General features: G+C 37.2%; 1 protein-coding gene and 2 pseudogenes across 2 annotated transcripts; 1 reads left to right on the forward strand and 2 right to left on the reverse strand.

The window, feature by feature from the left end:
• Positions 1–16,553: 16,553 nt before the first annotated feature.
• Wnk3 (WNK lysine deficient protein kinase 3) lies at positions 16,554–169,285 on the reverse strand. Of its 2 annotated transcripts, XM_071606047.1 has the most exons (23): positions 168,749–169,285; positions 135,976–136,148; positions 134,146–134,366; positions 133,291–133,448; positions 128,322–128,410; positions 125,892–126,111; positions 120,329–120,623; positions 118,833–119,026; positions 118,592–118,741; positions 68,257–68,321; positions 65,017–65,164; positions 63,016–63,132; positions 61,632–61,787; positions 61,499–61,550; positions 60,546–60,683; positions 59,261–60,195; positions 52,398–52,629; positions 51,865–51,995; positions 50,678–51,294; positions 46,535–46,769; positions 45,318–45,327; positions 19,818–20,020; positions 16,554–16,905 (listed from the first exon to the last, which is right to left on the reverse strand). In XM_071606047.1, exons 1-23 carry the CDS (start codon positions 169,283–169,285, stop codon positions 16,576–16,578), a joined length of 5,406 nt encoding a protein of 1,801 aa, XP_071462148.1. In that variant the 3' UTR covers positions 16,554–16,575. The 2 variants fall into 2 exon arrangements, with proteins under 2 accessions (XP_071462148.1, XP_071462149.1); XM_071606048.1 differs by lacking the exon at positions 45,318–45,327 and having other exon boundaries at positions 46,558–46,769; positions 52,539–52,629.
• LOC139703096 (non-histone chromosomal protein HMG-14 pseudogene) lies at positions 88,657–88,928 on the forward strand (annotated as a pseudogene).
• A 58,819-nt stretch (positions 169,286–228,104) lies between the features above and the next one.
• LOC114104158 (transmembrane protein 126A-like) lies at positions 228,105–228,821 on the reverse strand (annotated as a pseudogene).
• Positions 228,822–269,166: the final 40,345 nt, after the last annotated feature.

Genomic DNA, 269,166 nt, shown 5'->3' on the forward strand with positions numbered 1-269,166 from the left:
TAGGGACTCACTAATTTATTTAATGGGCTTATTTCATACCCAGTACATGCCAGGAATAAAGAAAGTAGGTTTTAAGACAGTCAAGAGACTTAGAAGGCAAATTTAGTAATGACAGAAGCTTGTGAAAATTAAATGACATTGTAGAACACTTAGCATAATAACTGACACAATAAACAGTTAACAAATGTTAAGTCTTATGAAGGATAAGGGGTGGTATGGAGAGTTAACGTCAGACTCTTTTTTTATGGTATTAGGAACTGAACTCACGTGCACTCTACCACTGAACTACATCTCGAAAGTTATTTTTATTTTTTATTTTAAAACAGGGTCTCACTAAGTTGCTAAGGCTGGCCTTGAACTTTCGATCCTGTTTCCTCAGCCTCCGTAGTCGCTGGGATGACAAGTGTGCACCACCATGCTCAGTTTTGCTTGTGTTTCTTGAATCAGCAACTGGTTTATAGCAGGGAGTTTATTAGATTAGTAAAAGAAATAATGAAGTGGTTCTTGGCCCAGTCACATATCAGTATCATGTGGGGAGGAATTTTTAGTGGTATGGGGGATTAAATACAGGGTTGCTTTACCCAGCTCTTTTTATTTTTAATTTAGAGACAGAGCCTTATAAAATTGCTCAGGCTAGACTGGAACTTTCAGTCCTTCTGCTTCAACCACCTGAGTTGCTGGGATTACAGGTAGGTGCCGCTGTGCCCCACCATGATGACACATTTTTAAATGAGTTCTATGTTGGTATTGTCTCCCAACTTAGTCACTTTCACATCTGAAGCCCACTTTATTACATCATCTAACACCATTGAGGCGTTGGGGCTCAGAAAAATGATGCCCCAAAATACAGCACTTTGGCATGCTGACTACCTTGAACTAAAGGCTATTGAAAGGCCTTAAAAGCATCCTCAGAAGTAAAGTTGACTTCAGATCTTGTTCTGCTCTTCTTCTTCCCACTCTTCCCCCACCCCCAGTCATAGAAACCAGAATTCCTCTTTCCAAAGGTGGATCATAGAAATTAGAACCCTTCTCTTCCAAAGGAAGCCAAAACAGATAGAAAGGTTGCCAGGTGTGGTGGCACATGCCTATAATCCCAGTGGCAAAGGAGGCTGAGGTAGGAGGATTGTGAGTTCAAAGCCAGCCTCAGCAAAAGTGAGGCCCTAAGCACCTCAGTGAGACCCTGTCTCTAAATTAAATACAAAATAGGGCTGGGGATGTGGTTCATTGGTTGAATGCCCCTGAGTTCAATCCCTGGTACCAAAAAAAAAAAGAAAGAAAGAAAAAGAAAAAAGAAAGGTCACTCCCTCCTTTCTCCTCTTTTTGGAGACATTCATTCCAAAGGGATCTTGCCCTATACTCTGCAAAGGAATGCTACACGGAGAGTTCAAGAATAATCTGGAGGGGACTTGCTGGGTCTCCCCTCCTCAGTTTTACATGGCTGTCCATTTTTCACTAAACTTAAGCATGAAATTTGGGTCTTTGTTTTTGAAGGCTTTTATGTCACTTAAAATTTTGATTAACTTGTTAACCTGCTTTTTCTGTGGTTGGTTGGTTGTTTGCTTGCTTTATGCAGTGTTGGAGATCAAACGCAGGGCCTCCTGCATGCTAAGCAAGTGCTCTGCCACTGAGGCACATGTGACACTTATGATAGGTTAGGAAAGGTATCATACTTTTCTTTTATAGTTTCTGGCAGTTGAGATATGACTTTCTCTAGAGTCTGCAGATGAGATCCTGGGAAAACTGATAAGGAACTAGCAAAGAAAAAATTGAGATTTTTTTTAAAACCAATCTCCCAAATCTCTGCCTGTGGTGTTTGGTTAATAATTGAAGGGTCAGAAACGGAGGCACATGCCTGTAATCCCAGTGACTCTGGAGGGTGAGGCAGGACAGTTGCAAATTCAAGGCCAGTCTCAGCAATTTAGAAAGGTCCTAAGCAATTTAGCAAGAACCTGTGTAAAATAAAAAGGGGATGTAGCTCAGTACTAAAGTGTGCCTGGGTTAAATCCCCAGTACCAAAATAAAAAAAGAAATAGAAGGAATTTTTTTTAAATCACTTTCTTTCAAAATTTATATTAGCAGGAGAAATCATTTATATGTACCATTTCTTGTGTATAAGGACTTTGGTGATCTTTTTGGTATGAATGCTCATTTTCTGATTTCTGCCCTCCCAGAGGTGGTCTTTGTTTTCCTTTGTCTGTCTTTTGTATAGTTTGTCATAAAGAGGAGAATCATAAGGTTAGATAGAACACAGGCATAAATTCTTTAAGCTTTTTATTCAAGCCAGAGTCAGAGATGGGTGTGTACCCGGTTATCCCCGGATTGTTTATACAAACTTTGCTGTGGGTCCCTGAGTCAAAAATCTGGATGAGGTTCTCCTGTGTTTTGTGTCCAGAGTTGGCTTTCTGACCACTGAGAACACTTTCTCTAGTCTCTACCAGCAGGGGACACAAGTGTCAGTATGCATCAGGTAACTTGTTGAATAAGCTGGGAACCTATTCATGCCAGCTCTAAGGGGTTTTAATAGCTATGGCTTTTGTTATGCCAACCTTCAGTGTTTGAATTCATACTAGGAATCACTCATGTTAGTATCCCCTACCCTGTGTCACAAGGGTCTGTGAATGTGGGGGTGGGGGAGTGGTCTCATGTTTCAGTGGGAGGCATGAGAAGCCATTTTCACAAAACACTAGCTGTAACTACCTGTGGTAACAAAGAAATTTGCTTCCTTCCTCTGTCTCTTTAGGAGTAAAATTTTGGGCTTAAGGGAATTCAATCTCATTTGCCTACATTGAGAACACTACTTGTGCCCATGGTATTACTAGTTTGAGTCTCTTTGAGAATAAATAAATTGACTAACATTATTGTTAAATTTTTGTCTTTTGTTTTTGTTTGGGGGATTTTGTTTTTATTTTTTGCAGTGCTGGGGCTCAAATCCAGGGCCTTGCTCATACAAAACAAATGCTCTACCACTGAGCTACATCCCCAGACCTGTAAAAATAAGTTTTAATTGTGACTTTTGGTCTTAGGGTACCCATTTGTTATTCTTTCCCTCCTGTAGACAGTTATTGTTTTCCTATTTGATTCATTTTTGCCCTGACAATTTAGGATGGTAGCTTTCCACTTGTCAGGAACATGCAGATTATTAGACTTGTATGTATATAGATTGTCAATCAAAAGGTTAGAGTCCCTAAAAATATGGGTAGGGAAAAAAAAAAAAAAAAGAGGGTCGCATCCTGTTTGCAGCTAGTGTGTTGAATATTCCCAGCTCTCCAGGAGCTATCCAAGTCTTTCTTCTTTGATACGCTGCTGGATCTCAAGAGGGGAGATGCCATGTGTGCTATAAAACTTACTGGTTTTAGTTCTGAGTCATTTGTTAGGTACTTTTTATTTTAAAGAAAATAATAATAATAGTAATAGAAGCCAGGAATATTTGCTGTTTCCTGGATGAAGTAGTTTGTTTTTAAGAGCCATATGTTCAAAATTCAGCTTAATTTGGAAGCCGATATTCAGGCTATACTTTTTTTTTTTTAATAAGATTTTCCTGTTCTATTGGTCCTGCTTCTCCCATGGGAACTTTAGGAAGTTAATAGTCAATTAAAATTTAGTCAATTAAAACCTGTCTTCTTGAACCCATTTACAATATGTTCTATCCCTCAGTATGCTTCCTTTCTTGTTGGCTTGACTTTTGCTGAGGATAATGTGAAACTTCATTGGCTTTTTTGCAAACTTAAGATCTCCCAAAACTGGCTCCTTGCAGACCTGTTCTTTCCATTTACTTTTCCTTCTTCCCTATTTTTGCCATCTGTGATCTTCTGTGCCGTTCCCTTGAATCTTTTATATCTTGTCCTTCAAGCCCCTATTTTCTATATAGTGGTCAGAGGATGAAAAATTACTGAGGAAACAAAGGATGCAGTTTTCCATGGCCAAATTACAGTTATGTTTCTGAATCTTATCCTAGGACCATCTGCATACTTCTTTGTGAATCCTATGTTGAATTCCTGTAAATTTATATTGCCTGGACATTCATTTTGAATCCTCTGTGTCTCACTTGTCATACCCTAAATCTTTCTTGGAAAAACTTTTATTATTTCTCTGTGCATTTGAGATGTATGTATATCTTTTTTAGAACATGATAGTTATCATTTGGAAATAAGAAAAACTTAAGAGAGAGAATACTATTAGAAAAAAGAAAAAGGGAAAAGTGACGAGGAAGAATGATGTTTAACTTTTAGTTTCTTTATTTCTGTGATATTTTCAATGTGTGCCTGACTTGACAACAATAAAAGTAAAGTAAAATATTAATTTTGTTTAATGACTCATAAATGTTGAGATAATTACTAAGCATAAGTTCAACTTTTTTTAAAATTTTGGTATTAGAGCTTGAATGTAGGGGCACTTTACCACTGAGCTACATCCCCAGAGCTTTTTATTTTTTTATTTTGAGACAAGGTCTTGTTAAATTGCTAAGGCTGGCCTCAAACTTGCAATCCTCCTGTCTCAACCTCCTAAGTGGCTGGGATTGCTGGCATGTGCCACTGCATCAAGTATTAAGTTTAACTTCATATACTTTGACATCTTGTTCTTTTATATGGTATAGAGGAGCTAAATATATTTAGGTCTGTTAATAAAAATGAAAAATCATTTCTAGGAATTATGTTATAGTGAATGACATAAAGTAGTTCACAATATTTGCCAGTTTTCATGAGAAATTAAGGTTACTTAGGGTTAAAATTATAATTAATATTTGTAACTACAAGAAATTTTAAAGAAAGCAACTCTATGTAAGGAAAATAATATGGGTTTCATAAGGAAAGATGAAGGTTTTTTTTAAAATTTTATTTTAGTCTTAGTTATACACAATAGTAGAATCAATTTTGATAATGTTATATAAGCATAGGATATCTCTTGTTCTAATTAGGATCCCATTCTTTTGTGGGCATGCTGGTAGGGTTCACTTAGGTATTTTCATATGTATACATAGGAAAATCCTTAGATGTATTCTACTGTCTTTCCTATTCCTCTCTCCCCTCCCTTCCATTCATTCCCTTTTGTCTAATGTACTAAACTTTTCTTCCCCCACTTGCCTTTATTGAGGTTTACTACCACATATCAGCGAAAATGTTCAACTTTTTTTTTTTTTAGGATTGGCTTATTTCACTTTATTTTTGTTAACAACAACAAAAAAGTTAATGGGTATTTCATTTAATTAATTTTTGCAGTACTGGGGATGAACCCAGGCATGATCTACCAGTGAGCTACATCACCAGCCTTTTTATTTTATATTTTGAAACAGCATCTTGCTAAGTTTCCCATTTTGGCCTCAAACTTGTGACCTATTTGCCTTTCTCCAGAGTTGCTGGGATTACAGGTGTGTGTCAAACTGCACCCAGCTAATGGGTATTTCCAAAAGTTTATAAAAGTTCTGTAGAAATATCTTGTGAGATCAGATCTGGCTGAGATGGGATAAATTTGTAAGATTTTATTAGAATATCTTCAAATTAGTTTAATATTAAAGTACACTGATGCAAAGGTAGAATCTAGTCACCTCTGTTAAAATGACTAAATTTTCTTGGTCTGAGAGTATGCAGTTATTTTTCTTTCCTTTTAAATGACTAGTTTCTGAAACAAAGATTTTGTGTTCTATAATTTCTGAAGTTAGATTTTGTCTTTTAAGCCTTTGATTGCTTAAAAAAGCAAGTATTCTCAATATTGAAAGAGTTGAAGTTTGCTCACAACTAAATAATATTTTGTATTTACTTTTAAATGTTTTATTTTTGTAAAATTCAAAACGGAGTGAGAATAGAAAAAAAACTTTTTTTGTACTGGGAATTTGAACCCAGGAGTACTTTACCATGGAGCTACATCCCCAGTCTTCTTTAATATTTTGTTTTTATATTGAGACAAGGTCTTACTAAGTTGTTGAGGCTGGCACCACTGTGCCCAACTAAAATAAAATCTTTAATTTTTTTTTTTTTTTTTTTTGTGGTGCTAGGGATTAGAACCCAGGGCCTTGTTGCCTCCAAGGCAAGCATTCTACCAACTGAATTATATCCCCAGCCTTTGTTGTTTTTATTTAACAGATAACCAAGATTATATTTGTTTTAAGCCTTCTGAAGTATTTTTTTAAAACTTATCAAAATCAAATTATAAGTTGATTTTTTAACCTAAAATCAATTTTAGGGTTTTCCAGTTGAATCCCTGAAATGTCCAAAGAGTATGTCTATCATCTTGTGTGTATGTATGTGTGTGTGTGTATATGAGTGAAAAAGAGAGAGGGTTTAAACTAATTAGGCTTATTCAATATTACAAATTATATAGGAAACACTGTTAAATAGTAAGATACTCAGTCTTTTTCATTTATATTTATGGGTATGCTATTGATAGGACTATCCTTAAAATTATATGATATTACAAATTTCATGTTATCAGTCATAATTTTGGTCATTATGCTAAAGTGTTGCATGTCTCAGAAATAACCAAACATCCTTGTTAATTGCTCATTCTAATGAACTATCATAAGATTCATTACTATGGCCATTCACAGACATTTATTGTTGTTGTTGTTTTAATATAATGAGGATTAAACCCAGTGGTGCTATATCCCTGGCCCTTTTTAGTTTTATTTTTGTACCAAGGATTAAAACCAGGGGTGCTTCACTACTGAGTTACATCCCTAGCCCTTTTTTTTTGAGAGAGAGAGAGAGAGAGAGAGAGAGAGAGAGAGAGAGAATTTTAATTTTTTTTTTTTTTTTAGTTTTCGGCGGACACAACATCTTTGTGGTGCTGAGGATCGAACCCAGGCCGCACGCATGCCAGGCGAGCATGCTACCGCTTGAGCCACATCCCCAGCCCCATCCCTAGCCCTTTTTATTTTTTATTTTGAGACAGGGTCTTGCTAAGTTTGTTAGGGCCTTGCTTAGTTGCTGAGACTGGCCTCAAACCTGGGGTCCTCCAGACTCAACCTCCTGATTTGCTCGGACAATAAGTGTGTACTACTATACCTGGCACCTTTATTGTTTTATTTCTTCTATTACAGCATTTACAATCAGCTGTAATCCAAAATTGTTTCTTCTTCAAGGAGATAATGGAAAAGACTGACAAATACAGGTTTCTAATAACGTTAATATCCTGGTCTGGATAAGAATTCCCATAACTGTGATGAAGAAGCTGATAGCACCATGAAACTGCTAACCAAGATCAAACAGAACAAGAATTAATACATAAGACTGAATGAGCTAATGAGGATAATTTTTGAATTTTTTTTTCTTTAGTGTTTTGTTTCCCAGATGTATAGGAAGCATTTTTTTCCCTTTTACGCTTTCTATGCTTTACAGCAACTTATGGTAGACACTTTTGCGAACAACAATGGGAACATTTACTTTAACACCTCTGCAATCCATTCAGAAACTATTTGTGAATATTTTTATTTTTATAGTAATATCGTTTTTTGTTTTTGGTACCAGAGATTGAAGGCAGAGTTGCTTAACCACTGAGTCACCTCCCCAGCACTTTTTTTATGCTTTTAGACCGGGTCTTGCTAAGTCCTTGAGGTTGCTCTCAAATTTGTAATCCTCCTGCATCCTGAGTTGCTGGGATTACAGGTGTTTATGGCAATTTAGTCTTTTTTCATTAGTTCAATAAAAATTGCTCTTTAAAACAGGACACAATCAGAAACACTGGCTATATTACGAAGGATTTGACTAGAATGTCATATTTTCAGATATGACCAGATGGCTTTAAGGAACTGAGGTGAATATTACAGAGCCAATCAAACCCCAGTTGGAAAAACTGGCTTGGTTCCTTGAATATATGGTTCATGTGGTTGTCTTATAGGTGGCTAAATAATGTCACTTCCTGTCAGGCCCAATAATTGCAGACTATTTAGGGGAATCTCAGTGGACAGGAATTCACCCAAGTGAAATTTGATGATGACTCCTTGTCTTGGCTTCTTAGTCTTAAGAGTCCTTTAAAAGTCTTAATGTGAGATTCCTTATAAAAAGTTTCAGCAACACAAATTTAAAGATAATCATAATTCTTGCTGAACTTACATAAATAATCAGGTTCATTTTATTGAAACTAAAAATTATTTTGAAAACAAATCAGTCTTATTCTGATTATCTTTGTTAGAAAGGGAGGTGATTATAGAGAGAAAAATTATGCTTCATAAGAAAATTATAGTGCATCTATTATTAGTCTTTCCTCATTTTTGAGGGTTTATTTTATACCCTGGTCTTAAATAAATTACCCAATGTTAGTTATTTTGTTATAGCAACACAAAATGGACTAATACAGAAAACTGATACCAAGGAGTTGGGGTAGTTGCTATCATAAAACTTGAAAATATAGAAGCTGCCTTGAGGCTGGGTAACAAACAGAGGTTGGAAAAGATTGGAAGAACTGACTAGAAAGAGACTAGAATGCCAAGAGTATTATGGGTGATTCTGGGAAGGGCTCAGAAGACAAGAAGAAAGGAGCTAAAACATTTTAGAGATTAGAAATGTGATTACGACCAGAATGCTGATGAAAATAAGTAATATTCTATTTAAATTTGAAAAAAAGGACGTACATGTCAAACGTGCAGAGAAAACCTTAGCCAAAGTGTCTCTATGCCTATGACTTTGTGGAAGGCTAAATTTAAGAGTGGTGAAATTGAATCTTTGGCAGAAGAGTTAGCTGAACAACAAAGTATACAGGCTGCTGCATGGTTATTATTGGCCATTTTCAGTGAGAATTATAATGAGACTATATGGAAAATTTATAGCCTGGAAAAAATGTTCAGGGAAACAAATGAGGGTGGGAATGAACAACCGCTTTCTAAAGATTAGCACAGGGAGCCAGGTGCTAATATTCAAGACAATGGGAAAAAGGCCTCAAGGACATCTCAGAAATCTTTGAGGCTGCCCTTTCTCATCACAGGCCCAGATGTGTAAAAGGGCAGGATATTTTTGGGAAACAGGCACAGTGTGATCTCCACAGGCTTGCTGCCCAGGGATACCATGGCATTCTGCTCCCTGCTTTCTAGTGGAGTGCTCCATAGACCCTGCAGCCATGGTTAAGCAGGCCCAGGCATAACTTTTGCCACTGCTCCAAAGGAAGCAAGTGGCTAACCTTAGTGGTATCTACATTGATGCTGAAACAGGAATAGCACTATGTGGTCACTGTGGCTTCTACCAAGATTTCAAAGGGAATCTAGTGGACAAGGCAGAGGCCAGTGGCAGGGACTGAACTGCTATAGATTCTCCACTAGAATGCCTAGAGCTGTGGGAGTGGGACTGCCACTTGAGACCCCAGAAAGTTAGTGTCACCAGCAGCACACAATGCCTGTGTGGGAAAACCACCAGTACCAGTTGCATCACAGCCATGCATACTGCAACTTGGCAAAGCCAAGGAAGCAGGGTTACCCAAGGTCTTGGGGACCTACCTCCTTCCATAATGTATGTAGGATGCCAGACGTGAGTTTTAGGATTTATTGTCTGTCCTGCTGGGTTTTACTCTTGCTTTGGGACCATTACTCCTTCCTACTTCCCCATTCCTCCTTTTTGGCTACTGAGACAGTAATCTTCTTTAGAGAAGGAAACTGAAACTTATAAATTAAGCAGTATCCCCAAGTTAACAAGTTAGAATACAAATCCAGGTCTATTGGACTCCAAATGTTATACATATTAACTGAAATGAATCAGGGCCGAGTGAGGCACGGTCACAAGTACTTTTAGTCCCAACTACTGGGAGGATCTCTTGAGCCAAGGAGTTCAAGGCCAACCTGGACAACATAGTGGGCTATTTCCAAACCAGTTTGACCTCCCAAGTGCAAGTTTAGTGTGAAAGCCACAATCAATATTGAATAATAAGCACAATTAGCAAATTAGGGGCAGAGTTAACTGCTTTTTCATGTCAATTAATATAACCACTCATATTACAAATAAGAAAATTGAGTGTCAAAGGGTCTGTGAGTCACAAAACCACAGCTTGTTCCACTAGGTACCTTGTTGCCTCCCATTAGGGTTCACCTAAGGTAAAATGCCTCCGAGTCACTGGTCAAAAATTGAGAAGTTATTAAAAACTCTCAATTTGAGAAGTATTTAAAACTCATCTAGTTTTGAATCTCTCCTCCTACCTCCTTCCTTTCTATTTTCTTTTCTTCTCCCCCATATCTCTCCTTACTTTTTTTTTCTTTCCTGGGGATTGAATCCAGGGGGACTTTAACACAATCCTTTTTATGTTTTGAGACACGATCTCACTAAATTGCTGAGGCTGGCCTGAAACTTGTGATCCTCCTGACTCAGCCTCTATTTATTTTTTAAATATTATTTTTAGTTGTAGATGGACACAATACCTTTACTTTATTTATTTTATGTGGTGCTGAAGATTGAACCCAGTGCCTCACACATGCTAGGCAAATGTTACCACTGAGCCATGACCCTGGCCCTCTATTTTTTTTCCTGAGACAAGTTTTCACTGTGTTGCCCAGGCTGGCATAGAATTCCAGAAAGCCTCCTGCCTCAGCCTTCTAAATAGATGGAACTACAGACATGTGCCACCACACCCTGAAACTTGAATATTTCTGACAGGCCTATTACTCTTCCTTTAGGGCTCTTTGCATATGCATATACATACTTATATATAATTATCAAATAAGCATGTGATTTGACACAGTCAAATGACAAGTCATTGCAGACTGATGAATGAGAAGTGAGGGAAATTTCCAAATGTACATTTTTCTAAGGAGAACCATAATATGAAAGGAAATATTCCTTCATAAGTTTGTGTACCTGGGAGATTATGAAAGAAGCACTGGGTTCAGTTTCACGTATGATATGTAAAAAGTATACATATAAATCAAAATGATGAATTTTTTCTAGATATATTTGGACTATTATGCAGACAGTACATATGATAGTCAATATGGCCTGGAATTTTCCCCCATGAGCTGCAGAGTAAAGCAGACCTAGGTTTGGATTTAGGATTCATAATTTACTAGCTATGTGACCCTAGTAAACTCTTTATAATCATCCTGATCCTCAAATTTTCTCTGTAAAGTGGAGATAGTAATAGACCTATCTTACAGACTATCGTGTATTAAAAATTTCACAGTAGGTTACAATTATGATTCATTTTCAAGTGTAGAGGAGTCAAACTGGAAATCTGTTGGACCTGTAAATCAAAATGTAACACATGGCTTAGTTTTGTTTGGTTTTAGGCCAGAATAATCCGTAGGATTTAATTTCCTAAATCTGCTAAATTATATTTGATAAATAATCATTTTAAACCAGGTAATAGCAGTGATTATGACAGCATTTTAATAAGATAACATACTCATTTAACACAGCCTTTATTTTCTGTTTCAAAACAAAATTTCCAGGAAACAAAACAAAATACTTAACAATGGTTGGGTACAAATGAAATAAAAATCACAGTTTCAAAGAACCAAAGTCAGACAACTGCTGAAAGGCAGATCACTTGGTTTACCCAAAAAAAAAAAAAAAAAAAAAAAAAAAAAAAAAGTTAATGTCATAAAGGATTAAAATTAAGTTTAACAACATTCTATATAATGCTACATTCCCCAATTAAGAAAGGAGAATTCACAAATACAACTAAATGTTAAGTGTAGAGAAGTGGCTGAAATTCTGCATACTTCATAGTAAATTATGCATGAAAGTTTATTAATTGCATAAACTTCCTGAGTGGCTCCCATGCTGCACTAGGTCTACATGCTTAATATTCATATCAAACAAATTACAGCTTTAAGTGATTGAGCATGACAGACCTTGAACAACTGCACTTTCCGATTAGTCACTATATCTGCTGAGGGTATGTTCTGGACCACAAATCTCAACCTCAAACCTTAAGTTATAGTGGAAAAAGAAATACAACTTAAAAAACTAGAAGGATGACAAGTACACATTTAGAAGTTTATTTTACACTGGCACATTTTTTTTTTCTCAGAGCCGAGTTTCTATCTTCCCTTCTTGCTTGACTTTTAGCCTTTCTATTTGAGTTTTTTTTTTTTTTTTTTTTTAATTAAAAGAAAACCTTCTAGAATTGGAGCTGGTGGTTTGCACACTTTTCCAGCTATCTCACTTGAAAATAACTTTAGTGTAACCTAGTTACTACCCCAGGCCTTTTCATATGTTGGTTGTCAATGTTCCTGACCAATGTTTGTGTTCATCCTTCTCATAAAAAGACTATTTCCAGGGTGACTTGAAAGCACTTGACTCCATAAAAATTTCATACTTATTCTACTTTAAAGGATCTTACCAAGTTTGAGTGTTACCATTTTATAATCTGGATTTTAAAAAATTTGAATCCTAGAAATTACATTCACCAAATCAAAGGCCTTTTCTGTGCACACACACCCCCTTTTCTAGTTCGTCTTCTAAACATGGGGAGAGAAAACAAATCCCCAATAAAATAACAGATTCAAAAAATAATCTATTCTAAAAAATGGCCTGCATACCACCTCATGGCCCAAGTTTTTCTGAACCAAACAGAAGATGAAGTAACTGAAATCTCAAACTGATGGTAAATATACCTCAGGAATGTAGTTATGCATGATGACTGAAATTACAGTTTTTACTAATATTAAATATGCTGTAGTGTTACACAGTAAACATGTGAAACAAGGAAAATCTGGTTACAAACATTTGCTGAGTTTTTTGGGGAAGAAGGAATGCATCATTTTTATCACTCAGAAAATACAGCAAGGAATAAAGTCAATGCCTCCATAAACTTTAGAGATTGGATAGTTATATACAACCCTTACCACCAATTATAATTCAACTCAAATGCATTCAACCATTGTAAAGTAACAAAATATCACGCAAATACTTGGCAGTACACTAATACGTTAAATGACAGGTCATTGCTGTAGGATTTGTCAAATATTTCACTGTGGTAGTTAAAGCAATTTCAACCCATAGCCCTTTAGGCACAGAGACGAGAAATGCATCTCTAGTAAAAATGCAAAGTTACAGGCACTGGACTAATTTAGGTACTTTTAAACCATTTGTTTATTTTTAAACTAATTCCTACAACTAAGTCCTATATCATCACCATTTAGATTTAGTTTTCTGCTCTCCATCCCCAAATCCCCTAAGCTTATTTCACATAGGCACATGGCTCTCATCACTTAAACACAGATTGGTGGCTGAGTGATGATCTCTCTCATCTCAAACTCATGGTTAGTGCTGGGACAAAGAGGCAAGCCAGATTTATAATCTGAAAGAATACTGAGAATCAAGGCAAAAATGCAAGTTTCACAGGCAGTGTTTACTTGTGCACCCAAAACAGCACTGAAACGAGGTAGATAAACAAAAGTAACTGGATTAGAATTAAATTTGGGGTTCTAAGATGATACATCCATCATACTGTACATAACACTCTAAACTCAATCCAAAAATCACAGCGGAAAAGTGCCTTTTAAACTTTCACAGATAATTTTGCTGTCAAACCATGAGATTTCATGCTTGATATAAAACTGACAAGGAAGGGATGAAAAACAGAATGGATATTTGTTATATTACAGCAAATTACCTTAAATAGAGATTCAAGACTGCTACAAATATACATAGGGTTATTTACTTTAGATTTACACCAATACTGGTTTCATATTCTTATGATCTTACACCCAACTTCACAAACATAGCAGCAGGTACTTCATGATGAAATACTCACATTGCCACATATGGAGATACAGTACTGTTCATCAGACTTGCACTTTGAGAAGTAAACATGGTGGCTGGACATACAGACTATCCCCCCAAATAAACTTTACAAGCACGATGGTTAAGCACAACCTTTTTCTCTTCTACAAGAAAGAAAATGAAAAGGATAGGTTTGTGTGTTTTTGGAAATGAGTAGAAGGCCTTTTTTTATATAGTAGGCTCTTTGTTAAGTAAGAAGGGAATTTCTGAGATTTACCTCAAGAATTAATTATTTCTAGGAAGGAAAAGTACCTCAGGCAAGGATGAAAACAGCACTATTATATGACTTAGTAAAATTATGAAACAATGCAAAACCCCTAGATAGAAAATTAGCCAATATTTACAGTCAAAGTGACTATAATCTCATTTAAGTAATGGGAAATAGTAAATAAAAACCCACAGCGATGTGAATAACATTGTTTTCTTCATTTCTGCACAAACTCACTTTTTTCTGTAGTTTTAAATTTACACTCACATTATATATACACAACGTATATATAACATATATGTTAATCCAGCTACTGCAGTCAGCATGGAGACAGCAGTACACTATTCACCATCTTCAAACTTTAGAAGACTACATTTCTTTCCAGCAAAACCTGAAAAGATTCTAAATATTACAAGGCACTGCAAAAGTCTGCAGGCAAACAAGAATGATGAATTATACATAAAACAGAGGTGGTGACAAAAATGCAGGACATATGATATAGAGCAGCCATTAATAAATGTAATTGTACATGTCATCCACGGATCTTTTTTTTTTTAAATCCTGGGGTACATTGTTTAAAAAGAGAACTAGAGAAGAAGAGGTCTTAAAATCTATAGTACTTTCACTTCATAGGTTGTATGTCTCAATGTAATTACACAAAGCCAACTTTTATAATAAAACACAAATAGTTTTAAAGAATTATGGACTTTAGGAGAACTGTTTTTGTATAAATGGAAAACACTGCAGTATAAGCATTTGCAGTGCACTAATGTCCTAAAATCACTTCAAATTGCAAACCAATACTGTAGAAGAAATTTGTAGACTCTGTACGTAAGATTTGGAAAGAAATCGTTTCATAAAACATCCTTATCCAAAACAGGATGTTTAATGAAAAGAAACTGACTCTTATCAACAGCAATTCTTAAAATGCTGCCCTAGATACCCCAAGTAATAGTGACAGAATCTTTGTGGTAGTGGGTGTGATCCTCAGGTAACCAAATAAGACACATTTTTATTTTATAAAGGATACTAAATGTTACAAAGTAGACTGTGCCAAAAAAGAGAGAGAGAGAGAGAGAGAGAGAGAGAGAGAGAGAGAGAGACGTACACCCATTGTTTTTCTCATTACCTGGCAAGCCCATGGGGTACAATTTTTAGAGGATTATGGTGGAAAATCTTAACAGAGATCTTGAGGGAAATTTTGGAATGTTTACCAGTAGACGGAACTCCTAATTAGGTAAAGATGTACTAGAAATGACCTTGAAATCTTTGGAGTGGAAGGTAAATAGTTTGAACATGTATAATTGGGAGTTGAAAATACCATTTAAGAATTTTATTTGGGTTTCACAGACTGAACATTAGGTAACCCTGTGACCAGCCTTTAAAATTATTATATTTAACCTTCTTAAAAACCAAAGGTGTACATTTTGACATTGCCTCCCTTCCTCCTAAAACTGGATAAAACCCAGTAAAGTGCAACTTGACAGTGATCTCTCTCAGATTCTAAAGAGGCTGCCAAACTCATCTAAGATCTAAAATCATCTAAGACGCTATAGATACTAATAAGAAATTATAACAACTAAAAATGGAATCCAAAAAATCTAAGGGCAACTTAAATAGTATTCTTCTAGGGTCTATTATCTCACTGCAGGACAGTGTATACCCTACATCTCTTAGAACCCTGTAAAGCCAGTGTTTCATGTGTAAGTCTCAAAACCTACAAAACCTACTGTGTCAAGTAAATTTCTCTTCAGAAGAATGGATCGCTAGAGGTGTACCTTGAATCCCCTGTTAGGAATACAAGGATTCTCCCTAAATGAGATTCATATCAGCTGCAATATATCCCTTGCGAAAGAATGCAAGCCAAACCAATGCCTCTCAGATGCTCAAAACCAATATAGTGTGCACATGAGAAACAAAGAGATAGCTGCTTTGAATTATTACCGAAATCCTAAAGCAGCTATAATATCTGTAGAATCTAGGAACTGTTACAGTTCTGTTTTTTCCTTTCCCTCCGCCTCACTCAAAACAAGGCTTCACTCCTACTGCTGTGATGACGGGAAGAAAATCACATTAAAAAGGGCTCATGTTCTGTACTGGTTGATAAAGTTAACATAAATTTAAATACCAAAAAATTTCCTGCAGCAAGTTACCCTGCCTTCTGTGAAAGGTAAACCTAAGATAAACACGTGAAGAAACCCACAAGACTCTGGCTATTGGAGGGTCTCACTTCACCCATGCTTGGGGATAATCAATCTAGGTAATTTTTATACATTTTAAAGTAAAATATCCAGCTGCAGATAGCAGCAGTAAAAAATGGGGGCTTCTCAGCAACGCGTGGAAAGTGTCCTGGAAATGGTAATGCTCAGGCTGAGCTTATTAAAGCATTCTGAACGGTATTTTTTTTTTTTTTAAAAATCAAGTATCAAAGAGGATAGGATTGAAGTGAAAAACATTTCTGTGTGCAGTGTACTATGTGCACATTGCACATTTCTACAGAATGATGAGCTATATCAAATACCACATTGGAAAAACAAAAAATACAGTTGAAAGTAAACTCAAATGAGGGAAAATATGGCAGAACCCAAGGAGAAGAAACTTTTATATCTTAGGTGTCCTGAAAATAATTCTGAAAAAAAAATCTCCCTTTTCTTCATCATCTACTCTGATTCACTTGGGACCAGGAGGGATTGTAGCAGGATTCTGCACTGGTGGAGCTGGAAATGCCTGCAAATTCATCCCCGGCTGAAACGGTCCCCCAGATTGGGTAGGAATTACTATAGACTGTTGTGTTGTCCCTGAAATTCCTACCCACTGTACTGGATACCCTGCACCCCCCACAGCATTATACTGACAAACATGGGGCATTCCATATGATGATAATGGCCCAGGAAATGAAGGGAGTGGCAGTCCTTGGGGCAAGGAGGTTGGGACAGCTCCACGAATTTGGGACAGAGAAGAAATCCATGTTGATGTGTAGCCCATAGTAGATAGAGTATTCTAAGAAAAAACAAAAGTAAAAACAAAAGATCAGTTTATTTGTTTATATGCTTTTATCAATCTATATTCCTTCCTATTCTTTTTGGCTTACTACTCCTGTTAATACTTGGAGTGGTACCATTTTGGGGAGCAACTTTTCTTCATGCTAAGCATAGTTACATACCTTATTTCGGTTCATCTTCTTAACTGCCCGGCTTTTGCAGGGTAGGCATTTTCAGATGAGGAAACAGAATCTCAAAACTGGTAACTCCAAGCAACAGCACTAAGCATGTTAATAGTGAAGTGGTGACTGGAACACAGTTCCAACTAACTGCAAGGCCCATACTAAATTCCCATTCACAGTTTCCTCACGTTACCACTATCCTTCAATTCTTACTTCCTTTTGTCAGTCCTTAGCATGACTTCATATAGTGCTATAGGTGAGAATAGCCCATCTTACTATATAATTCTTTGGAGACAGGAGCATGGTTAATATAACATAGAAGAAAAACCTAGCATATAGTGGGTGCTCAATAAATTTCGTCTTCCTACCCACTTCTATTCACTATCTTTTTTAAAAAATATTTTTTAGTCATCAATGGACCTTTATTTTATTTATTTATATGTGGTGCTGAGAATTGAACCCAGTGCCTCACACATGTTAGGCAGGTGCTCTACCACTGCACTACAACCCCAGCCCCTCTATTCACTATCTTAAAATCTGATATTTTTGTTATAGAAGACAATGAAATAATTATATTTTTGGCAGTATTAAGAAATATATTCCTGCCTGATTCTTCTTATATTGTATTGTGACTAATTCACATGTATAGAGATTACAGAAATCTCATGCACATGGAAATAATAATTCTATTGGATGTAAGCAATTCTCTTATCAGTCTCATGCTTAGATCTTGTAAACTAAATTATCAATCTAAAACAAAACTTTCAACTGAGAAACTTTCAACTTAGGGTAAAGGGTATTAGTTTAACTCAAAAATGAATGACAGGGGCTGGGGTTGTGGCTCAGCAGTAGAGTGCTTGCCTAGCATGTGCGAGGTGCTGGGTTCAATCCTTAGCATCACATAAAAATAAATAAATAAAATAAAGGTAAAAAAAATGAGGGGCTGGGGTTGTGGCTCAGTGGTAGAGCACTTGCCTAGTATGTGTGGGGGCCCTGGTTTTGATCCTCAGCACCACATTAAAATAAATAAAGAAAATAAAGGTATTGTGTAATAAAAAAGAAATTTAAAAAAATAAAATGAATGACAACATCTTTTGAGGTGAAAAACCATTGATCAGCCATCCCTTGTTTATATCAGTGTTTTCCTTCTGTTAAAGTAAATTTAATGGTTATGCTTCAAAACAGCATATACTGTCTGATCACATTTTTAAAAATATTTTTTTAGTTGTAGATGGATACAATAACTTTATTTTATTTATTTATTTTTTATGTGGTGCTGAGTATGAATCCCAGTGCCTCACATGTGGTAGGAAAGCACTCTACCACTTAGCTATGACCCCAACCCCAACAGTATGATCACATTTTTTATAAAGTTGTTTCCATGCATCCATATTTAGACAGAAAGAAATCTGAAATGATGTTTTAAAGTTGATGACAACTATTTCTAGGTGGTAAGATATGATGATGATATTTTAAAACTTGTACTTTTCTATGGTAAGTATTATTTTATAAGTAATAAAAAGCCTCCATTCACAACGTATTCAGAGGGTCTCTCACTGGCAGTACAAATGCATTTATGTCTTGAAATTTGCCTCTAAAGGCTTACAAATTTTATAATGGTGATACTATCTGTGTGTCAACAGGAGCCAGGAATAAGATGAAAACACAGAGCCTACAAGCAATACATTGCCTACTAGTTTGTAAAATAAAGGATTTTAAAATAGTTTTTTCAAAATTAACAATAAATACATTTTCATACTTTCTTTACTGAACTGTTTAATGATTATATATGCACACATATGCATGTACACAAACATAACACCCACATATATCTCTTTTAATTATGAGGGATGAGATTCTAAGCCTTCATTCATATTTTAACAGATTCAATTATTTTGAAAAAAAAAAGTTACCTTAAAAATTCAAACAGAAAAATTCAAAATAAAATAAGGCCAATATTCCACCATCTAGCATATTCCTCATGGGTTTTCATATTTTTCTATGCATGTAAACGTATCAAATGTGTATGATTTTTTAATAAATTATACTATATATGCTCTTTTATAAGCATGTATTCTTCCCACTGCAGAATACATTATAGACATATTTCTCCATTTTAATTGCATGTACACCTAAGGCCACTGGGTTTCCATTCCATAAACTCAACAAACCTCTTATAATATTTTAGCTTAAGCAGCTTTAAAATTAATTCTAATACCAGACAAAGATAGTTAACTTAATGAGCTTTAAGAATATTGACATGCAACATAGGATAGCTTGCCCTCAAAATGCAAACTCTTCTTGTGGCAGCAGATTGAATTAACACTCATTCCAGATGCTTTCTTTTTTGATGTTTATTTGATTGATTTTAACATAGAATAGCCTAAAAGGATCAGCAAAGTGTGGCCTGCCACTGCTTTTCATACAGCACAATTTAATGGAAAAAGCCAAACCCATTTTTTACATGTTGTATAATGCTGTTTTCGCACTACAACAAACTGGACTTATTGGAACAGCATGGCTTGCAAAACCTAAAATATTGACTAGCTATTCCCCTTATAAAAGCTTGCTGACCCTTGATCTAAAAGATAATTTGCTCAAAGATATGAAAAATCTAGACAAGGTTAAAAGTATCTATGTTTTCAAGTCATATCTCTTTTTCACAGTATCTATAATCATAGGCCTAAGTATATCCACATTTATGATTTTAGTTCTCATAAATAAAGAGGATTCAGTATAAAAAACTTACTTCATATGCCTTGTTCCAGTTTTCTGCCTCTAATTTTTGTTGACTCTGTTTAAGTTGGTTTAAACTTGGCTTAATAAGAGAATTTCCCACTGTTTCCTTTGTCCAGTCATCCACCAGCTTATGTAAGTCATCTGTGAACATCCCTTTTTTACTGGCTGGAGATTGCTGGCACGATGCTGTATTACTTTCTACACATAGTGGATCTGTAAGATAAAACAGGGAAACCATGTAAAGGAATTACAATTAATATAGATAACTTCTTTGGCCAAAAATGCACTTAACAGAACAATACGTGGAACATACCGAATGAACAGACATTTTAGTTTACCTGAGACAGTTCTGATTTAAACATGTTGTCCTGCAGTAATTCACTAACAATACCCCTTTTCACTCTCCAAAATTTCTTATTGTTTAGATCCTGAATTAGAAGATTACCTTAAGTGTACTTCAAGTATAATAAAAAGAATCTCCTTTAAACTTTAATCTTTTTATCAGCTTCCTCAGGTAGATACTTCCTCAGGTAGAAGAGTTAAAAAAGAATCACAGAGCTAGGAGTATAGCTCAGTGGGAGAATGCTTGCTAACATGTGCCAGGCCCTGATTTCAACCCATTGAATAGGGGAAGGGTTGAAGAGGAGAAGGAGGAGAATCACATAACATTAAAAAATGAACCTTGACAGGTACATTGGCACACACCTATAATTCCAGCAGCTAAGGAGACTGAGACAGGAGGATCACGAATTCAAAGCCAGCCTCAGCAACACTGAGGCAGTAAGCAACTCAGTGAGACTCTTTCTGTAAATAAAATACAAAATAGGGCTGGGGATGTGGCTCAGTGGTAGAGTGCCCCTGATATCAATCCCCAGTACCCCCCACCCCAAATAAAAAAATTTTAAAAAGGAACCTTAAGAGCTGGGGATATAGCTCAGTGGTAGAGTACTTGTCTGGCATGCCTCAGGCCCTGGATTAGATTCCCAGCACCATAAAACAAACAAAAACTAAGCTGTGCACGGTGTCACATGCCCTATGATCCAATCCCACTTACTCAGGAGGGTGAGGAAGGAAGATAGCAAGTGGGTATGTATATCAGTGGTAAAGCACCCTGGGTTCACTCCTCATTACCAGGAAAAAAAATTAAGGAACCTTAAATGTATAGCCAAAGCAACTTGTTTTATAATGGGGAAAATAGACCCTGATGAAGTTAAGTGAAAAGCCTAAGTTTTTCCAAGCAATACCCAGCAGAGGTAGGCCTCGGAACTCTAAAGCCTGGGAAAGAAAAATATATCTTTTCAATATACCATACTGACTTTCAACAAGCTTCAGAAAACTAGAATCACATTTCATTTTTGCCAATATTTCTGTTTATGATTAAAATTTTAAAAGAATATCTAGAATAGCAGGAACGAGGACAAAGATGTTTTAATGAACCACATTAGTTCTGGAGTATAAGATGTTCAAATAAATGAAATAAATCAATTACAGATGACTGCATCAGTGCAGTTTCCTAATGTGAACATCACACTAAGTCTTCATAATTTAGTAATATTATTCATGCTTACTAAATCATCCTCATAGAAAAGATTCATAGAGTTCCAACTGCTTTGAGTGATTTGCAAGCCAATGGCTTATAGAGTGAGTCCAAAATCAATTTTAAGAAGTTGAGAAATTTCAGGGCAATAATATTTCTAAGTCCAGGCCCAGTGGTGCACACCTATAATCCCAGAGACTCAGAAGGCTGAGGCAGGAGAATTGCAAGTTTAAGGCCAGACTCAGCAACCTAACAAGACCTTTTCTCAAAAACTTAGTGATGCTATATCGTGTACAGCCAGAGAAATGAAAAGTTGTGCTGCAATTGTGTACAATGATCAAAATACATTTTATTGTCAATGCAGATTGACTACTTACTAGTTAAAAAGACAAAAATATAACACTGGGTCTAATATGGAAAGGTCACCAAGATAAATTGATAAGTGAAAGAAAGTGTGGAGTAGTGCATATTGTATATCATTTTTGTTTTTTGAAAACAGAAAATAAAATTGGGCGGGGCCTGCAAGTGTAAGTGTAAGAGCGCTTACCTAGCATGCATGAGGTACTGGGTTCAACCCGAGCACCACATAAAAATAAACAAATAAAATAAAGGCATTCTGTCCATCTACAACTACAAATTAAAAAAAAAAAAAACATTAATAGTTGAAAAAAATTTAAAAAGGGGTGGAGATGGAGCACAGCAGTTAAGTGCACCTGGGTTCAATCCCCAGTACCAAATGAATGAAATGAATGAATGAATGAATGAATGAGACAACCATGGGTTTAATTAAGCAAGCACATGAGCATTTCCTACACATTTGTTATGATCTTTCTTTTCTTAAAAAAATTTAAGACCATTTCTGTACTAAAAGAAAATACAATATAGGAATTCTTCCCATATACAACTAGATTGGCTGTCAGTGATAGCTACTGCACTTGGAGCAAAATAGCCAACATGTATAGGAAAAACTAATAAATCAAAACAAGTATTTAAGTGGAAAGAGCTGGAGTAATACCACTCCTAAATAGGCAACTGAAATCTCTATACATACATCTGCAAACACACACACCAAGAACCATTATTATATAAGAAAAAAATTCTATATGAATGTTATTTGGTGTCTAGCTATGCTTTCCATATGGTAGGAAATTTATTTATTGATTTTACTATTCATATCATACTATAAAAGACCACTTAAACTTTAAAAGCCAGGAAATACCTGATCAATGCACAGTAAAAACAAGTTTTCTGCAAATAGTTTATGGTAGGTGGTAGCAACATTACTTATGAACTCCAAAGGTACTCTTTAATATTCATTTCTTATTGATGAAATGAATAAAACAAGAGTTCAATCTTTGTTGCTTTTTTTTTAGAACTTCTCCTAAGACAATGCCTATACTCAGATAGTTTTGATGATTATTAACCTACTGCAAATGTTTCTATTTCTAATCTGAAACCCAGATTTCTCTCTGCAATTCCAAGCTCACACCCAACTCCTACCTGGAATTTAAGGAATAATTCAATATACCTAGAATCAAAATTCTCATGGTCCTGGATATGACACTTCACCAATATGTCACATTTCTGTTAAAGATACCAAATTTTCTTCAAATAACCCAGACAGAGATCCTTTAGATCTCCTAAACACCCACACACATATCTACTCCACCACTACAGTATAGCAATTCATCCTATATAACATCTCTTCTAGTTTCATTTCCATAATTCTCTAAACTCTTAATCATCTCATGTATGTTGTACTATGATTACAATGACGTAAATGAACTCACTTCCTGGTTCTAGTCAATATATTCTTCACATTGCCACCAGATTAGCATTAGTTAAATGTGGTTTTCAGTATTCTACTTGTATGCTCGGGGGTGGGGGGAATAGTACCTTTATGCTAACAGTGGTTCTCAAATTGTGTACATGGCAATGTCCTTTGGAAATCATGCTTGACTTTTTGAACAAATATATTGCTTCATTTTTTTTTATTTCTTCTTCTTCTTTGGCTGTGCTGGGTTGAACCCAGGTCCTCATGCTTGCTAAGCAAGTGCTGTACCACTGAGCCACATTCCCAGACCCTGTCATTTATTATTCTTAAATAAATACATCTCACTTATTAAATTTAAATATATAATTTTATGTTAAATCAGACAAATTATCTTATTACCAAACACTAGAATGGACATATAGTGGCAGCTGTCAAAGTTCTTTTTTTTTTTTTTAAGTATGGAAGAAAACCTTTCTGGTGTCAACACTCCATTTCGCCCAATATAGTCTTTCTCCCAAATAAATCTTGTATTTTATCGTTTGCATGCCTTAATAGCATGCAGATTTATCTACTCAAAATATTCTTTCCTAATCCACTTAATTTTATTTTAAAAAAATATTTATTTTTTAGTTGTAGTTGGACACAATACCTTCATTTTATTTATTTATTTTTATGTGGTGCTGAGGATTAAACCCAGGGCCTCACACATGCTAGGTGAGTGCTCTACCGCTGAGCCACAACCTGAGCCCCTACGCCACTTTATTTTAATCCTGACCATTTATCCTTAAGATCAACCCATATCCTACCCTCCTGCATGAAACATTCTCAGACCACTATCACCCTTGATGATTCACTCCTCCCAACCCACTACAGATACAAATTAAAAAAAAAAAAAAAACACGATTGGTGCATAATAATTATATAGTATAGTGGGTTTCACTATGGTATATTCAAACATGCACGTAACATAAATTGATCAAATTCTTTCCCCAGTATCTCCCCTTGTTCTTTCTTCCTCCCCTTATCTCTTTGATCTATGCTACCAGTCTTCCTTCTATTTTCATAAGATTATTTTCCCCCCTTTTGTTCTATTTTCTTTTTTTGAGGGTGGTGATGTGGTACTAGGGACTGAACTCAGGGGTACTTGGCCACTGAGCCATATCCCCAGCCCGATTTTATGTTTTATTTAGAGACAGAATCTCAATGAGTTGCTTAGCACCTCGCTGTTGCTGAGGCTGGCTTTGAATTCAAGATTCTCTTGTTTCAGCATCCTAAACTGCTGGGATTACAGGAGTGCACCACCATGCCCAGCTGTTCTATTTTCTACATAGGATAGAAAACATACGAATCTTAACTTTTTGAATCTGGTTTATTTCGCTTAACAAGATGCTCTCCAGTCCCATAAATCTTCCTGCAAATGACATAACTTTGTTCTTAAGGATGAATAAAACTCAATTGTGTATATATACCACATTTTTTCATCCATTCATCTGTTGACACTTAGTCTGGTTCCACAATTTGACTATCACTGCAGATGCAATTTGTGGTATAAGGATGCAATGCAGTATGTAGTAAAAAGCTAAGACTTTGGAGTCACACAGGTTTGGATTCTCTCGTATATTAAGTAAGATCCTAGGGAAGTTGCTTAACCTCACTAATCTTAGTCTCCATATCAATAAGAGAAAACATTGATAGCTACCCACCTTAACAGAGTTGTTTTGAGGATTAAGACAATATATGTAATATGATTATCTTCCAGCATCCCTCTAATATTACCCACATATTCTGTGATTAAATAGAAGTTCTCACAGGTGTCAATGTATAGTTGTATTCATGGCTAAGGTTTTGTTTTCCATGAAAAGATACACAGTAGGATTAGGGGAAAGACAAAAGTCTTGAGAAAATTATGTACAAACTTCCTTATACTCTCTCTTCTTTTGTAAAGGGCCAACATGAGCATTCTCCTTTCTTCAACAACAAAAAAATGCAGGAACAGGTATGCAAGTTTCTGCCCAGCTGTTCTATTTTCTACATAGGACAGAAAACATACGAATCTTAACTTTTTGAATCTAGTTTATTTTGTTTATCAAGATGCCCATCAGGGATTTCGTGCCCAAGGTTTTCATTAGTGAGTGGTATTAGAGGCAAATACCCAAATTTCCTGACATCCCAATGCAAAACAGGTATTCAGTATAAATAACATTATTTTGATATTTGTACCCCCAAATTATTACCCTCAAAGTGAACAATTTCCCAGTTTAGGTAACAGAGGAAAACCAAGTTCACACACACCAATCAAGGGCCAATGTTGCAAGTGTCTTTCTAAACATAGCAGTGTGATGCCTGTTATATTAACTCTATTCTGCAGTTTAGCACAGTGCTAATGTTATGAGTTAAATATGCATGTACACTGTGGATAACATTAGATTACAATACCATGCATCCACTCATGTGTCCCACAGAACAAGTGTAGTTATGGATAGAAAAGGAAGACAGTAGTGGTGTGTATTTGTGTGTGTGTGTGTGTGTGTGTGTGTGTGTGCGCGCGCGCGCATGTTTTAAGGCAGTGCCACTTAAGATGTGTTCTATAAAAATGGGTTCACTGAGTATGAAGAGAGAGCCTATAAAATGGGGGAAAATATCTTTGCTATCTACACCTCAGACAGGGTGTTAATTTCCAGGGTATACAAAGAACTCAAAAAACTTAACACCATTAAAAACAACCCAATCAATAACTGGGCAAAGAAACCAAATAGATACTTGTCAAATGAAGAAATATGAACGGTCAATAAATATATGAAAAAAGTGTTCAACATCTCTAGCAATTAGGGAAATGCCAATTAAAACCACACTGAAGCTGGGCACAGTGGTGCAAGCCTGTAATCCTAGTAGCTCAGGAGGCTGAGGCAGGAGGATTGTGAGTTCAAAGCCATCCTCAGCAAAAGCAAGGTACTAAGCAACTCAGTGAGACCCTATCTCTAAATACAATACAAAATAAGGCTGGGGATGTGGCTTAGTGGTCAAGTGCCCCTGAGTTCAAACCCCGGTACCCTCTCCCCCAACAAAGCAAAAACAAAAACTACACTGAGATTTCATCTCACTCCAACCAGAATGGCCATTACCAAGAATACAAGTAACAATATATGTTGGCTAGGATGTGAGGAAAGGGGTACACTCATGCATCATTGGTGTGACTGCAACTTGGTGCAACCACTCTGGAAAGCAGTATGGAGATTCCTCAAAAAACTAGGAATGGAACTACCATTTGACCTAGCTATCCCCCTCCTCAGTATATACCCAAAGGATTTTAAATCTGCATACTACAAATGATAAAGCCACATCAATGTTTATAGTAGCACAAGTCACACTTGGCAAGTTATGGAGCCAAACTAGGTGTCCTTCAACAGATGAATGGATAAAGAAATTGTGATATATATACACAACAGAGTATAACTCAGCCATAAAAAAAATGACTTTATGACATTTGCCAATAAATGGATGGATCTAGAGACTATCATGCTAAGTGAAAAATCCAAATGATGAATGATTTCTCTGATATGTGGAAGCTAACACACATGGGATTAATTCAGTGGATTAAACAAAGGGGAATGAAGGGAAGGGAGGGGAATAGGAAAAGGAAAAACAGTGGAATGAATCTGACATAACTTTCCCATGTACATATATGAATACACCACAGTGAATCTCATCGTGTTCATCCTCAACATAATGTACATCCACAAGACTTGGGTCCTAATTAGAATAAGATATATTCCACGCTTGTGTAATTATATCAAAATGGACTCTAGTGTCAGATATAAACTAAAGGAAAAAAAATAGAATAAAAATGGGTTCTCTGACAAAATTCTTTGGGAAATGTTACATGAAGACAATGTAGAGCATGATTTGTAACCCATCTAAATATTTGAATAAATGAATTAATTTAAAGAAAGTATAGTAGTCAGATACTTTGCTTCCTATTTGCTGGAAATAATTTCTGACTTCTATAATGACAAAATGAGTAGGTTCCCTTAAAAGAAATAAAATTAGATAAAATTTTAAAATATATATTTTAGCATTCCAGAATTTGTTTAAAGGCATGCAACAAATTGATAAGTGTTTACTCAGGAAAATGAAATGAAATTCAAGTCAAAAATTGTGTACTCTGTAGCCTTTTTGCACAGGGCTGTTCATATCACCCTTGCTCAGATCTGTTGTCCATCATTTCTACCAAGAGAGGACAGGATGAAAAAAAATTAACTTTGCAGCTGATGAAAGGACTCTCTTGATTTAGAACTTTAGAAGCAGGGACTACATTAGCCTGAGATCTGAGAAGTGAGATAGCCACAGTGGGTTTGACAAATTCTCCGCATGTCTCATGGGTTGACTAGAAAAGCATCCCATATATAGCAGAGACTAGATGGCCCAAACCACATACACACCACTGACTTAAGGAACAAGGCCATGCAAAGAATAGGCATGATGGATCTTGGATGAAATTAAAAGCTGGGTCATACTAGAAAATAGCCTGATATATGAATGGATCTCTAAGCTCAAAACAGAACCATCAGCACAGAATAGAAGCCCTTCTGGGTTAAGATATTTAAATTCTGGCTGAACACTAAGAAATGCAGGACAAAGGGGGAGCTCCTAGGAAGCCAGGCTTAAAAGGGAAAACAAGGGGGAAAAATAAGCATGGAACCAGTGACTGTAAAAAGATTACAAATATTCAGGAGATCATTAATTGACAGAATTGTCAGTACTTCACATTTTGTCCAACCTTATACAGGTGAGAAGGGAAGTTGAGAGCTATTACAACAAGATTCAACTCCAGGCCGGGCCAGCTGGCAGATCACCAAAAGAGAAGACAGGTTTTAAAAACACAGCCCTTATTATAAAGGATATGCAGGCCAACAAGAAATAGAAAGTAGCACAGAATGGCATAGGCAGGGAACATCCATCCTTGACCACCTCAGAGGAGACGATCCCCTCATTGTTTGTGAAATATTTTTCTGTATGTGTGTGTGCGCGCGCGCATGCACATGCATGCACTGAATCATATATGGATATATATACACTTCCATTTTTATTATTTTTGTTCAACAGTTCATTATTTTCTCTTTGTTTTTGGAAGATTAGGTTTTTTTCATTTGTTTTGGTTTGCTTTTTTGTTTGTTATTGCTTTTATTTTTGTCTTTCTTGTTACCCTTCCTCCCTCCCCACCCCCCGAAAAGTCAAATTCTCTTTCTCTATTTAGTTTTTTTAAACTACTTTTTTATAGCCATCACTTGCTACCTCTATTCTGCTTTCCCTCTGTTCACTTTTTGAATATTTTGAATTTTTTTTGCCTTCTTACTCATTTTCTTTCCTCTTAACTCTAATTATAATATCTTTTATAACTATTTAGTTTACATTTATACCTATCTGCTCCCACCATTCATTTTTGTGGTTATTAATACTGTAAATGGCACAGTTGACACTTGCTCTTTAATGCTAAATCTAATTCAGAGCTGTTTATTGTTGCTCTTCTTAACTGCTGACCCTGCCATTCCTAGGTTTGGACTAATTTGTGTTATATATATCATAGTAGGTACCAGATATTTATTTTAATGCTAGTATGGTTAGGGTTTGTTTCCCCTTTTTCTGAAAGTGGCTGGGAAGCAACTGTGACTTTTAAAAAATTTTTAGTTGCAGATAGACACAATACCTTTATTTAATTTACTCCTTTTTTGTGGTGTTGAGGATTGAACCCAGTGCCTCACACATGCCAGGCATGTGCTATACCACTGAGCCACAACTCCAGCCCTGCAACTCTGACATTATAAGTAGTTCTACTATTGAGCTATACCTACATCATTACCTACAACTCATCATGACAGCATACCATGTTCCACATACAAATTAATCCTGTTCAAGCTCAACGATACTTTACATAGAATAGGGAAGATAAAAATCAGAAACCCACAAGGCCCCAGGTAGGAATGGCTTGGGGGCACCTCAGGTACCACTCTTGGGTATCTGATCCTCAGCAAAACGGAGATTCCAAGTTGCTGAATCAAAGGAAGTTGTTGTAACAACTCTCCAAGAGTGAATTAAATCAGCAATTCTGGAGCAGGAAACTGAGAGTCACTGGCAAATGAAATTAACACTTGGATTATACTGAGTTTGGGTGTTGAAGGTAAGATATATCAAAAACACAGGATGTATTATAAAAGAGATAACTGCATACCAAAGGACACCCTCATAAAAGAGGAAGAGGAATCGATCCTAACACATGGGTTAATCTAAATACTTCTGCAAATATGAGGGAGCAGGCAAATAAGTCTCCCTGGAGAATTTGCAATTCTCTCAAAAAGGGAACCAAAAATATTGAGGGAATGGAATTCCAGAAGAAGAGTACAAAAATTGTTTATAAAAAAGGTTAATGAGATAAAAGAAGATCTAAGGAACAAATTAAGAGAGTAAATATAGGAGGTAAAAGACCATTTCACTAAAGAGATAGACACTCTAAGAAGAATTGAATAAACCTCTAGGAAAGACTAATAAGTCAACTAGAAATTTATTTGAAAGGATCACCAAAAGATTAGACTATACAGAAAACAGAACTTCAAAGGCCTTGAAGACAGGGTATATGAAACTTGAATAATCAGTATACACTAAAGAATAAATAAATAAAAGTCCACAAGCAAAATATATAAGAACTCTGGGACAACACTGAAAACACTTTACATAGAATCACTTTGCATAGAATCACTAGGAGTAGAAGAGGGAAAGGAGATAAAGGTTAATGGCATTTAGAACCTATTCAGTGAAATAATAGAAATTTTTCCAAGCCTCAGTAATGAAATTAAGATATTAAAAAGGCAATATCACCACAGACATTTCTGAAAGAGAATCATTAGGGGATATTTAAAAAATTTATATTCCAATAAATTGGAAAATATAGAAGATATTGACAATATGACCTACCCAAATTGAATTTAAAGGATACAGAAAACCTAAACAGACTAATAATGAGAAATAAGATTGAAGCAACAATTAAAAGCCTTCCAACAAACAAAAGCTTGGATTCTCAATTGAATTCTACCAGACCATTAATAAAGAACTAATGCCCATACTCCTCAAATGATTCTATGAAACAGAAGAGAATCAAACACTTCCAAATTCATTCTAAGCATCCAGTATCATCCTGATACCAAAAAACACATTAAAGACACACCAAAGAAAGTAAACTACAGCTCAATATCCCAGATGAACATAGCTGCAGAAATCCTTAATATTAGCAATCTAAATTCAAAAACACTAAGATGATTGTACAACATAATTAAGTTGGTTTTATCCCAGGGATACAAGGGTGATTCAACATAAATAAATAAATAAATACAATTCATCTCATAAACAGAATCAAGCACAAAATTTACACAATCATCTCAATAGATGCAGAAAAAGTCTTTGACAAAACCCCAAAACCATTCATGTTAAAAACAGCGAAGAAACCAGAGATAGAAGGAACTAACCTCAATATTTTAAAGGTTGTGTAGGAAAACCTCACTGAACAAAGAAAAATTGAAAGCATTTTCTCTGAAAGAAGAAATAAGATAAGGATGTCCATTTATTATCACCAACCCTATGCAATATAGTTCTTGGAACTCTAGGAAGAGCAATCAGGCAGGAGGAGGGAATTATAGAGATACAATTAGTAAAAGAAGAAATCAAACTTTATTTGCTTATGACACGGCCAAATACACAGAAGACCCAAAAACTCTACCAGAAGACTTCTAGATCTGATAAGCAAATTCAGTAAGGTTGAGGATGCAAAATCATCATATGAAAATCAATAGCTTTCCTATAATCCAATAATAAATCTGCTGAGAAAGAAGTCAAGAGAACTATTTTGTTACAATAGCCTAAACACACACACACACACACACGGAGGAATCAATCTAAATAAGGAGGTGAAAGAACTCTACAATGAAAAGTATAAAAAAAATTGAAGAGGAACATTGGAACATTGGAAAGACCTCCAATGTTTATGTCCAGAATTAATATTGTATAAATGGCTAAATGCAATCCCCATCACAATACTAGTGACGTTCTTCACAGAACTAGATAAAACAGTCCTAAAATTCATTTGGAAGAATAAAAGACCCAGAATAGCCAAAGAAATCCTAAGCAGTAAGAGTGACCCTGAAGGCATCATAATACCTGATCCTGAGTTATAATACAGAGCTATACTACAAAAACATCATGGTATTGGCATAAAAAAAGATAGGAAGACCAGTAGAATGATATGGAAGAAACAAATAAACCCCACACGTATAGTTATCTGATCCTTGAAAAAGGTGCAAAAAACATGCATGGGAGAAAAGGTAGTCTTTTTATTAAATGGTGCTAGGATAACTGTATATTCTTATGTATGAGACTAAAACTAGACCCCTCTCACTCTGCACAAAAATCAACTTAAAATGGAACAAAGACCTAGACATTATACCAGAAGCACCACAACTACTAGAAGAAAATATAGGGGCAACATTCCAACATATTGGCAGAGGAACCAATTTGTTTAACAAGACTCTTGAAGCTCAAGAAATAAAACAAAGAATCAATAAGTGAGATGGCATCAAATTAAAAAGCTTCTGCACAGCAAACAATCAAGAGCATGAAAAGTGAACCTGCAGAATGGGAAACAAATCTTTGTCAGCTACTGCTCTGACAGAGGAAGAATATCCAGAGTAGTAAAGAACTCAAAAAATTTAACACCAGAAAACTAATAATCCAACCAATAAATGGGCCATAGAACTAATTAGACATTTTTCAAAAGAAAAAACACAAATGACCAACAAATATTTGCAAAAATGTTCAACATCCTTAGCCATCTGGGAGAGGCCAATCAAAACTATATTAAATCTAGGCATGGTGGCACAGGCCTGTTATCCCAGCAGCTCAGGACCAAAGCAGGAGGATATCGAGTTCAAAGCCAGACTCAGCAAGGGTGGGACACTAAGCAACTCAATGAGACCCTGTCTCTAAATAAAATACAAAATAGGGCTGGGTGGGCTGGGGTTGTAGTTTAGTGGTTGGTGCTTGTCTTGCATGTGTGAGGCACTGGATTCAATCTTCAGCACATAAAATAAATAAATAAAGATATTGTGTCCACCTACAACTAAAAAAATAAAATAAAAAAATAGGGCTTGGGATGTGGCTTAGTGGTTGAGTCCCCTGAGTTCAATCCCTGGTACTACTACTACAACAACAACAACAAAAGTATATTAACAATTCATCTCCCTACAGTTAGAATAGCAATAATCAACAATACAAATAACAATATTTGTTGGTGAGAATGGGGTACAGTTATACTTTGTTGGTGGGACTGCAAATTAGTTTAACCACTTTGATAAGTAGTATGAGAGTCCTCAAAAGATTAGTACTGAAATCACTATATGACCCAGCTGTCCCACTCTTTGGCATTCATCAAAAAGATCTAAACTCAGCATTATAGTAATACATGAATACTAATGTTTTTGGCAGCATAATCCATAATAGCCTAGCTATAGAACCAGCCTAGATGTCCATCAACAGATGAATACATAAAGAAAATGTGGTATATATACACAATAGAGGTTAAGTTGGCCATAAAGAAGAATTAAATTATGTCATTTGTGGTAAATGGATGGAATTGGAAAACACAATGTTAAGTGAAATAAGTCAGACTCAGAAAGTCAAGGATCTAATATTTTCTCTCATACATGTAAGGTAGAAAGAGAAGGAGGGAAAATGAATATTTCCCAAAGGAAAGGCGGGGGGAAAAATCTCATGAAAATAGAAGACCAATAGAATATAGGAAAGGGCTAAAGAGGGAGAGAGGAAGGGAGGGCATAGGAAAATACTAGGGAATGAAATCTACTAAATTGTGCTATGTATATGTATGAGTACATTACAATGAAATAATTATATATGACAATTTAATACAATTAAATAATTAAATGTAATTAAAGTAAAAATAACAGAAGGGAGCTCAGTAAAGTATGGCACATGGATCAGGGAGGGAGGAAGGTAAGTACAGGAGAATGAAATTGATCAAATTATGTACATGTACAAATATGGCATAATGAATCCCAGTATTATGCATAATTATAATGAATCAATTAAAAAAAAGTCACAGAACTAAAGGAAAAACAAATTGGCAAGTATAGATGGGTCATCTCTAGTTTTTTATCAATAAACAACAAAATCAGTGGGTAGTAAGTGAGCAAGTATATAGAATTGAACAATATCACCAAACACCAAGAACTATTTGATAATTATAGAATAATCTACTCAACAAGCTGGGCGTGGTGGCACACACCTGTAATCCCAGCAGCTCTGGAGGCCAAGGCAGGAGGATTGCAAGTTAAATGTCAGCTTCAGCAACAGTGAGGTGCTAAGCAACTCAGTGAGATCCTATCTCTAAAAATACAAAATACGGCTGGGGGATGTGGCTCAGTGGATGAGTGCCCTTGAGTTCAATCCCCAGTACCAAAAAAAAAGAATAATCTACTGAACAATAGCAGAACGTGCATTATTTTCAATTGCATATTCATCAAGATAGATCGTATGCCATAAAATCAACCTTAACAAAAAGTTTTAGTTCAACAAATAAAGGTCAATTTCAGTTTAAAAAAAGGCACAACCTTAAATAGAGAAGAATTAAACATGTTGAAAATATGTTCTCTATCATAATTAATAATAGGTGAGATAATTTTCCAAACACTTGAATATTAAATAACACTACCAAATAATCCATGTATCAAAGAATAGTCTCAAGGAAATTAGAAAATATTTGGAACTTAAATAATCAAAAGGCAACTTGGACTGGGGTTGTGGCTCAGTGTTAGAGCACCTGCCTAGCATGTGTGAGGCACTGGGTTCGATTCTCAGCACAATAAATAAATAAATGCCCATCAACAACTAAAAAAAAATATTTAAAAAAGAGGCAACATGGGAAGGGTGTAGGTGAGGGAGGGACAGAGACAAGATCATTAATGTTTATAAGAGTGAAGTTGGATCTGAGGAATAACCTCTACTGTTTTACAGGACAATTGGAAACTGGTTGAAGTAGCAGAGGGATTTTTAATGGTCTCAAAAATAAGATAAATGTCTGAGGTGACGGTATGCCAATTACCTTGATCTGATCATTACCCATTGTATACATATATTGAATTGTCACACTGTACCCCATAAATGATTATACTGTATCAATTTAAAGTACTATAATTTTAAAAATTTCTTAGGTATGATAGGTTCTCGAATCCCAGACTTCTCCTTGACCCTACCCTCACCAGAAAATAATACTATGGGGATGCTAGAAAACAAAGAGTAAACTGTACTCTATGTGACTTAAAAAAAGTCATTTAGCAAGTCAGAAATCTAAGAATGAACTGTAGATTTTGACAAAAGAATCTAACCATATTGCCCAAGTATGAAACAACCTGATTTAACAGGTCTTGGGAACAAGTGCTAAATGATTTAACTTTGGAAATGAGTGGCACCTGTAATACTAAAGGCAAAAATAAAAACCCCAGAATTTTTCATAAGCACTGTATTTTAGCTGATAAAGGTGTTTACAACTGGTATTTGAGTTAATAGTTTTGAAAGTGCTACACCTATATACTGTAACTGAACAATTCAGTACATTGATAAAGGATGGTGGGGGCCGAGTTTCTCTCTGCTGGAAGGGGATGTTACAGATAGACAAGCAGAGAAGGGTAGCATGGTCCATGTCATAATGGAGTAGAACTGGAGATATCAATATGAATTGAAGTTTACCTTAATATAGATATATATGGCTATACATAGAAATATTCACAGATGGGGGTATATATACATGTATATATGTAGGTGTATATCTATGTACCCTTATATGTCAGCTAAGAGGTCCTAGAAGCAATGATAGCTCAAGAACCCTAATGCCATTCTCCTATGAAAGGAATTAGGGTTCCTTATGGAAAAGATTGCTTCTAGGATTAGGGTAAGAAATGTATAATATGCTTTATTACAGAGGTATACTCCTAGCCCTATGAAATTTAATGTAAGATCTGGGTCTGGTGGTGCATGCCTGTCCTCCAAATAACTAGGGAGGCTGAGGCAAGAAGATCACAAGTCCAAGGAAACCCTCAGAAACTCAGTGAGACCTTCAGCAATTTAGTGAAAACTTGTCTTGAAATAAAATAAAAAATATTAAGGGCTAGGATGTAGTTCATTGGTAAAGTGCCCCTGGGTTCAATCCCAGAACCAAAGAAAAAAATGTTTTAAAAAAGAAAAATTTAATAAAAGCAAAAACTCTATTCTTGTCCAGTGACTTGGGAGGCTCAGACACAAGGATTGCCAAGTTCAAGACTAGCCTCAGCCACTGAGTGAGGCCCTAAGGAACTTAATGAGATGCTGTCTCAAAAAAAGGGAGGGAGGCTGGGGATATAGCTCAGTTGGTAGAGTGCTTGCCTTGTATGTACAAGACCCTGAGTTCTAATCCCTGGCACCAAAAAAAAATAAAATAAAATAAAAAAAATAAATAAATAAATAAATAAAAATAAAATAAAGAAAAAAAAAAGAAAGAAATTTAAAAAAAGAAAAAAAGGCTGGGGATCTAGCTCAATGGAAGTGCACCAAGGGGTTCAATCCCCAATACTCACCCCCCCAAGCTAAAAACTATATCCTTATAAAAAAAATCAGTAAAATTGATAAACCTCTATCAAAATTGACATAAAAAACAATAGAGGAAGAAGATACAAATTATAAATACTAGGAATGAAAAGATAATGTTAATGCAGATTTGTCAGATACTAAACAGATAATGAACACTTCTAAATGCAAAAATCTCAACACAGATGAAATGGAACAAGTCCTCCCAAAGCACAAATTACCAAAACTCAACACAATGAAATATAACTTCAAGAATCCTATAAACTACTATTAAAAAAATTCAAATCTGCCCAGTGGCTCAGGTTAGAGAATGGAAAGTTTGAAGCTAGCCTCAGCAACTTAGCAAGTGCCTGTCTCAAAATTTAAAAAAATATAAAAAAGGACTAAGGATGTGGTTGATCACCCTGGGTTCAATCCCTGGTACCCCTCCCCCACACACACACACAAATAAAAAAATTTTAAAGTTATATTTAAAACCTCCCAAAAAGAAATTCTTCCATATATTTAAAGAAGAAATAATAACAATTCAACCACACTGTTTTTCAAAGTATAAATGAAGGGAAGAGATCTATTTCTACAAGTGCAAAATAAGGGTCTAGGTGAGCTTATTTGTCTTCTAAAATAATCAAAATATGGGCAAAAACAACCCAAATCAATCATAACAGATCTTTGATAATTATCCAAAGACATAGTATAAAATGAAAATTGTCTATATAAAACAAGCTACTGGTGCCTGTGATATTTTAATTTGGGGCAATTCCCATTCCCCCTTTATCCCCAGTAGAGTGTTATTGTAGCCAAAAGCCAATAACAATAAAGACAATGGATAGATCAGACCTCTTTTTGAGCTCCCTTCAAAGAAACACCCCCCAGAGAACAACAATATTTTGCAGCAACTTGGAAAATCTCTATATTCAGAATGTGGAGGATATTTGATTTCATTCAAAGCTCAGCTCAGCTAGCAGTGGAGTAACATAATGGGGTGGAGAATAGGGGGATATCTGCAGAGCATTACTGAAAGAAAATGGATGCTGGGAATAATACAACTGCCTAAAGCTGTGATTTCAGCTGGCACAAACAATAACCTAGTCTAGCTTGTTGTGGTAGTAAGTACCTTTAAATGACAGGAACAGATAGGGATGCCCACACCTACCACATCTACTCAACATAGTCCTTAAAACTCTATCCTGAGCAATTAGGTAAAAGAATGAAATAAAAGGGATAAAAACAGAAACAGAATAGCTCAAACTATTGCCAATGGCATGATTCAGTATTTAGAAGATGCAAAAAACTCCACCAGAAAATTTCTAAGAATCATAAATGAATTAAGCAAAATCGTAGGATAGAAAATTAACACCCAAGATTCAACTGCATGCCTAGATGAATCAGCTGAAAGAGAAATTAGGAAAATCATCACATTCACAGTAGCATCAAAAAAATAAAATACTTGAGAATCAAACTAACAAAACTACAGAACACTAAAGAAAGAAATTGAGGAAGACATTAAGAGATAGAAAGACCTCCAATGTTCTTGGATAAGCAGAATTAATATTGTCAAAATGGCCATACTACCAAAACCAGTACAAAGATTCTATGTAATTCCTATCAAAATTCCAATGATGTTCTTCATAGAAAAAAATAGCAGTCATGAAATTCATTTGGAAAAATAAGAGGCCCAGAATAGCCAAAGCAATCCTTAGCGAGAAAATAGAAGATAGGAGGCATCACAATACTGGACCTTCAATTATACTCAGAGCTATAATAACAAAAAACAGCATTGTATTGGCACCAAAATAGGCAAGAAGACCAATGAAACAGAATAGAACACATAGAGTCAAACCCACAAAAATGATGTTACCTCACACTAGACAAAGATTCCAAAAACATACACTGGAGAAAGATGGCCTCTTCAACAAATGGTGCTCAAAAAACTTGAAATCCATATGCAGTAGAATGAAATTTAACCCTTATCTCTCACCCTGCAAAAAAACTCAACTCAAAGTAGATCAAAGAACTAGAAATTAGATCAGAAATCCCATACCTACTAGAATAAAATATAGGCACAACAATCCAACATATCGGCTCAGGAACCAACTTCTTCAACAGGACTCCTAAAGTACAAGAAGTAAAATCAAATATCAATAAGTGGGATGGTATCAAACTAAAAAGCTTCATCATAGCAAAGGAAACTATCAAGAGCATGAAGAGAGAGCCTACAGAATGGGAGAATATCTTTGCCATGAGCACCTCTGGTAGGGCACTAATTTCCAGGATATATAAAGAACTCAAAAAACAACACCAGAAAAAAAAATAAATCAATAAGTGGGCAAAGGAACTGAACAGACACTTCTCAAATGAAGAAATACAAATGGTCAGCAAATACATAAAAAATATTCAACATCTCTAGCAATTAGAGAAGTGAAAATTAAAACAACACTGAGATTTCATCTCACCCCAGTGAGAATGGCAATTATTAAGAATACATAATAATAAATATTGACAAGGATGCAGGTTTGAAAAGTGTACACTCATATATTGCTGGTGTGGCTGAAAATTGGTGCAACCACTCTGGAAAGCAGTATGGAGATTCCTCAAAAAACTAAGAATAGAACCACCATTTGACCTAGCTATCCCACTCCTCAGTACATATCCAAAAGACTTAAACTCAGCATACTACAGTGATGTAGCCACATCAATATTTATAGCACCTCAATTCATAATAGCTAAGCTATAGAACCAACCAAGGCACCCTTCAACAGATGAATGGATAAAGAAAATGTGGTATATATACACAATGGAGTACTACTCATCCATAAAGAAGAATGACTTTATGATATTTGCCAGTAAATAGATGGATCTGGAGACTACGTCAAATAAGCCAGTCCCTAAAAGTCAAAGGTCAGATATTTTCACTGATATATGGAATCTAACCCACACTAAGGGGAGAGGGAGAAAGAATTCAGTAGATTAGACAAAGGGGATGAAGGGAAGGGGAGGGGGACAGGAAGAGGTAAGAGGAGTTAATCTGTCATAATTTTCCTATGTTCATATATGAATATACCACAGTGAATCCCACCATTGTATACATCCACAAGAATGGGGTCCTAATTAAAATAAGATATATTCTATGCTTGTATAATTATATCAAAATGAATTCTACTATCATGAATAACTAAAAAGAACCAATTAAAAGAAAAAACAACGTCCCTAATCTTTTAAACCTGGATGACAGGTATTAATCTACACATTGAAGAAGCTCAATGAACTACAACTAGATTAAGCTCCATCACATCTGTACATCAACATTCAAAATCAAATTGATGAAAGTCAAAGATATAAAGAAAATCTTCAAAGACAAAAATAGATTTATCATATATAAGCAACCCCCATTAAAATGAAGAGCTGACTTATCAGAATTCATGCCGTCCAGAAGACAATGGGATGGCATTATCAAAATGCTGAAAGTGAAAACCTCTCAAACAAGAAGCCTGCCATACCCTCTTTCAAAAATGAAGGAGACCCATACAACACTATGCTATATGTTTCTTTAAGGAGATGACCTTTTCACAGTGACAGACACCATAAACTACATGTAGATGGAGATTCTTGTTTTGTAGAAATGAATACTAGTTTTCTGCAGGCAAATTTTAATCTATTGAAAAAGATATATGAATGTCTTAGGGGAAATCTGTGCAACAGAGTTAAGGATACCAAAGAGTATACCATATTTTTGGAGCCAACTGTTCAGTTTTAAGAACTGATAAAAGGTGGATAAAATCCTATCTATGCATCAAGACAGGATGGGTAATACAAACACTACAACTGAAATTTGGAAACAACCAGTTACAATGACAAAACTATCATGCCTCCATATTTACTTTGCTTATATTTCTGTATTTCAAGAAACTAATGGTGTAACAACTGAAACCTAAACAAACCCTCTAGCTTCATTTGTTTTCAGTTCACTTTAAAAATCACTGATTTGTAGTTTACACAGTTGTCCAATGTAGATTAGTCCCCCACTTGCTTTGCTGTAGATGATACCTCTGGTGAATGGGTTATGGTAACAGCAGACTACGTTACTTTTCAGGGACTTGAAGGTTGCTTTGTTGAAAGCATTGACTTTTAAAAAAATTTTTTATTAGTTCTTTTTAGTTATACATGACAGTAGAATGTATTTTAACATATATACATGGAATATAACTTCCCATTCTTGTGGTTGTACATGATGTGGAGTGACACTGATTGTTTATTCATACATGAACATAGGAAAGTTATGTCTGACTCATTCTACTGTCTTTCCTATTCCAATCCCCCCTTCCTTCCCTCCCTTCATTCCCATTTGTCTTATCCAAAGTACTTCTTTGGATATATATCCAAAGTACTCCTTTAGTATCTTAGCATCTGCATATCAGAGAGAACATTCAGCCTTTGGTTCTTTGGGACTGGCTTACTTCACTTGGCATGATATTCTCCAGTTCCATCATTTACCAGCAAATGTCATAATTTCATTCTTTGTTATGGCTGAGTAGTATTCCATTTTGTACATATACCACATTTTCTTTATCCATTCATCTGTTGATAGGCACCTAGGTTGGTTCCATAGCTTAGCTATTATGTATTGAGGTACTATAAATATTGATGTGGCTATGTCAATATAGTATGCTGATTTTAAGTGCTTTGGGTATATACCAAGGAGTGTTATAGCTGGGTTAAATGGTGGTTCCATTCCAAGTTTGAGTAATCTGCATACTGCTTTCCAGAGTGGTTTCACCAATTTGCAGTTCCACCAGCAATATATGAGTGTACCCTTTTCAAACCCACATCCTCGCCAACATTTATTGTTATGTATTCTTGATAATGCCATTCTCACTGGGGTGAGATGAAATCTCAGTGTAGTTTCTTTTTAAAAATTTTTTTTTGTAGTTGTACAGATGGTCACAATGTCTTTATTTTATTTATTTATTTTATGTGGTGCTGAGGATCAAACCCAGTGCCTCACACATTCTAGGCAAGTGCTCTGGCACTGAGGTACAGCCCCAGCCCTCAGTTTTTAATTTGCATTTCTCTATTTGTTAGAGATGTTGAACATTTCCATATATTTTTGAGTGATCATATTTCTTCTTCTGTGAAGTGTCTGTTCAGTTCCTTTGTCCATTTATCGACTGGGTTATTTGGTTTTTTGGTGTTAAGTTTTTGAGTTTTTTATATATCCTGGAGATTAATGGAAGCACTGACTATTCATGAAGGCCTACTAAACTGCCCAATGGTTGACTAAAAGATGGTGAAAGAGCTTGGCATTTTATCTTCATATTGTATCTGTCTCCTTTCCTACCTTGACCTCTGGATCATATTTTTGCTCAACTCTGCAGATAGACACGTTAGTCATTTAAGGAATGTTTGTCAGGGACTGGCAGTATGAGATTAATTTGCCCAAAACTTACCTAATCTTTTTCTTTCAACTGCAAGGTTGAAGACAGCAAGATAAGACTACTTCAGATACTTTCAAAATACAAAGGAGAATCACTACCTTGTAATTACATGAATACCTACCACCAGTTTCACAACATCCTGTTCTAGACCTCTGGAGAGAGCCTGGTTTCACAATGTCCTATTCTAGATCTCTGGAAGGGCATAGAAATCTCTATTCACAAATCATTTCCTAACCTGGGAATCCTGCTTTTCACCTTGTTAAGGATAAAAAGATCTTAAAACTTATGCTGAGATAAGATCCCCTGCCCAGGGACTATCCTATCAATTTCTCACTGCATTGGCATTCCAAATAAATCATCTTCTTTACCCCCAACAACTAACTTGTCCTGGATTCACTGAGCCCCCTTTAGAGCAATGAGTAAATTGACTTGTGTTCAGTAATAACGTGAAATACCAAAAACAAAAATTTTGTTTTGAAAAAAAAATGTGAAAAGGGGAAGATGGATAATTCTTGGAAACATGCTGAATGAACTGTATATTTTCTGTGCTCATTCTGATAACTAGTTTTTCTCGATGACTGGCTTACAAATTAGATAGGAAAATCTTGGCTGGGTTTGTGGCTCAGTGCTTGTCTCACATGTGTGAGACATTGGGTTCAATCCTCAACACCACATAAAAATAAGTAAAATAAGGACTGAGGTTGTGGTTCAGTGGTAGAGTGCTTGCCACATAAAAATAAATAAACAAATAAAGGTATTGTCCATCCCCAACTATAAATAAATAAATAAATAAATGAACAAACAAATAAATAAAGAAAGGTATTGTGTCCATCTACAATAAACATTCAAATTTCAACTGAATTTATTGTTTTTAGAATAGGCCTTTCCTCTGAATATTCCATTATTTTGATTTCTATTTTTAATAAGAATGCAGTAGAGGAAGGGTGTGTTAGTGTATGTCATAATCCCAGCTACTTGGGAGGCTGAGGCAGCTTGGGCAATTTTGTGAAAGCATGTTTCAAAATTAAAATTAAAAAGGGCTAAGCACATATCTCAATGGTAGTGTGCACATGGGTTCAATTCTTAGTACTACTAAAATAAATTAATTAATTAATTAATAAAAATTTAAAAGCGGGGGCTGGGAATGTAACTCAGTTGTTGAGCATTGGCCTACCTTGCACAAGGCCCTGAATTCAAGCCCATGTACGGGCAAAAAAGAATGGAATGGAGTCTATATTATTTTATATTATTTTCTAGAATTCTGAAAACTAAGTCCAAATAGTTTGATGTCTTTTACAAAAGTGATTTTGCTTTTTTTGTATTTTCAAGTGTCTTAGAGCATAAAACAAAAGTTTATCAACCGACAATTACTAAGAAAAATGTTTTATTTCATTCAATTTTGTACTTTTGGTTTGCTTTTCTATCACTTCCATGGCAGAAAGTGATATATCTTTTCATTCAGAAGAGTTTCAAATAGCTAGCTATTTTAGCATTCTATTTACATCATTAAAGAATTTCACACTGTCTAGAAGAAGAGGTATTAAGAGTAACATATTTCTGTGAGCTAGAAGCTATAATGTGGTCATAGAGCTTGAATTTAAAATAATCACCAAAATTTTATTCTAATTCCCTAGCCACCAAACAAAACACAAACACATTTTTTTCTATATCTTATGTTTTGTGGAAAGAAAAATTATTATAAGTTGTGTTTATACTAGGCCTTTTGTACAGCCTTCATTGAAAAAGATAGTTTTCTATCTCATTGTTTTCAAAATAAATTCCACAAATTAAAAAAATGAATAAAAATGAAAATATATATCATGAAAAAACATTGAAATTTATTGCAGCTAAGCTAATTTACAATACTGAAGGATGTTCTTTAGTATGAAATAAAAGTCCACATTAAGAAACAAAGTACACTGTTGAAAGGAAATATACAGGTAAATATAAAATTCAGCATAAATTTATTTTGTGTTTATGACTTTTTTCTTCTCCCATCTGATTTCAATGATTACTGCACATGCAATAATTATAAAAATTTTGATGGGCTTATAAAATGTATAAATAGGTAATGTGTATAACAATAACAGAACAGAGAAGTTGGGAGGGAACATACACACAGAGAAAAGTTTTGTAATCCATTAAAATTGTTGGTTTGAATCAGAAGTAGATTGCTTTAAATTAAGAACCTAATTATAAACCCATATCAAAAGAAAATTGGTAAAAAAAAATAAAAGGAACAACAAAGGAATTTTAAAGTTAAACTACAAAATATCTGCTTAACACAAAAGGAGGCAACAAGCAAGGAAGAAGGTTACAAAAAAGCTTAGCACATATGCAAAACAAACAGTAAAATACCAGGCATAAATCCTATCTTATTTATAATTACATTACATGGAAATGGTTTCAATACCCAAATCAAAAGACAGATTGTCACAGACTTGATTAAAAAAACAGGATAGGATAACCATAATAAACACTATTTGGATTAAAAAACATAAATACATAAAAGAATGGATAAAAAGATATAGCAGTAAAAAAGAAAAGCCTAGCACAAACCTTTAATTTCAGTGGCTTGGGAGGCTGAGGCAGGAGGATAATGAGTTCAAAGCCAGCCTCATGAACAGCATTGTTGAGGCCCTAAGCAACTCAGTGAGACCCTGTCTCTGAATAAAGTACAATATAGGGTTGGGGATGTGGCTCAGTGGTTGAGATCCCTGAGTTCAATCCCTGATACTTCCAACCCCAAAGACATAGCAGTAAAAAAAAGAGAGCTGTATTTGCTATATTAATATCAGAAATATTTGCTAATATGAGGAAGACAACAATTATAAATATATGCATATAACAACTGAATTTCAAAATATATGAAGCAAAAATGAACAGAACTGAAAGGAGAAATTTAATAACGGTTGGAGACAACAAAAACCCTCTTTCCCCTTGCTTCTCCTTTCATTTCCTCCTTTTTTAGACAGGGTCTTACTCTATAGCCCAGGGTGGCCTTAAACATTTCCTGCCTCAGCCTCTTAAGTAGATGGAACCACAGGCAAGGGCCACTACACCAAGCTTTATAATCTACTTCAGTGATCAACACAATAATAATCCAAAGCCATCTTAAAGCCAAAGTTTTGGTGAATCAGAAAACATAGATTAAAAATAAGTCATGTGGGTGGGTTGGGGGTGTGACTCAGTGGTAGAGCACTTAACTAGCATGCATAGGTCCTGGGTTCAATCTTCAGCACTGCAAAAAGAAATGGGGGTGGGTGGAGGGAAAGGGAGAGAGGAAAACGAGAAGGAAAAGGAAGAGAGGGGAGGGTAGTGGTGGGAGAGGAGGCAAGGGAAAAAGCAAAAGCCTGGCCAATATATGGAGGGAGGGAAGGAGGGAAGGAGGAAGGAAGGAAAGAAGGAAGCAAGGAAGGAAGGAAGGAGAAATATAAAAAGTCAGAAAGAAAGTGATGAGAGAGAAAGAAAGAAATACAGACAGACAGAAGGACAGCCAGCCAGCCAGCCATCTGGGGACAAAAAAGAATAAAATGAAGTAGAGCTATTAATGGAATAGCATCAGACTGAAGGTCATCATACATCTGCTATTAAATCCCCAAAGCTACTTTCAATCTAAATCTACCTTTATGAGGACAATACAAAAACAGTTCCAGGGCTGGAAGTATAGATCAGTGGTAGAGTACTTGCCTAGCAAGCATGATGCTCTGGATTCAATCCCCAGAACCAAAGGAAAAATGAAGTCTAGTTCCCACTCTTGAATTCTGTATTAGTTGTTTGTTGTTGCTATAACTAATTACCAAAAATTTAGTGGCTTAAAACAACATAAATTTATTATCTTAAAGTTCTATATATTAAAGTCTAATATGGGGGCTGGGGTTGTGGCTAAGAGGTAGAGCACTTGCCTAGCATGCATGAGGCACTAGGTTTGATCCTCAGCACCACATAAAAATAAAATAAAGATATTGTGTTCACCTATAACTAAAAAATAAATATTAAAAAAAGTCTAATATGGGTCTCGGGTCATAAAATGTGGGTGATGGCAGGGCTGCACTCTTTTGGGAGGCAACAGGAGAAATCTGTTTCCTAGACTTTCTAGCTTCTAAAAGCTGCCTGGTCTGGGCATGATGGTGCATGCCTGTAATCCCAACAGCTTGGGAGGCTGAGGCAGTAGGATCATGAGTTCAAAGCCAGCTTCAGCAACTTAGCGAGGCACTAAGCAACTCAGTGAGACCCTGTCTGTAAATAAAATACAAAATAGGGCTGGGGATGTGGCTCACGGGCCAAGTGCCCCTGAGTTCAATACTAGGTACCAAAAAAAAAAAAAAAAAACCACCAAAAAACAAAACTGCCTGTATTTCTTGGTTTGTGGCCTTCTTCCTTCATCTTTAAAGACAGCAGTGTTACATCTCTCTAATACTGTTTCCCTTATCATATATTTTCTCTGGTCTCCTTTTCTGTCTCCCTTTTCCACTTTTTTGTTGTTGTTCAGTGCTGGGAATGGAACCAAGGTCTCATGCATGCTAGGAAAGTACTCTCCCACTGAGCCACAACCCCAGCCCTCCCCCTCTTCCTTTTTTAAGGACTCTGTCCTTACACTGGATGCACGATGATCTCCCTATCTTAAAGTCACCCGATTAACAACTTTCATTCCATCTGTGATCTTAATTTTCCTTTGTTATATAATCAAATCCAGTCATATGTTTTAGGTCTCTGAATATGGACATCTCTAAATGACCATTATTCTTCCCACTGCAAATTGTATTGAGATTTTGCACATGTCTATGTCTTTACAATATACTCTCAAGCTCAACTTTTACTTGGTACATGTAACCAAAGAAGCCTGATCTGATTAGTACTTCTTTAATAGTTGACACTGACCCTCTTTTTTCCAAACTGACTATATGTATTTTACTAATATTCTTATGAATAATAAAGATCTCTTACTTCAGATAAAGTATGAGACTATTTTAAAGGTTATCTTTGTGATCAATGAACTTGCCAAGAAACTCTAAATGCAAGACCAGTGTTTCTCATTGACTGATAACGTTTCAAGGAAAATTCTGGAAAACAATATTGGGTTTCTAGCTGTTTGTTTTCCGAATGAAAACATAAAACAAACTCAGCAGTTCTCAACATCTGTCAATTATCCTCATCATTCCTACACAAAAGAACATTTAACATAAAAAATCGAGAAAAGAATTTTGTAATAATTTGCACTTATTTAAATAATTTTATCTTAATAAAAACCAAACTAAAATTTCATTCCTTTCTATTTTTGCTTAACTTTTGACCAGGTTTTTTTAAACATTTACTTTCATGATTGATTTACCTGTTGCAACCAAGGAATTGTCTGCGTGTGTCAAGGATTGGGGGCGGCTGCGAAGTTTACTTTTGAAAGATCTTGGTCGACGTGGTGATGCAGGTGGCAAAGGAATCTCTGAAGATTGTGCTTTGCTATCTTTAATTGACCGAAGACGTTCATAGAGCTCCTGAAGCTCTTTATTCTGCTGGGTTTGAAGATTTACCACCTCCTGAATGTGTCTGAATGCAAACCATGCAGAAAATAATTTAATGATTTTATACTAATAAAAGTAAAGGTTAACAAAATTTTAGATTAAGAATGGCAAAATATAGAGTATTTTCACTATTTTAGAATGGGAAATGCTTTCTGAAGCATAACCTTAAACTAATTAGTCCTAAAGAAAAAGATGAACAAATTGACAAGAACAAATGTCTAAAATTTCAATATAGATAAAACAAAATTTAAATGTTAACAGTTTGATAACATCAACCTTTCATTATTAAATGTTGAAAGTATAAATAGGAAGAAAATATTTATAATGTTAAAAGAAGAGTTAATATTCAGAATTTATAAATAGATCCTAAACATCAGTAAGAAAAAAAACCAAATTGATAGAAAAACAGGCAAAGAATATGAAAAGGTGATTCTAATGAAGAGGAAATACAAATAACAATAAGTATGAGATTATGTTCAAACTTGCTATTAATCAAAGGCACAAAATATAACTGGGGGAAAAAACATACATAGTTTGGGAGGCAGGGTCTTGCTATAAAGCCCAGAATGGCTTTGAAATTATAATCCTCCTGCCTCAGCCTCACAAAAGCCTGGGATTATAGGCACGTGACACTGCACCCAGCTAATAAAATATTTTAATTTATCTGAATATGAGTTAAAAAATTCATAATATCCAGTCTACAGTTGTTAAGATGTGGGTAAACAGATACTTTCAGATATATTTTTTTGAGTACAAAATGGTATAGCTATATTGGAACACAGTTTTAACACTATCACTTTAAAATTTATAACATTTTAATTTAGCAATTACATTTTTTAGCTTATAATGACATTTATGCTAAATATGAAAATAGTTTATTAGCTGTGTTTTGTTTTTAAACAAGGAAGAAGCAGGTGTGGCCTAAAGCCTTGTCCACAGGCCTGCCTGGCCAATGGGAGGTGATGTGTTTGCAGGCCTGATTTAGTGTCTTTCCACGTGGTGTCCCTGCACCCCACTCTTGTCTCGCCTGCCTCCATCCTCAATGCTCCTTAGGGCTTCCTGTGTGCCCCACACTCTCCTGTATCCTGCCTTCACAGAGCTCCTTCTCCTGGAACATTCTCCCTCTGCTTGAAGCCCATTCCAGGTACTGTCTGTGGCTTGGCCTCCAAGAGCTGGGAGTCATAGAAGTGCTCAGGGTTGTGCCATTCAGATGAACAGCAGCCGTGGACCGAGTTTGATTGAAGAGAGGCAATGGGTGATGAATATAGCCTGTGGGGGCATTTGCTAGATCCCTACCAATGCTACCTGGAATGAGGGCCACTTTCAGGGGTGCCACCTCACTACAATGAGGGCATTCCTCAGTGGCATCATGAAGCAGTGGTGGAGTAAATTTCAGGAGCTTCTGAGGGAGAGTCCAGGGCCCCGATGTCACCTGGAGCAGGTGAGGGACTGTGGAGTTGCTGACCTTCATGTGGGATGTACATGGCTCTGACCTGTTCAGTTGCACCTTGGGGTATTCACTGCTGTTTCCCCCAAATTCATGTTCTACAGAACCTCGGGATGCACCTTATTTGGAAATAGATGTGTGTAGCTGAGATGAGATCTACTGGGTTACGGTGGGTGGGCCCTAAGCCAATGGCCAGTGTCCTCATAAGAAGGTGATGTGAGGATAGAGACCCACAGGAAAGGCCATGTGCTGATGGAGGGACAGTGGCCTGGCCTGGCTGCAAGCCAAGGGACACCAAGGACTGCCTACATATCTATCATAAAAATAATTGTATAGCTATGTAAAAAATACAAAAAAATGTTTATTTCAGCATTGCTTATATAAGTAGAACTTAAGGCAGACTCAGTGATGCATATCTTTCATCACAGCACTTTGGGAGGCTGAGGCAGGAAGATTCAAGTTCAAGGCCAGCCTTAGCAACTTAGTGAGACCCTGTCTCAAAAAAAAAAAAAAAAATTAAAAAGGACTAGAGATGTAGCCTAGTTTTTTAAATTATTAAAAAAACAAAACAGATTTCAGATAACAGCATTGAAGGGCTGGGGATGTAGCTCAGTGGCAGAGTACTTGTCTGGCATTTGTTGGGCCTTGGGTTTGACCCCCAGCACCACAAAACAAAACAAAAAACTCCCAGCAATATAGTACTGATATCACAAGTATTAAACCACTTTAAAAAGAACTATTTTATTATAAAAGTATAGGTGTACATGTACTGCATAATACTTATTGTATAGTAAAGTTGATAAATACATAATGTGTAGTAAAGTCAAACCTATGTAAGTATATTTTGTGTGTGTGTGGTAGTAGAGAGTAAATGTAAGGCTTCATACATCCTAGGCAAGTACTCTACGACTGAGCTACATCCTTAGCCTTTTATTTTGAGATAGGGTTTCACTAAGTTGTTCATGCTGGTCTTATCATCCTGCTGCCTGAAACTACCAAGTCACCAGCATTATAGGTATGCACCACTGAGCCTGGGTCTGTATATCTCTGTATATATAGTTTAAAAATAGAACAACAATCTTCCATTGATGAATGTTTAAAACATTCTCAAATTCCTTCTAGGCTCCAGTCAAAAACAAAACACAACACAACCACAGAAATTAGTTGAAGAGAAAATGGTAATATAATTATCTCATTGACATGTGGAATTTGAGGTTTGGGTTTTTTTTTTTTTTTTCTTTTGGGCAAGGGCTTAAAAACTGGGAAAATTCCAAGGATTTTAACCAGCTTTCGTTCTTAAAGCACTAAAACACAGTACTCAATTGAACCATTAATCAAATATGTAAGAATCTGGCTAAAATCTAAATTTTTTCCATACCTTTATTTTTCTCTCCTCTCTGATTCTCCCTGCTTTCAAGTTTTATGTCCCATAACAGAATAGAAATTCACTAAAGCAAAAAGTACACTAAAAATTGCTTGTTAACGGGGTATGCTAGTGCAGGCCTATAATCCTAGCAACTCAGGAAGCTGAGGCAGGTGGATCCCAAATTTGAGGCTAACCTGGGCAACTTATCAAGACCTTGTCTCAAAATAAAAAATAAAAATACTATGGATAGAGCTCAATGATATAGAGCTATGGGTTCAATCCCCAGTACTGCCCATCCCCCAAATTGTTTTCAATTTTTCAAAGTAATGGCATCAAGCCATCAATAAGAGGCAAGTAATTAATTTGAGAATGTATATATAGTGCGTTACTATGGAACTGGAAAACTTTAATAATGCAGAAATAGTTCTAAAACACAGTGAAATGGTGAAAAAGCAAGATAAAATAGTTTGTATTATAATTTACTCTTTTGGGGAAAATGAAGAACAAAATATGTATACATTTGTTTGTGCATCCATAGACAAACTCTAGATATACCAGAAACAGTTATTATTTGTTTCCTCTAAGGAGAAAAATTGGGTAGTTTGGGTACAGTGGTAGGAGGGAGACCCAACTGATTAAACCTTTTGAATTTTGAAACATGTGAACCGAGTAAGAATATGGCAACTTTATATTAATTTTTGAAAATATATAACCTAGTTTATAACTCTAAATGCAAAACATTGACAAAACATTATCACAATATCATTAGTGAAGGTTGATAACCTCATTTACCAAATAACAAACTTGACCTTACTTACCAAATATGTAATTATACAAGAATAATTATAAAATCTTAATCCAATAGTCCTGATGGATAAGGATTTAGAAAGTAAGCAAAAAGAATAAACAGCCAATTAATATTAGTCTCCAAACTATGAAAATATTTTGTATGCAAGCATTTTAACATTCATAAAGGTCTTACATTACCATTCTTTGTAGTTTTTAATCATAAAAAGATTATAATCATTAAAATGTCACCAATACTAAATTAGCCACAAATCAAATTTTAAGCTCTATAAAACCCAAGACAATCGGATTTGTGACAGAACAGAGTCCTTACTTTTCTCGTAATCTTTGAAGTTCCACTTTTAAGTCTTCATCCTCTATTTCTGACTCATCATCACTGCTCATTGGGGAAGATGGAGAATAGAAGAGTGAACTCTGCGTTTGAGCATAGGCTTGTTCTTCATGAAGGGGTAAGCTCTGATCACTTTCTGGACCAGTTTTTGCCGCTGCCTTCCCATTATCAGCAAGAGTGGCTGAAAATTCACTCGCAGAACTAGGCTGTTTCTCAGCAGGCAGTATCTCTCTCTGTTTAAGCAACAGTTCAGATCCAGATTGCATGCTACTTCCCGTGGCTGAAGTTTCTTCTAATTCTTTTTCTGGGGTCACTGAAGATACATCAGTCTCACAAGCTGTGCTGAAAGACAGGAAGTTGTCTAATTGTTTGGAAATCCCTTTATCTTCTTTAAAGGTTTCATGAAGAGTTTGTAACTTCTGAGAAGAGACTGAAGTCTGAGGATTGTGCATGGCAGGTTCCACTTCTTGAGACTTTGCAGTTTCACTAAAGGCCAGAGCTTCTTCACTGGACTGATTCGATATTTCCTTGAATGCTGGTCGGTGTTCTATTCCAAAAGATGTCACTTTCAATGACTGCTGCTGAGGAACCGTAATCACCTGAGATATAAAAAGGTATAAGTGTCTGGCTCCACCTAAGTAAAGGGTAACTACATGAAAAAAATTCAACATCAATACACAGCATAGACAAATGCTACAATGCACATGTATTGCTATTACCAAAATCTGAAAGTCCATCTCTATTCCCCATATCATCTTTTAATTGGACACCTTGTGTAAAGACAGTTGCTTTCATATTTTTCAAATAAAATTCCACAATTAAAACTGCTGATATTCTAAAGAGCATGAGATTAAATTCATAAAATAGATGACACGACCGCCCACCAAAATTGATGACTCATTTCTGTGATCTATTCCAGTTACTAAAATCCCCACTTCATTAGACTCACCTTTACTGATGGCTTCAAAAGGTGAGAGGATATGTGTAACGTGACCAAAAAAGTATGATCTAAAGACCAATCTGCAAATGTTGTTTTTGTTTTCTGCAGTGCTGGAGATCAAATCCAGGGTCTCACTTATTTGAGGCAAGTGCTCTATCACTGAGCTACCTACGTTCACAGCCCTTTCATAAGGCCTTTATAGATTAAGGATTCAACCAAAGACACAAACCTGAAACCGACCCCGCTGAAATGATCCACGCATCGTTTTACATCTACTCAAAGCCCTAGTATCAGCCGTGGACTCCCGTGTCAGTGGAATGGGATCAGGAGCAATTGCTGATCTTGTATCTTCTGTTTCCACTGTAAGTTTTGTCAAATTATAAGCAGAAAAGAGAAAATTGTTAAGACTAAATTTGTTTACATTATCAAAAATGAAGAAAAGCAGAAAAAGTTTAACTCCTGCTAGACAATTAAAAGGTGTTAATGTAATAAGCAAAATTGTATAAGTCCCTAACTCTAATCATACATTGTAAGATTTATCCCAAGACTTAGTATCTATATGAAATGAATAACCAGAAAACCAAATTAATTACTAAAGGAAAAAATAAAATGGCAATGACATTAATGGGACATGTCACATACATGGGCTATGTGGAAAAAGTGACAAGATTTGTGTATGAACAACCAAAAAAAAAAAAAAAAAACATAAGTAAATGAAAAGTGATGTTACCTAGTCTATGTCCCTGACTGTAAGCACACTACCTTGATGGACTTTTGATCTCTTGAAAAAGCTGGTTGACTGCCGTAGCCTGTATGCCCAGCTTTTTAATTTGCGAGTCCAGGATTTCTTGCTAATAGGATTTTTGAGACTAGGACAAGTAAAGCTTAGGCCAAAATATCCACCTCCTGTCTGCAGATGAATGGCTCCACCGCTTGACACAGCAGCAGGATAGGCCTCTGGATCCCCTGGAAGTGAAGCATCTGGGGACATCTCCTAATGGAGACAAAAAATAAGAAAACACAAAGTAGCAGTGATTTAGTTAAGTTGGAGAAATTTTTTGCCTAGTGCAATTTCTTATGTGAACTAATCATTAATCATAAATAGGATACTTCCAGTTACGCAGGAGACTAAAACAGGAAGACTGCAAATTTGAGGTCAGTCTCAACAACTTAGTGAGACCCTATCTCAAAATAAAAAAAATAATAATAATAAAATAAAATAATAAGAGGTGCTGGGAATGTAGCTCAGTAGCAAAGTGTCCCTGGGTTCACTTCCCAGTAATGGAAAAAAAATAGGATACTGTATATAATTATATTATAGTACTATATCAGACTGAACCTTAAGTACTCAATTTATAGAAATTAATCCTTTCATTTCTTTCTCCATTTTTTGAGGTATTGGGGATGGTACTCAGGGCCTTGTGCATACTAGGCAATCATAATACTACTAAGCTGCATTCCCAGTTGCCACCATTTCTTTGAAAACATCATTTAAATTTCAGATGAATATAAGAGAAGACTATTAATCTTCCACAGAATATTTTTCATCATTATGTCACCTTTGAAAACCGAAAATTAAATTATTTCCTTTGTATGTATCAATTTACTAAAAAGATTACTGAAATCCCATGCAACTAAAATGAAATGTTCATTTGTTATCATATTATTTAAGAGTTAAAAATACCTGACATATGGGCTGGGGTTGTGGCTCAGTGGTGGAGTGCTTGCCTAGCATTTGTGAGGCACTGGGTTTGATTCTCAGCACCAAATAAATAAATTAAATAAAGGTCCATTGACAACTAAAAATATATTTTAAAAAATACCTGACATATAACAGAAAAACAAAATATCTAAGGCACTTAGAGTAACAGAGAAATATCAATAAATCAAGCTTTTTACTTTATGTAAGCATATAGAAATTTACAAAGAAACACAAAATTACTTTAAATTCATCTTCTAAAAATTGCTGTTAACATTAGGCCATGCTAGCTATGAAAATCACTCTTCTTGTCTTCCTATATACTGCCCCTAAAACCAGAATTAACTGTTGTATCCAAGTATCTTAAAAATATATTTCCTATAATAATTAATACAAAATTAATAGACACAACAAAAAATACTTTGGGAAACATAAGAATGGTCACTATAAATCTAGAGGATTAAAGGCAAACATAAAAGCACAAAGAATGGGCAGGGCACAGTGGCACACACCTGTAATCCCAGTGACTCAGGAGACTGAGATAGGAGAATCACAAATTCAAGGCCAGCCCCAAGAAATTAGTGAGACCCTGTTCCAAAATTAAAAATACAAAAGGCTGGGGATGTAGCTCTGTAATAGAGTACTTCTGAGTGGGTTCAATTTCCAGTAACATAAAACAAAACAAACAAATAAAAAAATGGGATTTAGCATTTGTCTGCAGGAAGATGTTCTATATGACAGTAAGCATACTGTCTTAGATAAGCATTATTTGACTTAGGGCAGATTATAATGAATTCTGAACAATCAGCTTTTATTGTCCAAAGTCCCAGTTTGGAATGGTAATAATGTTACTTCAATGAGGAGGTGAAATAACTCTCAATATTTCAATTTAGACATGTTGCATTGATTCCACTGAAATTACAGATTTTTAATGTATAGTAACTGGAACAAGATGGCATATTTAATATATGTTCTGGCTTCCCGTATCAATCCAAATACCTAGATAAAACAGGAAAAATAGATATAGACACAAACATATATGACTGAAGGAAGAAAAAACAGATCATGTCATATGTAGGAACTGTTTCAAAATGCTGCAAACTCCAGTGACATATGAGAGCCGCAAGAATGAGCTGTGGTTCACCAAAAGGATGAGTGCTTGGCTAAAATGCTTATAAAACTCTACAAAATCTATCATCTATTTGTCTCATCAAAATTATCTCTCAATATCCTTCTACTTAAGTGGCCTTCTTTTGCTTGAACAAATATCTATCTGTTAATGTCATTACTATGTACAAGTATTTCCCTGGCCACTCTGTGTAGAGTAATCCTCTAAGCTATCACCACCCTTTTTAATAAAAATTTTATTTGTCTAGGGGCTGTTTCCCCCACTAGAATGTGAACTCCACAAAAATAGAGGGTTTTTTTTTTTGTTTTGTTTTGTTTTTTTAAAGAGAGAGAGAATTTTTTATAATATTTATTTTTTAGTTATTGGCGTACACAACATCCTTGCTTGTATGTGGTGCTGAGGATCCAACCCGGGCCGCACGCATGCCAGGCGAGTGCGCTACCGCTTGAGCCACATCCCCAGCCCAAAAAATAGAGGTTTTTATTTATTCGCTGCTCAAAAGATACTCACTGTATTGAAGAGTGCATTTGTTGGGATACCAAAGAGGAACAGACACTCAGCTCTGCCCCTTCCCTTCCCATCTCGACAACAAACAAAAGACAGCAGAACATCTACCCTTCAAATAAGAGTAGAAAATGGAAATGGTACATGGCCAAGAGAAAGGTCAAAAGGAGAAAATATTTTGGAGGAGGGTAAACTCTCCTGCCTTCAGAGAGTAGCTACTGGGCTATCCTCCAGGTAGCATTAGAGTCAAGTGATAATATCCAATGCCAGAAAGGACATCCCATGTTTTTCCTCCAATTATTGGAGGAAGGCTAGCATTTGGTGATTATGCATAGCGTTTATAGACAGATGAATAAGGAATCTTGCGAGAGAAAAAGAAAAAAATGCACACATACTAAGAATCACCACTATGAAAATCCAACACTATAAGAAACACTAAATTGAAATAGAGGAAAACCCAAGGAAATGGCATTAATAACATTGGGTAAAACCTTCATACTGTCAGAGAGATGTGTGAATATACAGTCATGAACTATACAACATTTAGGTCAAGAATGGATAACATATATGACAGTGGTCCTGTATAATAGAGATACTCTGGAAGCTGACGCAGGAGGACTATGAGTTCAAGGCCAGCCAGAGAAAGTTAGTGAGACCCTGTCTCAAAACAAACGAAAAAAAATTCATGTTGAAATTTCATTCCCATTGTGTCAAATGTGGAGGTAGAAAAATGTAGGGCTTTTAACATGTGATTGGATCATGAGGGGTCCACCCTCTTAGATGGATTAGTCTATTCATAGATTAATGGATTTGAGAATTGATGGGTTATGTGAAAGATGCTTCATTATAAAAGCAAGTTCTCTCTGGCTTGCTCTGCCTCATCATGTGATGCTATCTGCCATATCATGATTCAGCAGAAAGGTTCTGACCAAATGCTAAGCATTATATAGACATCTGTATTTCCACTTCTGTGAGACATATGTCTAAATGATTTGACTATTCTTTTACTGAGTGGTCTGATCTTTTCTTTCTGATTTATAAACATGATTTATATATTCAACTATTAATCTTTAGTACATTTTCTAAGGAAAAAAACAAAACTTGGCTGAGTGCAGTGGTGCATCCCTGTAATCTCAGCAGCTCTGGAGACTGAGGCAGGAGGATTAAGAGTTCAAAGCCAGACTCAGCAATCGTGAGGTGATAAGCAACTTGTGAGACCCTGTCTCCAAATAAAAATACAAAATAGGGCTGGGGATGGTACTCAATAGTTGAGTGCCCTTGAGTTCAATCCCCAGTACCCACCTCCCCCCCCCCAATTTTTTTTTAATTTTGGGAAAAAAATATGTGCAAAAATAGACTGCTGTGGAAAAGAAGCCAAGAATAAGAGTGATTTCAAAACTCAGATTCATGATTCAAAACTCAGATTTCATTCATGTCAAATGAAAAATTAACTGGAAAAGGCTAAGTAGCAGGATAGTAACCTGACATACTTTTGAAAATTGAAGTTTTGCCTGAGAACATAAATTAAAAATGAGAACACACTGTTAAGAGATATGGAGGATATATCCAGGAGACTGGATATCTATAACACTTCTAAATTGAAGCCAGAAAGACAATGGAAGGAAAAATAAGACAATAATAAAGTTTATTAGAAATAAAAAAGACACTAATCTTCAAAATCAAAAGGCCATCAAAGTTATGCTCACAATGAATAGAAAAAAACAGTTTCATATCCTGTGTTTTATAAGTCACTAACCACATGTAGCTGTTCAAATTTAATTTAAATTAAATTAAAACTTTAAGCCCTAAATTACACTAGTCACATTTTATGTGGTTTAGTGATTATCATATTGGACTGCATAGATATAGAACATTTCCATATTGTGGAAAGTGGTCTAGAATAAAAACAAGCCACCTACAGATGAATGATAATTAAATTAACATCACTCTCATCAGCAACACAGGAGGCTAAAATACAGTAAAACAATGTCTTCTAAGTTCTGAGAAGAAAAGATTTTGATCCTACCGTTCACTCTTAATCAAGTGTGAAGCAAAATTAAGATATGTTAGGACATGCAAAAACAACAGCAAAGACAAATTAGATAACCATGTAACATATCTGAAAACATTACTCACAGAAGTATTTCAGGGGACAAAAGAATAATTTGAGGACAACAGAAACAGTGACAACTAAATATGATTCAGATATAGCAATGGACACTGAAACAAATAAAATAATCCTTTTGACCTTGATGCTTGAAATAATCTCCTCTGAGCAACAAAATTTAAATGGTAGAGAAAAACATTTCATTTCTTATGGTTCTAGTCATTTGTTGTTATTGTATCACACACATGATCATAATATAAATGCATATTTATTGATTTTCAGTTTTTTGGTACTGGGGTTGAATCCAGGGGTGCACTACCACTGAGCTACATCCCTATTCCTTTTTATTTTTATCTGATATATAGTCTCACTAAGTTGATTGGGATGACCTCGAACTTGCAATCCTCCTCAGCTTTAGCCTCCTGAGGAGCTAGGATTACAGTCATGTATCATGGCAACTGGCTTTGGTTTTTATTCATAGAGTCAAACCCTTACTCTCTGTAGCAGCAAGTAGATGGGTATTATCTAAAATTACCAAATCAAGAAATATATACCATACACACACACACACACACACACACACACACACAAAATTACAAGTTACTAATGGTGTTGACCACAGAATTAGAATTGGGAACATCAAAGGGTTCAGGGAATAAGAGGTAGCAATACAACAGTTAACTATTTATTTGAATGTAGTGATGTTGATCAAACACAGGGTTTCATATACACTAAGCAAGAACGCTACATCCCCAGCCAACAGTTACTTTAAATCTTTAATCTTTATGAATGACTTTTGTGTTTACTTGTTACCTTTTAAATTTAAAATTACTAGTTTATCAATAAAACTAATTATATCTATTCAATAATTTATTATGCAGTTATTTTTAATAGTTAAAAAGGTAGAACTATATGTAATGACACTGATACATGTCCATAATTAAAGATAATGCAGAGCAACATATGTGAAGTATTTGTACATACATATTTAAAATAAGTTGCAGAGCATGATACATTTCTGAAGAAAATATTATGATATATATGTAAACATATTTGTGTAAGCTTAAGAAAAGTCAATAAGGATAAGCACCAAATTACTAGTGGTTATCTCTGTGATTTGAAGGGCTAGGAAAGGGAAACTAGGGCTGGGGGTATGGCTCAATGGTAGAGTGCTTGCCTTAGGTACAATCACAAATAACACAAAATAATATAAAATTGAAATAAGGAAAGAAAAAAAGGAAAATTAGTGTTCCTACATTACATAGGTGAGTACCCCTAATTTGTAAATCTAAAATTCAAATTGCTCAAAAAAAAGTCTTAAACTTTCTGAGCCCCAGCATGATATCACAAGTAGAAAATTTCACATATGATTTTATATAATGTGGCTCAATCCATATTTTTTTACACTACATACTGGAAAAAATTGTCTGTGGGCTCTGTGTATATGGTATACATGAAACATAAATGAATTCTGTGTTTAGATTTGGGTCTCACCCACAAGGTATCTCATTAAGCAAATATTCTAAAATCTAAAAAACTCCAAAATCTGAAACACTTTTTTAAACCAAGGCCTTTTGGATACAGGATACTCAACCTGTATGTATGTGTTTATATATACTTTAAGTATAGGCCTGGCACGGTGGTACAAACCTATAATCTCAGTAAGTTAGGAGGCTGAAGGAGGAGGCTCACAAGTTCAAGACCAGCCTCAGCAACTCAGGGAGACCCTGTCCCAAAGTGAAAACAAATAAAAATAGCTGAGGATGTAGCTCAGTGGTAGAACACCCCTGGGTTTAGTCTCTAGTACCAAAAAAAAGTCATGGGACTATGGATGACTTTTACTTTTTTTCAAATAAATTAAACCTATCAAATCACATTTAAATTAAACTATGAAGTAGAAATCAAAAAGTAAGTTCTTTCTATTAGAATCTTCTATAAATCAGGGTTTTTTTTTCCCCCCTATCATTAAAACAAATATAGACACTGCTTGCAAGTTCCTAGTTACTTCACTAGAGGGCTCTCTTACCCATAGTCTACCAGGTCTACTGAGAATTTCTGAGCACCTGTAGCATAGGTCATGGCATCCTTAAATACCTGTGTCCTTAAAATCTCATTTCAAAACACAGAATTTTAGAAGAGAAGGCATTTCTTTAAAATCATAAGGAAACAAAAAGACTGATACTTACATGTAAACACAATTCGCTGGGTACAGAAGTTATCACATTCAGGTCCCTTTTGAACACTGATATGTTATTAGGCTGACTTGCAGCCACACTGGACAGAATCTTAGAGCCCATATGTTGGAAATTAGGGGATTGTGCAGGGCTATCTTGAATTCCACAGTGACTGATGGCTATGACTTCTGGCATTGGACAGGAGAGTGTATCTTCAGCAGAGGAAGAAAAAGGAGAGTCTATGCTTTGGGTGTCCTTCTGGCTCTCAGGATAGATGCTAGAGATGCTGTGTTCCTGATAGAGCAAGTTTCTTAATTTTTCATCCAGAGTTTTAATTCGGTTGTCTGCAAACTCCATTTTTGGAGGTCTTTCCCCATCTGATTCTAGGACAGTAGTGGGTAAAAGGGTACTTGATTCAAGGCCAGGAGTCTGAGTGGAAATGACTGCTTTTGGAGAATTTGCTTCAGTGTTCACTATGTTTTCTCCTTCTTGGGAAATAAACTCTGCATCCATAGTTGGCTGCTGTCCTGGTAAGAACTGAGGTTTTTGATCAGATACAAATGTTGAGGCTGTAACAGCATTACCAGCAATCTGAGTTGATTTGCCACCATGAGCTACATGCACATCAGCCTGACTGGCAGGTGGGTGACATGAATATACAGGTATGAACATGCCTGTTTGGCCAGTGAGTCCCTCACATTCAATTGGAACTGAAGTAGTGGAATAAGTGGAACCACTGGTAACTGGTGTCATTATCTGCCTATTATCTTCCACTTGAAAAAGTATAGCTGGCTGTTCACTTTTTACACCAGCACATTCAGAAATCTTACCATCAAGTACATCCTTGTTTTCTGATTTGGAGGTAAAAAGTGCATGTTGGCATGGATTATTTTCTATACTGAGCAGTGTGTCCTGTGATATTTCCTTATTATTTTTACTTCGTGAACCTGGAACAATAACAAAGTAACAGTTAATTACATGCTGATGAATGCAAAGCATAGACTAATACAGAAGTTCAAAAGTGACAGGAAAAGCAAGGGACAAATGAAAAATGATATGAGAGAGAATATGCTTATAAACAAGACTCAAAATATCAAACAATCCAAGTTGGAATGAAAAAAAAAACAACTTTGCTTTTTTATAAATATTAAATAAAAATATTTTAAGTTATACACTGTCTTCAAATATGCTTATGAAAATTGTTGTAAAATATTCAAGAAATAAGTTAAAATATGGTGTATGTTTTACATTCATATCCTCCAAATCTGGAAAAACCTGGCAGTGAATGAGAGCTTACTAGGAAATGGATGTAGCCCAGTGACTGCAGCCATTGAAGGCTGAAGAGAAGGAGGAGACTGAGCTTCTCGGTTTCTTATTGTCTGATTGATACAGAATCGCCACCGACCAACTGGAGATGACTGAGGAGCAGACTCACCTGTAGAAATAATTAGCAAGAAATCAATGTGCCAAGCAAATGTCAGTTCATTTATTTTATTGACTTAATAAAACTAATTTCAAAAACGAATCTGTCTTGGGGCTGGGGTTATGGTTCAGCGGTAGAGTGCTCACGCGTGAGGCACTGGGTTTGATCCTCGGTACCACATAAAAATAAATAAACAAAACAAACAAATGAATACATAAATAAAGGTATTGTGTCCAACTACAACTAAAATAAAATATATTTTTTAAAAAAATTATCTGTCTTATACCTATATTCCCAATAGTATTAGGATAAGTATAATAGTAGTGCTTATCAGAGCTGTATAAGTGTGTCATTAGTGGAATAAAATCAAGATAAAATATGACTATTAAAACATGAGGCAAACTTAGAATACAATGATTTTATTTTATTATTATTTTTTTAATATTTATTTTTTAGTTATCGGCGGACACAACAAAATACAATGATTTTAGTTAAGAAACTTTCTGTCCATCTTATATCTGAAAAATCAATTGACCAGTTTTGTTTCAAACAGGCCATTAAAAGTCATCATACTGTGACTGCTTTTCTGGTAACATACCATGTGACAACTCAGAAATAAATTAATCAGATAAAGAACCAACACTTGGAGGAAATTTGGTGAATGAATTTTTATCTCTGAGATACAAGGTCCTTTCAAAGTGTTAGAAAATAACAATTTATCAAATTACTTTATTGGCTAACATTTTTCTCCAAGAAGGGATATAATTTAAAGTTCCCAAATGTCTTATTTCAAAATCCAAATGGTAAATGTAATTAAATATACTTACTGCTGGTTTGGGTAGAAGCAGAATTTATCTGGACTTGTTCAGATGATCCTGTCTGAATTAAAAATGAATAGATAAATAAAGAAGTTCCTGACACGTATTCAAAAAGACCCATTTGCTAAACAGTCGTTCTTACTTGGTTACTGTTAGATTCCAAGGTAACAGAGTCAAGTCCAATGACTTTTTCTGCAGCAGAATGGACATGAAGGATCTCCTGGGCTTGACCTACGATAGCCCTCAATTCTTCTACAAATTTTTCCTTCTCATTTTCCAGCACAAAGTTATCTTCAACCTGCCCCACAACAAAAGTCATTCTATTCATGAGAATGAATTTAGTTTCTTCAAAATTATAATACTGTATTAATGGTGGTTACCATAAAGAAAAACATAAATATGGAGTATCTAAATCCAAGTGTCAAAACAGAATAAAGACCAGCAATAAAACACCACATAATACATTCAATTATTCTTTTTATTTAACTTTTATTTAGTTGTCAGTAGACCTTTATTTATTTAATTATTTATTTATTTTTTATGTGGTGCTGAGGATTGAACCCAATGTTTACAACAAAGATGTCCAAAGTAAAAGGTTTTCAATCACAAATTATAAAATTCATCGTTGTTGGAGATGTTTCATAACAGCCCAAAGACCTTTAGTTGGGCTAAGTTTACAATGGAATTAAGAAAGTATAGTCATCTCAAAAAATACTCTGCTAAGTAAGAGGCATAACTAACAAAATTAACTTTTAAAATGTTTATTTTGCCCGGGTGCAGTGGTGCATGCCTGTAATCCCAGTAGCTCAGGAGGCTGAGGCAGGAGGATTGTGAGTTCAAAGCCAGCCTCAGCAATGGCAAGGCATTAAGCAACTCAGTGAGATCCTGTCTCTAAATAAAACATTTTTAAAAAGGGCTGGGGATGTGACTCAGGGGTTAAGTACCCCGGGTTCAATCTCTGGTAACACCCCCCCCCCAAATTTATTTCCACTTCACCAGAAAAGCAGAAACAAATGCATTATGCACTCTCCTACCACCCAGATCCCATACCTATCCAATAAAGGGGAAAAATACTAACTTAAGCCTACTAATTCAAAGAAAATATTAAAAAACTAAATGAAATGAAGAAAATAACTTGAACATTTACATGGAAGATGTTAGACCAGTAGTTTGCACATTAGAAATTACCTTGGTAACTTGACAAACTATTGGTGTTTAGGCCTCAACTTCAAAGATTCTGATTTAATCAGTAACCCACACAATGGAATTATTTTTATAAAGTTTATTAGATTATCTCAACATACAGGCAAAGGGAAAAAATATTGATCCACAATAAAACTCTTTCATATTTTTCAAATGAATATGCTGAAACTAAATAAGATGCAGCAGCTTATCCCTGATCAGAACCTCTGTATAAATTTTAAAACTAACCATGCCCTTTAAAGAGAGATGGCTCCAAATAAATATAGAGAAAATAAGAGACAGTTAATGTTGAAGGGAAAATAATTTGTATTTACGATACTTACCATATAGTCTGCAATATCTTCTGGTGCATCACCATCAACATCAAACTTGAAGGTGACCATCTTATTGTTGTGTGTTTCCAGCTGGCACTCTACCATATTGTCTCCAGAGGTTGACACCTATGAATACATATTTCACCAGTTTAAGATTCACTGTCTTCACTTTGTAAATTGTACACAGACTATCTAGGATGAGTTCACATATAATAAATGCTGAAAATGACTTATACATTACCACTCTAAAAACATTCTGTTTTCCCTTTGTGAAATACTACATAAAGAGCCATCCTATGACAAATATAACAGGTACAAATTACTCAGTAAAATCTTAAATGAGAGTGGGATGCAGTGGTTCACCTCCATAATCCCAGCTACTTGAGAGGCTAAGTTAGCAAGAATGCAAGTTTGAGGTCAGCCTGAGCAAGTTAGCAAGATATTTGAGACAATAGTCTCAAAAAAAAATTTTTAATTGAAAGGGCTAGGATGTAGCTAGGTGGTAGAGCATTTACCTAGTATGTGCAAGGCCCTGGGTTCAATCCCCACAGTTACAATAAATAAATAAATAGAAATGTGATCAAGTAGGAAAGAAAATGGAACAAAACTTTTCAAAAAAGCAAAAAAAAAAAAGGTTATAATAGTCACTATAGCTATATGCAATGCAATATCTAAATTCAGTCACTCATTTCCAAAATTCTCTTAATGTAGCAACATGTATTTAGAAATTTTAGAAATGTTTTTATGTGCATATGCTAGAAATTGAACCCAGGGCCTTGCATATGCTAAGCACATGCTCTATCACTGAGCAACACCCTCAAGCCTCAAATTTTCACTTTTTAAACCACTAATCTATTTCTAGGGATCTATTTATTCTAAGAAAATAATCGGGGTCAGATACAAAGATTTATGTTCTAAGATATTTGCTGCAGAGAATGAAGACAAAGTTAGGGAAAAAGACTAGCAAAAAGAGAACAAATTTTAAAAGTACGACAACGAAAGGAATGCTAAAATTATATTTGCATACAAGGGCCTATCTAATGTAGCCATTTAAAATGTTATTGAAAACTTACTTAGTGATATAGGAAAATATACATGATAAGTTAAGTTTTGAAAAAGACAAAATAGTTTGAGGATATAGCTCATTGGTAGGTTATTGCCAAGCATGCATGAGGCCCCAGGCTTGATCCCCAGTGCTGCCAAAAAAGAGAGGGGATATAAATTTATATGTAGGCTTCAGCAACCAACTGAAATATATATTGTACTGGTTACAGATACAGACTTTGAAGTCTAATCTGGGTTAAGATCTGACTTTATCACTTGCTAGTTGTATGACCTTAAGCAAATTATCTCTCTTGACATTCTCATTTCTTAAGAGTATATTATCACCTATTATATAGTGTTTGCATTACATGAAAAATTTATGCATAAACTGGGCACAGTGACACAAGCCTATAATCCCAGTGACACAGGAAACTGACACAGGAAGACTGCAAGTTCGAGACCAGCCTCGGCAATTTAGTGAGGCCCTAAGCAACTTAGTGAGATGCTGTCTCAAAATTATAATAAAATAAAATAAAGGTCTGGGGATGTGGCTATGTGGTAAAGTGCCTCTTGGTTCAATCCTCAGTACACACACACAAAATTAATACGTAAAATTTAGGGTGTCTATCACAAAAGAATTCAATAGTTTTGCTATAATTACTAGTACTATCATGATCTTAATGTAAAATGCTAAATGTACATGTAGAATAAAGAAATGAAAACAAATAAAAAAATGGTAGAAGCTAGCTCTCAGTGGTAGTTATAAGTGATTTATTTTCTGCCTTTTATTCTCCTTTATTCCCCTTTAAAAATTAACACAAAACATTCCTATCAGAAAATTTTTAATGGAGGAAAAGTCAGCTTACAGAGGGTTTCATAATATTCTACAGTTATCACAGTATCATCCCCCCCCGACTCTCGAAGACCTCTACATGCACTACAACCAAACCATATCCACACACTGACCTGAAGGACAGTAAGTTGAAATTTAGTCCCCTTCTCTGGTCGGGGACAGGAAGCTCTTCTCTGTTTGATCCGATCCTGTTTGCCATTTCCACCTGGGTTATCAGAGTTATTGGTGTTTTCCTTCACAGCTGCCACATCTTGATTCAAGCTAGTAAAAAAAAAAACAGTAACTCATTCCAATCCTGATAATAAAAATCTAACAAAAAAGCTTTTGATTATTTAATTGTAAACAATGTTTAAGGAAAATCAATAAATAATATCTTTTCAAAAGTTATAATTGCTGAATTCTGTGAATATACGAAAAGTTACTGAATCATACACTTTAAAGATAAATTGAATTGTATGCAAATTATATATAAATAAAGCTATCTTTTAAAGTTATGAAAAATGTGATTATATCATATATATTTGGCAAAAATGAAATGAAAGAAAACATTGCCAGTTATAGACCTTTGTGAAACCTTTTAAAAGAGAATGCTCTTGATAAATTTTATCTTGTTTGTTTTGGGGTTACTTCATTAACATGTTCAAATAAAACTTCTAAACTGAAAAATCTCACTCAAAATAAGGGAGAGACCTCAATAAGGATAGACAGACCGAATGTGAGAGACAAAAATAATGCAAGAGGCAGAAAAATAAATGAAAAGGAATCATATAACATGGTGGAACACCTGGAGATGTAGCTCAGAAATAGAGCACGTGCCTAGTATACAGAGGCACTGTGTTCCATCCCCTGAAAAAAACTTCTTCAAGCTAGACATGGTGGCTCATGTCTATAATCCCAAGTACTCAGGAGAATGAGGCAGAAGAATTGTAAACTTGAGGTCAGTCTGGGCAATGTAGTGAGATACTATCTCAAAATAAAACATAGAAAGGGCTAGGGCTAGGGATGTAGCTTAGTGGTAAAGTGCCCCTGTGTTCAATATCAAGTACAATCAATCAATCAATCAATCAATAAAATGGTTCAAAATTATTAACATTTTATATTCTTGGGTAGCTTTTTTTTTTTTTGACAGACTGCCTCAGTCTCCTGGATTACTGGGAATAGAGGCATGTGCCACTGCACCCAGATCAATATAACTAATTCTAACTGATTATATTTTATAGGTTCAAATCAGTATGATTATGAAAGGGCAGGTTAATCTGTGTGAAATTTTTCAGATTTTTCTTTAATAAAAGTGAAGATATTTGAATATTTGAATAAATATCTTCCAATATATCTGAAATTCAAATAAAAAGAACAATAAGTATCAGACAACCTTTTTCAGATATTAATTAATTTTTAGATTAAGTCCTTTTGCTAAAAACTATTCATAAAATATTTCTATAGAGATGCACAAAAATGATAAAAATAATTCCTAATTCTTCTATGTCTGTATGAAAAAGAAGACATACTAATACTGTTCCTAAGTTCTTTCAGCATAGCTGAATGGTAGAGAACTTGCCTCACATGCCTGAGTCCCTGGGTTTAATCCCAGCACCACAAAGAAAACATTTTAATTAAAAATAATAATAATGCCCCTAGAGTTCTAAAACATACAGAGAATTGGCAGTAATAAATAACACCTTCATAGGGTAATAGAGACATTAATTATAGCCAATGGGGCTATATCATTCATATTCCAAAGTAACCTTAAAAAACACTAGCTTAGGGTTTGGGACAACGTAGCAAAAACTCAACTCTGCTTGCTTGTCCCCACTAAGAAGAGCTAAAAAATAAAATCTGGAAATAATGCAGTAAAAAATCAGGATAGCACTAAAGAATGAAAAGATAAAAGATTGATTAGGAACTCTGAGGACTTGAAAAATAAAGCAACTAACCATCTCCTAATACTAACACAATGGCAGAAGACAGGTCAGGCATAAAGACAGCCCAGACCTAGTGTCTCCTGATACTTAACCCTTCAACAAAAGATGGCTTACGTAGGCCCTTTGCTTCCCCAGTGGCAGTGGCAGGAGCTCCAGCAGTAAAATGTGATCTGTATGGTGGACCTAGAGAAGTTCAAATCTCCACGCTGCAGCTCCACCATGGACACCAAGGTGCCAGGTGAATGAAGCAGACCAGAATAGCAAAGCATGAACTCTTAAAACTACATCGTCACTAGAATCACAGCCCCTACAAGTAGGCCAGGACCAATGTACCTAAACAGGCAGAATGACAGCTAAATAGAGGATTTAAATGTAGAATCCAAAGTATCCTTACATAATACCCAAAATGTCCTGGAGACAAAAATAAAATCCCTGTCATACCAAAAACCAGGAAAATTACAACTTAAATCTTTTTGCATCAACAAGTGGAAAATCAACAATCAGCAAGTGTCAACATCGAGATGAATCAGAAAAAGATTTTATTTGAAAAGATTTTAAAAGCATTTATCAAAATGAAGGTTAGGAGTGTGGTTCAGTTGGAGAGTTTTTCCCTAGCATGTGTAAGGCCCTGGGTTCAATCCCCAGCATCACCAAAAAACAAACAAACAACAACAAAAAAAAAAACAAACGAGCTTGTCAAAGGAGTAGAAGATGTTAAAAACAGAAACAAATGAAATTATAGAACTAAACATAAAATCACAGAAATAAAAACTTAATGAAAGAACAATGGGCACAATAACGAAATATATAGGAAAGAAACAATGAATGTAAAAAAAGAACAATAGAAAGTATCCAATCTGAACAAATACAGAAAAATGCAAATTTATGACTACTAATATAACTATATGATATTTTACTATAAATTACATTATTATTTCCTTTTAAACTCTTTTATGCTTTTCTTAGAATACTGTAACTAAAGAAAATAAGGTAATGGTCAATATTATTGATGTTAAAAAAATAAAAAATAGGGCTGGGGTTGTGGCTCAGTGGTAGAGTGCTTGCCTAGCATGTGTGAGGCACTGGATTTGATCTCCAGCATCACATAAAATAAATAAATAAATAAAGGTATTGTGTCCATCTACAACTAAAAAATATTTTTTTAAAAAGTAAAAATAATGGGGCTGGAGTCGTGGCTCATGAATAGAATGCTCGCCTCGCATGTGTAAGACCCTGGGTTCGATCCTCAGCACCACATAAAAATAAATAAGCAAAATAAAAATTTTTAAAAAATTTTAAAAAAGTAAAAATAATGCCAAATATGTTTATTAAACCTACACATAAATATAAGAAAACAGAAGCTTCCCTAGTTACTGCACATACTTCTGCTCACCCTCATTGTTTCTAAGGTATGAATCTGATGATACTTACCTTCTAACTAAATCTGGTTTTTGAAGAGCTGCTTGTTGTTCAACTCCAACTGGTTGGGGTATGGTCTGTAAGTAATAAAAATAAAGATTGTTACAACAGCAAAATTCAAGCTAAGGAGGCAATTTGTTGTTATTTCAGAAATTTTGATTGTTACATTTCCTATTCTGGTTACCTTGCAAACCAGGTAGAATGTCTTTGTTATTGAAAGTCTATATCAATCCTGTTATTGACATTTTTACTAAAGATAAAGAAAAATAAATGTAGAAATAAATCAAGTACATCTTATTCATCAATATTTTTGTTAAAAATTAGCATTTTTTATGTACTTTTGTTATTTTTTAACAAAGAACACTACTATTGAACTTGTAGTCCTGGTTGTAAAACTACTACTTAAAAGAATTGTTGCCATTCCACAAGAAGATGAATCAATGACTCAAACTTCCTCTTAGAAAGAAAAATACCAATCCTGCTGGAAAATAATTTTAAATATTTACCTAATCAATACTCTACATACTCCTCACTGGTGAGAACAGAGAGAAATCTTAGAATGTAAATTTAATAAAAACAATAATTTCCCTACTCGGTTAACCACTCTGTGATGGCATCTCATCTTCCAAAAGATTAGGTTTTTCAGATGATGAAAGTCCACAATGAACTGGTCCATGTCTGATTCTCTAGCTTCATCTCTGCTTGAAGCCACACTAAGCTGGAGTTCTCTGCATCAGTTGGATCCTTCCATATATGCTATAACTCTACTTATGTTTCTCTACCTCCCCAGGCTATTTCAAGCTCTCCACTATCTTGTCCATTTAGCCAAGATGTGGACAGAACTTCTACATATAAGAAACCTGTATGAGATTTCAGAAATAGACCAGCAAAATTTTCTTGGAGAATTAAAAAAAAAACATATATCTTAGCTCATATTCTGATTTCTAAACTAGAAAGGAAGAAGGTTCCATGTAGAAATAGATGATTTTCCATCAATGGGACAAGAAAGTACTAGAAGAGCTTTACTCTGCCAAAAAGTAAAACAATACTTAAAAGAATGATGAGGACATATCAAAAACAGAGAGGACCAAATTGAAGGAGCTCCTACTGTCAAAATCTGGGACAATTTGGGCATCAAAATAATAATAGTAAAAGAATATAACCCATTTAATAAAATAAGAATCCATGACTTCTTACTCATAAGAACAAATGAACAAATAGAAAAGGAAAAGCTCTTATTTACAGTAAAAGACAACTAATAAATAAAGAGGGATGATAGAGTTAGAAAATCATAAATGGATGACAAATCCAGTAGGTGAAGGTTGAATAAAGAACAGGATATTTACTAGTTTCAAAGCAATCCTACAGATTGCTTTTTAAGTACAAAGGCAAAAAAAAGGTAAATTTACACTGGAAGAATTTGGAAGGCCTAACCTTAACAAAGTAATCAAACTTAACTTCCCCAACAATGGAACAAAGCAACATCACATGCCTTCTACTACTATGTGCAAATAAAAACACATTTAATGTACATGATTTTCCTGAAAAAAATGTATAATCTGAATCTAAAGAAAAGGAAACTTCACATTGATTCAAATTGAAGGGCATTCTGTAACATAACTGGCCTTCATTCTTCAAAAATATCAATGTTTTGAAAAATAACGACTAAATAAATATTCATCAAGCAGGGTGAAGTTGCCATAAAGGACATCATAATAATTAATGAAAATGTTGAGGTGGATAATAGATAATAATATTATATTATTATCTGTTAATGTTAACATTCTCTAGATTGGTCACTATATTGTAGTTATTTAAGAAAATGTCTATATTTGCGTATGTGTCTGTATGCATACACACACATGTGATGGCACTGGGGATTGAATCTATGGCCTCACTCACGCTAGACAAGTGATCTACTATTGAACTATACTCCCAGCCAATGTCCTTGTTCTTGTACTGAAATATTCAGAGGTAAAATGGCATCATGTTTGCAACTAGCTCTCTCATATGATTCATGGGGAAAAGCATAGGTAGATGGGTGGATTATTGGACAAGGGAGTGGACAGACAGACCCGTAATCTAATAGTGCCTTTTATCATAGCCCTCTTTATCATGCATGTTTAACATCAAACTCCAAGGACTCACTGATTCATTTTGCCTTCTTGGTGCCTCTTAGCACAGTACCTGGCACATTTTAGGGTTCCAATAAATATCTGAAGTTAGAAAGAAATAGGGAAGGAAAGTTTGACATGGAGATAAAGGCTGTGCCACAAAAATGTTTGTGAACTGATATTAGGATTCCTGAAAATCAATCATTAAAAAATAACACAAAGGAAAGAAAACAACAAGGTATAAAGCTTGTTTCACAGTAAATGTTCAATAAAATGTTAGCTATACCTGTATTTTATTATAGTATTATATGTAATACAAACTAGCAGCAAGTTAGTTGTCTAGGAATAGGGGAAGGATTAGGTAAATAGGAGTGTTTATCATACTACCACATGGCTATTAAAAAGTGAAATCATGAAATCATGCCAGGTGCCATCATGTCTGCCTGTAATCTCAGCAACTCAGGAAGCTGAGGCAGGAAGATTAAAAGTTCAAGGTCAGCCTCAGCAACTTAGCAAGACCTGTCAAAATTAAAAAAAAAAAAAACAAGGGCTGGGGATATAGCAGTGGTAAAGTACCCATGGTTCAATCCCTAGTACCTCAAAAAAAAAAAAAAAAAAAAAAAGCTAGGGGGAAAGGAATCATGAAGACCAAGTAAAGGCAGGGGAAAATACACAACAATGAATGAAAAACAAAGCAGAAAATAAAACTGATGGAAAATTAAAACCACTTATGAAAAAGTCTAGAGTATTTTCACAAATTTTACAATCATAGCCATGTTATAGAAACAGCATTTTAGGCAACCCTCCATTTCCCCAATTTTTATGTTACTATATACATTTTATACTTTAGAATTTTTATGAATACTGGGTGCCTGCCTTTACATTCCATCTTTGTGTTAGCACCACAGTGGCCATGGACTTTACATGCCTGAGACTTCTGGGCAAAATTTTGGGCAACAACTTTATCAGAAACTGAGATACTCACTTAAATTGCCCAGAATAGAGACTTTTTTTTAAAAAAAATGAGAATTCTTAAGGATAGCAAGTACATAAACCACTGATGGGATGACAATAAAGGAAGTCTTAAAAATTTCTCACACTTCTAATTTGAAAAATTTATCCTAAAGAAACAATTAATAATATATACAATATCGTGTACAACCACAAGAATGGGGTCCTAATTACAATAAATTATTTCATGTATGCATAATATGCCAAAATGCACTCTATTATCATGTATATCTAAAAAGAACAAATAAAACAAATTTTTAAAAAGACATAGCTATAAAAATATATCACAACATGGAATATAGTTATAAACAGCAAAATATTGATATTTATCTCCTTTACTTACTCCACTAAATAAATAATGGTATAGCCATCCTCAGGGATGTTATGTAGCTCTTTGGAAAGGGAAAAATAATACAAGGGGGAGAAATGAATGACAGTAGAGGGGGTAGAGAGAGAAGAGGGGAGGGGAGGGGAGGGGAGGGGAGGGGGGATAGTAGAGGATAGGAAAGGCAGCAGAATACAACAGACACTAGTATGGCAACACATAAATCAATGGATGTGTAACTGATATGATTCTGCAATCTGTATACGGGGTAAAAATGGGAGTTCATAACCCACTTGAATCAAAGTGTGAAATATGATATATCAAGAACTATGTAATGTTTTGAACAACCAACAATAAAAAATTAAAATATATATATTTAAACATACTTCTTTTTTTCCTGTGCTGGGAATTAAACCCAGGGCCTCACACATGCTAGGTAAGTGCTCTATCACTGAACTAGACCCCCAGCCCTGTAAGATAATGTTTTATGTGAAAAATACCATAAAAGAGTAAATATGTTATGATTACCTTAAAAATACATCTGTGTAGGTGTATACTAAATGGTCTGGAGGAGTATATCCCAAGACATTAAATAAGTTTTTCTATATTAATCCTGAATTGGTAATAAGAAAAATAAATTCAACTTTGTATAAAGAGACTTATCAACCCTCAGGTCCCCATTATTTCCATATATAATATTTTAGTAGTTTTAAACAAAAGTAAAAAATGAAACATTAAATTGAAAAGACATCTATACAGCTTTGCTCTGAGGTAGAGGCTGGTTTTTCACTAGATCCCACTTATGGAAGAAAACATTGCCTTAAAATTTGGGGTATATTTCCCAGATCTAAGAAAAGAAAAAAATATAGCACTCAACAACCTGAAATTCTAGCCCTATTCATGCCTGGATTGGATGATATTCCCTGTCACCCAAAAAGAAGGCTCACTGGTCTCAGATTCAATGCGCATATTCTGAAGTCCTTTCCAATCATGAGCATTTAGTGAGAACTGTCCAATCCTGTGTGTCATCATGGAGGAGGAGGGTGGGCTTTCACTATTACTTCTTATCTCCTGAGTTCTCTGTTTTTGCCATTTGGCTGGACTTTGGTCTCATGCTTCAGAGTCTCAGATTACTCTGCTGTGCAGAAGCTGAAGATCCCAAGCAGGCCCAACTCCTAAGCACAGAGTCTTGCTGAGTTGCTAAGTGCCATACTAAGTTGCTCAGACTGTCTTGGAATTTATGATCCTCCTGCCTCATCCTCCTCAGTCACTGGAACTACAGTTGTCCATCACAAGACCTGGCTCATTTGCTTTTTAAAAGCACCAACTTTCATATTGAAACTGTTAACATTCAGGGATGTAGCCACTGATTTTACTGAAGAGGAGTGTGAATGCCTTCAGCCTGCTCAGAAAACTTTATATAGAGTTGTGATGTTAGAGAACTATAGAAAATTGGCCTTCCTGGCCATGACTCCTTATCATACCCAAGAATATTCACCAGAGAAGGGTATAAAACATATATTTCACAAAGTTATAAGTGGAAATATAGAAATTGTTATCTTGACCGTTTACAACAAAAGAAAATATGGAAAACTACAAGTGAGAGAAAACACCACAAATCATATCAAAAATCAGGCTTTGTTCACAACCAGAGAATTTATACTGGAGAGAAGCCCTACAAATATAAAAAATGTGGCAAAGCTTTTTTTTAAAAAAAAAAAAAAAAAAAAGATCATATTTACTACAGAAGAACACACACTGGAGAATGTGATAACGTTTTTAAAGAAAAAAATCAATCTATATTAAGCAAAGCAGGATTTACTCCGAAAAGAATTCCTAGAAATTTGAAAAATATCGTAAAGTATTTAGTCAAAAATCAAACCTCATTTAGCAAAAAAGAATTCACACCGGAGAAAAGGCCTACAAATGTAAAGAATGTGGCAAAGCTTTTAGTAGAAAAACAGGCCTTATTTGCCACATGACTATCAAGAACAATCAGGGCATACGTTGATACAATACAAAAATGTAGCCCATGGCTTTTTAAGGAGGAGTTGTTAAATATATCACAATGGAACCATCATGGTGAAGATTTAAAAAGAATAGACAAGAAAAGCCCAGGGACTCTGCCAGTTGGCACATTGCCATTGTGGACGTTCATATCTTGTTTGCTTAGTCCAAAGCCTTCAGTTCAGACAATGGTAGAGGAAGGAGAAGACATAATGATTCAAGTAAAAGAGAAGGCCTCTCAAGCTAGTCAGACAGAGGAAAAGATTCAAGTAAAAGAGAAGGCCTCTCAAGCTAGTCAGACAGAGGAAAAGATTCAAGTAAAAGAGAAGGCCTCTCAAGTTAGTCAGACAGAGAAAGAAAGTGTAAAACAGAAAAAGCCATCAGGGGGAAAGTTACAACAGGAGACTGCTACTAACACCTTTCTATCACCAGAGGGTGTAAGTGTCCAACCAAAAGCACCACCTCTACAGGAGACTGCTACTAACAAATTTCTATCACCAGAGGACGTAAGTGTCCAACTAACAAGGCCACCTCCATATGCTGGGAGGTCCCCAACCCCCGCAGTTGATAGTTGGGATCCTGAGACAAGATCTCAAATATTAACATGCCCTGTATTTGAGGCAGGAGGGCAGCGATTTTACCAAGTTTTAAATTTCAAAACAGTGAAGCAGCTAAAAGAGGCTGTAACAACCTATGGTCCTCAAGCACCCTTCACTGTAAGCATGGTCGAATCCATTAACAACTTGAACATGACGCCAGCAGATTGGGCTAATATGTGTAAAGCTGTGCTAAATGGAGGACAATACCTGTTATGGAAGGTTGCCAATGAGGAATTTTGCAAGGAGACGGCTAGGCGAAATGCAGCAGCTGGTTATCCTCAGAGAAATCTAGATATGTTGTTAGGAAAGGGACCTTATGAGGATCAGCAGCAACAAATTGCATATAATCCTGGTGTATATGCACAAATTGCTGTAGATGCAATTAAGGCATGGAAGACTTTACAAGGACATGGAGGTTTACAAGGTCAATTATCTAAGGTAATACAAGGAGCTAATGAACCTTATGCTGAATTTGTAGATAGGCTTATTCAAACAGCTACCAGAGTTTTTGGGAATACAGAACAAGCAATGCCATTACTAAAACACCTGGCTTATGAGCAAGCGAATCGTTGGTGCAGAGATATCATTAGACCATGGAAACATGAAGATTTAAACACATATATTAAATTATGTAGAGACATTAATGAACAAGAGCAAGTCATGGCAGCTGCAGTAAAACAGGCTTTAGATGCCAGAGACATTAATGAACAAGGGAAAATTGTGGCAGCTGCAGTAAAACAGGCTTTAGATGCCAGGCCAAGAACATGCTACAATTGTGAACAAACAGGACATTTTAAAAGGAATTGCCCCATTGGAGGAGGGTTTAACAAAACTAGGTATCAAAGGAGTAGAATACCAGGTATTTGCCCACGATGCCGTAGAGGGAGACATTGGGCTAATGAATGCCGTTCTCAAACCACCATAGAGGGTACTCCATTATCAAAAAACGAACAAGGACCAGGTGTTTATCCACGATATCGTGGAGAAAGGCATCGGGCTCCATTGCCAAAAAATGGACAGGGGGGCCCAATGCTCCGGGGCCCAAAACCACAAATATACGGAGCACTGGAGGAACCCAGCAACCCCATCAGGGTAGTGCCCAGGACACATTGTCCATCAGATCCCTCATCAGACAAACCAGAGGGAGCGCAGGGTTGGACATCTGCGCCTCCGCCAGAGCAGTACTAACTCCAGAGATGGGAGTTCAAATCATTCCCACAGGGGTGAAAGGACCTCTTCCCAAAGGAACAGTAGGCTTATTATTGGGATGCAGCTCTTCTACTCTAAAAGGACTTATGATAAGTCCTGGGGTAATTGATCCCGATTATGAAGGTGAAATAAAAATTATAGCCAGTTCTCCAAAGGGTATATCAGTAATTTCACCAGGAGATAGAATAGCACAGTTACTAATAATACCCAGCCTACATGATAAATTTTCCAGTCGTACTGTAGAAAGAGGTTCCAAGGGATTAGGCTCCACAGGTGTAGATTGGGCTATGCTTTCTTTAAATTTAGATTTTCGCCCCATGCTAAAACTAAATATTCAAGGACAGAAAAGATCCATTCTTTATAGGACATATCAGGGCACATACAGGATTGCCTGGAGCCCTTAGTTTGGGCAATGATTTAGCAGATAAAACTACACATGACATACATATTTTCTCTACACTAGAAGAAGCTATAAATTTTCATAAAAAGTTCCATGTCAATGCTAATACTTTACAAAAGCGTTTTAAAATAACTAAGGAACAAGCTAGACAAATAATAAAACAATGTCAAAATTGTGTGACCTTTTTACCACAAGTTAATCTTGGAGTCAATCCTAGAGGATTGATACCTAACCATATTTGGCAGATGGACGTCACACACTTGCCAGAATTTGGAAAATTAAAATATTTGCATGTTACAGTTGATACTTCTTCTGGATTTTTGATGGGCTCCCTTCATGCCGGAGAAAAAACTAAAGATGTTATAGCTCATTGCTTACAAAATTTTGCCACTGTGGGTGTTCCAAAACAGTTAAAAACAGATAATGCCCCTGGTTATACTTCTACCTCTTTTAAACAATTTTGCTCAACATTTGGCATTACTCATATAACAGAAATCCCATACAATCCACAGGGACAAGGCATAGTTGAAAGAGCTCATCAAACTATTAAAATGTACTTATTAAAGCAAAAAGAAGGAATTGGGAAGGGGTATATATTCCCCAAAGATAAACTTAAAATAACCCTTTTTACTCTAAACTTTTTAAAGTTGGATTCATCAGGACTTAGTGCTGCGGAAAGGCATATGTGTCCAAAAAATGTACATAAGCCCAAGGTACTTTGGAAGGATATTCTAACAGGACAATGGAAAGGTCCTGACCCAGTAATTGTCTGGAGTCGGGGGTCTGTTTGTGTGTTTCCACAGGGAGAACAGCAGCCGATTTGGATTCCAGAGAGATTAACCAAGGTCCTGACCCAGTGATTGTCTGGAGTCGGGGGTCTGTTTATGTGTTTCCACAGGGAGAACAGCAGCCGATTTGGATTCCAGAAAGATTAACTAAAGCGATTTCTACAGACCAAAAAGAAGATGATTTGGCTCAAATCCATAACAACTGATACCCAAAACTCCAGTTTGGCTATTCTTACATCTGCAACAGAACCAGGATGCTTTTTTCAATATCTATTTTATTATTGCCCTTTGCCATATCATGAAGTTCTATTTTGTTTTTTGAGCTCATACAGACCTAGGTTAATGTTTTGCTGATCAGTTCTATTTTTTGACTATAGAGTTTTTAAACATTGCAATGGAGATTTCACCTGTAAAAAGTTATAAGGCCTTTACTATAATGTTATGTGTTGTATGTATTATATTATGTGTGCACACTTGTGTTTTGTGTTATATGTTTGAATGTATGTATGTCCATATATCATATATGATGAGCGCTCATGATAAAATGGATCCAAATTTTTTTTTTCACGTGATTTATATGGTTTAATTTAAATTGGGTAAACAACTGTTGAGGATTGTTTTAATATGTAAACAAAAAAGAAGGTTAACAGATCTGTTTGTTTACTTTCACCTTTCCTTTTCATTATATTTAATAATTCTCTTAAAGATAATGTAAATTGTTAAGAAAATTGTTTTCTTTTAGTGCCTTCTGTAATGTTACATAATTTTTTCTTTAGCCATTATTGCCAGAATTCCTATCTTCATCCCAGTGCCGGTGAAGACAATGTAAATTGTTAAGAAAATCGTTTTCTTTTAGTGCCTTCTGTAATGTTACATAATTTTTTCTTTAGCCATTATTGCCAGAATTCCTATCTTCATCCCAGTGCTGGTGAAGTCAAAGATAAAACCAATCTACAGCTTCTACAATAGCCATCACTGAACTGCTTGCAGAACTTGCCTGGACACATTGTGAGCTCACCTGTATGCATTGTGAACTATCTGTTGGTGCAGCGACTTGTGGTAGTGTTGGGGTATTTTTGCTGATGATGTCATTGGTGGTACAATTTTTCCAAAAGGAGCCGTCAATTGGCTTGGTGTATCTTCCTCCCTTCTGCTTGTCATGATCGTCCAGCTAAAATTTGGGGGCCAACAGAGGTGAGGCAAAGAACCTCACCCCCCCGCTGGTACAAAGACCTCTCCACAGGTGTGGCTGTATATTGGACCGGTAGTCAATGACGGGTAAGATCCAATTGCAATGGTACCAACCTAACGGGTAAGGACCATATGTACTATTGGACAACCTAAGGCAGGCACGGTCCCTAAGCCACATGCTTTTTGTTTAAACAGAGAGGGGGAGACGTTGAGAGCCACAGCCGAAGGGGCCCCAGCAAACTTCCAGCTGCCAGCTGATGATTGGCTCACAGCGGCCCCAGCAACATCTAGCTGATTGGCTCCTCTGCGGTGATGCTCATTGGGCTGTTTCCCTGCCCTTTCAGACCACGGAGCTGCTCATTGGGGGACTTTTTTGGTTCCGCCCACGTGAACCAGCCAATCGGCCTCAAGAGCAGGAGGATTGTGGGAGGTGGAGAGAAGCTTGTGTGGGAGAGAGAGGCGTGTGGAAAGCCGGTGGTGGCAGTTGAGGCTCTGAGGGTTTTTCCTGAGAGGCTGTTTTGTTTGGCGTGTGTGGTTCTAAAAATAAAGTTAGTTTCTTTTGACAAGTGGCTCCTGATTGTGCCCAGCCAGACTGCGGCAAAAAATATCGTAAAGTATTTAGTCAAAAATCAAACCTCATTTAGCAAAAAAGAATTCACACCGGAGAAAAGCCCTACAAATGTAAAGAATGTGGCAAAGCTTTTAGTAGAAAAACAGGCCTTATTTGCCACAGCCGAACTCACACTGCAGAGAATCCCTACAATTGTAAAGAATGTGGCAAAGCTTTCATTTGAAAAACAGGCCTTATTTGCCACAGAAGAACTCACACTGAGGAGAAGCCCTACAAATGCAAAGTATTTGACAAAGTTTTTACTCAAATATCAACCCTTATTTGCCACAAAAGAACTCACACTGGAGATAAGCCCTACAAATGTAAGGAATGTGGCAATGCTTTTAGTAGAAAAACAGGCCTTATTCACCACAGCAGAACTCACACTGGAGAATAGCCCTACAAATGTGAAGGATGTGGCAAAGATTTTAATCAAAAATAAAACTATATTCACCACAGTAGAAGTCCCCTGGTGAGAAAGCCTCAAAAATGTGAATAAAGTTATAATACTTTTAAAGAAGAATTAAACCTTATTAACAACAGAATTTATACAGAAAAGAACCCCTACAAATAGAAACAATGTAGCAAAGCTTTTAATAAGAAATCAAAACCTTTTCACCACTAGGCTATTTTTTCTGGAAAGAAGACCTACAATTGTAGAGAATGTAGAAACATTTTAAATTATATATCATACATTACTAGACATCAGAGAAAACACACTGGAGAGAAGCTCTACAAATGAGACCATTGAGAATGGGTCAACATTTAATCCTCACCACAATAATCATAGCAGAGATAAATTTTTGAAATGTGAAAACTGACAATGTGACAATGCCTCCAAAATTTATTCACCAATACTCAGCACGTGAGGATACATACTGGTTAGAGAGAATACAAATGGGAAAAAAAAAAACTTTTCAAATCCACATGTTTCTTAAACACTACTGATTTTTGGAGAATTCATTGTTCCCAGAAACCCTAAGAAGTTAAATAATATTTCCAAAACTTATTCAAATTTTAAATTCATCAAACATCTGAAAACTCATACCAGTAGTGAACATTGAACAGATTTTGTCGAAAATGTATGCCTTATATAACAACAAAACATTTACAATAAATACCTTGACAAATGTAAAGTCATTAACTATACATTACACCTTGAAGTGTATGAGGATCAGTAAAAGACAGAACTCATTCAAATATAGAAAATGAGTCACTGTCTTTAACTTTTGCTTAAATTCATTAAACATTATCCAGTTATTTGTAGAAATATCAATCTTAAATATCATACATGCATAGTGTAGAAACCTCATCTTTGAAAGCATATAAATTTTTTTCTAAATCAAAGATTACTAACTATTTTCACTTTTGAATACTGGAGAAAACAATTATAAGAAATCTATTTTTTGATGTTTAACACTGAATTGTAATATTTTAAACTTTATTTTTTTATTGCAGCTTAAATTTAGGGATTTTAAAACACTGAGTCACATTTCTAAGCCCTCTCCCTCTTTTATGAAATTTGAGACTCGTCTTTCTAAGTCATTTGAAACCACACTAAGTTGCTGAGGTTGAATTTAAACTTCTGAAACTACTCAGCTTCCCAATTTGCTTGGATTACAAGCATGGACCATCATGCTCAGTTTACAGTGCATTTTTAACCTATATTTACCTAATGTATACAATATGTTCTTATAACTGAATATTTGTTTATATGTTAACACTCATGTATGGCATCCTGACATTAAATGACAGACATCACAGTGTTCCACTTGATTAAATGTTCTATGTAACAGTAAAACATACCATTGAATATAAAAAAAAAAAGAAAAGACATCTACAAAAATGACTCAGCACCTATTAGTAAACAGTAATTTTAGAAGTATTATAAATATTATAATAGAACTTAATTTGAAGCTATCAGATAAAAAGACAGATAAGCCAAAATCCCATGATTCTGAGGACTAACACAAAGCAACATTATTAATCCTATTAATGACTATAAGTGGTCATAAAATATAATTAAATATAATTCCAAATAATTGTCATAGTAACTATATTTTGTTTCTCTTAAAACACAACCTTTGCCTCTGGACTTATGCATTAGGACACCGTGTTACTGTTCCATCTTTCTGGGACTCACCCTCATTCTTATAAAGTTTCTTTTTTGTTGTTGTTGTTTGTTTGTTTTGTGGTATTGGGGATTTAACAGGCTGCTACTGAGCAACATCCCTAGCCTTTTTTTTTTTTTTTACTTATTGAGACAGGTCTTGCTAAATTTCCAAGGTTGCCTTGAACTTGCAATCCTATTGCCTGTCTCCTGAGTATCTGGGATTACAGCTGTATCCCACAGTGCCTAGGTGAAATTTTTTAAATACAAACATTTGTCAATTTGGATACATTTTGTTGAATCTTATATGTACAAAAATATCTACTTGCTAAGGTATTTACTCTCAATTTCTAAACAGTGATTATGTTAAAGAGCTAATTATTTAATGTATAATTTGAAGCTAGTCTAATATATCCAGGAAAGAAACAATCCCTTAATATGGGTTGACTACATTAGAGGGGAGAGGAAGGCACAAAATGGTACACAGTCTTCATCCTTCCCTCCATCCCCCAACTTGAAGTCCAAATGTAAGTCCGAATACCAATCCCTTTTCCTAATGAAACTTTGATAGCTGGATATCTGAGACCTTGATAACCTGCTAGCAACGTCCAATAAACCCAACGCATCCCTGGATACTCTCCTGCAGAATGAGGACAAGGCTAAAATGAGAAGCAAAAGCAGGTCTGGATTTCTATGGGCCACACCATTCTCTTCTTTCTATCTTGGCACTTAAGATACTTTTCATAAACTTGCTTGAAGATTTTTCTGCCCCAAGCTACTATAAGCAAAAGAAGAATCAATAAATGATTCCAAGGAATACCTAATACAAAGACAATTTATCTACCTCACAGAGGCCCTCTACTAGGTGCAAACTGGTTCTTTCTCTTTTACACATTCACCAAGCCTCCTCTCCCTCCATCAGTAGATCTCAGTCCCACCTGCACTTTAGAAAATAACCAGTGAAGAAGAAAAGGAGAAGGGAAAGGAAAGAGGAGAAGAAGAAAAGCTAAGCACATGGACAACATCCCAGAGATTCTTATTTAGCTATTCTGGAGTGAAGGACAACAGTAAAACTGGGAGATACTTTTAAACATTTTATAAACTGCCTCATGGTATTCCTGGCACTCCCTTTCAGTACATTTTAGCACCCCTTATTTATTGAGCATTTATTACATGCCAGGAACTTTTCACATTTTAGCTTATCTAATCCTCAAACCCCTAGAAGGTAGGAGTTTTTCTAACATAATTCCAGAAAAGTTCAATGACTTGTATACCGAAAGCCCATATATACATCAATCATAGTCCGTAGCATTTTACTATAAGTTCATTATCAAGCAATTTACTATCAAGCAATCCATTTTATTATTACACATTTCAAATTTAAGTTGCAAATAAAAGATAGTTTTCAATTTCATTTTAAAAATGAAAAGAATCAAACATGAGAGAGATTAAATAACTTTCCTCAAATCATGCACTGAATAATTCAAGAGCTAGAGTTCAAACTCAGGTCTAATACAAACGGACTAAAGTCAATATGTATCTAGACTACTCTGTTTTATATATACATGGTACATATCTTCTTTGCAGGAGAATGTTTGTTAATTTAATTGAGTTAAATTATCACTGTAAATGATGTCCAATTTCCATATTTTTGTATATATATAGAATCCATCTATAAAGTTATGGAGTATCTAAGCCCCATTCTTGGTAAAGCTAAAATTTTAAATAATGAAATTTACCCTAAAAAATAACTGTTCCAGGGGATGTGGTTGTGGCTCAGTGGTAGAGTGCTCACCTGACATGTGTGAGGCCCTGGGTTCGATCCTCAGCACCACATAAAGATAAATAAATAAAGGTATTGTGTCCACCTACAACTAAAATATTTTTAAAAATAACTGTTCCAAAGCACAGTTCCTTAGAAGTAACTCACACAATAACACCCACGTTATTAAATTAACACCAAGTTTTTCTCCAAAAAGATAAAAACATATCAGTGCCACAAAGACCAAAAGATTTTTTAAAAAATTAAAAGAAGTTAGGAAGGTGTTTCATTAATTTTGAGGCTTATAAGAACTAGATTAAGGAGAACCTAACTGTACAGAGATTTAAAGTTCATACTTTAACCCTAATATTTGCCCCCACTTGATTAACCCAAGAATCTGTACCAACTAGCAAATTGATCAGGAACTAGTACTGTCTTAGCCCTCCAAGCTTTTAACAGATATTTGAAAGAACAATTAAAATTTTTTGGTTGTTTTGTTTTAATGACAGGTGTTGGCTAAGTACAGTGGCACATCCCAGCTGCTTAGCAGAGTGAAAGAGGAGGATCACAAGTTTGAAGAGAGGTAGATTCACTTATTTATGAATTTATTGAAACTAGGTCTCAAAATAAAATTTAAAGACAAGGCTGGGGTGCAGCTCAGTGATAGAATGCTTACATAGCATGTGCAAGGCTCTGGATTGAATTCCCAGTACAGAAAAAAAGGCAGGACAATGAGGATTATAGATGGAAAAGGAGAGGACTGACAGAGCCATTTGGCATTCTGGAGGGTAAAGCTCTTTCATATAAAGCCAAAGTGGGAAGGATATCAAAAGGAAAAATTGGGGTACTTACGAATGTTGGAGATCATAGTCTTTAATATATGTGATTATTTCACAGCATTAGAGAAATCATTACGGAGATAAAAGTATACCCCATCTCAGTACAGAATAATGACAACAGAGCAATCCCTACTAATACAAAGAAAATACACATCTCCTTGTCTTCAATCTTTAAATTTGTAAAAAGGATTTAAACATTGCTGAAGAGGATGATGGAAGTCAAAAGAAAATCTTTATAAAGTCAGAGGGTTGGGCAGGGTAGTCTAGATTTGATAGAGCTTTACAGGTAATTAGGTACAGCATTGAAACTTTTTTTTTTTTTTGCATGAGATGGTTTTGCATAGAGCTGAGACATTTTAAAAGGACCATTCTGCTTCATATAATGAGAAAGATGCTATAAAGGACCAAAGGCAGAAAGAAGAACAATTGGGAGGCTCCTGGAATTATTCAAGTAAGAGATGGACCACACCAACAAAAAAATGGTGGAAATGTGAGAAGGTAGGCTAAAGATATACTGTTAATATAAAAATGAAAAGACTTCTTGATGGTTTGAAGGGGATTATGAGAGAAAAAGAACAGAACATAACTATAGATACATGGCTTGAGCAACAGGAAATAAAGAGTTGTCATTTCTTCAGATGGGGATGACATGGAAAGAGCAGATATCCAGTGGTAGGAAATGGAAAAAAAAGTATTTGATTTGGAAAACACTAATTTTGAAATGGCATTGTACAACCAAGTGGAGATGTTGGATGTACACTGGAGATAAATGACAAAAAAAATCATCATTTGTCAGAAAAAGATATAGAAGCGATCAACAACTATATGAAAAAATGTTCAATATCTCTAGTAATTGGAGAAATGCAAATCAAAACTACCCTAACATTTCATCTCATGCATTCAGAATGGCAGTAATCAAGAACACAAAGAACAATAAGTGTTGGCGAGGATGTGGGGGAAAAGGCACATTCATACATTGCTGGTGGGACTACAAATTGGTGCAACCATTCTGGAAAGCATTATGGAGATCCCTTAGAAAACTTTGAATGGAACCATCATTTGACCCAGCTATTTTATAGCAGCTAAATTCAAAATAGCTAAACTGTGGAAGCAACCTATATGCCCTTCAGTAGATGAATGGATAAAGAAACTGGTATATATACACAATGGAATACTACTCAGCATTAAAAGAGAATAAAATTATGGCATTTGCAGGTAAATGGATGGAGTTGGAGAATAACCTGCTAAGCGAAGTAAGCCAATCCCAAAACACCAACGGCTGAATGTTCTCTCTGATAAGTGGATGCTGATCCATAATGGGGGCGGCGGCCACGAGAAAAATGGAGAAACACTGATTAGACAAAGGGGGGTGGGGAGGGGACATGGGGACAGGAAAGATGGTGGAATGAGATAGAAATCATTACCCTAGGTACATGTATGACTGCACATATGGTGTGATGCTATGATGATTATGTAAAATCAGAGAAAAGAAAAGTTGTGCTGCAAGTGTGTACAATGAATCAAAATGCATTCTGCTGTCATATATAACTACTTAGAATGAAAAGTAAACTAATAAATATTAGATCTATTCCCCCCAAAAATCATCTTCTGGAACATAAAGATAAGTATGAAGCTGTGTATATATGTACATGCATGCACATGTACACATACACACATACCCACTTGCACACATTTCCTGTCCTGTTTGCTTAGAACCCTAGAATAATGACTGGCAAGTAGAGCTAACATACCCAATACCAAGATTTTTTTTTATTTTTTGGTACCAAGGATTGAACTCAGTGGCATTTAAACACTGAGCCACATCCCCAACCGTATTTTGTATTTTATTTAGAGACAGGGTCTTACCGAGTTGCTTAGTGCCTCGCTGTTGCTGGGGCTGGCTTTGAACTCATGATCCTTCTGCCCCAGCCTCCTGAGCTGCTGGGATTACAGGCATGTCTGGCTTTCCAAGGTTTTTCTTCTAAATTACATTACCCACTAAAAGGAATCAGAGCTCCATAGAGATATAACTGAAATCCTGGTCTGGGGCAGGCAAAGTAGAAAATGAGCCCGGAATATCTTAGAATTTAATGAATGCTCAAAGAATGATGAAGAAATGACAAAAGGACATTAAGGGACACATTGGATATACCCCCCAAATATGGGTCATTTTAACTATCCAAATAAACAGTAATAGTATATTGTGACCTAGTAACAAAATAACATTGCATAATGAGATAAATAAATGAAGGAAAAGGGTCACTAATTAATATAAAGAAGAATGACAGGGTTAGAAAATAATAAATGGATGCTGAAACTACTGAGTGAAAGTTTGATGAGGAAAGGAAGATTTACATGATCTTGAAATACTGCCCCCAAATAACTTATAAAACTCTAAAAGAAGAAATGGCAACTTCATAATAAAAAAGACTGACAAGACCTATGTGAGCCACATAATAAAAGTTAAACACAGCAATACTGGGATACATTGACATTTCTCCTGATATAATACACTGAAAAGAATACAACATTATTTACATGGTATTCATGCTAAAAATGTATGCTCTAAATTTAATAATGAAAAAAGTCTCCAGACAGACCCAAGATGAGAGCCATTCTACAGAAACAAAGAAACACCTGGCCTCTGCTTTTCAACACTGACAAGAGAAACAAAGAGTTTCTGGGGAAGTAGCTTAGTAGAGTACATGCCTAGCCACAAGAGGCCCGAGGTTCAAACTCCAGCACATGCATGCGTGCATGCACACACTCAAAAAAGAAAAGAAATACAAAGAAAGGCTTAAGAACTATTCAGGATTGAAAAGAGACTTAAAACCTAAAAAGATACCCAAATAAAAAGGAAGTCTTGAATAGACATGATACAAAAAAGTATATGAATCTCTAATAATTATGTTAGCAGCTGTTCAACATCACTACTAATCAGGGAGATGTGGGTTAAAAACCACAATATATACTATCAGCTAAAATGTAAAAGAATGACAATATAAATATTGATATGGATGTGGAGTAACTGAAAGTCTCATTTATTGCTAATGTGAATATTCACATATAACTGCTTTGAAAAATGATTCAGCATTATCTTACATAGATACATGTGTCCTTATCCTATGACTCAGCAATCCCACAATTAGGTATAAACCTAAGAGAAAGGAGTACCTATGTTCATCAGAAAATATACAGGAAAACTCACAACAGCTTTATCTATAAGAGGAACAAATCAGAACTAAACCTAATGTAAAATAATAGGAAAACATATAACTGAATTATGATATATTCTACAGTGGAACAACTCAGAAATGAGGAAAACTACTGATATATGCAAAAATGTAGATAAAACTCAGTTTATCTTTTTGGGTGCTGGAAGTGTTCTCCATATTCATTTGCATTTCATGAAGACACCATATTTCACCACATAATCATCACCACCATATTAGTTTATATTCACAAGTATTCCATGCATCTTAATCTTTCACCAAAGACAGTTTAGCAATAAGTGATTTTAAGCAATACTGGCACAATTTTTAAAAAAAACAAGCTTCACATGATGGTTGCATCCCACATTTTGGGGGGGAAAAGGTATTAAAATCTATGACAGTTATGCAACAAAATAGGATACACATGTAAAAACTCATCAAGTTGTATATTTACAATTAGAGTGCATTGATGTATATATATCCTATTTATCTCCATAAAAAGAATGTTTTTAAAAACTGATATGATCGAATTCTTATAAAACACTAACAACTGGGCTCATGTACATGTTTACATAGAAAAATAACTGGACAGTGCTAGAACTGTAGCTCAGTGGCAGAGAGCTTGCATAGAACATGTGAGGCACTGGATTCAATCCTCAGCATTACATAGAATATAAATAAATAAAATAAAGGTATTGTGTTCATCTATTATCTATCTATGTTTATATCTATATGTTTAGATATAAATATAGACATGAAGAAAACTACCTGGACAACTTTAAGGGCGTTTATTTATTTATTTTTGGTACTGGATATTGATCTCAGGGGCACTCGACCCCTGAAACACATCCCCAGCCCTATTTTGTATTTTATTTAGAAACAGGGTCTCACTGAGTTGCTTAGCACCTTGCTTTTGCTGAGGATGGCTTTGAACTCATGATCCTCCTGCCTCAGCCTCCCAAGGCACTGTGATTATAGGCATGTGCCACTGCATTGGCAAGGGTTTTATTTTTGAGAAACAGAAAAATAGATAACTTCAACTTTCTTAATATTTTATGCATGTTAAAATAAAGTATTTGAGGGGGGAAATTTATTTGTTTATTCGTTCGTTCATTCATTTATTTATTGATTGATTACAGGAAATTGAACACAGGGGCACTTGTCCACTGAGCCACATCCCCAGCCCTATTTTGTATTTTATTTACAGACAGGGTCTCACTGAGTTGCTTAACACCTTGCTTTTGTTGAGGCTGGATTTGAACTTGTGATCCTCCTGCCTCAGCCTCTGGAGCCCCTGGGATTACAGGCATGTATCACCGTGCCTAGCTGGAAAATTTATTTTTAAAAGCTATTTTCATATAAGGAAATAAAAGACCTACAATAAGACATACAAACCTGTACACCAAATATTTCACTTATAAAAATAAAGAATATCACCTAAATTGGGCATGGTGGCACACACCTGTAATCCCAGAGATTCAGGAGGCTGAGGCAGCAAGATCACAATTTGGAGGCCAGACTCAGCAACTTGGTGAGATTCTAAGCAACTTAGTGAGACACTGTCTCAATATTAAATGGGCTTTATAATGATAGTTTAAAAAGCTACTGTGAGGATTTCAGCTCAGAGCAGAGCCTTATACACAAACTCCGTGAGCGGAGATCTTTCATTCTGTTTTATCAGAAAGCATATATGTCCTACTTCAGGAAAAGTAAAACATTCATTTACAAAAGAAAGTCAATCTGCATCCTAAGCATTTTAATAAAAAATTAAAACAAAACAAAAAAATCAAAAAGGCCTGGAGATGTAATTCAGTGGCAAAAATCATCCCTGGGTTCAATACCAAGTACAAAAAAGAAAAAAAGAATACTATCTATAAGCACATAAGAGGGGAAAGGGAAAAAAACATCAAACTGGCCTTGGACTTAAGATCTAACTAGAAGAAGACAAAAATAACAAATGTGCAGAAGGAAAGAAAAGGTTATAATTTTTTTTGTACCCAGCCAAGTTATTTTTCATTTGTGAATGTAAATGAAAAATCAGTTTCAAGTACCCAAAGAATCAAAAATTGGATACCCAAGTAACCTTAAAAAATTACAAAGGCATTCTCCAAACTACAGGGGCGTCTGACACCATAGAAGGATCAAGAATAAGGAAATCAGGCAGCAGCTCAGGTGGTAGGAGCAGCAGCAGCAGCCAGGCAGTGCAGTTTCAGAAGGCTCCCATGAGCCCCCAGGATGCCCAAGAGGAAGGTCAGCTTGGCCAAAGGCCCAGAGGAGGACAAACCTGCTCCTCGCAAGGCAGACACGAAGTTAAGGAAGGCAGTGGGTAAGGATAAATCTTCAGACAAAAAAGTTCAAACAAAAGGGAAAAGAGGAGCAAAGGAAAAACAGGCTGAAGTGGTAACCAAGAAACTAAAGAAGATTTACCTGCAGAAAACGGAGAAACGAAAAACGAAGAGAGTCCAGCCTCTGATGAAGCAGAAGAGAAAGAAGTCAAGATTGATTAATCATACACCATGTCTTATCAATGGTCCCTTTTCCCTTGTTGTACAGCCCAGAGGAATATTTTTATCAACTATTTTGTAAATGCAAAAATTTCAGTAGCTCTAAAAACATTTTTAAAAAGGAGGGAATCCCACCTCATCCCATTTTTTAAGTATAAATGATTTTTTAAGTGAAATCATTTGCTGTTTGTTTATTTTGGGATATAATCAGAAAATAGTGGGATATTAAATTATGGGAGGCTTGGATTATCTTGGGTGTCCACTTAACATTCCATACATAGGTGGGGGATTAGTTTAAAATGCTATAATACAAAGAATATTAAATGGCCGTTTGGAGTCATTGGTCTTCCATTTAATGTCTTGAATATTTTAAATTACTTCTATTCCTGTGTTTTTTAGTTGAATTGTTTTCTAAAGACCAAACAAAATTCCAATGACATTCCTCATAGAAATATAACAAGCAATCATGAAATTCATCTGGAAAAATAAGAGACCCAGAATAGCTAAAGCAATCCTTTAGCAGGAAGAGTGAAGCAGATGCCATCACTATACCAGAACTTATCGACTATACTCCAGAGCAATAGTAACAAAAATAGCATGGTACTGGCATCAAAACAGACTGGTAGACCAATGGTACAGAATAGAGGACGCAGAGACTAACCCACAAAACTACAATTATCTTCTATTAGACAAAGGTGCCAAGAACATGCATTGGAGAAAAGATAGCCTCTTCAACAAATGATGCTGGGAAAATGGGAAATCCATATGCAACAAAATGAAATTAAACCCCTATCTCTCACCATGCACAAAACAACTCAAAATGGATCAAGGACTTAGGAATAAAACAGAGACGTTGCATCTAATAGAAGAAAAAGTAGGCCCTAATCTCCATCATGTGGGAATAGGCCCCAACTTCCTTAATAAGATTCCTGTGGCACAACAATTAAAATCAAGAATCAATAAATGGGATGGACTCAAACTAAAAAGTTTCTTCTCAGCAAAAGAAATAATCTGTGAGGTGAATAGAGAGCCTACATCTTGGGAGCAAATCTTACCCCTCACACATCGGATAGAGCACTAATCTCTACGGTATATAAGGAACTCAAAAAGCTAAGCACCAAAAAAACAAATAACCAAATCAATAAATGGGCCAAGGACCTGAACAGACACTTTTCAGAAGATGATAGACAATCAATCAACAAATATATGAAAAAATGTTCATCATCACTAGCAATTAGAGAAATGCAAATCAAAACCACTCTAAGATCTAAGATCTCACTCTAGTCAGAATGGCAGCTATTATGAAAATAAACAACAATATGTGTTGGTGAGGATGTGGGGGAAAAGGTACACTCATACACTGCTGGTGGGACTGCAAATTGATGCAGCCAATATGGAAAGCAGTATGGAGATTTCTTGGAAAATTGGGAATGTAACCACCATTTGACCCAGCTATCCCTCTCCTAGGTCTATACCCAAAGGACTTAAAAACAGCATACTACAGGGACACAGCCACATCAATGTTTATAGCAGCACAATTCACAATAGCTAAACTGTGGAACCAACCAAGATGTCCTTCAGTAGATGAATGGATTAAAAAATGTGACATATATACACAATGGAATATTACTCAGCAATAAAAGAGAATAAAATCTGAGTTAGAGATGATAATGCTAAGTGAAGTTAGTCAATCCCAAAAAACCAAATGCTGAATGTTTTCTTTGAAATAGGAGGCTGATTAATAGTGGGATAGGGATTAAGAAGGCAAAAAATATAGTGGGATAGGGAGAGGGAGCATGGGAGGAATAGACGGACTCTAGATAGGGCAGAGGGGTTGGAGGGGAAGGGAGGGGGCATGAGTTTATTAATGATGGTAGAATGTGACAATCATTATTATCCAAAGTACAGGTATGAAGACACGAATTGGTGTGAATATACTTTGTATACAACCAGAGATATGAAAAATTGTGTTCTATATGTGTAATACAAATTGTAATGCATTCTGCTGTCATATATAAATTTAAAAAAAAAGACCACTACTGGATCATTACTGTCAAAATTGTATGTATTCTGTAACATCTTTGGTCATGGAAGTGTAGTTTTCCTAATATTACTGATGTGCTGTGAAAGATGGTAAATTTGAGTATGTAGTATGTGTGACAAAGTTTTGAATTAGGGGGACCTAAGTAACAACAACACTCAAAGATACTTATACTTGAAAATTTGCCTCCAAATTCAAAGTTAGAAAGTCACTGGAATAACTGAAAAAGAATCAACAGTATAAGGCTTTGTAGATTTACAGCACATGTGTTAAGAATTGTGTACATGGCTGGGGATGTGGCTCAAGTGGTAGCGCGCTCGCCTGGCATGTGTGCGGCCCGGGTTCGATCCTCAGCACCACATACAAACAAAGATGTTGTGTCCGCCAATAACTAAAAAATAAATATTAAAAATTATCTCTTTAAAAAAAAAAGAATTGTGTATAAAATGAAATGTCTGTGTACTGATTCTCAATACAGCTGATAAAATCTCAAATATGAAAAAAAAGAATAAGGAAGTCAGCCAGGTGTTGTGGTGCATGCCTGTAATTCCAGCAGCTGGAGAGGCAGAGGCAGGAGGATCTCAAGTTCAAACCTAGCCTCAGCAACATAGTGAGTCCCTAGGTAACTCAGTGACACCCTGTCTCTAAATAATGGTTAAGTACCCCTGGGTTCAACTCCCAGTATGAAAAAAAAATAGAATAAGGAAGTCATGGTAGAAAAACTGGTGGTATATACTAAAACCAGATATCAATACTAAGCAAAAATTGTTAGAATGTTGGTTTCAAAATTGAACATATACATAAAATTGAGAATATAACATGCTCAGTATGATAAAAATATTTTTAAAAGCTTTCCTGACTGTTGTCCTCCCAAAACAATAGTTTGTCTTTTGTTCAAATACTTTATAATGGAAATATATAGATACTTTTAAACTAATTCTACCAATCCCAAATTGAGGATTTCAACTATGCTGCTATTTAAGAAGCTGGTTCCTTCTTGGAAAAGGAGATCAAACTGAAAGGTTCCCCTTTCAACATCTATAATCTTTTAACAGAGAAAGCTGAATATCATCACTGGATATCAATCCAAATGAGTAATGTCCTTTACAGTGCCAATTTCAACATTATGAAAGACATAAACATTATATGCCTTTTAGGAACATGTTTTGACAATATTCAGCAAACACACCTACATTTAGACCAATTTCCATTCAATTAGAATAATGGAATTTCACATAAATACAATACTGTGATAAATAGCATTTTTACATAAATGGCCTAAGTCCCTAGAAACCAGAATCCCTTTATAGAGAAGTCAGATATAACCTTAATTTTCACCATTTATACAAATATTTTCATTTAATAGAATTAGCTATTTATAGAAAAAGTTACAAGAAAGTTTAAATGAGATTATATAGCTTAATAAACAGTAGGTCCCCCCAAAATGTCAACTCCCTAACTATGAATTCCCTTAGAATGACTCAAAAATTGGTTACAAGGTATATAAAAATAATCTTTACCAAAACAAAGTTGGAGATTATTTTAATCATTTTCACTCATAGTAGGCCCATAGATGTTTCTGAACAAATTGAACATGTCTGATCTTTGGCAAACTAACAATAGCATTATACATATCACAAGAGTGTATTCATATAGTTTCTCTACTGTCTTGAATACACTAGAGGAACAGAACTATGATCACAGACAAAGCAAATATATTAAATGCACTAATATCTACAGTACCTGTCTTTATGAGTCTAAAACATACTATGGCTAGAATTCAAATGATCAAGCTTGAAGTGTAAAGATATTAAAATCACTGATTAACAAACTAGTGTTGGGGGTTATGGATTTAGCTCAGTGGTAGAATGCACAAGACTCAGCACCCAAAAGAGAAAAAAAAATCAATACTGAAAAATAAATGATTCACAGCACACTACAGTGATACAGTTACATCAATGTTTACAGCAGAACAACTCACAATAGGCAAGTTATGGAACCAGCTCAGATGCCCATTGATAGATGAATGGATTAAGAAAATATGCAATGGCGTTTTACTCAGCCATAAAGAATGAAATTACAGCATATGTTGGTAAATGGATGGAACTGGAGACTATCATGCTAAATGAAATAAGCCACACTCAGAATAAGTCACAGGTTGAATGTCTTCTCTCATATACAGAAGTTAGAGCAAAATAAGGGGAATGGTGGGGATCAGATGTCATAAAAATTACAGTGAAGATGAGTGGTATAGAAGAAAGAGATCAAGAGGTAGAGACGAGGGACAGAAGAGAGGAAGAAATTGACAATATTACACTATGTGCATGTATAAATATGCCACAGTGAATTCCCTCTTTATATCCATCTATAAAGCACTAATCAAAAATAATTATCTGCCTATAATCCCAGCAACTCTGGAAGCTGAGGCGGGAAGATGAAACATTCCAGACAAGCCTCAGCAATTTAGCAAAGCCCCTAGTGAGACCCTGTCTCAAAATAAAAAATAAAAAGGGCTGGGTATGTGGCTCAGGGGCAAAATGCCTCTAGGTTCAATCCTGGGGGAGGGAGGGAAGGAAAGAGGGAAGGAGGGATTAAGACAGGAAAAGAAAGACCAGTAAAATACAGGAAGAATAGAGGGAGAGAAGGAAAAGGGGAGGAGATACCATGGACTGAAGTGGAGTAAATCAAATTCCATGTATGTATGATTTTCTCAAAATGAAATCATCTATTACACATAACTTTAATGGACCAATAAAATAAATAAATAATTCCGTTTAGTTAGTTATGAAACAGTAGTAAAATAGAAAGTGCTAGTAAAAACTACAACTTCTAGTGTGATCTCACAAATGCACAATTCAGATATGTTAATTTGTAAACTGTGGAAATAATTAAAATATAAAACATTTTATTGACCCTTATGTATTCAAACTCTGAAATCTGGCTAATATTAATAGTGATTATCTGTCTGAGCTTTTCAAAGTATCAATGGGCTAGGGATGTAGTTCAGTGGTAAAGTACTTGCTTAGCATGCAAAAGGCCCTGGGCTTGGTCTCCAGCATTGTATGAAAAATTAAAATTAAAAACCTGAATGAAACCCTGGCTCTTAGTTGTAAATGATAAATGTATGTAACAACAACAACAACAAGAAAATAGTTATCTTTCTCTGATAATGTTAAGTCACATTCATGCCGTTAAAACAACTCTAAGAGACTAAAATCAGTATGGTAACAATGAACATATGCATCTGTCCTATCAGCCACCCAATACTCTTCAAAAAGCAAGAGAAATTATAATTATTTTAAAAACTAGAATGAACAAGGCCCTGGGTTTAATGCCCAGCACTAACAAAAGAAAAAAAAACTACAATAAAGTCACAACTTCCAAGAAATATTAAGAAGAATACCATCTACAGGCCATAAATGGTAAGGGACACCTGAAAAAAATGGAAACTAAGCTGGGCACAGTAGCACACATCTGTAATCCTACCAGCTCAGGAGGCTGAGTCAGGAAGATCATGAGTTCAAAGCCAGCCTCAGTAATTTAGGGAGGACCTGAGCAACTCAGCAAGACCGTATCTCTAAATAAAACATATAATAAAGGGGTCTGGGGTTGTGGATCAATGGTAAGGGGTCTCTGGGTTCAATCCCAACCCACCTCCAAACACACACAAAAAGAAAAGAATAGATCAAGTCCATAGGGACATAAAAATCTATGGAAACCAAAACTTCACAAACATATATATGAAAAAATTACTGCATACTTAGAAGTAATTTGGGGATGCTTCAAATCTATTCAATGAATACCAGAAGACTGTGTGACCTTGGGGAAATAATATGAGAGATTAAATGGGAACGTGAATTAGAGTAGTTAGGCCAGGCAATCCTATCCACCTCCAACCCCTGTTGTGCTAAGTAGTAAATGGCAATGTTTACCCCAAAACTGAAGTCAAAGCCTAGCAGTAGGGGTAAATCTACAGATGACTACTAAGTAAATAAGCTTTCTTTACAATCTGACCTTCCTGTACAATGACCTGAGCAAGGCAGGTCATTTAAATAAATCAGACAAGTGAACAGGATCCTTAAATAGAAAAGAAAACCAAGAATGATGAAACCCTTGAGAAACACCTAAGCTTCAAAAAAACAGAAGCACCAAACTCAACAAAAAACATCAATTCTCAGAACTTCAAGAGGGTCCTTATTGCTGCTGGCAACCTCACTATACTTCCTTTGTCCATTTATTTTTCTACCATTCTTCTAGACAACTATTTTATATCTTCTCTTCTGTCATTAAACTTTTAATGAACATGGCCTTACCCAACTTCATGCTTCCTTGATGACTTTACTTTTATTTCACTAAAAAAATTCTAAAAGCAACAAGAAGGGAATTTCCACACCACCACTTACCCACCTAATCTGATTTGTTCCATATTATTTTGCCTGGGCTTCTATACTAAGGCTAATCCTCCCCATAGATCTACTTATCTATTTTATATATTATTAGTTTACTATAAAATAAAGATATGAAAATTATTTACTGACAAGAGATTTCAGACTTTCAGTTGCATGGGACCCTTCATATGACCTCATTTCAATAGTCATTTATTTCAGTCTACATACCTTCCAAGGACATCACCATTTCTAAATAAGAAAGCTGACAACACAATTCTATACTTAGAGGAGCCAAAAAACTCCTAGAATTAATTAATGAATTCAGCAAAGTAGCAGGATATAAAACCAATACTGATAAATCAAATGCATTTCTATACATCAGTGATGAATCCTCCGAAAGAGAAATTAGGAAAACTATCCCATCCACAACAGCCTCAAAAAAAAAAAAAAAAATAAGCTTCTTGGGAATCAACAAAAGAGGTGAAAGACTTCTACAATGAAAACTACAGAACACTAAAGAAATAAATGAAAGAAGACTTTAGAAGATAGAAAGATCTTCCATGCTCCTGGATGGGCAGAATTAATATTGTCAAAATGGCCATACTACCCACAGTGCTATACAAATTCAATGTGATTCCAATTAAATCCCAATGTCCTTCCTTATACAAATAGAAAAAGCAATCTTGAAATTCATTTAGAAAACTAAGAGACCCAAAATAGCCAAAGCAATCCTTAGCAAGGAGAGTGAAGTAGGAGGCATCACAGTACCAGACCTTAAACTATACTACAAAGCTACAGTAACAAAAACAGCATGGCATTAGCACCAAAATAGAGAAGTAGAACAGTGGTACAAAACAGAAGACACAGAGACAAAACCACATAAATGCAGTTACCTCATACTACACAAAGGCACCAAAAACATACACTGGAGAAAAGATAGCCTCTTCAACAAATGGCACTGGGAAAACTGGAAATCCATATGCAGCAAAATAAAAATAAATCCCTATCTTTCACCATGCACAAAACTCAACTCAAAGTGGATCAAGGACCTAGGCATTAGACCTGAGACCCTGCACCTAATAGAGGAAAAAGTAGGCACAAATCTTCATCATGTCAGATTAGGCCATGACTTCCTTAACAAGACTCCTAAAATGCAAGAAATAAAATCGAGAATTAATAAATGTGATGGACTCAAACTAAAAAGCTTCTCAGCAAAAGAAACAATCAATGAGGTAAAGAGAGAGCCTACATTTTGAAAGAACATTCTTGCCACACACATGTCAGACAGATTACTAATCTCCAGGATATATAAAGAACTCAAAAATATTAACACCAAAGAAACAAATAACCCAATTAATAAACAGGCCAAGGAACTGAACAGATACTTCTCAGAAGATGATATACAATCAATCAAAAAATGCATGAAAAAATGTTCAATATCTCTAGCAATTATAGAAATGCAAATCAAAGCTACTCTAAGATTTCATCTCACTCCAATCAGAACAGCAGCTATTAAGAATACAAACAGAGGCTGGGATTGTAGCTCAGTGGTAGAGCACTCACCTAGAGCATGCAAGGCCCTGGGTTCAATCCTCAGCACCACATAAAAATAAATAAATAAAGATACTGTGTCCAACTACAACTAAAAAATAATTTTTTAAAAAAAGAATACAAACAATAAGTGTTGGTGAGGACGTGGGGGAAAAGGCACACTCATACACTGCTGGTGGGACTGAAAACTAACATGGAAAGCAGTATGGAGATTCCTTGGAAAAGTTAGAATGAAACCATCATTTGACCCAGTTTTCCCACTCCTCGGTTTATACCCAAAGGACTTAAAAACAGCATACTACAGTGATGCAGCCACATCAATGTTTATAGCAGCCCAATTCACAATAGCTAAATTGTGGAACCAACCTAGATGCCATACAGATGAATGAATAAAGAAAATGTGGTATATATACACAGTGGAATATTACTCAGTATTAAAAGAGTAATTAGGGTTAGGGTTAGGGTCATGTCATTTGCAGGTAAATGGGTGGAGTTGGAGAATATCATGCTAAGTGAAGTAAGCCAATCCCAAAAAACCAAAGGCCAAATGTTTTCTCAGATATGTGGATGCTGATCCTTAATGGGATTCTGGGCAGGAGAGCATGGGAGGAATGGAGGAACTTTAGATAGGGCAAATGGGGAGGGAGGGAAAGGGAGGGGAAACCGGGGTAAAAAAGATGGTGAAATGACATGGACATCATTACCCTAAGTACATGTATAAAGAAGCGAATGTTGTGACTCTACCTTGTATACAACCAGAGATATGAAAAATTGTGCTTTATGTGTGAGACACTGGGTTCAATTCTCAGCACACATGGGAATGAATAAATAGAGGGATTGTGTCTATATACATCTAATTTTTTTTAAAAAAAACTGTTTTATATGTGTACTATGAATTGAAATGCATTCTGCTGTGATGTATAACAAATTAGAATAAATAAATAAATTTTAAAAAATAAAAAATAAACAACTCTAAGATTTCATCTCACTCTAGTCAGAATGGCTGTTATCAAGAATTCAGAAAATAAGGAATGGGGTTGAAGCTCAGTAGTAGAGCACTTGCCTAGCATATGTGACATAAAAATAAGTAAATAAGTAAAGGTATTGTGTTCATCTACAACTAAAAAAAAATTAAAAAGAATATAGACAATAAATGTTGGCAAGGATGTGGGAGAAAAGGCACACTCATACATTGCTGGTGGGACTGCAAATTGATGCAGCCAATAATGGAAAGCAGTATGGAGATTCCTTAGAAAACTTGGAATGGAACCACCATTTGACCCAGCTATCCCACTCCTTGGTCTATATCCAAAGGACTTTAAATCAGCATACTACAGGATACAGCCATATCAATGTTTACAGCAGCACAATTCACAATAGCTAAACTATTGTGGAACCAACCTAGATGCCCTTCAATAGATGAATGGATAAAGAAAATGTGGTATATACACACAGTGGAATATTACTCAGCATTAAAAGAGAATAAAACTATGGCATTCACAGGTAAATGGATGGAGTTGGAGAATATTATGCTAAGTGAAGTAAGGCAATCCCCAAAAGACCAAAGGCCAAATGTTCTCTCTGACATGTGGATGCTGATCCATAATGGGGGTGGGGGGAGAATGGAAGGAATGGAGGAACGTTGATGAGACAAAGAAGAGGGCGGTGGGGAGGGGGTATGGGGGCAGGAAAGATGGTGAAATGAGATGAACATTATTCCCCTAGGTACATTTATGACTGCACATATGGTGCAATGCTACATTGTGTACAACCAGAGAAATGAAAAGTTATGCTGCAATTGTGTACAATCAAAATGCATTCTGCTGTCATATATACCTAATTAAAATAAATTAATTTTAAAAAGAAAGAATCCAGGATTAGGGATGTAGTTCAGTGGCACAGCACTTGGCTAGACTGCACAAGGTCCTGAACTGAACCTCTAGCACCACAAAAAAGAAAAAGAAGAAGAAGGAAATAATCTTTGCTGTGTGCCTGTAATCTCAGTAATTTGGGAGGCTGAGGTAAGAGGATAGCACATTTGAAGTCGGTTTCAGCAACTTACTTAATAAGACTCTCAGCAACTTACCAAGACTCTGTCTCAAAATTAAAAAGTGAAAAGGACTGGGGATATATAGCTTGTGTACTGTGCCACTGGGTTCAACCCCCAGTACAAAATAATAATAATAATAATAATAATAGAAAGAAAGAAAGAAATAATCATTGTATAGAATTATTTTGATGACTCCAGATTCTGGAAGACCTTTAGATCAAACTTTCATAATAACTGGTTGAATCTTCCCACCCTTCCCTTTATAGCCTAATCCATCAGAGAGTACTCTTGCTTGTAATAATTTTCCTTCAGATTTTTCTGAAAGCATCCTGCATTCTTGTCTATAGCCATACTACCCTGAATGCACATGATCTCATCTTAAGCATCCTGCATCATTTGGATAGTTTTAGGTACATTCCTTTCAATCAATACTTGGTCAAAGAGTGAAAGAAACTTGCTAAATGCTTGCATAACTATGACTCTTGCCACTGGCAACTTGGACTCTCCCAACTCCTGTACTTAGAAATTAAATGTCATCTCTTCTGAGACACATCAGGGAAGAACAGTAGAGATCTAAATTATCTTGTTGTACAAAGGTAAGTTCAAAGAATGATAGGAACATGTCAGAATGGCACAGGACTCACCTTAAAAGGACCCTACTAGCCAAATCTGATGATAAATTATATATCAAACAAATAATAAACCTAGTACAATGGTGCACACTTGTAATCCCAGCTACTCCAATAGCTGAGGCAGGAAGATTCCAAGTCTGAGGCCATCCTGGGCAATTCAGTGAGAGCCTATCTCGATTTTTTTAAAAAATGGGCTGGGAATGTAGGTCAGTGATAAGTATCCCTGAGTTCAATCCCTAGTACCACAAAAATAAGTAAATAAATAATGGTAATGAATTAGAATACATAGAATAAATGAAAATCCACAGAATTAAGTTTTCAAAAATGGGAGAAAGAGAACATTCTAACCCAAATAAAAGAGAATTAGAAAATCACCATTTGGCCACCACCATATTATACTAGTCATATACAAGTATCTTCAATGGCTTTCAACACTGAGTTATAAAGTTTTATGAGAAACATCTCAAAGTAAAATAGTGGAAACAGCAAAATGTCCAACAGTAAAAAGAATATCTAAATAAAAGGTAGTGCAGTCTTACAATGAATACTATGGGGCAACTAAATAAAATCAAGTATATCTCCATGTGAACTCATACATGAATTAAATAAAATACAGAGAGACACAAATAGTAGGAACTCTTTTATATTCTTAAAGACAAAAAGCAAACCACAAAACAGTACTATATATGCTCTATATGTCTATGTATCTAACTATAGTAAAAAGATCTAGAAGGGTATATATCAAAATGATAACAAAAGGGACAAGGACATAGGGTCAAATGAAGCTTCCCTTCATTCTTTTAAATTTTTACCAGGAAAATAGATTAACAAATAACTTACATAATTAAAATAACTAGAAAAATATTTTAAACAAAATATAATGTAAATATTACAGTAGAGAATCAAAGTGATAGTCAAATAATGTACTGAGTAGATATGCATTTTCATACAGAATCCTCAGACTTAAGATTTCTATCCAACACTTGAAAATAAAACCATCTAAATGGATGTTTGATTAGACAACAATGTCAACTAAAAAGGAACCAGTACAGGTTTAGTTCCCAAAGAATTTTTAGTTTTATTGGGGTCACAGATACAAACTATAAGCACAGGATCATCTTTGAAAAGGTTGAATATCCTCCTTTCTTCACATAAGAAAAATCAGAAATTCACTTACCACTTTATTATCAATGCTTCAGAGTTTGTTGATAGTCTTGTAATGGTTATATCAAGAAGATCAAAGATGATATTTTGCAATGATTAAAATTAGAGAAGTTCAACTTCTGCAATGGTTCCATAAGACCAACTCTCCCATAGATATCAACTAAAAGTGCTGGTCCGGTATAAAAAACAAAACCCAACTACCTGGACATATGGGAGAGCAATCAGAAGCAGACAGAAACTAGTAGAAAGGAATACTTGTAAGAAAAGAAGTGGGTTTAGTTTTATGGCTTTTAACCTGATGGTCAAGTTAAAATAAAGGAGAAAACCCACATTCTTATAAGACTGAAGAAATAAAAATTAGTTTAATAATACCACAGCAAAAGGAAAGTGAAAGGAAAAATATCTGTAAGGGTCCCAAATTATGCATATAAATGCTACCTAAATCTTTGTGAAACCCCAGAACCAGGCATGTCACAGAGAAACACCAAAGAGCCCAACTAAAGCTAAAAGAACTGAACAAATAGTAGAACTACTGTCCATTTATGGGGGAAAACAAAGTTTGGAGTTTGGTCAAGTAAACTATCTACAAACAAAAATATAGATATTCACTAGAAGAATATAATATGATCTAGAGTATCTATATCATTCACATTGCTTGGAATAAAACATAAAGTAATTACAAATATGAAGAACAAGAAAAATAAGACCCATACTTAATTACGATTAATCCCTAAAATGACCTGGACAGAATCAGTAGAGAAGAACTTTAAAGCAATTCATGGAAATAAAGAAAAATATGTTCATAATGAATAAAGACATAGGAAATGCAGTAGAACCCAGGCAGCCAGAACCATATAACACCCTACTTCTGCTGGTAGCAGAGGATCTAATCTGTCTATGGCAGTAGCAACAGTAGAATGCCGCATGCCAAACCACACCAGGTCAACAATAGGTCTTATCTGCCCACTATAGTGGCAAAAGCAGAATACAGATGCACTATCCCACCTCACATCTGGTGGCAGCAATTAGCATGATCTTTCTATAGCAGCAGCAACCTAGCCACCAGACAGCCCACACACTCGCAGCAGGACACATCAGCAATACAACAATGGTTACAATAAAAGATGGCCAAGCGGGCCTGATATACACACTGACGCAGCACTCTTGACTCACCACTCCCCTCACACAAAATAACAACAATGAACTTAATCTGCCCATGTGAGCAGCAGTCCAACCTGCCAAGGCTAACAACTGCCAACAGTTGCAGGGTTGATCTTCCTACAGAATGGCAAGAAGGGAACCAAGGCAGGTTGGGATATATTCTCCACCCAATACTGGGCAGGAACAGGTATGGGTTCCCATACATGCAAAGGGTACCAGTATCAGCAGACCTGCTATTTCCTGGCTCTTAGCAGCAGACAGTGATAAAGAGTCAGCATCTGCCAGCCCACCAAGCAACAGCACAGAGCCTCCCAGACCTAGGAAACTTCTGGTGTTTCACCAAGCAGAAAGAAAAGATACAAGCCAGGCATCTTCTGACACTTCTCTAAAGAAGGTGATCCAGGGCATTAGGTTCTTACCCTCTACCCAGTGGCAGAAAGCCATGCAGACTCTGCAACGCCTGGCCTCCTTCTCAACAGTAGGCAATGGCCACATAAGTATTTCCATGCCCTAGTAGCTTCAACAGAAATATAGAGTAAAGAGCATCAACATCCACTGTTCCCATCTAACAACCTCCGACAGGACAGAGAGATAACTTACTTCTGAAGGTAGTATCAGCAAAGAGCCAGTGAGGACTAAACTAGACCCACAAAATGAAGCAGAAATAGATAAAGCTAAAATAGAAAATTGCAATATGATCAAGATCCTTCAAATATAATATCCAAAATGTACAGGATACAATTAAAAAGTCACACCAGAAAAAAAAAAATCACAACTCAAATGAGAAAAGACAATCCACTCACACTAATACCAAGATGAATCAGATGTTGGACTTAACTAAAAAGGATTTTAAGCAGCCATCAAAAAGGAGCCTCGATAGAAATCGTAATTTCTCTGAAAAAATGAGCAAACTTCAGGAAATAAATAGAACGGTAAGATAGAACCACACGGAGCTGGACACAGTGGCACATGCCTATAAACCCAGTGAATAGGTTCTTAGAGAGGCTGAGGCAGGAGGATTACAAGTTCAAAGCCAGCTTCAGCAACTTAGCAAGGCTCTGTCTCAAAATTAAAACAAAAATTTAAAAAGGGCTGGGATGCAGTTCAGTGGCAAAATGCCTCTGGATCCAATCTCCAATCCCAAAGCAAGCAAACAAACAAAAACACCATGTGGAATGTTGAGAGCCACAGCCGAAGGGGCCCCAGCAATCTTCCAGCTGCCAGCAAACTTCCAGCTATTGGCTCACAGTGGCCCCAGCAACATCTAGCTGATTGGCTCCTCTGCGGTGATGCTCATTGGGCTGTTTCCCTGCCCTTTCAGACCACGGAGCTGCTCATTGGGGGACTTTTTTGGCTCCGCCCACGAAACCCAGCCAATCGCCCTCAAGAGCAGGAGGATTGTGGGAGGTGGAGAGAGGCTTGTGTTGGAGAGAGAGGCTTGTGGGAAGCCGGTGGTGGCAGTTGGGGCTCTGAGGGTTTTTCCTGAGAGGCTGTTTTGTTTGGCGTGTGTGGTTCTAAAAATAAAGTTAGTTTCTTTTGACAAGTGGCTCCTGATTGTGCCCAGCCAGACTGCGGCAGTGGAAATTATGAAACTGAAAATTTTAATGACCTAAATTTAAAAACTAACAGAATGGGCTTAGTAATAGAATGGAAATAAAAGAAAATAGAATCCGGGCATGATGGTGCATGCCTGTAATCCCACTGTCTAGGGAGGCTGAGACAGGTGGATAGAGAGTTCAGCAATGGTGAGGCACTAAGCAACTTAGTGAGACCCTGTCTGTAAATAAAATACAAAATAGGGCTGAGGATGTGGCTCAGTGGTTGCGTGCCCCCCAAGTTCAATCCCTGGTACAAAAAGAAGTTCAAATGGGGCACCATGGCACACACCTGAAATCCCAGTGACCTGGAACTGAGGCAGGAGGATTGCAGGTTTAAGGCCAGCTTAAGCAACTAAGCAAGACCCTGTCTCAAAAAATAAAAAAAAGAAAAAAAAAAACTAGGTGTGTTACTCAGTAGTAAAGCATATCTGGACTCAATCCCCAGTACTGATTAAAAAAAAAAAAAAAGCATGTATTCTGGATGGGGATATAGTTCAATGGCAAAATACCTGCCCAGCATCCATTAAGATGCTAGGCTCAATCTCCAGCACTGTCCAAAAAAATGCATATAATTAGAGCACTGGAAATATATGAGAAATATTGTGGTACTGAAAAAACATTCAAAAGATTAATGGGAAAACTTCCCAAATTTGGATAAAATCATAAAACAGAGCCATGAAGCTCAGTGAACTCTAAATGGGGAAGCCCAAAGAAATCCATATCAAAATTAAATTCATGGAAAGTGAAAACAAGGAAAAAAATTTAACAGCAACAAAGAAGAAATGACACATTCCTGATAAGGAAATATCAGTTTTAGTGAAAGTAAATTTCTCATATGAAAATATGGAAGCCAGAATGAAGCATAGCATTTTTCAAGTACTGAAGAATAAAAAAGATAGATGAAAGAAAACTTGAAGAGTTTGTCTCTATCAGACATATCCTTAGAGAATGACTAAGGGAACCTCTCCAAAGAAAAAAGAAATTAAAGGCTTGGAACTTCAGAAAGAAAAGAACAATGCAATGGGTAAAATAAAAAGATAAATATTCTATTCTTCTCATGAGTATCTTAAGTCATATTTAATGGTTGAGATGAAACTTATATGATACATATTATGATACACAAAATATGTAGAGTGAATACTAAGACAATTATATTGAAAAAGTGGAAGTGGTAAAGGGACATAAATTGATATAATGTTTCAATGCTTCACTTCAAGCAATAAAATGCCAGTATCAAAAAGGGGGTGATAAGACACACACACACACACACACACACACATGCATGCATGCACATGGATATTTATATTACCGGTACTTTAGAGCAACCACTAAGGAAACTAAACAGCACAATTATAACAATATAAATAAAACAAGAAAGAGTCCTAAAACCTTTCCAAGTAATCTGCAAGCAGGCAAGAAAAGAGAAACAGAGAAGAGAGAAACATGAGAAACAAAAACCAAATACTAAAATGGCATATCAATACTTACTTCGAATGCAATTGTTCTAAATATACAAATTAAGAGACACTGGCAGAATGAAAAAAATGGATAAAAACAAATTATGCTTTCCACAAAAAAATCACTTCAAACACAAGATAGGTTGAAAGTAGGATGGAAAAGATGCATCATGATGACTTTAATCAAAAGAAAGTAAGATTGGGTACATAATAACAGATAAAGTAGACTTCACAGGAAAGAAAATTACTAGAGATGAAAAGGGACAAAATATAAAGATAAAAAAATCAATCCACCATTTTATGGATGCACCAAAGAACAGAGCTTCCAAACAGAAGGAAAAAAAAAAAACACTGAGCTAAAAGCAGAAATACAGAAATCTACAACTTTACTTAAGGATTGATAGAACCTCTAGATAGAAAATTAGCAAGATAAAAAAGTATGGAACTATAGACTAAGAGCTCTCATGAACTTAAGATTTTAAAATCTTCAACAAAATATTTGTAAATTAAGTCCAACAACATATACAAGAATTATATACCAGTTACATAACCACATTAGTTTATCCCAAGGATACAGGCCTATTTTGGTATTTGAAATCAATGTAGACCATCATATGTCAACAAATGAAAAAAAACTCAGTATGATCATAACAATTAATGCAGAAAAGGTATTTGAAAAAAGACAACATCTGAGCTATAGTTGTAGCTCGGTGGTAGAATACTTGATGGTAAAATGTGAGGGGCACTGTGTTCAGTCCTCAGCACCACATAAAAATTAATCAATAAATACAGTTATTGTGTCTATAAAAATATTTCATTTTCTTAAAAAAGTCAACATCTATTTATGATAAAAACTCTTATTGATCTGGGCATGGTGGCACATGCCTCTAATTCCATCTACTCAGGAGGGTGAGGCAAGAAAATAACAAGTTCAAAGTCAGCCTGGGCAACTAAGTAAGAGCCCGTCTCAAAATAAAAAATAAAAAGGGCACGGGATGTAGCTCAATTCTACAGCACTCACCTAGCATGCATGAAGCCCTGGATTCAACCCCAAGGATAAGGAAAAAAAGGAAAAGAAAAAAATTCTCACTAAGGAAAAGAAGGGAACTATCTCAACTTTATAAAGGCCATCTATGAAAAATATATAGTTTATACCATATCTAATGGTGAAACATTTGCTGTTGTCTCCTATCATTCTTTTTTGAGAGAGAGAGAGAGAATTTTTTAATAGTTATTTTTTAGTTTTCGATGGACACAACATCTTTATTTTATTTTTATGTGGTGCTGAGGATCGAACCCAGCGCCCCGCACATGCCAGGTGAGTGTGCTACTGCTTGAGCCAAGCCCCTTGAGCCACATCCCCAGCCCCTCCTACCATTCTTATTTATCACAGTACTAGATATTCTAGCTAGTGTAAAACAGGAAAAATTAGAAATATAAAGCTTTCTGATTGAAAGGACTCAATAAAACAGTCTCTATACAGGAGATTGCATGAATGTCTACATAAAAATATTTTCCAAGAATTCAACAAAATAAAAACTAGATCTAACAATAAGTTCACCAATGTCACAGAATTCAATACCAATACACACACACACACACACACACACACACACACACACACAATCACATTTCTATATACTAATAAGGAGCTCATGAAAACTGATATAAAATATAATGTTTTTATAATTCTTCCAAGGAAAATTAAATTCTTGGTCATAAACTTTACAAAAGATGTTCAGGATCTAGGCTGGGTATAGTGATGCACACCTCTAATCCCAGTAATTTGGGAGGCTGAGGCAGGAAGATCGCAGTTTGAGGACAGCCTAAGCAATTTAGTGAGATCCTCAGCAACTTAGCAAGACCCTGACTCAAAATAAAAAGAAACATTAAAAAATACTCAGGATATAGCTCAGTAGTAAAGTACCCCTGGGTTCAATCCTGAGTGCCAAATAAAAACAATGTTCAGAATCTATATGCTGAAAATTATAAAAAGTTGATGAAATCAAAGACCCAAATAAACAAATGTAACATGCTCATAAACTTGAAAACCCATCAAAGTGAACTTGCCTCTTCTCCCCAATTTTATATACAGAATTAGTGCAATTCCTATCAAAATCCCACCAAGATTATTAATAGACAAAGAAAAGCTTATTTTAAAATTTAGAAAGAAAGATAGAAGTCCTAGAATAGCTAAACCAATACTTTAAAAACATGAAGTGGGAGGAATCACTCTATTTACTGATAAGGCTTTCTATTTAGGTTCAGTAGTCATTAGTGTCTAATTAACAAAGGAATAGATACATAAATGAATTACAGAATAGAAAACCCAGAATAAAGACCACCCCCAAAATGTCCAACTTTTTTTTTTGTACTGGGGATTGAACCCAGGGGTATTTAATCACTGAGCCACATTCTCAGTCCTGCTTTTGTTTTTGTTTGTATTTTATTTAGAGACAGGGTCTCGCTGAGTGGCTTAGGGCCTGGATAAATTGTTGAGGCTGGCCTTGTACTTGAGATTCTCCTGCCTCAGCCTTCTGAGCTGCTGGAATTACAAGTGTGCACCACCGCACCCAGCCCAACTGATTTTTTATAAACATTTAAAGGGGGGGAATGGAAGGACAGCAGAATAAAATAGACATTATTATTGCTGTATGTATATACGTGACTGTATGACCAATGTGATTCTGCAACCTGTACACTCAGAAAAATGAGAAATTATATCCCATCTGATTCAAATGTATGATATGTCAAGATCATTGTACTGTCATGTGTAACTAATTAAAACAAATTTTAAAAAGTGCAATTCAGTGGAAGGACAGTATCATAAACAAACGTTGCCAAAGCAAGTGAAAATCTATAGGGAAAATAATGAAAGGCCCTCAACCTAGACCTCAGAACCTTATACAAAAATTAACATAGATAACATATAGATCACAAACTGAAATATAAAACTTTTAGGAAAAAATAGAGGAAAGTTTCTAAGATCTAAGGCTTGGCAAAGTATTCTTATATATCCACCCCCCCCCCAAAAAAAAAGCACAATTACAGAGAGAAGCAGGGGTTCAGCAGTGGGAGAAAAAGAGACAAAATGAATGGATCTAGAACTTGACAAATTTTTAAATGTTTTTCTCACCCTAATTTCTTGAAAAATGTATACGTTTATATAAAAGCAAAAATAATAACATTATATTTTGTGATTTATGTATATGTGACATCCTAGAGGGAATAACTGGTTTCATGGTTCTTACATTTTATGATACAATAAATGTGACATTAAATCTATATATAAACTGTGGAGAATTAAGGATGTAAATTAAAAAGAAACATTGAAATCTCTAGAGCAGTATTGGGGGTGTAGCTCAGTGGTAGAGTGCTTGCCTAGCATGTGTGAGGCACTGGGGTTCAATCCTCAGTAACACATAAAAATAAATAAACAAAACAGTTTTTTTTGTGTGTCTATATGTGTGTATATATATTCCATCAAAAGCAGTTAGAAGCTGGGTGCAGTGGCGCATGCCTGTAACTGCAGCATCTTGGGAGGCTGAGCCAGGAGGACCATGAGTTCAAAGCCAGCCTCAATAACTTAGCAAGGCCCTAAGCAACTCATCATGACCCTGTCTCTGAATAAAATATAAAAAATGAGCTGAGGATGTGGCTCAGTGGTTATGGGCCTCTGGGTTCAATCATCAGTACCAGAAGAAAATAAAAAGAGCAATTATAAAGAAAAATAAACAAATGATATTCAAATTGGAAAAAAATTAGAACTATTTCAATTCCCAGATGACATAAAAATGTATAGAAAATCCTACATAATCCACAAAAAGCTAATAGAGCTAATAAATAAATGGAGCAAAGTTGAGGATACAAAAGCATTAGACAAATGTTAGTTGTATATGTATGTATAAGTAATGAACAATCAGAAGAGGAAATTAAGAAAGCAATTTCATTTATAATAATATCAAAAAGAATAACTTTAGAGAAACTTAACAAGGAGGTTTAAGATTTACATGCTGAAAATTACAAAATATTGATGAAATTCAAGAATATCTAATTCTTTCCCAGATTTACTGAGGTATAATTGACAAAAAAATTATATATATCCAGGATGTACAATGTGATGATTTGATGATATACATATTCATTGTAAAACGATTATTTCAATCAAATTAACTAATACATCAATCCACACACAGTTGGGGGGGGGGTGGACTGAAGACACTGAATATTGACTCTTCTGGCTAATTTCAAATAAACAATACGATATTCTTAACTACATAATCATCATGCCATATATTAGATCCTCAGAACATGTTCATCTTGTAACTGAAAGTTTACACATTTGACCAACATCTCCCCATTTCCCCTATTCCTCAGTCCTTAGCAACCAAACCTCTGCTCTACCCTCTGCCTCTATGAGTTTGACCTTCATTTTAGATTACACATGTGAGAGCATATAGGATTGTCTGTGTCTGGTTTATTTCACTTTAGCATAATATCATCCACATTCACCTATGCTGCCACAAACAGAAGTATTTCCTTCTTTTATGGCTGAATAATATTTTACTGTACACACACACACACACACAGAATTTTCTTTATTCATTCATTAATCAACAGTCTCTTAAACTCTTTCTGTATTTTGTCTATTATGAATAATGCTGCAATGAACATGAAGGTACAGCTATTTCTATGAGATACCAATTTCATTTCCTTTGGATATTATGTCCAGAAACGAGATGGCTGAACTATATGATAATGAAATGACTGGATTACATGGTAATTCTATTTTTAATTTTTTGAGGAACCTCCATACTGTTTTCCATGACTGTCCCAATTTCCATTCCCATCAACAATATAAAAGACTTCTTTTCTCCATACCCTCATCAACACACTTAAAGAATTTAATGAAAAGGAACTAATTTAATGAAAAGGAACTCCATAATTGGGACTGCAAAACTTGACATTAATAATACTAACCAAAGTAATACAGAGTTTACATAATTTCTATCAAAATCCCAGGCAGCTATTTTGCAAAACTTGACAAGCTGATCCTAAAATTCATATGGAAATGCAAGGAGGCCAGAAGAGCCAAAAATAATCTTGAAAAAGAAAAACGAAGCTGGAGGACTCCTATGTTTATGGTCAACTGATTCTAAATAAGGGTCCCAAACCTATTCAATGGTTAAAGAATAGTCTTTTCAATAAATGGTGCTGGGAAAACTGGATATGCACATGAAAAGAATGAAACTGAACTCCTACCTCAAACTATATGCAAAAATTAACCCAAAATGGATCAAAGGCCTAAATTTAAGAGTTAAGATTTAATCTTAGAAGAAAACAGGAAAATATGTATGATCCTGGATTAGGTAATAGTTTCTTAGATATGATCCAAAAGCATAAAGCAATCAGAGAAAAATATAAATAAGACTTTATCAAATAAAAATTATATATATATATATATATATATATATATATATATATATATATATATATATATATATATATCTCACAAAGGACCACCAGGAAACTGAAAAGACTGACAGAGTGGGAAAGAGTATTTGTAAATCATATATCTGATAAGGGTCTAGTATCCAGAATATATAAAGAATTCTTACTAGCCAACAATTCCAAAAACAATTAAAGGTGAGCAAATTATTTCAATTGGTTATTTCTAAGAGGAAATTAAAAGAAGATACAAGAAGGACCTAAAAAACACATGAAAAGATCCTCAACATCACTAGGCTTCAGGGAAATGCGAATCAAAACCATAAGGATATATCAGTTCACACCTATCTAGATGGCTACAATCAAAAAGACAATAATCTTGGAAAGAATGTGAAGATATGAAAGTATTTTCAACAAATGTAGCTGAATCAATGGGATACTCATATAAGGAAAAAAAAAAGAAACTTGAACCCTTATTTCACATCATTCATAAAAATTAATTCAAGATGAACCACGGACATGAATATAGGACAAAAAAAAAAACATAAAGCGTAGGATTTTATCTTAGAACGTGGGTGTGGGCAAAGATTTCATAGACCATAGAAAGCAGTAACCATAACAGAAAATTTTAAACACTTTGTGTCTATAAATGAGAACATTATAAAAATGGATGGGCAATCCACAGATTGAAGAATATATTTGTAAAATACGCATGTGACAAAGGATTGATATCATCCAGAATATATAAAGAACTTCCACATAAGTCAACTTAAAAAAGAAAAACAAGGCAAAATAAAATTGGCAAATGACTTCACAAAGAAGCATACAAAGACCAACAAATGCACATGAAAAGATGTTCAACATTATAGTCATCAGGGAAATACAAATCAAAACCAGAATGAGACACTACCATACATCCATCAGAATAGTTTAAATTAAAAAGACAACACCAAACATTGGTGAGGGTGTGGAACTCTCATATACTGCTGGTGTTAATATAGAATAGTGCAGTGAATTCAAAAAAATAGGCAATTTCTTTAAAAAAAAAGTTGCAAAAACACTTATACTTTATGACCCAGCAATTTTACTCCTAGCTATTATACAAGAGTAATAAATATGTCCACAAAAAGAATGTTCAGAGCAGCTTTATTCATAATAGCCCCAAATTAGAAACTACTTAGGAGTTCATGAGTAGTAGAATGTACACACACATATAGCATAGCCATAAAATGGAATATTACTTACTCTACATTAAAAAGGAATAATATATACAATATAGCTCAATCTCAAGAACACATTCAATGAGAGAAGCCTTACATAAGAGTAGATATTGCCTGGCGTGGTGGCATACACCTGTAATCCCACAGACTGAAGGCTGAGACAAGAGGATCGCAAGTTCAAAACCAGCTTCAGCAATGGTGAGGCATTAAACAACTCAGTGAGACCCTGTCTCTAAACAAAATATAAAATACAGTTGGGGATGTGGCTCAGTGGTTGAGTGCCCCTGAGTTCAATCTCCAGTACCCAAAAAAAGTAGGTATAATATGATTTCATTTTTATGAATATTTAGAATGGGCTAAACTGATGATAAAAAAATCAATAGCATGGTATAGGGAGGTCTGACTAGGGAAAAGCACAACAGAACTTTCTGGAGTAATAGAAATATTCTGTATCAGGCAGGCAAGGTACCACTTGTTGGCGAAATCTGTTGCACTATCCATTTTGAAACAAGGATAATAAACCTGTGTTCCAATAAAGAACACAGCCATGTTTATATAGTCTATGGGTGTTTTCATGCATACAACAGTGTGCTAAGTAGTTGCAACAGAGACTGTACCACCTTGAAATCCTAAAATACTGCGTAGACATTTACAGAAAATGTTTGTCAACACCTATCCTATATCTTGATTATGATTTGGGTTAGACAGGTGTAAGCATTTGTCAAAATCTAATTAATTATGATCTGTGCATTTTATTCTACATTAAAATTTAAAGAAAAAACATAAATACCAATTTCTAATAAATGATATGTATGCTAAAGTCTTTATGCAGAAGTACACTGATGTTTGCAACTTATTTTAACTTGGAAACGCATCACAAAATAAGGTGGATTAATAAAGGACTAAAGAAATTAATAAACAGATATGTGATAGAGCAAATATAGCAAAAGTTAACTGTACAATCAATAGGGTAGGTATAAGGGTGTTCATGCTACAGTATTTTTCAACTATCTGTACCTTTGATATTTTTCAAATAAGATGTTGGGGAAAATTTTTAATTAGGTAAGGAAAGTATATATCACATGCAGAAATAAGCATTCCAATCAATCTCAAATACTTTGTGAAACCCTTTATTCTAATGAAATAAATCCTAGAATTGTATGCCCTGTCTGATGAAACCTCAATAGCAAATATATTTATCTTTCCTCAATCCTGTTAGGATTCAACGTATACATATCAGCATTCATTATAATTTATATTGCTGATGAAGAAGGAATTTTTAAAAGATTTTTTTAGTTGTTGATAGACCTTTATTTTTATTTATTTATATGCAGTACTGAGAATCAAACCCAGTGCCTCACACATGCCAGGCAAGTGCGCTACGGCTGAGCCACAGCCCCAGCCCCTGAAGAGGGAATTTTAAAACACATAATACTTAAAGTAACAGCTGTTTGGAATAGTAATATATAATCACTAGAAAATTGCTACAACACAGCACACCTTTTATCTATATGGATCTCAAGGCATTTCATTAGCCAAGCTCAAAAAGTTTAGAGTTTTTCAGGTATATCTAAAACAGAACAGAAGAGAAAAAAAAAGGATCATATTCTGTTCTTTCCTTTAATTAATTCAATCAATTCCCTGATTAACTGTCACTGAAGTTATCATACCCTTTTTCTCCAATACTGACCTGAAGGGTAGGTATCTTACAAAGGGGCCATGTAGTATGATTGAGTTCATAGCCTCTGGAGCCAGGTAGTCTTGGTTCAAATGCTGGCCCTCTTGTATGACCCTTGGAAAGTTATTTAACCTCTCTGAACCTTACCTTCCTCACCTGTAAAACAAGGACAATGATAGGATTCCTAGAGCTAGAGTGAGGACAATACATGTAATGCCTTTAGAATAGTATCTGGGTGGCTGGGAATGTATCTCAGTGGTGGAATGCTTCCTTAGCATGTGCAAGGCCCTGCATTCCATTCCTAGCACCACAAAACAAAACAAAACAAAAAAAGGATAGTGTTTGGCACATAAGAATAACTCAATATTGTTTAATTATTCTCTCATATGGGCAAATACTTTATTATAAATGTAGAACTGGAAGAGAAGCATAGGCTCCTAATATTTTAGGCCCAGAAAATCTTAGAAAGCTACATTGGCTTCCTTGTTGTTCTTCAAACATGCCCACATTACTGCCTTAGGGCCTTTGCACCTCAAATTTGCATTGCTGACTCCCTCATCTACTTCCAATATTTGCTCAAATATCACACCTTTCCAATGAGGCCTACTCTGATGGCCACCTTCTTTAAACCTGCAACCCACTTTCCAACTTAACCTGCTCTATGCTTTCTCTAGAGAACCTTATATTGTATTATATAACTTAATTTTTACAATGGTTGTTAAGTGTCTTTCGTATAGAGAACAAAAGTCAATGACAGAAGGGATACTTGTATTTTATTCACTGATAGATCCCAAGTAAGTGTTCTAATATACTTTTGTTGTTGTTGTAACCTGGTCTGCTCACTTCACCTTACAGATGAAGAAACCCAGGGGAGACCTGAATCAAGGTTACCCAGTGAATAAGGAAAGAACAAGAAATGGGGACTGTGATTCCCACCCAGTTCAGTGTCTTTCGACTATAGCTACTATTTCCCTGATTCTTGAACATTACAGAAAAAAAATCACAATCATCCACATTCCCCCCACAGGAAGATTTACCTTTGGAATTTCTTGGCCTTGCAAATGCTGCTGTGTCTGTAATACAGAAATGCTCTGACAGGCAGTGGAAGCCTGTATTGGAATGCTAAGTGTCAGGAGATGAACAGAAGAAGACGGCTGATTTGGAAGGGCTATCCCAGAGTTTTGATAGAGGGTCTGCTGTTGTAATTGTGGTTCTGATGACCCAGAAATGGCTGCTAAGCTACAAGATGGCTGCCACTGTGGCTGGCCAGCAGACTGTCGCTGGATGCATGCTGGCTGGTACTGTGCTAGTTTTTTCTGTAGGGGAAAAGTTTGACTATTGTCTAATGCCTGAAACACTTGAGGCTGCTCTAAAGGCTGTATTACATGTTGTTGTTCCACTGCCGCCAGTTGCAACTGTTCTTGTAAAGAAGGTAAAATCTGGACCATGTTTGAAACGGTCTTTGGAATACCTGGTAATGGCTGAATTTGGTTAGGTGTCTGTGAATCAGGTACTTTCTGCTGTAGAGAAGCAGTATTTTGGCTACACAAAGACTGCTGTTGATTTTTGGAACCTTCTTGAGTAGACAAATGATGGATTTTCTGTGCTTGTCTACGAGATGAATGAGTCATCTGCTGATGCTGAATGAAAGCTGAGTGAGAAACCTGGCTTGGTGTTAGATGTGATTGGGAAATCTGTGCTGAGAAATGAGTGGGCTGGATCTGGGACTGTGAAGAGGCCCGCTGAATGAAGGACATCTGCTCAGGGTGTTGAAGTTGTCCTTCTGCTGCCCTCTGAGATGTAATACTAGTTGACTGCACCTGAGTTTTTAGCTGCTGGTGTCCAAAACTGACATCCGCTTGGGATGGAGCCACTGAATGCTGGACACTAAATAAAGGTTCAGTAGAACGTAACTGTGTATCTAAGTTTGGTGTTAAGTACATCTTTTGCTTCAATGTTAAAGAAGTACTACCTTGTGGTTGTGTTAAATAGGTTTGTTGCTCAGATGTCTGTGCTATACAAGGTGGTACAGAGTATAACTTTTGATCTGTAGAGTTTATAATGGGTACTTGCTGGCTATCAGGAGGGTTTATTGTGTATACTTGCTGGGTTATGAAGGTTGCCTGTTCAGTAGTCTGGATGGTGTAAGCAGTCTGTCCTGAGTAAGAGACATGTTCAAGAGGCAGTGCCTGATAAGCAGGCTGTTCCATAGGTTGCACAGGATAAGCTGCCTGGATCGCATATGCTGTCTGGTCTGCAAATGGTGACCGAACTGGAGGTTGCACTAGGTAAGCAGACTGCCCTTGGGCCGGTGCCAAATAAGAGGACTGTGCTGTAGGTGGGACTGGATAAGAAGTCTGCATGGAATAGGTTGGCTGTGATCCCGGTGGTTGTACAGTGTAAAGTGGATGCTCCAGGGCTGGCAGTGAATAAATAGGTTGTTCTGGAGCCTGGACTGGGTAAGTTGGCTGTGATGAGTAAGAAGTTTGTTCCTGGGGATGTATCACAAAGGGCAGCTGCTCAGGAGCCTTCAGTGGGAAAGGTGGTAGTTCTGCAGGTGGCCCTGGGTAAGTGTGTTGAACAGAATAAGATGGCCGTTCCAGCGGCTGAATCACACTTTCAATACCACCCTTTGGCTGCTGCTGACTTGCAAGAGCTTCAGACTCTTGCAGAATACAATCCTGCTGAACATTTTTCTGTGGTGATGCCATAATCTTAGGTTGTAAAAATAATGGCTGCTGCTGAATAGAGGCTTGGAAACAAGGCACGGTTTCCTTCAAATGCACAGTCTGGCTTTGTGGCACTGAAGAAGTTGGAGTTATAGACTCCTGATGTACCACTGGGCAGGGCTGTGATACTGACTGTATCTTTTGTGAAGGATGATGGGCCCCTGAATGACCCCTGATGGAATTAGAAGGGAGCTGAGCTGTATCAACAGCATTCTGTGCACTGCTCACATATTGGGCAGAAGAGTGATTCAACAAAGCTTGAGGGTGATTAACCAGTAAGAAACTAGAAGTCTGATTGGCATCTGGTGCTTTGGTTAATGCCTGATTCCCATTTCTGGGGCCAGGCTCAAGTTGAAGACCAATTGTTGGATGCTGGGAAGTCATCTGTGAAGCAGGCAATGTCTGAGGAGAAACGGCAGAAAGGACTGGTTGTGGAACTCCAGAAACTGACAAGTCTAAAATCATGGGTTGGGCTGAAGTTTGTCCATCTGTTCCAAAAGCCAGCTGCAGTTCCTGGTGCTGGTGCAAGGAAAATTCAAATTATAAATGTATATACCATGCCCATTTTAATGGGACTGTTCCAGATGATTGATAAAATAATGCTATATTCTAAAAAATGTCATCAAATTATCAAAAAGGTGCTAGGTATGGCATTAGTTCCATAAAAATCCTAATACCATGAGTAAATGCTAGTTAAATATACAAAGAGCTGAGATTAGTCCCAGCAATATACTGCTCATGGTTTCTCATTTATTGCACTTACCACATAACTCATTTGAACCTTGGCAGATTCAGAGTAAATGAATCTGACACCTTCACACACCAGATAGTGGAAGTCCCAAGAGAAAACAAAACCAATTTCATTATCACAGCTAAAATGAACCTAAAATTCTCTCTCAAGAAGAGAGGAGAGAATTCGCTGGAATTAATATAGGTTGGCTATAATAATTCCAAGAACTTGGGCCACCAGGCTCATAAAAAGACCCAAATGATCAAAATCTTGCTTACATGGATTTTATATAGTAGGTGAAAAGGACAGATTACAAAGATAATATGCATGTAATATACATATGCATCTATAAACAAAACTGTACATGGGTACATAGAAAAACAGACAAACAGAGAGCTATATACCCCGAATATAAGTGTCTCCAGCTGGAGGGATAACAAAATTTTCACTTTCTTCTATATAATTTTATGACCTTTAACTTTTTAAAATAAGCACATAACACTTTCATAACAATATTTAGCTTTTTTTCTCCACAAAACTTTAAAAAAAACTTGGAAACACATTTTAAATTCACATACCTATATACTTATGTGGTTGAATCTAAGTTAAATGTAAGAATCCATTCAACATACTTTGCATTAATAGTCTTAGAAAGAAACAAACCAAACCACAACATGAGCTCAATTACAAATATGTACTATATCACATATAAACACTAGCCAAATACTAGGACAGCTCAACTATATCAGACTAAATCTGCCCGTTGCAGATTTTAAATGTATCTGGCATTTGTCAAGTACATGTATGCTTTCCCCTTACAAGACTGTGAGCTCCTTGAGGAGGCTAAAGACCATGTTGTTTTTTACTTTATATTCCTAGAAGATGGTAGTCATTAAGTTTGTCAATGAACTGGGTTTGATTGTACACCAATCTCTTAAACAGATACATCAGCTGCTATCTAAGTAGAGAATGCCCAGGAGTTTAGAAGGCACATGCAGGGAATGGTGGGTAGTGAAGGGAGAAAGCAGGGTGATGGCAAAGAAAAGGCCAACCATGGGTCCAGAGTCCATAACCTAGGTAAACAGGATATAATTTGAATATATGAATTAACTCAAAGACTGTTTAATTATTGTTGGAAACACATAATGCTGACTTTACTGGTCTTAAAGACAAAAATACTTCTTATTCTCCTACAGAAATAAACATGAACCAAAAACAAGTCAAGAATTTAGATGGATGTGCCAAAAATTATTAAAGTCTATGAAATCCTTTTTTGTGGTAATGGGGATAGAACACAGGGGCACTTTATCCCTGACCTACATTTCCTACCCTTAAAATTTTAAGACAGGGTCTCACTTCATTGCCAAGGCTACCCTGAGCTTGCAATTCTCCTGCCTCAGCCTCCCAAGTCACTGGGATTATAGGAACCATTGCACCCAGCAATGAAATACTATTTATAATAAACTGCAACAGGTATCACTCCATACTCAAACCAGGCTGGAAAAGTTCAATACCAAGAAGAAACTAGTATTACCAAGAAAAAGAGATCAAAGTCCTAAATAGATTTTTGTCCATACACTGAGTCCTCTGTTTCTTCCCCAATTATGCAAACAGTGTTTCAAGATTCTACCTGCACAATGTTAGGTATATCCTCAAAAGGAATGTCTTGGGTGAAGGAAAGCATAAACAACTTTTAGTTTTCAGTGACCTTTATCTAAACTATGATGAATTTATAAAAGAGAATCTTTGCTTGTCAGAAAAATCTAGGCAGTGTTAAATTTGTCTCAGTGAATACAGAGTCTCTAAAATGATATCTTACCTTTATCTGTGAGACCTTCTGCACAGTTAATGGGGAAACTTGGGACTGTGAAACAACTGTAGGTCCAAGGACATGTACAGGCAAAACAGTGGACTGACCTTGAACCACAGGCAAAATTTGGGGCTGAGTCAGATTTGGCTGCTTTTGTAACTGTTAAAAAAGAAAAAAAATTAAAGATAAACTCTCCCATTTATAGTAAATATGATGTTCTATATTTAAAAAAAGTAACAGTTCATCTCACCCCTGAAACTTGCTGGCAATGTCCTACCAGTTGCTGAGATGGATAAATTTGCCCTGGAACATTTATATCAGCCTGTGGGACACTAGAAACCATTTGAGAGCCCATCGTCTGGTTTGAGGAATAAGCTACACTGGGCTGACTTGAAGTATCTGAATGTGTAACTGATCCAGCTCCTGCTTCAGACAAATTGTCACCTATAACAAAGAAAAGAAGCATCAGACCCAAGAATTGGATCAGAATTATAATGGGTTGCACAAAATGTATGTATAGCATGTCAAAATATACCCAACTGTGATGTCTATCCTAAAACAACAATAGAAAGAAAGAAAGAGAGAGAGAGAGAGAGAGAGAGAGAGAGAGAAAGGAAGGAAGGAAGGAAGGAGAGGTAGAAGGGAAAATAAAAAGCACAAAGTTGAAATAGTGTAGGTAGTAGTGTTTCTTTTTTTTTATTCTGAAAACACAAACAAGTAAAATATTTACACTACAGAATTAATCAAAATCATCATTTAAATTCTCCATTAAACAATGAAATGTTGGCACTGTGATATATACTAAAATTTTCTTTTCTTTTGCAGTTCTGCAGATTAAATCCATGGTCTTGCTAATGTTAAGCACATGCTCTATCACTGAGCTACATCCCTACCCATAAAATTTTCTTAATAAAACAAACCTGAAAACAATCACACACAAAAAATCAACTCCACTTACTGGCTGTTTCATGTATATCCATACCTAACTGAATTATACTTGCCATTAGGATTTCAGTAAAACAAAGAGTCATAGTTTCTTTCTCCTAGAAACTGGATAGGAAAAAATACTGCCTCTGTAGAACAATTGGTTATTACTATGCAAATTATTGTGTCCTTTTGGAAAAGAGAATATGACAGCATAAAAATTAAAGGGCTTGTGTTTATAATTTAGCCTAAAACACAAAGGGTCTTAATATCTATAAAATTCCTTCCTGAGGAATGCATTGTATCTTTAGTTCCAAATTTTCTTTATTAAAGGATTTATGTTAAACCCTTAAAAACATTAGTATGGTCATTTGACTTTTTCTCTGAATAAGACTAGTTGCTAGATTTTAACTCTATTGCAGCGAGCACTTTGGACAAGTCAGTTAATAATAGTTTCTTAAATTTTAAAATAAGGAAACTAGCTGGCCTGTTTTAGGGGTTTTGTAAAAGGCCTGATGAAATAAATAACAGATAATAGAATCACCTAAAAACCACAAAAGTACTATTTAAAAATAAGGAAATATTGGGGCTGGGGATGTGGCTCAAGCGGTAGCGCGCTCGCCTGGCATGCACGGGGCGCTGGGTTCGATCCTCAGCACCACATAAAAATAAAATAAAGATGTTGTGTCCACCGAAAACTAAAAAATAAATGTTAAAAATTCTCTCTCTCTCTCTCAAAAAAAATTAAAAATTAAAAATTTAAAAAAATAAGGAAATATGATTGGACATTTGTATGTGTTTTATAAATTTTTATTGCTTTACCTCTAATGGAGGAGCAGTGCTGTTGTGGTTTTCTGTGTAGAAGCTGCTGTCGAGCATGTTGATCAACTTCAGTTTCTTCACATTCAGCCCCAGTATGCTGAGCAGAAGTAGGAGGCAAAGTTGTAGTTTGCTGCTGAGGAAGTACATTCCCCATAGACTTACACTGTGAATCCCTGCGTTCTTCCAAACAGCAAACAGGCTTCTTCTCCCTTGTCTTTTTTATCAGGGTCACCCGATCTCTAATGGATTTAGCCACAGCTTTGGAATCACTTTCATGGAAGAATCCAGACTTGACCTACAAACAAAACATAGTAAGCAAGGCACTTCCTTAACATTTAAGATTTTGGCTATTTTTAACACCATTATTTTTTAAAATATCTTTATTTTATTTATTTATTTTTATGTGGTGCTGAAGATCAAACCCAGTGCCTGACACAAGCAAGGCAAGTGCTCTACCACTGAGCTACATAAAACCCCAGCCCAACTAACATCATTAATTTATACCCAAAACTCCAAACTCTATTAAACAACAGTCAATTTGCTTATATATTCATTCATTCATTCTTTCGTTCGTTTTTTTCCCCTGGTACTGGGGATTGAACCCAGGGGCACTCAAACACTAAGCCATATAAAAGCCACATAGGCTTTTTACTTTTTATTTCAAAATGGGATCTTGCTAAGTTGCATAGAGTGTTGCTAAATTGTGGAGGCAGGCTCGAATTGCGATCCTCCTGACTCAGCCTCCCAAGTTACTTGGGATTAAAGGCATGCACCACCATGCCTGATCTCTATATTCTTTCTTAATCAAAGTCATACATACATGCAAAAATATAAGAAAATATTTTTAATAAATACAAAAAAACCAACAGTATTACCAAGCATTATTGAAATAGTTTGGACTTTAAATAAAAATAAAACTCTGATGTTTCAGTACATGCAGCCTTGTTACTGATAATTTAGGACTGCTATTAAGAATTGTAAAAAATTAAAAAGGGTTTCTTCATTCAGCAGCATTAAATGTCTACAATATGCCCAGTACTGGGGACAAGAGAGATAGATACAAGTAACTAAGTCGATCTTTTGTCCTATCTGAACACAAAATTTGAAGGTATGAAATAGATACAAACTTAAAATGAAATGAAGTAGAAATGAGCTGCTAAAAGAGCCTGAGGAAATAGGGAAACGGTTACAGTGGAAGGTAAATTTGGACCTGGCTAAAAGGCAAACAAAGGAATGAACAGGCTATTGAAGAGAGTACAAATGAAGTCTGGAGTGGAGATCAACATTCTAAGCAAAAGAAGTATATTTACCACAAAATATTACATCTTACTAGGCATTAGAAGTATCAGAGGAGAGGAAACAGTTCTGCCTTATTGTCTCAGAGCAACAAAGGTGAGCAGCAGAGAAAATGATTTGAGAAGGTACCATGGCACATCATTCTCAATGCTATAGTCTGCTTTTTAAAGCAAGTCTTGGGTCTGCATACTCTTGAAATATGTCACAGTAGTTGAAAGATGAATAAAATGTTAGTTGAAACAGCCGGGCATGGTGGTGCATGCCTATAATCCCAGTGACTTGGAAGGCTGAGGCAAGACAACAATTTCAAAGCCAGCTTTAGCAACCTAGCAAAGCCCTAAGCAACTTACCAAGATCCTGTCTCAAAATAAAAAAAAAAAGGGGGGGAGTGAGGAGGTAGCTAACTGGTAAAGGACCCCCAGGACAAATCCCCAGTACAAAAAACACAAAAGTTAGGTGAAACACACGTACCCAATTGTGCTCCCTCCCAAAATTCTAAAAAGAAAAACTGCCCCATAATAGATGGATTTTTAAGTTAAAAACACACAAGAACAGGGTAAATAAGAGAACAGCAATGGTAACAACCTTTTGAATACTTTGGAATATAGAAAACAAACAGACAATAAAAACAAACCTAGTGAGGCTGGGGATATAGCTCAATTGGTAGAGTGCTTGTCTTGCATGCACAAGGCCCTGAGTTCAATCTCCAGCACGACACACACACACACACACACTCACGCAAAAAAAAAAAAAAAAAAACTGGGAAAGGTGAACTACAGAAAACTAAGAACCATTTATACTGAAGAATAATCATAAACCACAGGAATTGATGGTACTAGGTACTTCCATAACTGAAGGTAAAGTGAAAATAAGGAAGACTCAGTTATAAGGTTTTGTGAAGCAATTATTTAGGTCCCAGCATCTCACCCTTCCTTCCACACCTTTGTATGATTGCTTCTCCCTACCCATTAATCTAGAGTTTTGTTCTCTGAAGAGGGCAAAAGAAAGTATCTCTGGTTTTCAGAACATCAAACACAGTTGATATTATGGCTACCATGTTAAAAACAAAACTATTAAGCGACCATATACAGCTGGATATCAAATGCAGAAATGCTCAGACCTTTTCCTTTTTGGTTACCAAAATACTGGTATTAATACCCTTATTCCCCAGGAAGGAGACTGAAAAATGCTTCTCTAGAGAATCTTACCAAAGGAAAATGAAAGATTTATAAATAACAATCTGAGATTCCCATAATAATGGCCCACTCAAGTACTCTATAGTAGTCAAAGTTAACAAGTCTTATTATGCAAGCAATAATACCATCCAGATAGTTTGTTAGTTCCTGTAGCAGGTAAAATTATGGCCCCTAAAGGACACCCTCACCTGATGGCCAAACCTGTGAACATGATGAGATATCACTCCCATCATTATTGTATCTTTATATAGCACAGATGACCTTAAACTAGGGAGATTATCTGAGTGATATTTTACAAGCAGATGACACTAGAAGTATTCACCAAGCCAACCCTGTTTTTTGAAGACATGATTGGGCACATGAAAGGACTAAAAAGCAGCTTCGAGACACTGAAAACAGTCTCCAGCTAACATCCAGCAAGGAAACAAGGATCTCACAACAGAACTCCCAGATAAGAGCAGGCTAGACAACACCTTGATTTGAGGCTTGTGAGATCCTATGCAGAGAATCCAGCAAGGCTTACCAGGAATTCTGACCTATATAACTGAGAGATAGTAAACAGGTGGTGTTTTAAGCTACTAAATTTGTAGTAATTTATAAAGTAACAATAAATTCTTTATTCAAAAGGAGTCAAAAAACACTAATTTTATAGAGAGGTGTGACAATAGTGCATTCACAAAACAAAGTGCAAGATATTTACCCTAAAAAGGAACAGATAAAAAAATGAAAAGGAACTCTTAAAATTAAAAACACATTAGTAAACATGAAAAATTCAATAGAAGAGTTAGAAAACAGAGTTGCTAACATCTACCAGAGGAGAATAAAAAGAAAAAAGAGATGGAAAATAGAAATGATAAGAATATTAGAAAACCAGTTCTAAGAGGCCCAACATCCAAATAACTGGCAGTTCCAGAAGGAGAAACAAACAAGAAATCAACAGAATACTTCAAGAAACTTTCCAGAAACTAAAGGATATGTTTTCACAGATTAAAAGGATCCACAGAGTATGCAACAGTGGATGAAAATAGACTCAAATCAAGATACATTACTGTGAAATTTTAGATCACTGAGAAGAAAAAGATCTTCCAGAGTGGGAAAAAATGAATCATATGTAAACAATCAAGTATCACAACAACTCTGGACTTTTTAACAATGATACTAAAAGCTAGATGAGCAGGTAGAAATGACTTCAAATTTTAAAAAAGCAAACAACTGTCAACCAAAAATGCCTTGTTCAGCCAAAATGATCAATTAAATACAAAGATGGAAAAAGGAATTTTTGTATTTCCAAGTCTCAAAGAATTTATCTCCTATGTACTCCTTAATAAGCTAGCAGAAAACTTAAAACACTATACTACAGTATAGACAGGATATATTGAATTTTTACACCTCTGCATGTCGGCAGAATCAAAGGAATACTGATTTTTAGTTTTATAGATTTTTTTAAATTTAAGTCATTTTACACCGTTTTACTCATTCTAAAATATCATGTGCTCATTGTAAATATTAAAACAATACAAAGATATATAAAATATGTTTGAAAGTCAGGCTCAGTGGCACATGTCTATAATTCAAGCAATTTAGGAAACTTAGGAGGATCACAAGTTTGAGGCAAGACCCAACAACTTAGCAAGACTCTTGTCTCAAAATGAAAAATAAAAAAGGCTGGGGATGTGGTTTAGTGGTAGAGTGCCACTCGGTTCAGTCCCCAGTACTGCAAAAATACCCCAAAACTTTAAGAAAAGAAACTAGCAGAAAAGTGTTCCACTAAAACCAAAGGACAGGCCAGGTAAGAAAAAAAAAACATGGGATTTAGGAAACATAAAACCCAATACAAGAGTGAGGCAAAGAAAAGTCTAGGAAGATAGTAAAGGTAAGTATCCAGATGCCAGTTGTACACCAGATGTCCCAGAAAAACATTTCAGATGAGAACAGCATAACCTTAATTCAGTAATGTTAAGGGCTATCATCTCCAAGATCCCCACTGTCACTGTCCTATCCCTTTTAACCTGAGGTCAAAATATCCAGCCAGTCTTGACTACATGCTGCTAAAACTTATGCATGCCCCTCCTATCAGTATTGGCAGCTGCTTGGAGCAGGTGTGGACATGCATTACACCTCCTAGCAGTTAGTTACAGGCTATGATCTACTGAGAGTGGGGGCTGGTCACAGAGAAATTAGAAATGGAAAAATCAGAGTAGTCCACTTCCTGTCCAACCATATGGTTACCAAACTAATTTCTGGTCTGTACAACAGCCTTTGCCAGTATTCTGACTGTGCTGATCCATGGGTTTATTTCCCTGAACTTACTCTTAACCGTATACTCTGATTTCCCCAGAAGCAGCTCTTGTATGCTCTTAGGGAAGCTGAAACCAGATGTTGATCCAGAGACTCTCTTCAGTTTATCCTCTCCTGGGGTTTTTCATCTAATTATACTAATAATGCCCCTGTGTAGCCAGCTAGGTGTGTGTTTGCTGTTAGGTTTACAAAATAAAACAATATATTACTTAGGTAAACTATAATGAAAAGCAAAGGAATAAGTAACATAAAAGTCAGGATAGATATTGCCTAAGGAGCTGAGAAAGGGGAATGTAGCTGGGAGCAACACACTGGTGGCTTCAAAGGCAATGACAATGTTCTATTTCTTAACAAATGTAGTGTTTTATTGTTCTTTACAGTGTGCATACAAATTCTGTATACTCTGCTATTGAGATACATTTCACAATAACACAACAATTTAAATAAAGAAAACAGGAGACAATGAAAGGCTGGGCATGGTAATACAAGCCTGTCATATCAGTGACTTGGGAGGCTGAAGTAGGAGGATCACAACTTTGAGACCAGCCTGCATGATTAATGAGACTCTGTCTCAAAATAAAAAATAAAAAGGTCTGGGGATATAGTTCAGTAGTAAAGTGCCCCTGGTTCAATTCCCTATTCTGAAAATATACAAGCAAACAAAACAAACAAACAAAAACCAGGAGAAAGTGAGAGAAAAGAAAGCAATGAATACAAGAACGTAATCAAACCTGATACCATATGTGGCAGGGGAAAACAGTGGTAAAACTTACCATTTCATATGCTACTTCCTCAGGTGTATCTGTTTCTAAATTGAAACTGAATTCAATAGCTTCATTGTCTTTGTGTTTGCCTTTTAATTTTTTAGGGTCTTCAACCCAGAGTCTTAAAGCCAGGGATGAATTTGAGCAATCATCTTCCTCTGCTAGCTCTACCCTCAGTCCTGTATCCTCAGCAAAAAATGCGTGGTTTAGTAGGTTCCTGATAGACAACCTAATAAGCAAAATACATATCTCATTATAAATTCTTCCAATAATAAGTCAAAATTATTTATACCAAAGCAACAACCTTATTTAAATTTTCTAGTAATTAAACCATTAATCTGCTTTGTTATAAAACCAAATCTTGTAAAGGATACAAAGAAATCCCAAATAACATGCATATATAGTAACTTAAATTAAAGATTAATTATGCCAGGCATAGTGGTGCAGGCCTATAATTCCATTGACTTGGAAGGCTGAGGCAAGAGGATCTTAAATTTGAGGCCAGCATCAACAAAAACTGAAAAAAAAGGGCTGTGGATATAACTCAGTAGTAGTGTACCCTTCTATTCAATCCCCAGTAACACAGAAAAAAATAAATTAAAAGATTAGTTATTACCAGTAAAGCATCTAGACAACAAACTTTGCTTTTTTTTCTCTGTAGTGGGGATTGAACCCAGGTGATAGCACTACATTCCTAGTCCATTTCATTGTATTTTGAGACAAGCTCTTGCTACATTGCCCAGACTGGCCTCAAACATTCAATCCTCCTGCCTCAGTCTCCCAGTTGTTGGGATTATAGGAGTGTGCCACCACACCTACTATATAATGAACTTTAACATATATAAAAGTATACATAGAAAGAATTAGAGAAGTACATGTTGGGTGGATTGATTTTCCTTAAACCATCAGCTTAAGTTACTACGACTCCAATAATAGAATCTCAGCAAATGAAACTAAAAACTCCCCCAGCAATATAAATTCTAAAGTAAATTAGAAATTAAAACTGTTTCACAAATATTTATGTCATTGACTTCATTAGCAATGGTGTGTTTCACTCTTTAGAAGAACGTTGTGGTGTAGCTAATGTGGTTCAGCAAAGTCCAGTGGTTTTCTTAAAGTATTTAACTCTGGTTCTAGGCCACAGTATACATATATATTCTTTTGCAAAGAGGGACAATTGTTTCTTCTTCAACTAATGTTTAAAAGACATATAATATTTAATCAATCTGTATTACAGGCCAGTGGGTGCTGAAACTAATATATTGCCTAAGGTCTATGTAGAGAGCCCCTCCTGTACCACTTAAAACAGAAAAGAATCATGTGGACAACTTGGTGTCCTATAAATGGAGGATTTTCACCCCTCTACATTTTTTACTATTATTATTATTACTACTATTATTATTATGTTGGTACAGGGGATTGAACCCAGTGGCACTGTACCATTGAGCAACATCCCCAACTCTTTTTATTTTGAGACAGGGTCTTGCTAAGTTGCCCTAGTTGGCCTTGAACTTGCAATCCTCCTACCTCTGCCTTACTTAGCATTACAGGCATGAACCACCAGGCCTGTCAAGTCCATTTAAAATTTTTGTTTGTGACAAGGTCTCATTAAGTTGCTCAAGATATAGTCTTCTTGAACTTGTGAGTTCAAGCTATTCTCCCACCTCAGCCACTCAGAGTAGCTAGGACTATACAGGCCTGTCTCACCACACCTGGCTTTTATTAAGTGTTCTATAATAAAGCCATAATTCAACAGACCTTACCTTAATGGCTAAGGTAAGGTCTGTTGTATTCTCAGATATACGATACTAAATCAAGTTAGAAAACTAATAAAAATGTGGAGGGTCAATGAAACGCTGATGCAGATTATTTGTTTGTTTAAAGTATATATCATTGATAAGGTAGTAAAAATTAAAAGATGTACCCACTAATTTAAGTCAGTAATTTTCCAAGGCTCAAATTAAAGAGAAGTAAAAGATAAGACTAAAATGACTTGTTCATAAGAAAACACACATTGGGATACAAATAATAAATCTACAATATTACTTCTGAAACAAAAGCAACTATATCAACTTTATCATTATTGTGACACAGGGATATAGGATCAAATAAAATATATCTATGTACCCTCAACTGGTAGAAGCAAGGTAACCTGTGTAGGCTTACTGCCTATTAAGCTGATGGTTAAAGGTGATGAAAGCTTGTCAGAATATATACACACAAACAACCCAAATGTCAGCTCAAGGAAAATTCAGCACATAATATCAAAGTCTAAAATGTCAAACAACATGCATTGATACACTTCACTCTATACCATATGGTTTGGCTTCCACTCAAAAGTCATACCTAGCATGAGTAAAAGGACAAAAAAATGACCCAGTGTATGATTAGAAAAAAATACATCCATCAGTTATGTCATTTCACTAGACTTGCACCCACCTTTCAGATTTGTTTTGACGAATACATCCTTCAATGATTTCTTTCACTTCAGGATCAGTGACTTTATTAAAGCTGGCTGGTTTAATGCCCTGGAAGAACAAACATATTTTTTTTTTTCACAAATTAAGCAATTGAAAATCCAATCAACATGATCGTTTTAACATCATTTTTATCATTAAATCACATTCCAGTTTGAAATGAGATAAATATATATATAAATATATTTATATGGCAAAACTTTAATAACTTTTTTAACTAAAATTTTGCCATAACTCTACAAATACCTGTGAAAATTGTAAATCTAAATAACCAACAATAAAGACAAACTTATATATTATGTTTTATATTATATGATAGTACACAAAAACTAAAAATGTTCTCAAAGTAGCTGATGCATGACTGTAGTTCTAGCAACTCAGATGGATTAGGCAGGAGAATCTCAAATTTAAGGCCAACCTGGGCAACTAAGATCCTATCTCAAAATAAAAACTAAAAAGAGTTCAGATAATAAAGCTCAATGGTAGAATACTCCTGGGCTCAATTTCTAGTAATGAAAAAAAGGGGGTCAAAATAATTAATGATATGGAAAATCCTCATGATTTAATATCAAATAGGGAAAAAGAAGGACCCAAATATGTACATATAGTATAAAACCAATTAGAAAAATTATAATAAGTATTTTTTTTTATTTTTTTAGTTGTAGATGGACATAATCCCTTTATTTTATTTATTTATTTTTTTATGTGGTGCTGAGGATCAAACACAATGCCCACACATGCCAGGCAAGTGCTCTACCACTGAGCCACAATCCCAACCCCTATAATAACTACTTTTTGGAATCAGAGAACTATTATTTTAAAAACTTTTGAAAATTTCAAATAAAGTATTTTTATTTCAAATACTCCAATTCAATATAATTCAAAGTCTTCTACAATGGCAAGACTCAATAAACAAGCAGTGTGTGTATGTATATACACACATATATATATTTGCATGCATGAAATATATATGCCTATGTATGAAAATTTGAGAAATATATATATATTTTTCTACTTAAGCAATACTGTAATACCAATAGAATCCTACATGGTAATTAACATGTTCCACAAAAATTCATAATTCATAGTGTTCAATAGATCCAGAAAATGTATTAAATATTCCTACGATAACTGTATTAGCTGCCTGAATCTGCTTATTTTATACTTTATATTACCTTTTATTTGAGTTTTAGATTTTTTCAAATCAATATATTACTGCAATCATTTGATACAAAATTCCAAATTAAATTAGTAACAGAATAATATAATAGAAATAAAAATTATCATGAATGGAGGCAATTCAAGATCTACTTCTAGGTGGGCATAGTGGTGCACACCTGTAACCCCAGTGGCTTTGGAGGCTATGGCAGGAGGATCCCAAGTTCAAAGCCAGCCTCAGCAACTACTTGCAAGGCCCTAAGCAACTCAGCGAGATGCTGTCTCAAAATAAAAAATAATTTTAAAAAAGGGCTGGGGATGTGGCTCAGTGGTTAAGTGCCCCTGGGTTCAATCCCCAGTACCAAAAAAAAGGGGGGGGGGATCTACTTCTATGCCTGTCACACTACCCTACACACCACAGAATCAGAAAATCCAGTATCATATACTGACAAATCTAGTAAGATAAGGAGTTAATTTGAACCCAAATTCAACACATTTTAAGATAAATGAAAATATGAACTGTGATATGGTAATTCTGTGAGTTTAAGGTAAAATAACAAAGTCATTAAAAACGAACTTGTGTTATTCTATTTATACAAACAGTCCTCTTTGACCTTTCCACTAGCCTATTATCCATTTCCCAGCCCTGAGTAATTATTGCCTTTCTCTGTTTCTAAGTGAAAATAGTTGCGGAACTATAATTTACAAATCAAGTACAAAATACTTTTCTACTTAGAGATTCCAAAATGTGAGCCACAACTAAAATGATATTCTCTTTTACTGTGCTCTTAAAGAAAATTTCAAACATACTAAAAAGAATAGTATATTGAAGCTCCACATAACTATCATTAGCTTCAAAAACAGTCGTTATTTTGTAAACTTTGTTTCATCTATCTACCTACATAACTTTCATATATTAGAGTACATTAAAGGAGATCTAAGGCATCATATAATTTGATCCACAATTTTTTTCAGTTTATATCTCTAATAGATAAGATTCTTTTTTAAAAGATGTCATTATCCCAAGGCTGGAAATATAGCTCAGTTGATAGAGTGCTTGCCTCACATGCACAAGGCCCTGGGTTCAATCCCCAGCACTGCCAAAAAAAAAGTCATTATCCCTCCTCAAATTCCTTAATGTTATTTAAAACCCAGTCCATTTTTAAATTTTCAAAATTGTTCAAGTGAAGTTTCTTTTATAGTTGGTTTGTTCAAGTCAAGATCCAAAGTCTATATATCACATGTATGGTGTGCTGGAGCTCTCATATAAACTCATAAGAGCTATTACATTTTCAGGAAATTTGCAAGCAATTTAAACACAGCCAATTTAAAAAACTGAATTAAATAAGTTTACAATTAAATAAATTATATTAAAAGCCAAGGTAATAAATATTGAAAACACCATTCCATATTTTACCACATTTTGTCATTACTTATGCATTTGAGATTGTTGATAGCTATTGTATATGTGTAGTGGAAATATCATACAATGAGTGCCAGTATGCATCTCTTCCCAAGTTTGCATTCAGTGAGGCCACACCAATAACTTGAAATCAGCCAAGGTGGAAGTATTCACACCACAAAAATTAGCAAATACTAGAAATCAGTGCTTTTCTTTTTTTGTTTTTCATGGAATCAACTGCTAAACATTTACCAGCTCAATACTACTCTTAAGTCTCTTAAATGCCCATCAAATGGAATACTATTAACCCTTAAAAAAAGAAATTCTGTCATTTGTAATAACATGGATGAACCCAAAGGACATTATACTAAATGAAATAAGACAGGTAAAGAAAGACAAATATAACATAATCATATTATATGTGAAACTGAAAAGAATAAAATTCATGGAAATAAAGAATAGAATGGTGGTTACCAAAGGTTGGAAAGGAGATAATGGGGAGTTGATAGTCAAAGGGTACAAGTTGCAATTATACCACAGGAATACGTTTTGAGATCTTTTGTTCAGCAGAGTGACTACAGTCAATAATAATACAGTGAATATTTCAAAATAACTTACAGTAAATTTCAAATGTCTCATCACAAAAAATGTAAGAAATGTGATGTATATGTTAACAAGCTTGATTTGATCATTACATATCATATACATATATCAAAACATCACATTGTATTCCATAAATGTACACAATTATGTTTTTTCTATTAAAATAATATTAATTTTAAGGGGCTAAAAAGCATTATCTAACCCTAAGTACATGTATGAAGACATAAATGGTGTGACTCTACTTTGTATACAACCAGAGATGAAAAAATTGTGCTCTATATGTGTAATATGAGTTGTAAAGCATTTTGCTGTCATATATAACAAATTAAAATTTTAAAAAAGCATTATCTATTAGTATTAGCTATTTCACACTTAATAATCTCTTCCATGGCCTATCTTGAGCCACTCGACTATATATGAAGTAGTCCTCCTCTGAACAATCATAAAACTCCTGTTGCTATTTCGTTATATTTTAATTATATTCTCCTCCTCTTATTTTATAGTTGCTTGTGAATTTATATTATTCCCCTACTAGAAATACAAGATATTTGATGGTAGAAAACACCTCTTCCTCATCTTTTCATTCCTTACAATCTCTAACAGAAAAATTACATATACCTAGGACTCAAATACTGTATCTGTTGAATTATATTTAAACTGCCTTTGATAATCATGCTTGTAAAACTATAAGAAACCTTCAAATCCTTCTTGTCAATATTATTCAGATTTGAAGAATAAGATCCATCTAATAAATATCTAAAAATTCATTACAAATGAATGAATACAGATGATATACCTGTACATTTTCCCAAAGACACTAATATAGAGCATTTTAGATGACCCCAATAGTGTACAGGTATGTATTATAAATCTAAAGATTATCTCAAGTCTGTTTTAGTCAGATTTTTTGCTGCTGTGGCTAAAGGACCTGACCAGCACAATTGTAAAGGAGGAAAAGTTTATTTGAGGGCTCAAGGTTTCAGAGATCTCAGTTCACAGAAGGCAAGCTCCATTCCTCAGGGCTTGAGTTGAAGCAAAACTTCATGGCGGAAGAGTATGGCAGAGGGTGGAGGGAGATAAAGCTCAGTTGGTAGAGTGTTTGCCTCACATGCACAAGGCCCTGGGTTCAATCCCCAGCACCACAAAAAGAAAAAAAAAAAATACTTGGGGCTGGGGTTGTGGCTCAGTGGTAGAGTGCTTGCACGCATGAGGCACTGGGTTTGATCTTCGGCATTACATAAAAAAACAATAATATGAAGGTATTGTGTCCATCTACAACTGAAAAACATTTTTAAAAAAGAGTGTGGCAGAGGGAAGTGGCTCACAGGTCCATCAGAAAGCAGAGAGTCCACTCTCCAGATACAAAATATCTACCCCATAGCCACACCCTCAATGAACCACTTCCTCCAGTCACACCCTACCTGCCTCCAGGGATTAATTCACTGATTAGGTTAAGGATATAACCCAATCATTTCTCCTCCAAACCTTCTTGCATTGTCTCACACATGAGCTTTTGGGGGACATCACATCTAAACCAAAACACAGCACAATTGTTAATGTAACACTGTTATATAAAACTAAACCAAAATTAAATGTTTCCCACACACACACAGCTTGAGATTACAACCAGGACTCATGCATGCTAGGCAAGTGCTTGACCACTGAGCAACAACTGTAGTCCCAAAATTAGGCTTGACTAAGTCAATTTTACCAACTTCAACATGAAATATGGGAATTTGTAAAGTAAAAAGAATAAAGTTATACCTACACTGGTAACTTTACGGTATATTTGAGCTGCATTCTGGCACTCAGAATAAGGGTACTCGGAAGTAGCCATTTCCAGCATACACATTCCAAAAGCATAGACATCTACGGATTCATCATAGTGCTCTTCATACATTTCTGGAGCCATAAACTCAGGTGTTCCTACAAAATAACACCATAGCCATATTTTGATTAAAGAGAAACTGTATCCACCAAGGTACCCATTTCCTTAAAGATTATCCATGTTAATTTCTGCTCTCAAAAAGCAAATCTAAAAGCATAAAATTTGTATTATATAAACAAAGCACCTACAGAATTTCCTTAACTTTCCATACTGATAAATTAAAATTTTTAATGCTTAAGATTAGGTTATGGTTAATAAAATTTGTTTTTATTTCTATTCTTTTTAGTTCAAAATTTTCTGGATTCACTTAATAAACTTTCATAAGTCCTCAGAAACTTTCAATAATCCTAAATAAATGCTACAAAAGAAATACACAAAGACATTTCTAAAATAAGTTTATATATATATATATAAAATAGATATTTCAAAGCACATTTACAGTGTAGGCCAGAGTTAGTACATTTTTCTGTGAAGGACCAGATAGTAAATATATTGGACTCTGCAGTTTACATGGTCTCTGTCACATAATTATTCAACTCTGCAGTGCAAAAGCACCCATAGAGAGTCCATATATTAGCAGGTATGGCTATGTTCCAATAAAATTTGATTTACAAAAACAGGCAGTGGGCCAAATTTGGCCTATGGCCGGCCCATAGTTAACTCATTCCTGGAATAGAACTATACAATTGAGAAAGCTCCCTATCCCGACTAGTAAACTGTAAAAATGTTACTCACCAATGACACTCTTAGCAAATGATGTACGCATTAAGGTGGCCAGTCCCAGATCACCAATCTTCACAGACCCAGTGGGTCCCGTGATAAAAATGTTGTCACACTTCAGATCCCGGTGAATAATAGGAGGAGTCCTAGTGTGCAAGAACTGCAACCCTTTTAAAATTTGTCTGCACCAGCTTCTTAAGACCTTTGGTTTCATGACTTTAAATCGTTTTAAGTACCTATATGAAGAAATAGAAGACCACATGTAAAGAAATAGACACAGCTTACTGTAAAAACACTATTAGGGGACATTACATAAGCAAGATGATCATTTATGCATTATGATTGCCATCCCTGTGTTGTTTTGTGTTGTCCAATATTATAAAAAAAATTTAATGTAAGAACTCATTCTTATGTAAGAAAACTGACTTTCAAGTGACTGCAATGCTCAACCCCTCCCTGCCCCTCAATAAAATAGTCTGACTCTCCCAAAAAAAGATATCCTACCAAGTGTAGCATTTATACTTCAAAATAAGAAGCATGAGAGAGTGGCCTTTTTAGAATGGAAGCACAATTTTAAAAGGATTGTCCATCTCTTCTTCCTAACAACTATTTAATATAGACTCACCAGCAGGTTTGATTACATAAAATTTTAGTACAAAAATTTAAGAAAGTAAACTAAAAGTAAACCTAACATTTAATTATGTATAACTGATTATACTACAAAACAAAAATTATTATTAGAAAGTTAAGACTACAATTACATAGTATTACTCACTATACTTGTGAATATGGCTAAGCTGTCAATCATTTTCCTTTACAAAATGGAATTATATTTTTTCTATAACAATTTCCAATGCTAAACTTCTATGATATCCCACAAATATTAATTTATGAGTAATGCATACTTTCTAATATACTTCATTAACATCCTGATTTTTTTTATTGGTTGTTCAAAACATTACAAAGCTCTTGACATATCATATTTCATACATTAGATTCAAGTGGGTTATTAACTCCCATTTTTACCCCAATTACAGATTGCAGAATCACATCGGTTACACATCCACATTTTTACATGATGCCATATTCGTGACTGTTGTATTCTGCTACCTTTCCTATCCTCTATTATCCCCCCTCCCCTCCCCTCCCATCTTCTCTCTCTACCCCATCTACTACAATTCATTTCTCTCCTTGTTTTTTCCCCCATTCCCCTCACAACCTCTTATATGTAATTTTGTGTAACAATGCGGGTCTCCTTCCATTTCCATGCAATTTCCCTTTTCTCTCCCTTTCCCTCCCACCTCATGTCTCTGTTTAATGTTAATCTTTTCCTCCTGCTCTTCCTCCCTGCTCTGTTCTTAGTTACTCTCATTATATCAAAGAAGACATTTGGCATTTGTTTTTTAAGGGATTGGCTAGCTTCACTTAGCATAATCTGCTCTAATGCCATCCATTTCCCTCCAAATTCCATGATTTTGTCATTTTTTAGTGCTGCGTCATACTCCATTGTGTATAAATGCCACATTTTTTTTATCCATTCATCTATTGAAGGGCATCTGGGTTGGTTCCACAGTCTAGCTATTGTGAATTGTGCTGCTATGAACATCGATGTGGCAGTATCCCTGTAGTACGCTCTTTTAAGGTCTTCAGGGAATAGTCCAAGAAGGGCAATAGCTGGGTCAAATGGTGGTTCCATTCCCAGCTTTCCTAGGAACATCCTGATTTTTTTACTTACCAGAAATCACATTTTAAGAAAAATTTTAATCAATAGTATAAAAATAACTGTTATGACCCCTGAAATTATTTTCAAACAGAACTCCATTGTCACTATCAATGTCAACTTACGTCTTTAAGGTTCCTGATGTCATTAGTTCAGTTACTAATACAATACATTTCTTTCCTTTTAATATAGATTCCCAGGAATCATAAAATCGAACTATATTGGGGTGCTGGAGACCTTTTAGCATCTCTGCTTCTTCCTTAAACCGCTGCTGCTCAGCTTTGGTTAACTTCCGGTCCTGAAATAGAAGAACAAGTTCCAAATTAAAGCCATAGAAAAAAATTGGGGGGGATACCAGGGTTTGAACCCAGGAGCAGTTAACCACTGAACTACATCCCTAACACTTTTTGTATTTTGATTTGAGACAGGTTCTTGCCAAGTTGCTCAGGGCCTTGCCAAGGTGCTGAGGCTGGCTGTGAACTTTTGATCCTCCTGTCTCAGCCTCCCAAGCCACTGGGATTACAGGCATGAGCCCATGCCTCGCTTTATGCATATTTCTAACACCACTCAAATTGAGTGCTTTATTGTTCGTACATGTGTATGAATGTATCTTCACCAGTCAGTTCTTTCTGAATAGTTACTTTGACTCTTTCCACAGGCAATGCAGCAGTTATTACATTTTGTAACTACATTATAAACCCGCCTACAAAATACATCAATACCTTATGGACTGGGGATGTAGCTCAGAGATAAAGTGTTTAACTAGCATGTATTAAGACCCTGGGCTTGATTCCCAGCAAACACACACACACACACACACACACACACACACTCAGTATCTTGAAAAGCAGTATCTGAAACTGAATGCAAAAATGTAATAAAAAAAGAATAGAAGAATCCCACCCCCAAGAAATCCCTGAGTTTTCATATCTAAAAGCTCTATAATATCAGGGTGAGAATAATCAAAATGTCAGACACCTAAACATTTACTCTGGCTTAATTTCTGAATTAACAAAATATTCTAGGTTTCCAAAGTATCAGGTTACCAACCAATGAAAAAACTTCAAATAGGCACTCAACCTCTAATCTATTTCATTAAATGATATAAATTAAAGGAAAAACCTTTATAGAATTCTGAGGAAGAACTGTGATCCTAAATTTCTAAACTCAGACAAGTTATCAATCAAGTTTAAAAGGGGAAAAAAACCCTACATTTCTAGACAGCAGGAACACTGAAATAAACCATCCCTTATACCATTTCTGAAAATATTATTTAAACATGCTTCAATAAAAGCATGGCCAGGGCCAGAGCGGTGGCACATGCCTATAATGCTAGCAACTTGGGAGGCTGAGGTAGGAGGATTCCAAGTTTGAGGCCAGTCTGAGTAACTCAGTGAGATTCTGACACAAAATAAAAAAATAAAAAGGGCTAGTGATTTAGCTCAGTGGTAGAGTACCTATGAATTTAATCCCCCAGTACAAGGGGAAGGGAAAAAACTGCAGCCAGCCAAGTGTGGTGGTTCATGTCTATAGTCCTCTGAGGCAGAAAGATCACATGAGTCCACGAGTTTGAGACCAGTCTGGGCAACAAGGTGAAACCTCATCTCAGGGGAAAAACAGATAAGCTGGCTTACAATAAAGTCAGAAATTTCCAAAATTTAGAGTTTAGAGTTAAGCCTAAGTAGTAATGACTAAAGTAATTGGTAAAACTGAATAAGTTTTCTAAGCATTAATTAAAATTGAAGTAACACAATGCAAAAGGAACAACCTGGAATTAAAATTCCAGATTACTTCATTAAAAGCTAATTAATAGAGAAGAAACAATAAAAACAATTTTTGTCTTTTTCAAAGGGGAGCAGTAGAGAAGGGAGTGACAGAACAATTTTTAAGTTTTGATGTTTTTAGAGAAATAAATTCAAGTGTATCTATTTAACATTTAGGTATAATGTATAATTTCCATTTCAAGATGGTAGACAACATATTAAATTATTTTCCCTCCCTTCCTAAAACCCACAAAATGACAAAGGAAATATATAAATAAATCCAGAGCAGTAATGAAAATGTGAGAAGGATTCAAACAAAAATTTTAAGATAAAAATCCATACCTTGATAGAAATATACTTTAATAAAATTCAAGACAGTCTAGGAAATGGCAACTCCATAAACATGAACTGGAAAACCTCTCCATTAAAGAGGTTTTGTAATTAAGAATTTTAAACATTCTTAGAATCAAATGAAGATGGAAGCACAACATATCAGAAGCTCTAACATAACAGTGAAAGCAGTTCTAAGAAGGAAGTTTTACACTTGAGTGCCTACATTTAAAAATCCAGCCAGGCTTGGTGATACACATTTGTAACATCTGCAATTCAAAAGGTTGAGCAGGAAGATTCCAAGTTCCAAGCCAGCCTTAGCAACTTAGTTAAGAACAAGATTAAAAAAAAAAAAAAAACAGGTACAGTCAGAGGAATGAGACTTTGTGCTCCATTTTTGTACAATGTGTCAAAATTCATTCTACTGTCATGTATAACAAATTAGAACAAATAAAAAATAAAAAGGGCTAGGGCTATAGATCAGTGGTAGAGTGTCCCTAGGTTCAAGCTCAACACTGCAAAGAAAAATAAAATATTTCAAACAAACCATCTAGTGCTGCATCTTAAGGTCCTGGGAAACAGGACCAAATGAATCTTAAACTAGAAGAAAAAAAGAAATAATAAAGATTAGAACTGAAATTAACAGAACTAGAAATTAACAACAATACAAAGGATCAATGAAACAAAGAATTGGTTCTCTGAAAAAACAAGATTGATAAAACCCTAGCCAAACTAACACAAAGAAAGACAGAAAACCAAATTAATAAAATTAGAGACAAAATGGGGATATCACACAGACACAACAGTAATCCACAGAATTATTAGGGACTATTTTGAAAATTTATATTTCAATAAATTGGAAAATTTAGGAAAAATGGACAGATTTCTAGACACCTATAATCTATCGAAATTAAACCAAGAGGATATAGAAAACCTAAACAGATCAATAACTATGAAAACTGAAACTGTAATAAAGTCTTCTGATGTAGAAAAACACAAAACCAGATGGATTTACAGCTGAATTTTACCATTTCTTTAAAGTAGAACAAATACCAATACTCATCAAGTTACTCCATGTAAGTGAAAGGGAAGGAATGCTTCCAAACCCCAAACAATGCCTATATCACCCTGATACCAAAACTGAAAAAGCACACTTCAAGAAAACTACAGACCAGTATCATTGAACATAGACTGAAAATTATTAGCAAATTGAATTCAATGATACATGATCATCAGACACCATGATTGGTTTCATCCCAGGGATGCAAGGCTGGTTCAATATATGCAAGTTAATAAATGTTATACACCACATAAATAGAACCAAGGACAATGCAGTATCCTTTCATGATAAAAACCCTGGAAAAACTAGGGATAGAAGGAACTCACATCAATATCATAAAGGATATATATGACAAATCCAAAGCCAATATCATACTGAATGTGAAAAAACTGAAAGCATTTCCTCCAAACTCAGAAGCACGATGAGGACATCCACTCTTACCACTCCTATTCAAATAGTAGTTGAAATCTTAACCTGAGCCATTAGATACGAGAAAGAAATAAAAAGAGATAGAAATAGGAAAGGAAGAAATCAAATTATCCCTATTTGCAGATGATAAGTTCCTATACTTAGAATATCCTACTGGTTCTACCAAAGACTTTTAGAGCCGATTTTGAAAAATTAAGAAAAGAAGCAGAATACAAAATCAACATACAAAAATCAATAGCTAGGGACTAGGGGTTAAGTTGGTAGAGTGCTTGCCTTGCACACACAAGGCCCTGGGTTCAATCCCTAGACCACAAAAAAAAAAAAAAAAAATCAATAGCTTTTCTACACACCAATAATGAATCCACTGAAAAAGAAAGCAGGAAAACAATTCCATTCACAATAGTTTCAAAAAAAGATATCTAGAAGCCAGGTGTAGTGATGCATACCTGTAATCCTAGCAACCTGGGAGGCTAAGGAGGAGGATCACAAGTTCCAGGCTGACCTTGGAAACTCAGGGAGATCTGTCTCAATTGAAAGGGGCGGGGCCTGGGGATGTAGCTTCAGTGGCAAAGCACTCCTGGGCTCAAAACTCAAAACCAAAAGGGAAAAAACATAGCAATAAACCTAACCAAGGAGTTAAAAGACATCTCTAATGAAAATTATAGACCACTAAAGAAAGAAATCAAAGAAGACACCAGAAGATGAAAGATCTCCAATGTTCATGGACAGGCAGAATTAGTATTGTGAAAATGACCATATTATCAAAGTTATTCAATACGATTTCCACCAAAGTGCCAATGATACTTTTCATAGAACTAGAAAAAAACAATCCTAAAATTCATACAGAAGAACATAGACCCAGAATAGCCAAAGCAATCCTGAGCAAAAAAAGCAATGCTGGCCACGTGCAGTGGCACAAACCTGTAATTCTAACTGGGAGGCTGAGGCTGGAAGATTACAATTTCAAAGCCTGCCTCAGCAATTTAGCAAGACCCTAAGCAACTTAGTGAGACCCTATCTCAAAATAAAAAATAAAAAGGGCTGGGGATGTGGCTCAGTGGTTAAGCCCTCCTGGGTTCAACCCACAATACACACACACACACACACACACACACATACATACACAAAACCACTGGGGTGGAGATATAGCTCAGTAGGTACAGTGCTTGCCTCACATGCACAAGGCCCTCTGGGTTCAATCCCCAGCACCACACCCCCCCCACACACCACACACACAAAAAAAAAACACATTAGAGGTTAGCCTGGACAACACAGTGAGACCCTGTTTCAAAAATTAAAGTAAAAATAAATGCTATTGAAGAACATAGTATACATTTTCCCATTTGATTAGAACTTCAATAAGACTTCTTTTTTTTGGGGGGGGAGGGGGGTGTTAACTCTCTTGGCTTTTCTTCCTGAGTCACATATTTAATGATTTTAAAATTTACCTTCAGTAAAACTGACTTTTTTGATAGACAGTTCCATGAGTTTAAGCAAATGCATGATCATGTACACTGTCACAATCAAAATACAAAGCAGTTCCATCACCCTTAAAAAATTCCCCTGTGTTGTCCATTTACAGTTAAGCCATCTCTTTACTCATACTCTGGAAATCACTTACCTATTTGTTATCCCCCTTTCTGCCTTTTCCAGAAATATCTTTTAATATTTAATATTTAATAATAATATTTAATAATTTAATTATTTAATATTTATTTTTTAGTTGTAGTTGGAAACAATACCTTTATTTATTTATTTATTTTTATGTGGTGCTGAGGATCGAACCCAGGGCCTCACACATGCGAGGCAAGAGCTCTACCGCTGAGCCACAACCCCAGCTCCTTCCAGAAATCTTATAAATGTAAAAAGACAGTATATATATACTCTTTGATCTGACTTCTTTTATTTTTATAATGTATTTTAATTGATGCATACTGTTGTAAGTACCAGTAGATATTGCTTTTAATTGCTGAATGTTGGAAACATCTGTGAATGTACCACAGTCTGTTTCTCCATTCCCCAGATGAAGGGCATTTGGGTGGTTTCCAGTTTAGGACAATTACAAATAAAGCTACTTTAAATAAACCCATAGAGGTTTTCATATGAATACAGGTTTGCTTGGATAAATACCTCAAGTGAGATTGATGGGTTGCATAGTCAGTATGTTTTTGCTTTTTGTTTTTCTGTTTGTTTATCTGGTTAATTTATTTTGCAATACTGAGGATTGAACGCAGGAACTCACACATCCTATTGAGCACTTTACTATTAAGATATATGCACAGACCTGGTAAGTACATTTAACTTTACAAGAAATAACAATGTGTCAAAGTGTTTCTGCCATTTGTATTCCCACCAGCAATACATAAGGTCAATATGTGAAAGTTCATCTGCATGCACCATCCTCATCAGCAGGTGGTACAAGGATTGGTGTTTAGCTATTCCAACAGGTGTATTGGAAGTATTTGATTATGGTTTCAATTTTCATTAATGATGAATGATATTGGGTCATACAAATATCTTCTTTGGTGAAATGTCTATTCACATCTTTAATTCATTTGTTAATTGGGTTGTCTGATTTTGTTGTTGAGTATTGAGAGTTCTTTATTCTACATACAAGGCTTTTGTCATTCAATTTCAAAATATTGGGTTCAAAATATCCTCTGCTAACTGTGGATTGTCTTTTCATTCTATAAATAGTGTCTTTCACAGAGTTAAAAATATTAATTTTGATGAAGTCAAGTTGCTATTTTTTTTCTTTTGTGGATCATAGTTTTGTTAATATATTCAAGAACTTTGACTAACCAAAGGTCACAAAGGTTTTCTCATGTTTTCTTCTTGAAGTTTTACAGTTTACTTTTAGGCCTATGATTCATTTTGAATAAATTTTTGTATAAGATATGAGATTTAGCCAGCACAGTGGTGCATGCCTGTAATCCCAGCAGCTCAGGAGGCTGAGGCAGAAGGATCATGAGTTCAAAGCCAGCCTCAGCAATTTAGTGAGGCATTTAGCAACTCAATGAGACTCTGTTTCAAACTATAAAAAAGGGCTGAGGATATGGCTCAGTACCCTGGGTTCAATCCTCAGTACCAAAAAAAATATGAAATTTAGATTTAGGTTCATTTTTTGGAATATGCATGTCCAATTGTTCTACCACCTTTTGTTGAAAAGACCATCCTTTCTATATTGAATTGCCACAGCACATTTTTTTTCAAATCATCAATCACATTTGTTTAGGTCTATTTCTGAACTCTGTGATGTTGCACTGACCTAGGTGTCTATCTCTTTGCCAATACCATAAATGTCTTAATTACTATAGTGTTTTGTAGATGCGCTTTATCAGGTTAAGGTTTCCCTTTATTGCAATTTTGCTGAGAGGTTCTATCATAAATGAATACTGAATTTCATCAAATGCTTTTTTTCTGCATCTATTGAAATGATCATGTGTTTTTCTTTTTTTTCAGTCTGTTAATATACAAATTGAATTGACTTTCAAATGTTAAAGAATACTTGAATTTCTGGGGAAACCATATGTAATCGTCATGTCCTTTTTTACATATTGCTGGATTCAATATGATTATTCAATATTCAATAATCAATGTTCAATGTTACATTGAATATTTTCATCTATATTTATGAGGAATATTAGTCTATAGTTTTCTTATAATGTAATATCTTTATCTGCTTCTGGTATCACATGGGTGCAGGACTCTGATTTGACTCTTGTACTGCTGTCTTGAGGCAATTATTGCTCTGGACAAGACAGTACATAAAGGAAGATTTAGGCCTCCACTTTGCCACCCTGCAGCAGAGACTCACATTTTCCAGGAATACATTCTACAATCAGCAGGAAGAGATAAAGTTATCTCTTTCCCATATTTGTACTGTTCTATTTTCTTATCTTATTGATTTTGCTAAAACAGCCACAACATTTTTTTTCAAAGTGTGATAACAATCATTACTGCCTTACACTGGATTTTCATAAAAAAACAGCTTTATCATCTCATAGCTTAGACTATTTATTGAGTTTTGGTTTTGTTTCACAAATAGTTTAAAAATGAAGTAATTTCCTTATATTCCTACCTTACTTTTATTTTTTAATTAGGACTGGCTGCTGAATTTTATCAAATATTTTTTCAGCACCTACTGATATGATCATATGGTTTGTTGATTGGTTTCCTGATATAGAACTGATTTTTTTTCAGTACTAGGAATTGAACCCTGAGTCTCACACATGCTAAGCAATCACTCTACTACTGAGCTACATCCCCAATCCCTCCTGGGTTTCTTCACAAGGCTCATTAATCATTTCCCAGATAACCAAAAATAGTTTAACCTAATGATCCTACTATTTTTATATTTATATTTTTAAATTAATTTCAGTTTGATAATTCTCTCTTCCTTTTTATTTTTATTTGATCCTATTCCTCTCTTTTGCTGTTATTCTTCTAGTATATTAAAGCACTAAATTTATTTATTGTTCGTTAATAGTGAAGAGTTTAGGCTGTAATTTTTCTTCCAGGAGCAACTCTTACAATGGCCCCCAGGTTTTATTGTAATGTCTTCTCTTTTTCATTGATTTCAAGTCTATAATTTCAATTTTGATTTGCTCCTTGATTAAAAATTTACATAGTGATGATTTTACTCTCCAATTAGTTAAGTCTTTTGGTTATTTATTTCATTATTATTTCTAATTTTACAGAGTAATGTAGAATATAAAATATTTAACTCAAGGATTTCTTTGGGCCACATATATAATGAATTTTTTTAGCGAATTACAGACATAAAAATGTATATTTTCCTGTTTGAAGGATATAAAGTTCTATACATCCATCAAATGGAGTATGTGGATTTTTTAATTGTTCTATATTTATTTACTTTTGTGTACTATTCTGAAAGAAGTACAACTGAAATTTGTTATTTTAATTGTGTTTATCCTTTGAAAATATCTACCAGGTGAAGCAAGGTGCAATGGAACATGCCAATAATCCAAGGGACTTGAGAAGCTGAGGCAGAAGGATCACAAATTCAAGGCCAGCCTCAGAAACTTAGCAAGGCCCTCAGTGACTTAGTGACACCCTCCCTCATAAATAAAACACAGAACAGTCTGGGGATGTAACTCAGTGGTAAAATGTCCCTAAATTCAATCCCCAGTACTCCCCCACAAAAAATATACTAGAACTAGATATTCTTGGTTGACATTATTAGCTGAAGTATTTTTGATGTCTATATATTTCTGATATACATATATAAATGCGTGTGTATAAATATATATATATATATATATATATATATATATATATATATATATATATATATATAATTGGGGGGGGCAGGGATTGAACCCAGGGATGCTTAACCACTAAGCCACATACCTAGACCTTTTGTATTTATGTTGAGGCAGGGTCTCACTAAATTGCTTAGGGCCTTGCTAAGTTGCTGAGACTGGCTTTGAAACTGTGATTCTCCCGCCTCAGCTTCATAAGTTGCTGGGATCACAGGCATGCACCACCACACGCAGCCTGATACATCTTCTTAAACAATGAAGTATAATTTCATAATCTCATGTCTAATGTTTTGTTTTGAGTACTGGTGATTGAATCCAGGCCCTCACACATGCTAGGCAAGTGTTGAACCACTGAGCTACATCCCCAGTGTTTTTTTTTTTTTTTTTTTTTTTTTAATTTTGAGACAGGGTCTTGCTAAATTGCCCTAGCTGGCCTCAAACTTGTGATGCTCCCATGTAGCTGGGATTACAGAGTTGTATCTCCACATCCAGCTCATGTCTAATGTTTTAGCCATACCTTCCTCCTCCTTTGACAAACATTAACATCACCATTTATCTTAACGTTTCTCTAAGAATGTTTTCAGTGAACAACACCTGTGGGTTTTTTTGTCTTTTAACCTCTCACAGTTCTGAGTTTTATGTTTCATTTTATTTTTTTGATACTGGAGATTGAACCCAGGGGTACTTTACCACTGATTTACATCCCCAGACCTTATTTATTTATTTTTAAATTTATTTTTGGTACCAGGGATTAAACTCAGGGGCAGGCTCAACCACTGAGCCACATTCCCAGCCCTGTTAATATTTTATTTAACGACAAGGTCTCACTAAGTTGCTTAGGAACTGGTTAATTTGCTGAGGCTGGCTTTGAACTCATGATCCTCCTGCCTCAGCCTCCCAAGCTGCTGGGATTACAGGTGTATGCCACTGCACCTGGCCCTTTTTAATTTTTGAGACAGGTTCTCACTAATCTGCTGAGCCCCCTGAAGCACTGGAATTACAGGTGAGTCACTGGAATTACAAGAGTGCACTACCACACCTGGCAGTCTTGAGTTTTTTTTAATAAGCAAATGCAACAAGTCCACATTTGATATAGCAAATTTTTATACTTAATTTTACCCCCTTTATCTTATTTTATGTTCTAATTTTTTAACTTTGTTTCTTTTCTATTAAGAGCATATTCTATTTTTCTTTTTACTAATTGTTTGCCTCTTTTCCTGATATTGATCAGAAATTATAGGCTCCAGAACCTGGAGATAAGATGTTCAAAATCCCTAGTCATTAGGGAAATGTCCATTCAAAACCATGAGATACTGCTTCACACTTATTAGGATGACTATTAATAAACTAATAAAATAAATAACACAAGTTGGCAATGGTGGAGAGAAATTGGAAACTGGTGCAACCACTATGGAAAGTAGTATGGCACCTCTTTAAAATAATGTCACAAAATTACCATATCTCCAGCAATTCTACTTCTAGGTATATAACTCAAAAGAACTGAAACCTAGGACTCATATAGATAGTTGTACAGTATGTTCACACTAGCATTATTCATAATAGCCAAAAGGTAGAAAAACTCAAATGCCCATCAACAGATATGGATAAAGAAAATGTAGTATAGACATACAAAAGAATACTGTTCAACCTTAAAAAGGAAATATATTTCTGCTATGTGCTACAATAAGGAGGAATACTGAAAACATCATGCTAAGTGAAATAGCATGGACACAAATAACTACCATTGTTGATTCCACATCTGTAAAATACCTAGAAGAGACAAATTCATAGAGAAAGAAAGGAGAATGTTAGTTACAAGGAGGTAGGGTGAGGAATGAGGAGTTACTGTAAAAGGTAAAAGTCCTCTACAATGAAACTATAGAACACTAAATAAAGAAATTGAAAAGAACCTTTGAGGATGGAAAGAACTCCTATGTTCTTGAATAGGCAGAATTAATATTGTCAATATAGCTATACTACCAAAAGTGCTATATTTAATGTACTTCCTCCTATCAAAATCCCAATAACATTCTTCATTGAAATACAAAAAGCAATCATGAAATTCATTTGGAAAAATAAAAGGCCCAGAATAACCAAAACAATCCTTAGTGAGAAAAGTGATACCAGAGGCATCACAATACCAGACCTTAGATTACATTTCAGAGCTATAGTAACAAAAACAGCACGGTATTGGCACCAAAACAGGGATGAAGACTAATGAAATAGAAGGCATGGAGACAAACCCACATAAATACAGTTATCTGATACTAGACAAATGTGCCAAAAACATACATTGGAGAAAGATAGCCTTTTTAACAAATGGTGCTGGGAAAACTGGAAATCCATATGTAATAGAATGAAATTTAACCCCTATCGCTCATCCTGCATAAAAGTAAACTCAAGCTGGGTGCAGTGGTGCATGCCTATAATCCCAGTTTCTCAGAAGGCTGAGGCAGGAGGATCACGAGTTCAAAGCCAGCATCAGCAAAAGTGAGGTGCTAAACAACTCAGTGAGACCCTGTCTCTAAATAAAATACAAAATAGGGCTGGGGATGTGGCTCAGTGGTCAAGTGCCCCTGAGTTCAATCCCCAGTACCCCAAAAGTCAACTCAAAGTGGAATGAAGACCTAAGAATTAGACCAGAAACACTTCAACTGCCAGAAGAAAATGTAGGCCGGACACTCCAACATGTCAGCACAGAAACTGACCCCTTAACAAGAGTCCTAAAGCACAAGAAGTAAAATCAAATATCAATAAGTGGGATGGCATCAAATTAAAAAGCTTCCTCACAGGAAAGAAATCAATTAAGAGTGTGAAGAAAGAGCCTACAGGATAGGAGAAAGTCTTTGCCACCTGCCCCTCAGATAGGGTATTAATAGCCAGGATGTACAAAGAACTCAAAAAAAAAAAAAAAAAACAGCAAAAAAATCAATAAATGGGCAGAAGAACTAAACAGACACTTCTCAAAAGGAAAAAATACAAATATTAAACAAATACATGAAAAAATGTTCAACATCTCTAGCAATTAGAGAAACGCAAATTAAAACTACCTTGAGATTTCATCTCTCTAGTCGGAATGGCAATTATTAAAAATACAAATGAAGGCTGGGGTTGTAGCCCAGTGGTTGAGCGCTTGCCTGAAATGCATGAGGCACTGGGTTCAATCCTCAGCACCACATAAACAAATAAATAAATAAAATGAAGATATTGTGTCCATCTACAACTAAAAAAATATTTTAAAAAAAGAATACAAATGACCATAAATGTTGGTGAAGATGTAAGGAAAAAGGTACACTTGTGCATTATTAGTAAGACTGCAAATTAGTGCAACTACTCTGGAAAGCAGTATGGAGATTCCTCAAAACTAGGAACAGGACCACCATTTGATACAGCCCTTCTCAGTTTATATCCAAAAGATTTAAAATCAGCATGCTACAGTGACAGAGCCACATCAATGTTTATAGCAGCTTAATACACAATAGCTAAGCTAGGGAACCAATCTAGATGCCTTTCAACAGATGAATGGAGAAAGAAATTGTGGTATAAATACACAATGGAGTATTACTCGGCCATAAAAAATGAATTATTATATTTGCAAGTAAATGGATGGACCCGGAGACTATCATACTAAGTGAAAAAAAGCCAGTCCCCAAAAAACAAATGTTGAATGTTTCCTCTGATATAGGGAAGCTAATCCACAATAAGGGGTGAAGGTCAAAAAAAATAGAAGAAAAATCGGTGGAGTAGACAAAGGGAAATGAACGAAAGGGAAGAAGGATGTGAGAGAGAAAGACAATAGAATGAATCTGACTTAACTTTCCTATGTACGTATATGAATACCACAGTGTATTTCACCATCATGTGTATCCACAAGATGCTGATTTAAAAAAAAACTGTAAGTAGATAGTAGGAAGATCAGCAGAGTAGAAGGAAGGGAAGAAAGGAAGGGAGGAGGGGAGGAAAAGGGGAAGTACTGAAGACTGAATTAAAAAATTATATTCCTTAGGCTGGGGATGTGGCTCAAGCGGTAGCGTGCTCGCCTGGCATGCGTGCGGTCCGGGTTCGATCCTCAGCACCACATACAAAGATGTTGTGTCTGCTGAAAACTAAAAAATAAATATTAAAATTCTCTCTCTCTCTCTTTAAAAAAAACAATTAAAAAATTATTTTCCATGCTTTTAAAATTAGGTCAAAACGAATCGGAATGTTATATATAACTAAAAAGAACCAATAAAAAATTAAAATATGGTTAAAGTGATAAGTTTTATTATATACACATAATAAAAATATTCAAAAAAAGTTAAGGAGCTCAAAGAACAAACCCAAGGAATGCTAAAGTTAGAAGACACCTGGAAACCAGTAAAGCATTTATGCTTTTCTGTCTCACTAAGATGACTAATAAGTCCTAAATACCCCTATAATTAGCTAGAGGTCATTCATCCACTCATAGATCAGCAGATCTACTCTGAAGAATAAAGAATAAAATTTGATGCCTTCTGATTATTAAATTGGTACAATACCAAGTCTTTCATGTGTCAAACTACCCCACTTCATCCTTTGATCGTACAGATCAAAAGTAGTCAGCATTAAGAGTAAACAACTTTACAAAATTACTACAACTATATCTAGACATATTGCTAGGGGTAAGGTCCACTAAAAAGCTAGTGCCAAGACTTTTAAAACTCCGCTTCTGGGGCCAGGAGTGGGAGGACACGCCTATAATCCCAGCAGCTCAGGAGGCTGAGGCACATGGATCAGGAATTCAAGACAGCCTCAGCAACTTAGCAGGGTCCTAAGCAACTCAGCAAGACCCTGTCTCTAAATAAAATATAAAAAGGACTGGGGATATGGCTCAGTGGTTAAGCACTCCTGGATTCAATACTCAGTACTTAAAAAAAAAACAAAAAAACACTCGCACTTGCCCAGCATATGCAAGGCCCTGAGTTCAATCCCCAGCACTGAAAAAAAAAAAAAAAAAAAAAAAAACTGTGAATTCAGCAAAATGAAAAGTAGTAAAACTCAAAGGAGCACCAAAATCATCCAAAGTAGAACTTTCTGCTACTGTTGTAATCCTGTAATCCTCCTTTAATCACACACACACACACACACACACACACCCACACACACCCACACACACATTTTACGTATGATACTATTTTATAGACTAACTTCCACATATAATCAGTGAGAAGAATTCTTCCACAAGAAGGGAAAGATGAGCCACAAAAGTCAAACTAGAGAGAAGTGATAGCTTTTGGAGTTGATAAAGAAGCCATGAAAATTCTAGTATATGAAAATGATCCCTAAAAAGAAAGGTAGAGAGGGATCTCATGAAAATCAAAGGGAGATCAATAGAATGCAAGAAAGAGGCTAGGAGTAGGGAAGAGGAGAGAGAGAAAGGAGAAACACTGGGGAATGATGTTGGCCAAATTATATTGTATGCATGTATAAATATGTAACAACAAATCCTACCATTTTATACAACTATAATTCACCAATAAAAAAGTGGGAAAAATAAAGAAAACAATCTCTAAATCTTGCTATGTCAGTGAAAAATTACAAAAAAGCATCCAAATTTTTAATGTTATAAGTATTAATTTATATGACTGATAAATAGAAGTCAAGTACAAATTATCAAATAAATTTCTGCTACTCCACACCACTTTTTAAAAAGAGTCCTTTCATGAATATTAGCTTAGTAAATGGAATAGTAAAAATGCAAACAAAACCTTTCCTGAGTCATGGCACAATTCCAACATGACTAACCAGCATATGTATTTACTCAAGATAAGAAACATTTCATTTCCAAAAGGTAAACTATGGTCTTATCAGCTATGTCTCTTAATGCAAACACCAAAAATGATCTACATAACCAGGTCAGAGGCTGCATGGATCTATTTCTACAAATGTTAAAGAAAGAAGGCATCAACAACTATGATATAAAAGCTGTATTATAAAACAACTTGCTTGCTGTCATGGTGGTGCACACCTATGATCCCAGCAACTCACAAGGCTGAGGGAGAAAGATCACAAATTCCAAGGCTATTCCAGGGAACTTTTTGAGACAATGTCTCAAAATAAAATAAAATGGGTTAACAGTGTAAAGTGTCCCTGGGTTCAATCCCCAGTACTGCAAAAAGATAAATTTAAATTTAAATTTAAAAAAGAGAAAGAAGAAAAACCTTGTTCAGTAAGGATGAATACTGCTACAAAAGCTTCAAAATGGTGCTTCTATTACAAAGCACTATCAATGAATATTCTTGAAGAACTTGAGACTGTTTGGTATTTTATTACTACCACTTACTAAGCACTCATGTGTCACACGCTTTACAAGCATTGTCTCTAGTTGTCAAAGTTTTGCTTTTTAAGCTGAACAACAGATACACAATTACCATTCTTGTAATTTATTACTTTTTGTACATCCAAAAAGGTTATTGTGTTTTTTAAAAGTAAAGTAAAAAGCTAAGGCTCCAGAATGTTAAGTTACTTGGCTTGCCCAAGAAACTGAACTGATACAGGCAACACTCAAAGCCCAGTATGCTGAACTCATTTGTTTCACAATAGTTCAAAACATAACAAAGTGCTGAGAAGATGAACATGGTAGTATATGCCCTGACACTCAAGAGGCTGAGGTCAGAGGATCACTTAAGTCCAGAAATTGAAGTCCAGCCTAGGTAACACACTCAGACCCAGTCTCAAAAGAAAACTTGCCTAGCATGCAGGAAGCCATGTATTCCATGCTGAGTACCATTTAAAAAAATGATATGTTCAAATAACTAGTAAGAAGAAAATTCTTAAGTGATCTATGCAAATTTTTATAATACAGACACAGTGGCACATGCTTGTAGTCCCAGCAATGTGAGAGGCTGAGGCAAGAGGATTACTTGAACCCATGAATTGAAGCGTAGCCTTGGCAACACAGCAGGGCCCCATTTCAAAAAATGATTGAGCCCAGGTGCCCTTTACCATTGAGCTATATCCCCAGTCCTTTTTAGTTTGAGACAGGGTCTCACTAAGTTGCTGAAGGCATTGCTTACAAACTTGGGATCCTCCTGATTCAGTCTCTTGTGTCACTGGGATTATAGGCATTCACCACCATAACCAATCAAAAATAATTTTTTGTATATATAAATGATAAAATACAAATCTTTATCTGACTTCTTTGTGCAAGTTATTTAATGTATCTACACTTCAATTGCACCACCTGAAAATTAATAATCCTTACCTCATATAACTATCGCCAAGATTAAATAAGATATTCAAATTAAATACCCCTATAAATGCTCAATGTTAATTATGATAAGCCAGTCATGGAGGCTAACACCTATAATCTTAGTGGCTCAGTAGGCAAAGATAGGAGAACTGCAAGTTCAAAGACAGCCTCAGCAACTTAGTGAGGTCCTAAGCAACTTAGACCCTGTCTCAAAATAAAAAAGTAAAAGAGAACTGGGATGGTGACTCAGTGGTTAAGCATCCCTTGGTTCAATCCCTGGTACCAAAAAAAATGTTAATTATGATAAATGAAAAATACATAGTATCCATTATTGCTAAATATACTAAAGCACCTGAACCACAAATTCCTCTGTTGTTTTCAGAAACTTCAGACGTACTGGGGAAAGACCACATAAAAGTAAGAGGTAAAGCCTGGGGTATAACTCACTAGTACAACATTTTCTCACATGCATGAGGTCCTGTGTTTGATCCTCAGCAACACACACACACACACACACACACACACCCCAAAAAACCTAAGAGGTAATTCAATTAATAAATGCAGAAAAATGTGGGAAATACAAAAATACAATTAGAACACTACCGTTACAGATATTATAGGTAAGATATACCAAAGCATATCAATATCTGAGGATAAATAATATATTTTCATAGTCTCAAAGTATCTACCCCAAGATATTTACTAATTTACAAAGGGTAAAATAATAATTTTAAAGTAGAAAAACTCTGGCCGAAAACACTTTCAACTGATTAAATCTATTATTGCCAATAATGCATATTAATAACAAGTAACTTCTACTATATTGCACGAAGTATTTACCACTTCTGTGGTATCCTTGCCAAAAATTCACAGGCTAAATCTAATCATGAGAAAAGGTAAGACAAATTCAAATTGAGGATGGGAGGGAAGATGGCGGTGAATGGAGTGCATCACCCCCGTGTACCGCGTCATTGCGCGGGTGAATGACGAGTTAGAATGGCAAAAAGCTATCTTGTTAGGAATTTCCAGCAAAATTGGGGTGCACCGAAACCTAGAGGAAGGATTTCCATCGCCCGAGAATCAGTTACTGGGGCTCAACCGCGAGAGATTTGTCCCCACGCAGATTCAAGCTGCTTATTCAGCGGCTCGCCCCACTGCTAGAGACTGCGACACGAACCGGGAAAAGGCCTCCCTAGAAACGGGTGAGCTAGCAATGCATAGAAACGGCGCTGCTGATTCTGCGGGATCCTGCCAGCTGTGCCCTCACTGTGCTCAGTGCTGCATTCTGGGTTTGAGACGGGGAAGGAAGTGGTCCAGTTCTGTTCTCCACACCGGTCAGACCACCGAGGAAGCCAGCGGCCACCATCTTGGAGAGCTGACGTCACCATCGCCAGTTTTCTACTGATCACAGCTCATTCAGCGATAGAACAGGTCTGTGACATCTTGACCATCCCCCATACAGCGGGGAAATCACATAAAATCTCTCCCCGGCTTTCCGGGGACGTGATTAACAGAGTGAGAGTGAGTAGAGGCGTGGGGGAAAGGTAAAGGCACCTGACCCCCAACTCCTCCCTCCCACCAGCAGTGAGAACTAAACCTGTTTCGCCAGCTCTAGGAGGAGGGACTAGCGGAGGGAATCAAAACAGTAATGTGCCGGTTCCCAAAAGCCGCGCTCCACGTCCAGGAAACTGCAGGCACAGAGTGCAGTTTGAACTGCCGAGAGGTATCACACTGGGAAAGTCCTGGCTGACAGGAGAAGCCAGGGGACTAGAAACCAGGAATAAACCTAAGCTAACAGGTTTTGAGAGACACCAATGGGGGGGAGGAGGGAGTGGCCTCACACGGATTGTTTCCTACAGCCGGAGGGCAAAATCTTGCCCGGGAAGGCACAGCACCACCTACTGGAAGCGAAGAAAATAGAAACCTAACAGTGTCCCTTTTTTCTTTTAATTTTTTTTAATTTTTTAATTTTAATTTTTTTCTTTTCTACAATTATACTATTATTTTTTAAATGTAATTTTTATTTTACTGCATTTTATTATTATTTTTTATTATCATTTCCTTTTCTTTTCTATTCTTTTCTCTTTCTTTCCTCTCTCCCTCTCTCTTTCTTGGTTTGCTTCCTTACATTTTCCCCATCTTTCCTCTTAAGCATGACCACCCAGATTACGTACAACTTACTAAATGCAAATAGATGAATACTACGAATCGGTCCATAGTCCGCCTAAGCCCTTAACAACCCCCAAGTACTCCTGTCTATTCTCTTGTTAATATCCACCTGCATTGGAGCAACCCCCCAAAGAAGCTAACATATACTAACCTCCATACCATCAAAGCGCCCGACCTCAACATAAAATCCGAAGTTCAAACCTCAATTCTATACATGCCATCAAATTCTGTAGGGCATTAACGAAACTAATGAATTTACCTTTAATCACAATTAAATCCAACATCTCTAAACATTGTCTCCCAACACAAAGGAGAAATATTGGAACTATAAAAACCAAAAGAAATTTAAAGAAGAAAACAGAAACACAGCACTCAAACAGAGTGGGAAAGCAACGTGAGCACCATGAAAAAACAAGGGAAAAAAGGATTACAAACAATGCAGGACAACTTAAATTCACAGGAGAACCTAGAGGCTTCAGAAAAATGGACAGAAAGAACTCAAGGCATACCTAACTCAGATGGAACGGAATCTTAGAGAAGACATTAGACAGCAAGTCCAAACAATGAAAGTATACTTTGAAAACGAATTAAATAGGCAAATTCAAATGGCAAAGAACGAGCTATACCAGGAGATAGAGATTTAAAAAAAATCAAACAGTAATCCTAGAAATGCGAGAAACCATAAACCAAATTAAAAACTTAAACGAGAATATTACAAATAGACTAGATCAAATAGAAATCAGAACATCAGATAATGAAGACAAAGTGTATCAACTTGAAAAGAATATAGTCAACACAGAAAGGATGCTAAGAAATCACCAGCAATCTATCCAAGAGATATGGGATGTTATAAAAAAAACAAACTTGACAAGTCATTGGGATAGAAGAAGGTATAGAGGTTCAAACCAAAGGAATGAACAATCTATTGAATGAAATAATCCTAGAAAACTTGCCAGATATGAAAGATGGAATGGATTGCCAAATCCTGGAAGCCTACAGGACCCCAAACATACAAAACCATAATAGACCAACTCCAAGACACATAATTATGAAGATATCCAACATACAAAACAAGGAGAGAATATTAAAAGCTACGAGAGAAAGAAGGCAGATTATATTCAGGGGTAAACCAATTAGGTTAACGGCTGATTTTTCATCACAGACATTGAAAGCAAGAAGATCCTGGAACAACGTATTTCAAACGCTGAAAAATAATAGATTCCAACCAAGAATACTGTATCCAGCAAAATTAAGCTTCAGATTTGACAATGAAATTAAAATATTTCACGATAAACAAAAGTTAAAAGAATTCGCAGCCAGAAAACCAGCACTGCAAGGCATTTTGAGCAAAACACTACAAGAAGAGGAATTGAAAACAGCACCCAAAACTAACAGTGGGAGGTAAATCAGTAAAGGGAAGAAGAAAAAATATAACCAAAAAGGAAAAACGAGCCATATTAAAATAAATAAATAAATAAATAAGCATGACTGGAAGTACAAACAATATATCAATAGTAACCTTAATAGTAACCTTAAACGTTAATGGCTTAAATTCACCAATCAAAGGACAAAGGCTAGTAACCTGGATTAAAAAAACAAATCCAACAATATGCTGCCTTCAGGAGACTTGATAGGAAAAGACATACACAGGCTGAAGGTGAAAGGTTGGGAAAAATCATACCACTCACATGGTCCTCGGAAGCAAGCAGGAGTGGCCATACTCATATTGAATAAAATCAACTTCAAACCTAAGTTAATCAAAAGGGATAAAGAAGGCCACTATATACTGTTAAAAGGAACCATCCACCAACAAGACATAACAATTATCAATATGTATGCACCAAACAATGGTGCTGCAACGTTCATAAAACTAACTCTCCTCAAGTTCAAGAGTCAAATAGACCACAACACGATAATTATTGGTGACTTCAACACACCACTCTCTCCATTGGACAGATCCACAAGACAAAAACTGAATAAAGAAACTATAGAACTCAATAACACAATTAATAACCTAGACTTAACTGACATATATAGAATATATCAACCATCATCAAGTGGATACACGTTCTTCTCAGCAGCACAAGGATCCTTCTCAAAGACAGAACATATATTATGCCATAGGGCAACTCTTAGCAAATATAAAGGTGTGGAGATAATACCATGTATCTTATCTGATCATAATGGAATGAAACTGGAAATCAATGATAAAAGAAGGAAGGAAAAATCCTGCATCACCTGGAAAATGAACAATATGTTACTGAATGATCAATGGGTTACAGAAGACATAAAGGAGGAAATCAAAAAATTCTTAGAGATAAATGAAAATACAGACACAACATATCGGAATCTATGGGACACAATGAAAGCAGTTTTAAGAGGGAAATTCATAGCCTGGAGTTCATTCCTCAATAAAAGAAAAAAACCAACAAATAAATGAACTCACACTTCATCTCAAAACCCTAGAAAAGGAAGAGCAAAACAACAGCAAATGTAGTAGAAGGCAAGAAATAATTAAAATCAGAGCAGAAATCAACGAAATTGAAACAAACAAAAAAAAAAACATTGAAAAAATTGATAAAACTAAAAGTTGGTTCTTCGAAAAAATAAATAAGATCGACAGACCCTTAGCCATGCTAACGAAGAGAAGTAGAGAGAGAACTCAAATTACCAGCATATGGGATGAAAAAGACAATATCACAACGGACACTACAGAAATACAGACGATAATTAGAAATTATTTTGAAACCCTATATTCCAATAAAATAGAAGATAGTGAAGATATTGATAAATTTCTTAAGTCCTATGATTTGCCCAGATTGAGTCAGGAAGATACACACAATTTAAACAGACCAATAACAAAGGAGGAAATAGAAGAAGCCATCAAAAGACTACCAACCAAGAAAAGTCCTGGACCGGATGGATATACAGCGGAGTTTTACAAAACCGTCAAAGAAGAATTAATACCAATACTTTTCAAGTTATTTCAAGAAATAGAAAAAGAAGGAGATCTTCCAAATTCATTCTATGAGGCCAACATCACCCTGATCCCGAAACCAGACAAAGACACTTCAAAGAAAGAAAACTACAGACCAATATCTCTAATGAACTTAGATGCAAAAATCCTCAATTGTGCACCATGATCAAGTAGGATTCATTCCTGGGATGCAAGGCTGGTTCAATATATGGAAATCAATAAATGTTATTCACCACATCAATAGACTTAAAGATAAGAACCACATGATCATCTCGATAGATGCAGAAAAAGCATTCGACAAAGTACAACATCCCTTTATGTTCAAAATACTAGAAAAACTAGGGATAACAGGATCTTACCTCAACATCGTAAAAGCTATATATGCTAAGCCTCAGGCTAGCATTATTCTGAATGGAGAAAAACTGAAGGCATTCCCTCTAAAATCTGGAACAAGACAGGGATGCCCTCTCTCACCACTTCTATTCAATATAGTTCTTGAAACACTGGCCAGAGCAATTAGACAGATGAAAGAAATTAAAGGCATAAAAATAGGAAAAGAAGAACTTAAATTATCACTATTTGCAGATGATATGATACTATATCTAACAGACCCAAAAGGGTCTACAAAGAAACTACTAGAGTTAATAAATGAATTCAGCAAAGTGGCAGGATATAAAATCAACACACATAAATCAAAGGCATTTCTGTATATCAGCGACAAATCTTCTGAAATGGAAATGAGGACAACCACCACATTCACAATATCCTCAAAAAAAAATAAAATACTTGGGAATCAACCTAACAAAAGATGTGAAAGATTTATACAATGAAAACTACAGAACCCTAAATAGAGAAATAGAAGAAGACCTTAAAAGATGGAAAAATATACCCTGTTCATGGATAGGAAGAACTAACATCATCAAAATGGCGATATTACCCAAAGTTCTATATAGGTTTAATGCAATGCCAATCAAAATCCCAAGGGCATTTCTTGTAGAAATAGATAAAGCAATTATGAAATTCATATGGAAAAACAAAAGACCCAGAATAGCAAAAGCAATTCTAAGCAGGAAGTGTGAGTCAGGCGGTATAGCGATACCAGATTTCGAACTATATTGTAGACCAATAGTAACAAAAACAGCATGGTACTGGTACCAAAACAGGCGGGTGGACCAATGGTACAGAATAGAGGACACAGAGACCAATCCACAAAATTACAACTTTCTCATATTTGATAAAGGGGCTAAAAGCATGCAATGGAGGAAGGATAGTATCTTCAACAAATGGTGCTGGGAAAACTATAAATCCGTATGCAACAAAATGAAACTGAATCCCTTTCTCTCGTCATGCACAAAAGTTAACTCAAAATGGATCGAAGAGCTTGATATCAAATCAGAGACTCTGTGCCTGATAGAAGAAAAAGTTGGCTCCGATCTACATATTGTTGGGTCGGGCTCCAAATTCCTTAACAGGACACCCATAACACAAGAGTTAATAACAAGAATCAACAAATGGGACTTACTCAAACTAAAAAGTTTTTTCTCAGCAAGAGAAACAATAAGAGAGGTAAATAGGGAGCCTACATCCTGGGAACAAATTTTTACTCCTCACACTTCAGATAGAGCCCTAATATTCAGAGTGTACAAAGAACTCAAAAAATTAAACAATAAGAAAACAAATAACCCAATCAACAAATGGGCCAAAGACCTGAACAGACACTTCTCAGAGGAGGACATACAATCAATCAACAAGTACACGAAAAAATGCTCACCATCTCTAGCTGTCATAGAAATGCAAATCAAAACCACCCTAAGATACCATCTCACTCCAGTAAGATTGGCAGCCATTATGAAGTCAAACAACAACAAGTGCTGGCGAGGATGTGGGGAAAAGGGTACTCTTATACATTGCTGGTGGGACTGCAAATTGGTGAGGCCAATTTGGAAAGCTGTATGGAGATTCCTGGGAAATCTTGGAATGGAACCACCACTTGACCCAGCTATTGCCCTTCTCGGACTATTCCCTGAAGACCTTAAAAGAGCGTACTACAGGGATACTGCCACATCGATGTTCATAGCAGCACAATTCACAATAGCTAGACTGTGGAACCAACCCAGATGCCCTTCAATAGATGAATGGATAAAAAAAATGTGGCATTTATATACAATGGAGTATTACGCAGCACTAAAAAATGACAAAATCATGGAATTTGCAGGGAAATGGATGGCATTAGAGCAGATTATGCTAAGTGAAGCTAGCCAATCCCTAAAAAACAAATGCCAAATGTCTTCTTTGATATAATGAGAGTAACTAAGAACAGAGCAGGGAGGAAGAGCAGGAGGAAAAGATTAACATTAAACAGAGACATGAGGTGGGAGGGAAAGGGAGAGAAAAGGGAAATTGCATGGAAATGGAAGGAGACCCTCATTGTTACACAAAATTACATATAAGAGGTTGTGAGGGGAATGGGGGAAAAAACAAGGAGAGAAATGAATTGTAGTAGATGGGGTAGAGAGAGAAGATGGGAGGGGAGGGGAGGGGGGATAATAGAGGATAGGAAAGGTAGCAGAATACAACAGTCACGAATATGGCATCATGTAAAAATGTGGATGTGTAACCGATGTGATTCTGCAATCTGTAATTGGGGTAAAAATGGGAGTTAATAACCCACTTGAATCTAATGTATGAAATATGATATGTCGAGAGCTTTGTAATGTTTTGAACAACCAATAAAAAAATTCAAATTGAGGTATAGTCTACAAAATAACTAATAATACCCTTCAAAAGCTCAAGACTAAAAACCTGTCATAGATTTGAGGAGACAAGGGTGATACAACAAGTCAATGCAATGTGGAATCATTAACTGGATTACAGAACTGAAAAATGCTGACCAGTAGCAAAAGTGATGAATTCTGAATTACGTTCTATACCTTAGGTTAATAGTATCATACTAATGTTAATTTTGAGTTTTGATAAATGTCCTCTAGTTAAGATATGAACATACAAGAGATTGGGTGAAAGGTACACAGGAATTTTCCACACTATCTTCCTAACTCTTCTGTAAGTAGAAAATTATCTCCAAATAAAAAAAAAGAAAACTAAGTAGTAAAGGAGTGGTGTCCTTGTTCCCTACTTCCAACCCTACCATTTCCTTTAAATAACATATATTTAACAGCCCTTTCATCTTTTCACTAACTCCAAACTCTAAGCCTCCTTATTACCGACTATAAACTACCTCTACTTTAAGCTTTATGAAAATGGGGTCCATGTCTGCTTTTTCTCCCCATTGTGTCCCTAGCACTTAGCAATGATTTGCCACATTGCAGGGATTATTTATTTGTTGAATGAACAAATGAATGGCAACTATATTATTTTATTCATTTCCTACTGCTACAGCAACAAATTTAGTAGCTTAAACAGAAATGCAGCCAGGCATGGTGGTACATGCCTTTAATCCCAGCAACTCAGGACACTGAGGCAGGAGGATCTCAAGTTCGAGGCCAGACTCAGCAACTTAGCAAGGCCCTAAGCAACTTAATGAGATCCTGTCTCAAAAATATAAAATAAAAGAGCTGGAGACGTAGCTCCATATAAAGGGCCCCTGGGTTCAATTCCCAGTACCACCGCCCCCCAAACACAAATGTATTATCTTCCAGTTATAGAGATCAGAATTCCACAAAGAGCTTCCATAGAATAAAAACAAGGTATTAGCAGGGCTATGCTCCTTTTGGAGGCTACATGGAACAATGTGTTTCCTTGCCTTTCCAGTATTCTAGAGGCTGTCTGCATTCTTTGGCTTGTTGTCACTGCCGAGCAACAGCATCACTTCAACCTGTTTCCATTCTCAGATCTCTGACTACAGCCTTCTATCCTCCCTCTTTTACAAACCCTTGTGATTATACTGGGTCTACCCAGATAATTCAGGATAATATCCTCATCTCCAGATCTCTTAATCTCATCTGCAAATTCCTTTTGATAATATAAGGTTACACAGTCACAGGTTCTTGTGAAAAAATCATGTACATTTTTGGGATATCATTATTCAGCCTACTACATATATCAATTTGTTGTATTTTTTAAATCTATCCAGTAAATAGGTCAAAACTAACTCATTGAACCAATTTGGAAAATTAATGCTATTTCCAGGACTAGAACTACTTCCTGCCACTCCCATCCTTTATCATTTTGTAGAAGTATTTGCCTTTGGTTTAGATTTAAATTATATGAATAGCTTTTAAACAAAAACTAGAACATAAATACTTAAGTTTTATCCATCCCCCCTTCAACATAATAACACTTTATCCATGAGTGTATTCTACTTCTAGGGCTGAATCTGTTGATGACAATGGGAAATTAAACTGAATACTACTACTTGGGGTGAGTCTATAATTTAATAAAGCATTTTCTTGTGTAGCTCAAACAGAATCTAGAAACATTTCCAAGAGTCATAAAAATATTTTAAGAACAAAATTAATTCAATCCAAAACACCATAAAAAATTAAGTGTCTCAGAGTGAATACTTTGAACAACTACATTTATTCAGAAACAGAAATTTTGCCATATGTTTTTGGTTGTTTTTTTGTTTGTTTTTTGTACCAGAGACTGAACTCAGGGGCTCTTAACCACTGAGCCACATCCCCAGCCCTTTTTGTGTTTTAGTTTGAGACAGGGTCTTGCTGTTTCTTAGCGCCTTGCTAAATTGCTGAAGTTGGCTTTGAACATATGCTCCTCCTGCCTCAGCCTCCCAAGTCGCTGGGATTACAGGTGTGGGTCACTGTACCCAGCTGCCATCTCTTTTTTAAATTATTTTTTTCCTTTATTAGAAATTCAACTGTTTTCATATCTAGTTCTAATTTCAAAATTAAATGCAGGACTGATACCTAAAAATAAGACTTTCAGCCATACATAATAGAGCACACCTGTAAATCCCAGCTACCTGGGAGTCTGAGACAGGATAATCACAAATTTGAGGCCAGCCTTGGCAACTTAGCAAAATCCAGTTTCAAAATAAATAAATAAATAGTGCTGGGAATATAACTTAATGGTAGAGTGCCTGGTACGTTTGAGGGCCGGAGTTCAATCCCCAGTACCACTAAATAAATAAAGTAAATAAGGGATGTGGTATAACTCAGTGGCAGAGCACTTGCCTAGCATGTGCAAGTTCCTGGGTTCAATACCCAGTATATAAAAAAAAAATTTAATGAGTGCTTTTTTTGTTTCACCAGGCACAGTGGCATGTGCCTATAGTTCTAGATACTTGGGCAGCTAAGGTAGAAGGATCACTTGAGCCCAGAAGTTCTGGGGACCAGCCTGGGCAATACAGCAAGATACCATCCCAATAAATAAATAAAAATTTTTAAATAAAAATTAAATTTCCACAAGGTATTCTTAGATGATGAAGCAAAATAAAATAGAAACAAGATTAATCACAATTTTGATAGATACTTCAGGCACAGATGTTAATAATGGATTTTTAAGCTGTTACCTTTACTGCATTGCTCAGAATACCATAATGAAAGTGTATTAGCATTACTCAACATGTCAACCTGTTATGGTCTATTATGTATTTTTCTTTTCTTGATGGTGTTGGGGTATGTGTGCGTGTGCGGGTGCACATGCATATGTATGCTGAGGATCAAACTCAGGGCCTCACAGACACAAGGCAAGCACTTTACCACTGAGCTATACACCCGACTTCTGGTAATTTTTTTGTTTTTTTTTTTTTTTCCCAGTACCATCTTTGGTTTAGTTCACCAACTAGAGTTGCTAGATGTCTAGGTGCTATTAAAGGATTCCTGTTTACCCTGAAAAGAACACAATCATATACCTGGCCCCACATTAAAGCTTATGACAAACATTTAAATACATTTTAGGAACAACAAAAAAATTCAGGTATCTATGATGTTTCTTCATTTGGAAAATAGCCACATTATTTGAAAATTCAGTTCCATTAAGAATGTCCTAGGGGCTGGGGTTGTGGCTCAGTGGAAGAGCTCTTGCCTTGCACACATGAGGCACTGGGTTTGATCCTCAGCACCATATAAAACAAATAAATTAATAAAACAAAGGTATTGTGTATTGTGTCCATGTTCAAATAAAAAAAAAGAAAGTCCTAGTTATAGTAAAGTAAAAACTGGTGTTTCCACACATAGAAGTAGAGTGCTACAGATTCTTGAGTTTTAAGTGGAGAAGGAAACAATTACAAACTCCTGTGACTGACTCCTTCTGAGAGTTACTGAACATATCTTTCAGTAACATCTAAGTCTTTCAACAGTAAAATAGTCTTCTAAAACCAAGCAACACAGCACCTGCCAGTAGTCTCAGCTAATTGTAAGACCAAGGAAGGAAGATCACTTGAGTCCAGTAATTCAAGATCAGCCTGAGTAACATATCAACATCCTGTCTCTTAAAATAGTAAATAAAATAAAATAGGCTTCTAAATACCACTCATGACTAACCCTCATTCACAGTAATTTACCAATTTAACAAGTTCTTTTATTTTATTTGTGGTGCTGGGAATAGAACCCAGGGACATGCACATGATAGATCATCAATCTACCATGGAGTTACATCCCAAGTCCTTTAGAAAGAACAATAGGTCAAAGTTTTCCACTAATGCATAAAAATCAACTTATGGAAACCATAAATTATGACAAAGTATTGAAATGCAGGTGTTTATAGCCAAATCCTGAAATCAAAGAGTTTTTAACATTCTCACAAAGTTAAATATTGGAAGTAAAATCTCTATCGTAGGTCAATATATGCTAAAATAAATAGATGTGAGTTGAAAAGAATTGTTACCCAAGTTCAAATATTCACAACGGGAGAAGGGGGATGCCTGTATAGGATGGTATTAAACCTATTGTTGAACTGAGTGCAGTGGTGTGGCTCTGGAGTCTGAGACAGGAAGACCAAGAGCTCAAAGTCAGCCTCAGCAATCCCGAGGCCCTAAGCAACTCATTGAGACACTGTCTCTAAATAAAATACAAAATAGGTGGGGATGTGGCTTAGTAGTCCAGTATCCCAGAGTTCCCAGTACCACCCCCCCAAAAAAAAACTATTGTTGAGCCAGCGAGGTAGCAACTACTTATCAGCATGGGGGAGGCTCTGGGTTCAATCCCAAACACCAAAAAGCAAAACAATGAAATCAAGTTTATTATTGAGCTATGAATACAAAATTAAAATTTAAAAAGCTGATATGGTGGTTTGCACCAACAATCCCAGGTACTTTCCTGAAGCAGAAGGATCTCCAATTCAAGGACAGCCTGGGCAACTTAGGGAGACTCCATCTCAAAATAAATTTTTTTTAAAAAAAATCTCCTGGTGACATAGCTCAGTGGTAGAGTACTTGCCTAATAGGTATGAAGTATCAGGCCCTGTGTTCAATTCCCAGCACCACAAAAATAAAAATAAAATTTAAAAGTAAATAGAACAAAATAAAATTAAATAAATAAAAAATTTGAAAAGAGCTGCATGATACTAGTGAAGAAGAAGCAAGAGACAGTATGAATACAATAAAACAGTTTACATATTTTAATAATGTTAATAGAAAATACATATCAAATTGATAAAAGGACATATCAATTGTATGTGTGTGTAAAATCACACATACACACACACACATATATATATATATACACACAGAAATTTTGAGAAAAAATCTAGAATTTAAAGATTTAAATTGCTCACTGCAGTTTTTCCATAAAATTATTTATAGAATAAGATTTCATAGACGAATGAGAAATTATACATTATAAACTGCATAGTACTCAAGAAAGTAATTAAAAACTGATGTCCCAGCCAGGTGCAGTGGCACATACCCACAGTTCCTCAAGAGGTGGAGGTAGGAGGATCATAAGTTCAAGGCCAGCCTCAGCAACTTAGTGAGGCCCTTACAAACACAGCAAGACCCTGTCTCAAAAGAAAAATAAAAAGGGCTTGGGGGGGTGGGGGCTGGAGCTATAGCTCAGTGGCAGAGCACTTGCCTAGCACATGTAAGGCACTGGATTTGATCCTCAGCAGCACCACATAAAAATAAATAAATAATGTAAAAGTATTCTGTCCATTTACAACAACAACAAAAAAATGTTTTAAAGGGCTGGGGGTATGGCTCATTGATAAAGAGCCTCTGGATTCAATCCCTAGTACCAAAAAAATAAATAAAAATAAAAAATAAAAAGGACTAGGAATGTAGCTCAGTGGTAAATCACCCCAAAGTATCAAAAAAAATAGTCTCTTATCCTCCTGGGATTCAAAATAAACTAGTTTTCCTTAATTCTAAATATGCAGAAAATGAAGCATATCCAAAATCTAAGTTAATAAATTCACTAATTCTGACATTTCTTTCAGAATAGAAAACTGAAATTGTCATTCTCTGTATAAATAAAAATGTAGTTTATATCCAGGGATGGTGGTGCACCCTTGTAAACCTAGCAACTCAGTAGGCTGACGCAGGAGGATCACAAATTCCAGACCAGCCTCAGCAACTTAGTGAGACCTTGTCTCAAAATTAAAAACAAAAAGGGCTGGGGATATAGCTCCATGGTAGAGTGTCCCTGGGTTCAATCCCCAGTACACAGGGAAAAATGTACTTTATTTACTTTATATAGATTTGCTCCACACAGAGATTCCCCATACTGGTTGTATATCCTATCAGTTGGGAATTTTTTAAATAAATTCCTGGGACCCATCATCTAGAGATTTCAATTTGAAAAGTGTAAAGTGAAGCCAGGAATTATTATATTTGATAAAATATAACTCTTATGTTAGTGTATTAAGGGAATTTCAATATGGTTCAGCAAGTTCTTGGGATTGGTTCTATATTTCAGTGCTTTTCAAACTCGACTTGCTCCATATACAAATCACCTGCAGGTGTTATGCAGAGACAGATTCTGATTCAGTAGGTCTGAGATGGGTCCTGGGCCTTAGCAGTTCCAACAAGCTCCCAGGTGATGTCCATCTATACTATAGGCATAGGGATGCTTTCCCCCACCACCACTATTACTCTTTTTTTTTTTTTTTTTTTTTTTTTTTGGCAGTGCTGGGGCTTGAACCCAGGGGCCTCACGCACACTAGGAAAGTACTCTACCACTAAGCTGAGGATAACACTTTGCGTAGTAAGATCTCATGGGCTATTTGAACATTTCCACAGGTGAATGATAATAGACATTCCCCTAGGCAATTTCTACCACTGGAATATTTTTTCAAGTTTTACCTAAACATCCATTAACACAGCTAGAATATATAATTTATAAAATACTTGATCTTTAGGTACTCTACTACCAAGTGAATGGAAATTATCCGTCCCATGTACAGAGAGAGTACCACTAAAAGGTGAGTGCTACTGATATAATAGAGATGAAATATAAATGTACATAATTTTCAATAATATATTGAAGGATATTCATCATAGCCATGGTAATCTTAGTGAAATATTGGAAAAAACACTACATATCTAATAGAGAACTAATTAAATAATGTAAATGAAACTTACAATGAAATCCTAAGCATCTATTAGAAATACTTATGTGTGTTTCTCATGGTGGCACACACTTACAATTTCAGTAAATTGGGAGGGTAAGGCTGGAGAATTGCAAGTTCAAAGCCAGCCTCAGCAATTTAATGAGACCCTATCTCAAAAGAAGGGAGACAGTGCTAGAGATGAGGCTCGGTGGCAGAGTACTTGCCCAGCATGCATGAACTCTGGATTCAATCCCCAGTACCGTAAAAAAAAAATAGTTATCTAAAGGTACACATACTAATAATGAAAAGATGTTCAAGGTAAGTAAAAATAAAGATTACAGAACCTTATGAAAAGATATATATATAATGAAAAATGCTTAAAACATACTCAATACTCAGAGTGGGATGAAGCTTAGTGGTAGAGCACTTGCCTAATTTATGAGAAATCCTGTGCCTGCATTTGATCCCAAACACTGGGGGGCAGGGGAAGCAGCAGCTTAGTAGATGGTTTAGTTCCAGCTACTTGGGAGGTTGAGACAGGAGGATCACATGAGGCCAGGAGATCAAGGTCACCCCTAGGCAACACAGAGAGACCCTGTCTCAAAGAAAAAATTTTAAAAGAGTTTCCTAGAAATCCAAGTACCTGGACAAAGTTCTAACTTATCTGATGGCAACCTACAACAAATTCAGAATAGATAGAATCATGGTGCTTTAATACATACAAAACCACAGAGACCATTAGAATTTGAACAAAAACCTACCTATACTTAGTGATTGATTTTATCTTAATTTTAAGCATCTCAGGCAAACACTGATTATTTCTCATGAACTGATTGAGGTCACAAAGGTTCTACATTTATCTGAAACTTTTTTTCAGTGTTGGGATTAAACCAAGGGCCTCGTGTACAAATGTTTTACCACTGAGTTACAATGCCAGCCAGCCCTGTCTGAAATTACTCTCATTATAACCTCCTTTATGATGTTGTCCCCTCCACCCATTTAGTCTTTCACTAGTTAATAGTGCCACATAAACATTTATCATCGAGCCAAATATCTAGGTAATTTAATAATTTTTCCATTGCTTTCATTTCTCCCCTTAAAACACTTTTCAGCTGATTAACATAAACAGAATCTGGTGATTATCTCACTGCAGTAAACTCAAAGGCTTGGGGAATGTGTATCAACAGATGTCCTCAAAGAATCAAGAAAGCCAGGCACAGAGGCACATATCCATAATCCCCAGCAACTTGGGAGGCTGAAACAAAAGGATCCCAAGTTCCAGGCCAGCCTGGGCAATGTAATGAGACCCTGTCTTAAAATGAAAAATAGAATGGCTCAGTGGTACAGTGGCCCTGGATTCAATCCCTAATACCACAAGAAAAAAAAATCAGGAAAAACCTTTTCTGCTATGAAAAGCACATGAACTGTCCCATTTTGTTAAGAAAGAGAGAAAGGCTAGATATCACAATGAACATATTTCAATCATACTCAAGTATTTAGTACAATGGTCAACCAATAAGGCAAATATTTACTAAAAGTTTTCAAAAGGAGATATTAACAAGAATTTCAGCAATTTCCTAAGGATAAAAAATAAAGATAACTTTACCCAAAAAAGCCATCACAGACATTTTCTTTTTTAAACGACAGGAGGGGATGATAGTATATCCCAGTGCCCCAGCATCACAAAAAAATTAAATTAAATTAAAAACAGATGGGAAGGCTGGGGATGTGGCTCAGTAGTTAAGCACCCCTGAGTTCAATCCCTGGTACCAAAAAAAAAAAAACACAGGGGAGCTGGGTGTGGTGGTGCATGTCTATAATCCAAGTAACTTGGGAAGCTGCAGCAGGAGGATCACAAGTTCAAGTCCAGCATCAGCAACTTAGTGGGGCCCTAAGTAACTTAGCAAGACCCTATCTCAAAATATAAAAAATAAAAAGAACTGGGCATGTAGCATAATGGTTAAGTGTCCATGAGTTCAATTCAAATACCAATTAATTAATTAATTAATTTTAAAAACAGAGGGGAAATAATAGGAGAAAAAGTCTGGCATGAGCTCCTAGAAAGATCTAGGAAACAAACATACTTTCTGATCAGTGAAGGACAAACCCTTCATTTTTTAAAATCCATGATATATTTCAATTTGGATCACTCAGAAGGTCAGGCCAGATAAAACTGGAATTTATTAAAACCAAGAAGAGTATATACCTACCTGCAGCTCACACCAAGCAACTTCAACCCATGTTTCAGTGTCCAGTCCTTTATATACTGTTTTAAATGCTCCTCTTCCCAGCTCTATGTCAAACTTCAGGAACCTGCCACTAGGAGAAGTTGCAACAGCCTTCATTTCTGCTTCTTCTTCTATTTCCTTTTCATTTTTCTCCTTCAAACAATCTTTTGAGGATTCCAATGTTGCCTTTGAACATTGTTCATATTTGACTTCTTGTCCACCTCTTAGCACATTTGTAGGAAGCTTATCTACTCGAGGAATATTTGTTGCAGCCTTTATTCTCTCATCTTTGGGGGAAGATTCGGCAACTTTGTCTTCTTCTGTCATCTCAACGCTCTTACGGAAAAATCTCTTTCTTTCTATGGTTTCCCCAGTAGCAGAAAAGGTACTGTTTTTTTCCTTTAGTTTAGCTTCTACTGTCAAAGTTGCGGCAACTTGAGGAACCCTGGTTTCGAAGGAAACTCCATCAGGTTTCTCAGAATCTTCCGTGCTGGCTGGCTCCCCTGAATCAGTGGCCATTGTAACTAGGTTGGCACTAAAATCTTTCCTGTTCAACTCTTCTGTCCAGTTACATCTCAGGTATCAGAATTATCAGAATGGACTTCCTTTTATGTGGTCATATATTTCCATAGCAACCTGAAGGGGGAAAAGGATATTTTTAAACATCCCACAAAGGAAATCATTAAGGAGAAAACAATCACCTGATTTTAATCCCTTTATTCTTAACAAGTTTATTCTTTTTTTCTGTCTAACCTTAGCAACCAATAGCCTCCAGGGACTCTTCTCTTGTTTACCAGGGTAGCCCACAGTGCCTAGCAGACCACTTTGTGTAGCTCAACCTATCTTCATTTTACATGAATATTGGTTAGTTCTTAGCCCTATATATCTATTCAGCAAATTCAAAACAAGTGTCCAAACCCCGAGTTAAATAACAGATGTAGATACACAACATCAAATTTACCATTTAACATGCTTAAGTGTGTAAGTAAGTAGAATTTATTAATTCACAACATTCAGAATGGTGTGCAATCATCATTTCTATCCATTCCCAAAACTTTTTCATCATCCCCAAGTGAAACTCTGTACCTTTTAAACCAAACTTCCCTATCCAACTGGGTACAGTGGTATGCACCTGTAATCCCAGCTACCTGAGAGGCTGAGGCAGGACAATAGCAATTTCCAAATCAACCTGGACAACTCAGTGAGACCCTAACTCAAAATAAAACAAAAAGGACTGAGGATATAGCTCAGAGGTAGAACACCCCAGGTTCAGTCACCAGTACCACAAAAACAAAATTTCTTTTTCTCCAGTGCAGGGATTAAACCAAGGGCCGTGCATTAAACATTGCAAATTCCTTAACACTGAAATACATCCCCAGCCCAACACTGTAGTTTTCAGTAAGATAAAAAAGATGTTCCCTACATATTATATGGGTCAATGAAAAAAAAAAAACAAATTTATGCAAGTTTCCAAATACACAAATAATCTCTTGTAATTCCAGCTACTCAGGAAGCTAAGGCAGGAGGATTGCAAGTTCGAGGCTAGCCTGGGAATGCCTCAAAATAAATCTTTTGGAAAAGGGCTGGGAATGTAGCCCAGCAGTAGAGCACTTGCCTATCATTTGCAAGGCCCTGGCTTCCATCTCAAGGACCATGAAAACCAGAAAAACAAATACATAAATAATACTTACTGAATTATGGAATTATGAACTTTTTTCTGCCTTTTTACATTTTCTAAAACTTCCTCCAATTAATATGTGAAAATACGCAGAACATAAAAGGGAAGAAAAGTATTCCAAGTGAATGGTCAAAACACCAAAAAAGAGCTGGAGATGAAGCTTGGTAGTAAAGTGTTTGCCTAGCATGCATGAGGCCCTACGTTCAATCCCCAGCTCCACAAAAATAAATAAATAAATAAATAGTACAACACACACACACACACAAACAAATAGTCCCCATTCTTACTACAATTATGTAACACAGAGTAGTGCCTTTACAACTATTACTGTCATATAACTTGAAAGTCACAATTTATCATAAAGATTTATTAAGAATTACACCAAACTCGGGGCTGGGGTTGTGGCTCAGCAGTAAAGCGCTCACCTAGCACGTATGAGGCCCTGGGTTCGATCCTCAGCACCACATATAAATAAATGAATAAAGGTATTGTGTCCAACTACAACTAAAAAATAAATATTAAAAATGAATTACACCAAACTTAACCTTAGATGGAGTTTATCTTAAAATATTTAAATAAAAAAATTAAAAAAGGAATTACACCAAACCAAAAGTAACAAGAACAATCAATTTTGAAAAACTAAAGAGAAAAACCTGAACTACAACAAAAAAACAGAGAAATACCCTAAATTATTCTATACATTCAACTCATTTCCTGTCAAAATTCCAGCTGGTTTCTCTGCAGAAAATATCAAGTTAATTATAAAATACATAAAGAGTTTCAAGGGACCCATAATAGCCAAAGCCATAACAATCTTGAAAAAGAACAAAGTTGGAGGACTCATACTTCCTGATTTAAAAACAAGCCAGGTGGGTGGCACACACCTGTAATCCCAGCAACTCAGGAGGCTGAGGCAGGAGGATAGCAAGGTCAAAGCCAGCCTTGGCAATTTAGCAAGTCCATAAGAAACTCAGTGAGACCCTGTCACAAAATTTAAAAAATTAAAAAATCTAGAGATGTGGCTCAGTGGTTAAGCGCCCCTGGATTCAATCCCTGAACTGCCCCCCATCCCTACTACAAAGCTATAATATTAATAAAGCATAGTGGCATAAGGATACATGTAAAGAATTCAGAAATAAACCCATGTGTTTGTGGTCAACTGATTTTTAACAAGGGTGCCAAGTAAACTCATTGGGGAGAGGCAATAACAATTGGTGCTGAGAAAACTGGATATCCATATGAAAAATATGAAGTTGGACTTTCTAGAAGGTTTCCTAGAAAAGATCCCTGAGCTGAATCTCAAAGGAAGAAAATTAACTGATCCTGGCAAAGGGAAGATCAAAAACAAAACCATGAAACGGCATGGAATAAGTACATGACTGGTACCATGAGCAGTTACTGGCATATTAGAAGCAGGCAGCTGAGGACAGAGAGGCAGATAGTCACTAAGGACATTTTTATCCATATGATGTAAAATAAGGAGACCAATTAAAAAGCTACTGCAATAATCCAGGAAGGAAATTATGAGGCTTGAATGAAAATAGTGGCAGAAGAGATACATTCAAGATACATTAAGGAAGTACTAAATGCAAGATTTACTACTTGGATGAATATGGCTGCAAGGGAAAATGAAGTCTTATGAAAACTCCCAGAAATTTTGTCAACCAGATGGTGGCACTACTAGGATATATCTATGTTAATACCAGAATTGAACTAAAGACTCATAAAATACTCCAGAATGTTATGTTGTCAAATCAATATACTTCCAATGTCACTTACTGCCTGCAAGAAAAAAAAAATTGCCTAGAAAAGCCTTACTTGGGTGATTTTTTTTAACATTTTATTTGTTTTAATTTTTTTCTTGTGGTAATGGGTATTGAACACATGGGCATTCTACCACTGGGATACATCCACACCCTTTTTTTGCTTTTATTAAGTCAGAGTCTCAATAAATTGCCTATGCTGGCCTCAAACTTAGAACCTCTTACCTCAGCCTCCAGAGTAACTGGGATTACAGGTGTGTGCCACTGTGAAATAATTTTTGACTAAGAAAAAAACCTGCAAGAGTATACAAAGAATCCAGTATACCTTTCACCCAAATTCCCTAAATGTTAACATTTTAGGTAAGATATTTTTAAGTAAGCATAATGATAGTTATTCACTTCACTTAGCTAAAGGTCAATTATCCAGAAACCTCAAGAGCAGAAATCTAAAAGTGAGACAAAAAGATTTTTTAATGGCCAAAAATAGGTAAAGTCAGAGAATTTTTGGAAAAGTCTTCAAACTTAATTTACTGCAGAGCACTTTTTTAAAAATGAAATATCTCCCCACCACCACCCCAGCTTTGGCAGTGCTGGGGATCAAACCCAGGGCCTTGTGATTGCTAGGCAAGTGCTCTACTATTGAGCTACAAAACCAGCCCTAAAAATGAAGTCTTAACCAGGTGCACTGGCATATACCTGTAGTCCCAGCTACTCAAGAGGAAGGCTGTAGTGGAAGGCTCACTGAAGCTAAGAAGTTTGAGTCCAGCTTAGTCAAGAGACAAAGAGTAAGAAAGAAATCTTACTCAGAACCCTAATGCTAGGAGGGCACAGTGATGTATGCCTATAATCCTAGCAACTTGGAGGATACAAAGTTTGATTCCAGCCTCAGCAACTTAGCAAAACCCTAAGCAACTTAGTGAGACACTGTCCCAAAATAAAAAAAACAAAAGGGGCTGGGGATGTAGCTCAGTGATAAAGTGAGTTCAAAATCAAAACCTAATACTAAAAAGAGTGGCAAGTAATGGTGCTCTGGCATGACAATTTTGACATGTGGTTTCCCAAGCTACATAATAAGCAGCAGCAAATAAGAGGGATGGGGAGAGGAGTGTTTCCTTAGTCTTTTAAAACCCAGTACCCTAGGTTAGAGCTGGGAGTATACCTCAGTAGTAAGCACAGGCTGGAGGCCCTCAATATGATTCCCCAGTACAGAAAGCAAGCAAAAAACTAAAGCTCTGTGACAAAAACATTACTAGAGGAATATTTCATTAAGAAAAAATGGTTGAGGACTCAAGAGGCTGATGCAAGAGTATCTCAAAGTATCTGAAGTTCAAGGCTGGCCTGGGAAAGTTAGCAAGACACTGTCTCAATTTTTTTTAAAGTAATAAATAAAAGTTTAAAAAAAACGGGTTGGGGATGTAGTTCACTGGTATAGCACCATGTCCAGTACCACAAAAATAAATTATAGAGCTGGAGTTACAACATGGTAGAGCACTTGCCTAGCATGTGTGAAGCACTGGGTTTGATCCTCAGCATCACATAAAAATAAATAAAATAAGGTATTGTTTCCATTTCCAACTAAATTTTTTTTTAATTAATAAATAAACAAAATTATGCCACTGACTTTTTTTTAGATATGATCTTACTGTGTTGCCCAGTATGGCCTCTAACTTCCCCTGCCTCAGTATTCCAAGTAGTTGGGGACTCCAGCATGTGCTATCATGTCCAGATTTGTATTGTTGAATTTTATGTTATGTAAATCATATCTCCATAAAATATGAGGTACCTCTTTAAGAATCTTAAAAGATATTGACTTGGATTAAAATTAAAGCTATCATAATATCAAATATGTCCTTTTAAAACTGTACTGCCCTGTCAACCCTCAGTTTTCCACTCTCATCTTCAGCCTGACCTGCTCTCAGCATCGTGGTGCTTTTTCTCTATTTGTATAAAATATCCCTTTAGTAATAAAAAAAAAAAAAATCCTTGACTTAGAGGGAGAAGTTCTGACAATAATAAAATGTAATAACTACTGCAAGTTCAGTGGTGGAGCACCGGCCTAGCATGAGTGAGGCCTTGGGTCCAACTCCCAGAACCACAAAAAAATAATAGTATTAAATTTTAAAAAATTAGGCCAAGAACTTCACTAAGCATCTTCTATTTAAGGCCTTTTCATTATGGATTCAATAGGTTTTTGACCATAAAACAAAGTTAAAGAACACAGGCTCTAAAGTGGAAGAAATCTGGAATCAAATCTTGGTTCTACCTTCAGGCAAATATTTTTTTTTTCCTAATTCTTAGGGAGTACTTGGGATTGAAACCAGGGGTGCTCTATCACTGAGCTACAACTCCAGCCCTCTTCACATTTTTAATTCTTTTTATTTGTTGGTGATGCTTGATTTATTCATTAAAAAAAAATAGTTCTTATGTACAAACAAGCTGTGTGTTTCCAAAAGTATAAAGTACTCTTTAAAAATTTAAATAAAAGAACATGAAGCACATGGAGCTGTTTTCCTCAGAAACACTTAAGTGAATGAATATGCCACAATGAAATCACACACACACATCAGGATGTCTTTGAACAGCGACAGGGAAACAGGGCCCAGCACTGCGGTATCACCCCAGCAAACACTCACTGCAGGGGTGCATATATGCACTTGGGCAGAGAAGCAGGTTACTATAACAGACCCAGTGGTACAAGAGGTACAAAAGACTCACTTCCTTGTTAGGATACCAACATCATCCAGCTACAAGGTAGGCTCTGCATTGCAGCTAAACCCCAAGTTGCAAAACTCAGGGTGACTGATGGACAATCACAATATAGGCACTGTGATCATCAATGCCAGCATGGCCTGTCCCTACAAGGGCCACCATTACTTCAGCACCCCAGGAAGTAAGTTAAGAAAACCAAGGCAGCATTACTGACCTTGACCTGGAGAAACAGAGGACCAGAGGCAAAAGGCCATCAACAGTTTCTGCTTTGTCATTGGTCAGACACCCAATTGTGCTATAGCTCCTGGATGGTATTTATGTAAGGCTTGTCCCCAGCCATCTTTGCCATCATCAGTGGCTAAGATGTTTGGGGACTCATATTTTTATTCTGGTACAGGGTCTTGCTAAATTGCCAAGGCAGGTCAGGAACTTGCTATCTTCCTGCCTCAGCTTCAGCCTAGAGTTGCTGGGATTATGGACATGCACCAATGCACCCAGCACTTGCATCAAATAATTTAACCTCACTTGTTCATTTCATTTGTGAAATCTCATAAGACTTATGGGAAAATATATATAAAATACTTAGCACAGTGCCTGGCACAACATAATAATCAATAAATAAAAGCTATTATTTTCGACCTCATAATAACTCCTAGGGGAAGCACTATATTAAAAGCACTATTTAACAATACTCAAAAACATTAAGCAATTTTCAGGAGACTCTATTTGGGAAGGCAGAAAAGTATATAATACATTTTTAAAAGCTTTCCAATAATAACTATGTTGGCATTGCTAAAGGGATATGCCCCAGTGACAAGGATAATATCTCTTTTACATTAAGCAACATAGAATCATGGCTCAGTTTTAAAAAAAAAATAGGCCTCAAACTTAAAGTCTCCTATTAAGTTCATATATCATAACCTCTGTGTGACCATTTTACTGTCATAAAATGGCAAATACATTGATCTAAGGCTAAGAATTATGCATAAAGATAACCACAAAGCACTTCTATTACATTCAAATTACAGTGAAAATCTTACACATCCATGCCCTAGCTCTTCTTCTTCAACAAGCTTGCTATATAAGCTTGGAGCACTTGAGTTGAAAGTTCAAAATAATTTCCTCCTGTAGCTTATTTTGGTTCTACCTATAGAAAATCCAACATAAAATGAGTACTTAGTCAATCCAGGCATGGTGGTGCACACCTGTACCAATTACTCAAATAACTTCTTCAGGGCTGGGGTTGTAGCTCAGTGAGAGTGCTTGCCTAGCATGTGTAAGGCACTAGGTTCATTCCTCAGCACCACATGAAAATAAATAAATAAAATAAAGGCATTGTGCCTATCTACAACTAAAAACTAAATAAAAGTAATTTCTTCAACTTTTAAAAAAATATTTTTAGATGTCCATGGACTTTATTTTGTTTATTTTTATGCTGAAAATCAAACCCAGTGCCTCACATGTGCTAGGCAAGCACTCTACCACTGAGCCACAATCCCGGCCCAATTTCTTCAACTTTTATAACCAACAATTGAAAGAATGCATAAACTGTTAAAATGATAGCTGGGTATGATGGCACATACATCCTAGTGACTGAGAAGGCTGAGGCAGAAGAATCCCACTTCTAAGGACAGTCTCAGCAACTTAGTGAGATCCTGTCTCAAAACTAAAAAAAAAAAAAAAAAATTAAAACAGCTAGAAATGTAGTTTGGTGGTAAAGTACCCTGGGTTCAATCTCCCATACAGAAAAAAAAGTCAATATTACACTGTAAATTCTCCATTAACAATCTTCTTCAATTCTTATATACGTACATTCATGCCAATAAACATTTACCAAATACCACACTACAAACATTGTGTCAAGATTTAGGAATAAGGGCTGGGGATATAGCTTAGTAGCAGAGTGCCCACCTAGCAAGTGGGATCATGAGGCCATGGGTTCAGTCCCCAGTACAGAAAGAAAGAGATATATCTAGGAATAAGAAAACAAAAATTAGTCCTTTTTCTCAAGGCACCTATAGGTTATTCCAAGCTTAAGATATATTACTGTGGGCTGGAAGTGTAGCTCAACAATAAGACTATCTGCCTAGCAAGTGGAATCACAAGGCTCTGGGTTCAATCCCCAGTACTACCAAAAAAGAAAGACAGAAAATATCTAGAAATAAAAAGAAAGCACTCCTTATCCTCAAAGTGCCTATAGTTTATTCCAAGCTTAAGATACACTACTATGGGCTGAGGGTGTTAAAGAGTGTCTGCCTAGCATGCTCAAGGGCCTGAGTCAGATCCCCAAGATTGAAAAAAGCAAAAAAGAGCTGGGCACCGTAGTGCATGCCTCTAATCCTTGCGGCTCAGGAGGCTGAGGCAGAAGGATCACAAGTTCAAAGCCAGCCTCAGCAAAAGGGAGGCGCTAAGCAACTCAGTAGGACCCTAAATAAAATACAAAATAGGGTTGGGAATGTGGATCAGTTGTAAAGTGCCCCTGAGTTTAATTCCTGGTACTCCCCTGCAACAAAGGCAAAAAAGATACACTATTGTAGGCTTCTAGTTCAAGAAGGTGAACTGAACCATCTATATCTCACCTTTTCGAAGACCCCCCAAAAATGATGTTAAAAAACTCCAAAATATAAATCACAAATCAGTGATTCAAATAGAAAACAGCATGACATACAAAAGATTTTAACAATTTCTGACAAAGCATAGGCAGAAAGAATGGTCTGATAACACAAATCAAAGGATGATACAACCTAAAATATATAACAAAAAGGGTTCCAACACAGGAGGAAGAAGACTTGAGGGCAAAATCCCAGAGTGTCTCCATATACCAGAGAAGATTGATCCCACAGAAGAACAAAATGAAAAAAAAAAGGCTGAAAATGAACAAACCTCTACCTTCTGGCATCTGGGCACTCCTAATAATCACCAGATGCCCACCCACACACCCCAATATAAAGCCTACTACCAACACTACCCAGGTACACAGAATTTTTAGGCAGCCCTACACTAGCTCATTCTTAAATATGAACAGACTCAGGAGACATGTGCCACCACACCCAACAAGGAACAATTTTTAATTTAAAAAAATTAAACATAATACATGGGGATAGGGTTATAGCTCAGTGGAGCACTTGCCTAGCATGTACTGCAAAATTAAATTCATACGTAAAAATATAATACAATCCTATGGCTCAAAAATCAAAGATATATAAACCTACTACTACATGTAACCATAAAAATCTAATAAAAATAAAATAAAAGATGAACTGCATGAAAAAGTGAAAAAAAAAAAGACGTGTATAAACAGACTCACGTACAAACCGGTCTCCCATCCATTTGACCCCACCACTCCCTCAAAAGGTAACCAATTGTAGGCAGCCTAGTGTACACTTGTAACTCCAGTGGCTCAAGAGGCAGAGGCAGGAGGATCACAAATTCCATACCAGCCTCAGCTACTTAGAGAGGCTCTAAGCAACTTAAGCAAGACCCTGTCTCAAAATTTAAAAAATAAAACAAAAAGGCTGTGAATACAGCTCAGGGTAAAGCACCTCTGGGTTTAATCTCCAGTACCAAAAGAATAAAAAAATAAATAAAATAAAAAGGGATGGTGATATAACTCAGTGGTAGAACACCCCTGTGTGTCCAATCTCCAGAACCATAAAAAAATAACCACTCATTAGATTCTTGTGTATTCCTTTTATTTTATTACTATTATTTGTGTGTGTGTTGTCTATTTTGCAGTGCTGGGATTGAATGCAAGGCCTTGGGCATTATAGGTAAGCACTCTTTCACTGACCTATACCCTCACCCTACTTTTATCATTTTTAAGAGGTGGGGGCCTCACTATGTTGCATAAGCTGTCCCCAAACTCCTGAGCTCAAATTATCCTCTTGTTTCAGCCCCACAAGTAGTCCAGTACCTGGGACTACAGGTTTGAGCCACTATATCAACCTTTCACTTTACTAAGTTCTGAATTAATCTTCAAAGTGGTTATACTGATTCATACTCCCCCCCATTAACTTTTGAGTTCCCTTTTCTTTGATTTCTTACCAACACTTTGAATTAATAGACAACTATATTTAAAGTATAATTAATTTTGCCAAGCTTTAGGGCTGTGACAGAGTCTCACTAAATTGCTTAGGGTATTGCTAAGTTGCTGACATTGGCTTTGAACTTGCAATCCTGCTTCAGTCTCCCAAGTAGTTGGGAATATAGGCATGCACCATGATGCCCAGCCTCTCTTCCCCTTTCTACACAAAAATAATACAGTGTATAGTAAGCTTTTATTGTTTTATTTATTTATTGTGTTTATTTTTGAGATGTACACAAAAGTCTCATTCATATTTGTAGCATTAAATTGGTTGCTGTTACAGATATTGCATACTAACACACACATACACACACACACACACCTCAACTAGGACTGCTGGATCAAACAAAATAATACATTTTTAACTTGTATTAAAGTATACCAATATATGCAAAATAATGCACAACATATATGTAACTCAATACAGTGTTGCCTAATTGCCTTTCATGGGCATTATAACAACTTTCATTTGGCCAGGCACAGTAGTACACACCTGTACTCCCAGCTACTTGGAAGGCTGTCGCAAGAGGATCACCAAATTCGAGGTCAGTCTCAGCAACTCACTTAACTGAGACTCTTTCTCAAAATAAAAATAAACAGGGGGCTGGCGTTGTGGCTCAGTGGTACAGCACTTGCCCAGCATGTGCAAGGCCCTGGGTTCGATCCTCAGCACCACATTAAAAAATAAAATAAAATAAAATATTGTGTCCAACTACAACTAAAAAATAAATGTTTTAAAAAATAAAAATAAAATAAAAAACAAAAAGGGCTGGGTGTATAGCTGAGTGGTAAAGCATCACTGGGGAGTGTCCTCTCTATGTTGCCTGGAATGGATGGCCAAAATCTCCTGGGCTTAAGCAATCCTCCTGCCTCAGCCTCCCAAATACCTGGTCTACAGGCAGCCACCATGCCCAGTATGGGGCAGCGGAAGTTGGTTACTCTCATCCAAAAATGCAAGAGGGTCTTTCATCCCATATCCTTTACAACAAAAAATGTTATCCAACATTTTTATTTATTTTTTAATTTTTTTGTAGTTGTAGATGGACAGAATGCCTTTATTTTATTTGTCTATTTTTATGTGGTGCTGAGAATCAAACCCAGTGCCTCATGCATGTTAGGCAAGCGCTCTACCACTAAGCCACAGCCCAAGCCCAAAATATTTTTAACACTCTATTAGTTTTTTTTTTCTTTTTTGGTACTGTGGATTGAACTTAGGGGTACTTGACTACTGAAACATCCCCAACACTATTTTTGTATTTTATTTAGAGACAGGGTTTCACTGAGTTGCTTAGCACCTTGCCGTTGCTGAGGCTGGCTTTGAATTTGCCATCCTCCTGCCTCAGCCTCCTGAGTTGCTGGGATTACAGGCATGCACCACCATGCCCGGCCTCTGATAAGTTCTAAAAAGAATCTCAATATGTTTTCAATTAACATATTCTTTATGAGTAAGGTTAAGAATCTTTCACATAAATAAATAATCATTAAAGTCAAGCATAGCCAGCTGTGGCACACACCTATAATCCCAGAGACTCAGGAAACTGAGTAAGGAGGACTCCAAGTACAAGGCCATCCTCAGCAAATTCACAAGGCCCTGTCTCAAAAAAATAAAAAGGACTGGGGATGTAGTTCAGTGGCAAAGCACCCCTGGGTTCAATCCCCACTACCAAAAAAAAAAGCCAAAAATTCCTATTACTACTGCTACCAATGAAGGAAATAAAACAATATGTACAAAAGTTAGAAAATAGGAGACAAAACTCAAAATTTGTGTACAATATTGTTATCTAAAAAAATCCAAACAAATCACTAAAAATGGTAATAGTAACTAACAAAAGAGTTCAGCAGAAATGCCAGTCAAAATAAACATATATAAACATATTCTCCTATATACATCAGTAATAATCATTAGAAAAATGCATAAAAATACAACTATCCAGCCAGGTGCAGTGGTGCATGTATTTCTATAATCCCAGCTAATAATGAAGCTGAGAGAGAAGGATCACAAGTTCAAGGCCAATTTCAGCAGTCAGACCTTGTCTTGAAAAAAATAAAAAGGCCAGGGGATGTAGCTCAGTGGTAGAATACTTGTCTAGCATGTGCAAAGTCCTGAGTTCAATTCCTGGTACAGCAAGAAAAGAAAGAAAGAAAAAGAAAACTAAATTTTACTGAAATACATAAACTATACCATGTTCCTTGGTGGAAAGACCCAATATCAACATTTTTACAATCTCGAACACACACACTCTCAGATTATTCCAAAACCACTGCAAAACAACTCAAAATCCTAAAGAGAGAATTTTATCCCAAACCAACAGGTTTTTGCTCAAAAAAACACAAGGAAAACCAAGACTATCTTGAAAAAGAAGAACAATGTGAATCTGCCTTATTAACATATAAGTTCAGTAATGTAAATAGTATGGTTTCATCATAGATACAGACAAATGAACTCATGGAATAGAAGAACCAGCACAGAAACAGAAACATTTATATATAGAAATACAGTTCATGGTAAAGATGACTTCAAATTTGTGAAGAACAAATAGTATAATAAATTGTGCTGGGATAAATGGATACCATTTGGAGATGAAAAGTTAAAGCCTTACCTGAAACCAGACACACCCCCAAAAATTCCAGGGCTACATGTGAGGCCCTGGATTCAATCCCCAGCACTACTAAAATATGAACACATTCCATGTGGATCAAAGAGCTAAACATTAAAAAAAAACTACAAAACTATTAAAGGAAAACATGGCATAACATAACCTTGGAGAAAGGCTTCTTTTTTTCTTTTCTTTGTCTAATACTAGGGATTTAACACAGAAGTGGTTTACCTCTGAGCCACATCCCCAGTCCTTTTTATTTTATTTTTGAGACAGTCTCACTAATTTGCCTAGGCTCTGCTCAAATTTGCAATCCACCTGCCTCAGCCTTCCGAGTTGCTGGAATTATACGTATGAGCCACCATGGCAGCTTAACCTTCAGATTTTAATCTATTTCTAGATTATTTAATCATTTAAAACAAAATTATCCACTAACAACCTGCACAAAGAACCAGTTAAGAATATTATTTCTTTTTTATTTTTTTAATTTTTTTTTAATATTTATTTTTTAGTTCTCGGCGGATACAACATCTTTGTATGTGGTGCTGAGGATCGAACCCGGGCTGCACGCATGCCAGGCGAGCACGCTACTGCTTAAGCCACATCCCCAGCCCATTTTACAAATGTGGAACCTAAGGCACAAAAAATGAAGTAGCTTGCCAGGCACTGTGTGGGCACCAATAGTCCCAGCTAAGACTTGGGAAGCTGAGGTAGAAGGATCCTTTGAGCCAAAGAGTTTGGGGCCAGCATGGGCAACATAGCAAAAAAAAAAAAAAAAAAGTCTCTAAAAACCAAAAAGGAAGGGCTGGGATTGTGGCTAAGCAGTAGAGCGTTCGCCTAGCACATGCGAGGCCCTGGGTTTGATCCTCAGCACCACATAAATATAAATAAATAAATAGATAGATAGATAGATAGATAGATAGATAGTTTGATCCTCAGCACCACATAAATATATATAAATAAATAAATAAATAAAAGTTTTTTTAAAAAAAGGAAGATGGGCTGGGGTTGAAGGGAGGGGGAGGAGGGAGGGAAGAAGAAAAGAGAAGAGAAAGAAAAAAGTTAGTACTTGACCAAGATCACACTAGCTAGTAAAAACCAGAGCCAGCAGTGGTGCACACCTGTAATCCCAATGACTAGGGAGGCTGAGATAGGAGGACCACAAGTTCAAAGCCAGCCTCAGCAAAAGTGAGGTACTAAGCAACTCAGTGAGACTCTATATCTAAATAATATACAAAATAAGGCTGGGGATGTGGCTCAGTGGCCAAGTGCTCCTGGGTTCAAACCCAGAGCCACAGGGATAGGACTATTGTAGCTCAGTGGTAGAACAGAGGGCTTGCCTAGCATATGTAAGGCCCTAGGTTAGATCCCCAGCAAAAGGAAGAGGGAGTGTGAAGAGCCCAAATTCAACCCAGGCATCTCATTCCCAAGACAATTTATAACTACTCCTAGTAAGGGGCAGCATATTATGTGCACCCATATGCACACACTATATACAACCCTGAACTGCACAGATATATATACTGTAAAACCACACAGTTCATGGGAATTTATAACAGTAAAAATATTTCCTTCCTTGCTTCCATCTTCTAGTTTTGTTTTGGCAAAATCATTTCCTCAATTAAAAATGCCCATTTTATGTGAAAAAGTTCTGGGTCCAAATTAGAAGAGGGGTTGAAATCATCCCCATTTTCTTTTGTCTTCAAAATTAAATAATTTCAGAGCTGGGCGCACTGGTGCATGCCTATAATCCTAGCAACTCGGGAGGCTGAGGCAGGAGGATCCAGAGTTCAAAGCCAGCCTCAACAGATTAGTGAGGTACTTAGCAACTCAGCAAGACCCATACTAAATAAAATATTTTAAAAGGCTGGGGATGTGGCTCAGTGGGTTTAAACACCCCTGGGTTCAATCCTTGGTACCAAAAAAAACAATAATAATTTCTATGTATCAATCACCTATCCTCTCATCCATAATTAACACCTTACTCTGCTTAACCCTTTATAATGGTTATAGCCAAACTACATACTGCCCTCAGGCCAAATGTCTCTCACTGCCTGTTTTTGTGAAGCCAGACAGCTAAGACAGGTTTTTATATTTTTAAATGGTTAAAAAAATCAAAAGAAGAATATATTTTGTGATCAATGAAAATTATTTGAAATTCATAATTCAGTGTCCATAAATAAAGTTTTACTAGAACATAGCCATGTTCATTCATTTACATACTGTCCATGGCTGCCACAACAGCAGAGCTGAGTTGTTCCACCAGACACTTAAAGCCCACAAAGCCTAAAATATTTATTATCTGGCCCTTAATACAGAAAAGTTTGTTGACCCTTGCTTTGTAGTTTTCAAAAGAACCTCAGGATTGGGGATGTATACTTGCCTCATGCACAAAGACAGGAATTCAATCCCCAGCACTGGGGGCGGGGGAGAAGAATTTCATCAGGGACTGAGGGACTGGGGATGTAGTACATAGTGCAGTGGTAGAGCGTACATGTGAGGCCCCAGTACCACGGGAAAAAAATTTTTCATCTGTTTAACTCAATTACTTTTAACAACAACCCTGTGAGCTAGTTGGTTTAACCTGAATTGTGAAAATCAGGAAGGCTCAGAGAAGTTTAACAGCTTTTCCAAGTCACAGAGCTAGTAAGTAAAAGGGGAGAATTCTGGCACCTGTTTTCTAGCTTGAAACCCTTTCTACCATACTACCACTTTCTAAGAATCCAACCTCTCTGGATTAATCAATGAGTTTAGACATTTGGTGCTAAAATTTACCAGATGGGTAGAAACATAAAAGCTTTAAATTGGTAGGAAAACACTTCTCAATTGAGATTCTTTGATTCCAAAAGTATAATAATAGAATACATTGCATTTCATATGTATTACACAAAGTCTAACTTCTAATTTGATTAAGAAAGGAACCCTGCAAAGTATTTAGGGTTTTTGTTTTACCTAATAAGAAAACAGGAAGTAGGTGCTAACAGATGCACAAAATTATAGTCACACAGGCAAGGCTAGAACCTACTTCCCCTCCAGTAACATGTATACTGGGGAAAACAGGAATACAGCTATTTCTGTCTCGTTGTTTTAGGGAAAAAAAGCAGTAATTCACCTTTGTGTGGAGGGGGTGCAGTACTAGGTATTAAACCCAGGGGCTCAAAATCGCTAGACAAGCACTCTACCACTTCACTACATCCCCAGCCCAATTCTCCATTTTAAATAAAAAAAAATCTAAGATGTAATTCAATCAACAAAAGATACTAAGAATTTTCATTCAATAATAAAGTCAGTTTAAAGAATATATTGGGCACTTGGGAAGGAGAAAAAGGGTAAAAAGAGGTAGTTCAAGTCAGGGTCTTTCCCTTCATTCCCTAGAGCTCCACTAAGAGACATTAACAGGACTCTTAACATTGAAATACCTCCTAAAAGAAGCCTTCCCTACCTAGCTGAGCTAAAGAAGCTCTTCCCCAACATCCTAACACTCATAAAAGTTTTCTTCTTGCACACGCCTGTAATTCCAGTGGCTCAGGAGGCTCAAAGCCAGCCTCAGCAATGGTGAGACACTAAGCAACTCAGTGAGACCCTGTCTCTAAATAAAATACAAAATAGGGCTGGAGATGTGGCTCAGTGGTCAAGTGCCCTGACTTCAATCCCTGGTACCAAAAAAAAAATTTCTTCTTGGTATTTATATTATGAATGACTTGTTTGCTAACCAACTGTCTTCCTTCACTGTAACAAAAGCTCCAAGAGGGCAGGGATCACTGCCTTCTTTGCTCCTTTTTCATCTACTCCCAACACACCTACTCTGACACATTGTAGAAATTCAATGAGTACTTGTTGAATGAATAATAGAACCTACAAATACTTTGGGTAAGTCATACGCTGTGGTTCACTTAAGCTAACAGCTTCAGAGTAACTTATCAGTACTTTTGAAAGACTCCTTAATATATGAACTGCATGTCTTCAAGGGTTTTTATCTTCTGCTAGAAACCTTTGTCACAGTAGCCCAACATATCAAAAATTATTCTCTTGGGACTGGGGTGTAGTTCAGTGGGTGCTTGCCTAGCACTATATTTCAAATTATATTGCAAAATATAATTCTCTGGACAGTAGTGGATATAATCAGAGCTAAACAATCACCTCATAACTCTTGGGGCTGATTAAGCACAGATTTCTTACTCTTGTTTTAAAACACATCTCCTAGTTTTAAAAGCAATTCAAATTAATGTCCCTATTTTAACTATGTTTAACTAAAGGCTGAGATTTATCAAGCAATTGTGCTATCCTAAATTTAGTTCTGATTTATACAAGTAATCAAATAATAAAGTCTTACATTATTCCTAAACAAGAAAATACATGGGTGATTATAGCCTAAGCTACAAATGAAAAGTCTCCACAAGATATTGATTGATATACATTTTAGTTAAGACACTGGCTGAAGACGTTTGGATAGGCTCCAGATCTGAACATTCATAAACTATATAACACATAACACATATTGCTTTATAAGATATATCTAATACCCATTTCTGGTTAAATAACAGATTGTAGGCCAAATATGTTTTTTCCTTAGTTTTAAGCAAAGATTTCACCCCACACAAACAATTTGAAAACAAAATACTCAATAAAAAATCACTTATATAACTAACTTTAGCATAAGAATTATTTAGTTCATCATATTAAAGTTTCTTTATCATAAAAGTCTCAGTGACTCATAAGCTTTGGAATATCACCACACTGCAAATATAGGGCACGACCTTCAAAAATGCATTTAGAGGGCTGCGGAAGTAGGTGAGTGGTATAGCACTTGCCTAGTATATATAAGACCTGTGGTTCCAACCCCAAACTGACAAAAGGATGCATTTAGAAATATTTCTCCTCCAGTCAGGTGCATTAGCCCACACCAGTAATCCCAGTAATACAGGAGACTGAAGTAGGAGGATCCCAAGTTCGAGGCCAGGCTTGACATTTAGTGAGATGATATCTCAAAATATAATTTTAAAATAAAGTTGGTGATGTAGCTCAAAGACAGAAAATATTTCTCCCCAACAACTACCCCAAAAGTGATTGGATATCACCATAAATAGCTTCATTTAATGAATATAAACAGTATTGTGTGCTATGTATTTTATAGTTGAAAAAATCAAGTTAATCCACCTGCAAAAGAATGAAGCTAGCCAATACTCACAACTACCTGGAGGTTGAGACAGAAGGATCACAAATTTGAGGTCAGCCTCAACAACTTAAATTCTGCCTCAAATCAAAATAAGTAAAAATGGATGAGGATGTTGCTCAGTGGTAGAGTACCTGCCCTGCATGTGTAAGTCCCTGGGTTAAATTCCCTGTACCTAGCTGGATCCTTATCTCATACCATATACAAAAATGAGCTCACAATTTATTGAAGACCTAAATAGTAGAGTCAAATTTTAAATTGACATGACATTGAAGGCAGTGATTTCTTAGATATAAACCAAAAGCACAAGAACAAAAGAAAAAAATAGATAAACTGGACTTCATCAAATTTCAAAAATTTTGTGCCTAAAATACACTATAAGTAAAAAAAAAAAAAAAAAGCCAGGCACAGTGGCACATCCATGTAATCCCAGTGGGAGGCTGAGACAGGAGGACTGCTAATTCAAAGACAGCCTCAGCAATTTAGTGAGATCCTAAGGAACTTAGTGAGACCCTGTCTCAAAAGTTAAAAAAAAAGGGGGGCTGGGGATATGGCCCTGTGTTTAAGCACCCCTTGGTTCAATCCCCAATACCAAAAAAAGAGAGAGGGAAAATGAAGTCAGGTATGGTGGAAAACACCTGTGATCCAAACTACTCCAGGGGCTGAGGCAGGAGGACTGCAATTTAAGGTCAGCCTGAGCAATTTAACAAAAAAACAAAAAGGCTGGGGACTTAACTAAGTGGTAAAGCAACCTTGGGTTCAATTGCCAGTTCCCACCGCCCCCCACAAACAAAAAGGAGAGAGGGAGAGAGAGAGAAGAAAGTAACTAAAAAGACAACTCACAGAATGGAAGAAGCTATTTTCAAATCACATATCTAATCAGAATCTAGTATCTAGAAGATAAAAAGAGAACAACTGAATAAAAAGAGAACTGAATTTTTTTTTGGTTACTGGGGATTGAACTCAGGGGCACTTGGCCACTGAGCCACATCCCCAGCCCTATTTTGCATTTTATTTAGAGACAGGATCTCACTGAGTTCTTAGCACCTCGCAGGCACTGGTGCTGGTTTTGATCCTCCTGCCTCAGCCTCCTGAGCTGCTGGTATTATAGGCATGCCCCACACCATACCCAGCCCCAAATTTTAAAATTAAGCAAAGGACTTAAATAGCTCTCTCTCCAAAGAAGAAATACAAATAAATAGTCCTGAAGCACAGGGGAAGATGCCCAACATCATTAATCATTAGGGAAATACAAATTAAAAACACAATGATACCATTTCACAAATACCAGAACAGCCATTTTTTTAAAAAGCAACAAGTGTTAATGAGGATGTGAAGAAATTGGAATCTTCGTGCACTGCTGGTACAAATATAAAACGGTGCTGTCACCATGGAAAAACTGGTGGTTCCTTGACAAGTTTAACACAGGATTACTATATGACCCAGAAATTCTACTTCTAGGTATACACCCAGAAGAATTAAAAACAAGGGTTCAAACAAAAACATGTACATGAACGTTCACAACAGCACTCCACATAAAAGGTGGAAATATCCCAAATATCCATAGACAGATGAATAGATAAACAAAATGTGGTAAAGCCATACAATGGAATATTACTCAGTCATAAAAGGGAATTATATACTAATACTATGCCTCAACATGGGTGGATCTCAAAAAACATGCTAAGTGAGATGAGTGTGGTGACAGACTCCTACAATCTCAGCTAGTTGTGAGGCTCAGGAAGGAGGATTAAAATTACAAGGACAGGACACTGGGAATACAGCTCAGTTGGTAGAGTGCTTGCCTTCCATGCACAAGACCCTGGGTTCAATCCCCAGCACACCAAAAAAAAAGTCACCAGGGACTAGAGGGAAGGAAGAAAGGGGAGTGACTGTTTACTGGGTACCATTTCCCTCTGTGGTGATGAAAATAGACAGTGGTTCTGCTTTACATAACATAAAGTTACCTAATGCCTCTGATTGTACACTTTATTTCTCTGACTTCATTTCTATTATTTTTTAAAATATTTATTTTTTAGTTGTAGATGGACAGCATGCCTTTATTTCACTTATTTATTTTTATGTGGTGCTGAGGATCGAACCTAATGCCTCACGTATGTGAGGCAAGCGTGCTACCACTTGAGCCATATCCCCAGCCCGTTCCATTATTATAAAATTGCTACATGAACATGATTTAAGACGTTAAATAGTACCAAGAGGATGAAAAGGGAAACAAAAGAAGATATCCCTCTTTAACTTTCCCCGTGTTTTTGTCAGCTTTTTGTCACTTGAATTGTATACTTTAAAATGGTTCAAATGGTAAATTGTTAAGGAATTTTATCACAATTTTAATAGTTACCATGCTAAAAGGCAGAAATCAATGTACTTCATTTCCATTAAGATTTTTTTTAAAAATGGGCTGGGATTGTGGCTCAGCGGTAAAGCACTCACCTAGCATGCACGGGGCCCTGGGTTCGATCCTCAGCACCACATAAAAATAAATAAATGGAATAAAGGTATTGTGTCCAACTACAAGTAAAAAAACAAATATTAAAAAAAAAGATTTTTAAAAAAGAGCTGGGGACATAGCTGAGTGGTAGAGTGTTTGCCTAGCATGTGTGAGGCCATGGGTTTGATCCTAGCATCATAAAAAAATAAATAAATAAAGGAAGAAAACAGGAAAAAATATAAAATATATAAAAAATAAAAAAGAGCATTAAAGGCTCATTTCTGCAATAAGTCAATCTCAACGTTTTTCAAACCAAATATCTCATAACAAATTCTACCAAAACAATATAAAGTGGCATAAATTGCTGAGCACAGTGGCATATGCCTGTAATTCCAGCATCTTGGGAAGCTGAGGCAGAAGGATTGCAACGTCCAGCCAGCCTCAGCAATTCAGCAACTCAGTAAGACCCTGTCTCTAAATAAAATACGAAAAAGGACTGGAGATGTGGCTCAGTGATTAAGCAGCCCTGGATTCAATCCCCAGTACCAAAAAGGGAGGGGGGGCATCAATTCTATTTTTGAAGATTAAGGGATTTCTCAATAAATACTTTTATAGATGTCCTTTATAGTCATAGAATATCTCCTAACAATATCACAAATTTTATGATATCTCAAACAACAAAAAAAGACAAACTCCTTTGAAAGAATTCCTGATTTTAGCCAAGAGATGTAATCAAGTATACCTGCAAATAAAGCCGGTCTACTTACGTTGAGAGACAAAGATTGTTTTTTCTTTCACACAATCCTCCCCCAACATAAAAACATACTTACAAACATTTAAGCCCTCCATTAATTATTTTTAATTCAATTACCTGACTAGAAGTCTGTTGGTAAAGTAACAGTCCCCCCCCACACACACACCTTTTTTAAAAATTTCTATCTACTATGGTTCTTTGCAGCCACGGGTTTTATCATTGACTTGGCTAAGCAATGGACAGCGTGGTAAAAACACAAACTCCTCTATTTTAAGGAAGAAAGTCAAGTTAACACTACAGAAATCTAAATCCTGAAACAGTCTAGAATAATTAGAGCAACAAATGCAGATTTGTGATGTAAGAATTAACATTGTTCTAGAAGTCAAAACTCCAGGATCTACCACTTACTAGGGCAAGTCTTATTTTTCTGAGCTTCGTTTTCTCTTTCAGATAAAATGTGGAAAATATATTCCCTGCCTGCCTCCCAACAGAAATATAGTAATAAAATTATGCACAATGGGAACTCTAAAGAGGGGCACCCTAATCTAGCTTCCTGGAAGATGTCTGCACAAAGAAGAAAGTTGGGACCAAGATAGGCTTTCAGGAATAGATGAAGGCAGAAGTAAATCCTTCACCTCAGCCTCAACCTAAGATCCAGCCTTATCTCATTCTGCTCCCAAATACATCATGCTTACACTTTCAATCCTCCATACTTCAATGTTCTTACAATCTAGGAACATCTAGTTCAAAACTGGGAGACTACCTTGCCCCAGTTGCTGTAACATTTCCAGGCTCTAAAGTTGCCATTACACTTCTACTGTATTTAATGCATATACTAAGTATTCATCTCAATCTGAGAGACTGTGAACACAGTATTAACTTTTGTATTCAAACTGTGGGTAGCCAAAAAAAGATTACACTCCTTCCAGTATCTAAATAGAATACAAGAAATGTTCTCAAATTTGCAACATTTCCAAAAGAACACAATACGTGTCAGTAAAATTTGTAAAAATTATCACGAAAAGTTAAAAATCTATAACCATTAATCTTGATCCAGAACAGAATGAAACCATGACAAGACATCCTTACCAGAAGATACGAAATGTATTCAGAGAACAAAATGTCTAAGTAATGGTTATAATTTAAACTCACACCAAAAAGCAAATGCCAATTTTCAAATAAGATAAATTCAGAATGACCAAAAAAAATCACATAATTATTTAAGCATTCAAAATCAGCTTTAGTGCATCTTAGCTATCTTTTAACCAAGGTATCTTTTCCTGGGACTGTTGAGTTTAAACAATTTTTAGATACTGTCTAGAAGACACCTGCGGCTCTGTGTCATATACTAAGACCTCTTTGAAAGTTCTCTTGGTATTAAAACTTACTATAGATGAAAAACAGATAACAAAGCATCCAAAATTGGATGCAATCACCACTACACATAAGACTCACAACTCAAAGGCTCTTTATTCATATAACTGCCTCAAGAGTAACTCTTAGGAAGGAATAGCCATACCACTCGCATCTATTTTGAGACTTCAGTCTCATTTTAAGAATGTCTATCAACTCCCAAGATACGGAGATACACACGTGCAGTATTTCCACCCACACTCTACTATCTAAATGTTTCACCACTCTAGTCAAACAAAATCTCTTTCAATACAATGAAGCCACCTCACCACTTTTATCCTAACCCTATCATACCATCTCATTCCAGTCATGTCAGTCACAGAACACACAACACCCCTTTGCAAGTTACACATGTCTATTCCCTTGAAACAAATACATTTACACAAATAGCCTGCAATATCCTTCACCCTATCCCAGTGCTACTGACCCTCACAAATCAACTGAATCTCTAAATTATGCACTCTTTCCCCCATCCCATTTCCATCAACACAACCAACAGAAACCTTACTCAACTTCCCACACCAGAAGCGATCTTCAATCGTAATCTCACTTTAAATGATCATTCAGTCCTTTGTCAACCGTCTCCTGGTTCTTCTCCTGTATCCTCCTCACCTTCCCTTTCCCAGGGTTTTCCATGAGCTTCAAAAGTTGCCACTATCAAACCAACCCCCACCCCGAAACAAAAAAGATAAGAAAACAAAAAACACACCTCAATCTCAAATCTGCCTTTTCCCACTTTCCCCTCTTAATTTTCCTCCCCGCCTATCGGTTCACTTCGACAGCAGCTCCGACAACCCCTCAGACCCTAGTCTGGCCTCATCCAGTACCTATTGGTGACGGCACTCATCCTGCCTGGGTCAAGCTGCCCCCCACTAGGGCGCTTACTCTGAACAGACTCTTGGCCGCCGCTGCCTCCCTCCATTCATCCACGGCCCATTCATCTCTCAGCCCGATCCCAGACACGCCCCCCGGCCTCCTCCCTCTCTCCCACAGCCTGGCCGGCCCGGGACCCTCACCAGACTAGAGACTCTCACGGAGGGAGACTGACTCTTTTCGCTTCTCCCTTGCCCTCTCTCAAGCCTTCTCCAGCCCCCCGACGAGCCACACTGTAGAATAGCGACATACACACACACCGCCTCCTCCTCTATCGCCTCCTCGGATGCTTCTTACTCCCCTCCTCGATGTCTCGGGCTTTGCTCCCCGTCGTGTGCGCGTGCGCGCGTGAGCGTCTCCCCGCGAGCCCACCGGGCCAGCTACGGCCGGTAGGTAAAGAGCGGGCGGGGTTAGGGGAGCGGGGTACGAGCCCGAGCTCGCGCTCGCCCGGGAGCTGACCAGGCGCACGCGTACTCCAGCCAGGGAATTCAGATGGATAGGAGAGAGGGGCGGAGGGGGGCGGGGAAGGGAGGGGAGGAATGGAGAGGGGGAGGGGCGGAGAAAGCCAACGGAGCAGCCCCAACTCCGAACGGCCCCTATCGCAGCGAGGTGCCGAGTGGCTAGCCAACTAGAGCGTGCGCACGCCTCCCCCGCCCTCTTCAACGCAGCGGGAGAGGGATGCGCGTCGAGGAGAAAGGCTTCTCCCCCTTCCAAAAAGAAATCTCTTTGAGGAGCCACACGCGACACCCCCAGAGTGTTGTGAAGCTCTCGCTCTTTCCACAAATTCTATGCCCTCTCCCCTCAAAAAAGAAAAAAAAATCTAAGCACACACTACTTCCTAGCCACCCATCGCCCACTATCAGTTCTCCGCAAGCCTTTAAATGCGGTAGCTGTGTGGAGAAGTGGTACCCGCCAGTACCTTTTCACACACCACCCCTAACTCCCTTTTTCCAACTCCCAGTTTTTCTCGCGAGACCCGTACCTGCCGGCTTCGGGATTAGAAGTCGAAGCACAGATTTACAAATACCGGTCTCCCGGTTACGTTGCGAGGGCAACGGCCACGGCATGTCCCCCCCACCCCCCAGGACCGCAGTGCGCGCGCGCGGGAGCTGGGCAACAACCAAAGCAGGGATGGGAAAGGGAAGCTATGAAACGGATTTTTGACGGCATGTAACCGCTAGGCCTGGGCACGTGCCCTGCGCCTCACAGGCGGGTGTGGTGTATCCTGGGAATTGTAGTTTTTGCTCCCACCTTCGGTCTCACTCCCACCCTCAGCTTTACTTAGGCCTCTGACCGGGAGGGGGATTACCGACGCCATTTTGCCGGGAACAATGGCCCTAGGCCCTGGCGATGGCGGTAGGGGGAGGGAGCACTGTTTTAAGGGTTCAGTTAACCTCCCCTGGCCCCTCGGTGCCATAGCAACCCCTTCAGAAACCTGGCCCCGCCTCCTCGCTGCTCTATGGGCTCCTGGACTGCGCGCATGCGAAGAGGCCACCCCCTGAGGCTGGCTGTCTCCCACTGTCCACCTTCCTGAAAAATTCCCAGGTCCTCTTGCTGGTAGTGGATGCTGCCTTCTTCCAGCTTTCCCTACATGTTAACCTCAGCCCAGCAGCTTTATTTAAGAATTGCTTCCTGTGCTGTATGAGACAGTGCAGAATTATTTCTGTCATGCTCACATCAACGATCCTGACTTGACAGAAGAGGAAACTGAGGATCATGAGGGGAAAATGGACTTGACTTGCTCAAGTTCACATAACTATATATGGAAGAGTGAAACTTGAGCTTAGGTGTGCTTTCTCCAGAGCTTAGGCATTTTCAGTCCCCCAGGATGCATCTGGTATCAGCACCTGAATGAAAACTCTTAAAGGGCAGGATTTCTTTAGCAATGCCCCTCAAACAGGATGTCTTGAGGGTAGGAGGCAATATGGAAAATACCAAGCTACTCTTTACAACTGCCCACCCTCAGAGCCTATTCTCTGAGTTATACACACCTCTCCTCTCTACCCAACTTTTTAAAAAACTTTTCCCAGAACCTTAGCCTTTTTCAGCTCTTTAAAAAGAAACTATCAGCAGGGCGTGGTGGCTTGCGCCTGTAATACCAGCGGCTCCGGAGGCTGAGCCAGGAGGATCACAAGTTGCAAGCCAGCCTCAGCAACTAGGAGGTGCACTAAACAACTGAGACCCTGTCTCTAAATAAAATAGAAAATAGGGCTGGGGATGTGGCTCAGTAGTTGAGTGCCCCTGAGTTCAATCCCTGGTACCACCCCCTCCTGCATACCTGTAGTCTCAGAGACTCCGGAATCTGAGGCAGGAGAATCACAAATTTGAGACCAGCCTCCACAAATTAGTGAGGTTCTAAGCAACTTGGCAAGACTCTGTCTCCAAATTTAAAAAAAAAAAAATAATAATAATAATAAAATAAAAATGGCTGGGGATGTGGCTCAGTGGTTCAGTGATTAAGCACCCCTGGGTTCAGTCCCTGGAACAAAAACAACAACACAAAAGAACTATCAGCTGGATACAGTGGCACAAAGGACTCAGAAGACTGAAGCAGGAGAATTACAAATTTGAGGCCAGACTGGGAAATTTAGACATACCCTGTCTCAAATTTTTAAAAAGGCAGGGAATGCAGCTTGTTGGTAAAAAAAAAAAAAAAAAAAAAAGCCCTCTGGGTTCAGCACCAAATAAATAAATGTGACTATCAATAAAGTTAACTGCAGTTTCCAAGGTCCAAATGGAATGTAACAGAAGGAGGCCTTGTAGCTCTGTCTCTTGTATCTACAAACTTTTTTTTTTTTGAGGATCGCTGTGAGTGTGTATGTGTGTGTGTGTGTGTGTGTGTGTGTGAGAGAGAGAGAGAGAGAGAGAGAGAGAGAGAGAGATTGAACTCAGGGTCAGATATGCTAGGCAACTGTTCTACCACTGAGCTACATCCCCAGACCTTTTCATTTTATTTTGAGGCAAGGTCTTGCTAAATTACCCAGGCTGGCCTCCAACTTGTGATCCTTTTGCCTCAGTCTTCCACATAGCTGGGTTTATAAGTGTGCACCACTGTACCCAGCCAAAGTTCACTTATTATTCCCAGTATTGCCAGAACTTGTAAGGTAACAAGACCATGAACTTAATAAATTTAAACTCCTATCTTCAATCAATTTTGACCATGGAGAGAGTCAGTGAACAATAATCAGGGATAAGAAGTCCAGACACTCCACCTGTAGAAATGTTCCTTTCTGGCAGATTTGGAAGAACAAAGTATGTATTCTCTAAATAATACCAGAATTGTCTCTTAAAGTTCTCTACATTCCCAGTTAGTTGAAGAATGGATGGATTCTCCTGTACTCTTTCTTTCCTCAATGCTCCTAAATATAGTCCTTATTCTCTGTTGAGCTATTGACTACTGTGGAGGGAAACTCTGGAAGATTAACTAACCACCAAGGGGCAGTTTCAAAGATTACCAATATGTTCCAAGTCTTTGTAGGTCCTGACTCTCACAGGGTAAGAAATGTGTGGCCACCTTTTTTGTTTCTCAATGTTGACCAAATCATAAAACTCCTACATACATTCCTTTATGAAAAGCAAGGCACCTAGCTCAGTTGTGGCCCTGTCCCTCTCACCTTTGTCTCTCAGCCTAATGATGCAATCAATACAAGGATACATAGAAATGTTAGCCCTTCAACCTGCTCAGAGGTGAACTCTTCTGAGAAGTTCCTCTTTGACAGCCTCTTTTAAATATAAGCAAAATAAGCCAGACACAAAAAGACAATTATGATATGTTTTCTTTCATATGTGAAAACCAAAAAGAAAAAAAATCACTTGGAAGCATAAGAGGGCCTATTAGAGAAAGGGAAGGAGAACAGGGAAGCAGGAAGATGGTAGGTAGAAGAGAGGTTGAATATGATCAAAGCATGATATATGCATGGATGGAAATGTCACAGCAAAACACATTAATTTGTACAATAAATATGCAATAATAATTATAATAAAAATGCCTGTTAACCCATTATGTACCAAGTTTTTGATTCTGTATTATTTTGTGGGTTTTTTTGTTTGTCTTTGCAGTGCTAGAAATTGAACCCTAGGGCCTCACACATGCCAGGCAAGCTCTACCACTGAGCTACATCCATGAACCCTCAAATACTATTTAAAAGTTACCATAAGGGGTATATTTATTCCTCAATTTAAGTTCTTATAGCTGTGCCACATTTTGGACAATGGGACAAAATGGGTTAAGTAGTGTGACTTTTACAAGCTTTAGAAATTTGAAAATCAAATAAGTCTGCTCTCCTCCAAGTACAGGCCCTTCTCAATTTAGACCTCTTATTGGCATATGTACTCTTCTGTTTGAGACGCTCTAATCCAGAACTCAGCACAAATGCCACTGTATGCAGAAAGGGGAGTGGGCAATTATAGCTAATCACCAGTATACATCAGGGAACATTCTCTTCCCTACCCACTGGCTTCCACTGTCTCTCAAGTGGTATTTGTGGTGTTCCTACCCATCAAACAGAAAAATTTGACTTGCATTAACCACTTGTAGTTTGGCTTTACATTATTCCCGGAAAACATCTTTCAATAATCTAGTTCATCATTTTTGGAGGCTCTGGTGCCAAGAAAACACAAAAGCTTTCACTGGAATTATTTTTAGAACCCAGCATCCCACAGGGGTGGGAGCAAGGGATTAGTTTTATGACCCTACTAGCTGTTGGTCTCCTTTCTTCCACATGGGATGGTAACACCTTCCATCAACAAGGTGAACCTCAGAGTTCAGAGCTGACTACTGCAGCTGTGGGTAAAGTTGTGACTTCTTCTGAAACTCAATTTATGGTTCTGTGCCCTCCTTTTACCAAGTTATTAGGAGAACAGTATCAATAATTGTTGACATTTATTTCCCTTAACCCAGGTGATAGCACAATTTGGGGATCTTAGGAGGTGCACAGACATGAGTGTGGAAAGTGAAGGTAGAATAAGTGTACCTGCTTCTAATTCCTTAGATACTGGCAATTATTGCTAAACCCTCTGCCCATGTGAGTCCTTTCAAGTGCTAAGGTCCTCTCCAAGTCTTTCACATACTTGAGGCACAAAATAATTTACTGAAGTCATTTATTGATCTGTCTTGCAAGACATTCCACAAAGTCCTTCCTCTCTTGAATCTTCCCACCAACCAGGTATTTCTCTGGGGAAGCTGAGCCCAGTCTGCATTGCTTGAGCTCCCACAGAGTTCTCTCTCTGTTCTTCTCCCCAGTGAGAGGGGAATGAGGAAGAGAATAATTGCTTTTTAAGGTTTGTGCAAATATTTTATTTATCTATCTATTTATTTATTTATTTTACAGTAGAATGCATTTTGACATATAGTAGACAAATAGAGCACAATTTCTCATTCCTCTGGCTGTACATGGTTCAGAGTTACTCCAGTATATAATCACACATGTATATAGGGTAATAATGTCTGTCCCTTTTGTGCAAATATTTCTTCTTTCAAGTTCTCTTGGCCAAATACTTGGTCTCTGTCCCTGCATCTTAATCCCCCTTATCTGAAAGTTTGTGCTTTTGGAACACAAAAACTAGAAAGACAGCCAGGTGCGGGGGCACACACCTTCAAGCTACTTCAGAAGCTGAGGCCAGAGGATCACAAGTTCAAGCCCAGACTGGGAAAATCAGTGAGATCTTTTCTCAAAATAAAAATAAAAATAAATTAAAAAGGACTAGGGATGTGACTCAGTGGTAGAGTGCCCTGGGTTTAGTTTCCAGTAGAGTAAAAAGCAAAACAAAAAAAGAACCTAGAAAGACTGGCAGAGTGTTTTCCTGCCTTGGTACCCCCCTCCCTTGAGATATACCACAAAACTGACTATGTGGAAAGGAAGGTGGAGGAGAAAAATACAGGAAAGAAAAAAGTTCATTTATATCTCAAAATAATACTAAGCAACATTCTTCCTATATTAATTTTAATATCCTAACGAAGAAAATGTATTTGTTATCCAGGTGATCCCTGCTCAAGACAGTAACTCTCAGAGCTTAAATGCCTGGGTGGTCTTTTCCCTAAGCAAGCTTTAGCACTGGGAGAAGTTCTCACATGGATCATCAAGGGATTACTGTTGTCCTCTCTCCTTCCTCCCAGTATAAGGAATATCCTCTGAGTAAAGGTGATCATTGCCAACCTTAGAAGTGAATAGTTCTCTTTGGTTTAGTGACTAACTTGAAAACACTCCCCACCTCGCTGACTAGACAATGCAATTTCTCTAGCTTTTCTATGGAGTCTGGTCTCCTCTTCTTAGATAGTCTTTCCTTATGTGCCCAGGGCATATATCAGGAGCAAGTTGCCTTGGTAATTGACTCTTAGAGAACCTTAAAATTGTTAAATCCAAATCATTTCTATAAAACTTGTGAAGTGTCCTGGATCTAAACTCTTCTGTAAAATCTATATAGTGCTAGGCTATAAAGCCCAAGTTCGGATTGCTAGAACACCCCTTTCCTCTCCAGAAGAATATCAGTTCTTTTAGAAATGCACAATCTAGCTGGGGGCAGTGGCACACACCTATAATCCCAGCAACTCAGGAGACGTAGGAAGATCAAGGCCAGCCACAGCGACTTATTGAGACCCTGTCCCCTGTCTTTTAAAATAAAAAAAAATAAAAATAAAAATAAAAAAGGACTGGAGACGTGGCTCAATGGTAAAGTGTCCCTGGATTCAATCCCCAATACAAAAAAGAAAAAAAGGAAGGAAGGAAGGAAGGAAAAGGAAAGAAAAAATATATAGTCTAACATAGTATAATCTTTTGGGAATCAGAAAATTCAGTCTCCTTTGCTAACTAACTAGGCTTCATTTGTCTGCCTGCCTTCCCTTCCTTCAGCTCTTCTTCTGTCCCTTCCCCTGACCCCTTTTTATCTACCCAAGCATTCTGTAAGTCTTTCAAAACAGTTTTATCTGGGGCTGGAGATAGAGTTCAGTGGTTGAGAACTTGCCTAGCATGTATAAGGCCCTGGATTCTATCCCCAGCACCATAAAACAAAACAAAACAAAATAGCCTTGTCAGAAATCTCTCACAAAGCAAGTATGACCACTAAGTCTAACCACTAAGTTGTATAATAATGCTAATAATAATGGAAGCTAATAATTAAGACTGTGTGCTTATTACAAACCCAGTATATCCTATATTATTATTAACATTATTTTTGAAATGAATAAACCAAGACACAAAGTGGTAAAATAACTTGCCCAGGGTAACTCATCAATTAAGTGACAGAACTAGAATTTGGACACAGTTAGTTTAGTTCAAAGTCTATACTCCTAAACATTTTGTTCTGTCTTTCTTTATTGTCTGATTCCATTTAACATTGGGCTCCATTACTTGAGACTGGAAAATAACTTCATTTTTTTTTTTTCGTACCAGGGAATCAACCCAGGGGTGCTTTACCACTGAGCCACATCCCCAACCCTCTTTTTTTGTTGTTGTTTTGAGACAGGGTCTTGCTGAGGCTAGCTTTGAAATTGCTATCCTCCTGCCTCAGCCTACCGAGCCTCAGGGATTACAGGCTTGTGCCACCACACCCAGTGGAAAATAACTCCTTTTTAAAAAAATATTTTTATTAGTTATAGATGGACACAATGCCTTTATTTTATTTATATTTTGTGTGGTGCTGAGAATCGAATCCAGTGCCTCACACATGCTAGGCAAGTGCTCTACCACTGAGCCACAACCCCAGCCCCAGAAAATAACCTCTTAATTCTTGATGCTCCTCCCTTCCAGTCTCAAGCCATAACTCTGGGCTGAAGCTGAGGAGGAAAGGTCCATTAAGTTCTTGATCATCAGACTATGCAGGTTAGCAGTCAGAGGTCCATTGACTCTGTCTACAGTGTTCCTGTATGTAGGTCCTTGTTACATTGGGGCTATGCCAGTGACGTGAGAATTTTTGTTAAGCCTGCCTAGAATAGCCCCTTTTCTCTCAGGTTTTGCTGTCTACCCAAGGATGGTGCCAGGAAGCAGGACATAAATCGGACTCTACCAAGGACTCAAGGATCTCCCAAATAGCATTGCATTATGCTCAGCCCTAGAGAGCAGGAATGGCCAGAATCTGTCTTTAGGTTGCATAAAGTACTTCTGCCTTTATATTTCCTGCCCTAAACAGTTTATCTATGTCCCTAATCCCTTTCCCCTAAGGACTCCAGAGATGGGAAAGTCAAGTCTTTCAGGTTTTTTTTTTTTTTTTTTTTTTTGGTCTTGCCAGATTCCTTCCCCTAAAATGATAGAAACCAGGGTAGAGTAAAGAGGATATATAAAAATTCAGCGGGGCACTGTGGCACATGCCTGTAATCCCAGAGGCTCATGAGGCAGAGAATGGAGGATAACAATTTCAAAGACGGCCTTAGCAATTTAGGGAGGCCATAAGCAACTTTGTGAGGCCCTGTCTCAAAATAAAAAGGGATGGGGATGTGACTCAGTGGATAAGAGCCCCTGGGTTCAATCCCTGGTACCAAAATTTTTTAATTTAAAATAAATAAAAGCAATAACTTCAGAAAATATAAATATATCTAAGTTTCTAAATTTCATTTCTGTGGCAAAAGTACATATTTTAACAAATGATACTTTCAAAATTAATTAACCAAAGGCTGAGGGTGTAGCTCAGTAGCAGAGCACTAGCCTAGCATGCAGCAGGCCCTGGATTCATTCCTCAATACTGCAAAAACAAAACAAAAACCCAGCAAAAAGAAATCAAAGCTAGATCCTTATCTTATGCCATATACAAAAATAAATTCTAGATGAGTGTCCATTTCCCTATATCCATCCATTGATGATAGAAATATGAATCATTACTACCAATTTTTTTCCAAAGTAATCTGGAAAAAAATGTAATCCAATTAAATATCTACAGTATAGGTTCAGAACGACTTAGACTGGGTCCCAAGTAACAGAAAATGTGATTAATAGTGACTTAAACAAATAGATTTTGATCCCATCCCTGAATATATATATAATGTATGTATATATGTATATATATAATGATATATATATATATATATATATATATATATATATATATAACACATAACAAGAAATCTCACATAATGAGAAATCTGGAGGGATACAGATGCCAGCATTAGACTGGCTGCTCAATAAGGTAATCAAGAACCTAGGCTTGACTAGGTGTGGTGGTGCATGCCTGTAATCCCAATGACTCAGGAGGCTGACACAGGAGGATCCCAAGTTAAGGCCACTCTAGACAACTGTATCAAAATAAAAAATATTTTTAAATATTATAAATATATAAATAAAAAATAATAAAATGGTCTGGACATGTAGCTCAGTGGCAGATCACTTGCCTAGCAAACACAAGGCCTTGGGTTTGATGATCCCCAGTGCTGCAATAGCAACAACAACAAAAACCCTAAGCTTTACCTCACGTGTTAGAAAGTATATTATATATAAAAAAGAAAAATAAGTATTGTCAGACTTGGTAACGCATGCCTGTAATCCCAGCAGCTTGGGAGGCAGAGACAGGAGGATTGAAAACTTAAGACCAGGTTCAGCAATTTAGCAAGGCCCTAAGCAACTTAGTGAGACCCTGTCTTAAAAAAAAAAAAAAAAAAGGCTAGGGTAGGGATGTAGTTCAGTGGTAAAGCGCCTCTGGGTTAAATCTCTAGTACAAAAAAAAAAAAAAAAAGTACTGATGAGGATGAGGAGAAAAGTGTTGTTGGGAATGTAAATTAGTACACACATTGTAGAAAATAACATGGAGATTTCTTAAAAATTTAAAAATAGAACTACCATATGATCTAGCAATCCTACTACTGGATATATAGCCAAAGAAAATGAAATCAGTATATTGAAGAATCACTTGCATTCCCATGTTCATTGTAGCACTAGTCACAAAACACAATAGCCAAAGTATGGAATCAAACTAAGTGTCCATCAATGATGAATGGATAAAGACAATATGGTATAAAAATACAGTGGATAATATTTAGTCTTAAAAAGTCTTGAAGGGCCCATTGGAGTGTAGCTCAGGGATAGGGCACTTGCCTAGCATGCATGAAGCCCTGAGTTCCAACCCCAGCACAGAAAAAGTTCATAGAAGTAGAAATTCACAGAAGTAGAATGGTGGTTACCAGGGGTGCGGGGGAAGGAGATTGATGAAATGTAAGTTGAGGGATACAAAATTTCAGCTAGACAGGAAAAATAGGTGCAAGAGATCTATTGTATAACAAGCTGACTATAGTTAATAAGAATGTATTGTGTTCTTGATTTCTAAGAGAAGATTTTAAGTGTTCTCACCACAAAATATGATAAGTATAAGGGGTAACATATATGTTAATTAGTTTGATTTAGCCATCCCACAATGTATAAATATTTCAAAATATGTTGCACACAATACACACACACATATAATATTCATTTGTCAATTAAAAAGTAAATAATACCCAGCAGCTTGGGAGGCTGAGGCAGGAGGATGGCAAGTTCTAATTCAGCCTCAGTAAAAGTGAGGTGCTAACCAACTCAGTGAGACCCCATCTTTAAATAAAATACAAAATAGGGCTAGGGATGTGGCTCAGTAGTTGAGTGCCCCCTGAATTCAATCCCTGGTACCAAAAAAAAGTAAATAATACCTGGGCAGAGTGGCACACACCTGTAACCCCAGCTACTTGGGAGGCTAAGGGAGGGGGATCATTAGTTTAAGGTCAGCCTCAGCAATTTAGTGAGACCCTTATTACCTTAGTGAGACCCTGTCTTAAAAAATAAAAAGTTCTGGGAATCGTGATTCAGTTGTTAAACACCCCCAAGTTCAATCTCTGGTGCCTAAATAAATAAATAATAAAATAAGGTGTTTTTTTTTTTTTTTTTTTTTGTACCAAGGATTGAACCCAGGTCACTTGACCATGAGCCACATCCTCAGCCCTTTTAATAATTTATTTTCAGATAGGGTCTTGTTGCTTAGAGCCTTGCTAAATTGCTGAGGCTGGCTTTGAACTTGCAATCCTCCTACATCAAGCTCCTGAGCCTTTGGAATTACTGTGCCTGTAATCCCACTGTGCCTGACAGTAATTTTTGGAGTTGGGGGAGGAGGAGGAAAAAAAACAAACCTAGGATTTTTCCATTCTTCTACTCCACCATCTTTGACATATTGGCTTTTTGTCCCTAGGGTTTTAATTCATTCTTACAAGATGGACTGCTAAATCTGGATAATACAACCACATTAAAAGGAAGAAATAGGAGTAAAGGGATAGCAGTGACCAGGGAAGCAAAAGAAAGGTCACTCTCCTCTTTTCAAGGAAGTCAATTGTTTTCCAGACACACTCCCAGCAAATTTATCAATATAAATTAATCTGTTTTTTAACAGATAAATGTTTATTTAAGAAAGTAGAGGCACATTCAAGAGAGAATGTATGCAATCTTCAGAGGAAGAGACAACCTACCCATATCTCTTCTTTGCCATTAACTGTATCACATGCTACTTATAGACCAAAGCATAGGACCATCTTCCTTGAGTAGGTTTTTTTTTTTTTTTTTGTGTGTGTGTGTGTGTATGTGTGTGTGGTGCTGAGGATCAAACCTAAGCAATGCTAGGCAACTGGTCTACTATTGAGCTACATCCCCAGCCTACAAAGTTCCTTGAGATCAGGGTACTCTAATACCTGAACAAAATTAGCATTCTGTTAACAAGAAAAAAGGGGGAGAATACCAGCTAATTAGGCAACCACCGTATTGCTATATACATTTACACTTTGATGTAGCTGTTTGGAATATATCCCATAGAAATAAAAACATCAAGAAAACCCCAACTACTTAGCAGGCTAGGGCAGGAGAATTGCAAGTCCAAGACCAGCTGGGGGTAACTTAGTGAAACACTGTCTTAAAATAAAATAAAAAAGGTCTGGCTGGGCAAAGTAGTGCATGCCTGTAATCCCAGCAACTCAAGCAGGAGGACCAACTAAAGCAGGAGGATCACAAGATCAAGACCAGCCTGGACAACTTAGTGAGACATTGCCCCAAATAAAAATGTAAAAAGGGCTGGGAATGTATCTCAGTGGTAGAGCACCTCTGGGTTCAATCCTCAGTACAGCAAAATTAATTAATTAATTAATTACAATAAATAAAAAAGACTGGAAATATAGCTCACTGGTAAAGTGCCCCTGGATTCAATCCCCAGTCCAAAAAAATTTTTTAAAGAGCCAAGGTGGCATACTGTGTGCCTATAATCCCAGAAATTTAGGAGGCTGAGGAAGGAGGACTGAAAGTTGGAGGCCAGTCTCAGCAATTTAGCAAGTCCCTAAGTAATTTAGGATACCCTGTCCCAAAATAAAAAATAAAAAGGGCTGGTGATTTAGTTCAGTAGTAGAATGCTTACCTAGCATGTGGGAGGTCCTGGGCTCAATCCCCAGTATCTAAAAACACAAAACAAAAAACAAAAAAAACAATTATTGGACTGAGAGTCATGAAACCTGGGAAAAATAATTACACTAATGCTGCTACTTGGAAGAAAGGGAAGCCTGCAATTATTTCCATGCCTGCGGTGGACTTAGATTGCAGATGAAGAGAAAAGTCATAAACAAGTGAGAGGAAAATAATAATTCAAGAATTATCACAGGATATTGAACAACTAATTTTCATGCACATGTTACTTACAATAAGTCCTACAGGAATTCATTCATTCATTCATTCATTCATTCATTCATAGTATTTTAATGCACAAGCAGTTAGACCCTGACCGGGTAACTGTCTCTGCATTATGCCTTTCTCAAAACAGGTGCCTGAAGCTTATTTCTCATCTGGTTCTGCAGTTTAGATGACTGATATGTTGGTTTGTTATCATCTACATAATCTGTCCTGTGCATTGGGTTTGGAGTCCAGCCTTTCCTTCACCTGTCCTTCTCCTTCCGACGAAATTGGTCCTGAAATCTGTTCTTGGACTAGATAAGCTTGTGCTTCTTGCTGCCAGATTTCCTCGATGCTGCTCATGTGGATCCAAACTGTAACCTTGCCAGTCTCTCTGCCTATGGTCCAATACCACCAGTCTCTCTCTCACATCAACCATCAGTGACCTTCCCAACCCACAGATCCATCATGTCACTCACCTGCTTAAAACCCTTCAATGGGTTTCCAGCCACAATGTAATAACAAGGACCAGATTTATCCTCTGCCTTAAATAATTTGAAAAAAAAACAGACAAAATATATTTAAGGAAAGTGTTCAGATATTTGTTATCAAGCAGTGCAGAGAAGCGAGCCCTGAGAGACAGGAAACATTGTTCTATGATTGCCCCATTTTAGGCTTTGAATCCCAGGGATTAAACCCAGGGATGCTTAACCACTGAGCCATGTCCCCAGACCATTTTATTTTTTTTTATTTTGAGACAGGGTCTCACTAAGTTGCTTAGTGCCTCGCTAAATTGCTGAGGCTGGCTTTGAACTCACGATCTTCCTGCCTCAGTGCCTCAAGTGGCTGAGATTACAGGCATGTGCCACCATGCCCGACCTACATCTTACCCTTTAAGAGAATTTTCAGGCCATAGTACAGAGAAGGGAAATCCTAATGGAGTTCTCTAAGATGAGGAGATGAAGCTGAGGATTCAGAGAAGCCACAATGGCTTGAATTCATAAAGCAGAATACCAGAGAAAGAAGTATGGGAAGTAGAGAGCTGCCTAGAGGAAGAATTCCAGAAGCCTTCAGAAGGTTCCCCTAGAGTCTTCAGCCCAGTTCTGAACAGCACATGCATGTGAGGATACTGTCCAAATCAGAGGTAAAACTTCTTGGAGGTTGCCTAGAGCTGAGACAATCTCATTCTTAATAGGGTGAGGAAACCTTGTAATAACAGGGACATAAGGAAAAATACTCAGAGGTATTGTATCAGTCATAAAGCGAAATTATCTCTAGACTAAGACTTTCCTTATCCCATCTACAATGCCTTGAAAGCAACCCCCAAAAGTGTAAGAATGATTTTCAAGTAGCTTATCTTCCTAAAACAGCTAAAAAACCATTAAAATTGATTTTTAAAAAGTAAATAAAATCCAAACCCAACATGGTAAAATTAACAATGTCTGGTGTCCAATCAAAAATTATCAAGGGATGGAGGTGTAGCTCAGTCATAGAGCATGTACCTAGCATGCTATAGGCCCTGGGTTCAATCCCCAGCGCTTCAAAAATAAATTTTATCAGGTACATACAATAGCATAAAAATGCAACCAATACCAAAAAGAAAAATCAATCCACAGAAGGAGACCCCAGAAATCACATGGATGATAAAATTCATTGAAAATGACATTTAAATAGTGATTATAAATGCATTTTGTAAGTTGAAGAAAATAGAAGGAAGAGCGAGCATGTTAAAGACAAGCATGGAATATATTTTTAAAAGACTCAAATGAAATGCATTGTCTGAAATGAAACAGACACTACTGGGGATTAACATATGTTAGTACAGAAAAGATAAGTGAATTTGAAGAACTAGTGATAGAAACTATCCAAAATGAAACACACAGAAGAAAAAGAAGACTGACAAATGAACAGAGCATTAATAAACTGTTAAACGATTCCAAGGAGCTTAATTAATATATATATATATATATATATATATATATATATATATATATATATATATATATATATATATATATTGGAGTCCCAGAAAAAGAGGGAGACTATAAAAATTATTTGAAGAACTAGGACTGAGTATGTAGCTCATTGGTACAGCAATTGCCTAGCATGTGCAAGACCACCCCCACTCTGTACCACAAAAACAAACAAACAAAGAACTAATGGCTGAAATTTTTCCAAATTTGTTGTAAACCAGAAAATTACAGATTCAAGAAGCTGGGGGAGGGGGAAGCAAAGCAGAACATACACACAGAGGGTTGGGGGTATATAGCTAAGTAGCTCAGTGGTAGAATGCTTTTGCCTTGTCATGCCCAAGTAATCCAGTAACCCACTACCACATACACAATTTACAAATAGGGCATGGTGATCCATACCTGTAATCCCAGATACCTGGTGGACTGAGGCAGAAAGATGCCAAGTTTAAGCCAGATATGGCTACTTCATGAGAACCTGTCTCAAAATACATAATAAAAGGGTTGAAAATGTAGCTCAGTGGTAAAGCATCCCTAGGCCCAACCCCAGGACTATCAAAAAAAAAGAAAGAAAGAAACAAAAAATTACTATATTAAGGCATGTCATAATCAAATTGCTTAAAACCAATGATAAAGAGAAAATCATAAAAGCAGCTTGTGAAGAAGTCTGTACAGAACAATGATAAGAATTATAGACCTCTTTTTGGAAACAATAATGTAATCTATTGGGAACAGAAGCTCCCTTTATAAGAAAGCCTTACACTTGAAAGCATTCTACTTTCAAGAACTGTGTCATCTTTTCTATGGACCTCAGCAAACATTCGTGGGAAAACAATGAGGTTCATTTATTCACTAAACTCATTAATTTGTGAATTTGAGGTGGGAACCAGGACAGAGAGTTAGGCCAAGTCCCAGCATTTGAGCTCACAGTTTCTCTGGGAGTCCAGAAAAAGATTTGTGGTTTTAAAATCTTCAGTAAATTTTGAAAATGTTCAAACATTTTTTCTGTTTTAATGTCAGGAAGAATGAATTGTTGATAATGATTTTTAAAAGACTGAGCAGGAAATTTTTTATGCTGATGTTGAGATATCTTTTAAAATCCCTTGTCAAATTTGTCCAAATCAATTTAAACAACCCTTCTTTTTTATATGATAGAATTGTGTATGATAAGTTGTACCCTAATCAATAGCTCTGTGGAGCTGTGAATTCTTCTGATACTGGAAGCCTGTATACATCAGTAATCTACTGATTCTCTGTCCAAAATTTTTAAAAATTCTGTATTTGCTTCATAACACTGTACCATTTTGACTCAACTTTCAATTAGGTATTTTCAATCATGTGTGCATATTTTACCTTGTTCTTTTTCTTCACAATCAAGTGTCCAGTTGACCAGCTAATCTAATATGCTTCACTGAAAATCATTGCTTTTGACATGTTTAATAGTATTCTTTTAAATTATTAATAATATCGATAGTATTATTCCCCTCACTTTTTTTTGGTGGAGCTGGGCATCAAACCCAAGGCCACATGTAGGCTAGGAAAGTGCTGTAGCACTAAGCTACACCCCAGCCTTGTAATCCTTTCTCTTATTTTTGCTTTTCACTTGTATTTTCATAAGAGAAAATGTAATAAGATATTTGAAGTGCTGTGTGAAATCTGCTCTACCAAGATGGCTTTATTGTAGAAACTGGAGTGTTGGCTCACAGGCAATAACTTGAAATGTCTGTCACCTGTTATATTCAAGTCCAAATTCAGCATAAAGAAGATGGTTCAGGTATGTTAATGTATAATTTATGACTATACCGATTTTATAAAAGTCAAATGTATGAAATCTGACAACCTTCCATGAATTCAAATAACATTAATAGAAAATAATGTGTGCTATAAAAAGAAATTGAACTAAAGGAGTTATGAGGGATTGAGTAGGGGCAACATTGTTGTGGCCTTTGAATGATTCATAAGATTTAGATAAGCCTTGGTGCTGGGGATATAGCTCAGTTGGTAAAGTGTTTGCTTTGCATGCACAAGGCCCTGGGTTCAATCCCCACCACACACACACACACACACACACACACACACACACACACACACAAAAGATTTAGATAGGCCAACATGGTGGGAAAGGAATTTTAGGGGCTGCTAGAGCACTTTCCTGACAAGTGCTAGATTCCATTCCCAGCTCCTTGGGATGTGGGGAGGTGGAGCCATGTCTCTCCCCTTCCTGAGAACTTTTTCCCAAGGTCAAACAAACAGCAGTGATTAAAAAAAAAAAGCAGCCTACCCATAAGAACAGAATTAGGAATTCAAACAAAACAGCAGTGATTAAAAAAAAAAAACAAAAAACAGCCTACCCATAAGAACAGAAGAGGAATTCAGGCCCCCTGCCAGCCACTCAGGTGAGGAAAAATGAGAGGTGAGGGAATGCTTGGATTTATTTGGAGCTTCCACTTTTTCTTAAGAAGAAAAGATTCACTTGCTCATGAAAGGACTTGCTATTACTATTATATTATACTTATTGTATGTAGTTTACTGTACATAGTGTGAAATCCAATATATAGAGATGGGTGAATAAGATATCCATTATTTTTAATAGCCCTGCCCTCATATTCACTTCTACAGAGCCTTCCAGAAACCCCACTAAGTGAGCAATGGGCCATTGCTACCTCATTCTCAGGCCACAGCTGATTGGACCAGGGTAGACACCTAACCTAAACTGCGCTAATTAGCTTCTCTTCTCTAAGAATTTTGATGGGTAATCAGACAATTAAGTTAGCTACATACAGGTGCTAGGCTAATAAAGATAAAAAGTTGGAGTCTTATATACCTAATTAAAATAAATTAATTAATTTAAAAAAATTGGAGTCTTGTTTTGGGGGATGGGGATGGGGGTCATGTTTAGGCCACATGAGCATTTAGCTAGCAGAGAAACCAAGTCTTCATCTATTTAATATCTGTATCCCATATAATATTATAAACTCCAGTGGTAGAGTGCTTGCCTAGTATGCATGAGGCCCTGGGTTTGATCACCATTACTGCACACGCACACACACACACACACACACACACACACACAAGATTATAATCTCAGAGAGATAGGAACCATGCTTCTTTTATGCACCATTGTAGTCCTAGTACACCATTATGCCTGGTACATAATAGGCACTCAACAGTATTTATTGTCCAGGCATGCTAGTGCATGCCTATAATTTCAACTACCCTGAAGGCTGAGGCAAGAGGATCACATATTCAAGGCCAGCTTTGTAAATTTAGCAAGAACCTATCTCAAGATAAAAAAAAAATGAAAAGGGCTGGGGACAAAGCTCAGTAGAAGAACATCCCTGGATTTGATCCCTGGTATCACAGAATAATAATAACAAAAACAACAATAATATTCATTGAATGAAGTTATGACCAGCTTCACCACTGAAATCTGTAAATAGTGGCTATTTTACTTCTTTTTTAAAAAATATTTTTTAGTTGTAGTTGGACACAATATTTTATTTATTTATTTTTATGTGGTGCTGAGGATCGAACCCCGTGCCTCGCAGATGCTAGGCGAGAGCTCTACTAATGATCCCCAGCCCCTATTTTACTTCTTTTTCTTATTAATTGTTTAAACACACATTGGCATTTATTTATTCATTTATTTAGTTTTGGTGCTAGGGATTAAACTGAGGACCTTCTATAAGGTCCTTGCTTAGCATCTGGATGGCCATCTTAAGTGACAGTCCCCATTTTAAGGAAAAAGTTTTGCTTTCCCACCCAAGGGCCTTTCTGAGAAAGGCTCACCACTCCCTCATACCAACCCAACCCTTAACAACCTGCATTAGGACCTGCCCGGCTCTGATTCCTGAGACCCCCCCATAAAAGTCCCAGAACTCAAGCCTGTGTTGCCTTTCTCTCCTATAGAGACATGGTCTTTATTTGTCAGCTCTGACAAATAAACTCTCATGTGTATCTCTGCCTGGTCTCCCTCTTTCATTCTCGGTTACCCGTTTCTCCTTCCTTGCTTTCCCTTCATTTTGGTGCCAAAACCCGTGATCACGTTCCCCGGTGTGCCTGCTCCTCTCTTCAAGGATCACTGAGCACCTCTGGGCCCTGATATGGATTCCATTATGGGATCAGGCTCTCCATTCTGCCGAATGCCCTCTCTGCATCCACCACTGGACATTTCAGGTAAGACCCCTGTCTCTGGTTGACCTAAGCGACCTATGGGTCCCAGGAAGGACTGTTGATCGTTTGGCACTCCCAGGGTTACCATGTGGTTGGAGGCAGCCACGACCACAGCTTTGACAGTGATGGCTGATCCCTACTGTCAACTGAGTCTGTAGATGGTCTTTTTTTTGGGTCCTGGGTTTTGAGAAATAAACCACCGAGGATGATTGGGATGTTGCTCCTGGTGAGACCTCTCTGCCTTGGGTTAATCTCTATGGCTTCTGCCCCTTTTATGGGTTTCTGCCCCTACTACATAGTCCCTGCCAGGTGCCCAAGTACCTCTATGGACTCCTGCACCAATGATTACCCAGCGGTAGTGATGACCCCCTGAGCATAACCGTCCTCTGGACTAGGTGAATCTATGCTGAGAGCCGTAGCTAAGTATGTACAACACATGGCAATTTCCTTGTCAGCCTACCCCATGTTGCTTAGAGGAAGGACTCTCCATTGTGGACCCAGGTCTTTTGCAGTGACTTTGCATGAAAGGTGACCTTGCTCAAGGACCAGGGTGGATCCGGGTTTAGGGTGGATCAGGGTTTAGGGCGGATCAGGGTTTAGGGCGGTTCCAGGTTTAAGGTGATTCCTGCTGGGAATAGGGCGTATCCTGCTGCCTCAGGCGCCTTGAGTTCCCGTTGAGTTCTCGCGGGATTCAGAGAGTATTTGGGATTCAGAGCCCGATGGAGAGTGTGGATTTTGCCCAGAACGTGCTTGTAGAGTGCCGGTGTGAGTTCGGGAATAAAGAATTGCTGTTTGAATCTACAAGGCTGTGAGTGGCTCATGATTTTGTGCCCAGCCAGACTGCGGCATTTGGTGGTCCGTGCGGGGAACGTCTAAAGCTTGGAGGTAAGTGAAATTGCTCGCCCCTGAGGGAAGGCGAGAGAATGGGTGACCATTTCAAAAAACAATGTGTTCTTGTTTTGATTTATTTTGTTTTTATTTCAAGTTGCCTGTCCCTAGAACATTCTCGGGCAAACTGGGGAAAATGGTTGGCTCAAAGTTTGAAGTTGTTCACCCCCGAGGAAGAGAAATTGTTAGAGGAAAGAGGCACCCCAGTAAGACCAAGAACAGTTAGGACATATGTTGATACAATACAAATATGTAGCCCATGGTTTTTTAAAGACGAGTTATTAAGTATATCAATGGGACCATCATGGTATCCTGTAGAAGGATTTTTCTTCAACAAGAAAGAGATGGCTAGTTCTGTTTACTACATTTGTCTAAGATCTTGGTTTTTACAGACATCTGATTAATTTACAAAGCTAAAGTGTTAAAATATCAATCACTAAATATAAAATCAAGTACTCTTTACTTATTAAGTTACATAAGGTAATGTATTTAAACAGTATGTGTGTTTTCATAAATTGGTGAATGGAAAAATGTTTAATATTGCTTTGTGTCTGTGTCTTTGCTAAAATAAGGTTACTAAGAGTTAAGATTCTATCATGTGTAATTTATTTTTTTAAATTTATTTATTTATTTTTTTTTAGTTTTTTTGGCGGACACAACATCTTTGTTTTTATGTGGTGCTGAGGATTGAACCCGGGCCGCACGCATGCCAGGCGAGCGCGCTACCACTTGAGCCACATCCCCAGCCCAATCATGTGTAATTTATATACAAAGAGTAGAAAAATTTTCAATTGGGTTTCAATTATAGTATTATAGTATCATAAAAAACATGAAAGTATTTCATCTTATTAAAGTGGAGTAATTTGTTTAAATCAGAAATTTTATAAGAGTTGTTTCACAATGTAAATTTATAAAAAGGGTTAACGGCTAGAAAAGAGATATTAAAAGATTCAAGATGTGGAAATATATTTTAATATGGAAGGTTAAAAAATGTTTCTAGATGAGATAATCTCTGTGTGGTAAAGTAAAAAGTTGTAAAATGCCATTTAAAAAGATTTTGAAGAAACTAGACTTACTTTAAAAGCTTGAGAAAGAAAGAAAGAAGAAAAAGATATTTGTACATGGCAGAGACTGGGGATGCCCCACCTCTAAACTCACCTCCTACGTCTCACCATGGGTGGCTTCTTATCAATTCTTTCCCATAGTCCCCTAGGCTGCCTCCTGGATAACCTAGGGTCTCTCTCTCACCCTGGATTTAAACCCCCCCAAACTTATTCACTTGTGCAATCACATCTGGCCTCAATATCCTTTGGATAATGACTCTAAATGGCTGCTTAACAACACTCTAGATCCCAATATTATCAGGGATCTTTTCAACTATTGTGAGCATTCAGGAAAATGGAAAGAGACATCATATATTCAGGCCTTCTCCTTTCTACATTCTAAGCCCTCTCTCTGCAACTCTTGCTCTTCTGCACAAGTCCTCTTAGCTCTCACCTCCCCTACACCTGCTTCCAAAGGGACAGAAGATCCTACCCAGGACTCCTTCTCCTTCGACCCAGCAGATGAGCCCCCACCATACCACAATTCTCTTTCTAATGAAGCCGCTGCAGCAACTGTCCCCTCGGCCCCTCCACCCTTTTCTCCTCCTGCCACACGCTCATGGGCTGTCACTGCCCAATCCATATCTCTGTGTCCTCTATGCGAGTTGGCTGGGGTTGATGGTGTAATCTGGGTTCATGTGTCTTTCTCTTTGTCAGATCTTTCACAGATAGAAAAGTGGCTTGGGTCCTATACTTTAAGTCCCACCACATAAGATCCAAGAGTTTCAATATCTGACTCAGTCATATAATTTGACCTTCCATGATGTCCATATCCATATGATTTTGTCTAACACCCTCCTGCCTGAGGAGCACAGGCAAGTGTGGGAGAAAGCTAGAAATTATGCTGATGAGGTACATCAGACCTCCCTGCCCATCCAATTGGCATTGAAGTGGTCCCTGATCAGGACCCCAATTTGGATTGTAATTAGCCTGGAGGAGTAACTAGTAGAAACCAATTCGTTACTTGCCTCATGGCAGGACTTAAAAAGGCAGCCCTTTAGGCTATCAATTATGAAAGGCTCCAGGAAATCTTCTAAGATAAGAATGAAAACCCTTCAACATTTCTAGACCACCTGACCAAGGCTGTATTACAATATACTAATCTGGACCCTGACACTCCAGATGGGAGACAACTACTAATGACCTACTTTTTCTCCCAGAGTTTCCCCAATATTAAAGCCAAACTAAGGCACCTTGAGAGGGGGCCCCTAATTCCCCAAGCTGAGGTTCTGGAATTGGCCTTTAAGGTGTATAACAAGAGAGACCAGAAGGCCTGGAAGCAGAAACATCATATGCTCACTCAAGCTGTCCATCCGGCCTTAGCATCTGTCCATGGTCCCACTAGCCCACAGAAGCATCCCTCGGGAACACCCAGATCCTGTTTTAAATGGGGTCAGATGGGTCACTAGGCTTGTACATTTCCTAAGTCTTGCAAGCCTCTGGGACCTTGTCCTGAATGCCATCAGATGGGACACTGAGCAGTTGACTGTCCCCCGAGCCTATAGTGGCCCCCAGCCATCCGGCCCTTCTGGTTCCCCTTTTCAACTCCTAGGACTGGCTGCAGAGAACTGATGAGGCCCAGATCCCCATCACTACCATCACTCCATGGGAACCCAGGGTAACTCCGTGTACTTCAGATAAGCCTGTCTCCTTCCTCCTAGACACTGGGGCTACAAATTCAATCCTCAAGGAGTTCTGGGGGCCTACTACTCATTCTATGACCTCTATTGTTGGGGTAGAGGGTAAACCTTACCAACCCTTACAGACACCCAGCCTTGATTGGGCTTTTGACTCCCTAATTTTTGCTCACTTTCCTTTTGGTCATTCCACAGTGCCCTGTCCCCCCTATGGGAAGAGACATCCTTACAAAGTTGGGGGCTATGCTTTCCTTCTCCCCTCATACACGCTTCCATCCAGACTCCCCTGCCACTCCTCTGATCCTCACCCTTACTTACCTTAGGACCATCCCTTATTCTGTCTGCCAGTGCCTTCCCATTAACCCTTTCCAAGGTGGACCCTACTGTCTGGGATGTTTCAAGTCTTTCTATCACCTCACACCATGAGCCCACTCACATCCATTTCAAAGAGCCCCCTCCATTTTCTGGCCCAATCATAATACCCGCTCTCCCAACAAAAACTCCTAGACTTATAGCCTATCATTCAAGACCTCTTACAAAAGGATTCCTTAGACCTACTCATTCCCCTTATAACACCCCCATCTTGGCAGTAAAAAAGACAAATGGTTCCTACCGCTTGATCCAAGACCTCCATCCCATCAACTCTGCAGTTGTCCCAATCCATCCCGTGGTAACCAATCCTTATACCCTTCTCTCCACCATTCCTTCCAGGACCTCTTACTTCTCAGTACTAAACCTGAACGATGCCTTCTTCTCTACTCTCCTCCATTCTGACTCTCAAGACATTTTTGCCTTTTACATGGACAGACCCTGAGTCTTATAACTCCACTCAGATGATGTGGACAGTTCTCCCCCAAGGGTTGTGAGACAGCCCTCATATCTTCGGATAGGCCTTGGCTAAGGAATTAGCATCCATACATCTCATTCAGTCTATGGTGCTGCAGTATGTTGATGACCTCCTTCTTTGCAGTCCCTCCTTTGAGGTCAGTCATCAGGACACCTATAAACTTCTTAACTTCCTTTCTGCCCATGGCTATAGGATTTCTCCATCCAAGGTACAGCTTTCCTTGGCAATGGTAACATACCTAGGCCTCCTCCTGACCTCTACACACAAAGCCATTACGGTTGATAGAAAGGGCCTTATTGCTAATATTACCAACATCCTCTAATAAAGTAGAAATTCTCTCCTTTCTAGGCATGGCAGGATTCCTTAGAGCTTCGATTTCTTTTATTTATTTATTTATTTATTTAGTTTTCAGCAGACACAACATCTTTGTTTGTATGTGGTGCTGAGGACCGAACCCGGGCCGCACGCATGCCAGGCGAGCGCGCTACCGCTTGAGCCACATCCCCAGCCCCTAGAGCTTCGATTTCTAACTACTGAATATTGGCTAAGCATCTATATGATGTGGCCTGGGGCCCACTCTCTGAACCACTATTGCACTCTGTCACCAGGCTCCAGCAGGCCCTCCTCCAGGCCCCTGCTCTCCATCTCCCTGATCTCACATGCCCATTTCACCTTTACATGACTGAAAAGCAGGGATTTGCTCTAGGGGTCCTCAGACACATGCTGGAGCCAACCTTTGCCCCTGTGGCTTATCTATCAAAGGGTCTTGACCCTACTGCTCAGGGATGGTCCCCTTGCCTATGAAGGAATGTTGGCCATAGCCTCTCTACTCATTACCGAATCAAAGAAACTCCCTTTGGGCCCCACTCACCATCCTGGCTCCCCATCCCCTAAAGGAACTCCTTACCTTCAAGGGTTTCCATTCCTTTTATCTCCACAGGTTTCCTTGGTGGGAAGATCCCAGTCTTACTTTCCACATGAGCTCACCTTTAAACCCTGCTACTCTCATCCCTGCTCCTCAGGACTCTCCACCTCTCCTCTTACAGATTCATGCATTGAAACTCTAGAGGAGCTTCTTCCACATCCCTCCTACACCCAGGAAGGCCCCTTTCTCCAGGCAACATACACATGGTTCACAGATGGCTCCTCCTTCCTTCAGGAGGGAGTTCCTCAGGCAGGGCATGCTATAGTCTCTCTAACCTCGGTTGTGGAAGTGGCTCCCCTCCCCAATAATACATCCAGTCAGCAGGCTGAACTTGTTGTCCTCATCAGAGCCTTCACTTTGGCAAAGGGAGCCTCCCTCGATGTCTACACTGACTCTAAATACGCTTTCCACATACTTCTCTCCCACTCTGCTATTTGGAAGGAGCACGGATTCCTTACCACCAAGGGAACTTCAATTACTAATACCCCCTTTATCTCCAATCTCCTTCAGGCCTCAAAGCTTCCCACTGCCATTGGAACTGAAGGGATGGCAGCTAAGTAACCGCCCCCCTTCTCCAGTGGGTACTTCCTTTCCTGACCTCTCTCCTAGTCATAGGCCTTCTGTTAATGCTTGCCCCCTGCATCATTAGATTTATTCAAGATCAGATTCAAAGGATCTCTAACCAAATCATGAACAAGCATTTGTTACAGGACTCCCAACCCCTCACCAAAACTGGGCCATCTGGAGTCAGCATTGCACGGCACCTCCTGACCATCACCATTGCCTCAATGACACCCCGCACCCCTAACAAGGATCCAGATGCCACCCCTTCCCAGCAGGAAGAAGCTACAGAAAATTGGTCTATGCCCCTGTCCCTTAATGGGCCCAACAGCAAACAAAAAAATGGGGGACTATGAGGTTCTTGCTTAGCATCTGGATGGCCATCTTAAGAAAAAGTTTAGCTTTCCTGCCCAAGGGCATTTCTGAGAAAGGCTCACCACTCCCTCATACCAACCCAACCCTTAACTGCTGCATTAGGACCCACCCAGCTCTAATCCCTGAGCCTCTCCCCATAAAAGTCACAGAACTCAAGCCTGTATTGCCTCTCTCTGTCTATGAAGAGATAGCCTTTATTTGTCAGCTCTGAAAAACTCTCATGTGTATCTCTGCCTGGTTTCCGTCTTTCATTTCTCCCTAGCCTGTCTCCCGGTTACTCGCTTTCCTTTTGGAGACACCTACACTCTACCACTGAGCTACACCTCTAGTTCCTAGAAAAAGTTTTTATGAACTATTATATACATATAGAAAAGTGCACAAATCTCAATTGTAGAGCTCAATGAATATTAAGAGAGCATACTTATGTAAGCAGAACCCAGATCCTGTAACAGTGGTCCACTTTATACTTTGAATATAACCCTTACTGCTCTGACACTAGAACTTATTTTTAAAATGGACATATTTCTTTCTCTTCCTCTCTCCCTGATCCTCTCTAATTTCTGCCCCTCTGCAGTCTCAGGGGAAACAGGATTACCTTTCTTCCCCATCCTAGGAAGTTGATTTTTTGTTGTTGGTTTTGGGGGTACTAGGGATTGAACCCAGGGGCACTTAACCACTAAGCCACATCCCCAGCATTATTTGGTATTTTATATAGAGACAGGGTCTCACTGAGTTGCTTAGTGCCTTGCTTTTGCTGAGGCTGGCTTTGAACTTGCAATCCTCCTGCCTCAGCCCCCTGAGTCACTGGTATTATAGGCGTGTACCACCGCACCCAGCTAAGCAGATTTATCTGTCCCTGAGTACACATCCACCATAGGAATAAAGTAATTCAGACTTTGGGGATGGTACCAAAGATCTCAGAATGGACTATCTCCCAAATAAACAAGTGAATTACAACTCCAGACAGAACATGTGGAATGTAGCCCTTGAGTCACCTCTTTAACCCCTTCTACCCCCACCCCCTACGTTCCTGCTGATGGGCAGAATCACAGCCTTTGGGACAGGAGTCCTCTGTGTTTCTCCTTTGCTAGCAAAACAATAAAACTTCTTATTCATTTTTCTCAAAACTGTGTCCTCATTATTGGATTGGCCTCAGGGACAAGGATAGAGCTTTTGGCAACAATCCTAAAACAGAACAAGATTGGTCCCCCAGAAGGCCTCATCCTGTGCCATCCCAGTCACTACTCATCTCAAAGGTATCCCCTATATCTTAATTTCTAAGACTAAAGGTTAAGTTTGCCTCTTTTAAAACTTTATATAAATTGAATTCTATAGAATATACTCATGCCTGGATTCTTTCATTCAACATTGCATCTTCCACACTGTTTCATGTAGAAATAGTTTATTCATTCTCATTGTATGTTATTCCATTGTATGGAACACTTTATCTGTTTTATTGTAATTGAGCATTTGGGTAGTTTCCATTTTGTTCTATTATAGGTAGTGTTGTCATAAATATTCTTTTATGTATCTATTAATGAACATATTGTGCATTTCTCTTGGCTATATATGTCCAAGTAGAATTACTGGGCCACAGAGTACACATATGTTTAGTGTTTATTGCCAGTTTTCTAAGTAGTTGTAGTGCTAGATGTGGTGGTGTATGTCTGTAATTCCAGTGACTCAGGAAGCTAAGGCAGGAGTGATCACAAGTTCAAGGCCAGCCTGGACAATTTACCAAGACCCTGTCTCAAAAAAATAAGGGCTAGGGATATAGCTCAGTGGTAGAGCAACCCCAGGTTCAATCCCAGTACAAAGAAAAACAAATCAAATCCAAAATGGTTGAACCATTTTATGTTCCTCCCATCAGGATTTTCTAAGTCTTTTCCATCTCAGCCATACTGGGGGGGAGATATATATATATATATATATATATATATATATATATATATATATATATATATATATATATATATATATATATATATACTCTTAGCTAGTAGTGTACCTCAATGGTAGAGCATTTTTTTCTGCATGCAGAAGACACTGAGTTCAATCTTCAGCACCAAAAAAGGAATCTAGAAAAATAACTTCCTTGCTTTTTTACTGTCTTGGTTTGGTTTTGGTTTTAGTACTGGAGATTGAACCCAGGGTCACTACATCTCCAGTTCTTTTTTATTTTGAGACAGGGTCTGGCTAAGTTGCTGAGGATCTCAATAAATTGCTGAGGTTGGCCTTGAACTTGTGATCCTTATAAATTAAAGTCCCCAATTGCTGGGGTTATAGGCATGTGTCACTGTGACCAGTTTAACAGAGTTTTGGTAAACAGCAGTTCTTTCAGTGGAATCCAACTCATCTATTTATTTTATTTTTTCAATTTTTCTTCTCTTTTTTTTCTAAAGATTGAACCCAGAATGGTGTTCTACCACTGAGCTATATTCCAAGCCCTTTTTATTTTTTATTTTGATATAAATTCTCACTAAGTTGTCTAGATTGTCTTCAAACTTGTGATCCTCCTGCCTTAGCCTCCCCAGCTGCATGGGTTGCATTCATGTGCCACTATGCTCGGCTTAATATATCAATTTCTTTACTCTTATGGTTTGCATTTTTTTTTGGCGTTCCATTTAAAAAAAACATCTTTGCTTATCTTGAGGTAATATTTTGAAATATTAGGTTTTTTTCTTTCCTGTATTTTACTGTTTTCCTTTTCTACTTTTCTACCAGATAGCAAATTCTGTGCTTCATTGCCTTCTAGGAAGTACACGGCCAAGATGAAAGCAGGCTAGCCTGCAAGATACTTGAATTAGTGCCACCCCCTCTGTTTCTCTGTATCATTATTTTGCTAGGGATATTTAGCCCAGGGCCTCACGCATGCTAGCTAAATACTCTACCACTAAACTACCCTCCCAGCCCTTTTTTTAAAAAAAAATTTAGTTGTAGATGGACATGATATCTTTATTTATTTATTTTTATATGGCACTGAGGATGGAACCTAGTGCCTCACACATGCTAGGCAAGCAATTTACAACTGCAACCCCCTCCCAGTCCTTTTAAATTTTTAAATTTTTTATAAGTTTTGAGACAGGGTCTCCCTAAATTGCCCAGGCTGGCCTTGATCTTGTGATCCTCCTGCCTGAGCCTCCTGTGTACCTGGGATTTACAGGCCTTCACCACAAGGCCTTGTTGAGCTTCTCTTTTCTAAGTTCATTAAGAAGAATTGGGTTTGAAGAAGAATGGGGTTTCCATCAGATTAAAAAGAGATGTCCTTGGCTGGGGGTCCCCAGGATTGCAAACAAAGCAAAACAGACAAACAAAAATTAAAGCCACTATGAAAAAAAGCCTAAGGATGTAGCTCAGTGGTAGAGTGCTTTCCTTGTATTCTGGAGACACTGAGTTTGATCCCCAGCACTGCTAAGACAATACAAAACAAAGAAATTTCCCTTAGATTGTAGGGTTGGGGAGAAGTCAGCTTGGACCTGGGGCTTGCTTCCCACAGCTTCCTGATGAGACTCAAGAGAGAGATAGTTGCTTCGAGAATCTGCGGGACAAGAATGCAAGGCCTGGAGTAGACAAATATTATAAGAGATCTCTGTGTTCAAGTTTGGCAGAGAAGTCACAGAAAGTCTGCCAGTCTAAAGATGCCACGTAAACAATGGGTGCAAATGACCCCCCTTAACACCTTCTGAAGTTTGGGCATTACATAAGATCCCAGAACAAGTTAGGAGAGCCCCAAGAGTATAACTGTGGTTGACCCACTCAACACCTGTGGCCCCAGCTAAAGTAAATGTATCTACTTCGCTATATGGAAGTTTCTGAAGTTTGAGGTCGAACTGAGAAAGGGGAGCATTAAACACTATTTAAAGATGTAGACAGCAAACATTGATGGAAATTACTTGATGTGAACTGCAGGTGAAAGTATAATCTTCTTTTTTTTTTTAATATTTTATTTACATTTTAGTTTTCGGCAGACACATCTTTGTATGTGGTGCTGAGGATCAAACCTGGGCCGCACCCATGCCAGAAGAGCGCGCTACCGCTTGAGCCACATCCCCAGCCCCAGTATAATCTTCTTAATAAATTCTAGTTTTATCCAGCATAGCTTCCTGAATGATCTAGGATTAAAATAATAACAAGGTTTAAAATGGAAGGGTTTTTTTTTTCTTTTTCCCTGAATTGTACTCCTTCTGTTGATCCTCTAAGGAGCTCATCAAACATTTCTTCCTCCTGTATTTTTCCTTTCTATTAATACAAAATGAATTTAATTGCTTTCTTTAGATGTAAAAAAATGCTCTTAATTTCCATAATTAAAAAGTTATAAGTACTCCTCTTTTTTTGTGGGATCCAACCCAGGACTTCATAAATTCTAGGCAAGTGCTATACCACTGAACTACAGTCCCAGCCCCACATATTTTTTAAGTTTAAAATAAGGTGTGGGGGGAGGGCTAGGGAATAATAGAGGTACTTTGGACTAAGAAGAGGGGAATGAAGGGAAGGGAGGGGTGTGGGGGTAGGAAGAAAGGTAAAATGAATAGACATTATTACCCTATGTGCATATATGAATACATTACCAGTGTGATTATACATCATGTACAACCAGAATAATGAGAAATTGTACCTCATTTATGTATAATGTGTCAAAATGAATTCTACTATCATGTATAACTAATTAGAACAAATTTTAAAAGTTAAAAAAATAAAAATTTTAAAAAATTTAAATTTTAAAATCAAGTAATACACACAGAAAAATATTTCTAAGTTATATTTAAGTTATAAAGCTTAATAATAAAATAAAAACCCATGATCCTACAGCCAAATTTTAAAACCAGAACATGACCATTAACTTATATTTGTTTGAAAGTATTGGCTACTACTTCCCATATAGCTAACCACTAATTTAAATTGTATACTTATCATTTTTTAAGTTATATTGCCACTGGGCATGGTGGTACATGCCTGTAATCCCAGTAACTGGGGAGGCTGAAGCAGGAGGATGGCAAAATTGTGGCCAGCCTCAACAACTTAGTGAAACCCTAAGCAATTTAGCAAAAACCTGTCCCAAAATTTAAAAAATACTAAAATAAAAAGGGCTGGGGATATAGCTCAGTGGTAAAGTACCCCTTGTGTTCAATCCACACTACCAAAAAAAGTTATATTGCCCCTGGGAATAGTGGTTCATAACTCTAATACCAGGGCCACTCTGTGACTGAGCTACAGCCCTAGTCCTTTTTATTTTGTTTTTTGACACAGGGCCTAATTTGTTGAGGTCTGCCTCAAACTTGTGATCCTCTTGTCTTTGCCTCCCGAGTTGCTGGGAATATAGGTGTGTGCTGCCACACTTGACTCATCTATGTAGCCTTTTGCATCTTACTCTTAATATGTTCCCAAGATTCATCCATTTTGTTATATGGAACTTAGTCCATTCTTTTTAAAAGAATGTGCACATATAACAATTTATTTTTCTCTCAATGGATATTTAGATTGTATTTTTTTATATCACAAATACTATTATTATGAACATGTCTCATAGGGCACAAATGAAAGACATTTTCCAGAACTTATACCTAAGATTGGAGTAGTAGGTTAAGAATATGGGAATGACCACCTATATTACTTAAATAATGTCAAAATGTTTCTGAAATTTGTGCTAATTTACATTCCCACCAGTAGTATTTAAATAATGTGCTTTCTATCCTTTTGCACAAGCGGACTTTCAAGCCTTTGGCATCCTAATGAGTAAAAATGTAGTGCCTCATTTAGGTCTTATTTTTCATAGTTCTTATTACTAATGCAGATGATATCCTTTCATATGTTTATATGACATTTGTGTTTTCTACTCTGTGAAATGCCTGTTCTTATCCTTTGCCAGTTTTCTGTTCAGTCATTTTTTTTCCCATTTTGATTTGTGAGAGTTCTTGATTTATATTCTGGATATCAGTCTTTTTGTCAACATGTATATTGAAAATATTATCTCCCAGATTAGAGCTTTATGATTTCACTTTAATTATAAGACTTTATTTTTTGGTACCAGGGATGATTGAAACAAGGGGTACTTAACCACTGAGCTACATCACCAGCCCTTTGCCCTTTTTATTTTGAGACAGGGTCTCACTAAGTTGCCGAGGTTGGCCTCAAACTTGTGATACTCCTGCCTCAGCCTCCCAAGTCACTGGAAATTACATGTCTTTTTTAAAAAATATATTTTTAGTTATAAATGGACACAATATCTTTATTTTGTTTTTATTTATTTTTATGTGGTGCTAAGGATCAAACCCAGTGCCTCACATGTATGAGGCAAGTACTCTGCCACTGAGCCACAACCCCAGCCTTAATTACATATCTTTTAATGAATATTTAACAATAAGTAACAAACTACCTAAAGATTTAGTGGTTTAAGACAAAAAAACTTCTTTTTAAATTTTTAAATCTGTTTTAATTAGTTATATATGACAGTAGAATCATTTATACACTTTGATATATCATACATAGATGGGATATAATTTCTCATTTTTCTGAGTGTACATGTTGCAGAATCATTGGTCATGTAGTCACATATATACATACAGTAATAATGTCTGTTTCATTCTACTATCTTACTCTACTATCTTTCCTATCCCCACATCATCCCCTCCCCTCCACTCCCATCACTTCCCTCTACCTAATCTTTTTTTTTTTTAAACTTAAACAACATAAATTTATTTCTTAAAGTTCTGGAAGTAGGAAATCTGAGATCAGGGTGCCAATCAGACATGTACCTAGGATAATGATGTCCATCTTTTCTACCCCCATTCCCCATCCCTTCCCCTTACTACCCGCTGCCCAGTTCAAAGTTTCTCTATTCTTCCCTTGCATTTCCTACTCCATTATGGATCAGCATCCACATATAAGAGAAAACATTTGGCCTTTGTTTTTTTGGGACTGGCTTATTTCACTTAGCCTGATAGTTTCCAGCTTCATCCGTAACCTACACATGTCATAATTGTATTCTCTTTTAATGCTGAGTAATATTCCATTGTGACCCTCTACCTAATCTGTTCTTCCCTAGTGCCCCCTGCCTTATTGTGAATTAACATCCACATATTAGAGAATTTGGGGCAGGGCAGTAATGGAGATGGGCCTTACACAGGCCTCACACATGTTAGGAAATGCTCTACTGAACTATTTCCCAGCCCCAAGAAAACAAACTTTTATTTCGCAGTGTCTGTGGGTCAGAATTCCAAATGTCTTTTAGCTTCTGATTCAGAATCTGTCATGCAATTGCAATTAAGGTGTTGGTTGAGGCTGGGGTCTTATCTGAAGGCTTGAATGAGGGGAAAATCCACTTACAAACTTGCTTATGTGGCAGTTGATGACCTTGGTGTCTTGTCATGAATATCTATCCATAGATTTGCCTCATGGCACACAATCAACTTCTTCTGGGGTGAGCAATTCAGAGAAAGAAATGTGTGTGTGTGTGTGTGTGTGTGTATGTGTGTGTGTGTGTGTGTGAGAGAGAGAGAGAGAGAGAGAGAGAGAGAGAGGATATTCTAGATAGATGTCTCAGGCCAGCCTCAGCGGTTTAGAGATACCCTCAGCAACTTAGTGAGATTCTGTCTCAAAATAGAAAAAGAAAAAAAAGGACTGGGAGAGTAACTCAGTGTTCAAGTGCCCTTGAGTTCAACCCCAAGGCCCCCAAATAAAAATAAATAAATAAATAAATATTTAATAAATAAATATTAATAAATAATAAATAAATATTAATAAATAAATAAAAATTTGTCAAGACCTTCCAGCCAATGACTAACAGTAACAGGTGTAATTGAACAAGTTGGGTTTTTTATTCATTGCAGCAAGGGGAGAATACCCACCATGAGGAATCAAGGAGTGTGTCAGTAAGATCCTGTCAAAAATAACCTTTTACTGGATTTCAGTTTCACCTTTGCAGTGTCTAAGAAAATGGTTGTTTGATTTAGATTGAATACTAGCAGGAAGTGGGGGACAATTCTAAATTGAATTTTTCAATAAATCTTGTCAATAGGAAGGAGGGATATCAAGAGGATAGATCTGTAATTGTTAAAGAAGTAGCAGTAATTTATTTTGGCCAAGAAAGGGGGTGTTTGGTATTTTGTGAGTGGCAAGATACTTAGACAAAATTATGAAATGACCTTGCTTTGTCCCATTTTATTATGGTCTCAGAGTAAACTTGTTTGAAGTTGGCATTTTGTGAGATTTTTTTACATATAAATTGGAGAATATCATAGCCTAGTTGTTGAGTGTCGAGCTAGCTTCTGAATACAAGGGTTTCGTTCCTTTGTTCCTTCCTTTCTTTCTTTCATTAAACCCAAGGTTACTTTTCCACTGAGCTACATCCCCAGCCCTTTTTACTTTATTTTGACATAGGTCTTGCCAAATTGTTGAGGCTGGCCTTGAACTTTCGTCCTCCTGCCTCAGCCTCTGAAATTACTGGGATTACAAGTGTGTGTCTCTCCTTCCAGATATTTTTTTATTTCTCTTTCAAAATTTTGTCTTTGTTTATAATTTATTAATAAGCCAGAGGTTGGACTTTGTATGTGATACAGCATAAGTCTCAAAATACACTTTTTTTTTTACTTGTGTACAATCAATTGTCATATTGTTATTTGCTGCCAAATCTCTAGTCACTAACCTCTTGATTTGAAAATTTAGTAAATCAGATGTGGTAGTGCATGCCTACAATTCCAGATACTTCAGAGTGGAAGTTCTGCAAGTTCTAGGCCAATCTGGGCAATGTGCTGAGACTCTGTTTCAAAAATAAATAGCTGAACATGATGGTACACACCTGTAATACCAGCAGCTCAGGAGGCTGAGGCAGGAGGATGGCAAGTTCAAAGTCAGTCTCAGCTACTTAGTGAGGCCCTAAGCAATTTAGCAAGACCTTGTCTCAAAATAAAACACAAAAAAGGCTGGTGATGTGGCTCAGTGGTTAAGTGTCCCTGGATTCAATTCCTGATACCAAAATCAAATAAATAAATCTGGAGTAAAATGGGCAATAATATCTTTCTGAAGATAGTTGCTGTAATCCCAGCAACTCATGAGCCTGAGGCAGGAGGATCACAAATTTGAGGTCAGCCTCAGCAAATTTGCAAGCCCCTCCCCTTTTTCATTTAAAAAAAAATTTTTTTTTAGTTGTTGATGGACATTTATTTTATTTCTTTATATGTGGTGCTGAGAATCAAACCCAGTGCCTTCACACATGCTAGTAAACGCTCTACCACTGAGCCACAATCCCAACTCCCCCTCCTTTTTCATTTTGAGACAGATTCTCACTAAGTTGCTTTAGGGCCTCACTAAGTTGCAGTCTTATTCAGCTAGGTTAATGACAACTCCAGTCTTCCAGTTGTTCATATTAAAAGCTTAAGTGTCATCTTTGATATCTCACTTTCCTTTGCACTCTATGTCACATCCATCAAGTCTTTCCAGATCTATTTTCAAAATATATCCTAAATCTTTCCACTTCTCACCATCTACATTAAGAAGTATTGGGAAGGGGCCTGGGGATGTTGTTCAGTTTTAGAATGCTTGCCTAGCGCTGAATTCAACTCCCAGCAACACCAAAAAATAAAAAGGAATCTTGGTTGGAGGGATCATTGATTTTCTTTTCTTTTTTGTTTATTTATGTTTGTTTTTTCTATTTTCTGTCTCCTTTTTTCCTTTTTTCCCCTTCTTTCTTTTTGGATCATTGATTTAAAAAAAAAGGAAGAAGGGAGGGGGAATTTGTACTTTGCCTAATCAGAGAGCAGCATGCTTCTTGTACCTTCGGCAAATAAGCCCAGGAGTAGGGAGTGAAAAGCATCATAGTGCTTTTTGCCATTAATCATAATTGAAGTCCACAATGTAATAGGTTCACTATTAGCCTTTTCATCTATTTAATCAAAGGAACATTTAAAAACTTCCCAGGAGCATACACACCCTTTGCCCTCTAAGGAGCTGGAGAGCTTATATCTTTGTATATTTGCACACATTGTTCTCTCACCTACAATTCTCTCTTGATGGTCTAGCCAACTCTTAACTCCTCCTCAAGGCTTAGTCCAAATCTATTTTTCCTCTAATAACTATTTATTAAATGGTATCTATAGACCAGGCTGTGCTCTGAGGCATTAGGGAGATAAATAACAATGAGATTCTGTCCATTCTCAAGTAGCTTAACAGGTTGGTAGCTGAGAAAGGAAGATAAAAGAACAGATGTGACAAGGACTTACAGGTGCTAAGATAGTGGTCTCAGTGGCTATCAATACAGGCATGTCTAGTTCCACCTGAGGGCATCAGCCAAGCCTTGAAAAGATAAATAGGTGTTCACCAGCTGCAGAGGGAAGCAAAAGAAAAGATCTAAATAAGTGAAACAACCTGGTAAGTGTGGAAGAAAGTTGGGCCACTGAAAATGAATGGGACATTAGGATGGCAGGTTGAGAAATGAGGCAGATGAAATCTGTAGTGGCTAAATCATAAAGAAAAGGGAATACTAGGTTAAAGAATTTTAGTTGTTTTTCCTTTTCTCCCTCTCCCTCCATTCCCCCTCCTCTCTCCTCCCCTCCTTCCCTCTCCCCGCCCTTTCATTTCTGGGGATGGAATCCAGAGCCTGCAAAGCTAAGTAATGGCTCTACCACTGGGCTACACCCCCAACTCAGACCAACTGAGAACTTTTTTATCCTGGTTGGTGAAGGAGAAGTATTCAAAAGTTTTTTAAATTACAAGTCTATGTTTATTTTTAACATTAGAAAGATAGGTTATCTTAACAATTTATTTTGTATATACATTTGCTCAAAATCAGTGAATTTCTAGGCCAGGTTCAGGGAACTGAAGGGCCTTTATAAGTACTTTATATTGTCTAGACCCAAGGTATGCTGCAAACATAGTCTGAAGAAAATGGGAAATAACATCTTTCTGAAGATAGGCTTAGAAACTTTAATCCAGTAAGTTGATGTGTTTCCTTTCTCTGGTAACAGGGCTGACTGATGCCTGGCTGCTAGGCCACCATTTACAGGTATAGCCAGGAAAACAGGGTACAGACCTCCTAAAACAAAACCAACAAGTCCACCCAGTGCCACGGTACAGGTTTCACAATTCAAATCACCTGTACTCAAAGGTAAACTTACCAAACCTTTGAAAGATGCAGGGGCTGGGGATGTGGCTCAAGCAGTAGCACGCTTGCCTGGCATGCGTGCGGCCCGGGTTCGATCCTCAGCACCACATACAAACAAAGATGTTGTGTCTGCCGAATAAATAAATAAATATTAAAAAAAAAAGATGCAGTCACTGCCAACAATGGGAGCACTACTATTCTGGCCTGTGTTACATGCAAGACACACGGAGAAAGACTGCTTGCTATTTTATTAGGCCACAGAGAGCAGCATTAAATCCAATATACATGGATCCATGTTCAAGTAGATTCCTTTCTGCCTCTGGTAGTAGTTCAATTTTTCTGGCTATGATATCAAAAACTGAGTTTTCCTTGATAGTAACATGTGGTTTATGGTTTTCCATCTTGACCCTGCTGCTCTCCTCCCAACAGCCGGTACCTCCCCAGTTTTTCTAACACGCCGGGGCTTAAGACACAACCTTTACTCTGTTCCTCCCGGCGCAGCCATCTTCGGCATACCTCAAAAGTTTTATCAGGGAACTGATCTGGTCAAACTGGATGGTACAAAGATTTAATTGTGCCAGTGGTTTTCTGGAGCTGGCTCCAATCAGCTCTCAAGAAAGATGATTGTTAAAAGGTTAGGAATTTTGCAAGCTAATTGACATCTTGTTAGCTTGAAATTAATCACGATGGGGATATTTACATCAGATAAATCAGCAAATGCTGCAAATCAGAGATTTTTTTTTCTAGAGAGCCATTGTTAAACTTTACTAGGATACAGGTGGACTAGAATAAGAAAATTGAAGTGAGAGAAGCACAATAATCAAAAAGTAAGTGTGGAGACCAGAGTCTGAGGGTTAAAACAAAGGAAGGAAGGAAGAAAGAAAGAAGTCAAGTTGGAGAATTAAAACAAACACAAAAAGGAAAAAAAATTAAAAAGTCCTCTAGTTCTGCTCAAATATAAACTTATACCAACTGTGAATGAAAAAGATTTATACACCATGACCCAGTGAACTTTTTCTAGGCATGCAAAGTTGGTTCAAAATAAGATAATAAATCATCCAGGCATGGTGACTCACACCTGTAATCCCAGTGGCTCAGGAGGCTGGGATAGGAGGATTGTGACTTCAAAGCCAGCCTCAGCAAAAGTGAGGTGCTAAGGAACTCAGTGAGACCCTGTGTCTAAATAAAACATAAAAAAGGGCTGGGGATGAGGTCCAGTGGTTAAGTGCCCCTGGGTTCAATCCCCAAAATAAATAAATAAAGTAAATTGATATAACTCACCAAGTCAACAAGATAAAGAAAAAATAATATGAACATTTCAATTATCACAGAAAAAGCAATAGACAAAATGCAACATCCATTTATTTAAAAAACTCACAAAAGCCAGAAATAGAGCAGAATTACTTCAACTTGATAAAGAGAAACTACCAGCCCCCTGCCATTTTATTGATGATACAGTCACCTATCATAGAAAATCACACAGAAACTACAAAAAAGCTAAACCAAAACAAATAAAAAATCACATTTCTATATACTAACAATAAACACACAGAAAACTAATATTAGATCCAATATTAAATATAATCATTCCAAGGAAAATTAAATAGGTTTACACTTCCAAAGTGTGTAAAAGATTGTGTGTGTGTGTGTGTATGTAGGGGGTGGTCATACTGGGTATTGAACTCAGGGGTGTACTACCACTGAGTTACATACTCAGCCCCAGCTCTTTTTAATTTTTTTGAGACAGGGTCTCAAAATTTCTGAGGATGGCCTTAAGCTTACAATCCTCTTGCCTCAGTCTCCAGAGTTGCTGGGATTATGGAGTGTGTGACTATGCCTGGCCTGTGCACAGGATTTGTATGCTAGGAATTATGAAATGGTGATGAAGCTGGTTGTGGTGGTACTCCTGTAACCTCAGCTAATCAGGAGGCTGAGGAAGGAGGATTGAAAATTCGAGACCAGCCTTGGTAATTTAGTGAGGACCTGTCTTAAATTTAAAAGGATTCGGGACTTAGCTCAGTGGTAGAGCATTTGACTAACATTAGAGATCTGGGTTCAATCCCCAGTAGCAAACACACACACACACACACACACACACACACACACACACACACACGTGTATAATAGAAATCCTAACATTTTACTATGTTCATGGATTGGAAGACTCAACAAAGTAAAGATGTCAATTCTCCCAAAATTAATTATAGGTATAATGCAATTCCTATCAAACTCCCAACATAGACAAAAACAAGTTTATTACAAAATGTATGTGAAATATATGAAAAAATGTTCAAAATCATTAGCAATTAGGGAAATGCAATTCAAAATTATCCTGAGATTTCATCTCATTCTACTCAGAATGATAGCCATCAAGAATACAAACAATAATAAATTCTGGAGAGGATGTGGAGAAAAAGGAACACTTTTACACTGTTGGTAGGAATGTAAATTAGTATAACCACTATGGAAATCAGTATAGAGGTTCCTCAAAAGGCTAGGTGTGGAACTACCATAAGACCCAGCTATGTACTACTCCTCAGTATTTATCCTAAAGACTTAAACCATCATACTATAGTAATAAATGCATATCCATGTTATAGCAGCACAATTCACAATGGCCAAACTATGGAACCAACCTAGGTATCCATCAATGAATGAATGAATAAAGAAAATGTGGTCTACATACACAATGGAAATTTACAGCCATAATTAAGAATGAAATTATGGCATTTGCTGATAAATGTATAGAACTGGAGACTATCATGCTAAGTGAAATAAGCCAGACCCAGAAAGTCAAAGGTTGAATGTTTTCTCTCCTATGTGGAAGGTAGTGAGGAAGAAGGAAAAGAAAGTTGTGGGGATGGATTCCATGAAGATCTAAGGTAGAATAGTAGAATAGAGGAAAGGGACTGGGGGAGGGAGGAAGGAAGGGAAAAGAGAAATTCTGGACAAAGATATTGGCCTAATTATATCGTCATATTGTGTGCATGTACAAATATGTAATAATAAATCTCACCATATATACAACTATAATGCACCAATAAAAATATGGAAAAATAAAAACAAAGTATAAGTGAAATGGCACACACCATAGAAGAGCTAAACAATCTGGACAAAGAAGAATAATAATGTGGAAGGAATTGGCCTACCCAAATTCAATATCTTGTGTAGCTACAGTAATCAGGATTCTGTGGTACTGGCAGATGGCTAAGCACACAGATCAATGGAACAGAATAGAGACCCATAAAAACATGCCTAATTTATTTTTATTTTGATGCTGGGGTTGGAGCCCATGGGCTTGGAAATACTGGGCAAGGGTTCTCAAACTGTGTTATACCCTGACAGTCCCAACTGGGTTATATATCCTCAGCCTCAGCCCTTTCTGTTTTGAGACAAGTTTTCACTAAATTGCTGAGGCTGAATCTAATCACTTAATCTCAAACTTGAAATCCTCCTGCCTCAGCTTCCCAAGTCACTGGGATTACAGGCATGCACTACCAAACGAGGCCCAATTGATTTTTTTTAAAGTTTTTTTTTTTTTTTTTGTAGTTGTAGATAGACTGCAAGCCTTTATTTTATTTATTTATTTTTATGTGGTGCCTAGTATCAAACCCAGTGCCTCACATGTGCTAGGCAAGTGCTTTACCACTGAGATACAGCCCCAGCCCCTCCCCAATTTATTTTTGACAAAGAAGCAAAAACCAATTCAATGGAGTGAGGATAGTTCTTCAACAAAAGGTGCTGGAACAATTGGACACCCATAGACAAAATATGAGCATCAACCTAAACCTTATATGAAAATTTAACTTGGAATTGATATTAAATCCCATAGATTTAAATTTAAAACATAAAACAGTAACACTTTTAGGAAAAATCAGTAGAAAATATTTGGGACCTATGGCTTGGCAGAGATCTTAGGTGACACCAAAAGCACAATACAAAAAAGAAAAAAAAAATCACTACATTTGAATAAAAACTGAAAAATTGCATTGGAGATCTACCTTAGTCTCAGAGTGCTTGCCTATCTCTGCAAAAACAAAACAAAGCAAGAATAGCAACAAAACTAAAAACTTTGGCCTCTGAAAGTTGCTATTTGGAGGATGAAAAGATAAGCTACAAACTGGAAAGAAATATTTTCCATCCATATATCCAACAAAGAACTAGCATCTAGAACGTGATGAAGAACTCTTCAAAAAATCAACAGAAGTGGCTGAGGATGTTTCTGGGTTCAATCACCAGTACAGCAAAATAATAATAATAATAATAATAATAATAATAATTATTATTATTATTATTATTATTATTTCTTGGCTGGGGATGCAACTTAGTAGTATAGATAGCACTTGCCTAATGTGCAGAAGACTGAGTTCAATCCCCAGCACCCCCCAGAAAAGTGTATAAAAATATCTTCCTTACCTTTTTACAGTCTTAATACTGCAAAAAGTAAACAGTAGTTCTTTATTTCAGTGGAATCCAATTAATCAATTTCTTTCTTTTCCTTTTTGAGTCAACACCAGGGTGTTCTATTACTATGCTGTATCTCTAGCCCTTTTTAAAATTTTATTTTGTGATAGGTTCTTGTTAAATTGCCCAAGCTGGCTCCAACTTGTAGTCATACTATAGTGTTGCAAATGGTACTATTAGGGGGAACTAGGCAAAGTGTACAAGAGATTTGTCTATATTATTTCTTATAATTGCATGTTAAGCTATAATTATGTGAAAACATTTTTCAATTAGAAATTTAAAAAAAAATTGAACTGGGTGGAGTAGCTCAGTGGTAAAACATGTGCTTAGCATCAAATCCCTGGGCTCAATCTCCAGCATTGCAAAAAAATTTAAAACTAAATTTAATAGCAATGCTATTCTTATTATTGTGTCATAAAGTATGGACTGATCCTGATTGCTGAGCGTGATGGTGCACACCTGTAATCCCAATGGCTTGGGAGGTTGAGGCAAGAGGATCATGAGTTCAAAGCCAGCCTCAGCAAAAACAAGGCGCTAAGCAATTCACTGAGACCCTGTCTCTAAATAACATTCAAGATAGGGCTGGGGATGTGGCTCAGAGGTCAAGTGCCCCTGAGTTCAATATCTGGTACCCCAAAAAAGAGAAATATGGACTGATCTTTAACATGACAATTCCATTTTCATTTTATGGAAACAGGTAGAAAAATGTAAGCTGAACTGTTTATGTAAGTCTCACTGTAGCTCACATTGCTAGATGAGAATGCTACCTCAAAACAAAGTAGCTCATACAAAACCTTTTGATTGAATTCAGGTTGAACGCCCTGCAGCCTTAAGCAAATGAAATCTGAACCACTGATCCTGTTGTCTTCAGAAAAAAAAAAATTTGCAACCCCATGTTTCAATTTGTAAAACTATATGGAAGAAATGACTTTTAAAAACACTTTGCTAGTATTTCTAGGCAACTGAAGACTTTTGAACTCATAGAAATTGACAGGCCACTTATACCAGGAATGGTACATGCCTGTAATCTCAACTACTTGGGAGGCTGAGGCAGGAGGATTGCATCTTCAAGGACAGCCTCAGCAATTTAGTGAAACACTGCTTCAAAATTAAAAAAAAAAAAAAAAAACATAAAATGAAGGACTTGGGGTATAGCTCAGTGGTAAAGCACCCCTGGGTTTAATCTCCAGTAACAAGAAATTAACATGATTATATTTCTCAAGCTGCTTTAAGATAATGGGAGTCATATTGTTCTTTTTTTTTAATTTTTTATTGTTGGTTGTTCAAAACATTACGTAGTTCTTGACATATCATATTTCACACTTTGATTCAAGTGGGTTATTAACTCCCATTTTTACCCCGTATACAGATTGCAGAATCATATCAGTTATACATCCATTGATTTACATGTTGCCATACTAGTGTCTGTTGTATTCTGCTGCCTTTCCTATCCTCTACTATCCCCCCTCCTCGTATTGTTCTTACTAAAAGTCCAAACTAATTCCAGGTTACTGAGAATGATGTAAGCTGTGGATGTTAAAAATTAAAAGGGTCTACCTGGGCATGGTTGCACACACCTGTAATCCCAGTGGCTCTGGAGGTTAAGGCAGGAGGTCAGCCTCAGCAATTTAGTGAGGCCCTAAGCAACTCAGCAAGACCCTGTTTTGAAAAAAAAATAAATGGCTGGGCTGGGGGTGTGACATGGTGGTTAAGTGCATCTTGATTCTATCCCTGGTACAAAAAAAAAAAAAAATTAAAAGGGTCTGTCAAATAGCCAAAACGATCTGGAAAAGGAATGTAAAAGGACTCAAACTCCCTGATTTCAAAATTACTACAGAGATTCAGTAATCAAGAGAATATGTTAAAAAAGACAACTAAATTAGTGGAATAGAATTAAAATTCAGAAATAAAACCATGTATCCATGATCATTTGATTTTTAATAGCAGTTCCAGGACCTTTTAATGGGAAAAACAAAAGCTTTTGTTTTCAGTGCTGGGGATGAAACCCAGGGCCTTAAACGTGCTAGGCAAGTGCTCTACCACTGAGCTACACCCCCAGCCACAAGAACAGGTTTTTCAACTCTACCAAATAAATAAATAAATGTGTTGAAGATGTAGCTCAGTTGTAGAGTGCCACTAGGTTTGATCCTTCCAGTATACAAAATAAATAAATAAATAAATATATAGTTCAGTGATGGAGCACTGGCCTAGTATGATTGAGGCCCTCCATTTAATCCTCCTCCTCTTCATCATTATCATATAATTGAATAAATTTCAAAAACTATTGATAACTCATCACCTTTGCCATATTCTGTTGGTTAGAAGTAAGTGATAGGTTTGTCATTTTCTATTGGTTAGAAGCAAGAGGAGATCATACAAATTCATGGATATCAGGAATTTAGGATTCATCTTAGGGTCTGTCTGGCACAATAATTGAACAAATCAATTCAAATCTGGGTCTTTGGAGTTCAGGGATTTTTTTCTACCTTTCCCTCTTTCTTTTCTTCTCCTTCTCCTCCTCCCCCTCCTCCTTCTTCTTCCTCTTCTTCCTCTTCCTCTTCTCCTTCTCTTCCTCCTCCTCCTCCTCCCCACCCTCCTCCTTCTACTTCTGTCCTATGCAGTGCTGGGTACCAAACCCAGAGCCTTGCCTATGCTAGGTCAAGTGGTGTACCATTGAGTTATACCACCTAGCCTGAGATTCAGGATTTTAAATAATAATTTTACTGGAGATTGAATCCAGGGATGTTTTACCACTGTGCTATATCCCTCATCCTTTTCTTTTCTTTTTTTTTTTTTTTTGAGACAGGTTCTCAATATATTGCCCAGGATGGCCTTGAACTTGCAATCCTCCTGCTTCAACTTCAGAGTCACTGAGATTAGAAGTGTGTGACACTGCTCCTAGCTTAAAAAATTTTTAAAACAAATTGTGTTTTAAATTTTTTTTTTTTTTTGTAATTGTGGAGGGACAGAATGCCTTTATTTGATTTGTTTATTTTTATGCAGTGCTGAGGATTAAACCCAGTGCCTCACAAATGCTAGGCAAGTGCTCTGCCACTGAGCTACAGTTCCAACCCAAAACAAATTGTTTTTTTTAATTAAAAAAAAAAACAGATGAGCTCCATCTTCAACTTTGTACAACTCTGTGCACTTCTTATTTCTTTCTTATTTCTTTTCTTTTTTTTTCTTTCTTTCTTTCTTTTTTTTTTTTTTTTTTTTTTTTTGGTGCTGGGAATTGAACCCAGGGGAATTTAACACTGAGCCACATCCCCAGCCCTTGTTAATTTCTATTTTGAGACAGGGTCTTGCTAAGTTGCTTAGGGCCTCTTTAAGTTGCTGAGGCTGACTTTGAACTTGTGGTCTCTCTGCCTCACCCTCCCAAGCCACTGGGATTACAGGTATGTGCCAGCAAGCCTGGCAACTCTAGACTTCTTGCTTCCCACAAATGGATGTAAATATCACTTGATAAGTTTTGACATTTGATCTGGCTTTGGCTTTGCATATCCTGTAAAGATGGGCATACTAGTCAGTACCTTTAAGGACCTCACCAGTCCCTTTCACTTCATCATAGAAATTGTCAAGTGATTGCTTCAGACTGAGGCGCCCACTTCATTGCCTAAAAACGCAACAGTTGTTTTTTTGAGCTATCCAATTTCATATTTTCCACTGTGTGTAGTGTTGGCAAAAGGGGAATTCCTAACCCCTGCTCACCACTAGTGGATCCTATTACAAAAGCAGAGGGGCCAGATCTTTTCTTTACCTGTCTTTATAGATAGGTATAAAGGTATAAAGGTATATATTTTCCGAAATTTGACTCACTCTTAGGACTTTGAATTCTTACTGAACGATGCAATGATAAAAGAAACTTTAGAAGTGAGATTGTTCATTGCAATTTCAATGCCATCAAAAAATTTCCTTTTTTCCTTCCCTTCCAGATCAAGAATGAAAATAACTTGTGTTCTATGCTTGAATGTAGCACACAGAGAAGATATCCTAAGTCTGTCCCCTAAATATGAATTTTCTTCCCCAGTAGGTTTGAGTCTATTACATAGCACCCTTTAACTGAGACTGCACTTCTGATTATTAAAGAAAAGTCATAGATTCATTCAACAAAAATTTATTCAGCACAAGTTTATCCAGATTTGGGGAAATTACTCTTCTAGGTGATATAATATTTTTTAAAAAATATTTATTTTTTAGTTTTAGGTGGACACAATATCTTTATGTGGTGCTGAGAATTGAACCCAGTGCTTCATGCATGCTAGAGGAGCATGCTACCACTTGAGCCACATCCCCAGCCCCTGGTGATATAATATTTAAAAGACAGATATGAGGGCTGGGGATGTGACTCAGTGGTACAGCACTTGCCTAGCATGTGTGAGGCACTTGGTTCAATTCTCAATACTGCATATAAATAAATAAAATAAAGTCCATTGACAACTAAAAAAAATTCAATATAAAAAGAGATGGTGTTGGCTCTGAATAGCATACGTTCCATTGAGCAAGACAGATACTTAATAAACACACGAGTTTAGATAGTAAAAATTATATGAAGAAAATATAATGGGAAAAGTGCAATCCAGTGGAACTTGCAGGTGGAGTATAGGAGAGAAAATTAAATAAGATAAATGGGGAAAAGTCCTCTTCAAAAAGGTGGCATTTGAACTGAGACTGGAAAGATAAAGAATCAGTAATGTGGTTATCTGGAGGAAAAGAAGGTCAGGAAGAAAGAAAAGCAAGTGTGAAGATTCTGAATGGGTGAGACATGGTAACACATACCTGTAAACCCAGATAATTGGGAGGCTGAGGCAGGAGAATCACAAGCTTGAGGCCAGCCTTGGAAACTTAGGGAGATCCTGTTTCAAAATAAAATTTCTGTGATTCAGAAAAAAATATTTTAAGGGCTGGAGATGTGGCTCAAGCGGTAATGCGCTTGCCTGGCATGTGCGGGGCGCTGGGTTCGATCCTCAGCACCACATAAAAATAAAATAAAGATGTTGTGTCCACCGAAAACTAAATAAATATTAAAAAATCCCCCCTCTCCTCTCTCTCTCTCTCTCTCTCTCAAAAATAATAATAATAATAATAATTTAAAAAACCTCCCATGGCAGGGCAGGTGCAATGGCACATGTCTGTAATCTCAATGGCTCAGGGCATGGGGCAGGAGGATTGCAAGTTCAAAGTCAGACTCAGCAACTTAGTGAGACCCTGTATCAAAAAAAAAATGTCTGAGGATGTACCTCGGTGGTTAAGTGCCCCTTGGTTCAATCTCGGGTTCCTCTGAAAAATTAAAAAAATAAAAACTCCTATGGCTCCTACCTCACTCTGAATCAGAGTGGGGATGATGTAGCTTAGTGGTAGAGTGGATGCCTAGCATGTGGGAGGCCCTGAATTTAATCTCCACTAGCAATACCACTAAACAAACAAAACAAAACAACCCTGAGATAGGATGCGTTTGGTGTATTTAAGAACCTGAATGAATGATAATCTAGGGCTGTGGATGTAGTTCAGTGGTAGAATACCTGACTAGCATGCACAAGCTCCTGAAGCCAAGCACTGCAAAAACCCAGAAGGCCAGTACTCCTAGTGGAGATTGGGTGAGGGGAGATAAGATGTGAGAGGTTTTGCAAGGTCAGCTCAGGTATGGCCTTGTAGGCCACTCTAAATACTTTTCTTTTGTGATGAGGATTGACTAGGGTCTTATTCTACCACTGAGCTACATCCCCAGCCTGGACTTTGGTTTTGGTTTTGACTCTGAGTGAGGTGGGAGCCCTAGGAGGACTTATTTTTTCCTGGAATCAAGGGAGAAGTTTCTCTTCCTGTCCAGGAAGCTTTACTCCTCAGGAAGGAAAACAGCTAATAAGCTGCCTTCCTAAGGGAGTTGAGGAGCAGTTGTGGTTCTATGCAAATTGTGAAAAATGAAATGATTAATCCCTACCTAATGTTGTAAGTATCAATTAAATGTTCCAAAGTAACCAGACAGCTTGGCACCTACTGAGCACTCAGAACACCTCAGCCCTTGTCCTAGTTCCTCCATAGACTCACTGAGGTTTCTTAGACAAAACACTTCACCTTTCTAAGATACAGTTTTTTTCATTTGTGCACTGTAACATTCCCTGAAAAGAGGAATTGGAGATATAGCTCAGTGGTAGAGCACTTGCCTCACCTGTGCAAGGCTCTAGATTCCATCCCCAGAACTGCAAAATAAATAAATAAACAAACAAATAAATAAATAAGCTGGGGCATGAGCCAGGCACAGAGGCACCAGCTTGGCAGTTTAGTGAAAACCTGTCTCAAAATAAAATATAAAGCAGAATAAAATAGACATTATTATTGCTGTATGTATATAGGTGACTGTATGACCAATGTGATTCTGCAACCTGAACAGTCAGAAAAATGAGAAATTATACCCTAATTATACATTTGATTCAATTATATATTTGATTCAAATGTATGAATTGTCAAGATCATTGTACTGTCATGTGTAACTAATAAAAAAGAAAATAAACAATAATCCATTTTAATGTTAAAAAATAAATAAATAAAATATAAAGGGCTGTGAGAAATAGCTTTGGTAGACTGCTTCCCTAGCATACATGATTGACCCTCAGTACCACATTCAAACACACACACACACACACACACACACACACACACAGATGCATAGTTACCCTAGAGCCCACTGTTCTGTAGAGGGAAGTGACAGCCAGGTACCTCCACTGACTTGAATAGGACAGAATTGTTATTGCCCTAAGACTATTTAGTCAGAGCACAGTGGCACATGCCTTATAATCCCACTGGCTTGGGAGGCTGAAGCAGGAGGATTGCAAGTTCAAAGTCAACCTCAGCAATTTAGCAAGGCCCTAAGCAACTTAGTGAGACCCTATCTCAAAATATAAAAAGGGCTGGGATGTGGCTCAGTGGTTAAGCACCCCTGGGTTCAATCCTGATACCAAAAAAACCAAAAAAAAACAAAAAAAAAACAAAAAAACCCACAGATTATTTAGTTGAGTGGTACTCAGACTACTACGGTGATCATTGAGGAGGGGTCAGTTAGAGGAAACTTGTTCCCCTACTTTTCCTTGTTCTTTCTTACTTTATTCCTGTGTCTCCCTCCCTTGGTCTTTTTCTGACCTTTTCTTCTTTCTGGCCTTCCACTGTGTTGTGTCCTTTTATCTTTTTCTGGAATTCAGATTAATGCTTTTCTATTTTTTCTCTCTTTCTTCTTCCCTTCAATTGTGGCTCTTAGAATCTTTCTACCTCTCCAGCCCACCCCAGCTCTCTTTTCCTTTGTGTCCTCTCTGTCCCCAATCTGCCTCTCTTCCCAGAGCCCAGGTTTAAGACTAAGCACTCTCTGAAAGTCTGGAACTCTCACAGCTGTGTTGAGGTGCTGAGGGGGAAGAAGTAGCAGAAAAATGGGGTATTACAATAGTACTCTTCAGGATATTTCTTTCTTTTTCTTTTTTTGCCAGGGATTGAACCTAGGGCCTGTGTAGTTCACTATAGTGATCATAGGGTGGGGGTAAGTTTTCCTCTAGAGAATGCAAACTTCTCTAGAACAAAACCTCTACCAATGAGCCACATCCCTAGTCCTCCCAGCCTCCTTTTTTGATATTCATTTTTGAAGAGGGATGGTGAAACACAGGAGGAATTTAAAACTTCCTCTTTTGTCTTGCCCTATGCAATTAATGATGGTCTAAGCGGTTGGTTTGTCTTTCTAGGAAAGAAAGCTCTTCTAAGAAACCACATCCTTTAAAGACTTGGTTTGATGTGAACCACAGCATCTGATAAGACAATGAAAACAGAAGAGGCTTTTAAAACCAATTTAAGCCACACACAAATGTAATTCTAATGAAGAATCAATAGTCTGGTGGATCATTTTTCCTGGGACTCCTTGGAGAAGCTTAAAGAGACTTTCAATCACCGGGGTAGTGAATAAAATGTTCTTTTGGAAATCAAGTTGATTTAAAGATGAAGATTAAATAATAGCCAAGGTGGCACTTGGTCCTGGCAAACATTCTAAGGTGGTTCTCCAGTGGCTGCTGTTTGGAAAACACTAATCTAATTAAATCAAAATATAATAGGGAGGGGGTCAAATATCTGCACAGAGTCATCAGAACTAGGAACACATATGAAGGAAGAATGGTTCTAATGGACAGGTGTGCCCAGCCTTGAAAATGAAGGACAAAATTGGAGCGTCACAATATTGCTTGTTGATTTTTGCTTGCCCAGGCTCATTTCTCCCCATTCCTAACCACACCCTGATTACCTTTGGGGACTTGTCTGGCCATGCTGTAGGAGCCCTTGTCAATAACCCCCATCCCTTTTTGGTTTTGAAAATTGAACCCAGGAGCACTCTACTGAGATAGGTGGGCTTTAGGATAAAGAGAAAGATACTGAGTCACCCCCCAAAGTGCCCATAAACCATTGAAATGCAGAAATTGCCCAAGAACAATTTGCAACTCCTGAGCTGCATGCCCTTGGCACACACTGGGGAGAAACTGTGTGTCTCTGCCCTGGCTCCACCTATAGTTCAGCCCCAACCACTGGCCCTCTGTAAATATCAAGGACAACATCCCACACCAACGAGTTGCTGTCTCCTTCTGGAGATAGCCCACAATCTCCCTTGAATGTGTATCTATTTCCTAAATAAATCTCTGACTATGCCTTTGATACAGGCTGAAATTCTTTTCTATCATGTATACCAAGAACTGCAGGTCTTGTGTTGATTTCTCCTTTTCTCTAGGAACACCTCAAACCTTTCTCTGGAAACATCCCTTCTCCTGTGACAATATCTCTGAGCTACAACCGCAGCCCTTTTCAAATTTTATATTTTGAAATAGAGTCTCACTAAGTTGCCGAGGCTGGTCTAGAACTTGCCATCCTCCTGCTTCAGACTCCTAAGTTGCTGGGCTACAGGCATGTGATACTGTGCTTGGCAGTTCCCCGCTTTCACAGGCTGTCATCACCCTGCTCTGGCTCAAAGACAAAGTCCTTATTGGTTTAAGCCAGTAGGGCTCCATATGTGGTCTGGGAATCCCTGGTGATCCCCAATACCTGTTTAGCCAGCAAGGTCAAAACTCTTTTCATGATGTTATTTGTGTTTTTCATTCTCATTCTTTCACAAGGATGTGGAGGTGTTTTCTTGATATTATGTGACATAGGATGTTGACACTCTGACAGTTAATAGAATATAACTATGTATTGTGTTTTCTAGAATTTTCTAAGGTATAGCATATGCAATTTTAGAGATTAAGTCTGTTTGATCTTGGTACTTTTATTGTGCTGTCACTAGCTATTTTCAGTTATTCCTGCTATAAATGCTATAATTTTATTATCATATAATATGTTTTAGTCAGAATTTTTGTCACTCTGACCATAAGACATGACAAGAACAATTAGGGGAAGAAAAGTTTATTTTGGCTTACAGTTTCAAAGGTCTCAGTCCATAGATGGCCAATTCCATAGCTCTGGACCCAATGTGTGCCAGAACACCATTGCAGAAGAGCATGATAAAAGAAAGCAGTTCAGGACACTGCAGGGCAACCAGAAGGAGAGAGAGCACTGATCATTAGAGACAAAATATAAACCCCAAAGACATGCCCCCAGAGACCTCCTTCCTCCAGCCACACCCTACCTGCCTACAGGTACTACCCAGTTATTCCATATGAGTGGATTAATCCACTGATTAGGTCACACATCTTATAATTTGATCATTTCCCCTCTGAAAATTCTTGCATCTTTTCATAATGAGTTTTTGGGGAACACCTCATATCTAAACCATTACATGATACATCATTACATTTAAATTCCAAAGTTTTCCTTGCGTCGATGTGGAAGCACAATAATTAAGTACATTTTGTTGTTCTATGATTATATTTTTAAACTATCTCTTTCTTAATTTCTAATACTATAAAAATTTGCAGCTCTTATTCATGTAAACAATGCTGTTTGTGATCCTCAATAATTTTTAAGAGTGTAAAGATGTTCTGAGGCCAAAACGTTTGAAAATTGGTTTAAGCCAATCATAAGATTCCTTTCTTCTTTCCAGAAATTGAATTGGTTAGAGAAAGGCAATGTGATACTGTCCTGACAGCTGAGAGAGAAAAGTAGGTCTTTATGGAACATGTTCTGTGAAAGGCTTCCTTGATTTTTTTTTTCTTTTTCAAATATCCTTGATCTTACACACACACACACACACACGCACACGTCTCCCGATATTCCCCGGTCTAGAAGTGATGTTTGTTTCTAGAAATTATGTTTGCAACTTGACAGCCAGTGAGGCAAGGGAGCCTCTAAGATCATCATCATGCCAGAGTTTCACACAAGTGCAACTTGGAAAGGCCTGGGTCCTTGAGGTAGTAAATTAACCAACCCTGAGGTCCCCCAACTTTGGAACTTTCTGTGTGAGATAATGTATTTGGTTGTTATTTAAGCCACTTAAGTGGTGTTGGAAGTCACGTGTAGCTTATTTAATTAATTGTAGCTTGGCATGGTGGCACATGTCTGTAATCTCAGTGACATTTGTAATCCCAATGACTTGGGAGATTGAGGCAGGAGATGAATTTGATGCTGACCTGTTTCAAAATAATTTTTTTAAAAGGGGCTGGGGTGTAGCTCAGTGATAAGAGTGCCCCTCTGAGGTTCACTCTCAAGTACCACAAAAAAAGTTGTTATACCCATTTTTTACAGTCTCAGTGGGCAGTAAAGCCCAGTATGAAAACTTGAATAGGCTACATATTACCTCTGCTCTCTCTGGTGTGTTGAGGCTAGCTAACCGGATGATATCTTTGAATCAGGAGCAGAGAATACACAGAATGATGGAAGGAAGAGTTTTAAGTTGTTTATTCTACTTTTAAAACTTCCTTATTTCCTGTGCAGACTCTCAACACACGGGTTGTGTAAGCACTTAACAGTCTAATAATTGTTAAGACAGAGTTGTTTTCTGTTCTTTATAACCAACAACCTCAACAAGAATTCTGGGTCAGAGACAGGAATATTCCGGTCACTAATAAATGCATTCTGTTTCATTTTGTTTCATCAGGCAAATGTCACTCAAGACTGTCCATCTCACTTGGCTCTGGTTCTCTACTCAATGAGGCAATCACTCCATAAATTAATTGACATTTGGTTTGGTGGAGTATTTGAGTGTACAGTTTGCTTGTATCATCCAGCTTTGAGTTAGATCAGCTTTGTATTCTTCAAAGCCATGTTTCTGGACCACTAAGTTTGAGGTTTATCAGCCCTGGATTATTGAACATGAAGACTTTGTTTTCTTTTTCTTTCCTTTTTTTTTTTTTTTTGGTGCAGGTTAGGAAAACACTCTCCTACTGAGCTACACCCCAAGCCCAGGAATGTGAGAACCTTGAACCTGCAAAAAGCAGGTCATCCATTCAATCAGCCAATATTTACAGCATATCTGTTTTAAAATAAAGATATAGCAGTAAGCAAAATAGACACATAGGGTTGGGGATGTGACTCAGTGGTAGGTTGCTTATCTAGTATATACTAGGCTCTGGGTTTGAGCCCCAGTACTGAAAAAAAAATAGACACAGTGTCTTTGTGGGACTGACATTCCAGTTGGAGGCAAAAACTTATGTATGTATATAAGTATTTTGCAGCTCTAGGGATTGGACCAAGGGTCCGCTACCACTGAGCTACATCCCCAGCCCTTTTTATATTGAGATAGGATCTTGCTAAGTCATCTAGGTTTGTTTTGAACTTGTGATCCTCCTGAGGCTGAGGAAAGAAGATCACAAGTTTGAGGCCAGCCTGGGTGATTAATGAGATACTGTCTCAAAATAAAAAATAAAAAGGCTGAGGATGTAGCTCAGTGGTAGAGTGCCCTTGGATTTAATCCCCAGTATCACAAAAAAAGAAAAGATAGTAGTAGCAGTAAACATTAGGAAGAAAAATATCTTATCATCTTAAGGGAAACTTAAGATGTGCAGTCGGAGAGCCATGCAAGGCGATGCAGGCCTGCAGTGACTCAAGAGGCTAAGGCAGGAGGATGTCAAGTTTGAGGCCAGCCTAAGCAATTTAAGTTTGACCCTGTCTCAAAATAGAAAAGGGGTGGGGTGTAGCCTAGTACCAAAAAAAAAAAAAAAAGAATGTACAGTTGATAGGATCCAAGTTGGATTTTAGTGTCAGGGAAGGTTGGCCCTGAGAAAGGGACACTGAATGTTAGACAAAAGGGTGGGAGGAACATTCTGCAGTGAGAACAGCATCTTATCAAACTCCAGAGGTGATACACTAGGGGAACAGAAAGAAACTCCTGATTGTTAGAACACAAAGTAAGCGGGAGAATAGGGCCAAATAAAGCAAGGGATGGGACAGGGACAAAAGGTGGCTTTGTAAGCCAATCATTGTTTTAAATTTTGGAAAACTAAATGTGTTGGTGCATACCTCTAATTCCAGTGATTTGGGAAGCTGAAGCTGAGACAGGAGGATTGCAAGGTTATTGTTGTTGTTGTCTTTGTTTTTGTACTGAAGATTAAACCCAGGGGCACTTTTCCACTGAGCTACATCCCCTTACTTACTCTGTAAGTTTCTGAGGCTGGCCTCGAATTTGTAATCCTACTCTTAGCCTAGAAGAATTACAATTTTTTTTTTGAGAGAGAGAATTTTAATATTTATTTTTTAGTTTTCGGTGGTCACAACATCTTTGTTTGTATGTGGTGCTGAGGATCGAACCCGGGCCGCACGCATGCCAGGCGAGCGCACTACCTCTTGAGCCACATCCCCAGCCCAAGAATTGCAATTTTAAGGCCAATTTTAGTAACTTAGGGAGATCTTGTCTCAAAACAATGAAAGAAAAGGTTGGGAATGCAACTCAGTGGTAGAATCAGCAGTAGAGTGCCCCTGGGTTCAATCTCCAGTGCTGCCATTTTTTTTTCTTTAAATTGTAGGAAAATAGACATAACATAAAATTTAGCTGTTTTTTCAGTTTTGGGGATGATGGAACTCAGACTCCCACATGCTAAACAACTGCTATACCACTGAGCTATACTCCTGTCCCTTAAAACATCCCCTCTTTTTCTGGGCACTGTGGTGCATGCCCGTAATCCCCTGAGGTGGGAGGATTACAAATCAGAGGCCAGGTTCTGCAATTTACTGAGACCCTGTCTTAAAAAAAAAGATGATAAAATAAAAAGACTGGGGATACAATTTTTTAAATCTTAGTGGTCAAGCACTTGTCTAGCATGTGTAAGGTACCACCCCCTCAAAATTCCCTCTCCTTATAAGGATATCAATCATTTAATTTAGGGCCCACTCTAATCCAGTATGACATTTTCTTAACTTGATCCGATATTTTCAAATAAGGTCACATTTTCAGATTCTGGGTGGACATAAATATGGGTAGGATACTATTCAATGTGATACATTATTGTTTCTAAGAGAATTAGGATTGCTACAGAAGAAACATAAACTGAAAGATGTAGACGATGCTTAATTTTTGGCTTTCTTTAGCTTCTTTTTTTTGGGGGGGTGGTAACTGGGTATTGAACTCAGGGGCACTCAACCATTGAGCTGCATCCCCAGCCCTATTTTGCATTTTACTTAGAGAAAGGGTCTCATTGCGTTGCTTAGCGCCTCACTATTGCTGAGGCTGGCTTTGAACTCACAATCCTCCTGCCTCAGGCTCCCAAGCCGCTGGGATTACAGGCATGTGCCATGGCACCAGCTTAGTTTTGTTTCTAATTTAGACTTTTGAACAAATGCAATGGATAGTCTTCTTCTGGTATCTTTAATGGATTGGTTTTAGGACCTGCTGAGACTATCTAAATACTCAGATGTTCAGTCCCTTATAAAAAGTGGTGTAGTATTTTCACATAACCTTTGCATATACTCTCCTATTTTAAATAATCCATTTTATTTTATTTTGTGGTTCTGGGGATTGACCCCAGGGGTGCTCTACCACTGAGCTGCATTCCTAGTCCTTTTTATTTTTTATTTTGAAACAGGGTTTTACTAAGTTGTCAAGGTTGACCTCAAATTTGTAATCTTTCCTCAGCCTCCAGAGTAGCTGGAATTACAGGCATCTGCCATCATGCCCAGCACTTTAAATCATCTTTAGATTACTTAAAATACCTGAAAAAGTGAATGCTATGTAATAGTTGTTATACTCCATTGTTAGGGAATAATAAGAAAAAAGTCTGTACCATCTTATGTCTAAATGCATATTACATATCAGAAACAACTGAATTTTTTCATGAATATTTTTGATCTGTGGTTGATTGAATCTGTGAATGTGAAGCCTATAGATATGGGGAGCCAACTGTTCTTTGTGCAAAAGAGAAATTCTCGACTTGAGCAGAACACATGATAATAAATTTGGAAGGAGAAAAGAAAAAAATTGAGGACACTTTCTGGAATTCTCCTACCAGAAACTATTTGAGGGTCACTTGATCTGGTAAGTGGAAAAAGGAATAGTGACAGTGACCTTAGAAGAGGTTTAATTTTTAAAAAAATTATTTACTGAGGGGAACACAGAATGGGCAAAACCAGTGTTGAGCACTGTTGGTGGCACTCAGGACAGCCCTCCAGTGGAAGAAGACTGCTTCTGACGTGTGCAGAAACAGGAGTGGTTATGGCACCTACGGAGGGAAGTACAAAGTATGCAGGAGAGCCCAAACAGAGCAAATCTGACCAGATTAAGTGAGACTCTGACTAGAATCATCAGAGGTATTAGAGAAAGTTCTGTTTTCCTCCATAGTTTGTTGGTTAGGATTTAAGTCATTTTACAAGAGCATTAAAGAATGAGAAGACAACATCAGGCTGTAAATTATTTCGGTATATTCAGCCATAAGGCATTTAGGTGATTTCTGGTTTTGTCCAATATCTATGCCCTATCTTTATTTTGATGCTGGTAATTGACCCAGAACCTTATGCATGCTAAGTAAGTGCTCAGCTTCTGGAGCACACCCCTAGGCCCACAATGACTTACTTAAATCTCCCTCTAACATTGAAGCCCCTATCACATTCATTCATTCAGTAAGAAATTGCTGAATACCTCCCATGAGCTAGGTTGTGAGGAGACAGAGATGAATAAAACAAGCAGAATCCCTGTCCTCTTGGTGTTTTCTGGTTGGGAAAAGAGACACTGAACTAACAATTACATAAATATATATGTGTACTGTATGAACAGCTCTACAGCTCTTGAGATGGAAGTAGTCATATCTTTTGTATTTCTACAATTAAATGAAAACTGTTTTGAACCTTTATGAGCTAGATTGGCAAGAAGTTCATTACCATCCTCTTTGGCTCTTCTTTGCCGCTGGTTTATCCAGGAATTTATGCTGTCTGCAAATGAGGCTGCCTAGATGTCTGTTCCTCAGCGGGGGAAGCCTCCCCTGTCATGCTTGTCATTGTTCCTCACTGCCACAATGTGTCGCTATTGAACACTGGTCTGCTTCCTTCTGATGCTCTTGGTCTACTCCAGGGCAAAGTTTCGTTGACCTCACCTTCCAGAAGAGGTCAATGTGATCCCTCAAAGGTTCCCCAAGTTGCAGCTAAGTGACCAGTCTTTCTGGGTATACACTCAGCTTTTCTCCTCAGAGACCTCACTGTCTAGAGGAATTGGGTTCAGATTGAGTCAGGTGTTGGCTCATCATGGACCTTCCCTCTTTGCATTCCTTAATGGATTCACTCCAGGAGTAGAGGGGCCTTTCTTTTCAAGCCCCTGAAATTTCTTTTTTCTTTTTTTCTTTTTGCAGTGCTAGGGATTGAATTTAGGGGAGCTCTACTACTGAGCTACATCCCTACCCTCCTCCATCTTTTTTTTTTTTTTTTTTGCAGGGGGAGTACTAGGGATTAAACCCAGGGGCACTTTCTTACTGAGCTACATCCCCAGTCCTTTTTACTTCTTATTTTGAGACAAGATCTTGCTAAATTGCTGAGATTGGCCTCTTAACTTGTGGTCCTGCTGCCTCAGCCTCTGGGATTATAGGCATGCATCACGATGCCTGACCTGAAATTCCCTTTCTTTGGCAAAATAACTTAATTGCCTCCAAGGAGCGCCCACATCTGATGAATGCACAAGAGGTTGTACACTCTTCTGGGGGAAAGTACCTTCCAAATCTCTCAAAGAAGGCCAAGGATGAAGTGGACATTAATGTGGTTTTTGGCCACTCAGAATTCACTCCCTATTCTTTTGTTAGGAGAACCCTGATTAAGGAAATTTGTTTCTCAGTTTTTTTTTTTCTTTTATGGTGATGTGGGTCACCCAGGGCCTCTTATATGCTGGGTGAGCATTCTACCACTTAATGGATTCACTGAGATATACCCACAGCTTTTATTTGCAAGATTTGAATGATCACTTTCTCCCATTGGATATTGTCTGGGAGGACTTTCAGCCATGGTATCCTGCCCTCCTCTAGTCAAAGGATGGCACATGATGCAAACTAAATCTACTGGGTCTTGAAATAAGGCATTGATTCTCTGAATTCTAATGAGCATACACATCACCTGGGAGTTGTGTTGCATGCATTCTGACTCAGGGGAGACTAAGATCCTTCATCTGTACAAAGCTCCCAGGAGAGGCCAATGCTGCAGGTCCACACATTATCCTTTGAGGAGAAGGGAAGTAGTGTGAATGGACAGCTGTAGTATCTTAATCCAGTTGCAGCAACCTTAAAAGACAATCAATCCAAATCTGCTCTGGATCCTGTCCTTTATAACCTGAATCTTCAGCCATTTCTTCCATTTTACAAGCTCGTGTGGTGTGTGTGTGTGTGTGTGTGTGTGTGTGTGATGTTTGCTGTGCTGGGGAATGAACCCTAGTCCCTAGTCCTTTCCCATTGAGCTATGTCTCCAACCCCCTATATTCTTACAGTAAATTATTTTTATATGTAGGGTGAAAGAATTGATTCTTATTGCTTACAACAGAAGGATGGAAGGAGGAATGGGAAAGAGGGAGGGATTGAGAGAAAGAGGAGAGGGGATTTCCCTTCAGCACACAACCCATGTGACTCGGCAAAAGTACCATTGCCTTTCCCTATAGCCATCACCTAATTTTCAACCTTTATGTGTGGCTAATGTCATCAAACATTCTATTTTGTGATCCTCTTTGGGACACTGTAAAGGCTCTTAGGAAGTGATCAAAGTTGGTAGAAGTTTCTTTGTTTAAAAACAATTGGAAGAAAACTCTGGGGTACCATGTATATAAGTGCTTGGTTTTGTTCTAGCTTTGCTGCTTGGGTAAAAAGAAAAAGGTCTGCACATCAATGGGGTTCTTCACATTGATGCCAAAATCTCCATTAATAATTGTTCTGGGGCTGGTGGTGTAATTCAGTGGTAGAGCACTTGCCCATCATGCGTATGGCCCTGGGCTTGACTTGCAGGATCACAAAAAAAAAAAAAAAAAAAAAAAAGAAAAGAAAGGAAGAAAGAAAGAATAAAGATAAATAAATAATAGAGGAAACTGAGGCAAGAAGATCACAAATTCAAGACCAGTCCTGGTAATTTAGCAAGATCCTCTCTCAAAATAAAATTTAAAAGGGCTGGATGTAGCTCAGTGGTAGAGTGTCCCTGGGTTCAATCCCCAGCACCACAAACACACACACACACACACACACACACACACACGTAGTAATTATTATGATTTATCAAGTTGCTGAAGGCCATATTCTAAAAATTGGGCAGTACAAATACAGTGGTTTATAAAAGGCTATGTGGCTGCAGGGAGATATGATAAACGGATGATCAGAGCTTAATGTCCCAAACTCACTGTTTTCACAAACTGGATCTTCTTAACTTCAAAAGTCAAGGACAGCCAGGTGTGGTGGCGCATCCCAGAGGCTCAGGAGGCTGAGGAAGGAGGATCACAAGTTCAAAGCCAGCCTCAGCAAAAGCAAGGTGCTAAGCAACTCAGTGAGACCCTGTCTCTAAATAAAATACAAAATAGGGCTAGAGATGTGGCTCAGTGGTTAAGTGCCCCTGAGTTCAATCCCCAGTAACCAAAAAAAAAAAAGTCAAGGACAAAACTCTGGACAAAAATGAACAATCATTTGGAGGACTTGGGCCTCAACCAACAGCCTGCAAATGCCCAAAGGGACACCATTCCAAGACAAAGAAAGGTGAGCCACAATCAGGTTTTCCCCAGAATGCTCCAACTGGCATCACTACACTGGAGGAGAGAGTTTCAGAGTTTCATAAGGAGGCCAAGTCTAGCCACATGAGGAGCCAGAGGTCAGAGTTGGCCCCAGCAGCTACTAATAGAGGCGAGATTCTGAAATGGAGGGAGCTACAGAGGGAGGCGTCCCTCCCAACTCTGCACACATCTCCTGAAACTCAGGGCTGACTTCCAAACTGCACACAACCAGGGCAGGACTCCCAGGAGCCCCATGGGCTAACTGAGCCTGCACAAAAGAGGCACTAAGGTCTTTGCACTACAACATCAAGTGCTCACTCCTCTCCTGAGCATCTGTGCAGCCCCTTCAGTCATCAGGGTCTTGCAAACTAAAACCCACTGAGGTATCCCTGCCCAAAGATGGAAAGGTTAAGACAAAGAAGAGAAGTAATAGCCTGAGCTCTTGGCATGTGTACTGTCCAATGGTGCCACCCCTGTGGGAAATGTCCAGAGATGCAGAGGTCTAGAAAGTTAGCAGTACACCTCCTCTCTACAGAGCAATCAGAGTTCTAGGTATTTGCCTAAGAACATGAAAACAATGTCCATAAAGACCTTTATATGAGACTGTTCAGGGTCTAAAAAACTCCAGCCTGGGGGCCCAGCGTGGACCTCTGCCTGTTGTGCAAATAAAGTTTTATTGCAACACACACCAAAAAAAGTTAAAGACACAACTCTAATACAAGTTATGAATTTCTCAGTGTGTACCTGAGACAGATTACTACCAACTGATACGGTCATTTCAGAAACTTTCTCTTAGAAATAAATAAAAATATGAAAAAATTAACATCTCTGTGATTTTTTTTTTTTTTGAGATAGGGTCTAAGTTGCTTAGGGACTTGCTAAATTGCTATGGCTGGTCTCAAACTTTTGATCCTCCTGTCTCAGTCTCCTAAATCACTGGGATTACAGGTGTGTGCCACCGTGCCCAGCATAACTGATCTTTGATTAAAGTTCTTGTGTGAAGCCTCTGATTCTCAGAGAAAGAATAGATGCCTGGGAACACAGGCATCATTATGGATGAGGCCCAGAAGTTGAGAATTCCAGGGACTATTAAGCTTTGTTTTCTTCCAGGGCGAATACTCTTATAGCATTTACATCTGGGGCTACTTGTGGTATGGAGCAGATTCCATAGTGGAGGAAGCAAAAATTTGAGTGAGCTGGGAAAGTGGTGTCCACCTGTATCCCCAGCAATTTGGGAAGCTGAGGAAGGAGGATCACAAGTTTGAGGCCAGCCTCAGCAATGTGGCAAATCCTTATCTTAAGATAGAAAATAGAAAGGACTTGGGAAGCTAGGGGTATAGCTCAGTTGGTAGAATGCTTACCTCACATGCACAAGGCACTGGGTTAAGTCCCCAGCACCACACACACACACACACACACACATACAAAAATAGAAAATAGAAAGAAAGGACTTGGAATGTAGTTCAGTAGTAAATTGCCCCTTGGTTTCCCCAGTATCATAAAAAACAAAAAGAAAAAAATCAGAGTGAGCTTTGATCAAGTCTACTGTTATCACAAGAGATGCGCCTAGTCTGGCCAATATTTTATTCAAATAAATTTGTCTCTAAGGCTCCAGAAATTTCCTGACAGCAAACAGAATGAGCAAATAATCTATACTAAGTATTTTATGCCACATATTAATTGAATAGTGTTCATTCATAAAGAAAAAACTTAGATCTATAATACTTCATTCATTGGAATCCAGAATGTTATTCTGGGGAGGATATTAAGGTCTGAATATGAGGTATCCTCCCAAAAAAAACATGAGACAAGGTTCAGAGGTAAAATGATTAGGTTATGATAATTGTGACCTAATCTGTGGATTAATCCATTTCCTGGATTAATTATCTTTTTAGTACTGGGGATTGAACCACTGAGCTACATCCCCAGCCCTTTTTATCTTGAGACAGGGTCTTGCTAAATTGCTGAGGCTGAATTAGAACCTGCAATCTTCTTGCCTCAGCCTCCTGAATCACTGGGATTACAGGTGTATACCATAGAACCTGACTGGATTAATAATTTCAATGGACTAATGGGGTGGTAACTACAGGTGGGCTGAGCATGGCGGGAAGAAGTCAGTCACTAGGGGTGTGTCTTTGGGGTGGTCTATTTTTTTCCCCAATGCCCCACACTCTCTTTCTTCTTCCTGGCCACCGTGAGGTAAATAGTTTTCCTCCACTTTGCCCTTATGTTATGATGATCTGCCTTACCTCAGGCCCAGAACAATGGAGTCAGCCGACCATGGACTAATCCTCTGAAACTGCCAAAATGAACTTTCCCTTCTTTAAGTTGTTCTTGTCAGGAATTTTTGGTCACAGCAATGAAAAGATGATTAACACAGAGGGCTTCCCTCAAAATTAAGATTGGCAGAAGTCCAGCCTAGCCTCATCTCCATACTTATAACTATGGGTTTTGGACAGGAGTTTTTGGTTGCTACCTTCAACAAAAAGGGAATTATTTCAAGGATAAGGGAAGAAGTCACAGTATTGAAAGGAAGGCTAGACAGACAGAAGTCATTTATTTACAAAGGAACTTGATAGTAGCTGAAACTTATTAATAAGTTCCCAAAGACCCATTTTGGGAGGGTACCGGGAATTAAACCCAGGGGTATTAACCACTGAGCCACATCCCCAGCCCTTTTTAAAAATATATATATATTTTTTTTAGTTGTAGTTGGACGCAATACCTTTGTTTGTTAATTTTTATGTGGTGCTGAGGATCAAACCCAGGGCCTTGCACATCCCTGGCGAGTGCTCTCCTGCTGAGGGACAACCCCAGCCCCCTCAGCCCTTTTTAATATTTTCTTTAGAGAAAGGGTCTCACTAAGTTACTTAGGGCCTCACTAAATTGCTGAGGCTGGCTTTGAACTTGATATCCTCCTGTCTCACCCTCCAGAGCCACTGGAATTGCAGGCATGCAATACTGCAACTGGCTTCACAGACCCATTCTTAAAATAAATGGACAACAGTAATTTTTTTTCTCTCTTTGCGTCACCCAAGATTCCAGTCTCAACATTCGAATAAAAAAAATGGGAAGGGGAGCTGGTGGTGTAACTCTGTGGTTACTCTGTGGCCTACCATGCATGATGCTCTGGTTTGCTCCCCAACATCACACACACACACACAAAAAAAAAAAAAAAAAAAAGAAAAAGAAAAAACGGCAAGGGATATAGACAGACCATTCACAGAAAAGAAAAGAAAATACAGTGAAGGACACTAGATAAAAAGAGGTGGTTCCTGACAGGGGGACACACATACTTTCAGGCCTCAGTATTCTCTATGGCTGGGCCCCAGTCCCACTGTTCTCCCCAGGAGTCCCCATCATATGTTTTGCATAAAATAGCTCCTTTTTAATGTGTTTTTTTATCACAACATTATAGTTGTAGATAATAGTGGGATTTTATATTGTTATAGTGTGTGTGCATGTACAAATATGTAACAATGAATCCCACCATCATGTATAATTATAATCAACCAATAAAATGTGGAAAAAGTGGGTTCATTTTGACATCCATAAATTCATCTCACATAATTTGCTCCACTTCAATCCCCAGTGCTTACCCTTTCCCACCCCTCCTCCCTCCCTGGAGTTCCTTCCTCTACTCTACTGGTCTTCCTTCTATTTATTTATTGTTTTTCAGTTGGTACATTATACATAAAAATGAGATTCAAGCCAGGCACAGTGGCACATGCCTGTGATCCCTTTGACTCTGGAGGCTGAGGAAAGAGGGCCACAAGTTTAAGGCTAGCCTCAGCAACTCGGCAAAAGCCTGTCTCAAAATAAAATTAAAAGTGTTGGGAGTGTAGCTCAGTAGTAAAGCACCCCTGGGTTCAATCCCCAGTGCAAAAAAAAAGTGTAATTCATTGTGACATATACATACGTTCCCATAACATAATTTGGTCAATTTTCTTGTGCAGTTTCTTCCTTTCCACATTCCTCCAAATTAACTCCCTAAACCCTCACAAAAATCTTGTAAGGTTGGTGTGAACATCCTCCATTTGTCTGACAAGGAGACTGAGGCTCAGAGAGAGGAGGGTATCCTGTCCTAGGTTGTCTAGCTGGAAGGTGGCAGAGCTGAGACTTGCCTCGTAGTGGTCATTTCTCTGATGCATGCTACCTTGGCTGCCGTGTTTTTGTACAGTTCATGCATTGCACAAAGTGCCCAACCCAGAGGATGAGAAGGATCTGGACTGTCATCTAGCCTATGATCCACTCCAACTGCCTCTTTGTGAACCTGTGTCTATCTGGAGAAAGGAGCTCATTTTTCTAATTTGTCCTCCCGGTGGAGTACCTCTTTCTAATTCAGACAACCGCACTGTGTGAGCTGGCAACAGCCTTACTTGCTGCATCTGTCTGGGTAGGTAGGTGTGTGGAAGGGGTAGGTTGGGGTGAGTGGATAATGATGAGACAATACAGGATGAGAGGCTCTTAGTTTGACAAAGCCTGATAGAAACAAGGTAAAATGTTGTAAGAGGCCCAGGTGCGTACTCAGAGCAGGAACTTGTATAGGGGAAAGGATTCTGATGAGCTAGGGACATAGCCTCTCTATGAGAATTTACTCAGGCCCCTGGACACTTTTAGGCTCAGTCTAGGACTTGATTTGGAAGGATATGGAATCCGTGGGGCTGTAGCTTAGGATCTTTTGAGAGCTTCATTGGGGTGTCAGTTTATGAGGTTCTCCGGGCTGGTTAACTTGGAGGTAGATGATCCGTCCATCATCCTGACCTCTTATTTCTCTGACTTCCTTGTCTCCAAATTTATCTTCCAGCCTCCTCTTTTTCCCATTTTCACAGTCACAGCTTAGCCATTATTATCAGCAAAAACTGAACTTCCTCCCTGAATTTCAAGTTCAAACATATCACTCTCTAATCATCATTTCCTGGTCCTCTGGTTAATTTACTCTCATACTGCCCAATATAACAATTCTTAAACCAGCTTTGGGGTATAGGTCAGTGCTAGAGCACATGCTTAGCATGTGAAAGGCCCTGGATTCAATCCCCAGTACCACCAAAGGAAAAAAATATTTCTTAAACCTCAGGGTTAGGAAGGAAGCTCAGTGGCACAATGCTTGCCTAGCATGTTTCGTCAAGCCCTGGGTTCAATCCACAATACAGAAAACAAACAAACAAACAAACAAACAAATCTCATATTTATTTCTTTAACCCTTCTACCTTTTAATGGCCCCTCTTTCCTCTCATGTCTTCACTTCCTTTCTTACCCAGTGTGGTACGCAAAAAATCTGTTATGGCCCCCATAACATCGCCTGCCTTTATTTGATTTTTTGTTTTGGTATCAAGGATTGAACCCAGGGGCACTCTACCACTGAGTTACATTTCTAGCCCCCTTTTTTACTTTTTATTTGAGACAGAATCCCACTAAGTTTCTGAGGCTGGCCTCAAACTTGAAATCTTCCTGCCTCAGCCTCCTAAGTTGTGGAGATTATAGGCATGCACTGCTGTGCCTGTCCTCATGCCTTGTGTGTGAGTGTGATGCTGGAGCTTGAACTCAGAGCCTCTTGCATGCTAGGTAAGCACTCCACCACCAAGTTACATCCTCAACCCCCTGCAATATCATCTCTATCCTATGGTATTATTCCTAGTATAAAATCTTTTCCTTGAATATGGATGGAAGTTCTGACTTGCTTCTAAGCAGTAGTATATGGCCAATGTGATAGGATTTCATTCCATTGATTGTTTCTTGCCCCTTCTCAATATATATATTGGTAGGACTCTCTCTTGCTAGCATGTAAAGAACTCAACTGTTGGCCTTAAAGAGGCAAGAAGCTGCCCAGCGTGGTGGTGCATGCCTGTAATCCCAGAGACTCAGGATGCTGAGTCAGGAGGATCACAAGTTCAAAGTCAGCCTCAGTAACTTAGTGAGGCCTTTAGCAAATTAGTGAGACTTTATCTCAAAAAATAAACAAATAAATAAAAATGGATTGGGTATGCAGCTCAGTGGCTGAGTGTACCTGGGTTTAATCCCTGTTTTTTTTTTTAAAAAAGGCATGAAACTATTATGCTGTTGCATACTATCTATGGAGAGGGGTATGTGGAATGCAGTCCCTAGGATTTAAGGGGTATAGTTCTACAACTACAAATAACTAAATTGCTACAGCAGCCACAGCCATGTCAGCTTGAAAGAGGACCCAAACATCTTATGAGAGAAGAGCCCTAGTCAACATCTTGATTACAGCCTCTAAGACCATGAGCAAAGAACTCAACTAAGCTGTGCCTCAATTTCTTCTTTTTTATTATATTTTTGCTTGCATATGCCAGGCAAGTGCTCTGACACTGAGCTGCACCCCAAGCCCTATTTTGAAAGTGAAATCTCACTATGTTGCCTAGGTTGGTCTACAACTCCTGGGCTCAAGTAATCCTCCAGTTTCAACATCCTGAGTAGCTGGGATTATAAGCATGTGCCACCACACCTGGCTGTGCCTGAATTTCTAACCCATGTAAACTGAGATAATAAATCTATGTTGTTTTAAGCTGCTGTGTGGTAATGTTTTATGCAGCAATAGAAAACTTTAATACACCCAGTTTATTTTTCATTATCCATCATTATAATCCTTACCTTGCAAACATGCTATTTTATCCCTCATGGCTGATAGATGCTAATGTGACCCCTACTATATGGTCTTCATGTCTTGTGTAACCCCCTTCTCTTGAGTGTGTATAAAACTTGTGCCTCAATTCCAGTCAATTGTATGTGGCAAAGGTAATGGGGATGTTACTTCTCTTAGACTCCTTCTTGGGCTGGGTGTGGTGGCACACACCTATAATCCCAGTGCCTTGGGAGGCTAAGGCAGGAGGATTGCAAGTTCAAGGCCTGTCTCAGCAATTTAGTGAGGCCCTAAGCAATTTAGTGATACCCTATCTCAAAAATTTCTATAAAAGGGCTGGGGATGTGGCTCAGTGGTTTAAGAGCCTCTGAATTCAATCCCTGGTATCAAAACAAATGAACAAACAAAAAAGACTCCATCTTGGTAGACTACAGTTAGATTGTTTACTAGATATTTTTTCTGGGTGGTACTAGGGATTGAACTCAGGGGTACTTACCACTGACCTACCACCCCAGGCCTTTTTATTTTATTTTGAGGCAGGCTCTTTACCAGCTTTGAAGAAGTAAACTGCCATGTTGTAAGAGGGATTTGGTAAGAAACTTGGCTACTAGCAATAGAAAGCAACCTCCAGCCAAAAATTAGCAATAATAATGAGGACCTCAGTTCTACATCTTCAAGGCTAATTCTTCTAAAAGCCTGAGGGAGCTTGGAAGCAACATTTTCCCAGTCAATACTCTGATGAAACTAGAACCCCAATTGACATCTGTATTGCAACCTGGTTAGACTGAAAGGAGAGGGCCCAGATAATTTGTTATCAGTCTCCTGACACAGAGAAACAGTGAGATAATAAATGTGTGTTGTTTTAAGTCTCTAAGTTTGTGATTTTTTTTTTTTTTGCACAGCATAGAAACTATCTGTATACTGATTTGGTCAAACAATCCAGGATAGTCAATACTTCACCTCCTCCACATCTCCATGAAAGCAGCTGAATGTTATTAGAGAAAACAAAAAAAGTCTATTTATTTCTCTCTAAACTATTGATTGCAGACCTCAAAGGGTTATTAATAGCACAGCGATCCTGCTATGATCACTTCCCATCATTCAGAGATAACTATTTCATACCTTTTCCACTCTTCCCAGTCCTTTCTTATTTTTTTTAATTTCTGAGAAATATAGAAATAGAGTGCTTGCCCAGCAGGTGCAAGGCCCTGGGTTTGATCCCCAAGAACCGGAAAAAAAATTAAAGTGAGAGTTTCTCATCTCATCACCAAATCTACAATCTTCTTTGCACCTAACTTCCTCCTTTTCTTGAAGGAGCTGTCCCTCCTCATATCAAAGACCAGGTCTTCCACTTCTGCTTTTGACCACACCTCACATACTCAAAGATGAGCAAAGTCTCTTCTGCATGACCAGTTTCTCCTCTTTGGGGCCATTCCCATCAGCACATACATATGATTTATTATTTCCCATCTTTAAGACCCCCCGCCTTGAATTTCATAAGCTATTCTCAATACTGCCTATTTTTTCTGCTCCTGTCATAGTAGAACTTTTCCAGATATAAGTTATACATTATTGTCTCCACTTTACCTCCCCTTCAGTCTTCAACCCACTCTAGTCTAGTTTTGTACTACTCCATGGAACTTGCTCTCTCCACGGTCACCAATGATCTCATGTTGTCAAAGTCAACAGGTAATTTTCTTTGCTCATCCTAATTGTCTTTTCAGCAGCACCTGATAATCAACAGTTCTTCCTTGGACCATGTCTACTTCTTCTCTGTCTCCTTTGCTGACCTCTAAATATTAAGTTCTCTGAGACTGTAAACACAATTGCTTCCTTGTCATTTCCACTTGAATATCTCACAGGTATCTCAAATTGAACATGTCTAAGAGAGAAATCTTGACATGTTCCCCCCAAATACCTCCTCCCACCTTCCCCCAGCAGTTATTGAACTAGAAAGCTGAAAATAACTCCTTTCCATCATCCCTTCAACACTTAGTTTGTTATGGGGTACTATTGATTCTACCTCTCAAAGTTATATTAAACCTGTCCACATTCTGTATCTGTTACTGGGCAGAGGTTCCTCGGTTCTTGTCTCCCCAAAAGAAAGATTTCAGAAGAGAGACATAGATAAAATAAGCATAAAGGGTTTATTTAGCAAAATGAAATTACACTTCATGAGAGGATGTATAATGTGCTGTCCCAAGAGCATTGTGGACTTTTATGGACTGTTTAGAGTCCTCACACTACATGAATTTGGGGTGGTTACAGCTGTGTCCTGCCTAAATTGAGTGCACCTGCACCAATTTCGCCATGTTGGCAATCTCCCCAGCATAGGCTGTATTCATTCTCCATCTCCCCTGGTCCCCTTGGCTAACTCAATCTTCATATTTTCTCAATCTTATTTTAAGACAGTGTATTGATAAATTAACCAGGATTACCTGGAACTTGCAATCCTCCTGCTTCAGCCTCCCAAGTAACTGGCTTTACAGGTGTGTGCCACCATGCCTGGATTCTAGCTATCTACTTTAACATCTCCTCTATCACTAGCCTAACATCAGTATGCCATTGTCTCTTGTCTGAATTATTGTAAGTAAATCAGGCTGAGGTCCTATTTTCTTTCTTTGTTTGTTTTGTGTGGTACTAGGGATTGAAATCAGGGGTGCTCTGCCACTGAACTACATCCAGAACACTTTTTATTTTATTTTTTAATTTTGAGACTTAATCTTGCTACATTTCTCAGGCTGGCTTTGAACTTGTGATCATCCTGCCTCAGCCTCCTGAGTTGCTGGGTGTCTGCCACTGTACCTGGCCAGGTTGAGATCTTGGACTGCCTGAGGAACTCAATCTTGGGACCTCAGTTTGGCAGATCAGTTTCAGTGAACTCTTATCTAGGAATTTTACTCTGTTGAACTCAGTTTGGGTACTCTGACTGGGTTATTTTGTCTGCTTGGTCCAGTTAAAAGACTCACTCAGAATGTGACAGATTGGTGCTCTGACCAGGGTTTCACTCAGAGTTTGGTAGTATGAGTTTCATTTTGCAAAGCTAAGAAAATGGCCTATGAAACTTAATTCTACAAACGGAATCTTTTGTACATACTCTGGGGAGCTTCCTCAGGAAACTCAAGTGAGGTTTTTTTTCTGGGGACATCAATGTGGGGGTTTGGTCTAGAAACTGGACATCTTTTGTCTAGAGGCTCAGGCATTGGTGCCCAGGATCAGTCTCACAGTATTGGTCATTCAGGAGCTCTTTCTGAATCACTCACTGTTGGATGTTCAGCATTGGGATTCAGATGTAGAATGCTGAGTCATTGTTGCTCAGATTTCAGCCCACTCAAAAGGCCTTAGTTGACATCATATGCAATTTCATATAACCATAAACTATCAAGTAAAGTTGATTCAAACAAGATAGGAGCCTCTATATTTCTCTTGTAAAAGCAGTCCTAAGATACTATCCTTTTAATCTTATTGGCTAAAGCTTATATCACATGGCTATCCTCTGTTGCAAGGAAGGCTGGGAAATGTAGTCTTTTAGCAGACAGATGTTCACCTAACTAAAAATATAGATTTTGTTACAAAGGAGGAAAGGAGAATGGATGTTGAGGTGTAAAGCTAGCAGCCTTGCCACAAGGTGTCTCAGCCTAAGATTCTCAGTCTGGGTCTCTGATTCTATGGATACCACTTTGAATACTCAATTCAGGGAATATGGTTTTAGAGAACGATAGATTGGAATCTCAATCTGAGGGAATCAATTTCATGATCAAGGACTTTACCCTAAAGGACTCAGTTCAGTTTCTGAGTCTGTAGACAGTCTGCTGATTGAGCATATAGATTCCCATTCTTTTTTGGAGGTAGGGGGAGGGTGCTGGGGTGGAACCCAGGGCCTTTTGCATGCAAGGCAATCACCCTAGTACTGAGCTACCCCCTCACCCCTCAGATTCCCATTCTTTTTTGGGGGGGAGGTATGGGGATTGAACTCAGGGGCACTTGACCACTGAGCCACATCCCAGCCCTATTTTGTATTTTATTTAGAGACAGAGTCTCACTGAGTTGCTTAGCACCTTGCTGCTGCTGAGGCTGGCTTTGAACTCTCCATCCTCTTGCCTCAGCCTCCTGAGCCTCTGGTATTATAGGCATGTGCCACTGTGCCTGGCCAGATTCCCATTCTTAACATTCTGTTTATTGGGGACTCATTCTGTGCTTGATCTGGGTGGGACTGGAGGATCATTCTAGTATTTCAGTATAAAAATTCATTCTAAGAAGCTGGGCACAATGGCACATGCCTGTAATTCCAACTACTCAAGAGGCTGAAGCAGGAGGATAGCAAGTTTGGACTACAAGTCTGAGGCCACCTTGGCAACTTAGTAAGACAACCCTGTCTCAAAATAAAATAAAAATAGGACTGAGGATGTAGCTCAGAGGTACAGTGCTTGCCTAGCATGCATGAGGCACTGGGTTCAATCCCCAGTATTAACACACACACACACATATGCGCACATACATACACATAATTTATTCTGGCCTGAGCTGATGGTGTGTACCTGTAATGTCAGTGACTTGGGAGGCTGAGGCAGGAGGATCACAAGTTCAAGACCAGCCTCAGCAACTTAGCAAGACCTTAAGCACCTCTGTGTTCATTCCCCAGTACAAAAGAAGGAGGAGGAGGAGGAGGAGGAGGAGGAGGAGGAGGAGGAGGAGGAGGAGGAGGAGGAGGAGGAGAAGGAGGAGGAGGAGGAGGAAGAGAAGGAGAATTCATTCTGAGATCCTGATTTTTGTGATTCTGGCCTCAGGGCTCAGTTCACGGCATATTTGAGCCTCTATATTGCCAGTCTAGTACTTCTTCTGAACTTTGGGTTTGTGGGCACAGATTTTGGAGGTTCAGTCTAAAGAATCCAGCTTATTTTAGAGCATTAGGCCTCTGCCATTAGTTTTGGAATTCAGTGTGAGGTCCTCAGACTGGATTGTCATGGGCCTCCCCTCTCTAAATGCTTGTCTGGGGATTTGTTCTGGTGACAGGACTTGGGAGGTTAGGTATTGGGAACTCAGTGTAGGAGCTTGACATGGCATCTTCTTCAGGGGGGTCAATTTAATTAATAAACTTGGAACTTATTCTGGGCTATTTAGATTAGGATTTAGTGTTGGAGGCTAATTCTGCAAACTTAAGCAAGGTTTTGAGAGTGGAGGTTCAAGTTGATGGCCCAGTTGGGGTCTACCTCTCTTCCATAAAAATTTTAGAACTCAGACTAGGGTACTAGTTTGGGGCTGAGACTCTGCAGGATCATCTCAGAGGACTCAGATTCATGATCCCAATTTGTGGGTTTATTCTGGAAATGGAAATTGAGGAGCTCAGAGACTGGCAGCTCAATCTGAAGCAATTAGCCTCATGGTCTTATATCTGGGAATTTGTGTTAGTCTCCAGAAGCAGACAACAAGGTATATTAATTGTGAAATATTTGGGGTTTTTTTGGGGGGTACCAGGGATTGAACCCAGAGGTACTTACCCACTGAACCACATCCCAAACCCTTATTTCATTTGTTTTAGTTTTTTATTTTGGGAATGGATATCACTAAATTGCTTAGGGCCTTGCTAAATTGCTGAAGCTGGCTTTGAACTTGAGATCTTCCTGCCTCAGCCTTCCAAGCCACTGGGATTACAGGCATGCACCACCATACCCCACTGTGCAGGGATTTTATTAGAGAAATTATCATGAAAGAAAATGGCATCACTTCCATAAGAATGTGATGCAGTCTGACCCAAACTAAGGTGAGGCCAGAGGGATGTTGGGTGACAGGGTTCTAGACTGTTGTTCAGTGCAAGGGAGATTTGGCAAGGCTGTCTGGGATTCCTTGAGCCAAAGTAATCTGTACTCTATCATTAGCTGAGAGTAGTTTATGGAAGCATGGTCTGTGCAGATACAGGGTTGCATTTCAGGACAGCAGCCAGGGCTTTTAACCAATTATATTAGCTGTAGTTTGAAGTCTGACATGTAGTCTCATGGGGTACATACTGGCAGTTGTCTCTGGGGATCTCTTCTAGGGCTCATTCTAGGTATGTTATTTTGGGGGCTTGAACATTAGATTTTAGGTCTGAGGCAATCTGCTTCAGAACATGGGCTCAGTCTGGAAAAGAGCCTGTGGCATCAGTATGTATGGAATTCTCATAGGAACTCAGCCAGGGCCCACTGCAGGATATTGGTCCTCACAATTCTTCAAGCAGCTAAATTTAAGTGCTTGGTTCCATGACTTTACCTAGAGACTTATTGTGAAGACATAAATTTGACAGTTTAGATGTTGACAGTTCATTCTTGAGATACTTATTCTAGTATCCCAGTCACTTAGAGCATTAGATATTGGAGTCTGATATTTGATCTGAGATGCAGCCTCTCATTGATAGAGTGTCAAGTTCAGGGTTCAATCTGGGTGGCTCAGTTTGGAATGTTTTGGGAGGCTTAGATATTGGGAACTTGTCCTATAATATTTTAGCCTGAGGTCAAGCCTAGAGGATCTCCATGTGATGAACTCACCTGGGGATCTGTCAGGTGGGCTTTGTGTTAGGGTCTCAGGCTGGGTCTTAAGCTAAAAATTTCCCTCCTGACTCACACTAGCAGTTTGGTGTGGCCATTCAATTTGTATTTCAATCTTAGAGCTCATTCTGAGGTGTCATGATGGGGGTCGAAATTGTGCTTAGGCTTTGTGAGTCCATGTTAGACACGTCAATATGGCCATCTGAAGACAAAAATCTAGTCTGAATTATTCACTCTTCAGTAGGGCACTTAAGTTGAGATACAAACACTCAAAATATTATGCATAGAATTCAGAGTGTCTGTGTATTTAGATGTGAAAAAATTTATATTTTTCTCACTAACCTCTAATGATTTTTTTTTGTATTGGGTATTGAACCCAGGGATGCTTTACCACTGAGCTACATCCAAAACCCTTTTTTCTTTTTTGTTTTTGAGATAGGACCTCACTATGTTGTTAAAGACCTCACTAAGTTGTTGAGGCTCTAACCTCTAATGAAATTTAATGCATCTTTTAATAATCAGCAACCAATCACACTTGTGTTAACAGTACCTATGACTTTGTCACCATTATGAATACTTTGTGTGTTTGTGTGTATGTGTGTGTGTGTGTGTGTGTGATGGCGGGATTGAACATAAGGGCATTCTACCACTGAGCTACATTCTTAAACCTTTATATCTTACAAAATGTTTAAATTTGTTCTAATTAGTTATACATTGACAGTAGAATGCATTTTCACACATTGCACACAAATGGAGCACAACTTCTCCTTCCTCTAGCTGTACATGGTACAGAGTCACACCGGTAGTGTAATCATACATGTATATAGGGTAATATCTGTCTCATTCTACCGTCCTTCTCATCCCCACACCCCTCCCTTTCCCTCACTCCCCTCTGCACAAACCAAAGCTCTTTCATTCTTCCCTACCACCCCCATTATGGATCAGCATCTGCTTATCAGAGAAAACATTCAGCCTTTGGTTTTGGAGGTTTGGCTTATTTTGCTTAGAATGATATTTAGAGGTAGCAAAGCTATCTATCTATAACAAAACTAATGGGAGTATACTGCTGAGCTATGTGAACTCTAAAATTGGTGATCAAAGCAGGTGACCAAAAGCAAATAAAGCTAGAGGGTTTATTCAGGTTTTTCCTTGGTTTCACAGATGGTCCTCCAGCCTCAGCCTCTCAAATAGCTGGGAGTATATGTGTACTACCAAACCCAACCTCAAACTGTATTTTAAGATACTTGATGTCTTTTGTAATCCTATATTTTATTTTATGCTTTTAGAAACAATATTCTGGCATCTAAGATTGCTAAGGCACAAAAAAAGATGAACAAGTCTGCTGCACAGGATACTCAGCCTTGAATTTCAGTCTGCAGGCTAAGTCTCAGTGTTCATCCAGAGACCTTAGTTTGTTAGAGCACAGAATGGGACTCCACACGTGGGAATGTCTAGCAGGCCTACTTTCTATATGTATTTTAGAGGCCTCAGACCCTGGGAACTCAAATTAATTGCACAGGACTTTTGTGTGTAACAGTGGGGACTGGGGATCAAATCCAGGGCCTCGTGTATTCTACGCAAATGCTTTACCAACAACCCACACCCCCAGCCCTGGGCTCAATCCCAGTAGTTTTGCTCAGTCCTCTTTGAACTCAATATGGCTTACTGAGTCTATACAGTTCCAGAGGAGCCTATATGCCTCCTGAAGTTCGAAGTCTGGGAATGCCAATAATTGTCACACCTTGTTGTTTCTCATCTCTGTATTTGCATACAAATTCAAATGGGATGATTCTGCCGGCATGGTTCTTCCCTGCTTTTATTAACACACCTCCACTTCCATATACACAAACTCCTATCATTCAGCAAAATTTTGCTCAATCTTTAAGAATTAGCTCAGATATCATATCCTATCAGAAACTTGCCATAACCCCTAATGCCAGGTCAGGAACCTTCTGCTGCATTTCCATGAGTATCTACACCCTTTCTTTTCTAGCACTGCATACTGAATGATTTATCATTGAATATGGCTTAAGCCTCAGGGCCGGGTGCTTACAGAGGTCACTTCCAAGCCTCTGGTTATTGAGTGTGGTCTATTTGAAGAGTATTTAAGCTCTGTCACTGCCAAAATAAACTAAACTATCCTGAACTCATAGTTCACAAGTAAAAGAAACCAGATATTTTCTAATATTTGATGATCATCTTAAAATTTACTAATAATGAGTTGCAAAGTTGAAACTTTCCTGAACTACTGATAATAAAAAAAATTGGCCAACCAAACGGAGCTGAAATCAATTGAATTCTTTGTATGCTTTCTAGAATATATTATAAAATAATTGTCATAAATAATTATCGAATAAGGAGGATATAATTCCAGCTACTCTGGAGACTGAGGCAGAATGATGGCAAATTTGAGGCCAGCTTGGGCAATTTAGCAAGACCTTTTCTTAAAATAAAAAATAGAAAGGGCTAGGGATGTAGTTCAGTGGTAGAGTGCACTCTGGATTCCATCTCCTGTACTGCACACACACAAAAAAAGAAAGAAAGAAAGAAAAAAAACAGGAAAGGAAAGAAAAATGTTAGGTAGTTCTTGAAACTGTAGCCAGAGCAGTTAAATAGATGAAAGAAATTAAAGGGATATAAATAGGAAAAGACGAACTTACACTATCATTATTTGCTGATGACATGATTCTATACTTAGAAGAACCAAAAAATTCCACCAGAAAACTTACAGAATTAATAAATGAATTCAGCAAAGTAGCAGGATATAAAATCAATACCCATAAATCAAAATGCATTCTATACATCAGTGATGAATCCTCTGAAAGAGAAATTAGAAAAACTACCCCATTCACAACAGCCTCAAAAAAAAAATACTTGGGAATCAATTTAACAAAAGAAGTGAAAGATCTATACAATGAAAACTATAGAACAGTAAAGAAAGAAATTGAAGAAGATTTTAGAAGATTGAAAGATCTCCATGCTCCTGGATAGGCAGAATTAATATTGTCAAAATGGCCATACTACCCAAAGCACTATACAGATTCAATGTGATTCCAGTTAAATCTCAATGTCCTCCTTTATAGAAATAGAAAAAGCAATCTTGAAATTCATTTGGAAAAATAAGAAACAATGGTACAGAATAGAGGACACAAAGACAAAACCACATAAATATAGTTATCTCATATTAGACAAAGGTGCAAAAAATATACATTGGAGAAAAGCCTCTTCAACAAATGGTACTGGGAAAACTGGAAATCCATATGCAACAAAATGAAACTAGACCCCTTTCTCTCACCATGCACAAAATTCAACTCAAAGTGGATCAAGGACCTAGGAATGAGACCAGAGACCCTACACCTAATATAAGAAAAAGTAAGCCCCAATTTTGGGGGGGTGGGTAACTGGGGATTAAACTCAGTGGCACTCAACCACTGAGCCACATCCCCAGCCCAATTTTGTATTTTATTTAGAGACAGGGTCTCATGAGTTGTTTAACACCTCATTGAACGTGGTAGCCTTTTTTTGTGGTGCTGGGGATTGAAATCAGGGCCTTGTGCATTTGAAGAAAGCACTCTACCAACTGAGCAAGAATAATGCAAGAAATAAAATAAAAAATCATTGGTCTGAAGTTTTCTTTCTTTGAGGTGTCTTTGTCTGGTTTTGGAATCATGGTGATATTGGCCTCATAGAATGAATTTGGAAGTACTCCCTCTTTTTCTATTTCCTGAAATAGATTGTAGAGTATTGGTATTAGTTCTTCCTTAAAGGTCTTGTAAAACTTGGCTGTATTTTCGTCCAGTCCTGGGCTTTTCTTGGTTGGTAATCTTTTGATGGCTTTTTCTGTTTCCTCATTTGATATTGGTCTGTTTAAGTTGTGTATATCTTCCTGACTCAACCTGAGCAAATCATGTGACTCTAGGAATATATTGATGCCTTCACTATCTTCTATTTTATTAGAGTATAAGTTTTCAAAGAAATTTCTAATTATCTTCTGTATTTCTGTAGTGTCTATTATGATATTGCCTTTTTCATCCCATATGCTAGTAATTTGAGTTCTCTCTCTTCTTCGTTGGCATGGCTAAGGGTCTGTCAATCTTATTTATTTTTTCAAAGAAACAACTTTTAGTTTTGTCAATTTTTTCAATTGTTTCTTTTGTTTCGATTTCATTGATTTCAGCTCTGATTTTAATTATTTCTTGCCTTCTACTGCTTTTGCTGCTGGTTTGTTCTTTTTCTGGGGCTTTGAGATGTAGTGTGAGGTCATTTATTTGTTGGCTTTTTCTTCTTTTAAGGAATGAACTCCATGCAATAAATTTTCCTCTCAGTACTGCTTTCATAGTGTCCCAGAGATTTAGATATGTTGTGTCTGTGTTCTCATTTACCTCTAAGAATTTTTTAATTTCCTCCTTGATGTCTTCTGTAACCCATTGTTCATTCAGTAGCATATTGTTCATTCTCCATGTGATGTAGGAATTTTTCTTCCTTATTTTATCATTGATTTCCAATTTCATTCCATTATGATTGGATAAAATGCATGGTAGTATCACTACTCCTTTGTAAAACTTCAGACCAATATCTCTAATGAATATAGATGCAAAAATCCTCAATAAAATTCTGGCAGATCGAATATAAAAACATATCAAAAAGATCATGCACCATGATCAAGTGGGATTCATCCCAGGGATGCAAGGTTGGTTCAACATACGGAAATCAATAAATATAATTCATCACAATAGACTTAAAGATAAGAACCATATGATCATCTCGATAGACGCAGAAAAAGCATTTGACAAAATACAGCACCCCTTTATGTTCAAAACACTAGAAAAACTAGGGATATCTGGAACTTATCTCAACATTGTAAAGGCTATCTACACTAAGCCTCAGGCCAACATCATTCTAAATGGAGAAAAACTGAAGGCATTCCCTCTAAAACATGGAACAAGACAGGGATGCCCTCTCTCACCACTTCTATTCAACATAGTTCTTGAAACACTGTCCAGAGCAATTAGACAGATGAAAGAAATTAAAGGATAACTATAGGAAAAGAAGAACTTAAACTAGCACTATTT

This window comes from Marmota flaviventris, chromosome X (genome assembly GCF_047511675.1).
Source record: "Marmota flaviventris isolate mMarFla1 chromosome X, mMarFla1.hap1, whole genome shotgun sequence".
NCBI classification, from domain to species: Eukaryota; Metazoa; Chordata; class Mammalia; order Rodentia; family Sciuridae; genus Marmota; species Marmota flaviventris.

What these genes read in the sequence shown, in the direction of transcription:
- Wnk3 (XM_071606047.1), bottom strand. Translation starts at nt 169,285, where the DNA reads ATGGCCACTGATTCAGGGGAGCCAGCCAGCACGGAAGATTCTGAGAAA. An exon ending in ATTTGCTAAGAGTGTCATTG is followed by an intron (nt 133,449 to 134,145) that starts GTGAGTAACATT and finishes GTTATTTTGTAG; the next exon opens with GAACACCTGAGTTTATGGCT. An exon ending in AAGATATTGCAGACTATATG is followed by an intron (nt 61,788 to 63,015) that starts GTAAGTATCGTA and finishes GTTGTGGGGCAG; the next exon opens with GTTGAAGATAACTTTGTGCT.